Raw genomic sequence first — 288,358 nt, forward strand, 5'->3', positions numbered from 1 at the left:
ATAAATATTTTAAACGTTTTAAATACTTAAAAAAAAAATTTATTTGAAATTTAAAAGTTTTCTTTATACCCGTACGAACGTATGTTCGAAGGGTATACTAAATTTGCCTTACCGTTTGTAACGCTAAGAAATAACGGTGTTAGATATAGACTCAAGTGTGTTTTTGATCAGCGTCAAATTCTGAGTTGATTTAGCTTTGTCTGTCCGTCCGTTCGTCCGTCCGTCCGTCCGTCCGTCAGTCCGTCCGTCCTTCCGTCCGTCCGTCCCAACGATAACTCAAAAACTAATTGAGCTAAGTTCACCAAATTTTCACAAATGATTTATAGTAGTAAGTGCCAGAACCCTATTTAAATTGGACATGATCGGGGTACCGGTTCGGGTAGCTGCCATACAACTTCAAAATTTATTTGGCTATATCTCAGAAACTATAAAAGTTGTGGTATTGAAATTTCACACAAACGAATATATTAGTAGGGCCAATGTGTCACATAAAAGTCGTTGAAATTACTTGGCTCCTTCTAGTACCTGCCATACAACTTCAAAAGTTATTTGACTATATTTCAGAAACTATTAAAGCTATGGTATTGAAATTTCACACAAACGAATATATTAGTAGGGCCAATGTGTCTCATAAAAGTCGTTGAAATTACTTGGCTCCTTCTGGTACCTGCCATACAACTTCAAAAGTTATTTGACTATATCTCAGAAACTATAAAAGCTGTGATATTGAGATTTCACACAAGTGAATATATTAGTAGGGCCGATGTGCTTGATAAAATTCGCTGAAATTTCTTGGCTCTTTCTGGTAGCTGCCATACAACTTCAATAGTAGTTTGGCACAACCAGTATTTTGAAAAACACATAGTACTGAAATTTTACATAAATTAATATGGTAATACGGCAACTTAAAGTCATAGTCTGCCCCCTAGTTAGTTATGGCACATTAGTTATTCGCACATAGGATAACAAATTCGTACGGGTATCACAGAGTTGACAAGGTCAACTCTACTTTTTTTCTCGTTTTTCTTTATTTTTATTAAAAAGTTTCAGAAAAGTTCATTATTGCCTATAAAATAATTTTTCTTTATTGAATCTTAGTGATTTACAGGGGGAAAAAAAATGCAACGATCTGAAAAATTGATGGCTATCAGTTAATCTAAATTCTAAAGCAAAATATAAAAATCTTGCTAAAAAAAATATGCTATAAAATTTCAATTAGGCATAAAATTGCGTATAAAAGTTTTTTTTTTTTTTTTTACTTTTTATTCGTGCTTCAAGTACTTCAGAAAGAAATTACAAATTTTTTGTTTTTAGTTGAAAGTAAATATTTAAATTTTATGATCTAAAGCAGTATTTCAGTTTTTGAGAAGGAAGGAGGATCAAATTAATCATAAATCTAATTTTATTTAAAATTTTTGTCTTTAGTGAGGGAACATTTTTTTGCAGTGCAATTGCAGAAATAATTGAGATATTATTGTTATGAATTAAAATGTATTGATGATCCTAATCAATTTATCTAAATTTATTGGAAATAATTTAGGAGATTTTATGTGCTTAAATAAAATATTTTAATTTAATGTGTGATATATGTATGTATACCAATTTAATATTTTATTTTTATTGAATTAATAAAATCGAAGCTATAATATCGCAACAAGCAAAAAATATTGGTTTCTAATACCTTCTTACTTTTGTTGTAACAAGTACTTGGCTTTTAATTACAAATAATATACAAGATTAATTATTTTCCCAAATTAATTGTATTTTTCGTAACCAAAGTGTGACAAATATTGTAATGTTAATTTAAAAGACAATTTTATTGGTATATGTAAATAGAATCGAAATATGTATATCTTTTTTTGTACTTAAATTCTGTGCTCTTAAAATGGAATATAAAATATATTTGTAGTGATGATTATACCAATTTATTGGATACAGAATATACATAAAACACATATACGTTTCGGAATATTTTATCAAAATAAGTTTTCAAAATCTTATAATTATAAGATTTGATTATAATTGTTATAATTAATAAGTGCTTAAATTTTTCTGAAATATAAAATATACCAGAATTAGTATAATTTTTTTCTTAAAATATATTCAAATTAAGTATTTAAATTGACCATTTAAATAATAAAACGAAAAAAATGCCTTGTATAATAATTATACCCCTAAAAATATGCAATATTTTTTTTAAAGAAAATATTTTTCGTAATTAATTATATTCAATGGATCCTAGCAGCCAAAGGGTGTAACTAATATATATAGCCTCATTTATAAGCTAAAATATGTTAAATAGCCCTAACTAAGATAAATATAAGCTAACATATTTCATATGCCTTATACATACAGAATACATAAATAAATCAAATACGAAATCATCACAAATGAATTATTTTTAATCAAAGATTATAAAATAATTGCTTAATATAATATAATATTGTATTTCACTGTTATATTAATGCTAATTACACATATTTAATCGTTGTGCCCTTCTAAGATCCACAAACGTTAAAATTAAAATATCAAAAAGAAAAACAATATATAAATCAGTTTAATTTTATATCCGGTCATTCAAATTAAATACAAAAACAATTATCTATTTAATTTATCTATAACTAAAATGTAATACACACCAATACAATTGAATAACATGTTTAATAGTAGTTGTTTTCTTTTAACTTTTTTAATAAAATTATTTGAATCAAGACGACATCATAAAAATAACTTAAATTGTAATAATATGATTTCCATATTATAATATATATATATACAATATTATTCGTATTTTTATTTCAAAAAATTGAATTTCTTTTGGGGTTAAGATATTAACTGTCAACGACACGAAAATAATTTCGCTAATAAAAATTACTAGACCAAAGTTGTTCGTTTCTTAATTTTTATTTTTTCCCTCTCCTTATATTCATATACATATGCATACTCAAATATAATAATACTCAAGAATGAGAAATGTAAATGCCAAATAAGTATAAATATTAGTATATATTATGTATGTATTTTAGTATATTACATTTTACATTACATTCGGTGTATTATTGGTATATAATATAATATTGTGAACTTAGAATGTGTGATATTAAATGTGCCATGAAAAGTCAATATTATTAACTGTAATAATAATAAAATTTTATGTTAAAACTTTCTGCTTACAAAAAAAAAAAGAAAGAAAAACATACAAACATATTATAATACAAACAAATATTCCTTAAATATTTTTTTTTTTTTTGCTATTGCCATTGTGATTTTATTATTTTCTATATCAAAATATAACAGTAACAATTTTTAAAAATAATAAGAGAAATTTTTGGTAAGAGAAGAAAGAGAGGGTAATTTCAGAAATTCGAAAATTATTTTGCTTATAACAAGTAGAAGAAGAGAATTAATGCAAAAAAAAAAATAGAATGTAAGTGGATATCTTTGATAACAATAAAAGGAGAGTCTGTTTTGTTTCCTTTCTCGAACGCAAAAGTAATAGGGTCATAAATAATAATTTTAAGTGGAAAATATTAGTTTTTCCTATTATTAATTGATCTGAGTGTACATGGGACGGTTTAAATATTAAATTAATTATGCTAACTTGAACATTTTATTTAGAAATAGCATTTGTGCACGATAAAATAATGTTCTTATGAAAATTAGTATGAAATTCAATACTCCTCAACTAATAAATGTTCATTTTCATTATTATACGAGTAACTAAATAATTTAAATAATATTGGAGAATTTGTTACAATATTTGTTCAGAATTATTTAAAAAACGTAAATGTAGATAACACAAACGTAGAAAAATTACTGACTGATCGGGAAAGTGTTATAATTTGTTCCATTGCAGTTACTTATAAAAAAAAGACTTTGAATTTTTATCTTGATTATACAAAAAGCAATCAAAAGTTTCTAGAGTAATTCAATTCAATGGTTTTTTACTTTTAAAATGAAAATTGAATAGGATTTTTTAAAATTAGAGTGTGTGGTTAAAAAGTTGAAAACCAAGATAATTAATGAAAAAATGATGATCACGCAAACCGCTAGGCGATTTTCTTTTATTAATTTTGTGGAGAGAAGGTGAATGAATATTAAATTTAAATATAAAAATAAAAACATGGTAGCTTCATCCATTTTTGTGTATTTTTATCAGAAATTGATAAAATTTATTATTGTGAATATGAAAATTTGAAACGTGTGTGAATAATAAAGTGTATATGACATGTATAAAAAGGAATTGATATTCAAAATATATGATAACTATGTGTATAATTTAATTATGTAATAAAATATTGTGCAATACTGTATGATTGCTAATTAAGGCTAGCAAAGTTTAAACTATTTACCGAATGATTTTAAAAATTCAGCGGTTTCAGTAAATTTTTTAATTCTTATTCAAATAAATCATAAGCTAATTTTTCTTCAAGCTCAATTATAGACTATAACAGCTGAAAATTTTTACTTTAGAAATTTCAAATAAATCTTAAAAATCAAGGAAATCAATATTTTCCTTTTAGCACAAACATTACCCCATTTGCATTTTAATACAATAATGTTAAATGTATAAATATTTGAACCTATCAAGCGCACTTCTTACTGTTGTCATTGTACAACATTGTTTTACAATGTTTCACAGATTACACAAATATTTTTTGTATTATTTTACAATTATTATGTAAAGACCATTTTATTTTTCCTTATTTGTCTTAAATAATATTGGAAATCGATAAAGTTCAATGCAATAAAAATATTATAAAATAATGCAAAATAATACAAAAGGAGGGTCATCTAATTATTTTTAAAGGCATTATCTTGTAAAATAGAAAAAAATAAAAACAGCTAACAGCTAAACTAAAAAAAAAAAAACAAAATAAATTAAAGAGAAAAATAAAAATAAGGTTTGGTCTACTTAAATTTCTTTAATTGAGAAATTTTGTGACTACAGAAACAATAGCTATAAGTAATCAAGATCTTGAAATGCGATAATTTTCCTATTCAATTTTGATTTTCAATTGGAGTGAATTTATAAATTTTCAATGATATTTTATTTAAATGATTCAAATCCTACGGAATTTCGAAACCAGGAAATTTAAAAATAAAATCAATTCCGAAAATTGATGAAAATAATAACGTAGTAATAAATCGAAAAAAGGGCTGAAAAGGAAAAATATGGCGGTATCACAACGGTCCTAGCCTATGTGTACCGTTCGAAGGGCCGCGACAACCTAACACATATTCATATCAAACTCGATTTAGTCTCCCCATTTCTATTTTGCTATTCTCTCTCTTTATATATTAATTTTCATTCTCTTCCCTAGCATAATGCAAATTACAGTGCAATAATATGTAACTTTTATAAGATATAAATTATATTTCTCTCAGTTGTAAATGTATATATGTATACATAATATATATACACAACCAAATGTATTATAATAATTTAAAGTCGGCACGTACTAAAATTACCCGTATTAGTAAAAAAATAAATTAGTTTTCGTTTTTTTTTTTTCTAATTTAAAAATAAAATTGCCATATTGCAATTCTACACAAATTATAAATAATATTTATAGAATAACATGCTATATATAATATAAGGTGCATATATATATAATAACATACTACATATAACGTGTAACATAACGTACTCGTATAAGTATATTATAATAAATTATTCAGATATATATATAGGTGAACATATTTTTCAACCCCAGATATTAGGTATAGGTATATTATTATTAATACGTATATACACATACACGCATTAACAAAATATGCATAAAAATATTATAATGGATTATATAGCACCTTGTGCATATGCAATTAATTTTGAAATATTTCATCGCTAATTATTTTCTTCTATCCATTCATTAATTGCGACAGATAAATATATATTATAGGCGTATATATCATATGTATATATTTATGAATAAATATTTATAAATTTCTTCATTTATTTTTAAATTTTTTTTTTTTTATTATTCTATTTTGTTTGTTGTTTAGAATTATTATGCAAAAACAAACAAAATGCAACATTGAAAATATATTTTTTTTTTTTTAAATTCTTCTGCTCCTCGCTTATACATACATATGTTTATATATATAAAAAGATTAACACATCAAGTACTCGTAATCATATATATATATATATATATATATATATGTATATGATTACGAGTACTTGATGTGTTGGTTATATACATGAGGTGTAATGTGAGGGGCAATTAAAGAAATTTTTATTTTATATTTTTACATCGGATATGAACGGTCATATGCAATAGAATATGTGAATTGAGTGGAGGATAAACAAGTATACATTATATATGTTTATTTATTTTACATAAATACATAATTTAATACTATATAATATGTAGGTATGTATTTGGAAAATAAAATTTTCTATAATAAATTTTTTAAAGATTTCAACAACATGTTGTTTTAAAAACTAAAATGTATTAAATTTGTCATTAAATGTTATGATTTTATATGTGAGAAAAGACATAAGAATGTTGAAAAATACTAAAATAAATTTTTTGTTTTTTAATATTAAAAAAAATAATTATTTGATTTTTAATAATTTTTAGTGGAAAATTTTTATAATATATGAATGCGTTTAAAAGAACATTAAAATATTTTGAATAATATTTTTGAAATTTCGTACTCTGAAAGATTTCAAAATTTAATTGTTATTTTATGAGTAAAAATTAAGCGATTATTATTGATTTAAATTGCAGTTTAAATATTATGGGAAATAAATTTAATTTGAATTTGTGAACTGAAGTGATTAACTTGCAATATATGGCCTTTTTTTTGAATATTTAATATTGTGAATGGATAACAAATTCTATAATAATTACAATTAAGCACTCAAAAGCGAAAAACGTGTGACTTTTGTAGTAATTTTAGTATTAAATAAAAATTTTCAATTTTAAATATAATAGGCTTTTATTTTACATTTGCTTGTACTGCAACATTGTTATATTGTTTGCAATATGCAATTGAGAATTTTTAATCTTCTTATAAAATTGTTTGCTAAGCAAATAAGAAAATCGAATTAAAAAATAAAAAATAGAAACTGATCAACTGATAAGAGGAAATTTATTTTTCAAATTCTTTTAATTTAAAAATTAAAAATTTTTAAAATAAATTTGAATAAAAAAAAAAACAAAAAAGTTTATAAGAAGTTTTGCTTTATGCTCCAAAGTTTATTTAAACCTTATTTTTTTTTTTCCTTTATTTAATTAATTTTTTAATATTTAATTAAAAGTTTCCCATTTTATAAAAAAAACTTTGCTTATTTTGAATTTTTTCCTTTTTGGAATGTTTGCAAAAAAAAAACAAATTTTAAATAATATTTTAAGTTATTCAAGAGAATTCCAAAAGAATTAATAATTTAAAATTAAATGTCTTTGAAGATAAAATTTTGGGATGTTTTAAAACCTCTTTGAGAATTTAAATATAAAATTTTGTTGTTTTTGTAAATGTTTATATACATATAATTTATGCCCTTTACAACTAAAACTAATTATAACTCTTATATTACAGAAAAAGCAAAAATGTACAAAAATAATGAGTGTCAATTGTCATTTCTCATTTTAAGTCTCATATTTTGCTAATATATAAGGAGAATATTTAAGAGTAAACAGCTATTAAGAGTAAAATATTTCATTTTTAGAACGAATTGTAATAAATTTGTTATTATTAATTAGTTTATTTAAAAAAAATGAAGATAAAAATTTTAAATTACAAGAGTTTATGCATATATTATCTATAATAAAATTACTAAAATTTTTAATCCCCTCATATCGTAAAATATTGCGCTAATAATCATAACATATTAAAATTTTTACATGACATTAATATGCAATGTACAGGATGTCCGTAAATCCTTACGAAATTTCTTTATTTATTAATTTATTTTTATAATCTTGAACAGTTTGAATATAATCTAAAAAATTTTAGTATCGGAATATAGTTTAAAAAATTATTTGTTGAAATAATTCCCAAGTGAAATGTTTAAATTGTACCAAAAGAAAAAATTCTAGAAAATTTTGAAAAATTCATTACTAATATAGAAAATAGAAAATCTCTTGCATTCAAAGAATTTTAGCTGATTGTAAATTTTAATTTTTTATTGTAATAATGAAGTCGTTATCTCTTTAATTAAAATAGTTTGATATTTTAAAAACAAAAGTAATTAAAAAATTTAAAAAAAAATTTCTTTACAAAAATTTACCAACTAATTTTAAAAATGTACTCAAACAAACTTACTTAGTTACTTAGATAACTACTTATATGTACTGTGCTAACAAAAATTTATTAATGAAACAGTGAAACTTTTAAAAAATTTGCAAAGAAATTTTATTGTTTACTTTTCTTAAGAAAAATTTCCACATTTTCTTAAACAAAACAGTAAAAGTGTTGTTTTCCTTATTGTGCAGGTATCGTGAAAAATTCTTAATAACTATGCACACAACCTAATTTGTTAATTCATTTGGAAATTTTGTCTTTTGTTGTAGTTTTCCATGTTTACTTAAAAACTTTAAAATATGAAAATATGTAGAAATGTACGCGGTTAGTAAAATTTATGTACATACGAGTACTAAGATTTTTGATAAAAAAATTTGCCCCTAAATGTATGCATTATTTTTCTGTTATCATTAAATATTAATTTTTTGTTCCATGAATTCAAGATAAATGCATACATGTTGCAAACCAAAAAAAAAAAATAAATAAATTTTCTTTTGTAAACATTAATTATTTTAAAATTATGATGGATTCTGATGGTTGTTTAGTAAGAACATGATGACTCTCAAGGAATTTCATTTTTTATTGTAATAAAAAAAGAAATTAATTTATGGTTGTTTTTGGTTTTGAATAAAAAATTCGAGTTATTTTAAATCATTTATATTGTACTTTTTTTCATATTATTATGGAAAGTGAATGACCAAGTATAATATTGTGAACATGTAATACAGATAGAGTTGGCATGAAATACTTACTCGTATATTGTTAATGTTTTAGTAAATTCAATTTCAGTTAGTTTTTGCTTTTATTCTTTGGTTTTTCTTTTTATTAAAAAATTGGGTAAGTAAACCTTAAATTTTTCAGTTTTTGCTAGTTGAACATATAAAATTAAGTCGGGTATCAATAATATACTAAAACTATACGGAAATTATGGTGTCAAGTAGAAAATAATGATTTTCTGCTATTCTGTAGCCATATTAATGTAAAATTGTAGAAATAATATCAACAATTACTAAAATTAATTGCTTTAAATTTCAGACAATAATATTTTTATCAATTTTAAAGGAAAATTTGGTTTGAACTACATGTAAATTTTATCTACATGAGATATCTGCATATAAATCATTATTTAGTCTATATTTTTCTACAAATTTTTGAATTTGGAAAGAAAATATTCTTTTTTTAAAAATCCGAAGACAGGAAAGTAATGATCAAAGTTAATTAGAATTATGAACCATATTTCCATTTTTTGTTTTTTTTTTTTTTTTTTCAAAAATATTACCATCTGCATTTTCCTTTAAGTTTTGTACCCGTAATAATTCATAAAGTTTCCTTTCATCCAATTTAATTTTTCATTTAGTGAATACAATTTTTGGTGAAATGAATTTTTTTTTTTCTATATTTCTGTAATATTAATAAAATTTGATTTTTCATATAATTTATTTTTTAAGAAAAATTTATTAATTCAAAAATAAAAATTTTATGTCAACGAAACAGCTAGTCAAAATTAATTAATATTTAGGAAATGTAGCTGAACATTAAAAAAGATAAAAATTGTTGTTGATATTTTTAACGATAAATTTTCGTATTTTTTTTTTTTTTTGCTCAAAATTAATTGAAAAATAATTATGGTATATGACTAATAAAATTTATGAAAATTTTTTTATAATAAATTAAAAGCAAAATTGTTAGTTTATATTATGTGTAGGTTTTTATACCCTGCACTTCGTGAAGGGTATATTAACTTTGGTATGGAGTTTGTAACTACTTGAAGGAGTCATCTGCGGTATGGACATATATATATATTCTTGCTCAGCGTAAAATTCTGAGTCGATTTAGACATGTCCGTCCGTCCGTCCGTCCGTCCGTCCGTCAGTCCGTCCGTCCGTCCGATCGCACGATAACTCAAAAACGAATAATGCAATCGACACCAAACTTTCACAAGTTTTTTCTTTTGTGCCAAGGACGAGCCCTATTGTTATTGGACCAATTCGGACAACGGGTTCGGGTAGCTGCCATACAACTCAAAGAGTTTATTTTAAATATTTCAAAAACTAATAAACGTATAAATATAAAATTTTGTATACATGTGTCCAATTATATTCTACACATGCTCTAAAAATTTTAATGGGATAGCTGCACCGGTTCGGGTGGCTGCCATACAACTTCAACAGCAAATTTTTTATATTCGGCAAAATAATAAAGCCAGATTCATGAAACTTGGCAGTCATGTGTCCAATTATAGGTCAAATATATTTCTGAAGTTTTAGAGGAATCGCTTGACAGGTTCGGGTACCTGCCATACAACTCCAGAAGCTAATTTTAAATATTTGGAAAAATAATAAAGTCAGATTTATGAAACTTGGCAGTCATGTGTCCAATTATAGGTCCGACATATTTCTAAAGTGTTGGTGCGATTGCTTGACAGGTTCGAGTAGCTCCCATGCAAGTCTAAAAGCTTATTCTTAATATTTGGAAAAATAATAAAGTCAGATTCATGAAACTTGGCAGTCATGTGTCCAATTATAGGTCAAATGTATTTCTGAAGTTTTAGAGGAATCGCTTGACAGGTTCGGGTACCTGCCATACAACTCCAGAAGCTAATTTTAAATATTTGGAAAAATAATAAGGTCAGATTCATGAAACTTGGCAGTTGGATGTCCGATTATAGATCAGATATATTTGTGAAGTTTTGGTGGAATTGCTTAGCAGGTTCAGGTACTTACCATACAACTCCAAAAGCTAATTTTAAATATTTGGAAAAATTATAAGGTCAGATTCACGAAACTTGGCAGTCGGATGTCCAATTATAGGTCAGACATGTCCGTGAAGTTTCTATAGAATGATTTTAGAGGTTCAAGTAATTGCTACACAATAACGAAAGGTGCAGGGTATAATTCAATCGGTTTATACCGACTGAAACGTTTTTACTTGTTTGTTTCTAATAAAATTTATGCACATAATCTAGTTCATAGTTCAAACAGAATATTTTGTTAAAAATCGAATAATTTATTACAGACGATCGTATCATATGTTAAAAGGACAGACGAGACATTGGTTATAAATTTTCTTTCTTTTTTTTAGTTTGGGATCAATTTATTGGTCTAACTAGAAATTATCATATATTTTATATCAATTTTAATTTGATAGATTAATGAATGTTTTATGTCTATGTCTTACTTATTCAATTAATAATGTTTTTAATATTATATTTTGTATGTTATAGAATGGCATACATTATACATACATTTACCATGAATGGAGAGTCTTTTCATTTATTATAATAATTCAAAAATAATTATTAGAATGTGGAAAAAATATGGAAGTACATAATGTACTTGTTAGATTAATGAAAATTGCACTTATACAATAACTAACTCCTATATTCTAAATATTTAAGATTCAAAATTTTTTAATAAATTAAGCGTAATTAATGGCAATATTTTGTGAGAATAATTTGTTTTCCTTAAATTACCGTAAGATATTTGTAGTGAGTGGGTAAAAAATTAACGATATTATAACGATGTTGTGACAATAATTTTCTTATGGTTATAGGTATAATAACATTTACGATACCTTCTATCAATATTTAAGATATTTTTATTTGTATAATGTTCTTAAACACATGTATGGAATATGTATGTGATACAAGTCGTCATATTTAGGTACTGCTATATTTTAACATTCATTTAGAATTTTATAAAAATTGTCTTCAATTAATATTGATCTACTATATAAATACCTATAAAAATGTTCTCTTTATTATGACGTGCTTTAGTTACCCAATAAATTTCAAGGTAGTAAATTTTTGATATTATCTCGTTACCAGAAAATAATTATGCTACAATATAATTTACGATTTTATACAATAATTGTAGTACAACATTACATTCTGTTAACAAATTACATTAACAAATTAAAATATAAATTTTATTCTAGTTAATTTAAAAAATTTTATTTTATTCTTAATGCTAAATCACTCAAATTCAAAAAAGAGAAATATCGGCTCATTATGAAGTTATAAATTAAACAAATTAATGATAAATTACGACATTAATGTTTGTTGTACATTTACAATTAATTTATTTAAATTTGAGAGGCAAAAAAAAAAAAAAAAATTATAATAATTATGATTTATGAATGGTGTTTAGTATTAGATGGCATTAGCCTATATGATTAACAACAAAAATTTTTTTGAATTTTAAGATTTTTTTTTGTGCATATGCAAAATTGCTTAGTCAGCAGTGGGGTTGTTTGAAAAAGTAATACAAAAGTTCAAACAAATTTATTTTGTCTTGTTGAAAGTTTTTAATTCTTATAGAAATGAAAAATTTTTTTTTAAATAAATTGCTGTGCATTTAATTTATTTCAATGAAATATTTTGTGCATATTCGGTAAAATCTAATTGGATTATGAAATTATATTTTAATTAAAATCTGTAAAAATCTAAAGTTAATCTGCAATGTAAAATTGTTTTTATCACATAGTTTTGTTTGGATATTAGAAGTAAATGGAAAATAAGAATTAAATCGTAATTAGCTTTGGGTATAAATTACATTTATCAAGTACTGATGTTCTACATTGTGTAAGAAATAAGCATTCTTAAGTGCTAAGAAAAATTTTTAATTGTAAAAATGTATGTAATAGTTGATAATACCATTGTGAAGGAACCGAATCTCTATACCTATGTTAAAAAATTATCAATTAAATGTTTTGAAAATTTGCCTCAAAATGCCTTATATATTTTATATTTTAAATTTGATATTATTTGTGTTGTCATAATTATTATATAGGCAACTACTATCAAATATTAAATTTGTCAAAAAATTTTTTCAACAAAAATTTCATTTTTAATTTAAAATTTTCTTTACAATCTATACGAGTATAAATTACATATTCAAGTATTTCAAAGTAGATTATTAATTTGACTTGAAAAGATTTTATACGAGAGTTAATGAAAATATTTATGTTAAAGTATTTACATACTCATATTATGTACTATAAAATGTACTTGAATGTTTTATCCTTCGGTTAAATTAATTTGCTGAACAGATGTTTGTTTTTCATATATGTATATACGGACATATACATTCAAATCCATTTTATATAGTATTTGACACACACATATATACTATTCAAATTAATTTTATATATATACATACGTATGTATGAGAGCTAATGAAAATGTCATTAGTAAAGGATCATTAATAAATTTTCTAATTAGAAATAATATTGAAATTTTTGCATTCCAAGAATAATTGGAATAATTATTATGAATTTTGTATATCTGTCTTAAATTATAATAAGTTTTTTTTTTCTAATAAACGTAGTTATATTCATACAATCATTGTTATTGTTTCAGGAATGTTGTTCTTGAATGACAAATACTGAAATTTTAGAAAATCAATCTTATTTTAAAATTAAAAATTTCAAATTACTTCATTTTTTTTTTAATTTTAAATTAATAATAGCTTTAAGAGAAGAGGAAGAGAATTTTCAAAATATTATTAATATTTGTGCTATATAGACTTTATTAATAATAACGTGCATTTTTGCTGCAAAAAATTAAATATTAAGGATAGGATTTCAGATAAAAATAATTTGTAAAATGTAGATTTAATCGTACTCTGAAATAGTTTCATGAAAAACTTTTTGTTTCAAGGGTCTCAGACAATTAAAGGAGTTCAAATTTTCAATTAATGGAAAAATATTTTCGTTTTTAAGACTAACTAAATTTCTGCAGAATATTTTCATTAAGTTTTCACAAGTTGAAATCGAAATCGCCAGAAATTTTTGTTTATAAAAAATTTTTTTAATTCATAAAGTCGTGAAAAATAAAATTTCGTTTCACTAGGCGTTATTCAAAAAAAAATATTAAGAGCGAGACAAAATTATTAAAAGTTTTGTCGTTTATTAACAAAAATATTAATAAAGAAAATAAAATATTTTATAGCCTCACTATTAAAGAAACTACACACTTAACAAGATTTTCTCAATTATTCTTTGTTCTCTTTCTCTTTTCTTAACTATAATCAAATCAAAATAAGTGATCATTAGAGAATAAATTTCTTGAACAAAGTAATTGTAATGTTAAATTTTCTGGTCTATATGTAAAAGGATGACTTATTGAGCGTTGGACTCAAATGAGTATTAAGTATTGAATGTTGATAATGATAATGAATTTATTGATCTCACTTTTTATTAATTTGAAATTTTCGTTTTGATTTTTCAATTCTCTTAATGATAACTTCAAAAGCTTAAATGTTATAATAAAATTTATCGTTGTTGTTGTTGTTGTTGCAATTAACTTACAAACATATGACGATTTCTATATTGACAAACATATTTTATTTTATTTTTATTATTATTGTTTGTTATCCTTTTTCCTTATAAAGGGCTCTCTCGAAACAATTGCAAATATTTTTTTTTCTTGTTTTTGTTTTCTGCTATTTAAAGTAGAAAGACCAACAATCAAATAGGGTATATTTCATGATGTACAAAATAAAAACAACTACATATATTATATATACATACATAGTAAGAGAGTAAACAGACATTAAGTTAAGAGAAACTATACCACATAAAATGACACCCAGGGGGTAAACTTTATGATTTTAGGCTTGATGATCAAAGCCATAGTATGTTTTGTTTTTTCTTTTAACCGTAACAATATGATTCGACCATAGAATTGACAACAAAAGGAAGTCAAAAGTAAAAAATGGGAAAAATTGAAAGTTACCAAAAAAAAATTTTGTTATTTGTTTTCTTTTTTTTTTGTATTTTTGGAGTGTAAAGAAAATGTTGGTGTTAAAATTTTGTTTATTTTATTCGTTTTTCGTAATAATTTTGATTATTTTGTTTGTGTTGTAAAAGAACAAAGAATTTATAAAGAATTTTTTATCCTTTTCAAAAAAAAAAAAAGAAAAAAAAAAAAATAATTTTTGTTTTTCGATTTCATTTTCCATTACTTAAATTTTTTTCCCATTTTTTATTTAAGGTACATTACATAAGTATATATATATAAAGGAATTTATTTTGATTCCTTTTGTTATTACCAAAATAATAAATAAAGAAAATAAAAGAGAAAATTGTATGCTTACCTTGGGAGATCCCGAATTTTTCTCATATAAAGAAAATTTCATTTTTATATTATTGTAATGTACTTAAATAATTATAAGGTATACACACATTTTTGTTTTAATATTATTATGATGAGAAAGCTTTTCATTTTAACATAAAAAATTTCATTGAGTTGTGGTTCTTTTATTTAAATATAAAATGAGAGCAGATAAGTTGAATAAAATCATTGACGCTTTCAATCGAATTTCTCTTTTAACGAAAAAAAAAAAAAAAACAAAGAAATGTAAATGCAAATTAATGTAATTAAAATTTTCTTTCTTTTGAATTCTTTTGAAATTTCGAAGTATGAATATTTTTTTAGGGCTTATATTTTGTGAGAATTCTTCTGATGTTGAAAAAAGATCACTGTATTCCTGATTTAAATTAAAGGTATTTAAATGAATAGTTGAAATATTTTATTTCCAAGAATGATTTTTTGATTTTGATTGCAAGCATATATGAGTTAGGACCTAAATTATGAGAAAAGCCACCCACATGTTTATACAAATTTTGAAACTATTAAATTTATTATTTAAATGCTTGAAAACAGCAGTAATTTCAATTAAGTAGAAAATAAAAACTTGGTTGTAAAAATTTAATATGCACTTCTTGGCTGTGGGTCTAAATAGGAAAGTGTTAAAAGAAATAAAAAAAATCCCATTATTGTGACTAAGCACACAATACAGTTTTGTTTGAAATGTTGGTATCACTATTAATATTCCAACACAATTCTAACATACCAAACTATAAAGTCTAACATACAAAATTATATATATATATATATATATATATGTATACATACACATATAAAACACTCTTTAATTCAATCACCAAGTACCACCGAGTGGCTATTGTGATAAAAAATTAATAATAGTTAATAATTACAGGGTTTAATATCAATAAAAATAATAAATAGTCAAATTTTTAAGTGTAAACATTTTATAAGGGCCTTCAAAATTTTGAAGAAAAAATGTTTTTTTTTTTGCTATACCTCCTGTACTGCAGTTTTGCATTCGCTGTTGAGAGTTGAAAGTAAACTAATTAGATAATTTACAAACGATCTCATTTTTAAAATATTTCAAAAGTGGAACTAGTGTGTACTCAAAAGGTTAAAATCCCTGTAGCTTGGAAACAGTTCCAATTTAACACTATGTTCTGAACAAAAATTTTATTCATTTTCGATCCTCTACCCGATGGTATATGGCTCCTAACTTGTTGGTGTATTATTTAGATTATTTACTGTAAAATGCTCACTTTATTATTCGAAAGGGAATAACGTCATCATATTGAATATAATCTCAAAGTTAAAGTTACTTACATTTTGATTTTTAATTAGAGATCACTTAATTTGTTATAAGGTGACTTACCTGAAAAGAAAAGAAAAAAAAATGTTAAATAATTTTTATTTTAAATTTTTTCTAAATTAATTAAAAAATTAAATAAAAATTAAAATATTTAATTTCTCTTAATGGAAATTTCTTCATGCAACTGCAGAACAGATGGATGACGTAATCAAAGGAACGAGTTAAAGGCAGAAAAATTCATTAAAAAAATTTTTCTCCTCGAACTGGACTCGAACCAGTGACTAACCGCTTTCTAGGCGGACGCTCTACCAACTGAGCTACAGAGGCATGAAGAAATTTCCGACGAAATGTTCTCTACATTGCTTATACTCTACAATCAATTAAAATTTAAAATATTTAAAATATTAATTTAAAATATTTAAATTTTAATTGATTGTAGAGACAGTAGAACTAATTATCACAACACTAACTTATACCTCAGAAGAGAAAAATCATAATGGTAAGTACATAAAAATTCACCATACAATAATTACTTTTAATATACCAAAAATTAAATTTTTATTATTAAATTATAATTTTATATTACAACAATAATAATTAGCATTATTTTCACTTTAAAATAAATTATGATTACGCGTGTAAATTGTGTTTTTTTTTTAAATTAAATATTAAAGATTAATTTCTTTTGTGTATGCAAGTATTGTGTTAAAGGATTTATTAGAAAATAACATTCATATATGTAATGCTCGCATTTATAATAAAATTTACATTATGATGAAATTTATATATTTTTTACTATTACTAGTTATGCATATACATATAAGTAACATTAATAATAAAGGGGAAAAAGAATATTATTCTTTTTAATAAATTTTCCGCACTTAAACATCATATAAAATGAATAGAAGAAAAATTACAAGTAATAGATGGTATTAATATAATGAAAATATTAATATATTTTATATTATATGCAATGTACTTGTGCTTATGTTGTTGAAATATTTGTTCATCAGTGATTATTAGAGGGTGGTGCGAAAATCATCAAATAATTTACGAAAAAATTATTTCATTTCCTTTATTTCTCTCGTTCTTAGTGAATTTATCAACTTCTTATATTGCGAATGTTATTTACATAGAACACTTTGTAAATAATTTGAAAAACTTTGTTCGGGTTTTCTAATTGAAATGTTTTTAGTACAGTATTCATGTAAGGTATGTATATCTGTGAGTAGTGGTACAGATATTATAATATTTCTTTTATTACTGTTATCGGAATTGTAATAATTATAAAATTTGTAATTAACAATCTTATATGATGAATAATAAATCTGAAATTTTTTTGTATTTCTGCAATTTCAGAATTTCTAAACCATCCTGTCTAAATATACGTTCATATACTTATGTATAATTTAATTTCTTTTATTACAGAATTTCTCGTATAAAAAATGCATGAAATGTTACAATTTTTATACATACATACATACATATATGACATACATAATATCTTTGTTTTCATAAGACATCATCTGTAGCGGACCTACTATTATCCTTCCGGTATCTATATCTCTTATGGTTTTATATCCGGAGAAAAAAAAATTATGAAAAATATAAGTAAATAAATAAATGTATGAGGATAAGTTAAGTATATATATATATGAACAATATTCTTTACAAGAACTACATTTCATATATAAATAATATTTGAGCTAATATTTCCTCTTTTCTTTCAAATTCATTTTTCATTCATTTTATAAAGACGAAAAAATATAGAAAAAAAAAACAAAAAGAGAATAAAATTTTTTTTTTCAGCCACTTGTTTCTCTACTTTCTTATTTTTTAGTCTATTTTATTTTTCATATTCTGTCAAAGTAACTGTCATAATATTATATATGAAATTATATTTTTATAATTATATGCAATTGACATTTTCATTTTCATAATTCAATGTTATATAAGTAGTTGTGTACAATATTATATACATGAGAATATGAGATAGATAACAGTGTGTGTGATGAGTATAAGAAAAATGTAAGGTATTCTCTCTGTTTTTACATAGTGTGACAGCGCAAGAAAAAATTTCTAAACCAAAATTTAAAAATAATTTTATAATTTAACATTATATAAATTTGCAATAATAACAGTAAATGTCAGTTATTCAAAATTTTACCTAAAGTTTTAGAAAAAGCACGATTAAAATATTCCAATTCGAAACGGATTTTGAGAAACATATTTGTTTATTTATGGAATGAGAAGATATTTAAAGAAATTAATACTTTTGTATATGCAAGTTCAATAAATTTTAACAATAGGGTTCTGTGTCTACTAAATTGAATTTTTTACATTAAAATTCCAAAACTGAAAATCTCTTAAACTATATATCTTTTATGTTCGATAGCCATTTCCTTAAATTCAACTTTAGAACTTGTATTAATAATTTTCTTAAGTGAGATAATGTAAGTCGAAATTGAATGATCTTTGTTTTTATAACGTTATTCAACTGAACACTTTGTACACATACTGCACAATCGATTTTACATATATGTGTAGGTATATCATATTAAAAATTTTTTTTTTGAAAAAAAAAATATATGAATAGAATTTTTATTTTTTTTTTTTTTATTAATGCTTGAAATCTTAGAAAGGATATTTTCATTTAATAAGGACAATTGAGATACATTTGTCAATATTTTTCATTTGGGAATTTATATCATTTTCAAGATAAAAAATAGAAATAAGAAAAGCAAAGTAAAAAATTAAAAAAATAAATTAATAGATAAAAGAATAAAAAGGAAAAGGATGGGAAATATTTATTATTCTTAATTTTATTTTTTGTCGGCAATTCTTCAAAATAAGAGAGAGGAATGAAAAATATTTCATCGCACTTACTTTTATTAATTCATAATGATTATAGTAATACATATGTATGTATGTATATGTAAGTTGTAGATTTATGAATTGAATATTATTTTGGTATTAAGAAGATAATGAAATGTGGGTAACAATAAAAATTTTAAATTATTATTGAATGCATCCTTTGGCACTTGGTTAATTGAAATATTTTGTTCATTGTTTAATTTAAAAAAAAAATTTTTAATAAAATTTTAATAAAATTTCAAATATAATTATTTTGATAGCGGCATATATCTGTGTGAGTTGAAGTATAGTTCGGATGCTGGAACAATTTCAAAAAATTTCAATGTATGTTTTTTAAAGAATTTTAAATCTGGTTAAAAATGGTTAAGATTGGCATGAAAAGTTCATAGGTAGAATATAAAGCAAATCAGTTTATGGTCAAATTAAATGTTATATGATTTCGTACCATTTGTTACTCCATACATCATCTCCAATGTACACCTGCACACATAAAAATAATCAGGGTTTTTTCTTTTTTGTTGAAATTTATTTTACCTTTATAGAGCGCTCATTTGAAGCGGCTCGAATATTCAGTTAAAAAGTTCTTTAATTTTCAATTTAGTTTAAATAAGTTAGAGCACAATTTCTTTGAGCTCTTATAAATCATTATAAATTTTCAAAATATTTCAATTTTTCTTCTATGAAAGACCTTTAAAATATTAAGAAATAAAATTATTTGAAAATCTTCATAACATACAAAGTAAAGATTGGTGTTACAATTTATATACATGTAGATCTCTAAATTAATAGATCAAAATTAAATTTAATCCGAAGACAGACCAATACTGAAACTAATAGATAAAATCGAAAGAAAAAAAAAATAAATAAATTTTTTTTTTGATCCTCTCTATTGTCAATGAATTTCAATAAAATAAAAGAAAAAGAATAACAATTTATATAAGAAAAAAAAAATTATAAAAAAAAAAAATTGAAAAATATTTCTATCATGACGTAAATTTCAATTCATTATTGTTGTTGTTTGTGTACGATGAAATGAGGAAAAATTTTATATTAAAGTGAAAAAAAAATTGATGAAAATTGAAAAATTGAGAAATAGAAAAAAAAAAAGTAGAATAAGGTAAAGAAAATTAAAGATCAAGAATTTCATTTCAAATGTTGAATGAATTTTTATTTTTTGTATTTTTTATTCTCTTCATTTCAACAAAGTTTTCCATTTTCCTATATATAGAAAAGAAAAGAAGAAATAATGAAAATTATTTGATGAATTCTTGTGGCATTTTCAGTTCATTTTTTTTTTTTTTTTTGGAAGTTTTCGATATTTTGTTATCAATAAAATATTTTTGGAAATGAAAATCCTTTTGTTTAATTAAAATTATGATTATCAATAAATAAATTTTTGGTATATGCATTTCAATTCTGAACTCGAATACAAAAATTAAATTCTGTCACAGATTCACTGAATGCATAGGCAAAGAATTAAAATAGAAAAATATTTGACTTTGAATTTTTTGGTTTTTTAATAGAAAAATGATTTTAAATTTGTGAAAAATTTTTTTTTTTATGAATATTTTAGTGATGGTGAAATTATTTTAATGACGAATTCGTTAATATTTTGGATGATTACGAGTATACTGTAATATTTTCCAAAAAATTTTTAAAATCTCAAATAAATTTTATGTTCATATATAATGGAAAGCATTTAATAGAGTTTAAGGTATCAAGAGCATTTGTGGAAAATTTAAAATTGCCCTTTATCACAAAATTATCTCCCGTGATCTATTAATTTAAAAGTTTAACTCAATGGATAGCCTATAAATGCGCTTTGTATAATTCAAAGTGAAATATACTTAAATTACGATAAAATGTGAAACAAATTCTGAAAATACTAATTCAGTTTAAATATTTTATATGTTTTAAGAATTCATTGGTTTCCTATCTTACCATTTCCGATAATCAATTTTAAATTTAATAAAAGTATTTTTTGAAATATCTGTTTAATGCATTAATTTAACTTTAAAATGAAAATTAAAATTTAAATCATGAAATCTTTAATACAAAAAAAAAAATATTTTTCAATTTTTCAAATTTTTCTTTTTAATGAAATTATATGCAATGATTATCTTGTGTTTGCAAGAAAAAAAAAGGAAAAAATATAAAAATTGTGTGTACGTTTACATGAATATTTAAGTAGGTGCCATCTGTTTCCCTCTATATTGAAATTTATATACATACGTAATAATGCCGAACAAATTTATAAGTAAATTGTGCATCTATATGTACATTTACATGATATTAAAATATAACATTAGTAAAACATAATATGTATATATATGCAACATTGAAAAGCAGATGTTTTAAAAGAAATTTATGTAGACTCAATAATGTTGAATTGGAAATATATGAATTTCATATACCTATATGTACAAGTATGTATACATATACACATAAAATTTAATTTAATGCACGTATACATCATAATAAAAATTCTTTTTTTAAATATTTTTTAATAAATTCATTCATTAATAATTTACTGGCTAAGTTATATGATTTATATTGGTTTCCCGATTAGAAAACAGAAAGAGTGTAGTGGAAGACTTATAAAAATTTTAAAATTTTCGTTTTGGATTATAAATACGTTAGAATTTTTTAGAGTTTTTCTTGTTAATAAATTTTATTTTCCTAAAAAATTGGAATTTTGATAGTATAACAATAAATACACTAACCCACTAATACAATACTTAATATTGTAAGAATTAAAAAAATCTCAAAAAATTTTATTAATGTCGTATTTTTTATTTGTAATATTATCTTTCAAAAGATTCACGATGATAGTTTTATTTACGACAGTAAGTATTGGCAATATTAAATTTGTAAATCAAATAAGTATATTAATCACTAGAATTAAATTTCTTTTAATATTAATTATGAGGCCAGTAATTATTTGTTATTACATGTAAATTTGTTAACAGTTAACATTTTACAAAGTACATCCCACTACTTCTCTAAAAGAGAGCAGTATATTCTTATTATATTATCTCTTTTATTATTGCGTTACTGTCATAATTTTATTGAAAAATCATACAAGTTAGAGTTATCACTACGTTACTAATCAATATAGACGATAAAATATATGGACACTTGAAATTTAATTTTCTGGAAAGAAAAGCTCCTGTAATGGCTACTGATCAATAAGAAGAAACTACGAATAAAGATAGATTATTTAATTTAGTATTTTTATATAAAAATTGCAGTAAATTTTGTTATTCATATTAATTAATTAAGTAATGTTGAAAATAACAGAAATTAATTAAATTTTTATTTGTTTTATGGGGAAATTTTGTATAATTCGAAAAATTTATATACATTTACATGCATATATATGTAAAAGAAAATTTTTTTTCGAAAAGAGTATGGTGTTGTACATGAAATATATTTTATGTAATTTAAAATTATTTTTTCTTTGTGATATCATTCAATCTATCATGAAATCAAAATCTTAAATGAATAATAAAATCAATTTGATTAGAAAATCACGTATTCCCAAATATAAATATTTTTATTTTATTTGTTCAGAACATTTAACTGCTCAGAAATAATATTAAGTACTCGTAAATTATATGAGTTTTCCTATTATAAATTTAATTAATTTTTTTTTTTCAAATGTATTTCATTTGATAGTTGGTTTTCATATTTTAAAATAATTATGGCAATTTCATATGCATAGAATGTAAATTTAATGTGTACTATATTATATTAAGATTCAATTGGAAATGTGTTTGGACTGTTATTCATTTTATAAAAAGAGATTTTAAGCGAAGTTTATTCATATAAGAAGAAAAATGGTGGTTGCTAGTTTTGCTCAGTTTTGTAGACTCTCATCTCGTTTTAATCAAATTTTAATTTTGTTTTTGAGCATTTTGTAAACATTATAGAATTGTTTTCTCCTTTACGTCTTACACTCATTAAAATATTTATTCTCTTAATTCTCTTTTTTCTTAATTTTCCTCTTAATTCTCTTTTTTCTTAGAATATAATTTTCTATTTGAAGTTAAATTAAATTTTAAGGCAAATTCTGCAAATTTTAATAATTTTTATAATATAGATCATTAAAATTAATGTAATATCAAAGAAATTTAGCAAAAAAAATGAAATTTATTTTTAGTTGAATTTTTCTTTTAATGAACAATTCTAATGATGGTCTCTCTAAGCAAATATTAAAATTTTATTGTGAACACAAAAAGAGTTGCAAAATATACGTGTTCCTTTACAAAATAATTTCTGTTTACGGATTTGTTACGCTTACGCTATACTAAGGCGTTATATTCTCTGTAGAAAAGGTCGTTGAAAAAATATGCCTTCAGTATGAAAATTGTTCTTTGACAGAATTCTCTGTAGTGCAAAAACTTCTAACGAAAGTTTTCCATTCTCTGGCTCTTAATTTGATTCTATTAGTTCGGCAATGGTTTTATGTAACTGAAAAAGTTTTTAAATTATATTTTATTCTTCTTTGATTAAAACTAAATTTTTGTTACAACAATGAGCGAAGAAGAAAAAAAAAATTATTTATTCCTTTTAAAAAACAATCGGTCATGTTATGACGCGAGATATTTTTTATACAGAATAAAAATGGAAAAAAAAAAACGGTTTTTTTTAGAATTTAAAAAAATATAAAAAAACTTTTAAAAAAATCCTTGTGTAGGAATTGCTTTCGTAAAAAAAAACTCATGAAATTATTTCCGTATGAAAGGATCTCTGAAAATGACGTTATCATAAAAATCAATTTGTTAAAAAGAGAAGAAAAAAAAAAGAACGAGCTAGAAATAAAAAAAAAAATTGAAGGTTTTTTTTTTTTTATTTTCTTCCACTGAACAAATTTTTTGACATAATAAATGTCAAAATAAATATTAAAAAAATGCAAAGTAATAAAATGTAGAAAAGAATAAAAGCTGAGAAAATAATTTAATTGTCAAATATAATAAGTTTTTCTACATTACACTTCTATTCAAATAGTATACATAGAAATTTTTTTTTTGTGTATAACAAAAGAATAAAAGAGGTAAAAGTGTCCCTGCACATATAGGTATAGTTTTGATAACAGGGTGTCGGAATAAAATTTATTTTTAATAGAAATAAAATTAAGTGACAAAACGGTATTTTTTTTCGAAAATGATTTCCTCTTAAGATCTTTGTAAATTATTCCATTTGGTGAAATAAATTTTAGTGACTTTACAGCATTCTATTATAGTTCACTTAAATCTTCAATTCTTTCTATTTGTATTTTATGACATCTACTATACGGAATGCTTTCAATAGCTGTTAAACTTAATTGAGAAAAATATTTGTTACCTTCGTATTTTTGCAAATATTTGCAGAGTTTTGTTAAATAACAGAATATGGAGTAGATGGAACATTCAATGGCTAGAAAATCTATTTCATATTTTAATTTCTTTATCGACATTGTAAAATTGTTTGATTTGATAAAAATTCGATAAAAGACGTATAAATGTTCGTCGATTTTATTTGTATATTGTTGGAGAATTAGTTTTGACGGAAAACAAAAAACTTCATCCAAATATCACCAGCTTTCATTGAAATTGAATTGAGTTTTGTTAAACCTCATATTTGAACACCATATTGCTTAATTTTTTTTTTAAATTTAAAGTATTACAAAATTTAATGGTAAGCTTTGTGTTGTAGTGTTTGGTATATAAAGAAAATTAATTTTCTGTTCGTCAAACAAAACAAAACTGTTGTATGGGCATCAAACAAAACTATTGTATGGGCAACAAACATATTCATGTTTATGCTCAAACAACAGTTTTGTTTGATAATGCTCATACATCTGCCAATGTTATACGAGATAATATTAAGCACAGATATTATCAAACTCAATAGAAATGACAACTTACAGTTATACAAAGAGATATGAGAATAAAAAATATGAAAGAGTGACATTGTTATTTAAATTTAATTTTTTCTTTTATTGTAAATAGATTCGTACACATTTTTAAGAGAAAAAAAAAATAATAATATTCGAAAGTAAGAGTAAGCTGTGTTGGAAATGAAAAATTATCTTCTCGAATCATAATATCCTTTCATTATTATTAGTGTTATAATGAACTCAGTTAGTCAGTTAGTTTATTCTTAAATTTTTTTCATTTTGTTTTCTGTTTGTAAATATTTGGCACATAATAAAAATCTTATGATCCTGTGGTGCTTTTTCAGTACATATATAGTTTAATTTTTTATTTCCTTAATACTTCCCTGCCTCCTTTCAGAATTATTTCACATTTTTAGTTCTTTTCTTTCTTACAAAAAGTTTAAAATAAATAATTTTTTTTACAGTGCATTGTAAAAACAACCTATAATACAAGTGTAAGTTGTCAAATAAAATTAAAAATGAAAATAAAATTTATTATCCTGACAACCGGAAATCTCGGTAGTGTGTTAGCGTTTTTTTTTTTTTTTAATTTCTGTTTTTATTAAGTTATAAAGGAAGAAGTTATTTTATGCTATTTATTTCCGGTTTTATAGCATGTTATATTTTTGTCTTTTAAGTTCCGGAATAACTTTTTCATTTGGTTTTATTTCATATTCAGTTTTGGTAATTTTTTTGTTTTCGTTATTTTTGACTCTAGACTTTCTATTTTCGAAGTCATAAAGGATTTGAAAAATAACAATAATATTTATTTTTTTTTTTTTATTTTAATTTATCTTTTGTTAGTATAAAATTGTCAAGTGGATACCCTATGGAATTCTATATCAAAAATTTTGAATATGCAAAACTGAAAGCAAAAGAATGAAATGTGGAAAATGAAAAATTAAAAAAAAAAAAAATTTAACTATTGAGAAATGATCTAGTATTATTACAGGAAATTATAAGTAATACGTGGAAATCGTCAATTCAAAAAAGCCCACTAGTAAGAGCTGAATTTATCTTAATTTTTTTAGAGTAAGAATTATTTTATGTTCACTATAGGTATCTTTTATGTAGAAATTAACAATAATGATCGAATTTGAATTAAAGGATGACTTATGTTAAAAATAAAACTGTTCATACTGACATTATTACTATAGTTTTGTTATCAGCCCTTAACTTCAGAATTAAATCGTTTTCGGTCGCATAAAATATTTGCCTATTTTTATTCTATAAGGTTATACTTTTAATGTTAAAATTACCTCTTTTCCTGCATTGTGTTTAGTCAAGTAAAACGAATAATTTTTCGGAATTTTACAATTTCAAATTTACAAAAATATGATGTTTAAAAGCGTAAAATTATTTTATTGAAATTTTCACCTTTTCGTTTTTTGTTATTCAGTTCTTCCTGCTATACATAAATAAAATAAGAATGAAAGAAGCAAAAGTAATTCGTGCCTTTTGTTAAAATTTTTGATCAAGCAAAGTATAGCGTATTATTTGAATTAAATGCAATCATAAATTTCCTTTAAAGAAAAGTTTAATCTTTAATTTAATTCATCTATTGTAAATCGCAGTTAGAATGAAATTTAGAAATGAATTAAGTAAATTTTAATACACGATTTCATCAATTTTATGAGATGAATTAAAATGAAAATATGGTTTAGGCATAAAATATTGAAGTAAAATTTATGATTTCATAATATTAGTCAAAGTTGGGCAATAAATTTTAAAATAAATGTGGTAAAAATGATAAAACCGAAATCAAATATTTTCTTAAATTTATTATTTTTTTTTTTACATTTAAATATTACTATGACTATATCCCATATTTCTCTATAACCACATTTAATTGAAATCAAACGCAAAAGTTCAATTATTCTGTATTGACATGCGTTTGTATACATGGACATATCAATGTACATAGTAAAATGTAATAGTTTACAAACTTGTACTATGTATAACTATTTTCTATATGTTATATAGATACATAAATACTAAGGCATTAAGGTTTCTATATTTTTATATTATTATTTGTGGTTTACATGTCAATCTATAAATAAAATGATTAACAGCATCATAAAAATTCGCTTAAAACACGCAAAAATATTACTGCACTAAATCTTCTTGATATGCCAAATGATATCCGTATATAATAATATGTGTGTTTTTAATATCTGTGCCTATATCACATATATTGTATGTATATGTATACCATAAATTTAATACAAATACAATTTTCTAAAATAACTACATACATATGTACAATATGAAATATTAGTAGTAATAACACCATTAAAGAAATTTCCTTGCGCTTGTTTTCCATTCTATTTCTATATACAGGATAAATATCTGTTTGGTTTATTTCAATCTTTACTATACTAATTTATATTTATTGGCAATATAAATGGTCTATGTAACCTGCTTTCCAAAAATCTAATTCTTTTGGCGTTTTTATTTATTGTATTTTCTTTTTGTTTCGTATTGATTAAGATTGAAGGAACTTCTCTTTCTTTATATAGATGATATTCTAGATATTATGTGGAAAATTCCAGGATATATAGTGTTAGAAAAATAACAAAAAATGAAAAAATTCATGAACGTGATTTATGCTGGTGGTTGGTTACACAGAAAACAAAAAAAAATCTGTGAAATTACTGAATAGTATCAGTTTCATGAATTACAGTTAAAATATTATCATTATGGGCTGTAAAATATATCTTGTATAGCTATAAGCATTCTCGTATAGATATTTTTATATTTTCATACTATGTGTTATGATATGTGAGCTATAAAATTAAATCCTATAGAGAATTTAATGTTAACAAAATATGTAGTTTCTTAATTATGAATATTTTGATATTAGATAATATAAAATTAGAGATTGAGTAGATATTCATTGATTATACATAGAGAAAGCGTGAAAAATTTTGAAACAAAATAGTTTTTGAGATGTGTTTTGTGTTCTTTCATTTCTCTTTTTGCTTTCCTTATAGAGAAAGTGTTAAAAATATCCATGTTTAGTAAAATTGGTCTTCTTCTTTTGAAACTTAAATAATTTCTCATTTATATTTCAAAGTTTTAATTTAAAAATTTCTAATTCAAAACATAAATCATATTCCAGATGAACCTAAATCTTAAAGTACCGATAAACTAATATAAATTTTTTTCTCCTATTATTATATTTTTCCAATAAAGGGCCTACAAGTTTAAAAGATCAACATATTCTCCTCCTCTGTATGTGTAATATTGTATTCTTTTTGTGGTTTCATATCTAAACTTCATATGGTATAATTGAACAAACAAAGAGAAAGAAATAACAAAAAAAAAAATATAAGAAAGAAGTGAAAAGATTCACTAATATCCTGTGGTGGTTTTTATTTTATATTATATACATATACATATATTATTATTTTTTTTTGTTTAACAACAAGAGTTCATATTAAGTCCGCTTTTGTAATTGGTAAGCATTTTCTTTATTATGTGAATATTAACAGTTTTTATTACAAAAACAAAAATTTAAAAAGAAATAAAAGAAATTTTTTTATATTATGTATGTATTATTATGTAGTTCTCTATAAGTAAAGGATTAAAAGGAAAATGAAAAAGAATTACCAAGTATCCTTTATTACAAACGCCTGTTGTGAGATCGTTTCTCTTGACCGTTTATTTTAATTATCTGTTAATATAGAGAATAATGTGAAAATTTTTAGTTTACTTTCATATTTTATTTTTCTAGTTTCTACTCTGCACAGTAATTTTTAGTTACAATATTTAAGTTAAGTTTGATTACGTGTCCAGCTGATAGATGAAATTTTTTAAATAATCACTAAAATATGCAAAATTTTGCTGCTATCAATATTTTTCTACAATTATTTGATTACTTGTTGTGGCTGAAATTACTATGTTTTCAAAACTGAAATATTGAAATATTGGAATAAATCGGATGATTTAGCGATCACTGTCACAATACATAATATTACTACTTTAGTTTCATAGTACAACAATTCAACCAAATTTCGTAACAGCAACTATTGCATATTAAATTGAAAACAAAAATGTCGAGAAAATAGAGTTAAATAGTTTATTGTTGATTTTCTCTCTCTTTTCTCATTTTTATGGTTGCTTTATAATAATATTTATAATAAATTTCCCAGCATGGTGGTTAAACTTTTTAGTCAGAGTTTTCTTAATATTTATGTATATGTTTGTATATATAGAATTGTGTATATATGTTTATATATGTATAAGAAAATGCAAATTAATGATAGGTACTTCTAAAGTTTTTGTTTAATTATGTAATAAAAAAAAAAAGAGTACAATGAAAATTGAAAATAAAACAAAAAAAAATTTGCGCCGTATGAAATAAATTAAAGAGAAGTTAGAAATTAAAACAATGAAAAAATAAAAGAGAATATTAATAATGAGGCGAACAACTGAAAACAAACTTATTAAAAAAGTAAAACAGAAAAAATTTAATTGAAAATTTTTTTACTCTCATTTTTATTTCTCACATATTCTCATATAATATTATTATGTGAGTATTTTAACGCGTTTCTATACTTCTAATGAGATTATGAGCTTGTTGTGGTTTTTTATATCAATATTATTTTTCAGTAGTGTTCACATGCGCCCGTAAGTGCTGTTTGCAATCCTTTAATAAAAAGCACTGATTTAGAGAATTAAATTTCAAATTTTCATAATAATTATTAATTATATACAGATCAAAGGAGAGTTTCACTTAAACAGGATTCTTTTTAGAAAATTCAAGGATCTGCAGAAAGAAAGAAAGAAAATCACAAATTTTCAAATATTTATCAACTTATTAAAAATTTTTGTTTTAAAGTATTAAACCAAATAATGTTAACATTGAAATATTTAAAGAAAGAATTCACAAACTATAACAAGTTCAACATAATATTAGTAAAATAATTTTAAAAATAAAATTTTGAAGGATATGCCAACAAATTTTCTTTAATACATGATGTATACATTATACAAAATTTAGACATTTTTTTTGTAATTTAAACTCTATACTTTTTTCCTATGAAAAAGCAAACTAAATAAAAAAAAAATTGGTAGGTTCATTTGCCTTTAAACTGAACTTCTCCAATTTAAATTTTCCATTTTTAATTTTCAAGTTATATTTTTTTTTAATATTACCATATTATTATTAATTTGTTGGCAGGAAAAATTAATTCATAAAAATTGGCAATATTTTATTCTAAAAATGCCATATTTATAGAAATCGTTGCCAAGAAGGAAAATAAAAAAGAGAAGAACCAATTACAAATTGGTATTAAAAAGAAAAAAAAACACCGGGAAAAATGGAAAATAGAAAAACTACATAAGAAGAAAATTTCTGAATATTAGCGGTATAATTGAAAAATATTATTACAAATTTATTTTACAAAAAAACAAAAAAGAACTATTTTTATTAGCCTTATATCCTTTGCAATAAAAATGTAAATTTTTTTTTTGATATAAACAAAATTTATTTAAGGATATAAGCTCTAATAATGTCAATTACATTAGAAATTGTAACACTATAAAAATTTTTAGTCCTGATATTACAAATGTTAAAATATTAAACAGCATAGCTTTAAGTATTTAACGCGAAATTTTAAAGTCATACAGAAAATCAATAAACTTATTTGCATATAACCACCATTAAAATAGCATATACCATAGCTACCATAAAAATATAATCACCATTAAAGTAAATGCATATGTGTTATGTACTATTTGTAAATTTTATATATGCATAATATTTTGTATATAACCTAAGTTACTATTATTTTAATTAATTAAATTAGAAATTAAATTTTCCAATATTTTTTATTCTGATTGCTTATAATGAAAATTGAAAATTACAAACACCTATGATTTTAAATGAAGAGAATTACCCTCTCAATGGGAATTTGTTGAGGAAACAAATCAGTGTTTTGTTTATTATTGCTCACTTAAATTTAATTTTGTTTTTATTACTTCACTTTTCCATAATTCGCCTTGTACAATACAGTTGTACAGCAGTTATTTATAATAGTGTTATAATAATATATTACAGCAAACGGAAACAAATGGCATGATAATGGTATGCTAGTTGAATGTAAAAAAAAAAATTTTTTATTATTTTTACTGCCGAAATTGTAATCACAAATTGCTATATAACAAAAATATTTAAGACTGTGTAAATTTATTATACACTCAAATTAGAGATATTTAACTTAGAATTAACTTTAATATATGGACTCACAGTAAAACTTTTATACGAGTATAATAATAATGCAAATATTTAAAGTAAAAAATTGGAAATTTTCGAAATTAAGAATAATTAAATTTGTTAAATATTTCTAATATTAGCAATATCCCAAGAAATATACAAATAGTCGACAAAACTGTTATACCAATTAAGTAAAATTCTATAAAATGCTAGTAATCTTGTATCACAGTTTTGCACAAGAATTATTAATAATTTTTTTTTAGATTAAATTTAAATAAAAATAATTTCACTTTATAATTGTTTTTAATTTCAAAGTTGCCTATAAAATTCCTTTTTTCATATACATATATATATATATATATTTTAGTTTTAAGAGTGGTTATGTTATACGGCTTAAGAGAACGGTTATTTTCATCCGTATATATATAGTTATTTATATAATATAATTTTGCTCTTCATGAAATACAAACTATTTATTTCTGCTTTTTAGTTTTCATATTAGAAAGAAAAGTAATTAATTTTTGCTTTCCATATTTATAATTTTTATTTTGCATTTTCTCCAGACAATGCAGCAGATTCTATATATGTATGTATATACACGATTATATTTTTTAGCTTTGTGGTTATAATAGTATATAGTAACTTTTATATTTAAATGTTGTTTTAGGTTTTTTAATATATTAATCTACGTTATCTAGTAGAGTTCTTATGTACCCATTAAGCCATATTTCTATATTGCATATGTGCGTATGTTTTTATAAAGGAAAATTCCACGTTATTAAAAATTTTACTTCTTCTTTTTGTGGTAAGATAATCAAATGCGGGAAAAAAAGAGCAGTTATAGAAAGGAAAATTAAAAAAAAAATGAAAACTTATGAAAAAAATAAATTTTCCCAATGGGAAAACTTTTCGTTTATTATGTAGTTTTCTTCTTTTTTTTTCATATTGTAGATTTTTCTATTCAAATTCTTTATTTTCAGTGTATACTCGCATAATTATTTCAAACTTAAAGATTTTTTTTTTATTAACAATTTATAATATTTTTTTTTTATACACAGTTAAAAAGTTTTTCATATAATAAAAAGTTAGAGAAAAAGAGATCCTTATTGTCCTTCAAACAAAAAAAAGAGAAAAATATTTTTTTTTTAAGAAATGAGAAAAATATTAAAATTGATTTTGAACTTTTAATTATTATGAAATGATTATTATCGAATTTTAATAATAATAAAAACAAAATCATCTGACACATTGGAGAACGAAACAATTCAAGGGTTATGTCTGAAGATTTTTTTTTGCAGAATTTGTTTAAAACTCCTAGAGAATATTTTAATTAAGAAAAAAAAAAATAAACTTAGACAAATTCCTTTTCGTATAATACAAAAAATTTAATTTATTAATAATATTGAAATGTTGCATCCAATATTGAAATGAAAAACTTTTGGTTTTGTGTAAATAAGAAACTAATTCTGCGATCACATCAAGGTTTATACCACTTTTAATTATATCACGCCTACGACTACTAGAATAATACGTCAAAGACGTCAATACATGCTATATTTGCATGCGATACGAAAACCAAAATATGGGTGATTATTTTAAAAAGAAATTTTAAGATTATTTGTTTATTCATAAAAAATCAAGGAATATTAAAAGTCTAATTTTCTAGCTAATACCATTCTATCTTGATTTTAGTGAAATTTTTAATCACTCGAAAATTTTATGAAAAATTCGATAGTCAATCTTTGCGAAAATTCTCTAGATGGGCCATATATTAATGACGGATCTTCTATAATATTCAATATTGTTAAATTAAAATAACTTTATGGTTTAAAAGTAAAATTATTAAAACTGTTTGTAGTTTTTAAACTAAAATTGGCAAAATTAGTCTTCAATACATATTTTCATAAAAATTCAATGAATATGAAAAAAAAAACAAAGTTTTGCCGCAATATCTTAAAAATCAAGCTCTAATTGAGTACCTACTAATTTAATAATATGCAATTTTAAGATCTAATTGGTTACAATATTTATAATTATTACGAAGAGGGATACAATTTGACACAGTTTCTTAAGAATATGTGAAGTGTGCTTGTTACTTTCGTCGATTTTTTTTTTACAAATTCGAATTTCCCAAAGAAACTTTCTGTTAATCATTCCCTAGTAATATAATATATGCTTTCTGAATTACTTAAAATTTTTAGAATCGATTTATAAATAATTTTTAATTCGTGATAAATTTTTTGTCATAAATTTACGCTGTTGTCATTGGTATTCCACCGACGGCTCTGTACATATTAAAAACAACCATGTTTTTATTAATAATTTTAATAAATTTAACATTAATTTTGTTGGTATGCTTGTCTACATTTTAGTATTTAAGAATAATTTTAATTCTTATTTCCTTTAATATTGTACTTACAAAAACATTCATTACACGCCCATGAAAAAATCCAAAAGAAAATCAATAATATTGAAAAGCACGAAAAAAAATTGAAAATAATTTGAAATCATTGTGTTTAATTTTCTTTCATTTAATAAAAAAAATTTCCCTTGATTAATATATGAACAATACTTTTGTATAGCTGAAATTTAAAGAAATTAAAAAAATTTATTTTCATATATACTGAGGGAAAGTAGACTGAGAATAGAATAAGAAAGTGCGACAATAATAAATTAGAAAAAAAATTCTTTATTGATTTTTATCTTTTCCTTTAATTAAGTATTAAATTTTTACTGTGAGTATTTTAAAAATTACTTTTTTATTTCGTGATTTTTTAGTAGAAAATTATGAACTTTTATTTTAAATGACTTGCAAGAATTAATATCCGACGTGTCTTAGTCCATTATAAAATAAATAAATAGCAAAATATATAGCAGAAGTAGAATAAAAGTCGAATTTCATTCTTCAGATAATGAAAGTACATCCGTTATGATATAGGCTATTACTACCCATGAACTTGAATTCCAATATATATAGGCTCGGTATAATAATAGGATCTATAATACAATTGTACTGCCTTTTAGATATAGTTAATAAAAATGAGTTCTTTATGAATAAATTCGTCTATTTACTGCACCTATATATTTGAAGTAGAATTAATATAAATTTTTCTACAAAAACTGTCAAGATAAATAAAACAAAAGGAGTTCCTCATTATTTGCGTGACAAATAATGTGGCAACAATATTGGTTACGTAAGAAATAATTTTAAAAGTAAATAAATAATTTTTGGCTTCCATTAATAAATTATTAATAATCAAAAATTTTCTAATGATTTATAAATTTTTTTTTGTGTTATATTTATAAACAACCAAAATTATCCTTTATATCATGTTTATACCTTCCATTTTTGATTTCTTTTTCTATATTAAGGAAAACATAACCATTTTTTTTTTATTATTTAAAAATTCTTCTCTTTCCAATTCAAAATAAACTCATAACTTATCAAAATAATGAACATAAGTTTTGCATGTTATTATTTATTAATAATTGTTTGTTAAAATTCATAATTTTTCTCTATGTAAGGAGTTATGCACTTCAGCAAAACCTATAACTAACGAAATTATTTGTTATAAACATTAGAAAAAAATATAACAATATCGTTAAATCAATAAAATCCTAACAAGTATAATTAAAATATAAATATACAGGATGTTTCAGTAAACAATAGAATGGCATTCAAAATGGGTAAACTTTTTGTTCGGAACATTATAGTGTCAAATCGGTATCGTTTCCGAGCTATAGACTCGGTATCGTTTCCGAGCTTAAGAAAATTCGGCGAAATTTTAACATAGCGGAGATTTTCATTTTTTTCCTCTATCTCCTGTATCATAAAAGATTTTAAACGTTTAATTTTTTAACGTGCACATAATTCTGTAAAAAAAATTCAAAGCTTCGAAGAATTTGCATACGAAATTATCGGGTTAAAGAAAACTAAAACAAAATTGTTTTTTTTTTTTTATTAAAGTTTGAGTGCTTGATATTCCGAAAAAACATAAAATAAAAAATTAAGTAATATGTTGCTTTCAAACCCTTTCAGAAACTGTTCATTTTAGGCTTCTATCTTTTTCCGAAGGGATTTTATAAGGAAAAAAGCTTGGGCAAGTAGAAATTTCGTGAAAATTCGTTAAAATTCTTGTATATCGGAAACCGTTTAGATTTTACAACTAGTTCCGAACAAAAATTTTATCCATTTTGGATGTCCTAAACAATGATATATAATATTGTACTCTTTACTGAATCACCCTGTATAAATATTATCATAATATAATCGTTAGTATAATATCCTTGTCTACCATTTTTCTATACTATTTAAAAAAAAAATTAATAATGAAAAATCAAATACAGTATAAAATTTTTATGACAAGAGCTACAAATGAAAATTTATGATAAATAAACAGAAATTATTAAATAATCATAATTTCTGCCTTAATTCCTTTAAATTAGTTAGAAATATGTGTGTATGTATAATGCATACATACTTATATTTAATATGGAAACAATATAATTCTAATGCGGACAATGAACTTTTAAAAAGCAAAAAAAATATAATAATGACATCAAAATATGCAATTTGAAATTGATTTGAAATGTTTGTTTTTTTTTTGTTTTTAAGTGGCACGCAACATTAATTTTCAGATTTATATTGTATACCTTGTTACAATATTATTGGTATTGTTAGTATATTATCTTATCTATAAATATATCTAAATGGATTTTATTAAATTATGAAAAAAAAATATTAGAATTCCAATTTAACAAAAAAAAACTAACAAAAATTGATAAAAATTATAAAGAAAGTTAATAATAATTACGAAATGCTCATTTAGCATGCATTTTTAGAAAAATCAACATATTCTGAAAAGTTATGGTATTTTGGGTGAATTTATTTTAATTTTGCGTTTTGATTTTACGTATATTTTCAATGATAATATTAGAATTTTGGAAGTACCTATATGAAATTTGAAATTACGATTACCTACGCACTTTGTTGAAGATGACCGAACTTTTCAAATGTGTAATAAATTTTTGAGTAAAATCCCATATTTTGTAAGATGTACATTTTTTTTTAATTATTCGAAATCCTTTAAAATTTGATTATGAAAAATTTGAGCATTAAACATTTTATTGTTCGTTGTTTCTCAAAAAGATTTTCAACAATGTTATTTGCTAGCCCATACAAAGTAAAAATTTAAATTTTGCTATTATAAGTTCGATACTAAAACACCCGGGAGTATAATTAAAAAAATCCAAGGTATGCTTACGTGCTTATATTTAAGCATGATTTTAATTATATTATAAAAATTGTTATAAACTGTAAATGATAGCTAATTTTAGTTAGATTATTGCAAAAGTGGGAATAAATTTCAATATTGAAAAAATCTATTCAAAAATTACCAATGTAATTTTTAGAGAGCTTATGTAACTCTTAAATCATTCGAAAAAAATACTTAACGACAGCCTTATATGCAATTACAATATACACACTTAATTTCAAAATATATCAGTTTCAATTTAAAAAAAAAAAACGCTTCAAAACATTTTCAATTTCAGCAATTTATTCATGCCATTTATGAAAATAAGTTTTTACCTGATAAGGTAAAAAACATTTTATTCGTTTAAATATTACTAAATATCATATTGTTAAATTTTCCATAACACCCAATTGAATATCACTTACATACTGTTCAAAACCATATAATATGGACACAAATTTTCCAGATATAATTTAATATGCTTCTTTTTATAGCCGTATATAAATAGATGTGATTTTAAAATTTTATAATTTTCATTACTATAAAGAGTTTCAGTTTCTTTTAATGTATTTTATTTAACATTTAGTATTTGAGTATGTAAGTCGTATGAGCGAGTATTTGCCTTCAATCAAAATAGATTAGTAAATAGATTTTTACGCATAATTTTCATTTTTTTTTAATGTATACGGATTACAGAATTTTAATCGTGTCTGTTAAAATTATGGCAATATCTAATGCCATTTACCTCTGATGTTACATATATTATTATTAAAAGTTACTGTGACTATGATAGTAAATGTTTTATTTTTGCGCGATAATTACTTTTACGTATACTTGTGTACATGAAATGTTCAAATACTGAAATTGAAAGTTCATATACAATTATTTCATGTATGAATTTTGCAGTTTTGCTATTACTCACCTTTAATTTTGGTATGTGTATATGTGAGTATGTATTCTACAATGAATATGAATATAAGAGATAACATCTATCCGTTATATGATTTGGCATTATGGTTGAATTGCAGTTAATCGATGCAAGAAAATTTTACCGCAAAAAATATACGTACAAGTATAAAACTTTTCGTGTAAATATTCAAAATTGTAAAAAAAAAAATTTTTTTCTACTTTTCTTTTTGCTTCTTTTCCAAACCATTGATTATAAGGTTGGTTTGGTCTGGTCAGTTTTTCTCAATCAAAAGTGTATAATAATAAATATAAGAAAAGAGAAAAAGAGCAAGGAAACATTAAATTATCGAAGTTGAATTTTTAAAGCAATTAACTGTCGTAAATCGTTGTTGTTGATTTCTCTTTCTCTTCATCTCTTGATCTACATCAATATTTCTCTGTATTACCTCATAAAATTGTATGTTATAAATCTTATATATACTATATACAAGTTAACGTACTACATATTATGATGGTTTGATCTCGTAATTTTTTTTTCATCTTTCATGATGAAGAAAATTACGAGAAAAATTTATTAAACATTTCTATAATAATAAAAATACGCGAGCCGATTGCAGCAATAACAAAATATTAAGAGGAAGAGTGTTTTCAATTAAAAATAAAAAATCGCTTAAAAAATTATTATTACTTTAAATATATTTTATATCTGTGTGTATAACAGCAGTAAATATATGGTCTGCTTTTAATAATAATAAAAATCATTGTACTCGTATATAGATAGTATAACGATTACTATAATGTATATGTATGTAACTACTGCCATATAACCTACAAAATGCACTGATAAATTAAAGCGAAAACTTTCTTTTTTATTTTTTCTTATTGTTTTTTGCTTATTGTAATGAAAGTGAAAATTTTATTAAAAAAAATCAAGTTTTCGCGATTTCATGTTGCATTCTTTGCGCGCAAAAAAAAAAATTGTTAATATTATGAACATATTAAGAAAAAACAAAAATAACAAAAAAATTGAGATTTTGTTTTTCTTTTTATAATACAAACACATATAATGTAGTTGGGTGACCTGCAACCAATAATGGATCTGCTTTAAAAAGGAAAAAAAACTTCAAAAGAACAAACGTTATAGTTGAATGCCTTTATGAGCATAAAAGCAAAAATAAAAAAATAAAATGCAAGTTGATTGTCTTTATAAAATTTTCGAGCTGGACCAAAAATAATGATATTTTACTTTTATTTTTTCAGAGCAAAACCAGTATTCCATATAAATACCTTTATATAATGCCAAACAAAGAAAAATTGAACCAGTTTACAATTTTTTGTATCGTTTGCAATTTTTTATATTTTTACTTTGTATCTCCTATTTTCTCTTATTGTACACCAACAGATTTAATACCTTAGTTTTGCAAAAATGCATTGAATTTAAAGGTGATTTTTGTAAATAACCAAAAACAAAAAAATATTTGTAATACAGAAAAAGACGGTATTGCTAAGACTCATATACAGTGTTAATATTGGGATTATATTCACAAAATTTACTATTTTTGATGAAAACAGTAAGTGCAGAACAACAAGAATAACAATATTATAGAATATGAATGCAAATAATTTATAAAAAAATTTGAATTTCAATTCTATATTTAAAATATGAAATTTGTTTAAAAATTTTTAAATTCTTTGGTATACCAGTACGGAGATATACTTTAGCTAATATTTACTTAAGATTTACAAAAATGAAAAATTTTTATTTGTAACACTCTAGACATTTTTGATTCATAAAACTTATGCATATATGCGATATGCTCTTAATGAAAGTAAATATTAAAGAAGTTGAGATTATAAAATAAAATTCGATTACACTGAAAAAACTTGTCATTATTTTGAAAGTCATAAAACGTGACTACAATTTTGTGTCTGAATTTGCTAGATAAATTTACAAAATTATCAATATTTCTACCTCCATATTAAATAAATATTTATTCTGTATATAGTGGCATACTTAAGCAGATTTGTGATACATAAAATGTAACTAAATTGACTAAATTTTCATTTGATCTTGTGAGATCTTTTATCTGTTTATGACAAACAAAATATTTCTGAAATTACTGTATAAGATTGAAAATTTAGTTACAATTACGACTGTTTCGGCAGCAGAACATATTCAATTCTCACTATAATGGTTTTTTTTTGTGTGCAATAATTAAACATTGCTATATAATAGCTAAACTATATTATGGTCAGCATAATTTGATCAATTTATACAGCTATACCCATATTTCTATTTTTAAAATCTGGAAAGAGAATGCCCAAATCAAGTTACATAGTCTTTACTAAAATAAATAATTATTACAAATATAATAAAATTTTATGCTGCATCCGCAATAATATATGACTCTGAGTAAGATAAAAACCTAGCAACGAATATTAACATGTCAGAAAATTTTTTTTATTCACCCTATTTCGATTTCTACCAGTTTTTATAACTGGAAGCATGAAAAACTATGGCAGATGTAGTAATATTTTTTTTTTTTTTTTGAGTGTACATTATGTTGTTTAATAATAATAATGTTATTCAAAAGTTTATGCCTTGAGGAAGTTGTTTTCGATAATAAACTATGAAAACAAGTACGTGCAGTAATTAAGACCTTATTCAACTCACACATTAACACTATACTTAAAATGTTATACATTATATAGAATTGAATTTAATGTATCAATATTATATACAAAGTTTACTTAAAAATAAGAGTAATGGATATGAAAAATCATAAAATTTTTTTACTTTTTATTAAACAATTTTTTTAATCAATTAACAAGTTTTTATTTTCTCTATAAAATATGGTATAATTATAATAACTAACTAAAGTAATTTTTGAATTCAAATCGTAATAAGGAATAAAATAATAAAAATAAAAAAAATTAAATCACTTTTACTTGTTTTATGTAGCTATACAAAGAAGATTATGGATGAATGTTGGAACTGGTATAAATTAAGTATATGCATGTATAATTATGGGAGAGGCACACAAAGAGGGAATTCGATAAAATTGAAAGTTTCAATGACCTTTCATTAATCATGTGTGAAAGTATATAAAAGAATTTTACTATCTCATATATGGAAATTGGATTAAATAATATTTTCTGTTTATAAGTAATGATTGAAAATTGAAAAATTTTCTTAAATAGAAATGCACTAGCTAGCCGTCAGTATTCTATTTATTAATATACGGAAGAGAAAACAGACTAAATTGTTGTGCATAACAAGATCTTGAATTTTTTATATACATATTTGCCTATTCAGATATCAGTTATCAAAGTCTAGCTCACCAATATGTAATATTGTTTTAAATTTCTTAAATTTTTCGTAAAATAGCACTTAATTTTATTAATTAAAAACTCATTAATTGCTCAGTTGTTATATAATTAAAACTTATAATTTAAGCTCCTTACGCATTCTCATAAAATCGAGATTAAATTTTCAATACATTTTAAAATGCATGGTATGTAATGTCAGTGTAGATTGTAGATTTCAAGGGAACCGAGTGGGACAGGAGTAACCCCTCAAGGTCAGTGTACATAAATTTGTTATACATATAACAACTCATCCATATCAACATAAATAATAAATGCTAAAAATGTTTGTATATCAGAAAAAAAAATTGATAATAATCAAATTTTAAAATATTTTCAAAATTCTATTCAGGAAAATTCTACCAAAAAAAAAAAAAAGAAAAATAAAAATTTTTAATTTGATTTGATCTTTTATAATAAATTTTGTAAAAAAAATCTCACATAAGCGGAATACACACATTTCAAAATTTACACCAAAAAAACAAAAACAAATAAACAAAATCATTTCATTAATTTTTACCACTTGTTTGCACCTTGCACGTTCTTTTCAATATATGTAGGGAATTAATGAACTTTTTTCTTTAACTTTTCTCTTGTTTATAATGATGTGTGGGTATATATAGAAATTGTAGTATTGGGATTGAGATTAAATCTTTACGATATAAATATTTTGTATAATATAATATAGAATATAACGTAATTTTTAATAAAAAATTTTGTTCTTCAAGCAGTGATTAACACGAAAAAACGATGAATACATATACGAAAAGTGATGGCAGTGAGAACAAAAAAAAAATGCAATACTTCAAAATTCACTTCTCTTCTTTCAGTTGTTCGCTCACTGCGCTGTAAACAATATGGAGAATATTGTAGTATATGGAGAAAAACTTTTATTTTGTTAAAAGGAAAAAATATATAAAAAATTAATAACCTTGAGATGTGTGTGAGACACTCACGGAAATAGAAGGAAAAAATCATGAATTAAAATAATTTTATTTTATAATTTTTCTTATTTTTTTTTTTTTGTAAAATTTATGGAAAACTTAAAAAGAATTTCTTAAAGTTTTGAGATTTTGTTGATTATTCTGTGTATTTTTTTTTCCTACATTACTTTGGCGTTGTTATTTAGAAGAGTTCTAGAGGGAAATCAAATGAAATATTGTTGAAATGATCGCAAGAAAGAAAGCAGAATACAAGCAAAAGCGAATTCAAAAAAAAAAAATAAAAAAAAAGTTTTTATTAATGTCAAAGTAATTTGAGTGTTATAAAATATAATGGTTATGATTTTAGGTTTTAGATGTCAATTAAAGTTCAACATTTTCTTTTACAACAACACAATGGAGACTTGTGTATTCATATGTATATATACATATATATATATGAATGTGTATTATCACACGCCTTATAACATTATGATCAAAATGGAAAAAAGCAAAAGAATTGTTTTTTTTAATAAAAATTTCATTAAAGTTGGAAAATTAGGGTACCTACATAATAAGATTTCTTTTATAAGTTATAATTAAGATTAAAAATAAAATAATCATTTGATTTAATTTCGAATAGGAACAAAACTAATAAGAGTACGAGAGTTGTAATAAAAAAAATTTCGAAAATTTTATAAGAATTGAAGTTGCAAAATGGAATTTACAATTTTTTATATAGGAAAGGTCAGGAGAAATTTAATATTTAATTACATACATAATATGCACATGTATAAATAAGTAAATTAAAGTTATACTTATTTACCGTTATTATAAGCACGTATAATATATAAAATTCTGTTTCTTTCTGTTAAGTGATGAATTTAATGCGTTTAATTTTACTGACGTTAATTTTTTTTCTCATTCACACTAAACGTGAAATTTTGCGTTGCTGAATCTCAATACTAAATTTTAAGTTAATTAGATTTTTAAGTAAGTCTATTAAGATTTTTATGTACCGCCAATTGCTGACCGTATTGCATACACCAAGGAAAGTTATGTGATAGCACCAAAATTCGGATACCGAGTTTTCAGTGGGAATGCACTTTTTCCTAACAGAAAAGCGTAAATAAAGCATTTTTAGGCAGATGTCGGACTGCCTGTTGGTCTGTGAGTGCAAAACCCTTTTAATGAAATTTTATATGTGAGTTTATTTCGACTATGTCACGGATTGATCAACTTTTGGGATATATCATGCCTCGGGGATTGGATCCTTTTCCGGGCCGATTTTAGATTTTTTGCCATGATTAATGAATTTATAAATTTTTCGGAAAGATCAAAAACTGAATTTAGGGCCGATTTTACCTTTTTTATCATATCTACGGAATTAATTGATGGAATTTTTTTGAAATTTAATATTTGAAGTCTGGTTGTTAAAGAAATTAACTGGCGAACTTTTTAACTAAAAGCCATTAAATATACATTTTTGTTTACTTTCACTAAAATAAGCAATATACATTGCTGTGGATTATGTGTATCGGATGCGGTTAACCAACTATGAAAAAATTGGTTAAAAAATAGTTTTTTAACCAAATTGATTAAGAACTAGGATTTTCGTCATTGAAGAACTTGTTACACAAATAGTTTGTTGAAATATTTAGTCTTTGTTAGAATGGGGTTTATAACATAAGAGATCTGTACGAAACTCGTAAGCATATTAAGTAGAAACCTATTTCGAAGTTAAATTTTAGTGTTCCTGAAATAAAAGTCAACCGTAGAAATTAAATAATCTTAAATCTTTTCAGACTCAACTGTACGTCAATTAATTCTAAAATCAATATTTGTAGTTCGTGTTTGTTGTAATATTTGTAGTATTCTACACTCATTTGAAAGAAAAATTTTTACAAAAAAAAAAATATTCAGTGGCGCCTAAATAATTATTCTCATTTTTAAACATCCTATTGTTGTCTGTTGAAATCAATAAATAAAATTTTTATTTGAAAATATTAAAGGAAAATGTACAAAATGAATAAAAAAAAATTCAAGTTTTCCATTTTGCTAAATTATGATTTTTTTTTTTCATTTCAGAGAAAATTTGTTTCTTAAAAAGATTTTGATTAATTAAGAATTCGTAAGGCATGTGTGAAATCATGATGCTTTTTTTCGGTTGGATAATAAAACATTTTTATTGCCCCCCCCCCCCTCTATTGTAGTTTTTATGTTTTGTTTTCTTTTTTCGAATTCTAATCATATTCTTTCGAATTTTTATTTTTAGGAATATCGTGTAGAATTCTTTATGTTTTTTTTTTTTACTTCTGTTCTATTTTATATAGGAATGGCTAATAATTTTTCCACATATGCATGATAACTCTGTAAATAATCAAATATTGTGCGTTTAGAACGGTAGGGGGGGTTTAGAGGGTTTTTCTTTTGAGAAATAAAATTATTAAAATATTAAGTGGTAGTGATGATGTTACCAGTTGTGGTTTTTAGTGAGGGGGGTAAGTAATCATTTTGATAGATTTATTTGATTTGAAGTCTTCCAATAGAATTTAAAGAGAGAAAAAGTTTTTGAAAAAAGAAAAAAAAAAAATAGAATAAAATAAAATGGAAATAAAAAATTAACAAATTAATAAATTTTTTTTTTTCTTTTTTTTTGAAAAAATATTATTATTGTTGAATTTTTGATCATATTTTACCTGGTTATTTATTTAGATTTAGTGTCATTGACGTTCTTGAATTTTAGATTTTGTTGTTCTTTTTATTGCTGTTATTTTGTTTTCTGTCGCGGTTTTGCAATATTTCATATTTTTGTTTTTTCCTTATGAAAAATTAATTAATTTGGTTTCTTGATATTTTATTGTTATATAGAGATTATTTTGATATTATGATTCAGTTCAATAGTTTTTTGCTTAGGAATGTAGGTATAATATATGAACGTAAATAGAATGAATATAGGAATACAATATTTAGGTTATGAAAGATATAAGGAAACAAAGAAAATTGCTTAATTATAAATATAATTTTAAAAAGAAAATTCATAGTAAAAGTGTTTTTATAAATAAATGTGTAAGTATTTTATGGGTCTTTTCAATTTTAAATTAATTAAAACGATGATTAAGTTTTTGATTGTAACGCAATTTTTAATACCATTTAATAATTTCGGTTGAATGGTTTGGTATAAAAATTAATTTTAACTAAATTTCTTGATGTATTTGTATTCACTAAATTATTTCGATTTGGGGAATTCAAAGGCTAGATCAGAAAATTTTAATGTGTAAAGGAGATTCAATTTTAATGCGTAAAATTCACTCTAATTATAAAGTAATCGCGCGTTATTTTAAGAGCGATTCTTTTAATTAAAAAAAAGTGAAGAAAATCCTTGGTATCCTACGTCTTCGTGATTTACTTGAACATTATAAAAATTATTTTATACAGTACTTTACAATATAATAAATCATAGAATATACTCTTTACATGTAAGGTTAATTTTGAAAAAAAAAAATTGTTTTTTGAAAATATTCTCTATCTTTTTAGTTATGAATCATTAAATTATTTCATAAATTAATCAAAATATTTTTAAGTGATTTTTTACATAACTCAATTGAAATTTACGATGCCAATAATTTTAAATATTGAGTTCAAGTAGCTGTTATTTAAAAGTCTATATATTTATGTACATTATGAAAGATGAAATACATACAAATTCTATAATTAAAAAATTCTATTATTCGTAAATAATTTTTATAAGTAAATAATTTGGGTTCTTATATTTGGCTGAAATCATAACTCTATTGTATAAGGTATCAAATTTTTAATTGTTATAATATTGAATCATTACAGTGTTACTAGAAAAATAACTGACAAAACTTACGGTTCCAAATTTATTTTTAAATTGTTCAAACCAAATCAAATCGCGTATAAGGTGTTACTGAAAAAAGTGTACCAGTTTTAAAGTTGTATTAAAGTTTTCTCTCACTTATCTATGTTGTTGAACTTAAGTAAATTCATCTTGTACTGTTACAGTATAAATTTGGCAGAAACATATTTTGTAATACTTCGAATTCTGATGAAAATATTAACAATATTTTTGGAATATAAAAATTATGCTTGTTGCGACACTACAAAATTACTTTCGATTCAAATATATGTCAATAGGAATTTTAATTCTAGCTATACTAGAGAACCACACACCGTTATCAATAAAAATAAAAAATTTTTTATGTATGATGTGCGTTTTTATTTTGTTTACGAGAGGTTACTATGAGGTTATTAAAAATTTTTTCTTTATTTTTCATAACACAAAATATTTCATTATAAAGTGGAATTGTATGACTCAATAGAAAAATAAGAAAATAAAAAAAATTAAAATAAACAGAAAAAATAGCATGCCAGTAAAATTGAAAATAAAATATTGAAAGGTGTCATCATCATCATCACCATCATAGCATCATCATGCCATTTAAATCTGTTTGTCTCTCTCTTTTTATTTTGTTATCGATATTTTTATTTTTCTCTTTATTATTGAATTTTGGAGAATTTTTTTATTATGTTGGTGTTTCATTGGTTGCTGTTATTTTTGTTGTTGATTTCTTTATAATATTACGGCTCTTTCTCTCATTAATTTTCATATTTTATTTTGGCTCTTCAATTTTCATGCGAGTGGAAAAACGTGTATTCTTCTGTTTGATTGAATTAAAAAACGTCACTTTTTTTCCAGATGCTTTTCAAATTAAATTGAAAAACTGTTATGGTTTTATTTTTTCTACAATTTCAAAAAATATTGAGAATTTTGAGAAAATATGAATTTTCAAAAATTCCCTCCAAAAAAATCAACTCTTTTCTTTTATTTTACCGTTTTTCAAGATTTTCTTCAAAAGGAGGTTAAATTAAGCTTTAAAAAATAGAAAATTCATTAAATTGATTAAACGATCATCAATTGGCCATATTGGAATTCATATAGGAAAAAATTAGATGTGATTAAAAGCTGAAATATAAAAGTACTTCTAATTAATTTTACAAATTAATTCGAATTCATTGTTTGATTCGAATTTTCATGCAATTTTGCAAAATTAGCTTATTATTCTTGTTTGTAGCACTAGCATTAAATAATTCAACTAATAATACAACTGATTGAAATAGCGTAAGCTGTATAATGTTTTCCAAGTTGAATAAAATATAATATAGTTTTATTAACTAATTTAATAAATTAAATTTGAACTTCAATAATTTACGTATGCATTTCTAAAACTAATTTCAATGCTTTTAAATTTTGAATTTTTATATCAAATATGAATGCTACATGGTTCTAAATAATTACTTGTTATCAAGTGTCAGATCACCACACGCTTCACATAATACTGTCACAAAAGCTTCGAGAGTTCAATAATACAACATTTCAAATTTGTTAAGATATTTGACTTTTTAATGAGTTTTTTAGCTAGTATTTCAAAAGAACAAAAAAAAAAAAAACTTTTATTTCGTACTGCTAATTTATCAAAAAATTTATTTTTAATTCTGATTTATCATAGCTTGTTTTTGGTTCCGACAATATTCAAATTTCAAATGTTATGATGTGTTTATGCATTCGATAACTGTTGACAATTTTTTTTTACTTATTTTCATCTATTTTAATTTTTATTTTACGTTTCATATGAATTTGGAAATAAACACTTTTTTTTTTGTTTTTATAAATCTATGTAGAGGGTGTGCAAAAAAGATAAATTGGTACTCGTCCAAAATTTGTCACTTGATTCGTGTTTCTTCTCAAATTATTTTTTTTTACATATTTATTTGTTTCTTATTTATTTATTTATTTTTTTTTTGTTTTCTTGTTCTGATAAGTAGAAAAAATATAAATTATCGTTTTATATTCATCTTTTTTCAATCTTTTGTATTTTAATCTACCGAAATATTTCTATTATAATATACAAAAATTAAGAAAAACAGAAATCAGAATAAAATGTTTGATCAAGTCAATTATAGGATGTGAGTAGTGTTATAATATCTGAAATAACATAATCTAATTCTTTAAATGATGGGCACTGAAATTTATTTGAATCAGACTATTATATATGTATACAGCTACCTATTATATTATATATAATAGCTATACCCATTTTATATATATAACTATGCAATTAAAGGTACATCACAATTGAAATTTCAGGATTTATACAGGGTGGTCCGCGTAAGGTGGTAAATAATTTCAGGGATGATATATTTCCAGAAAAAAATTCCAACTGTGTGGGGGGCTGGCGTGGGGTTCAAATATACTCGGCTTCGAGCTATAGCCTGTTGAAAAAAAATGTACCGGACTTTTCCTTCATAAAAATAAATGCCTATAATTTGGGAACCATACAACATAGAGTTATCAAAAGGTGCTTGTTTTACAGGCAATTGAGTGTTCTTTATTTTTGGCCTCACAGTTAATTTAATTTGAGCCATAGGGATATATGTTAACTTCGAGATATAGCTCGTCAAAATCAGTTCCCCCATGAGGATAAGTTCTAATACCAACTCGCCTTATGGGCAGTTATGTTCGCCTTATGGGCATTATAAAATTGGTGGCGAATTTTATACACGTAAATTTTTAAAACTCTTTTTCTTTTAAAAGCCTATGTAATTCACAAAAAAAAAAAAAAAATTTAGAAATTTTTTTAGGGAAAAGAAATTTTTTTTTTTTTTAATTTTTATTTAGAATCGGCTAAGCGAAAAGAACAACTCACTTGTCAAGAAATGCCACATCAAATTAGAAAAGAGAAAAAACAAACCGAAAACAAAAAAAGAAAACGAAACAACAAAAACATAATATAAAAATGAAAATTGTGATTTAAGAAGAATCACACATTTTTGTTTTTTTTTTTTTTTCTTTTTGGCTATTCTTTAGTTTTTTCATTGTAAAAATAGCTGACATTCTTGGACCTCCACGGTCTAATAAAATTTGTTTACTATGTAGCAAAGAATAAAGAGGAAATTTTTTTTTTTTTTTTGTTTAAAGGAAAATTTATTTTTTTTTTTTTTGCCTCTCATTTTTTCATAAAATTTTTGAATTTTTAAAAATTTTTTGTATATTAAACACTACATACATAAGTATATAAAATAAAAGGAACAGACGAGAACTGAAAGTTTCAAATTTTTTTTTTGAAATCATAAAACATCTAAGAGACCACACTATAAGTGTAATTTAATATTTTGTCATTATTATTATTGCCATTATTAATGTTTTTATTTATTTATTTATTTTTTTTTTCTTATTTTAAAATTGTTACTGCCCAGTTTTATTTGTTGTATGTTTGCACATGTAGGAATTGTGTGTGTTTGCTTATTCCTATGTATATATATGTAAATGTATGCAGTTTTAATATAGAAAGCGGAAGTGTTTATTGAAAAAAATTCTAACAAACATGTTTATTCTGGATTTTAAACAAAATAATTGGAAATATTAAACTGCAAGTTAATTTTTTTTGTGCCTTGAATTTTTGTACCTCTGATACCAATATTTTAAATATTGACCCTCTATTGACGAAATTTTTCAAATTCAATTCAGTTTTTTCAATATTCTTTCAGTAGATAAATTTTTTTTAAATTATTTTATTTTAAATTAAAAATTAATTAATTCCGAAATTTTCAGAATTGGATGTAAAAAGTAGACATTTTATAAGAATGTGTTATAAATTAATAAAGATATAAGTGCTTGCATACAAATAAGTCTTAATAATTCGAAGAACAATTAACATTTCAAATATGTTCCAAAAAGCATCACTTTAAACTTTTAAATTCATAAGGCATAATTTAGTGTTCACAAATTCATTGCATACAATTTATAACATTAATATTATCTGAATTTAATTTTTAATAAAATTTTCAGTTTCTCTTTAAAATTCCAAATATGTCGAAATCATTAACGTACTTTATATCTGTTTCAAAATGCTCTTAAATGTGCACTTTCAGTTTATACTTGCATTATAGGTTTACATTATAGACAACAAATTATTGCTTAGTAGTTTTGTACAACACAAAAAAATTGTAATGATAATAATTGTATGCAAATAACATTTTCGGACATAAATTTCCATTTAATTTATTTATTATCTTGCCATTTCTCTATTGCTGATTATTGCAAATAAATATTACCATATATGTATACATATTTGAAATGACAGTACTAAAATATAAATTATTATTTTGTAATCAATTAAATACTTATGTACACTTTAATATTACAATTTGCAATAATAATGTGTTACCATTTTAAATAAAAACATGTGTAATACATGCATATACAAATTCTCTACATCTACATAATAATATATTTGTTATGTAAACTTATATATATATAATATACATTCATATATGTATATAAATTTCAGAAATATGTTAAGAATTTGAAAATGATTTTGTCTACATTTATTATAATAGAAAATGTTAAAATACCTGTACTTTGTGCACCTATGTATAATTGACTCCCCACTAGCACAATAAATATTGTATAATATTATATAAAATGAAATGAAAAGATACATAAAATAAAAGGAAATTATTTGTATATACATATGTACATAAATCGTTTTACTAATGAAAGAAAATAAAAGAGAATAAAACAAAAAGTAACGGAAAACAATTATTTTATATGAAATTGCACGAGTCAGTCACATCCATCGCACAACAAATTTACAATCATTAAAAAAACACACTCAGTATTGTTTTTTTTCTCTATTATTTTTTTTTTTTGTTGTTAAATTTATTATTCCTGTTAACTGTGTTTCTGTTTTAATGTATTTGAATTATTTTTACAGGATGTGCCCAAATTCACTGTCAGTAAAAGCAAGGAGGGTACTCAAACAAGTAAATTTTCTGTCAATCTCCTAATTCAACATATCGACCTTTTCTTGTCGCAAATTATCGACACGGACAATGAAAGTTAATCATTCAAGCTAATTACTGAATAAAAGTGAGAATGAGACGATAAATCAACCATTTATGTCAGTTACTGAATAAAAATGAGAATAAAAGTGAATAATATTTTGTGGTGAATTCTGACTTTTTCTGGCTAAGTTCTTGCAGAGAATAAACCTCAGAGTTTTCGTATGTAACTTTTATATTTGTCAGAGAACGGAAGTTTTGATTTTTATTACATGTTCAATATTGTTTAAATTTTTGGAGCTCAAATTGATACAAGGTATTTAATATAAACTGAGTCGATTTGTCGTTAACAAAATGTCAGAACCGAAAGCGTACATATTAAGGAAAAGAATCTAAATCATTCATATACGAATTGTGAATGAGTCACTCTGTTTAATATTTAAACATTAATATATATATATATACATTAATATTACATTTTATTACTACCAAGGATAATCATTATATTGTTGTAGCGCTGTAGTTGAAGAACATTATATGTACTATATATACATAGGTTATAGGTATATATGTACATGTACTCATATGTGTTCTGTTTCCCATTTATGGTGAATATATTTATTTTGTTTCTAAATTCTTGTCGTTCATATAAACTCGAAAATTGTAAAACAAAAAATTTGTTTAATAAAAAAAAAAAAAACAAATAAAACAAGAAACAAAAGCAAGGAGACAAATAATTTTCCTGAACTTTTCACAATTACATATTCACAATTTTCATTTTTTCCTTTTATTTGTTTATTTTGAAAAAATGCAAGGAAATAAAAAAAAGGTTACAATTATATCAAGTGATTTTGATTTTGATATGCATGTGCCTTTACTACAAAAATATAAGGCGGAAAATACTTATATATATGTATATGTATAGTGGTAGAACTATGGCAAGTCTACATATAGGCATATAAGTTGGTATATAATGTGTACAAGCTGATTTATTGATAAGATTAAAACGAATGGTTTTGTAAAAGAATGACATGCAATTGTTTTTTCATATTATTCCTTATTCTTCTATACCAATATATACCGAAATTTAAAATAGTTACATGTTGTGCGCTTAAGCAATGCAACAATGCTACTGAACTGAAATACTGAAATAATAATATGCCTAAAGTATAAGAACCACCACGCATTGGATAAATTTTAAAATTTTGTTAAAAACTTCAGACATATAGAAATTTAACAATACCAAAATGCTTTTCAAATTGCAGGAGTAGGCAAATATGTTGGACGGTCAAATATTTTAATGCAAATTTAGTTTCTTCATATTATTTTAGTGAAACATCATTCTGTATAATAAATCCTTAACTATATCCTTGTCATTTTATACAACAAAATCTAGTACAACATCTTATAGTCTTATAAACCTAGTATAAAGATAGAATTTGATTTCCAAATTAATGCATCATTTGAGCAAATTTTCCGATGTCATTGTCAGATTTAGTTTTATAATGGAATCTTGAATTCACAGAATAATAAATTGTTTTGCAAAGAAAAGTGTTCATGGAGCGCTTACACTTTACATTTAAAAATTATTGCAAAGTGAAAACACTTGTCTAATAGAATAATTTCAATTACTGAATATTAAGCAATTTACCGGAAATGTTTACCGGCCCAATTATGGATAAAAATTTATTTTGAATTTTAAATTTATTCCGAATATTATTAATGAATATGTTCCGAATATGTTCCGAATATTTGTAAATATTTCATTCGATTGATGAATTTTTTGCAATTAAACCAGCTTAAACTTTGCCCTTAATAGAGGCATTATATTTAATAGAGGTTTTATAGTACAATTTTGAGTGCACCCTTATGTTTTACCTAAGAAATATTAGGTGTAGGAATGAATTTATAACATTTTTGATTAATTGACTGATCAATAGATTAAATAAAATTTATGACATTTCTATTTTTGAAAGCACCCTGAAATTCTCAGATATGCAATTTTGTGATTTTTTTTTTTTTGATTTGTTTTTTTTTATTTTTTTGTTTATGCAATTCATATTATTCTTTGCCTATGTGTCACTGGAATTTGTTAGTTTGTTACATGCTTATGGGTTTATAAATCTAGGATTCTGTTTGTTTATGACTGTGACTGACTGATTTCAATGCACTATATACATTAGTGTTAATGTGAATAATATTGTTGTAATATCGGGTAGATATGCAAGATACAACTGTAGCGTTTAGTATAGACATTGATAATATGTGAGTACAAGTTTGTAACCATATCAAAATTACAATATTTTTCTATTTTTTTTATTTTTATTTTTGTAAATGACGTTCACTTTGAGTATAAACATTGTAATTGTTGTATATAGAATGACAAGGATATAGTAAAGGATTTATTACAAAATGATGGTGAGAACGGTGTAATAAAGATAAAGTAAACAGAAGACAAAAAAAATAAATTGGAAATTCTGTTTTTCTTTCCTATTTCGTTTTATTTTCTAACGAATTATTTTCAATTTCTTTTTAAAGCTATGTAGGGGGTTCAATGAGTTTTATTTGGAAGTCGACTTTGGTTTTTTTTAAATTTTTTTGTTATTTTGTATTTTCTTTGCCTTTTTTGTTTCATTTTTCCCTTCAAAGGTTTTGCTTAATTCTAAATGCTTCCTTTAGTTTAGGATAAACTACAACAAAGTTATTTTTTACTATTGGTCGGCTTTTTTCATATTTTTAACTTTAATAGTGTCATAATTATGAACAAAAAATTGAAAATAAATTTAAATGTTAAAAATAATTGCTCACTAATCTTGTGAACAATTTGTGTGACTGAGTCTTACATGAAAGTAAGACTCAGTAGGTGGGACTATAGATTCTAGTATAAAATGCAAATTTGCCTAAATATTTTAAATTTAATTGCTTTTTATAATTTGGGCTCGGAATAAATCGTTAAATTTTATTTCTCAAAAAAAAAATACTATATTAGTGTAGTATAATAAATATCGGGTGATGTAATGATTTTTACAAGAATGAGTGAGTATAAGAATTACCACTTGTTTTATGATATTCTCATATTTACTTTTGTTGGTTACTTCATTGGTTGTTGGTTGTTCCATTACTTTATAAGATATACTTGGAGGAGCTACAACGAAGCAATTAGGAGACAATGTTTTTCTAAAATTTATATTTCGAAAAAATTTATTATAAGTATTATTAAATCATATCTTTCATTTCAGCCCTCAAATATTAAATATAGAGTAATTGCCTCCTGTCTTGTGTTGTGGTTACATAGTAATTTTATTTTTTAAATTTCATATAAAAATTTTGTTCTTTCTAAAAATAAAAACAAGCTTTTGAAAGAAAAGTTGTATGCACTTTTAAAACGAGTATTGTTCTGCAAGATATTGAGGAAGCTCCCAGATTGTTAGCTACCAATTATTACATTTATTTGTAATGTCAGTTTGTAATAATAATTTGTAATAATAATTTGTACTCACAAAGCTTTGTCATTACCACGTAAACTTATTGAATACGTACTATATATGTGTATATATGTTAAAAGGAATCCAATTAATTGGACAAAATTTTATTTTTATTTTAAAAATTTAAATATTATTGAAGAAAATATTATTATATTTTTATAAAATTTTCATCTCAATTAAACAATGGTATGTTTATTTTGAACAATTTATTTAATGATTTATAATATTTTATTAATATATCTATATTTTTGAATTTTAAATTTTATGATTTATGTGTTACTACTTATTAGCACTTTCCTGAAAAAAAATTTGAAAAATGTACTTATTAAATTTACTCTGTCCATTCGTCCGCCCGTGAACCCATTTACGAAACTTCTACACACTTGTATATAGAAAGCCGAAATTTCACATGAACATAGATCTTTATTAGAAATTTATTTCCAAATTTCCACAGAAGAAACACTTTACCTACCCCTCACCTACTGCCCCCCCCCCCCCCCCCCAACGCCTTTGAAAGTTGCTTATTAACTTCCTCTTTCGTGACATACCATATTGGAACTCGAATAAAAACCAAAATTTGTTTTTCCCAAAATTTTTGATGTTGTTTTTCTTCTAAACCCTTAGTTTAGTTGTAAAACTCTTTAACTTTAACAGCTTTTAGACACTAATAAATAGTTCAATTCGTTAGAAAATTTTTTTCTATCTCCATTCCCTTATAAGTTATCACCACTCGAATTTATGAAATATGAATTTATGGCATCTTATATAAAGGCAAAATGCTAACGGTAATTTCAATGGCATTAAAAAATATAATTATTTTTCTTAACTCACGCAACTAACCGTTAAATTCGAGCATTATTATAACGTCTCTTCAAATTTCATTTTGTTTCAAAGAATGCATACAATGCTCTCCCTAAAAGTATGCAATTTTTAAAAAAAAAATTATTCCTGTATGAATGAAATTAGTTTTAATAGTAGGAGTTTTGATCAAGTAGTCGTTGAGTATAGACGTGAAAACTAGAAGAAAAATTTGAACACATCACATACTTTTTAATTTAACTCTAATCGTTAGTTTATAAAAACATAAAAAAAAGAAGAAGTATATGTCCTATATACTTTAAAAAAATATTTATAACTTAATTTATTAGTTGTAATAAAGAACCATTTAGGAATTGTGCAATATACATTCTGATTGCATTTATGCAATCAGATTCAGCGCAAAGCTCTATAAAAAATAATATTGATAAAAATGTGACTGTAAGTGACATAATAAATGAAAAAATATATAAAATTGCTAATAAACCAAATTTAAAAACCATGTCACATGTGAAAAAAAAAGTACCAAAGGTGGTATCTAAAAAACAATATGATAATTTGGTAAATCAATATGACAAATTAAAAGTTGAATTTGAGAAACTTAAAAATTTTATACGTGCATCAAATAATAATAAAGGCGATTTGTCCGAGGACCACGTTGTGCAAAATACTTCACAGAACAAATTTCAACCTTTAATGGACATTGAAGGTGAAGAAGATCACATTGAAAGTATTAATACTGCTACAGAAGGCAATAATGATAAAAACGGTTTCACTAACTATATTGAAGTATTGAAACAAAAAAATAGAGAAAAAAAACAAAATAAAAAATCAAGCACTTCTGGTGTTGGCAATAATTTGAATGTTCATGAAAATTCCATTAATTCACTAAATTTAAATTACCAAAATGGTAATAATGTACCTAAAAACAATGTTAATATCACAACAAACAATAATAAAAATGTATCACACTTAAATAAATCTAGAATGCCACCAATTAATTTATATAATACAGATGTGGTATACTTGAAAAAATCCATAAAAAATGATTTAAAAATTGATAATTTTCTGGTCAAAGAACTTAATGATAACCACGCGGTAATTTACACTAAAAGCTTAGTAGATTACAAAAACATTTGTGACATGCTTACAAAAACTGATGCTAATTACTATACATATACACCTAAAGAAGAAAAAAAAATAACACTCATTCTTAAAGGTATTAATAAAAATTATAATTGTGATGATATTTTGCATTGCTTAAAAACAAAAGAGAATGAGAGTTTACAGTTTGAAAAAGTTACCCAACTAGCAACTAAAAGATCAATCACACAAAATATTAGTTTACCATACTATATTGTACAGGCTTCGCCTAATAGTTCAATAAATGCTATTAAAAATATAAAAGAAATTGATAATAGTATTGTTACTTGGGAAAATATTAGAAGAAAACCTATACAACAATGTACAAGATGCCAGAGATTCTCTCACACAGCATCCAACTGCCATATGGACTATAGGTGTGTTAAATGTGGAGAGAGTCATAAAATTGGAGAGTGCAAAATTACAAGCGAAGACGGAAGAGACAAATTATATTGTACTCTGTGCAAACAGCATGGTCATCCATCATCATACAAAAACTGCACTGAGTATAAAAGGCGAATGCAAATTAAAGAAGAAATGAAAAATAAAATTAAACAAAACATTTCTCAGAGACACATTAGTTATAACAACTATGTACAAACAGGTATATCTTATTCTAATGCTGCTAGAAGCAATAATTTAAATAATAATAATTTTGTTAGTAAAAGTTACAATGAAAATAACATTAACAATATAGATAATAATAATTCTATTAATAAAATACTGGAAGAATTGCGAAATATGCAACAAAATTTTAATAAATTTGAAAAGCAATTGAGTGAACATTCCGTAATGATCGCTCAAATTATGAATTGGTATGGCATATTACCTAGTCATTAGTAATGGTTAATGGAAGTATGAATATTAATAGTATAAATTTAATTTCGATTAATGTTAATTCATTAGTATCATATAGTAAAAGATATTCTTTATTGCATTTTATAGAGAAAAATCACCCCGATATTTTGTGTTTAAATGAAACAAAATTACAATCAAAACATTATTTAGAAATAGATAATTACAATATAGTTAGAAGGGATCGTAAATACAATTCAAATGGTGGTGGTACAGCCATTTGTATTAAGAAAGGCTTAGCTTATGAAATTGTAGAAAATTTGAAATTTGATAGATTTGAATGCATAGAACCTTGTATAGCAAAACTTAATATAGGGAATAGAAAAAATCTGTACATTATAGCTATTTATGCCCCCAATGGTTCTAACAACAAATTTATTGAGGAGTTTGAAACTTTATTTTCTGCGCTTAATTTAAATTGCTTAAATAATCTTTATGTTATTGCTGGTGATCTAAATGCTAAACATTCGTCTTGGCGTAATGAAAATATAAATAATAGAGGAACAAAATTACATAGATGGCTAAATTCAAATAAAATAATTTATAAATGTGCGCTTTACCATTCAGATACACCAACGTTTCCAAGATCAGGTGCTTTTATAGATTTAGTTTTTGCAGATGCTAGATTAAACACAATTAATCCTGATATGAATAGTTTAATAACAATACCGTACGATAGTGATCACAATGCTATCAAATTTAAATTTTCTGTAGCTATTCAAGGTATAGAGGTTGATACTAATAAGAGATATTGCTTTCACAAAACAAATTGGGAAAAGTTTCGCCAGTATTTAGATGTTAATTTTAACTTAGAATATATTGATAACATAAATAAAATAAGAGATAATATTAATATCGATATTTCAAATATTAATAATCATTTATTAGAAATTGAAAACATAATTAAAAAAACTATGAAAGAAGTAATCCCTTCAACCGTAAAGAAAAATCATTTAAAAAACTTTGAGTCAGTAAAATTAAAAAAGTTATGTAAAATGAAAAATAAATTATTAGACGATATACATAGAATTTACAGCCAAAACCTTGATTTCACATCGTCAGAAATAACGTTGTTAAGAAGTTTGTTACGAAACATAAAATGTCTGATTAAGCAGCAAATAAACATAGAAGTAGATAGGTATTGGACAAATAGGATACAAAAAATTCAAACAAGTAACCGAAATATGTTTCCTGAAATTAAAAAAATTTTTTATTCTAAACAGGATCAGAAAATATCGAGTTTAAACATTGATACTGAGTCGTGCAATTTGCTTTACCAAAACAATATAGATATTAATTCACTTGAAAAAACTATTACAGATAAATATATAATTAGCACACCATTAAATATTTATAAGATTTTAGGATCTCATTTAGAAAATACCCATAAGAATATAGGCACTATTGATAATAATTTTCATAGAAGAGTTAAAGATCGCGTCAAAGAGTTTAAAGAAATCAAAGTTAGGAAACAAGATAACAACATTACTATTAGTAATTTTAATGATTCAAACAAATCTTCAGAACAAAATGATAGTGAGTATTTTATAACTTTTTCAGATTTAAATTCGAAATTAAGGAGTCTTAAAAATAAAACATCGTCAGGGATAGATGAAATACCTAATATAGTTTTAAAAAATTTAAGCCCGAAAATCATTTCACAATATGTTATTTTATTTAATAATGCATTGAACTACTGCTATTTTCCATCTATATGGAAAAAAGCGAAGGTTGTGATGCTAAAAAAACCAGGAAAAGACCCAAAGGATGTTAATAGTTATAGACCTATAAGTTTGCTTCCTAACATAAGTAAGATATATGAAATGATTATTAATGACAAGATCGTTCAAATTGTAGATGATAGGCGGCTTTTGCCCGAAAACCAATTTGGGTTTAGGCATAAGCATAGCACAGTTCATGCCATAACGAAACTAACATCTGATATATGTTGGTTCATAAACCAGAAGTATGGTGTAGGGGCTTGTCTGATAGACTTTGAAAAAGCATTTAACAATATCTGGATTGAAGGATTAATTTTTAAACTAATAGAATATGAATTTCCCGAGAGGCTTATTAGTATAATTGTCGATATGATATCTAATCATGAATTTGTAATAGCTAACGATTCGAATTTATGCAAACAAATTTTTAGGATAGAAAATGGACTGCAACAGGGCACCATAAACTCTCCTATTCTATCCTCAATCTATATAATTGAGTTGCTAGAAATGCTAGGACATGTAAAAGGAAATAGTTATTCACTAGCCTTTGCAGATGACATTATACTATATTCTGCAGATAATACGGTTGAGAAAATTCAAAATAGAGTTCAAAAAATGTTTAATCTAACAAAAGACTATAGCAAAGTATGGGCTCTAAAGATTAATTTTAATAAATGCGAAACTATACTTTTTCGTAACACAATTGATAAAGTTAATTTTAATATCAAGAAAAAATGGAAAAATTTTAGAATAAAAGTTGATAATAATAATTTATTAGAAAACAAAAAGACAGTTAAATATTTAGGCGTTCACCTACATCGAAATCTTAACTACATTGTTCATATAAAAAAAATAGTTGAAAAAGCAAATAAAGCATTTATGGCATCGAGGCGATTATTTTATTGCAAAAATGTTAGTAATAGAGTAAAAACTATTTCTTACCTTACATTAATCAGACCAATAATGACGTATGCTGCACCGATTTGGTATAATGTGAGCGCAAGTCTCATGGAAAAACTCAGAGTGTTCGAAAGAAAATGTATTAGGATTTGTATCGGGATAAATCGCAAACCTGAAACTGACTACCAGCACTATTTTTCTAATAAATATATTTATAAAGTAGCCAATATTAATAGGATAGATAATTTTTTAATAAAACTAATTCGAAGACATTTTGACAGGGCATTGAAAACTCCTGAAAATGGTCTAATATCAAATATATTTTACCACAATATGGAGTATATTAAAGAAAGTTTAATAACGGGTTTCATTGCGCCCGAACATTTTATATACTTAGACAGTAAGGGTTATATCCAAGATAGCGCGCATGTCCCTATATTATATCATTATAATAGACGGGCTACATGCAAAACCATAGATTATAACCCATCCTGTTTGAGTTATAGTAATCTAAAATTTGATATGAGTATACCTATTAGGGATACGTTCATTAACAGGGGTTACTGGTGGCTAGAAGAACAACTTTAAACAATGAAATACTTTGTGCGAGACGTACTTCCAGTATTTTCTCTTTAATTTAAGCTTAGTTTAAGTTAGGATAGGGTTTTTATTTTATTAAAAAATAATTAATTTTAGGTTTTTTTACAAAAACAATTTTCCTAAAATAAAAAAAAAAAGAAATTATTGTAATTAATAATCATTTTAATGAACTAGCAATCCTCTAATACATTACAGAATACAACTAGCTACAAGAAAACAATAAGTTTTTAAGTTAGTTATACCAATTTTTTTTTTTATGTAAATAAATTTTTTTTTTTAAACTTTTTTGTTATATAGTTAATAAGAAGAAAATGGATTAAATAAAGTTTACAAACAAAAAAAAAAAAAAAAATAGTTTTAATAGTATATTAGGTATATATAAACTGTATTTAAAAGCAGTATTTTGACTTGTTGAAGGGAAAAGTGCTACATTACAAATCATTGATTTTTATCCAACTTTATTTATTTTAAAAATTGTATAAATATTATGGTAATAATAATAGAGACGTTTTAAATTCCAATTAAATATGATGATATTAAAAAAATAAACAATGTCCATACAATATAAAATGATACTGTAAATTTAATTAATTGAAAAAGGGAAGAATGACAAAAAAAAAAACAACAAACCATAAATAAATAAAATTGATAACTTTTTAATTATTTTATTTGTCAGGATTTTTGTTTTTTTATATTGTTTTCATGTTTTGTCCTTTTATTCAGTAGATTTCATTATAAATCATCAGTTTTCCACAAAAATATTAAAAATATAATTACAATTAAATATTCAATTTAATTTTATAATCGGTACTTTTTCATATTTAATTTAAATTTTCGAAATTTTTGAATGCAATCTTTATTTTATAAGTGCTTTAATATTGCACATACTCAAATATTTTATTTATTGCACGTCTACAATGATATAATGGGTGTATATATATGTATATGCACGTGCATTGTATTTGTGTTCAAGTTAAAATAAATTGTTACATTTAAAACTTTGTTAATATTAATTTTAATAATAATTATTATTATATTAAGCGTTAATATTATTTTATTTTAAAATTTTATAACTTACAAGTTTTATTATCGATTTTATTTAAAACTTCAATTAAAAATTTATTGTTTCTGATGTTATGATGATGATACTTACCTAAAAGAAGAAAAACAAAAAACAAATAATAAACAATTAATTTTTTAATTTAATTAAAATATTTTGTAAAATTAAAATGCAATTAATAAAAATCATGATTTTAAATGTTTTTATATTGAGTGATTTTTCGTAAGTGATTAAATAATTATTTTTCATTTTATTTCAAAAAATTCATATTTTATTTTTTAAATTATTTTTTCGAGTTTGTGAAAGAGGAAAAGCAAGTCCATTTTTAATTTAATTTATAGATTATCTAAATTGCAAATATAGGACGATATATCTGTAATATTCGATATTATATAGCCAAAATTATTAACATTTCACAATTGAAAACTCTCTCGAATCATTGAACATTGAAACTAGCATTTAGAAAAAAGTTCATGGGCAGCCTTGATCTATTTAGGATTTTTTTTATATGTAAATATCAACGGCAATACATAGCCAATCATTCATATTTAAAAAATCAATGATCCGCTACCGCTAGAAGTGAAGAAATATGAAAATTAAAAATAAAGTATCAATTCTGTTCTCGTTTACATATGCAATCTGTCGTCTTTTTTGCATATTACGTACAGGATAAGTAATAAGGAAATGTCCTACAATTTTAAGGTTACAAAAATAAAAAAGTTAAAATTTTAAGATAAACATTTTTTCCCATACAAAATTAAAGCAGAATTCATAGATTTTGTATTTCTTGTTTTTCTATTTAAAACTGAAAAAAAAAAATCATTTCAATTTTTTAAAATAGTTCGAAATGTGTGTTTTTTTAACCGTGAAAATGCTCAAATAATTATTATTTAGCTACTTGAAAAACAAAAAAACTTTTAGACAAAGTGCCTCAGACTCACTTTTTAAATTATTTAATTTAAATGTTTTTCCATGTGTTGATAATTTTGAGTAAACAATAAAACCACAAGAATTAACCAAAAATCTCAAATAATTCTATAAAAAAAGGAGATTTTTTTTTTTTTTTATGATTTTTGTTGATTAAACATTAAAAAGTGAGGTAAAGTAAAACGAGATTTATAAAAAAAAATAAACAGAATGAAAAAAGATGAACGAAACGGAACTTCCATTCCGAATGAACAACGTACATGACGTATACGAATACAATAGTATACGCGTTTTTTATATTAAAACGGGAGAAATATGATAAAAGAGAACAAGTAGAGAAGGGAAGTGAAAACCATTTTAAATTAAAATTTTTATTGCGTTTTTTTTTGTTGTTTTTGCTTTTATGATTTTTAAATTCCCAGAGAAAACAAAAAATACAATCAAAATAACGTGAATTTTTTGGCAAATTCTCTTCAATTCCGAATAACAAAAACAAAAAAAAAAAATAAAATTTTTTTCCACACTTTACACATTCACCATTTTTTTGTTTTCTTATTTTTTTTATTTTTTTGCACTTCCATCAAGTGAGAACAGTTGAAATAACAGCAGATTTGAAAGAGAGGCAAACAGGAAAGTGTTATGAATGTAAAATGTATGAAATGTATAAAAAATTGGAATAAAAATAAAAGCAAAAAATGACATTATACTTTTATTTTATTTTGATTTAAAACTGACAGATCATATCGTAAATATTATACATACATGAATCTGTCATAAAAGTGAATCCGATTTTTCTTTTCAGGTTTATACTCGTATTATTTGTAATGGGCAATCTAGTTTTTAATTCAAAATTCTAACCGAGCATTTTATAATTTTTTAATACTCATGAACTTCAGTCGTAACACTTGTTGGTTTAGGTTGGACATTACAAAAATTTTTGGTTTGAATTGTTTTTGCATTTTAATGTTGATCAGAGGTGTAGAATATTCTGATAGGGCAAGATCAAAATATTCATATAAAAATAAAATTACAGATACAGGGTTTTTGAAAATTCACAACTCCATAAAAAATTTTTAAGTTTTGAAAATTCAGAACTCCACAGGTAGTTTTTAAATTTTGAAAAATTCAATAGGGGCAGCACCCTTTCGTCTGAAAAATATATAAGTACAATGTTTTAGTATGTTTTTATTTAAATTTAAAATTGCTTTCATTATGTTCGTCAATTATTCGTCAATAAATTTACGGTAACAGATTTAAATATGAACCATAAATATACCATTCAAAACACATTTAATATCGTAATTGATTCCTTAATATTGTTACTCAATAGTTTTATTTTATTTTAATATTTAAATTTTTTGCGACATTTTTGAATTAAAAATTTTAATTTAAATAAAATTTAAACAAATATTTTCATATGAGAGCATTAAAGGCGCTTTAATATTGAAAACTTAAACGAATATTCCTGCAGCATAAAGTTTTCATTATCTAAATTTCAAGTTTTTTTTTTAAAAATATAAGATTAATAATATGAAGACTGAGATTAATGACAGGTAATCAAGGATATTGATCGATTGCCATATTTATTTAAAGGTTGATTACCCCATATGGATGGTTCAAATAAAAAACATCAACGCGGTGGTTTCTTTTATATTTTTTTGTTTATTGTGTCTCTCAAAGTATACGAATATTTTTTATATGTTGATGGTGTTAAGTTATTATCCTTGCAAATAAGCATTCCAATACAAACATGTAGGAAAACTTATATTTGAAAATGATGAAAAAAAAAAATGGAAATAAAAAATTAAATTTGAATAAAATCAAAAAGAAGGAGAAAAAAATAAGTATAAAAAAGAACCTTAAATCTGGAATAAAATTGGGAGTGATGTTTTTCGTGTTTTATTTTTGAAATTCACGTTATGGAAAAATGACAAGAGCTTTAAGGGGATAATGAAATCATTTTTTGGGTGCACATTCATTCAAATCCATTAGAAAAGAAGAGGAAATATTTTTTTTTTGATAGCTGCCACACTTAATGGAAAATATAATAAAAATTTTATATGATTCGAGACAACTTTTATATTGTGTAAAATATTCTTACACGCACACATATATGCTTACAATTACTAATATAATATGCTTATTTGTTTGAATGTATGTGTGTTAATTGAATAGTATTGCATTTAGAGGACATTCAACTTTTGGTTTTGTTAGTGTTTACTATAATTTTCTGATTTCACTGCAATTTTTTATCTGTGAATTATTTTAACATAAAAAAAAATTTTATTATTCTTATGTAGTTCAACTAAAGTAGTTCAGGATTCTATAAGTGATTCTTTAAATTTCGATTCAATTTTGTATATCAGTCTTACTTATCTAACATTGAATTTATAATATAACATTGAAAGCAAAGATTCAGAAATTTCTGGAATACCAGCAACTATATGAGAATTTTGATTAATAGCTTGGTACAAAGTAATTATCAAGTTGTTAGTCAGATTAAATTATTTAATAACTCATAATTTAGGAACCTGTTTCAATACTTTTTCGTTAATGCTAATTTTATCTTATAACACCTAATTTTTTTTCAAATTAAGGCAATTTTTGTGTCATTTTGTTTGCAAACGCATACAACAACCAGTTATTAATAGCTAAAATCGAGAAATACATTAAAATAATGAACCAAATTAACCCTGTATTTCAACTAAAATATACAATGTTTGAAAAAATTGAAATACACTAGTCAAAAATATCCAATCTCATTAAAATTTGCGTCTGTTTCCATTTCCGAATACAATTTGTTTTAAACATTTATTCTACACATTAATTATCTTCATTGTATTTCCAAAATAATCACTGTAGATTTTGATTTCTTGAAGTTAAAAAAAGTTTAAGAATAAAAATAAAATAACAATGCTAAAATTTTATTGCTTTGGCTGTAGAAATTTTTTATTGAACATAAAAAAGGATATTTTCGAATTACTAAATTTAAGCCCAACCAAAATATTATTTTATACATGCATGTGTATGTAATATTATCACCATTGGAATAATTGAATATTATTGATTTATTGAAGGATATCGTAAAATATACGAGCAGTAAAAGTTTTTAACTTATAGAAAATTCAATCTTTAACTAAAAATTTAATTGGAATTTTCAATAATGATTTCTAAAGGTATTTTTAGTTTAAAATAAACTACCAGATATATTTGAGGACTAGCATTTCACAATTTTATATAATTTTCACATGATACGTCAATTACTTCTATGCAATACTCCATTTACTTCTAACTGTTATAAATGCATTATTGCTCTCTTAAAATACCATATATACTTAACAGTACCATTTTGAACATTCTATATTTTTATGCAATGTAATCCATTAACAGCACAAGTTATAACTATAATAAATAATAAAATACATTCGCGTTTTCATTTTTAATAGTTTTACTTAATATATACAATAGTAAAGTGTTATACTTAATATACAATAATGTATAATATTTATTATGTAAACATTTTACGATTTTCTTTAGCAGTCAACCAAAATAAATAGAATGTGTGTAACAGACTAATATAATTTCAATAATCTATGTGTGTAGCTATATGTGTAGCTCTATATTCAATATAACACACTCCCATTATAATATTTTTTTGTAACTTAATTAATAATTCTGCGAACATATGGCACGCACAATCTTAAATAAAATTAAATTTTATACACGCGTTTATGGTCCTTTTTTTTATATTTTTGGAAAATTTTTAAATAAATCCAATAAAACTAGGTTATTTTATTCTAAATGAAGTACAAAATACTAAAATTATAGAATAAAAGTTTCACTACATAATAAATTTATAAATCATGCTATACGTACAAAATGTTTTAAGCTTTAAATTTTTTTAATGAAAATTTTGACTTATAGAAAAATTAGGCTGATATTCAATTAAAAATTAAAAATGAATACATAATCAGTACAAAATTATTAAATTTTCTTATATTATTTAATTGTAATACATATAGAATTTTCTTATACTGCAAATTATGCAGAAATTTTAAGTAACATACTTTAATTTGAAAAAGAAAACAACGTAATTGAAATTATTAAAGTGATTAAGACGTGATTAAAGTTGTTGTAAAAGTAAAAATTGAAAAAATTTACACTATACAATATATATATATATAAATATAAAATATATATATATATATATAAATATCTATAAAACAAGCAAAATTTGTAATATTAGAGTAACCGAAATTTTCTTCATCTAAAATTGGTAATTTCTGTTCTAACACCATAAAATTTTATAAGTAAGTAGTGAGGTGAATATTTGAGATTTTAAACAAAAAACTGATCATGCTTCCAATTTTAGAAAATTGTTTGGTACACCTTGGATTGATACAGCAGTGAATTTCAAATCTTCTAAAATAATAGTTTATTAATATATTGTGCTTGTAAAGGGTTTCCCAAAAATTCACTCAAGATTTGAATTTTGCACCATTTGTGCGGTAAAGAATACAGCGTAACAGCTGACAGTTAGGGTTATTAAAAATGGAGCGGTACACAAAAAAACAACGCATATTATTGGGGTATATACGGTATATGGAGTATATGGATACAAGCAATAATTAATAAATAATTAAAATTTGGTTAAAAGTATGTTTTTAAACCTAATGGCATTTTTCCAACATTTTCGTTATTGTTCACCCAAAATTTTCTCATATAAAATAAAGAATTAAGCAAAAGGTAATTTCAGTTAATGAAGAACTTTTTATTAAAATACTCCTCTTATCAATCTGATAGCCTTCTTCTTCTTTCTCTGCATTGCTGTTCTCTATGGACCAAAACTTCATTCCAAAAATTCTCGATCTTTTGCAGTTATGATGTAGTGGTTGACATTCATGGTTTTCAGATCATCTTGGTAGTCGATGATCAATCCACCTTATTCTAGATTTGCCTCTATAGTTCGATTTCCATATTCTCTTCTATTTAATATTACTTGAGCTTTACTATTTTCAGGCATTCGGATTACATGGCTCAGCCATCTTATACTTTGCGCTTTTATATATTTCATAATCATTTGGTGTTCGATTAATTCCTTCAGTTCGTTATTGTATTTAATCCTCTACGTTCCGTTTCCATTTCTCATCGGACCATAATTTTTTCTCAAAATCTTTCTTTAAAATACAAATAATAGATTACAATCAGATGATTTTAATGCCCGGCATTCACAACCATAGGTGAGTACTGGTTTTACTAAAGTTCTTTATAAACTTAATTTGTTTCTTACTGAAAGTAATTTAGAAAGTACAAGCCTAACCTGATAGTCATATTAATTAAAATCTTGGTAAGAATTATTAAATTTAAAATTCAAAAAAATAAAAATTGTTCTTCCATTTTTTAAATTTTTATAAAACTTTCCCGCATAATTTCAATACATTTGGGAATGAGGTGTAAAAGAGGTTATCAAAAAATACCAATATTTAAAAAAAACCCAATTTTTTTTTTTTTTTTTTGTTGATTACCTTAAAATAATTCATATAGAAAAAATTAAACTGATTTTTATTATTTCCTACTTGAATACTTGAAATTGTGTCCAATTTTTTTTTTCGTATTGTGTTTTGATTTTTTTCTTTTCCTCTCTTTTAATTTTTCTACTTCCTGTATCCTTTCATAAAACTAATTTTACCTTACAAAAGGATTATTGAATAACTATATATGTGTGTAAGTAAATGGAAAAAAAAAACACAAAGATAAAACCAGACAAAGAGAGCAAAAATGAAAAATTAAAAGAAAAAAAAAAAATTAGTAAAATGAAAAGGATGCCTGACTTATTATGTATGTATAATATCTGTTTTCTCTTTCATTTCCTTTTTTAATATTAAATTGCAAATACATATACGGGTAAAAGTATAAAGGTAAAAATATTATAGAAGATTTTAACAAGGTTATATAGAAATATGTGCCATTCATTAAATAAACAGTCACGTTCTTTTTAAGATTTTCTCTCTCTTGTCCTTTAATTTTTTTTTTATTCTTTTCATTTCTTATTCCTATATGTATATAAATTCACTGATTTTGATTTATAAAAATACAATTTACAGGTGTGCTATAAAAAAAAATAAAATTTTTTTTCCTAACCAATAAGTGTAATATATTCTATGTAGGTGTATAATTGAATTAAGTAGAGAAAAGTAGACGAATACATAGAAAGTGTATATGAACGTAAAACGTATAACATGAAAGTTTTTCTTAAAATGCGTAAAGGTTTTTCTTTTTTTTTTTTTGGTTTGTTGGAAAATTAAACCAAATATTGAGAATATTGTGTGTGAGAAATAAAAATGGTATGTTCGCTGCCATTTAACGCAAATGAAAATTTCTTTAATATTTTAGTGGATAGAATATTGAAATTTTGTCAAAGAATTTTATAATATATGTATATAAACAATTATACAAAAATGTATGCAGAGCCGGATTTACTACATATGTAAAGTAGGTATTTACTACATACTTATTTGTAATAAGTGCCGAAAAACTGAGGCGCCATTGAAAGCTTAATTAAAAAAATAACAAAATTTTAAAAAACAAAAAAAATTTTTACAATTTTTTCCGTTACGTATTTTCCAAAAATTCTTTCCGTTTTTACATATATGCAAACAATGTCAAACAAAATGCTGAAAATTTAATTCAAGCCTTTAATTCTACAATTAATTTTACATTCAAAATCATAAATTTGTTTGTCAGAAAGTGTTTTATTACATGCAACGACCATTGGATATTATTCATTGCTATGAAATCTGAAAGCTAGGGGGCAACATTTTTAGGAAACTGCGTAGGGCACCGAACAAGTCACAAGAACCGAGCCTGAATGTATATGGATTATACGAGTATATTGTGTGTATATCATTATTTTTTTAACAATATGGTTTTATTATAATAAAGGATATTATTCAATAAAAGTATACAAAAAATAAGGGGGAAAAAAATAAGAAGTTAAAAAGAAAATTGTCCTTTTTTTGATTCAATTTACTAAAAAAACCAGATGTGATGAATGTGGATTAAATTTTTATAGTGAATAAGATAAAATAAAGTAAAGCATAAGAGTAAAGGATAATTATTGTACAATGTATCATTGCCATGTAAATAATTTGAGCTCCAAAATTTATAATATATTTATATTAAGCAAATATTATAGAATATGTTTGTGTATAATAGTTTTACCTCACCATATATACAGCATATTATTATATAAATTGTTTATGGTTTTTATGTTAGCATATTGCTAGATCTATTATTAGGCACAAATAACTTTTAATTTAATGCATATGATAATATCACCATAATTATTGCTATGCAGAATGAGTCATATTTCAATTGTATCATAATTGTCCATCGTTAGGATGAGACTAGAGTGAAGATGAATTGGAAATATATTTTTTATATTTAAATATTTAGAAAAAGAAAGCCAATGGAATTTAATAAGACATGAAATTAATTTTGGCCAACGGGCGAAACAATTTTCTACTCTTCATTTTAAATCAAGATTCATAAACACATCAAGCGTCACATCTATAGATGTTATAGAAATTTTAAAAATTAATATATTCCAAATTTTCTCACTTTTAAAGCTAAAATATTATGTGTACTGTAAATTTTTCTCAAGAGTGTTCAACAGTCCTTGCAATTATTTTTAAAATTCGGAACTGTTATACATTATTAAAGTGTTATACATCCTTAAACTGTTATACATCCTTAAACTGTTATACATTTTAAACTGTTATACATCTTGAACTGTTGTACATTTTAAACTGTTATACATCTTTAACTGTTATACATATCTGGGAATCGAAAACGATATGTTAAATTTGGTACATACTTCTACAAAAAAGTTCATAAAAAACTTTAGCGGTAGTGTTATTATATTTGTTTAATTAATGAAACCTTTTCTTTAATCAGTTTAAAAAAAAAAAAAATTATTGTTCTTATTTTTTTTCAATTGATAAAATAAAGTGTCCTTTTATTTTAATTTTAATTATTATCAAGTACTTACTATATAAATTGTAAATCATATATTATGTAAGTTCCTTTTAAGTGCGCAATGAAAAATATCAAAATATTAACGAGTATTGATTAATTTTTTTATAAATTTCGATATGGCCCTATTTGTTCTTTTCAATTTTTCATTTTTTTTGTTTTTGCAGAGATTCGGTTAAGTTAACTCTGTATCTGACGACGGTATCCATATATAATTAATGACTATACACGAGTACAATATTCGCAAATTTTATCTTAATAAGATTTTAATGAGCTCTTTAAAATAATTATGGGTTTTAATAAAGACAAAAAAAATATTTTGTATAATTTTTCAATATAATTATTTTGTATATTAATGCATCGGAAACATTAATTATGTATATAGGAATATTTTCTTTATTAACGCTTGTATGTTATCGCAATTTGTCTTTTTCAATAAATTATAATTATTGATCTTTAACCCTTAATCAATTATATTTGATAATATTTTAATTTAACATGATTTTTATTTAATTTATGTTATATTTTGAAGGACTCTTTTAACAAAGCATATTCAAAAATTTCAGAAAATATAAAATTAATTGAAAAAAAAATTTAATGTCTCTAACGATTTGAAGGTTTTGAGTCACTCGTTATGTATAGCTTTGATCTGAACGAATTTTAGAGTAAAACACAATTTAATATTATGAATAACAAACATGTTTCTGTAACCTAATGTGGCCGTATACCTGAGACTGATTACAAAGATCACGGTCGAATATAATTTTTTAGATCCTGAGGACAATATTGTTATACTATGGCATTTTTATAAAACAAATAAGTTTTCTGAATAAATCCATTTGCAAATTTAATTCTTTCCATCTTTTGTAAATTAAGAACTTCTGAATAGTTTCGTTTGATTACTTGTATGGCACAGTAATTTGATTCATTTAAAAAATATAAAAAATTATTTTAAATAGAAAAAAATTATATAGTTTTTCCGCGTCTGAATTAATTAATAGATATAAGGGCCGATAATTTTAAATTAATTCAAAGGTTATTTGCCACACATAAATTATTCGTGGAATTTTGATCGAAATTGTACTGAAATCAATTTTGAGTAAAATTCATTACCAAATTTTATTGTTCCTTAAATTATTTTTAAATTTCATTCTTTGAATTTGAGTTTTCATTCTTGACTTACAATAGAATCCGACGAATAAACCAATTGGAATGGAACAAAAAATTTTCTTAATAATTTTCTTTTGTTAATTTGCAATGTTTGAATTGCCTTCCATTCGCAGTGTATAAAATCGCAATTTTTAATAATTTTAGAATTTAAAAAAAAAAAACCTTTTTTTTTTTAATTACAATTAATATTTTTTGTTTTATAATAAATATCGTTTTAGTGGTTTACTTTATATAATGAAATTGTAAATAATGTGGAGGAGGTGGGTGGGAGTGAAAAATGAGAGAAACTTATAAAAAAAATAGAACTAATTAAAAAACTTTTACGTGATTTATTATTTTTCATTTAAAAAAAAAAAAAATTTAACTTTTTATTTACTAACTATGGTTAATGGAAAAAAAAAAGTTTTCCTTTGTGAAAATTTTATTAAAAAACAAAAAAATTTCTTAAGCTTCATCATTCAAATGCTGACAAAACTGAATTGGGTAAACTTATAAAAAAAAAAATTTATTATATTGACAGAATGGTTTTCATATAGAAACTATATAAACTTTATTTTATAAGGATTTAAAAATAAAGAAGAAATATTTTGTGAGACAAGAGACAAGTTTATTTTGCGTTTATTTGAAAAAAATTTATTGATAATGCGCGAAAGTTTTTAGTTTGATGAATTTTCTGGCATTTACTTAATAGAAAAATTAATTAAATTGAAAATTAAGTGAAAAGCGCTTAAATATGTTAAGTGAAAATTTAATAAATAACACAATGTTTTGGAAATATGCTTTCTGAATTTAAAGGTCATGAAATATGCTTCTTTTATAATTAAGAAATTGCAATACAATACTGTTTCGCCTTTAAGACTAACAACTGTAAGAAGTTGTTAATGTTAAGAGTGGCATATGAATTTCCTCAAGTAGTTCATAGTGACCTTACTCGTATACATACAAACATTAGATGATATTGTGACTCAATACTTACAAATCAACCATTTAAATTTTATTAAGTAAGTCATTATAAGTAAGAATAGATCAGAATTGCCGAATATGAGTTCTAAATCATATTGAATTAGTTTTGATAATAAATGGTTTATGTAATATAGTAATCAATACAATGATTTTTCAAGTTTATAAAATTAAGTTTTAAGAAAATTGTTTCAATTTTAAGAATATTCCAAGAATGTTAATCAATGAAGAATTGTGTGATTTTTTCCATTACTTTTAATTTCGCTACTTTATCATTGTTCATATTTAAATTCACTTTTCATATTTTACCATTACATATTTTGAATACTAATATATGTGAATATGAGTGTATAAAATTCTGTCTTATATGCTTGAAAAATATTTTACCAAAAATTTAAGAGTCCCTTTCTATAGCCATAGTTTCTTGGAATTTAATTTAAATTTTCTATGAAAATCAACTCAAGTTAATGTCTTTGAACTTCTTTACAGTAAATATTTATTAAGACATTCACCATATGTACATTTTACAATAGACAAAGAACTTAGTATCGCATAATGAGTAATCTTCAAAAAAAAAAAAAAACTTTAAATTAAGTTATTCTGGAAATTAAAAAAAAATCCAGTTTTCCTTGTTTAAATTGTTTTGACATTTTTTTTTTACTTTCCTTATTCAAGAATAGCAAGAAATCCATCCGTCTCTCAGTAATTTCATAAAAATTTTTTTAAAAAAATCTTATATTTAATTTAGTTTTGTTTCATTTTTATGTTTCATTAGTATAATAACGGGAAATAAGCTTAGATAGCGAAAGAACAAGGAAAAAATTTAAATTTCTTTATTTCTTTAGTTGAAAATTTTCAATAACTTACGAAATATTTTATATGTAAAGCAATATACATATAGATATTTTGGCAAGTAGAATTCATTTTGTTTAAATTGGGACGTGATCCTGTTTTTAAATACATATTTTGTTTAGAAATAAGAAAAATGCAAAAACATTGATAAAAATTCTTTCAAAATATTCAATGAATTCATAAAAAGATTTGATTTCTACGATATTGATACGAAAAATATACTCCGGTAAGTGCGTTGTACATGTTTGTAATCGTAAATTTATAAATAAAGCCACAATATGATATGAGTTGAAATTTTTTCTTTGGTACACAAAATAATTTTGATTTTGCTAAAATTTTCAATTTTTTCATTTGCCGAATTCAAAAAATTTTATAACTTAGATACGTAGGACATGTACATATAACATAATTTGAGATATTTGGCAATAGAATTGCAATAACTTGAACATTTTAATTTTTGCAAATTAAAACTAAATTAATGATTCAAAACACACAATAGTATTGAAAGAATCGTGAAAAATTTCTTCAAAACAAGCTTCTTACAAAGCTCATATTTATTACTTTTGTGCAATTAAAATTTTTAATAAAGAATGGAATAGAAGCATTTTAACACAATTTTACGATTTTAAAATTGCATATTTTCCGGCGACTCGTTCTAAGAAGGCATAGAATTTAAATTATTAATTTTGATTATTTCTTTATTTATACAATAGAATCGATTTTATTCCGATTCGATTGTATCAAAACTTAAAAAATAAATTCCCTTTTCTAATAATGTAGGCACGTTTTTTCCTCTATATATATAATATCCCTCATGTTCGATATATAGAAATTTATTTAATATTAAATAAAATTCAATTTCAATTTCTTATGTTATCTTATTTGGATATTTACAGGAGTTTATTTAGAAAATCTCTTTGCATAAATCAAATAAAAAGGATTTAATTCTAAAGACTTAAGAAGAAAAAAATTTATTTTCGTGTTTTGCGGAAACGAAATCAGATTGAAAAGAACGTATCAAGACACAAGACAAAAATGTCAAGATTTTTTTTTTTACTTTTACATTTTGCTATATTTAAAGAATATACATATACTCACATATATATATATATATATATATATATATATTTTGTAGGTAAAAAAAACAAAACGTGTATATTTTGTGGAATGGTCGTTATATTTGTCAATTTGATTGACAAACGGAAAACCCGAGAAAACCTACGTAATCAAAATTTGAAAAAAAATTAAATTTTAATATATTTCGAAAATTTTTGCTTCATTTACAAAATGGGAATAGTTTTTGTAGTAGTGTTTTAAATTAATTAGGAAAATTAAAAAAATTGCATACTTTTAGGTTGGATAATTTAAAAATTTCCACGCAACACTGTTTTAAAATACATTATAAGAATAGAAATAGAAAAATAGAGAAAAAAAAAAAAGCGGGGGGAGTAAAAGACCAGAAAAACAAGTGCCTTTTAAATGAGAATTCCAAGACTTGATATCGTGAGGCTTCCGGATATTACAAAACATTTCAGTAGGTCAATTTTATTAATATTTTATTTTTATTTACCCAAAATGTATAGTTTTTCAAAAAATCTAATAAATTGTTGAAATTAATTTTAAAAATAATTTTAATCTTTTCCAAGAAATATAATTTTCTTTAGTTAGGGGCAAACCCAAACAGTGAATTATTGAGTCTACCTTTTTTTTTTTAAGGTTTTATTGGTTGTTATAGTTTTTAATTTTGTTTATGGTTTGTTGAAATTAGTTTGATATTCGTATTTAGAGTGCAAAATAAAAAATATTTTAAAATTGATTCCTTCCTAAAAATAATGAATTTTGAAATAGAAAAAGCGGAAATAGCATATAGATGAATGTTTATTTACAGGGTTGAACGTGAAAATGATGTTGCTTACCTTAATGCGTCTAATTATTCAGATAAATTAAAAATTTCTTTAAATATAACTTTTAGTATTATTCAATTTAAATTTTCGTTACTGCAGTGAATTTTTCATTCAGCAATTCCAAAATTATCAAAAATTTTCATAATTATAGATCAGAATGATTCAACTAGTAAATAAAGACCATAATAAATGAATAAAATTCTGAAATTTTAATACTGCTGGAGAATACTTTGTGTATTTACAATTTTTGCTTTAGCCTCTTAGAAATGAAAGCTTGAGGAAGATAAAAATGATAAAGAAAGCAAAAATGCTGGAAAGAACAAATTCTAAATCTCAGTTACAATTCAGTCCTCTTAAATTAAAGGAAAAAAAATTACAGTATTTTTATAATCGAAATGACCTTGTAACAGTAGAGAAATTATTTACGCACCAATATAAGGGTGTTCATTTTTACCCTCATTCGAAAAATTTTATTTTCCCTCGGAAAATTTTTTTTAAAAATATTGTGGATACTTTTTGACTTTTTTTTTTTATATATTTTTAATTTAAACTTATATTTTGTTTTGTTTACTTTAAAGGAAATGAATCCTTTTGTTATTTTTTTCATTTTGGGTACTTCAATTTTCATTGTATTTTATGATAAAAAAAAAACTGTGTTCGAATTTTGTTATTTTTATTATTAGAAGTTTAAAAGTAGATTTGAAAATATTTTATTGTAGATCCCTTTTTTCTCTATTTACTTTATATTTTTATTCTTAGTTCCTTATAAAAACACAGGATGTATCTTTAAGAGGGATCTTTAAGAGGGCTCCGATATATTTCTGAGTAACAGGAAAGTGATTAAAGTTGACAGTTGAGAATTCGTGCCTTAACAATTCTATAACACTTAACGTAGAGTTCATTTTGCAAGAACAAGCATTCAATTTTATTCTCTTAAATTTTAATTATTTTTGTTATTGTATAATTTAAGAAAGATCTAAGTTTTAGAATAAATGTGAAAATAGTATTGTTATGGTTTAAAATACAATCATTACATATACTATGAGTATATCATTACATAGAAAATTTGACATACTACAGCCAAAAACCTTTCAATCTTAGAATCATTTAAAATCTTCATATCTTGAAATTTGAGACCAATTAAATTTTGTGTTATCATTTAAAATACGTTTTCCTACTTTGATATCTTTTCCAGTACATTTCAATGATCTTAAGTGCCTGAAATGTGACTCCATATATCTTACATTGTGAATATAGAAAAAACAATAATAAAAAAACATGGTAACAAAAAATGGCAATTTAAATTAAAATTTATTTTTTGTTTTTTTTTTTTTTTTTTTTTTTGGAATGTTATTTGTATTGGTAAATTTTCCCGTTATTTTATATTTTTGTTTTTCTTACATTTTGAATTAGGTTAAGAAATTTTTAATTTTTATTTCTTCTACTTCTTCTATGCTTTTGTATATTTTGTCAGTGAATTTAATTTTAGAATGCTATTTCATGCGGATTTGAACGAAATTTATGAGTTCTACAAAAAAAAAAAAAAAAAATTTGCTATTTTTCTGTAGTAAAAATGTAGAAAATGAAGAACAATAAGAGAAAAAGGGGTGAACTGAACGAATTGAAAAAAACGAACTCTTTTAACTGAAAATGATGTATTTGAGGCAATAAACATAAATTGTTAAGAGATATTGTTGAATAGATCATTGAAAATTTGCTGAAAACCAAAGAAACAGAAAAAAAAAAATATAAAAAAATCAAAAAACATATGAAATGAAAATTAAAAATTTGGAATATATAGAGGAAAATTTTAAATTGTAAATTTAACATTTTTGTTTTCCGGTGACATTTTTGCTTACAAATTAAATAAGCATTTTTTTTTTTAAATATTCAAGTATGAAATTTGAGATTGTGAGCGTTTAAAATGTAAATATTATTGTAATTGAAAATTTTCAATTTAAATGAGAATTTGTTCAAGACTACAAATTTAATGTTTCTTGATTTTTGGGAAAAATTTTTAATCATATGCAAATTATTATTTCTCAGTTTAAATTGCGTGAAATTTCAATTGCTTTCATAAAAACACTCATTATTCATTAACAGTTTGCCGTCATATGTTCTCAAATTGTGAATTGAAAAATATTTGGAATAATTATTAATTTTTTCAAGAAAAAAAAAAAAATTAATAAAATTTTGATTTTTATCTACATATTATGCCCAGCCAAAATTTTCTATACGAGTACTATTTAATTAACCTACTCTTTTACAATATTATTAATGTTGTTATCCTACTTTGTTTTTCTTTCCAAGAAAGGATATTATATAATATATATTTGGATTCAACTAAAAATAGATCTAAGAATCAGAAAATTAAAGAAAAAAAAACACCAAATTTTTTTATAACACGCACAATTTTTTATTTCTTTGTCTGTATATTTGTTTGTATATTTTCTATTTTCATAAAAAACTCGTGTATATACTAAAAATCAAAAATAACAACCAAATTTAGAATCATGGAAAATCTTGTTAAACTTTTCTAGATGGCACGAGTTATAGACAAAATTCATACTTAAACACATACGCACAATTTTCAATTTTATTTCGTTTTGAGTTTATTTTCTATTTTCATTGAAGTACAAATGTGGTGGAGGGAGGGGGAGGAAGGCGGGGAGAAAAATGGGAAGGGAAGTTGAAATGGGAAAAAAATATACATTTTTTTTTTGTTGTCTAATTTTTTGTCGTCATGACTTTTACTTTCTGTCAATACACTCTGAAAAATAACATGAAGAAAAAAATGTTTCACATACTCTCAAGCACATAATATAATTTCTTCTTGTTTCAATCCCTATATATTTATTCTCTCTTTCAAAATATTTTTTATAAATTTTTGAAGCTTGAATCATCTAATAAATTCCCTAGCTACCATTATTTCGATTTCCTTTATTATATATATATAGAAAATCATTAAGAACAATAATAATAATAACAATAATATCCTGACAGGCCCATTCTTTATACATGCAATATACTATAATGGCAATATATATTAAATAGTATATGCTTTAGGATAAGAATAGGCGGTGAGTTAGAAAAAGCCGAGAATTTTCTAAAAAATTTGATTCTAAAATATTTTTAATTTTAAATAATATTTAAATGATTTAGAATGACTTAGAATAGAATTGTTCCATAGTTGAAGTTTCTGAGATGTGTAGGTTTGAATTACAAATGATACTTTGTGTTCATTTTTACAATTAATAAAAAATCTTTGTATTACAATTAATAATAGAGGCTTGTATACACTCAGACAATATTTTTCAATTCGTGATTTGGAGTGCTTATAGTAATCTAGGTGACATGACCTAAATAGAAGGCAATTACTCTATTTGATTTGCTTTTACTAAAATGCTTGAACAAAACTAAACCAAACTGTCCGAATTTGATCTAATATGTAACTTTTTATGTATCCCAGGCTATCATAGTTAAAATATCCTTAAAATTTTGAAATTGATTGGCAACTCTGATTTCATTTATAACAAAATTGGTTTTTCTATTTTAATTTCATTTTTATATAGAATTTTATTAATATGATTCGTTTCCTTCCTTTTTCTCCGTTCATTCTTTTTTGTCGTTCTTTTTTCGTTTCTTCTTTTTCTTTTCGTTTTTGTGTAACTACTTGTTATCACGAATAATTTAAATTGTATTTCCCTTTAATTTATGATATTTTATTTTCTCCTTTAATAAGACGAAGAAGGCGTTTTTCAATATTTTTTTTTTTCTATAATTATTTAAATACGAAAAATATTCTCCTTCATAAAGTTAAAGAAAAAACAGAATAAAAGTTTCGGAAAATTTGTTTTCAAGCTTTAGGCATTTTAATTTTTATATAATAGTAAAATAATTAGTAAATGGATTAATTTTGTATTTAATGTGATGAATTTTTTGATAGAATTTTTAAAATAAAATTGTGAATGAATTAAATTATTGGATTTAAGTTGTAAAATTGAATTTAAAATTAAGGGAAAATTTTTATATAGAATTGTTATTGAAATATAAAATATGAATACTATTTATTCGGAAAATAAATAGTACGAATATTATTTCGGAAATTTCTGTTATGATTTTGCATTTATTTAACAAGTTTGCAATAAGGTGCTTTATAATGATTCTTTATATAAGAAAGAAAAGGGAATGTTGCAGAAATTTGTCAAGTTTTTCAAATTATTATGATAAACTCCGGCGGGCTGATTTTTAAAACTTTTCATTCAATACTCAATATTTACATACTTTGGCTCTTTGACTTTTTATTATAATTCTTTCTAAGAAGAGACGTCATACTTTTTAATAAAATTTTCAAACATAATTTATATAACTTGGAAAACCTAGCCAAAAATTTGAAACAAAAATTAAGTGATATCCCTTGATTTATCCGTAAGAGATTTTAAAGGTCTAGTGTTAGCCATAAAGGTAACAAATCGCTTATTTCAATAAATTTGGTGTTAATGAACCAACTCAATTTTTTGGTCTCAATGAACCAACTTTAATTTTATTAAAATAATTCTAAAAACATATGCAATTTTTTTTTAGAACTATCAAGTCGGGTTTAACATTTATCACGTCGGCTTCACAATTTATGAACGTATTTTTGATAGCAAATTAAAAGATAGTCATTTTATAAAAAGTCTTCATTGTTTGGTAGTTTTTTTAAATTAAATTTAGTGCAATGAGAGAAATGGTGTTATATGGTGAATATGTTATCGCACAGATAGATAGCAAGATAGCTCTTATATTCATTCTTTCTATCAATTATGTTGAGTTCTCATGCTAACATACCGGGTGTATCATTTTATTAGCTATTTCCACACTGTTCATCAAAACACCCTTATATTGGTGCACTTTATTTCCACATTGTTCATCAAAAATTGGATTATTTTCTGTATATGTGTGTATTTATAAAAATTTTTAATTTAAAAAAGATGACAGAAATTTTATAACTACAAAACTACAAATTTAGGAAAATATGGAAAAGATGAACGAAACGTAGTATGAAAATTTAAGTAATGAAACAAGATGACAGCTCGTGTCTCCTTACGAATTGTGTATAACACAATTCAATATTCTTACTTTTAATATGAAATTGTGAGTATCAAACTTCTTAATGGTTCTGAAACATTTTGTATAAAAAAATTCCATTTTTTAAATAAATTTTTAAATAATCATGTAAAAATTTTTTTCTTAATTATACGAGTAATATTGAATTTGTTTTATCAAATTTTTTATTCATAAAAATATACGCATGAAATATAAAAACAAAAGTGATCACCTCCAATTAATGAAGGATAAAAAGATAAAAATGAATAAAAAAATTGGAATTTTTTTTTTTTCATTATACAAATTAATAACCAAATCAAACTGCGAAATGATTTAATATAATTTTCTTAATAATTCGGAAAAATATATATATATATATAAAAAATTTTAATTATAATTTATGTAAATTAAAAAATTCTGACCGGAAATTAATCGGAAAATTGAAAAAGAAAATAAAAAAATTTTGTTGTTGTAAAAAAGGGAAAATTTTGTAGGCATCTGGTGGTGCTTATCAATATTATGAATTTTATAACTATAAAAGCATTACTAAAAATTAACAAATCAAAATTATATAAAAATTTTTTTTCATTTCCCAGTTTTACCCTCTCCATATTTCTGGCAAGATAGCTATTTCTCTATAAACTTGTTTTGAATCTCTATAATTGTTATTTAAACTGATATTTCTGCACATGTTATTGGAGAGAAAAAAAAAAAATAATTAACATTTTTATATTAATTAAATATTATAAAATTGAAAATTGTACAAATACATCTGGCATATTGTAAATTATTATTTTGTAACATCTGCTCTTATTTTAATAATTTCAATTAAAAATCATTTAGTTTGAATTTTAATGAGTTGATTACATGAAAAATGTTTGTTTTTTTTTTTTAAAAAGCAATCGATGAAATGAATAATAATTTTAAGAATTTCGTTTTAATTACACTCTCCGTTTTTTAGGCGCGCTTACATAACATTCTTGATACATTTTGTAATTATATAACATGTTTACATTATGATATAATTAAGATGTTTTTGTTGTTTTTTTTAAGAATTATTACACTTAATGCATATACATTTAACAGGATTAGTTTAGCATAATTTTAAATATGACCTCAAGCGATTATATAAAAAAATTTTTTGGATTACTTAATAATGATGAAGAATTTATTAAAAATTCTAATGTGGAAAATTATCTAGTTGGGAAAATTATGCGGAAAATTATGTATATTTGTTGTTATAAAAAAAAGAGTCAGAGGAGCTTAAAATCAAAAAGCTAAAATATTTTATTCAAAATCCTGTATTTAACTTGATTCTGATATCACAGGAATTGTGGTCGGAAGTATGGCTTGATTTTTTTTTGTGAACATATCCAACATATTTTCTAAACAGAATTAATCTATTAGGTATTTTCGAGAAGTACTAAATTTTCAAAGTTGAAAATTAGGCCAATGAATACTATCATTGGCCTAATTATTGGTTATAATCTTGAGTTTATAATACAATTCAATACATCCATTAAGGATCTGTCATAAAAATTCATTTACTTTTTTTTAAAATTTTAATTCAAACTTTTTGTTTTTTGAGAGAACTACATAATAATATGTAAGGATATTATTGCCCCTATAATTATGCAATTTTATTCTATCAATAAAGACTGAATTAATAAAAATCTTAAACGCATTTTTGGATATCCTTTTAATTATTGAATTCTTTCTTTTAAGATAAATGTTATTTTAATAGCATTCAATTTAATTTTTATTTTGATTTTATTATCAAAATTTCAAAATCTTTTAATGTAAAAATTTAATCGACTCCTTAATTTAAAAATATTCATTTGTCTTATATGATAATAAATTATTCAAATAATCGAATGGACATCTTAATTGTCTGAATAAGTTGACATTAAATTATTTATTAAATAAAATGTATAAATAACAAAATTTTCAACTTTTCAACTATTATTAATTACATTGTATATTATTTGTTGGAACAATAGGAATTGTTATCATAAACAGAGACGGTTAAAATTAAATTAAATTTAAATTTAATTGATTTCATTGTTTTCCACTTTTTGTTTATGGTTTGAAATTTTTTAATATACATTGCTGAAAGCTGATTTGTAATATTTATGAGACCTTTAAGTCTAAGGTTGCTTTAATGGTTGATAGTTCTTAAAATATAGAGACTCAGCAGTTTTATTACAATTGTTATGACAGTTTTGCAATTTCATTAAATGAGAAATTAAATACGAGCACTTCCGAATTATACAATCCAATTTTATAATGCAAAATATAATTTTTGAGGCATTTATTTTCAATATTCCCACCATTTCTTTAATCACCCTAATTTCATTTTGAATTTCTATTAAGATACTATTCTACTTCACTAAGGTGGAAAATAATTTTTTCGTGACCATTATAAAATGTTCGCCAGATCTAGTACTTTCATTTTGAATTTTATCAAAAAGTTGCGTGTTATTTGAGTTATTTTTAATAATTTAGTTTTTTGCCGTAACCTTTTTCATTTCTTTCATTTTCATAAAATCAAAATTTTTTATATTCCTTGCAGCTCCAGGAATTTCTTGATTTTCCAGACCTATCCCCATCGTATTGTATTCTAACATTAGCCCATAAATCAATTTTATATTTGCACAATTTTGTTGCAATTGAAGCGAGAATTGAAGAAAGGGGTTAACTTACATTTGCATCTTAAAACTGTTTTCATTAACAAATTGTAAAATTTTTTAAATTTTTTTTTTACTTAACTCCCATTGGCACGGTCACAATTTTGTCTTCTATTGAATTTGTAGCTATAAGAGTAATCACAGTTGAAAATATATGAAATTTAATGATGTTCTATCCGAGTAGCTCGATTTTCGCCAAAATGTTAGTTAACCCCTTTGTCCATTTACTTCTTCAATTTACATTTTTATCCCTCCAGTCATTTGGCATATTTTGATATTGTAGTTAGATTTTTGACTATGAAATCTTTATCAAACGTTTTATACACAAACAAATATTATGTATTTTATTTGAATTCATTCTAAATTGGAAATCAAATAATTTTTGAATTGAATGTAGATTATAAAAAAAAAATAAGAATAAAAATTTGGAAAAATTTAGTTGCCATTTACGTAAAATTAATTTTATTTGTTTGTTTGCTTTTTTTCTTCAACTCTTAAAGAATTTTTGAGCATTGAAAATGTTTTTTTTTTTTTTTGAAACAGAAATTTGAAAATAAAATCAATTTATTTCAAATTTCAATTAAGATAAAATGATTTTTTTTTTCTCCCTCTCTTCCTGATGATTTCATTTAATTTTTTTTTTCTCTTTTTTCTCTTCTCTTATATTTGTGTTTCCTTATTGTTTGAGTTTTTAATTTTATTTTTCGTTTTCTAAATTCATCTTCTTTTTTTTTCTTTTTCGTACTTATCTTTAAAAAATTTTCTACAAAATGTAATTTCCTATATACTTTTTCTATTAAAAAATATCATCTATATAAATAAATAGAAAAGAATTAAAGTGTTTGTGCATGTGTGAGTTTGTATTTATTCAATGGCACTGTTATCAATATTCGATTTTTTTTTTCAGAAAAACAATTTTGTTTGTTTTGTTAAAAACAACTTTTCTTATTGTCTATCTATTCTTCTTTAATTTGAATTAAGTATGCTACACATTTAAATGAAAGATATTTTGAAATAGAATAAAGTGGAATGTTGTGTGTACAATATTGATAATCCTTCAACTATTACACGCTCAAAATTTAAGTAAAAATGATATTCAAGGTCTGGCAGTTCTTGAATTATTTTTATTTTTAAAACAATAAATGTTTTTAAGACATTATAAAGTTTAATTAATGAAATTTGAGTATAATCTGGAGTATAGAGAGAGAGACTATAAGGGTAACTATACCTTGAGAACTAAAAGTTCTTGAGGTCTTACAAGGTATTTGATAATGTGTGAACCCAATGAAAATAAGTTCGATTTGGAGGCGAAATTATAGAGAATTGAAGAAGGGAATTTTGAAAGGAAGCATTGATAATGAAATTTGTATTTACCCAAAGGATATTCTATTAAAATTGTTGACTAAATCCAATAACATTGTGGCATTTGTAATTCATTTAGTTTTAGCAATAAGTCTTGTTGATTTAACAGTATAATTAAATAATCTGTTATTTTTTTTTTCAATAATTAAACACATATATTTTCATATATAGGCCTAATTATTTATTTTTTCAAGCAGAAATTATCAAAAATTTGCTTTTAATGATGTCCCCTTTTTTACTCGTTACTTGTTTTCTTTAACATTGGTTTAGACTGTTTTCAATAGAAATGTTAAATTCAATTTTAATTTTTTTATTTTTGATATTTTTTAGTTTTCTTTTTTTTTTTTCAAAACTTTTCAATAAGTTTTCATCACAAAAACTTTTCAAATATGATTTTGAGACGGAAGAGAATTATAATAAATATTTTGACCTAATTTTAAACAAATAATACAGATCTATGACATTATTGTTTCAAAATGATTCAAAATTATACTTACAATATAATGTTCAAGTTTATATTATGGAATATATGAAATAAAATGAAAAATTTTTTTTTTTAAATATTTTATAATATTATTCAGAAATCTGATTTGAATGTATGTTTAAGAAATTTTTCAGATACACATAAGTATGATTTTCAATTATTACTGGTATATAAGTAAGAATATATGTAGTAAGTTGAAAGTGTTTATACCTTAAATTTTTGAATGAATTTTTTTTTAACATTTAAAAATCATTTAAATTTTTTATTATTTTAAATGTTATTTTTCAATTATGTTGATTTCTGATAAAATTCTAAAAAAGTCAAGGAAGTATCTAAGAGATTTACTTATATGACTGCTTCTGTTTTATTTCAATTCAACAAAAATTAAGTGGTTCTAATTATATATTAATTATTTGATTAAATTTTGTGGTAACCTTCTGCATATAATATCTATGTATTAAAAATAAAATTTTGAAAAAATAATATCTATGAATTATTTATCGAAAAAACAAAAATCAAATTTAAATTTCATATAATAAAACTTGGATGAAATTAGCACATACAACAGCACAAAATTTAACATAATCGTGAAAGAGAAATGCGGTATATTTCAGAAATTTTGGTTGATAGTTTTAATTACAAATAGAGATAAAGCATATCCTTTGAATAAAAGTGTCTGTAAAATTTTAGAATAGTATAATAATAACTTTAAAAATTTATAAAATTCCTCATAAAAACATTTATATTATTTGCAGCGGAAAAAAAGAACTTTTATGCTCTAATCAAATTTTTATTCCTTCCTCCCTAATCTAATATTTTTCTCCAACTCTCAACCAAATCAATTTCATATTAAATTAACTAACATTTATAAGACATTTTTCAAAAATCTAATGTGATCCAGCACATAACCAACCGAAAAGTGTATTGTCTATAGTTAAATGAAAATGTTGCATTATGAAAACGCCTTTTAAACAATTTTTTCCAATTCTAATCATGTTAATAAGCTTTTAGTTAAGATAGCTATAGAAAAATTGTGAATTTGATTTTTTGTAAAGCTTTACTTTATGAAATTCGAATTCTCTGAAGATTCTCTGATTGCTTTCAGCAAGCAAACTGTACTCAAATATTAAATTTCAACAATTTCTACAACAAATAAAATTAATCTGTTGAACATTTTCATAAATATTACTAAATATTTAAAGTCGGTTCATAGTAAAGAATCAGTTTGCAAATATATTCCAAAAGTTGATCAGATCGTGACATTACCAAAATAAACTCAATTATAAAGTGTCATGGAAATCGGTTCATCTGAAATTGAAACAGACCAACAGACTAGAACTCTAAAAATAGTATAGTTCTGTTTTACTACCACTGAGAAGTGTATATCCGCTAAAAACTCGACTCGAAATTCGAAAAACTCGTGATTCGATGACACTTCTCTTACTGAATGTAATGCGGTCGGTAAAAATAAAACATTGGATTTATGTCAACTTACTCTTCATAACTTCATATATGGTACTCAATTTTTATTTATTCATACATATTATTGTCGTGATAGTTGAATACATTTTATATAACTCCCCCCCCCCCCACTCCAATTTTTATATAAGTTTTTAAAAATAAAATGCGTTTTATGCGAACATTAGATATTTTACGTATTTATAAATCAAAATCAGAACGAATAATAAATGAGAAGAAAATATGAAAAATTTATTGTATATGAGAAGAGAAATGGGTGTGTATGTACGAGAAGAGAAACAAAGAGATATGGTGGTTGTGGCACATATGGGCACTCACAAATCAATAAATTTTCTTTTATTATTTTGTTTTTTTTTTTTTTTGCTTTTTGTTTCTCAAAAAATAATCTTGATTCAAATTTTTTTTTTTTTTTGTTTATTTTTTATGTGTTTGCATGTAGAAATCTAATAAATTTTATTTTTGTTTTTAACATATGGAAATTCATTTTTTGGTGAATTTTATATTTGAATTGCCTGAGTTGAATAGGCAAAAAATATTCTTATAGACATACATACATATAAATACATACATACAATTTATGTGGGTAATGTCAAGTTGAAAATAGCATAGATATTGAAATTTGAAATAAAAAATATAATGCTAAAAAATAAACCTTTTTAAGTCAATGAATTCATTAATGAAACGGAACGATGACATTTTCTTGATATACATATACGCATACACATTATATAACTCTGCATATTACTCTGCGAGTTTTAATACTTCAAAAGTATTTACGTTATAAATTGTAATTATACATGTATACTCTATATAAAATTCATATCTTTGGAGAAATTGTATGCATCTATACATGTATACACATAGAGTTATATAAATTATATATTATATTTAATATTTCAAGGCTATATTTTACCATTATTCATTGAATGATTATATTAGAAATTCAAAATTTTGAAGTGTACACAAACTTATTTATGCATCAATATGTAGATGTCATATATGTATACTTATTATATATAATTATACTGTAATTGAAAGTTCATATTATTATGTTAGATTTTCGAAAATATTTTATTTTGTAATGAATAAAAATTATTTAATAAAAGTAAAGTATATTTTGAATGGAATACAATTAAGAGATTTTAATAAAATTATTTAATTCTATATGGTTCTATAAAATGTACGAAAATATGAAATAAATTGACTTATTCAAGAGTTATTTGTTCATGAGAATTAAAATATTAATTTAATTTTGTAAAGATTTCAATATTATAAATGATCTTTGTATTTTGCAGTGATTTTATACTGACAAAAGGCAATTTGTAATCTAAATTTGAAATGTGATTAAATTTCTATGCAACTATAATAGAAAACTTTCTTTCTTGAAAAATCTCATTAAAAGAGAGAATATTTATTATAAAAATTAATTTCGAATATCAAAAACAAAAATTTTTTAGATATGGCCATTTAAGTTCATTATAGCTTTAACAAACCATAAAAAAAGCAAAAGAGCCGTGTGAATTTTCCCAAGCAAATACGTACGTATTTAACTGGGGGAAAAAAATCGTGTACAAATTAGCAGTCAAATAAGTTAGAAATAAATTAATTAATAATAAGGTCAACTAACCGGGTTTTTTTTGCCTTAAATTAATAACCGTAGTATATCTGGAAGTGTAAGGAACTAGAAAAACAAAAATTGTAAAAATATTATTAGAGTAAAGATAATTCGGTCTTGTGTCTCAAAAACTCTATTTATTAAAATAATAATTTTCGTGTAAATTATGATTAAACTATACTCAAATATCCTTGATACAACGTTCTATATAATTGAATACAATATTTTTAGTACTTTACACAGTATATTATGCCCTTGAAAGTGTTAATTTAACAAAAAATATAGAAATTATTTCAAGTAATATTTATATGTGGTCTTAATTTATTATACGGGTATATAAAATATTTCATGCGTGATTCTTTTTATAAAATAATATTTTTGTGTTTATATAGTTCCAATGATACACAAATCAAAGTTAATAAAAATAAAAGACTTTTATACTTAAATTTCGAGTTATAGCATAATAAACCAAAAAAAAAAATTTCTATTTTTTTGGAAATAGATTCTTTTTAGAGTTGAAAATAGAAATTTTATTAAATAAAATAAATATTTTAGTATGTATGGAATTAAATAAAATAATATCGTTTATATAGATCTGAAAATAGCTAAGAAATTATTTTTAAAAAATATATAGGTACTTGACAATATTTTGAACTGTAATCAAATGTGTGTTGATGTACCAAGGATTTCCTATTATGAATATTAAATTTTGATTGGAAAGAGGAATTTTATTATACAATTTTATGACAGTGCTACATTTTAAATTTATTTCTATTTAATATATTTTATTTTATTATAATTTATATAGGGTGTGACTTAAAGCCAAATGTAGAATTTTTCGATTATGAGAATTGAAAACTGTTAAATGAATTGTCGTCGTGATTCCTCTTGGCTGAGTGCATTTTTGGACCGCCTCATTCTATAATATTTTTTGATCCTTATTTGCAATGATTAAATTAAAAATAGCACAACCAGTACCAGATCTACGATATATGTAAAGTAAGCATATGCAATGAGCGCCGAAATACAGGGTCATAATTATTATGCGTAATATGCAATATTTATTGTATATTTTGTCATTTCCATGAGCGGGCACTTTTTGAAAACCGCGTAGCAAAACCGCCAAACAAATCAGAACCGTGCCTGAGCACAACATACAGTCCATTTCTTGAAATCAGCTTATTGATTTCAATAAATCGATGCTGCGATAGTGAAGTGCATTTTATGCTATATTCCTGTTGAAACAAAATTCATTCAAAAATGAATCTCATCGCTAAATATAATTCGACAAATTTACGGGTAACAAAATTTTTTGAACTACCGATCTTTTAAATGATAGTGAGTTAAAAATTTTTTAAATTATTTTTCAGGTATAGTAAAACATCTGGTATGTTTCACTGTAAAAAACATCTAGTATTAAGTAGTAAAACAATTGGTATGCTGTTGTCATAAATTCAAATTCACGAATTTTACGCAGTATTTACGAAAATAGTAAAAATATTTATTTTGAATTCTTTAGCATTTACATAATTTATTGACTTATATTATAAATCAATTTAATAATTATATAATTTAATTTAATTTATTACAATTCAAATATAACAAACATTAACTTACTGTATGCTTGTGGCCGTGCTCCAAATAAAGGTTCTTGTAATAAAGGTGATCTGCCATTTCCAATAACTTTGGCTTCTGCAAGAAAATATTTTAAAAAGAAAGAAAGTAGAATATTAAAAATTTATATTTTTGTTTCTGGTTTTTGGTTTTTTTTTTTGAATATAATTAAAACAAGGAAACCAAATTATGTATACATAATTATATTTTATATTTATATATGTGTATTACATTAATTATACGAAAAAAAAAAATTTAAATTTAATTTATATTTTGTAAATTTTTATTTAAAAAAAAAAAAAGCCAATGATTGATTTTGTGTTCTTATTATTTTTTTTTTTTTTTTTTATGATCAATTTTACTCTTCTTTGTGCCTAGTTATATTTGAAATTAAAAAAAAAAAAATTCGCTTAATATAAAATTAAAAATTTAAACTATGCATTATTAATATTGTAATAGGGAAACAAAGAAAATTAAAAGAATAAATTAAAAATTAAAAATTCCAAAGCCTTATTAAAAAACTAATTGCGGGAAAAGAGGAAGGAAGCAATCAAAAACAAAATTCTGAATTGAATATGATTTTAAATCTCTTTGATTAACTTTTGGCATCTGGATTTACGTCATTTCTATGTAAACGTCAAAATATACAGTTATTGTTTAAAAATATATGATTTTTTCATTTGAAAAGAGCTAGACAATAACAAAATATTATAAAATTAAATTGCCTTATTCGTATTTTTTATTCATTTAATTTTATTAAAAAAAAAAAAACCTCCAATTCTTGAATAATAGAAGTGCAAAAAAAAAATGTTTTTTTTTTTTTTTTTAAAATTACGATATAAATTTTCATTTTCAAATTTGATTAAATTAAAACAAATGAAATGATTATATAATATAGTGATTCTCTTTAAAACAACTATATATATATATATATATATATATATATATAAATGTATATTATATATATGTATATTTTTTTTTGAACATCCTTATAATCAAAAATTATAATTTACGATATCATGCGCAAAAATATGTTTTTTTTTTTTAAATTAACCAGAAAAAAAACGTGATAAGGTTTTAATATTAAACAACCATTAAATTAAAAACTAAAAAAAAAAATTTTATTATAAAAATTGAATAACGATGAAAAACAAAAAAAATAAATAAAATATTGAGAAAAAAAAAAACGCAGTGTAAGTGTGCAGTGAAGGGGGCAGATAAATTAAATAAGAAAGAAAAAAAAAAAAAAATAATTGAAATAATTCAAAAAAAAAACTATTATCAATTTTTTGTTTTTTTGTTGCTTATTTTATTTTCACATTAAATTTTATAATTACAAAAAAATTTTTATCTTACCTCTTAATCCATAAATTTTACTTAATATTAACTTTGTAGAAGGATGTGTTTGTTTGTATTTTTTTTTTTGTTTTATTATTTTATTTAGCATTGTAAAATCCTTTTTATTGATGGACAATATATGGGGAAAAACTCACCATTGCAATGGAATTTTTTTTTAGAATTAAAATTGGCACAATAAAATTCATCATATTATATAAGAAATAATTATCATCAGTAAAATATTTTGTTATCGTAAATTTTTCTATATATAACAATAATTGTGAATATTTTTTTTTTTTGTATTCATTTATTTAATATTTCTATATTATATACTCATAGTTTCACAATGATATTCCATTTTCTAATTGCGTAAAAATTGAGTAATTCTCACAATAATAATCACATATCATATCATATTGAGTAATTCTCAATTATATTTTATTCTCATTATGGCATTATTCTTTTGTTTGTTTTCTCATCTTACTGTTGCATTTCTTTATTTATTTTTTTTTTTCCTTTCTCATATCAATGCTCTCATATCTTTTTATTTTCATGTATTCTCTCAATATAATTATTCCATTAGAAATAAATTGTTATTCTCCTTTTTTTTGTTTCGGTTTTTTTTTTTGAGTAAAATGATTTTCATTAATTGAGAGTTTTTTTTCTTGTTTTATTATAAAATTTATCCCACTCAGAATATTTTTAATACTATAGTTAAAGCTCAGACGTTAAGAGAAGTTTAATTCCTTATAGAAAGTTAATATTTTTTTATTTTTTAGTTGTTGATTATTGAATAATATCTCCGATCCATCATCATTATCATCACCATCATCAAATAACACCATCTTCACCAACATCAAGATCGTTAGCCCTGCACACAGACAAACAAGCGAGATGTTTTTGTTTAAAAATTAAATCAAAAATAATTTTTTTTTTTTTTTTTTTTTGTATTTTAATTTAAATTTTTAACTTTGTTTTGTTCTGTATTATGTTACTTTACTTTTCGTTTTCAATAATTTGTTTTTTTTAATTTTTAATTGTTAATTATATGCTGATAATGTAGGACTATTTGCGGTTTTAAAACAAATATTTACTTGAAAAAATTTATTTTTTTTTTTTTTTGTTTTTGTTATTCTTTATGTAAAATAATTGTTGTAATCAATGTAAAAATATAATTATTAATTATATTTATTAAAATAATTGAACTAAAATAAAATGAAACAGAAAAAAAAATTTTTTTTTGGAAATGTGTATGTGTAATATATATATATATATATATATATATATATATATATGTAGGTATTTTATGTACTTATATATATACATATATATCAATATATTAGAAAAATATTTAAATTAAAGAAATATAATATATATATAAAAATACAAGAATGTTAGATATAAATGTATAAGAAATTTGTGTAAACATTATTAAAATTAGAATTATTTTGTAGAAAAAATTTTGAAGAAAAAAAAAAAATTGTATAATAAATGTAAATATAATTAATTAATAAGATATACAATTAGAAATTCAAATAAATAATTTTTTTCTTTTTAATAATAATAATAATAAAATTTAAAAAAAAAATAATAATAATAATTAGTTTTTAAAAAATATTTTTGTTTACAACAATTAATTAAAAAACATTTAATTAAAAATAATAGTATATATAATTATATATAGAAGAAGTAGAAATTTATTTTGAACTGATTGTTAATTTTGATTGATTGGTGATTGGTGTTTTATTAATATTATTATTATATATGTAGGTATTTTTCCATGTGTGATGATTAAATATATATATATAAAATGTATTAAAATCTTCTCGTAATTCATTGCTGTTGATAAATTCATTTGTGTTAGTTTTGTTTTTTAATTATTTATTTGTTTGATTGTTAATTTTTCAGAGAAGATAACAAAAAAAAAGTAAATAAATTGCATTCTGTAATGATTTTTCTTTAATTTCCATACTCTCATCATTCTGTATTCTTTGTACTTATATACTGTCTTAATTTTCATATATATATATATGTATATATATATATATTAATTTTTTTTTAATTATATTTTCGTTTTAGTTTCTGTTTTTCATTGATTCGTTAATCATTTTGTTAATAATATATTAATATTATCATTCAAAAAAAATTTTTTTTATTTTTTTGTTAATTTTGTTGTTTCTGTTGTTTTCAAAAAATATATTGTAATAATTGTTGATGTTGTTGTTGTTATATTGTTGTTAACTGTTTTTATATTTGAAATAAATATACATATATATATATATATATATATTCGTATTAAATTTTAATAAAATAACATTTTCTTATTGAATTCACAATTATTTTTTTGTATATCTCTGTATTTTTTTTTTTTTTTATTGAATATTATTGATTAATTTGTTCCATTATGTTGTTGTTGTTGATGTTGTTGTTGTAGTTGTTGTTGATGTTTTTGTTAAAGTTGTAGTTGTTCTTTTTGTTAATATATATTATTTTGTTTTAAAACATAAGTATATATATATATTAATTATTAGAAAAGTTTGTTTTTTTTTTTATTTAAAAATATTTTTGTATTGAGATTTGTTTCAGTTTTTTTTTTTTTTTCAAATTAATTTTTATAATCTATTTGAAATTGTTAATTTTCAGCTGTAAAATTATTATTTGATATTTTATAATATATTTTGTATTTCAATTTAATATTTCATGATATATACATATAGATATATACATACATATATTTTTTGATGTGTTTCATTCTGTATTTTTTTTTCTTGTTCATTTTTCAGTTTTTATTCTTCATATTGATATTTAAATATTTAAATTTGAGTGTTCAAATAAGAAATATAATTTTCAATAGAGAAAATAAAAGCATCTGTGCTATATATATATATATATATATATATATATAATTTTTTCTTTAATATCTTGCTTGTGTTTATTATTATTGTTTTTAAGTTCTTGAATTTTTTCGGAAGCCATTTTGTTTTAATAGTTTTGTTTTTTTTTTTTCATATGCTTTAATATAATTCAATTTCGTTAAAATGATTGTATGCTGTAATTTATATTAATAATAATATTTGCAATAAAATTATTTAGAAAAATAAAAATAATTTTACAAAGTAAAAATAAAAAAAAATTATAATTATATTGGTTAATTTGTAAAAAAAAAAAAATACCTGTTAAATTTTAATGGGATATTTTTAATTAAAAAAATTACTACAAATAAAAAATAAGAAAATATTGAATAAAAATAAAAAAAAAATGCAATATTAATATGGAAAAAGAAAAATCTATTTATTTGTTATATTTAGAAAATATATTATAAAGCATTTATAAAATCTAGCAGAATATTTAGCTAACAATACATTCTAAAAATCTAAAATTTTAAAAGCAGTGTAAAATTAGAAAAAAAAAAATTTTTTTGTGTTTTATTAGTTCATTAATTTAAATTTTAGCATTGTGTTTATAGTGTTATACAGAACGTCATTTTTGTAATTACAAAATAGAACTATTTTTTTTTAGTGGCACTGTTTCAAATTAAAATATTTAATACTCACTAGTGCCCCTAAAAAAAAATAGTTTCATGTGTTATTACAAAAACTATCTTCTAAAAAATAAAATTAAATTAAAATTGGTTTTATTGGTGTCAAATAATATTTTGTAAATGGTATTTTGTATGAATGTTTGAAATGATATTCATTTCAAGAATATACTTTTTTTATGCTCTTGCTAATTAATTAATTTGGATCAAATATAATATTATTATACGTAATATTCTTGGTTACTAATAAATAAACAGAAAAGGATTTTAACTTTTATATTAAATATAATTTTTTACGATATAATTGCAAGTTCACAATTATTGAACAATTAAAACAAGCAGAAGTGGTCAAAAATTTCTAAGTCGTTTTAATGATTTATTAATTAAATTTCAATTAAATAATGTACTTATTAATTTGATAATGTCTAAAATAACGAGAACTAAAAAAAATAATTTTACAAAAATTAAAAAATTTAAATAAAATCCCAAAAAAAAAAATTGTTTGGAAAAAGAATTATTAAAAATTAAGAGTTAAAATCTTAATCAAGTTGATTTTGTTGTGTTACACCCATTTTTATGTTTTTATTTAGTTTAATTAAACAACAATAGAGTAATAAGTTTTAATAAGACGCAAAGAATTATGCAAATTAAGATGTAGAGGTTTTTTTTTTGGGACAAGAGTTTAGTTTTTTATTGAGATGAACATTAAAACGATAAATATCTAAAAATTGCATATATTCAGGCGTTTTATTATAAATACCAGTACAATACCACAATACTTTATTGAGAAAATTAATTAATTATGAAACACGATTTTATTAAAAATATTAAAACCTTTAATGAATTTTTCAATTCATATTTCCTTATATATGGAAGTAAGAGAGCATAAGGAAATGAGCTAATAGAGTTTTCTGAAATATTTTGTTCAGTTTCATATTCAAATGTGGATAAAAATCAGCCAGAAAGTATAAAAGTCGAAAATTTTATCACGTACTTTTTAGTATACGAAAGCTGTAAAACATTGTATCACGCATTTCGAAAAATTAAAAAAAAACTGAAAGAATTTCCATTTCCACATTTTGCCATTTCCACATTTTTCCATTTCCTATTTTTAGGATTTAATCCTTCTATTATAAAATTTAATTTTTACTTCAATTTGCCTAATTATTTTTCTTTCTTCACTCTAGTTAAAGAAAAATAATTACTTGCTTTAATCTATTTTTTTTTTTGTTTCTTTTCTTATTTTACGTATTCTCGTAAACATTTGACACAAAGGACTAATTATAAAAAAAAAAAAAAAAGAAATGTAAAAAAAAAAAATCTGATAAAAAAATTTTCTTGTCGTTCTTTTGTTTTTTTTTTTTTTTTTTTTTTTGGGTTCTTTCATTTGATTTTAAAAAATTTTGATAGAAAAATATGAAAAAATATCCCATTTTTTTCTAGTCTGTTCAAATGCAACTTTTTGGAAGTAATGAAATTGATTGAAATGAAAAATTAAACTTTCATTCATTTTTAAAATTTCAATTTTTTCAACACATTCTGAATTTTAAGTAATTTTTAACTTTAACAAAATTTCACTTTAAATAGTTTATACATTTACTTACACAAGTTGCACACAACTTTTTCTTGATAAATTTTAAGCCAAATTGAATTTATGTAGCGGGCAATAGCAATGACGAAATAGTCTAACAAAATCTTTGATTTTTAATTATTTTCAATTATTTTTACTACATTAAATTAATTACAATAAAATGGTATTAAATTGCATTGCTTAACAAAATTATATTATGACCGAATATAAAATACACGAGAACAAAATTATATCTACCAGAATTCTTATTATGCGCTATTCTTGTTTTGATCGCCTAGATCGCCTAGAAATTTCAGAATATTTTAAAATATAGGAAATATATTCGATATTTAAAAATAATTGATTATTATAGGATAATGCCATATTAAATCCCTTTTGTATACCATAAAATAAAATATTATCAATCTGGATGTAATCCCTAATTAAATTTAAGAAAATCAAAAAATAATTTTATTATTTCCAAAAATTTGTGCTTTTTTACAAGCCATTAGTTTTATTAAAACTTGTTTTTCTCTCTCTTTATAAATTATTTTATTACTTAGATATCTATGTCATTTTAAAAATTTAAAAAAAAACATAAAGTAATTTATGATGCTATTTTATGTGAATTGTGAAAGAAATTATAATAAGAATGCCTTTTAGAGTATACGAGAACCATTAAAATAAATAAAAATAAAAAAAAATATTAAATGAATTCTTTGTTTTCTTGTTGTTGTTTTCTATACATTATGAGCTTTTATAATATAGAAAACAAAAAAAAAATTACGATTTAATAGCATAAAAAACAATTATACAAAAAAAAAAGGTTCATTTCAACTAAAGAGAAATAAAAATGAACATTTTTTGTTTTGCTTCTCTTAAAATGTATTAACATCATTTAACTAAGGAAAGAAAAGATAACAAAAACCAAAAAAGAAAAAAAAAATAAAAGACGGAAGATGATATCCTTTTTACAGTTTTATAATTGCATCACAATAGATGTTTCATATTTCTCTTATCTTAAATTGTACTCCTTGTAATGTGGGCCAATTAAAAGGTAAGTTTAGTAATTTGATGAATGATAAAAGCTAAAATATTATGATTTTTTTTTTTTTAATTAGAGGTTGGTGTACAAAATTTATTTTACTTAGATTTTCGATTAGATTTCTTGTAAATATTATAGAGGACGAAACAAAAAAATAAATAACAATTTATAAAAAGAAAGAAAGGATGAATTTTGCGAGATATTGGCTTTTAAGATGTTAGGCTTTGAAATGTCAGCCTTTTTTTTTTAATACTGAAGAAATTTATTGTGCACAAATTGGCATAAAATTCAATTGTTTTGAACTGAATATTGTGCAACTATAAAGATTAATAAAAATTTTTATAAGTTGTGGTCAAGGAATTATACAAATTTTTGTTTCTTATTAGTGAAATTTTGAATATGTGCAATAGAAAGATCATTTAAAATAGATACGAATTTTAAGATAGACAATTTTAAAATAGAAACGAAATTCCTTATTGTACCTTTTTGTGTTCAAAATAATAAGGTACGCGATCACGTTATGTTTAAAATCAAAAGTGAAGCACAAATATACTTCTAAATTATTGTAATTGATTTGATATATTAATTTTTACATTTGAGAAGTTTTCAAAAGGGATTCCAAATAATGAACAGGTCAACGAATATTTTAAATTAAATTTATATATTTTTTTTATTGCAGAAATGTTATTTCATCTAAATTTTAATATTAGCATTTAATATTTTCGATGAATCATGAAAATTTATATTTACAAAAAAATTGCATACTTTTAGGTTCAAACATCAAAATAAATTTCCTCGCTTATTTTTTCACTTCTCCTAATTATTCTGATGTAATAGCTTTAATTTTGTAAAAAATAAGACTAAAAATCTGTTTTAAAATAAAAAAAAGTAAAGTACTTGCATTAAAAATTCGTCAATTATGTTTAGGCAATTTAGTTGTTTTTTAAAAATTGTGAAAGATTTTTAAATTACTTTTTCATTTTCAAATACCTACATATAAAATGTAATATGAATTTCTCATTTCCGTTGAAATCATCAAAAATAAATGTAATTTGAAGATTTTAAAATAATAATAACGAAAAAAAAAGAAAAAAAAAACAAAAATATTAATTTTAAACGAAAAAATTAATTTTGCAAATAGTGTTCACGTTTTATCCTTCTAACATCTCCTTAATACCATCTTCCTTTATTTAAATCCTTTAACAGTCACATATATTTGAAAATCTTTTCCATTATTATTGTATTTTATCTTAAACTTAAGTCAAAGAGCTAGAAAAATATGAGAAAAGAGGAATAAAAATTGAAAAGAAACGAGCACATATATGTTTGTATATATGAATATGTGCTTAGCTTTTGAAGGCAGCAAAGTAAGTAAATTATTAAAATAAAAAAAAAAAAACAATAAAATAAAATAAAGGATTTTCTTTTACTCCAGTCCTTGAAGTTTCTTCCTCCGTTTTTTTATCTTTGTTTTATTTTCTACGTTCTTCAACATCTCATTAAAAAATCGAGCTTATATGTGTATATGTATACGTACTTAAGCAAATTATATACATATTTCTTTTATATAAAGGATATGTATAATATTAAATGTTTTCCATTATGTATTTTACATGTAATTTACATATTTTACAGATATCATTTTTTTTTTTTGAGATTAAAATACATAAGCACACATCATGTCCTTAAATTATATCACTTCTTATATAATATTATACTCGTATATATATGTACAAGTATTTTAATGTATACTTAATATATACATCATATTGTGTTGAAGATAATAAAATAACGAGATGATATTTTAATCGTTATAGGCTTATATTTTATTTTAAAAATAAGATTATTTCCTCTTTCCTCTCGTATACTTTTATTTTATATGATGTAAATACAAGAGAATGTAAAGGGAAATAAAATTTTCTTAAATAGTTTAATAAATATATAATTTTATAAATGAAAAATTGATTTGATTTTAAAGGATTTACATAATATATACGTATATACTATTATATATGTTTATATGTAATATTTATTATTGTGAACGTGTCGCATATTTTTTATGTTTGTTTGGAAAATTTTACAAAAAAATTTCTATTAAATATTATAAATACCTTATTAAAGTTTGTATAATAAATTAAATAATGCGATAATTTATATTATTAAAGGATTTTGTATATTACAATATATGCGTATATCTGACGGCATATACTAATTAATTAATTTTACTACAAATTTATAAGATTATAAAATAAAATGAGTTAATCTAGTTTGTATTCTTGGAAGCTGATATAATTTTGTATCTCATAATGATTTATAATTTTGTTTTTGTTTTTTTTTTCGAAAATATTTTAAATGTATAATAATTAACAAAATAATTCAATAAAAACTTGATGTTTTAAGAGACAGAAGGTAATTAATATATTATTATTATTTATTTTGTATATTAATTTATAATAAGTAATTTATTTATAATGAATTTATTTATTGCCGTGATTCAAGTAATTTAGAAAGTAATAATGATGAGCTATATTAATTAGTATACAAAAAAAAAATAATTTAGTTTGTTAATTATGACCATAAGAACTTTATGGTTGCTTAAAGAAAATACGATTTTTTTTTCACAAGATTTGTAATTGTTGCTCATAATTTTCTGTTATGAATTTTCCTTATTCTGTTCCAAGCATTTTCAATTTTATTTTGAGATAATTAATTATTTTTTCATTATATATCAATATTGTGAATATTTAATTGTAATATTTATTTAAATTAATAATTTTTGCGTAATATTTTTAAAATATAAATAAAATTTCCACACTATAATAATAATAATGTTTAGCATAAAATAATATGTATGCAATACCTTTATTATGTTATTTGGATTTCGAAATCCGATAACAAAAGCAAATCGAATATATACTTTCGAAGTATTTTTAATATTCCCCTTTAATTTTTTTGGACAAATATTAAGTAATAAAATTTCATTATTCTTTACGATATGTTTAAGAATCATTTTCAATTACAACTTAAATTTGCTAATTTTAAGGTTAATTGCCTCGATAATATTCTGTGGATGTAAATAAAGTGAATAATTTACTCATTTAATGGAATTTGAATAATAATTTACTTAAAAAAAATTATTTTAGAAAATTTTGAAGTAGAAATTTTTTTTGGACATAATTTAGTTTTATAATCACTATAAGGTGAATTCTAATAATATTTTAATTACTAATTAGTTACAAAGTGGTATATGTTAGTTCAAGAAAATAAGTAATTAATAAAATATCATTATCAATGTTATTACCTAAGATAATACTATTCAATTCACTATAGACTCATAATAAATTTTAAAAAAATACATTCAAAATAAAAAAAAATACAAGATATCTTGAAAAATATTATAAATTTTCATACAATTAAATTCGGTTTTATATTTAAGGATCATAATATCCTTTTCTTTATTTTTGCTTCATTTAATTTTTTTCAGTGTTGTTATTATAGTAAAAAGTACTCTAATTGTTTTTTTTATAAAATATTTAAAATGCAAGTAGTATGAATACTTCGTTATTAAAATATTATGAATTCTTTGTTATTGTATCGCACCCATGAATGTATATCCATTGATTTGGAATAAAATATAAGGGTGATGGAAGTGTATTAGAATTAATAGTTTTAAAATTAGAGTAATTTTAGTTTTTTAATTTCTAATATTATATTCAATAAGAGAAATTTGATATATTGCATATAATTTACCATTGGTTACCTAGATTGAGAATGTAGATGTAATTTTTGGTTTATTTTGAAGCCAATTTAATTGTTCATTTAATATGAAAACCGAACAAATAAATCATACGCGGAATCAACTTTTTTATCTGGAAAACCCTTTTACATATTTGTAGGTTGTCTCAGATCTAGTCATTTCATATACAAACATTTACATCTACTTCTCTATAATGAATATCCTTCGGTCGCCTACAGTGTCGCAAATTCTGTCAAGCCTTTGTAAATGGAAAACACAAATTCCTTAGATATTACACTTATTTTTGCAAGCTATGTTTTCTATTACGAATGAAAAATGCATTCTTATGAATATCGATTCAGGCTGATTCGGATGAAGGCAAGAAATTGGCAAGGCAAGAAATTATTTAAAAATATCCTAATCTAAGATTGGGGATTCGATATTTTCTTATTTTTGCATGTTTAGTTATATATGTATATTAAATCAATTTTTTAAGTGCATTCATATTCATGAATATTGCCAAAAAATCTTGATTAAAATTCCATTATCCTTTTTATAGTTTTGCAAATATATTTATATATATATACGGTTATATAGATATATTTATGCATGTATGTATCTATTTCCATGTTGTATAAAATAAATAAATTATTTATCAATTCCTTTTATAATATGTATATCAGAGCTCTTATAATAGTTTTTCAGTTTAGATTGAATTGGAATACAAATTTTATGGCATGTATGTATTTATGTAAATTTATAATGTACGTATACTTCCTGTATACTTCAGAAATACATGTATATATGCGACGTATAACGCTAAATGTATACTTGTAATAAAAAATTATTAAGTATTTTCGTCGACATTTAAACTAGTGTAAAAAAAAATATTAAGCATGTAGTCTAACGAACTTGTTATGAAATGTAAATTTTGTATGTATATATACTTGCATACTTATATACAATAGTTATATACATATTATTATGTTTAAAATATTCTGAATTTAACAAGAATCGTGTAAAATTTTATTACTTTTTATTTAAATTACAAAGTATTTTATGAGAAATAACAAAAAATTCAATGTTTTTACACTTCATGTGAGAGAGAATACAGAAAATTTTCCTTGAAATTTCGACACGAAAATAGTTTTTAAAATTTTATTAATAATTATTGTTATACTTTATGTTTTAAAAGTAATAAGTAACTATATGTTACAATAATAACAATATCATAAAAGAGCAAGGAGAAAAGTTTCAATTTGGAAATTACTATAATCAAACTTTTAGTTTACCGCCAAAATTTTCTATTTCACCTATCCTGATAAAATAATTACAGGTACATTTTAAGCATTGTCGTTCAATGTACTAGATAATTTCTGTTTTGTGGATGTCTTAAGATTTCAAAAATCAAATTTAACAAAATATATTTTTAAATTTTACGTATTTTAGTTTGATAACCAGTTTCTAATTAGTATAATTCAACTTGTTATTGGCTTTTCAGCAGAAGAAGCAAATTTTGTCCAAAATAATTTTCCAATATTTTCCATATTGTAATAAATATTTAAACACAATGGAAAATGTATACGTGGATTGAAAATTATTTCAAAAAAATCAGAATTACTTTTAGATGCTGGGCTTTCGACAAAAAAAAAGTTTAATAGTAAAATTTGATTTTCTACTTTACAAAAATTTTACAATTTCTGTCGAAAAGAAGATTGCTAAAAATAATTGACAATACCGCAACATATCTTTTAAAAAAATTTATAATTTTTCTGACCGCCAAAGTAACACTTAGTTCATTATAAATATACCCAAATTTCGACGAAACCCTATATGAGTCAATTAATATATGGCGATATAAAGGAAATTTTTATTTTTAAAATTTAAAAATTTTCTTTAAAATTTTAAAACATTTTCTTTTCTCTTTAGCTGTTATAAATAGTGTTATAAATATTTTATAACACCATAAACATATAGGCCTATAAAATTACAAATTTCATAAATTTGTATAATCTTCTGTGTACAATTGTATGTGTATAAAAAATAATAATAAAAAATGAAATACGACTATAAAAATTTGTAATTCTTAGATAATATGTATAAAACGGGAAGTAATCTCAGTATACAATGTTCAGTTATATATTAGAATCTATATACATATAATATGTAAGTTTGTGTATGTATAAATTTATTTTATATAAAAATTTCTATATAATAATATAAAATATTCTCAAAAAATGATTTTTTGCCGAAAAAAAAAAAGAAAACAAAAATTTTATAATCTTCCTTAGGCATAAATACACTGTCTGTTTATATGTATGTATGTATGTGTAAGTAAGAACTTTTGAGCGAAACAATTCACTTCATATTAATTTATTCATTCGTTTGTGTAAGGTACACTTCATTTTAATTAAAAACAGTTATTTTCAAAAACACTTTTATATTATTTTAAAAATACTTTTGCATGACGCGCTTTGTTATACATACATATATAAATATATTCTTTGTACTCAAGTTTATATTGAATTACATGTCGGTATGTTTTGTATTAAAATCCTTATGATACTACCATTCCCATTTTTGTATTTTCTTCTCACATTCTCTCTTTCTCTTTTATTGTTATGGTGCTCTTTGTACAGTAATTCTCTAACTCACCTTTTTAAATGGTTTTAAAATTTAAATAATTTTTTTTTTGTTGTTTCTTTTTACCCCGTTATCAGTAAAAAAAAAAATTGCTGAGAGAATTATTGTCATTGTCACCCATCTCGTCTTCCTCTAACTATACTTACGTATTAAATCGTACAGGTTTGTGTACCATTTATACCCACAATATTTATGTGGGTTTTAATATTCATTTAAAATTTATTCTTAGGTAGGATCGTGAACAAAATAAAGTAATCTAATGGAATGTGTTTGTCAAAATACGGCACAAGACAAAAAAAATAAAAGAGAATAACAATAGAAAGAGAATTAACCGTTTATCAGATGTCACACTCAGACAATTTGTTATGCCTATACTCACATACATATTACCATTGCGTAGTTAGTAATTACGAGTTTAAGTTTGTAAAGAGTGTGTGCGATTTATTAACTCGCGTTTTATGTTATAAAATTAAAAAAAAAACCTAAAAAAATTATTAAAAATTTTAAGTCTTTTTTTTTTTTGTGCCTTTTTTGTTAACCGTAGAATGAACAAAAAATAGAGTCATCTTTTTTATTGCTGGTATATTAATTAGTGAGCAATGAGCGTATCCAAGTAAAATTTTATAACTATTTTTTTTCTTTTTTTATATGAACATTATAGTCATTGAATTCGGTTCTCGTTATTATTGTTCTTCTGGTTGTGAGGGAGTTTTGCACAGTATTTAATTTTAATATCTTGTATGCATTATAAAAAATAAAACGTCGTAAATAAGATATATATAATATCCCTTAATAAGACCTAAAAGTAATTATCTTAATAAACGAAGGTATTAAAAAATAATATACATGTAGCACTTGCATATGTGCGTGCATACAGTTGAAACTCTTTATATTGAACTTAATCTTAAGTTTTTCAAATTCGAGATTAAATCAAATTTACTCTGGTTTACTCAATTAAAATTAAGGACTAAATTTAATAAATATGTAGCAGATAATGAAAATAGCAAATTCTCTACTAATTTGGCTTGATGACAGGCTTTCAGAACAATTCAGAAGTAACTGTTTTTTGGAAGAAAATTTCAGAAAATGAAATATTTCAATTCAACATTCACAATTTTTTTTTTTTGTTTCAGTTATTCTTCCAGCATTTTGAACTGGTATTAACAATCGCTTAATATGACTTTCATTTTAAACGAGGTTTGACTGTATTGAATTAACAAAATATTTTACATTCTTTATAAAATCATGTACATATCTTTTAAATACATAGTTGTGATGTCCAAAGAAAAAATGAGATGAAAATAATGTAAAGATGTAAAATTAACACAATTTATGTAATTATATGTATCATGAGTATTCCATAATTAATTAAGTTTTTATGTATTTATTGTGGGCTTATCACTGACACTTTATTCTACATGCTTTCGAATTTATATTATCATTTTTAATTAATATACAGTTCGGTTTTAAGAATTTTTTTCAAGTACATTATTCAGTGATAATTTCGAAATTATAAAAAGACCTTACTGCAATTTTATAATTTGTTAAATTAAACCGGAGCTTGATACGGAACTTAAGTAAAAACAATATTCAATGAATAAGAGTCCATTCTATAACCATTAATTTTTAAAGCAAACTTAATAATAAAAATTTTCTTTCACAGTGTAAAATTACAAAAAAAAACGAGAAAAAAAACAAGAAAAAAATTTCCAATAATTTACTATAAAATTTACGAAATTTTCATAATGTGCTGTTAAAAAACAGGCCATGTACAAAATTCATAAATATCTTGCCAAAAAAAAATTTTTATAACATTATAGCTACGCGCTCTAAGCACCTAGTAAATCATTGAAAAATTTTTAACACGGTTATTTTTTGGGGATTAAAGAAATACACAATTTTTTCCTCTACTAAAGAAAAAAAAGACACAAAATATAACCAAAGTAATAACAAACAAAATAACGCTTCAGCTTAAGTTGGCTTGATTCAAATTATGGTCATAAATAACTAGAAGAGAAGAAGTACTTAGAAAAAAAAATAAAAACGAGACAAAAATAAAATAATAAGACATTTTTGTTTTTGTTATTGTTGTAGATTGAATGCTGCAAGCGCATTTTCACGGATGGAAAAATTATTAATTTCATAAAAATTAATAAGAAAAAAAAAAAGAGAAATAAATAAAAACACACAAATATAAGAAAAACATGAAAAGAACAACAAGAAAATTTATTATGTTGGCCATTTGCAAGCACTAGTGATTCTCATTATTGTCGTCATCATTGTCAGAATAATATTATAAGTAGCTGTTATAATAGTATGTATACAACAATGTATGCTAATGGTAATATGGCGAGGTTAAACAAAAATTATTCACTCTACCGTTTAAATGTTAACGTTTAAATACACTCATATGTAATTACATTGTATTTTATATATGTATATGTGTTTATTTAAATAATTACCGTATTGCCGTAAAATTACCGTAACGAAAAAAGTTACCACATTAGTATTGTGATAGTATAAAATATTTAAAAAGTTTTTCTTTCAAAATTATACGAAATTATTTAACTATCTAAAAATGTGAGGTAACGCGGCAAGTTAAGGGTTAAACAAAATTGAGAAAATAAAACAATTTCATTTATTTCTTGCAATTAAGCCTCTAAAACTTAAGTAGATTTGTAAATTTGGGATTTTACAATAATAACTATTAATATTAAATTATTGAATGCATAGCCTTTTTCTGAATTTTTTTTTAGTTTGGTAACACTTTAGATAGCTAGTGAGTTGTGATCATTATAAGTATTTTTATATATGAAAATATTTATGTGTGCACCCAATAATTTTCTGTTTTTTTTTTTTTTAAATTATTCATTACCGTAAAAATAAATTACTATAGAGTTATGGCACAATAATCGCAATTTTAAAAAAAAAAAATTTTTTTTTTTTTTGATATGAAAATTTTATTTAATTTTTTTGTTTTGAATTTTTGGCGTTAAACCATTATAAGCTAGTAAAAATAATGTTCTCTTGAAAAGATTAAAAAATAAAACTGGCAAAAATAGAAAAATAATTTTGAAAATTTACAAATTACTTTTACTATAGCCGATTATTTGGTTGGTTTCTGCTTTTATTTTTCAAGAAAAAATTATTAGAGCAAATCCCGTTTTGTTCGAAGATAACTGGCATATAATTTAAGGTTCAGCTTTAGACCTGATATATAGATTTGTTTAGTTTTGTTTAATCACGTTAAATGTATTTAATTTTATCAATTAGTTTTGGAAAATATTTTTATAACTATTGTCAGTAAAGGAGATTTTAATTTGTATAATGTATTACAAAACTTATAAACTTCTTTTAATAATAATTGTTTTTAATGACTCTCCAGCTAAATTAGACATTATTAGTTAGATTTAATAAGAATATAGAATTATCAGAGCATAAACAATCGGATACAAACGTATATGCTTTACGTTTATGATTTTTAGAAATTTGAATTGAAGGAAAAAGTAAATTGTAAGTTTTGATTAATCTGTGTATTGTATAAAAAAAAAATCTTAAATTTTAAAATATAAATGATGGATTATTGTGATAAATAAGTTATTTTTGGCTATGTACATTTGAGTTCTTTTAAGAAGATTCGTTTTCCGATATTAAATTAAGTAAGCATAATTTTCTAATTTAATATTAAAATTCAAAATTACGTAAATGTCGTAACTAAATAAATGTTAATTTATATAAGTAAATAGTATATTTTTGCATTACATACTACCATGACCTGTTTTATAATCTCCTATGATCATACAGTAAGATAAGATCCACAATAATGAGAGCAGTAGGCACAATTTTACAACTGAATTTTAAGGTCTTGTGACATTTTTGTAATTAAATTTTATATGAAAACCTGTTGAAAAAGAGAAACGTTAAAGTTTTCTTTCAGATTAAGAAAATGGGCGAAAATACGACTAATTATTTATTCCCAAGTAACAATTTTCCTTATTAAAAATATGAAAATTGATACTTGGATTACGTAATTAAGATTATTAAATCCAAAAATGAGTTAATTAAAATAATTAAATTATTTTTCAATTTAATGTTATTATAATCTATTTTTGTAGTAAGAGTGCACCGCGACCACGTATTAGGATCTATTGTGTTCCCTCCCCTCAGACTTCGTGACATGTTCTACAGAACTCGCTCAAAATTTACTCTCCTGATGAACACAAGCATCCTGTGAAGCCCGGAAGATCGCAACATAACTGCCGCGAGAGAAACACCCCACAGTATTTCGCCTCTCTTACGATCGAGAGCGTCATACTTTCTCAGAACAGAGAATCTGCAAGTGTGTCCACTTTGTAGGCCCAGGCCCTACTAAGGTACACTCTAAGTGAGGCTGTGTCCCAATAATACCCCAGTATAATCTATTTTAAATCTATCTATACTAAATAATCTATTTCATTTGTTTACTGGCAAGACATTCAATGCCACAAACATAATGTATAATAAGTTCTGCAGCCAATTTTATAACATTTCTTGTTTAACATAGTTGAGTAATATATTTGTAATGGTTTAGTGTATAATTATATAAAATATACATTTTACTAAGGTATGTTATGAACTGTTAATTGTAACATTACATGAACTGTTATTATAAAATTACATTACAAAAAATGGTTACGTACCATGGTTTTTTTGTTTTCAATTTTAAAACAATACGTTTAACATTTATTAATTAAAAAAGATTTAATTAAAAGAAAACTGTGTTTTTTTCTCCCTTTGTTGTTAAATACGATAACAAAGACGAAAAAACATGGATGTGACAGCAAAGAAAAGAACAGAAAAAAAAAACGGATACAACATAATTCAATTTGACAAAAATAATTTATTCAAAATTCACTTCTTTTTTTGTATGGGTTGATATTTTTCATTCAATGTAATTGAAAGCTTGTAATATTTTCTTTTCTAAATTTTTTTTTCTCATTTTAAATTGAAATTGAATGAATGATATTTTAAAATTTTTAATTCAAAAACTCAATTTGGTCATAACAATGTTGTAATTTTTAAAAACAATAAAGCTACAATAGTATGTACTTGTATATACAATTAATAAAATAGATTTCTACAAGTCGGCATAAATTTCAACCCATACATACATTCATATATAAAATATAATTTGTAGAATAAAAGGATCACTACCGTAACTGGAAACGTCTTTTGATAAAATAGAAATTAATTCCCACATGAATAAATTGATTTTTATTTTTTTTTTATAAAATTTAACAATATAATATGTAGTATAAGAGAGTTAAGTATGTGTGTATATTGAAAGCAAGAATAATCCATTATCCTTTCTTTCTCAACATAATAATAAATTTAATATTTTATAGTTGTAAATGTCAACCTCTACCATTTCTTAACTAAATTTTTTATTACTCTGTTGAATAGTGAACAAAAATAAAAAAAAAAAAATGTAAAAATTTTTTATAAGAGCATTTTAAAAAAAAAATTAAAATTTACTAATGACATTTTGAAATTTCGTTAGTCATATAGGTTGTTCAGAATAGAAATTTTATTAAAATATTCATAAAATTCAAGATTAAATTGCCAATTTTTTTATATTTATTTAAATTTGAATATTCCCAACGATTTGAAAATAATTACTAATATTCGGCTGCTAGTCGTATCACTTGATGTAATGGGGTAAAAGCATTGATTTCGGATTTTCAGTATGAAATTTCAACTATTGGAAAAACAAAAAATTTTTGAATAGCAACTCATCGCGTCAAATAGTAGAACTAAAAGAAATTTTTCTAATTTATTTATGTACCGACATCGCCAGTCGACTAACTATGGACATCGCCAGGCAACTATGGGTGATAATTTTTATGGTAATATGGGTGAAAATTGTGGTAACACTATTTGAAATTAATAATTTAATACTGTTCTCTATTGAAATGGAAAATCACTAAGATTTTAGATTTTAAAACGCAAATTTTAAGTTCTGATTAAAAATCTCAGTTCTTGAATGAAGGAACATTTACTGTCCAATTTCTTTGTCATGCAATTTATTATACTTTCAAATAAAACTGAAGGATAAATGACAGGTAATTTTCTCTTTTCCAATTTAATTTAATTTTTCTTGATTCACCAACTCCCTAATTGAAATTAATTTTAAAGTTTTTTTTCAGTAAATTCAAATGTTTTCTGATTGATTCCAGAACTTCTAAGTATTTGATAGTTATTAATTTTTTTTTCATAATTATTATTTCACAATTTTTATTAAATTTATTAAAATTTATAGCAAATATTTTCATAGTATCGTAAAATAAATAAAAGAATCCCTAAAAGTATGCAAATTTTCATGAAATATAAAATTAAAATAAAAATATTAAAATTTCAATATTTTCACTTTATAACAATTCTAATATCTCAAAATTTTTGATATTATATGAAAATATTTAAAATGAAAGAAATGTGCTAAATACTTTCCAAAATTTTTCATATAAACTTGAACTAATATTCTTACTGTTACTAATATACCCTTTATGTTTTCTAAAAATTTATTATCACGTTATGGTATATAACCTAAAAATACATAGATACCATATTATATTAATGTAGTTTTAATAAAGTCCTTCGAATAGTTAAAAACAAAAAAAAACAGGCCTTACATATTTTCTTTTGTGAACATATTTTTTGTGTGGCATCATAACTATTTTTCCTTTTTTAATGAATCTATCTAGGAATATATAATATATAGTTTGTGTGTAATATCTATACCTATAATATAAAAAAAGAATTAAAATGAATATAATGATGAAAATTTTCGATTTGTGATTTCATTTTCGCTGTATGCTGATTCATGGAAAAAAAAATATATAACTAACATTGAATTACAGCCTTTTCTATATTAAAAAATCTAAAAGTGAATGCTGTAAAATAATGAAGGAAACAAAAAACACTTGTTACGCTCTACATATTTAACAAACACATACATAGATTTATGCACAAATATTATACTCATATGTGTATGTAGGTTATTTTATAGAATTTAGTAGGACTAAAACAAGTTGTTCTAATTTATTTATATACGGACAGAATGTATTTATGTATATGGATAATAAAAAATGCGTTACTATATATATAACAAAATTGTAATAAAAATTTTATTATATGGACACACATACACATAAATGCCCTTAAGCAATCTATAGATTGAAATTTTAGTACTTGAATTTATTTTTATTTTCTTTCATTTTTATTTTTTTGTTTTATTTCATTTGATAATAATATGATTTGATAAGGGTTAACTGATAAACATTAATTACAAAAGTATACATTTTTAAATTTACATGGACATTGAAAAGGATTTAAAAAAAAAAAATTTTTTTTTTTTTATTTTTCCATTATTTCTGTGTCGTTCTTAATATGTGTATAATGTGCATGAGAAAAACTTTTAAAATATGACGACATCAGAAGAGTTTCCTGTAAATATTATCACATATGGTCATTTATTGTGGAATATATGCGACTAGATTAGGAATTTTAATGGAATCAGTAGAACTGCTCTATATTTCAGGATAACATAACCAAACTTTTAATCATATATGTAAGACATTGGGTTTATAGATGAAAATATGAATGTACTAGAGTGACAGTGGCTTTCAATTCATAAACGAATTTCACTTTTAGTAGAAATAATAAGGAAACCCGGCATGAAAGCAAAATTCTTGAAAAAACTTGGGGCTTTTATGAGACCACATTATTATTGAAAATAAATTGATAATCGAGTATTTGTAAAAATTTTGGTGGCGAATTCCTCGAATCCATACTACTCAATAAAAATACTATAATTTACGAATCAAGTAAATTCTAAATATGAGCTGAAATTTTGGTTTCCTTCTTGTCGATAATACTTTTAAGACAGAATAAAATAATAAGGCAGCTCATAATCATTTGGTTTACATTAAAACTTATTTTTAGTATCTAAAATTAATTACTAAATTACAAATCATATTTTTTATGATACTGAAATCATAACATTTTTATAATTCATATTTTTAATGGTTAAACCAATCATGTAGAAGACAATTATGCTTCATCATTAATGTTGCTCATAAAATCAACCGAAAATATTAAATTCACATAAGGAACATTTTGGTATATTTCCGATATTTCATCTATTAAAAACATTAATTTAAGGCAAAAAAAATTTATTTTCTAATTATTTTTAATGAAATTTGAAATTTTACTACTCGTATTTTGGTTTAAAAATTTATTTCAGTTGTGTAACAAAATGCAATGCATGTGTTATACAGTCAGTGATCAAGACTTTTACTATGAAATATTCGTTCCCTGTATACATTTTAAAATAAAAATTTAAAGGATTGAAGTACTAAAGCATTTGGTTTAATAATAACTTTCACAATTGACAAACTTTTACAGCAATAATTCCGAGAGATTAATAAAACCAAACGTTACATTTTACGCATTTAATAATTTTTCTTGGCGTTAAATGTGATTAGCTCCATATACGTTAGAGTAATTTAAAATATTGCAATATTGTTACTTAAGCTATTTCACAATGACTCAATACAAGCTATTTCATTGCAACTACAAGCTATTTCATTGCAATGACTCAATTGTAGCTCACAATATGCAGAATGAAAAGCATTTGAAAAGCGTACATCTACGCATAGGCAAAATTAAAAGGCGTACTTCATAGGCTAAGCAAAAACTTTGTAATATCGTAGAAAATTTTATGATGCCACAACGTATTTATATTAAACGAAATTCGAAATCTTTTCATTTTTTATGTACACAATCTATTAAGAATATGTTCCCCAAAAAAAAAAAAAAAAGAATTTTTTTTGTTAATATTAAAAATTTTTCTTTATGTTGGGTAAAACAAAAAAGAAAATATGAGGTTATAAATTTTTTTAAATTAAAATTCTTAAAAAAGTGCTAAAAATAACTTTATAGTCATATCGTCAAAATTATGTCTTTAAATTAAAGTATACATAATGTTCCAAAGTTGGGTCATGGTTTTAATTTCCTACATAAACTTAATTTCATTCTAAAGAAAACCGTATACACGTAATCATTTTGGGTTCTTGTTAAAATTTCATTCATTAAAAATTGGATTTTGTGTTTTTTTTTGGGACGAGATAAAAACAAAAACAAAAAGGAATAGTGACAAATTTCGTCATAAATTCATTTTGTTTTTTTTTTTATTTTTATTTTTATGTAAAAAATACAAATTTTTGTAGTCCTGTGACTTTTATTTATAGTTCTCGAAGGAAAATTTTCGTTCAGATGCCTACATAAAAAATGTTGTTAGAGCAATATGCAAAAGATATAAATGTGAACTTTTAGGTTCTCATAAATTTTGTTATTGTTGTACTACATTTTTCAGTTGACTGATTTGAATGATTGATAGCCCGAGAGCATATAAATGTAAAATGTTTTTATATATTGTGATTAAAACTGAATTGAAGTTGTTAACATGAAACAAATTCAAGGAGAATTTTCTGAATTTGAATTCTAATAAAAATTGTGAATTCTACAGTATAAAAATATTTAAACAAAATATTTTTATTTTTAAATGAAATATTTTTATGTCTCAAAACAATTAGCATTAACATAAGTGTAGCTTTTTTAATTGAACTAATCAGATTTAACGACATTTCTTAACACTAAAAACATCGAATGTGGGATTCTTGGCAATAAATAATAATGAAAATGAATTAATTATTCATAGCATTACAAATTTATGCAAAAGAAATAAAAAAAAAAAAATAAAAAATTAGATGGAGTCACACATAATATGAATGACCGTTTTGTCGCCATCCTGACAGAATCTAAACAAAAGTGAATCCAATTTGTCCAGTTTGTGCAAGTTATAGTTTACTGGACAATGCCCAGTAAAGAAACCGTAATAGTAGAACCAATTTGATTTTGATCCAAGTCAAGCAGCTCTGAAGAGAACTTTAGAGCTGATTCAAGCTCACACTTATAAATGGCTCCGACTTCACCTCGTAAACATCCATACCCGTGAAAGAGTCATATGACAAAATCCTAGTTAGAAATTTTTCTTCAAAGCATTTTATGTTCATTCATATTCGAAGTTTGTCAAATGCCTTGGTCTGAAAGTTAAAATCGGAGACATTTTTGAAAATCGATCCTGTGAAACTTCATACCTTAAAAATGGCTCCGACAAATGCTTTTTTAAATTTTTAAGCCCTTTCAAGTTTAAAAAATTATGAAATATTTTCAGACCCCATGCTTTCATCAATTACTCACAAAAATTGGTTATTCGAACATTTTGGAATAGCTAGCTCTAGCATTTATTTTGCAAAATAACTATTCCGAGAAATGTGGAGATTATTTTCGTGTAGTGCTTTCTTTACATTAGAAATTTTGCAATAAATTCTATTATAGCTTTTACTTTTATATTCATTTAATGGAGGTTTATTGCATTTGATTTTGTTTTTATTAATTACATTTCAATTACTTTATTTACTATTACAGCTTTGGCATACTAGCCAATAATTTTATTACCATTGTTACTTTGAAATAAAATTTACTCCTATTTAATTTGTTCGTAATTTTATAAATTAATTAATGACAGCAGTCAAAATCGGTTTCATGTACTTATTACTTATCATAAAAAAAAATTTAACTCTCATTTTCTATTGTATTCTCCACATTGCAATACATGGTGGAACAGTCCATCTTAACTCACCATCTTCATATTTTTTTTTTGCAATAAACTAGGCACTTTAAAAGGAAAAATTAACTCTTATTTTTTCTATAAATATTACTTTTTTATTTTTTTTGTTATTTTATTGCTGTGTCTTTTCAGTTTCTTTTATTTTACAGTCGTAAATTTCTTCGAGTTTGCACCGAACCTATATAACATAAGGTACAGTTTTATATTCCCTATCATATCTATCTATAGCTAGCGTATTTTTAACTTATAAAAAGTAATTATCAGAACGAAAGAGAAACATAAAAAGGAAATCAAACAAACAGTAAAAAAAAACGGAGAGAGAGTAAAAAAGAGAGAAAAAACAAACACTAATAAAAACAGTTAATTTCGTAATTAGCGTTTTCCTTTCAGTTTAACAATTAAAAAAAAAAAAATAAAGTGTAAGAAAGAATGAGAAAGGGAGAGTAATTTTAAAATCATCTTTGTTGACTTAAGATAATTTTAGAGAGTGATGTCGTCATGTCGTACTAAAGTAATCAAATAGTAAAGAGAGCGTACAATGAGTTCATATTTTAATAATAAATGTTAAAATTTCGAGCTTTCTATGACACGCCATTCGTATTTGTCTCATTAATTTTATTAGAAGTGTTATTTTCAATTAATTGTATCATATTTTTATACTTGATTTTCGACTTATGACTAACAGCAATATGACGTGATTCAAAATAGAAAAAAACTTTTCAGGGCACTTGTATTTAATTCAATCAAATCTTAAGTTTATCATTGAACTATGACAATTATAGGTAACACATTGTAAAAATTTTTACAAACGATCAAATCTTGATTATGTCTTATTGTCTTATGAGATTATCCAAAAACTTCATGCTGGCGAAACAGATGAATTTAAATAATTTTAACTCTTTTCAAAGCGGCATACTAAAACATTCCATTCTTGCAAAACTAGTAAATTTGCTATCATTAAACTTTTACTATGGGTTAAAAACGATAACACCAGGAATAGTTTTTCATATCTATAGTAAGAGGAAGCTTTCAAAACAGTGCTAATGACTGAAAAGGATAAAATGACTCATTTTTTTTTAATAAAAATTAAGTTCAACTCTAAATTAGGTAAATTAAAGTCGCTTCGTGATCTTAATAAACACGATGTAAAAGAATGAAGAAAAAATTATTTTCGTGTTTTTTCATTGCTCGTACTGGAACTTCTGTTATATACCTACATTTTAACTAACGAAATATGAACTTTCACTAAAATAATATAAATGTACCTATATTCAGTGCTTTCAACTTCAAAATAACTCGGGAGAAAAAAAAATTGTAATAAGTTTACAAGAAAATTTCCTTCTTTAGAGTTTCGAAAATTATTATTATTACGAGCGTAGGTGGCACTACAATGCATTTTAATAAAAACTGTGAAGAATTTCATGAAAGGAAGAAACATGTTACTACAGTAATTCTTTAAATTAAAAAATAAAACAACAATAAATTAAAGAAAATAAAATTTGTTTTTTCTATTTAACATACTACTTTTGAAAGTAGTATGTTAAATAGAATAGTAGATAGAAGTTTATAAGAATAACGTTAAGCAGCGCATGATAGAAACCTACACTAAATTGTTTTTGTCATGTAAAACTTACAAAAAAAAAAACTAAAGAAAAACCAGTTGCCTTTTTAATTTTTTATTTATGTAATTTTCATTATTCTTACGTTTTAAAAATATTTATTGTATAGAAAATGGTCCAAGATCTGCAAATGTAAGGGTAGTGAAGTGAAATATGTCAAATCTACTCATGTAACATTTCAAATCTATTTTCCTAATTCTGAATTTTGTGACTTATTTATAGAATGATAATTAAGGAATTGAGTACAGTCATATTTGCAAATATGTACTTACAAATTATGACAAATAATTAGAAAGTCATAACAAAATGAGAGTATGCAACAAGGGTAGGCTGTATTTTATGTACGTGCGTCCGGCTGCATATCGTGCACGCCCATGCCCATCAAAAAGTCGTATGGCAAAATCCTAAAATCGTATGACAAAATTGTAGATAGCCAATATTCTGCCTAACCTGTTAGTGAGTTAAGCAGCATTCTTGTTAAGCATATAAGAAACAATACTAAGTCACGTAAGGAGAGATCTGTTATTTTAATTTTCTCATTTTATTGCAATTTTTTTTCGAAATTCCAAACTTGAGCAAAATTTTTTTTTTATGAGAAATAAATCTGTTTTTTTATATCCGTTTTGTTTTTTATTTAATGTTTTAGCAATTAAGTTCCGATGCGAAAAAATTCGTAATAATGTATACTTGATGTAGATCTAGTACTAGTGAAAATATTTTACAAAATTTTTTTTTGGAATTAAGAATTTTTAAAATAAAAATTTTGTTTTATTTTTTTCATTTATTTTTTTTCCACAGCCCTATTTAATTTTGAATAATTTTAATTTTTTTTTCACCAAAAACAATAAGTTTCTTTTATTTTGCAATATGCAGCCCAAATTGTTCGTGTCTTTTACATAAAATAAACATTAAATAATTGTACAATTCGAAATTTAGTTTAACAAATCAATTATTTTGAAGTCTCAAATTAGACTATTTAGGAAACAACAATTAACACATTGTCTATTCAAAACAAATAATTTATAAAACAATTTTTATCTATACTCTACAATCTTCTATAAAAAAAAGCGTATTTCTTAATTCCATCTAAAACTAAAATATCCAATTTTCATGTATTGAAACAACACGCAATAAAGAACTAGAGTAATCTACCGTTTTTCATAAAATTTCTTTTTGTTTACTTGTTTTTTTTTTTTTTTTTTGGAGTATAGCCAAAAGTTGTAAAATTTCCATCCACGTTTTTTGTTCAATATACACCAAAATGTTATAAAATCTTGTATTTGTATAGATTTATATTATATTAAGGACTCTTAATTTTTCAAATAAAGCATATTGAATTTTGGAGTTGGAAGTACACCATTTAAACAGTGAAATATTTTCCTAATAAAATTGGATTTTATTATAAAGATAGTGTGTTTTTATAGTGACCATTTATGCTTAAATTATTGAATAAGTGTTTTTTAAAAATGAACAATGTTTTGTACCGGAAAGCTCATTTTGTATCATTGGAAATTTTAAATAAGTATGCATACTGAATTTGTATAATCCGAGTTTGAAATATGCGACATACTTGCTACTGTAGCGTGTTTAAAGAAACTAATCTAAATATACCTATAGACCGCTTCATTCAAGCTCATCTATACGACACATTTACAACGCATATTTTCTTGTATTCAGTACTGTATGACGCATTCGTTCTTGTATTCAGGTGTTTAAGCAAGTTATAAATTTTTTTGCAATACAAGATGTCTTAAATAAAGAGCTTTTATTTTAATGCTAAATTAACTTCGATTTTTCTAACAAAAAACACTTTCTACTACAAAATATTCTCATCTACGTTCTTCAGATCATAGAATAAATTTCATATTTTGTATCGATAATATTACTACATCATTATAATATAGTGGCTTCCCACAAAACTTTTCATTTTCTTCCATTTGTTAATAGCACATGGTAACCAATTACATATGTATGTATGAATATACTATATATACAAAACAAAACAACATCTAAAACGAATATTTTATGTGTATACGAATTATATTGCTACCTGTTATTGCTTCAATCCAATATAAATTGAAGCTAATTAATTAAAATTTATCATTTTATTCGACAACACTGACATATCATTCGGAATTAAAGGTAAATATCAATATATAGAGAACGAGAAACCAATATATATACATACATACATGCAAGCTTACAAAATAGAAAACAAAATATTAAATAAATTTTTATTTTTATTTACCAACACACATTGAACTTTTATTCTCTTTATTTTTATGTTCTAAAATATTTATATACAAATTGTAAAGACCCCAGAAAATCATTCTCTGATATAGAGTATCTTATACACAGTGACGGATTTACCATATATGCAAGGTAATCATTGGGAACGAGCGCCCGAAAAAAGGGTACAATTATTATGCGAAATGTGTAATTGCACACTGTTCATTGCTTTAAAATAGGAGAGCGCAATTTTTGGAAAACGTGTAGGGCGTCGAACAAGTCAGAACCGCACCTGCTTATACATATTATATAGCGTCTCTAAGTCTTACAAATTAAAAAGAAAAAAAGTGTAAAAAGAACAAAATTTGAGACCAAAACAAAAAACAAAAAGAAAACAATACTGAAAGAAAAGTAACTGTAAATCTATAAAAAAAAAAAAAACAAATTGAATTGAAATGTAATTGAATAAACGTGAGACGATTATTTACCAAAAGACAACAATAAATTCTATGTAATACATAAACAAGAAAGAGAGAGAAAAAAAACGAAAAACAAAATTTTAACCTCATCGATAAGAATCCGACTAACACCATTTTCATTTGAAACATTTTTAATGAGTTTTGAAAAATGTCCTTGTCTTTAATATCAAATATAGAATGATAAAAAGAGATAGTAACATTTTTATAGGAAAGAGATAGCAATAACAAAACAAATAAAATGGGGCATTCTAATTTTTTGTTTTTCTCTTTTTTTTTTTCTTTTTGTTATTGTCTTTTCAATTTTTCAACTATTTTTGCTTGATTTAAGAAAAAGAACAAAAAAATCGATAGAAATTTTATTTTCAAAATGGAATAAAAAAAAACAAAACAAAAAAAAACATAAAATAGTCTCGTAGGTACTCGTAAATATTTGTAAGTAGTTTGCCGATTGGTTAGCTGATTATATGGATTATTAAACCAATATTCAAGCTTGTCTATTGACTGATTGTCCTATTTTTTTTTGTATAAAATATAGCCATAAAGTGTACAGTTATAAACTTTACTATGTAACAATAACAAATTCTATGTGAGCATTGCATTTGAAGGTGTTAGTAGTCGATTTTAAATAGAATATTTGTTATACGATAAGAAACTAGAAAATTAATATTGTACATTAGAGTTGAATATGAGGCAACTTTAAGAATTTAGAAAGACAGAATAATTGTTTTTATATTTACCATTAATTTTATGTGACTTAAGATTCAGTTTTGTTAACTAACAAAATACAGAATACATATACATATATATATATATTCTGTATGAATTAATGATTTTTAAATATTTAAATTGAAAATTAAGCAAAATTTAAATAAATATGAAAAGTTTCATTGGGTAGGATCTATATAGTTTTTAAAGAAAAGAAGAATTTTTAATAGACCTGAGCTGGTTATATAACTATGTGTGCAATAATGATGATGTGTGCAAAAATACTTAAGGATTCGTGCAAAAATACTTAAGGATTCCATGTAACTGGCTTCTCGTAGATCAAGAATACCAGTTGCTCAATACTCAAACATAATCTTTCATATTGTCACATCATGTACCTAGTATTAATTATTATTATTTTTGTTATATAATTAATGGGAATTGATTCATGTGTTGTTGCTGTTGTATAGATGCGGTTATTACATTGTGATGTTAATTACATAAAAATATTGTACTTATTATTATAAGTGGAGAGAATTTATGATTTTTTACGTTTAAATACTGTCAATTATTAAGGTACGTAAATGCAAGTGTAAAATTTGAATTTAGTTGAAATATCGTTAACGCCACATTAACATTACATAACATTACGACAACCATAGCTTTTATAGGCTTAATTCAAAAAATACACTACCCGATCTTGTGAGCCTTTGAAAACGCACATTCCTCTATTTTTTGGATAAAGTCGAATGGCTTTAATTTTAATTTTTTGTTTTTGCAAATTGATGTTCTTTATCAGCATCCAGGAATACGCTTTTTAAAATCATGTCTGTCCGATTTCTGGTTCCCAAGACACAAAACTTCATTACAGAGCCTTAAAAAATTTTTTAGGAGCATCAAGTAACGAGTATTCAATAATACGACAAAATAACTGGATTGCACATCCTAACTGTACAAATTGAGATTGCACATGGATCATTTCTCTATAAATTAGAATATGTTAGGCTAGAAATTGTTTGCCTGCTATGAATTTGTTCTTGCTTCGTTTATTGGAAATGCGGTTTCGTTTATAGTTGTTTTATTCGAATTTGTCATTATTTTCACCACTAATTTATAATTAATCTATGTCCACAAATATAAACTCTTTCATAATTTATTAATAATTGAAAAAAAAAAATCTTTTAATTTTTATTCTTTGCTTGAAAATAGATTTTTTATTTTATACACTTCTTGCTGTTCATGGGCGCTTATCACGTCAATGTATAAATTTTTTTTGTTTCTAAAAGAAAGAAATTCAATTTTTCTTAATATTCGAACGTTTTCAATAAAATACAGGGTTTAAGTCAACAATACTACAAAATTATTTTTATTATACGATCATGAAGGTCTCTCTTAGAATTGCAATTAAAATGTGACAATAATATTTTACAATTCCAATAGCTTTTATTTCAATGAAAAGATAACAATATAAGAATAAATTTTAAAAGAACAAAAACTTAACCTGAGTTCTTAGAATATGTGCTTTTATTTTGAAATTTTATTATTTTTTACTTTAGCTATAAAATTTTTTCTAAAGCAATAATAAATTATTTTTTAAAAGAACAATAGAATTTTCATGAAAAATATTATTGTATATATAAAAAAAATTATTATTAAAGATGCTTCTTTATGAAATTCCATTATGAATGTTAAATAGTTTGTGTTCTTTTTTTTCTATTTTAAAAAGTGTTGACTTTAAAAGTTTTATTTTGAATCGAAAGGAGACTTTCTGTAATATGAACAAAATCAGGATTTCATTTTGTTATTGGTAATATGAGAAAAAATGTTTGAAAAACAGATTTAATAATAATTAGTAATTATATAATTTGGATGTGCAATCAAAGTGTTGAAACGAAGCAATTGAAACTGAAATTTCAATTTTTACTACGGTTTATTAAAGGCTAATCTTATATTAATTATCGTTATTTCTTTCACAAATATGAACTTAAAAATATTCGAATTTGAACTATGAGCTACCAAGCATTTTTCTTCATAAAATTAAAATTTTGATATGGGACCATAATGAGAGATCAACTAATATTCCAATCTTGAAAAAACTTGGTATTATGAAAGTACAAAAGTTTTAATAAAATTCCCAAGTTTACTAGAATTTATTCTTAAATTTAAAACAATTATCATTAACTTAAATCTTATCCAAAGAAATCTTGATTTAAATATTTTAAATTTATTTTAAACCATCAAAATTTTCATTAGTTTACCCCTAACAAACAAAAAAATGGTTAGGGTTTTCTTTAAAATGCAATTTTTTCTTAATTTTTATTATTTTTGAAATAAACTTTGATTTTCTCTTTTTTAATATGGAAGTAAAATTTTTGACCTTTTTAGTGTATCCCTTACCAAAATAATAATGAGTTTTATTTAAATTAAATGGAATGGAAGAATTTAACTAGAACAAAAAAACAAAAACAAGGAAAAATAATAATAAAAACAAGAAACAACAAAAAATATGAAAAAAGAAATGAAAAACTAGGAATTTGTATCGTCATTTTATATAAAAGAAAAAGAAGAAGAAAAACCACCTTCGACTACATAGCACTATTAAAATCACTGTTTTAGTAGTTGTGTATAGTTATTCACAGTAATAAGACCAGATAGTGGTGAGTATAATAATGATTTCACACATAAGAGAGTAAAGTATAAAAGCAGTAATGCAATACATGTGGGGTTCAGATTTTAATGAATGGAAAAAAAAAATCTCGGTAGAATAAAATTCTATTTTTTTTTTTTCATCTCGTTTTCTTCTTCTTAAATTTTCTTATTTCCATAATTTATTTTTGGTTTTTTTTTTATTTTTTTGTTGTTTATTTTTTTGACTTTAATCATTTTAGTTGTATTTTGAAGGATGTATGTATGTCGTTTGATAAAGAGTCGTTTAATCATTTATATTTGTACGTAGATAGATGAAAGGCATATGAGATATGAAGATGCTTATTTCAATTATGAAGGAAGATATCAAGAAACTCAAATATTTATTTACGTACACATAAAGTTTAGAATGAATATAACAATAGAGCATTACTGAATAAAATAAGATAAAATTTTATTTTCAAATCGGATTTCATGCATCCAGTTTCGAAACAGAAACACAATATTTCGTGTCTCGTACCAAATTCGTTGGTTTATGTGATCCAGTATTATCCAGAAAAAAGTAGATTTCTGTGCCACATAAGATATTTGTTCTGGAAACTGAACTCTATGGTAAAACTGTGTGAAAAAGAAAGTAAGTTTTTTTGTCTAAGAATGCAATTTATGTTTTTTGAGTGATGCTATATGAATTGAGAATAAATTTTTTATAATTTGGAAAAGAAACGGAGACAATTTAATAATATTATGCAAGGCCTTTGCTAAAATATTATTGGTCTGGTAGAGATTTCTTATAATTCATAAATTTTGATAATATTGGTATCGGTTAGGTGTTGACCACATCGGATTATTCTTTTTTTTTTTTATCTTAATCATTAAAGTTCTTCTTTTTTACCAGATTTATTTTGAATGAAATTATTTTGAACAAAAAGAAAAACAAAAAGAAAAAAAGCTCTTGAATCGCAAAAATTATTATTATTTTTCTTGTTTTTTTTTTTATATTCAAGTGAAAATCCTTGTGGAATTTTTATATTTATATTTTTTTTTTCTTATCCTTTTACTTAATATACTTTTGTTTTATGGTTGTTTGTGTTTTTTGGATTTTCTTTTTTAAGTCGTTTTGTTTTCTTTTTATTTTTTAAGGAAATTTTTTTTTCAAATATAATTTTTCTTTTCTTTATTCTCATTTCCCTACTATTTTTATTTACTTAACAGTACATAACAAAATTAAAAATCCTGCGAAGTGAAAAACGTAAAAAATTTTTTATAGTGTAAAAGAGGAAAAATATTTTTTAATAAATTGGGGTTTGTCTTATTGATTTTTTTTTTTTAATGTGGAATATTAATTAATTTTTTTTTTAATTAGAGTAGCTATTGGATTTCTTCAAAATTTAATTGATATTGTGTAGAGTGTTATTTATCAATACTGAATTAAATTCAACATTTCATTGGTACCCAAAGAAAATTTTTGGGAATTTCTATTAAATTTTCTTTGTTTCATTTATTTATAGTGCAATTAACTTTTTATTCAGATTATAATTTCTTAATATTATTTGTATAACACTTTGTTAAAGGCAATTTTTAAAATCAAAATTTCTTTGATTTATCGTAATGTTCAGGCAACACAGAAGAATACTGAATAACAATCAATCACTGAATTTTAAAACCAAAAAATTGTGTTCGGAGTCTTGCAAAACATTTTCTAAATAATTGAAATACTTCCAGTTGAAATAATAATAAAGGAAAAATGCTGATTTCATATTTAATGCATAAAATAGAGCTGAGGTGTGTACAAAATTCTGTACTTATATTATATTTAATAATATAAAGAGCGAGCTAAATTATTTTCTATTTTATTTCTATTGTTGTAGAAAAAAAAAAAACAGAAATAAAAATGAAATTTATAAAATGTAATTTCAGCTATGATGCATGAACAAATCCTTTTTTATTCCCTATTTTTTTGAATTTTTGTCTTTGTGTGTCTTGTTTTTTTATAATATTTATTTTAATATATCCTTAATATTTTATATATGTATATGCAAATTTTTATAAAATTTGAATTTAAAAGTTTTTATACACTTTTTTTTTTTTTTAAAGATTTCTTGTGATTTTTGTTCCGTTCTCTCGAGAAATTCTTAATCCTTTAGAGAGACAATCATACATAGAAATCAGAAATTTTATGAATAAATTTATTTTGTCATATGTATATATATATGTATATAAAAATTATATACGAAAAACAAAACGACATTTAAATAAACAAAATAATATAAAAAAAAAAAACTAAATAACGATAGATGGGAAACCCTGAACTGAACTTAAAATCCTTTCTGTTGTAGCTTTTCCTTTTTCTATATATGAAATTATTCTTATTCTTATCCTTATATCACATCCTTTTCGCTATTACTAGAAAAAAACTATTTCTTATGATTTTTGAATTTTTTTTTTTTGTTGCTTTATTATTGTTTTATTTTCAAGAGATGCTTTTTTTTTAAGTTTTGAATAATTTATGAAAAAAACAAAAACAAAATAAACAAGTAGAAATTTTAAGTTAAGATTATTGCAGTGGCATCTTTCGGTAGGTGTTTCTAGTATTTTAAAAAACAACTATTTTACTTTATAATTCAGTTGTAGCTTGTTTTTATTCTAAATTTTTGTTTTTCTTTTTGTTTTTTTTAATATTTTACATGCTCTCTATGCAAAGTTTATTTTAAAAATATTTTTATAAATCTTGTAGACAGGTGAATTTAGTAAATATTTAAAATATTTTAGTATATAGCCCTATGTATTATAAAATATGCTAAAAAAGATTATTAAAATCTCATACTTAATTTAAATTTTTTAAAAGCATTACACGTATCTATTCTAGTTCTAATAAAAATTCGGTATATATGACCATATAAAAATGTAAAATTCCATGTAAAATATAAAAACATCATATAGATTTAAATAATTTTAAGATTTAAGCTTACTATATTATTCTGAAAATTTTGTAAAAATCTTTTAAAGTTTTGATACTTAACTCAAATAAAAAACTCAAATTTTTTATAATTTGTGTTAGAAAATTCATTTCAATAGCTTGTAAAATTTTCATGCACTGTAATAATTTCAACACATCACGGAAAAATAAAATTTTGTAATTTTTCAAAAAATTGCTTAAAAAAACTATTTCTCTTCTAATTTAACTGTGAAAAGTATCCATCTGTATCTCTAAATTCCAGCGATGATAGTGCGAAAAATATTCTAATAAATATTTTTGTTTTACAATTCCGAAATCAAAAACACTATATGAATTGTTTGTGAATGATATACTGTTATCGAGCAGCTGCTATATAAACTGGGAAGCACTATTTATATATTAGAACAATTTAGGAAAGTTAGATTAAAATAAGTATCAATGTCCGAATCGTAATTGTGATAAAATTATATTTATTGATATTGTACGAGTGAGCTTCCTGTAGATTAAAATTCAATTTAAAAAATAAATCTCATACTGGGATAAGATCACAATACAAGACACAAATTTATTACAACCAAGGTAAGTAATTAGAGCAATGCCCTGGACAAATTTAATTAAAGTTTTTGTGAGTGTTTTAATAGCTACCAACAGCTTAAATAATGCAAGATGCAGTGATCAAATTTTACAAAATAAATTAATAGCAATGTTAGATCACTTGTTCTAATATAAAAACTAATTTATACATTTACATTAAAATTTTGTGAAAAAAAAAAAATCATAGAAACATAAAATTACCCCTATAGTTATGCAATTTTTTTTTTATAGTTTTAAATTGATTTTTAGACTTTATCCAAGCAAATTCAATGCTTTCTCTAAATATTTTTATGAATAACATTTTTTTAATTACAATATTTTGCTTTTATTAAACTGCCTTTATAATAAAAACGGAAAAGATACAAACGTATACAATTATTTCAAGAATATTACATTTATTGTTCTATATCATCAAAGTATGTTCAGCCTTCAAAATCTACTGCTTTTTTTCAAAACAGTAAAAAAAAAAACAAAACAAATAGCATTTTTTTTTACAATATATGCAATATGAATTACAGAATTTTTTCGTGCATTTTTATTTTGTAAAACCTTATGAGTTTTTTTTTTAATCTAAGATTTTTCCTTTTATTGTGCTTACAAAGCATAAAAAACAAAATCGTATAGGTATTGAAAATTCATTTACTTTAATCAATTTTTGTTCAGGGTTTTTTGTAGGTCCTTAAGATTTATTAATCGTTAACTCAATAAGTTAAGCAAAAATCGTGGTCCTTTAAATATCAGGGTAATTAAAATCTGTAAATAAATTTTGGCTTTAACTTTTATACCGAATTTTTATCTTTAAATCATCCACAAGATTTTATGTTCTTTTGTAATTTTAGATTAGAAATAAAAATATCAATAAATAAATTAAATGAAAAACTCTATTTGTATATATTTTATATATTTAAAACCTTCACATAAATACTTCATAAATCACACTTCAGCTGAATTCATTCAGCTCTTCATTATAAATTCATTTTAGCAATGCATTATTATATTGAGTGCAATAAATATCTGACTAAATCAAAATTCTTAAGCGATTGTAAATTCATGATAACACTGAATAAAAATATCAGTGAATACAAATAATATTATAAGAGAACCTACATATTATTATGGTATAACATTATGTAAATAATAATAATAAAAGTGCATAGAATAATGTAAAATTCAGATATATATACCATCATATTAAAAATGCAACAGGATATAAGAATTGAAAAATAAATAAATTTTTTAAAAAAGAGAAAAAGGATATCAGGATTTTTGAAAAAAAAAAATGGAAAGATTTCGTAAAATATATTTTCTATAAAATGGTACCGAAATAGTCACAGGGGAGATAAAATGCAAGCAAAGCAAAATAAAAAAAAATACACATTGCAAATATGGAGAAAAAGACTTTTAAAATGGCACACAGATGTATTAAGACTGATATTTTGAATATTCCTTTCTCTCTCTTTCCCTCTCTCTCTCTCTCACACTTTCCACTTTTATATTTTGAATTTTGGGATTTTTTGGATATCAATATTTGATTTTAGCTGTTGTTTTATATCAATATCATTGTTATATTACTTCAAGGATATACGGATCAATAATCACCATTCACAAAACAAAAAACAAAAATTAAAAAAAAAAATTTTTTTTTTCCTTGTGACATTTGTATATTTTTCAATTTTCATATTTCATATGAATACTTTAGGTATCGAAAGGATATATACAAAAAAAAATTCGATAGAACAGGAAATAAATACAATATAAAGTCAAAAAAATTTTTTAGAGTAAATTTCAAATTCGGTAATACTTTTAATATGCATAGCAATATACTCGTACTCGTATTATTTAAAAAGAGAATAAAAATTGCTATGGGAAAAACGAAATATACAAATTAATTTTTAAAATATTGGTAAAAATATCTGATTTTACGTACAGAAGGTACTTACATAATCAGCATATTACGTACAGCAATTGAATATGCCTATAGTTTTTGAAGTTTTTTATTATACAAAGTCCCTGAACGTATTAATAAAAGGAAAGGAGAAATATTATGAATCAATGTGTTGTGCAAGAACGTAATATTTAAATATGAATGAACAGACCTTTTTAGTAAACATATAGTTCTCTATATATAACATATAGACCGATATAATATAAAATTTCCTGCAAAAACTATTATGAAACAATTATACTTCTGAATTAAAATTCTACAAAGTATTCAAATAAAATCTTTCATCTGCCACAGGAAATAAGTATTATTTTTAGAAAATTATTAATATCGGGAACAGAATTTATAAAATCAAAACGTATTAATTGAGTTCTGAAATTTTGGAAAAAAAAAAAAAATTATTTGAAAATATAAACTCCCTTTTATGTTTATGGGTCAGTCTATCAAATCTCAGTCTATGAAAATTTACGGCTTAGTCTTCAATGGTTATCACATTCAATTTTTGAGTTTGAGTTTTGGACACCATAGCTTCCGAATTTTGGTTATTTATATTTAAGTGCATTTAAAATAAAATCATCAATTTAAATGTTTTTTTTGGATTCTTGTCGAATTAAAAACAAAATATTTTTAAACGGCTCCTTATAACCCCTTATTAACCCCTTATAACCCCTAAAATAGTCAATTTTTTAAAATGTTTTCTTAACTCAATTACACATATTCAATTGGGTATAATAATCATTAATATTCATATGAGTGTAATGCTAATAAGTTTTATATATATATATATATTTCAGGCAATAACATGTAAGTATATAAAGCATGCCTTAAACTTCACTTCACTATATACTAAAATAAATAAGTTTTCTTTGTTAATATATAATTGTGTATATTGAATGTATAATTGTAATATTGTATGTTCAATTATTTTGTTATATTAACTGAAAAATTATATTATATTTAAAAATTGTATTATATATAGGTACGATAATTATTTAAAAATTAAATTTTTAAGAGTAAAACTCTGTTACACATATGAATGTATATAAAAGTATAGTTTTTTTTAAATTATTAGAGTATATACATAAATATAGATATAATATAATATTATTTTTGTTGTTTGTCTGTGTGCATCAGATATAATATAGAAGATGAAGGTATATATATATATATATTTAAATTATATTTAATGTATATTTATATTTGTATGTATACATTTATTAATATGAAATCATGTTTAATATTTTAATTTTAACGCTATTTTATTTCAAACGAAAAATAAATAAGTATATTTATATATATATATATATTTAATTTTATAATAATATAATATTTTTTTTCAAAAACTATTTGCATTTTTTCTTGAGCAAATCTATAATGTATATTTGTAGTATATTAAAAATTATAAAGCAGAAAGAATAATAATTTTCTACAAAAGCTACTCCTATATGTTTGTGATTCAAGTGGTTTGAATGTTGTATGAATGTATAATTAAATTAATAAATAGTTAATAAAGTATAAAACATTTATTAATTATGTACATAAATATATGTGAACTAATATATAAATTCATTGACTTCTGTTTTCAATATTAGTATGAGTGATGTTTAATTGTTGTCTAAGAAATTTTGATTAATTGAGCTACAATTTGTATTCCTTTTTAAATTAAATATGTAAGTTATTTGATACTTAAATACTTGTATATAAGTGAAAGCTAAAAAGCATATTAGTGTTACATAATTATTTAAATTAAAAGTATTATTATTCAGTAATATTCTCACATTTAGAAATACTATGAATGTACAGTATCAAATCTTAAAGATAGTTTAAAATAATAGTGCATAATATTAAAGTGAATGCATTACGGTTACAAATTACTGTCCTTTATATAATAAAAAATATTAACAGAAAAAATATTTCGGTTTCTAATACTATATTAAATAGCGTCAACACGCTTATTAAATTCGAATGTACTCGTATAAGATGACTGTTTAAAAGACCATTAAAGAACATTAGTTATAATGTTCTAGTCTCTTTAGATTTTAGTTGTACTCAATTATTAAAAGTAAATCTGGAAAATCTCTTTTAAATTGTAAAAAGAGCAAAATGTTAAGAGAAAATTTCATAATTGAAAAATTTGCTCAATAATATTTGAATAGCAGTGCTACTATTTTATCGTTTGAGTGAATTATGAATATCTCTAAAAGAAAAATAAACAAGAGAATTTTAATTTATTTAAAATTTTATTATTGGAGCAACCAATTGAATTTGTATAAAGCTCTCACTTGATAAAAAGAAATTATCTACTGCTTATAGGTTTTTTTAATAATACAAAAAATTAAACAAAAATTACGTGGCATTCCTTTATTATTTTCTTTGAAATATTTTCTTAAATAATAAATAAAAGTGAATTCTATAATGTGTTGCCTATAGTGTAACTGTTCTATGTAAAATATTTCACGGTGTCACAAAAATATAACAGTATTTTTGTTTTTCTGTGAACTTACTCATATTTTTCATTTTATGTTTTTTTATCGATTAAGTAGTTAAAAGTAGTTGGTAATGACGTGACAGTAGTATAAAATATTATATATATATATATATAGTTACAATGTAATCGTGTTTCTTATTTTTGACATTTATATATTTTGACGTTTATTCTGATATTTTTTTTTTTTTTAATTTTTATTTTGATATTGAGTAAAGGTGGTGGTTCGGTTTTATTTGATGATGTTTCTTTTCTGATTTTATATATAGTAGGGTTAAAAATCAATGATGGATTTACAAAAAAAAAAAAATATATATATATATATATATTTATTGTTTTAAAATTTGAGTTGTTTATATATATACATATATAAATATTTATATATATAAAAAAATATTTTTTAATATTAGAGTTCAAATTTCTTAGTATTTTGTATATTTAAATTAACAAAAAAAAAAAAAAAAAAAAATAAATTAATATTAAGTTTTAAATTTGAATATAGAAGCGATAAATAAAAATAATAAAATGTTTTCACCTTTTTTTTTTCAATTTTTAATATTTCTTTTTGTTTAATATTTTGAATAATTAAAAACAAAAAATGAGAAAATAACTAAAAAGTATTCGTGCGATGTTAAAAGTAAAGTAAAATAAAAAAAAAATTTTTTTTTTTATATGAATTAATAAAAAAAAATGATTTTGATTAAAGAGTATATAACAATAATATTGTTCAATAGTTTTAAAAATTTCAAATGACCTTTAAAATATAGAATGGCAACTTAGTAAATCTATATTCCGTTTCGATGCCATTCAATATATAATGAAAATATAGGAATATTTTAAATAAAATTTGAGATTTAGTTAAAATTAAATTCTTGTGTTTTGAACAATTTCCAGAAAATAAAATTGAATATTGGAAAATTATTGAGAATTTTTATATTCTTAATTGTTTTGAAATGAACTAGTTTCAAGAATATATCTTATAGTCCTATATGACTAGTGGCGAGATAGCAATCGATGTAATGAAAAACATTGATCTAAATTATCGATCAAATCTCGATCCAAATTTTAAACAAACGAATTAATTGATTTTTAAGATATTTATTATATATATATAAATATATATAACTATTATATATATATATAAATATATTTTTATGATTCTTAGAAATTTTCATATGATAAGTTCAATGATATTACAATTTAGCAAATTATATAAATAAAATGTAAATAATTAATTAAAAAAAAATAAAATTAGATTTTGAAAACTTTATAAGTATACCGCCATTTTTATATTAATATTTCAATTCAATTTGTATTCAATATTAACAAGTCTAGTTAATGGAATTATAGGAAATCGGAAAATTTGTATTCCACATTAATAATCGAAGTTAATGGAATTAATTCTCAAAATTGCGTATAATTTTTAAATAAAAATTTTTCATAATTTTATCGGATCTACTCTTTAATCAATTGGTTTTATGTATATTGAATTTAAAAAATAAATAAATAATATATATTTTTATTTTTGTTTATAAAATTATGATGAAAATATTATGCAAAAGAGTAAAAATGTCATAAAATTTTTTCTGTTTTTTTATTTATCCCTCTTTTTTTTTTTCAAAAAGAAATAAATAAATTTTGATTTAATTTTTATATAAAATTAAAAATATTATTTCTGTTAAAATAATGAAGTAATTTTAAAAATAAATACAATTTTTCTATATTGTTTTAACAAAATTAATTACGCTGTTTACAGACGTTTTATTATTGTAAATGTTACGTTAATTATCAAAAATAAATTTGGCGCGAAAATGATGGTAAAATATTTAACTTGTATAATAAAAATTTTTATTTAAAAAAATTACTTCAATATTTTTTTTTTTTTTTGAAAATAAAATGTTTTTAATGTCGATTAATATAGTTTTCTTTTATAATTTGAAAAATTGAAATTTTGAAAAATTGATTTTTTTTTTGTTGTATAATATAATTTTTAGAAAAGAAAAATAATACAAGTGTATAAAAAAATAAACTCTTACCTGTCGCTAATGTATAGTCCCAACTAGTATCTGTATCATTTTTGTATACATTCAATTTTTCGGGCTGAAATTTGAAAAAAAAAAACAAGATTAAAATACTAAATAATACACAATATAACATTGTAAATGGAAAATTATTTTGAATAAAATTTTCGATGCCTAGTTAGGATTCCGTGCTCTGATATTTTCAAAAATTACAATACAATTTCATATGTTTAAATTCCCAGAATTCAAATTTTAAATTTCATGGAAATCAGCCAGTTATTCCTCTCCATAAGCGCAAAAATGTAAATTTGGCCCGTAATAATCGTTCAGTTGTTGGCACCAGATTTCTTCCACTAGATAGAAAAGCTAGATAGTTTCTCGCACAATCAGACTGAGCTTATATATAAATTTTTAAATAAAATACACTTTTTTTTTTTTTAGATATAGTCAAAAAGGTGATGTCGACCCGTATTAAACATCTAGTTCCAGAGACCCAAAAGGTGATCAAACTGTTTCATCGTCGGTAAAAACTCAGATATATATTTTCGTGAAAATCGATTCAGCTGAACTTGAGATATTGATGTATGAACTGACTGACAAACAGACAAACAGAAAAACTAACCGACAGACATCTCTCTAAAAATAATCTACATAAGCTTCCCTATCATGAAGAAAAATATTTCCACCGAAAACTCGAAATGCTAAATTTGGTGCCATCTCATAACCTCCGTTATTGTATGCAATGCGAACTGTAAAAAATGTTCTACTATTGAGCTGTTTTATTCGACTTTATCGAATTTTCACAAAAAAGTAAATATAGATTACGGACATTACGAACAAGTGTAAATAGTTGATTAAAATCTGAATGATTTTTTCATATTAGTTTATAAAAAAACAAAATATTCTGAATGGGAAATAATATTTGTATAAAAAAAAATTGATTACAAAATATATTTTTTTAGTTTTTCAATTATATTTAATTCACTCACATACAATATGTATGTAAAAAGGAACATAAATACTCAGATCTAAAAATATAATATATATATACTCGTATACTCGTATATGTTAGAATTTATATATAGAAATATTTGTATTTGCAATATGTCTTCTTAAAACTAAAAAATTGGGGAGAGTGAACCAAAGAAATTAAAAGAGGTCCTTTAAACAACTACTGCTACTTCTCTCAATTAAATAATTTTATATTTTTTCAAGTGCTTTAAAAAGAAGATTGCAATTAACTATCAGTATATTATATGATTTTTTCCCCTGAATATTTTAATTAAAATTTATTCATATTCATTTTTATTTATTTTTGAAGGATGAGTACATATTTGAGTACATATTATATTCTTTACATGAAAAAAAAAGAAACAGAACAAAATCCATAACCAGGTAAAAATTTAAAAATATTATTTGTTTTTAGTTTGAAATGTTCATACATGTACTCGTATGTATAACAAAACGGGAGCTTCAACTTTGTATTAGTCATTTTTGTACTTAAAATATTTGATATATGCACTTGTAATATTAAGTAATAAATTTTTAGATAAATCAATTAATTTACCATAAATATAAAGATATGAAAATAGTTTTAGAAAATGTGTAAAGCAATATTTGAAATTTAGTGCCGCTCTGAGCAAACAATAAAAAAACCCTAAAATTTTTAGATTATTTCGAAAAAATTTCATATAGTTTTCATATTAGTTCTTGTTAATAAAGTCGACATCATACAATAATTCTCCATATCGAACTATTATATTTTGAATTAAATTAATTTGAGTATTCAAAAAATTGAAATATTGTGTTGGGATGTATTTTACTTCTTCATAAACCTTTAATAAGTTAACAGATTTGTTTTATTTTAATTGTTATATAAACCCTATAAGTTTAGTACTTAAATATACTTGTTTAACTCAATATAAATGTTTATTTGGAACAAAACTTCTATTAAGAAAAACATGTTCGAAATTATGTAACCACATATTCCACATTAAAATTCACATTTCAATTTCTATTGTTGTCACAAATGTATGTTGTCGCAATTATAAAATTATAATTAGTTAATTATAAAAAAAAAATAACTTGCTTTATTACCTAGTTTCACATAATTCTACAAAAATTCCATAAGGAAATATTTTACATACGTATTAAATAATTTCAGTGTAATTTGAAAAAGTTCACATTCATTTTATATATTGTTTTAAATTTGGTTTGTTTTTATTATTGCTTTGCAACAATTAATTTTAATATGTTTTGTTGTTCTAAAGCTATTTAAAATTTTTTATTAAAAATTGTTAAATCAGGCCATAATAAAATTATATACCTTTAACATGGTTTAAAATTCTATTTAATTTCTTCTGAATAAGATTATTTGCTAATTCGTATACTCAAGCGAATAAACAGGTTCCTCTTCGAAAAAAGTAAATTAAATAATTTTTAAAAAATTTTCAATTTTTTGACAAGGTCGTGCCCCCTGGTCGTGCAAAATTTTAAAAAATTTTAGAAATTTTTAATTTTTTGCATAGGTAGGGGTTCGTGCAAAATTTTAAATAATATAATTTTTTGCCCAGGTAGGGGGTCGCGCAAAATTTTAAAAAATTTTAGAAATTTTTGATTTTTTGCCTAGGTAAGGGGGTCGTGCAAAATTTTTAAAAATTTTCAATTTTTTGCCAAGGGGGCCGTGCAAAATTTTAAAAAATTTTAAATTTTTTGACAAGATAGGGGGTCGTGCAAAATTTTCAAAAATTTTCAATTTTTTGCCAAGGTAGGTGGTCGTGCAAAATTTTCAAAAATTTTCAATTTTTTGCCAAGGGGGCCGTGCAAAATTTTAAAAAATTTTAAATTTTTTGACAAGGTAGGGAGTTGTGCAAAATTCTAAAAAATTTTCAAAAAATTGCAATTTACAATCAAAACACGTTTTTTTTTTTACTTTAAAAACACGTTTGGTTCTAGGTAACAGCTTTATAATATAAAAAATATTTGTTACTTACTTTTGCATAATCAATTTTCAGTGTACAACATCCAGAATATATATCGGCACCATTTAAATTATCTCTAGCACGTGTTGCTGATTCCAAACTATCAAATTCGACCATTGCTTGTACACCATTTTTCTTAAATATAACAATACGCTGTACTTGACCATGTGGATGACATATTTTGTGTAGTACATCCTGTAAAAAAAATAAAAAAAAAATAATAAATATTAATTTCATGTATAGGAACAAAGGTTGTTGATAAAATTGTTTGTAACAGAATAAGGACCAATATTTTGTAATTAATTTCTTAACAAATTTTTTCTTATTATTCTTTTTGAAATTTCATACTCAATTTTTAAGCATTAATTTATTCTTAAAACCAAAATGAAGGTGTAAAATAAACAAATTATTCAAAAATTGATTCTCAGTTGAAAAAAATTTTGATACTGAAAAAAAATTGTTATACAAATTTTCTCTATTTAATGATTTTTATTTATTAATTACTCTACTTAATTTAATTATGAATAATTTTGTTCAATATAAAAATTATATAAAAAATTTTTAAGTCCTTGTATTTTTAATATTTACAAAAATATAAGCACCATATAGAGTATAAACTTATAAACAATTTTGCATTTGTATATGTGACACAAGTTTAATCTCTGTAAGTAAATAAAAAGAATTACTTGACATGATCCAATCAAACATTTCAAAAAAAAATTCAATCAAAAATATGAAATAAATAAATTGATAATAGTAATAATGTTTGCAAAGGAAAATATTTAAAATAATTTTAAGAGAAAAACGTGAATAATATTGAAAAAAATTAAATGAAAGGAAGAGATAAAATTAAAAATTAAAAATATTTTTATTTAATTTTAATTAAATGAATTTGTATTAATTTCATAGATTTTTATGAAAATAAAATATTTATTAAATTAAAAAAAAATGATTTTTTCCTTTACACTTAATTTACTATTTATTTTTTATGAATTTTTATTAAATCAGTTTTCTTTATCAGTCCTTTATGTTTTTTTTGTTTTTGAAGGATAATATTTTATTTTTTAATAATTGATTTAAAATGCTTTATTAAAAGTGGAAAATCATAACATAAAATCACATTTAATCACATATTATTTGTGAATTATCAAAATTTTTGAAGTTTTCATAAAAACAAGAAAGAAAAAGCAAAAATTAAATTTGATAGAATTTATTGAATATCCTTTTGACCTTTTATTACGCTTGTATTTTAATTACAAATAATTTTAAATTTTATATTCACGTTTTGGTATTTAGAAAACAAGAGCATGTGATTTTTAAATATTATTTAAATTGTTAAAAATTTACTTTGTAAGTAATGTTGGTTATTTGGCAAGATTTTTTAATTAAATTGAGTGAAGTATTTATAGATTTTAAACACAATTTTTAAATTTTTTTGATTAAAGTAATATGTGTGACATGTACTTTTAATTAAATAGGCATAATGACAATTTGAAAACTGAATTTTTCTGAATAACAAATCTTGTACATTATTCAGCTCATTAGAAAAATGAGCTCAGAAATTGAGCTAACTAATTATACCAATAAATCTCAATTACATTGGCTTAGATGGTCAATTTGTGATCTTATATTTGTTGACAACCTTGTTGTAATTGGATGTTGTTAATATGTTAAAACGGCACATTTGTGGTAATTGGAGTAGGGCTAGTGTGTTGCACTGACTATTGCTTCAATCAACCACCCAACTAATCTAGGCAAAATGGCATACTTATTCGTTATGATATCCCAATATTGACATTATTATATACATAATATTTAAATCAATATAATATTGAATAAAATCACTAAATTATGAGTTTACAAAATTTGTTTAAACAATGATAAAAAAATTTGAAGATGATTTTGTTTTCCCATCAACTATAAATTTCTAGGGGACACATTGAATAAAATCCCAAGTAATGAAATTATGTTGAAGAATTTTTAATCGTGTTATTGCAATATTTTTACTTTTTAATTTAATTTTGCAATTATTGAATTTTTTTTTTATAAAATTTAGCTTAAATGTCAAAATAAATTTATATTCTACACAAAAAATATTAAATTTTAATAATAAATTTAATAACTAAAATCCCCTAAAAGTATGCAAATTTATTTACATATAATAATTAAAAATGCGTGCGTTATACTAAAATCAGGTCAATATTTATAACGTTATAAGATTTAATTTTTAATTATATAAAATTCCAATTAAAATTATCTATACCACCGTATTAAAATATTAACCATATATAATTTTCAACGCAATCGATAAATTTTTTTTTGATTTTGTGAATAATTCACACTACTCTTACAAAATTTTTCCCACAAAAAATTAATATATGAGTATGGTAATATTAAAAACCATTCCTTTGATCTAAAAAAATTATTTTAATTTTATTATAAGAGATTTATTTAGTTGTTCATATAGCAAAAAAATACAAAATTATATTTAGGATTAATTCTTGTTGTTGAATGTCACAATTTAGTTAAAATCGATTTGCGATAATATTCATCATAATATGCGCAATTTAATATTTGGATACGCCTTTACATATACACATATATATATAATATATAACTCCACTTTTAATGAACTTTTATTTTTGGTATATATCAAAAATTTTAAAACTATATGTTGTTTTAATTATAATTTTAAATTTAGTTGTAAATTCTATTAAAAACCAACATATAGGTTATAATTAGTTAAAACAATTATGTTGTGAGTTTGGTAAGGTTTTATGCCTTCAAAAAGGATACAATTAATGGTTTTTAATCTATAAAACTGTTATACAGAATATTGTTTTTAATAATTTATTACTCATTTAAAATATTATTTTGTGGTAATTAGAAAATTATGCATGTAAAGCGAACATATTTTAAGATTTTTTCTTTCCATTTACAAGCAGGATAAAATTATAGTCTAAAATAATATACATTATTATTTAAATTATTCTCTGAGATTGTGAAATCTATCCCTATGAATTGAAAGTAAAATACAGTTTGAACAGAAATATAGTGAAATACAGTGAACTGAGTTCTATAACTGATTCCTGTGATACAAGGTCAATTTAAAAAATTTTGGTTTAGGGTTAATTTTTAAGATTTATTCAATAGATTTTTCGGTTTAAAATAATTTAAATTTTTTTCGAAATTTTCATTTTTCAACAAATTTTTTAATAAACTTTCAAAAATAAAATTGTATGACAGTCACATTACACAGTTTATGTACAGTCTACTTAAAGACTTAATTTAAATAATATTCTTCAGTTTTATGCTCGATCTTTAGTTAGTCTTTTCCATTAAATTTATAAAACTTTTTAATTATATATGAAAAATCTTAAGCCCAAGTTATGACAAAATGATAAATCTTTGAATATCCTTATGTAAGGATATAAAAGCTATTTAATTTTTCGATTCTCGAAAGCCTTTTTGCATAAATAATATCAGAACAATACAAATAAAGTTGGGTCAAACCAATGGTTTGTATTATAGCACTTTTCCCTTCAACAAGTGAAAATTCTGCTTTTAAATACAGTCTATGTATACCTATCACACTATTAAAATTATTTTCATTCATATACAAAACTATTTCTATAGGATTGCATATATGCAGTTCTTGAAATAAAGCAATAATTAATATAAAGTGGGGTTAACATAATGCTCGATTTTAAGGGTTAATTGTGTGAGTTAAGAAAAATAATTATATTTTTTATTGTCATGGAATTTACCGTTAACTTTTTGCGTTTATAGAAATTTGCTTGAAAAAAAGCTTGCGGTTTCGGAAATATAGGGTGTCAAAAATTCAAATTTTACAATTTTCAAGAGGCGATATCTTGAGAGGGGGTAGAGATGGAAAAAAATTTTCTTCTAACGAAATGAACTCCTTGTTAATGTCTAAAAGCCTTTAAAATTTGAAGCTTCTACATGCTGGGGTCTAGAAGAAAAACGACATCAAAAATTTGGAAAAAAAAGACTTTAGATAACTGAATATGTTTTTTTCAAAATAATCCAACTGATGAACGTTACTCCCAATTACACCGCGTAAAGGAAATGAAGTAGATAAATGCAAAAATAACTGAATCCAAACTCATAAAATGTGAATTTTCAATCAGATCAAAAAAAAAATTTTAAGTAAATTTTTCTGAAAATGAGAATATTGTAGATCTATACTGCTCTTGCACACATATGACAATATCTTTACAAATATAAAAAGTATAGAGAAACTGAGACCAAATATAAAACAGTTTCATTATAATTTTTATTAAGTTCATAAAGGATATTTGTATGAAAAAATAATTTCAAATTAAATTATTATGATCTATTTAAAAACTGAGAAAATTTAATAGCAATTAAAATTGTAAATATTCATTTTAAAAATATGATTTTCGGAAGGGCAAAGATTTATTTCAGACAATTTTCATTTTTCTTTTTCAATAAAATTTAATTTCAAATTTAGAAAACTTTTATAGTTTTCAGCTCCTCTTTTTTTTCTGTAGTCAACAGAATATTTTAAATATATGTTTTTTTTTTTGGAAACTTTATAAATACAAAATAATATGCACAAATATTCAAAGGAAAAATTATTTCTCGACAAATATTTATTTTGGAAATTTTTACTGGAACCATAGAGGAAGTTTCTGTTTTCTTTTTTTTTTTTTTTGTGTTCATAATAAGTTATAGAGAATTATTTATATTTTAACAAACAGAATTAAAAATTATCCAACTTTTAGTTTATCTTTTTATAGTTTTTTTTAATTTATACAAAAATATTTATTTTAAAATAAATAGAATTGCTTTCAATTTAAAAAAAAAAAAGTATTTTGATCCGATTTAGTTAGAATTTTAGTTTTTCTTTATTTGTAAGAGGATTATAGTTAAATTTTTTATACATATATGATTTTTATTTTAATCAATTAATAAAATGTGTTGAATTATCATAACTATGTATATGAAAATAATTTTAGATTTTATTTCTAGGAACTATTGGATCAAATTCTACAATAATTCTTTCATACGTATATGAAAAAAAAATATTAAAATTTAAAACTTATATTGTTTAAAATTGAAAATGTTGGGAATGTCGCTTTAATTGAAGGGTAAAACATAACCTATAACTTAGGAATTTCAAAGATATTAAAAGCATTTTTGGGGAATTGTATTCATTCAAGTTTAGAAATTTCTGCTTAATATACGGGGTGGCAATTCATAAAGGTATACAAACAAGATATACCATTGGTTACAGGATCCAAAATAAGTAAATCTTTTCTTCAGGACTAGGTGCTAAATCTCAAGGGTATCCGAGTTACAGAGATTTTAACGAATTTTCATGAAATTTCTGTTTGTACAAGTTTTTTTTGCTTGTAACTTCCGTTCCGAAATAGATAGGGGCTTTAGTCAAGAAAAACATGTTTTATCCATTTTGGAAGCTCTAATCAATAGTATATATTATTGTATACCTTTCCGAATCACCCTGTATATGACTCTCATTGTAAAATTGAAACATATCTAAAAGAAAATTAACGTGAGATTCAAAATATTTTTAAATTTTTTTTTTGCTAAAATTTGATGTATGTGTCCAAACTTTCCTAATAATTTTAGTAAAAAATGAAAAACAAAAGTTTGAAATTTGCAAAAATTAAATAATAAAATTAGTGTTACTCAACCGGTGTAATAAGCCCATCTATATTCTTCAATAGGTCATATTATAATAATTTTTTTCTTCTATATTAATTGAAAACAAAGAAAATATTTTAAAATTTCTCTTTGCATTCTTCTTCAATAATGCGCAGCTCCTTCCCTGCTCTTAATCGGTCATAAATTTCTGCTTGAATATTATTTGTCTTTTATTATTGTAACAGCTTTATTCTTGGCTAGATCGTTAAAATTTTTCTTTAATTTTTTTTATTTTTTTTTTGTGTTTTGGTCCTTGTTTTATTTATTTTTTACGCAATTATTGACAATAAGAGTAAAACAAACGCAAACATCTACCGAAAATATTTTATTACAAAAACTTTTAATAATTTGTTTTTTTTTTTTGTTATTTTTGATGGGAATATTTTTTATATACAGGCTTTCCCAAAAGTATAAAATTAAGAAAAAGGAGAAAAAAAAAAGTTTTCATAAAATTTTTGATGGTAATCCCAAAACAACAAAAAAAAAAAACAGAATGTTTTTTTGTTTTATTCCTTAATTTTTATGAAGTTTCTCTTATTGTACGGCATACAGATTGTATTTGAAAGGCATTATGAACCAGAAAGTATATTTATAATATTTTGACGAAAATGTGAAAACGGTCTACACCTATGGGGTTATATAATTATTGTTATGCCATTTTTTGAATTGAAATCGTGCAGAAATTGTGTTTTGCTTATAATCAGAGAGTTTAAAACGAATATTTAGCGGGAACGATACCTTAGAGTAGCTAGCAGTATAATATTCTTAAGTAGCTTATAGTCTAATATTCTAATCTATTTATAATTTGTAAAATAACTAATTATTCACTTTATTTAAGGAATCGTATTTCAATTTTAGTGAAAATAAACTGAGTACTATGTATTCAATATTTAAGTATAATTTTTGAGTTGATGGAATCTATTTTATTTATTAGTGAATTTTATTAACGTTATGTAAAATTGTTGGTGCGGAAAATTTTCAAATAAAAAAAGAAAAATAAAGAAAAGTTTTCCTAAACGCTCCTTTTTTATTATGGGCTAATTTTACTGATTTTTTTTTGTACAAATAAAATTTTCTTTCTTTCAATAAGTTTTTAAATAAAAAAAAAATAAAATTATTTTACAAGGATATTTAAAGTTATTGACATAATAAATTTTCTTATTAAGTACTACGGATATTTTCAATTGAAATCTAAACTTAAAAATCAAGTATTATTGGTATTATTACACATAAAAATTATTTATTTATCATTTTAATGAGTTATTCGAATTCTTGAAAAAGCAAGAGTTTTTCGTAGTTGAAAACAACTGATAATATTTTTTCGGAAGTTCGGTTTATTAGCGAATTGGAAATATTACCTGCGAATCAATTTATAATATTAATGTTTGTATGCAATAATTGAATGACTTTATTAATCACAGTACAATATCTTCTAGCATACGTATGAAGACTGGATACGTATGTGTTCTCAAATTAAAAGTGATATATTTTGGCAGGAATTATCACGTAATCAAATATTTACCAAGCTCTTATACATAATAATATTTTGAATCACTCTGTGTATCAGTTTATATAACTTTATAATAATCCTTTGTTTTATAAAAAAATATTTTTTGTTAATTAAAATATGAATGAGAAATTATTATTTATTTTCCTCTTTCTAGTAATATCGATTAAAAATTTTATATTTCATGCATTATTTTGACCTTGTTTTGTGGTCTTCTTTTTTGTAATTTTCTATAATTTTTTATTTCGACATTGACTTTAGCGTAATTAAGTAATTTTTGAACGAGGGATTTTTTTTCTTTTCTCTGAAATATAAAAAAATGTGAAAAAAATTCATACAAAATTCCCTAATTGTTGTAATAAAAAAAATTTTAACAGCTTAATGTTTTAGAGGGGTAGGAAAGAAGAGATGATTATTATTTAAAGAAGAATTTCTCTATTTAAGTTGTAAGCTGTTAATAGTTCAAGTTTATGAAATATGCCACTTTTGTGATTCGTATAAATTGTAAATTTGGAACATATAGAGAAACTGTTAATCATCATCCAAAAGGAGACTATCCCTGAGATCGAAATTGCAATAATACTATATTAATTTAGAATTCAGCTTATAAATGATAATTGCTGAATTGTATATCGAAATGGTATTATTGAAATTCTGATGTCAGTTACAATTGCTTCGTGTTTTCCAACACGATTTCCCTATAATAATATAATAATGTAAAATAAAATTAAGAAAATTATGTTTTTTTTGTTTTGCGGCATTGAAATTATATTAAATATTTTATTTAATTAAAGGTTCTATATAATAAATGAAAGAATTTTGGAGTTGGCTGAACGTATTTTGAATTTAATTAAGTAAATGTAGGTATACCTACATATAAATAGAATTTTAAGTACAAAAATAAATTAAATAATAATTTTTTTTTTAAATAATAAGATTTATGTACAAATTTTTATTAAGATTGATGAATTGACTCAACCACCTAATAAAAGAAAATGTATATTGAAAACAAAATTGCTTACATAATAAAATTAATATTTAAAAGTTTTATTTTCAATTGACCATAAGGAAAGCACATCCTTACAATACACTTAAATTAATTTGAACAGTTCGACTAAAGTAAAAAGTTATTACTTTTTCAGTAGTAATAATTATCTATTCAATTTCATCTTGATAACAAGAACAACTAAGAAAAATAAGAAAATTGTTTTGTAACTTTCTTGTTTTTCAAGAATAATTTTTTGAATAATAAAAAACAAAAAAAAAAAATGTATTTTTCTTTTCTATTTTACGAAGAAATTTTATTTAGTTTATAATCAAATTAAATACTTTCAACATGTAGGAATAAAACAACGAACAATAAAATAACACCAAACAAAAACAAAAAAAAAAAAACGAAAATCTTAAAAACTTAATATAGAAACCTTGAATATCATAATATATAGCGATTTCAAATATAAACGAAAAACATCACATTATCCTTTAATGTATTATCCTTTAAAAATAGAATTTAATAAACCGTGTCGAATTCTTAAGTTTGTTATACGTGTAAATGGTCTATACATAGAGTACCAAAGATATTTTATAAAAGAAAAAAAAAATTATGTAATATCTGTTATTCCTATATATATATGTGTGTGTGTGTGCCTGCATATATGAAATCATCAAGAAAGATACACAATATAACACACTGTATATTTCTTATATTTGGCATCCAATTCACAATAAACATTTTTATTAGGAAAGAGAGAAAAAAATAAAAAAACACAAAAACAAAAGAAAAAACAAATTTTCCTTTTTCTTTTTTCAAGTAAATTGGGAAGCTTTTTTATTTTTATTATTGTTTCTCTTTTACTTTTTCTTTCATTCACATTCACATACAGTTATTAAGCAGGAGTAAAACGGGAGATGGAAAATTAATATTAAGAATTATTCTAACCACGTTCAAAAACTTTTTCCTATGCTTGTATTTTATTTTAATTTTTTTTATTTTGTTGACCTTTTTCAATATTCATATGCCTAAATAGAATATTATACACGAAATGAAATAGTAAGGGAAGAGAAGACTAAAACAAGGCATATAGAGGCTCTCTAATGTAATGACAGCAACAACAAATATTACTTTTTTTTGAATTTAGAAGAGAACCACATTTGAATAAAACTCTGTAAATGTTCTTTCTCGCAAATTTATACTTTATACTCGGGGCATTTGAGCAATTCTACTTTTATTTTGCAAAAAAAAAAAAAAAAAAAAAATCTAAACCTTACGGCAATTTACCACAAAAATAAAATAGTTTTGATTTTTGTTGTTTTAAAAAAATTTAACTTAGATGTTAAACTAAATTTAAATTTTCGAATTTGGTATTGGTTACGGTCATTTATTTATTGTGCCCCCTAAATTGCTTCTCTTCAAATACTCTTTATATTTCATTTTATTATGAATTTTAATAGGTTTAAGTTTTAAATTTAATTTCCAAGAATATTAAATTTGTTCATATTTAGAAAAGTGGAAAAATTTTAGCAAGAATTTCCTGTGCCAAAAATTTTAGTCGTATGGGCTCAATACCAAATAGCAAGAATATGCACGCGTAATAGTTGTTGCTTTGTTAATGTAGAGTTAATCATAGTTGAGATAAAATTAAGAAAGTGAAGTCAGGGTTTGTTCGAAACTCTTTATCATATTTTTAATATCTCGTTTGTACGTCTAACTAAGGTTTAGATAGTGAAGGTATCAGCATTGTAGCATTGTGATGAAATGAAAATAATTTTCTGTAGCAATTTCCAGATTTTTTAAAGCATATTAAAATCATAAAATATAACAATTACAAAAAAGATGTTTAAACTTGTCAAATCTAGTAAAATTGTACTAGCCATGTTGTCTACTTTTTTACCAGAAATTCTTTTCATAAATAACTTTGAATCCAGTTGGATAAAGATGAAGGTAACATAAAGGTAAACTACTTAATCAAAATGGCAACACAAGTTTTGAAATTTAAAATGTCAGCTATTTATTTTAAAAAGTAATTTCACCGGAACCATTAGGTTTAGAAGTTCGAATCATGTGCAAGCGAAAAATTAGTTTATATTAAGAAATAATTGCGGTATTTTATTTTTAAATTTTCTAGCGTTGTCTATCAATTTCCATCTAAAGTTTGTGTTAAAGACCCTTGTCAATCATTTTTTTTCTATTTTGTGTAATTTTCAAAAATAGCTATTCCGAACATCAATGTCGTCTATAAAAAGCAATAATAATAAGAAAAAAGAGAAAGAAGAAAAAAAAAATTTTTTTTTTTTTATTTTTTCAAAATAAAATTAGTGATGCGAGAGAGTATTTGGATTTCTTCGTACTATAGGATAATAATATTAGAATTAACGAATTGAAATCATTGGTCAATTCGAAGTTATCCAGAAAAATGCATAACTCATAAGAGTGCTCTCTTTCCAGAGAGATTAAAATCAAGGAACTGGATAGAACAAACTGGAATTTAAAGAAATTCTTTTTCAATTCTAGAGAAATTTAAAAAGAATTTCTTTAAATTCCAGTTTTTTGTAGGATTTTTGTCCTATATTCTTCCACCATTTCGTGTTAATATTTATCACGTTAAAATAGAATGATATTGTCACAAAAGTAACAAGTACAATGGTAATTATTCTTCTAAATTAAAAAATTTCCATTTCAAATAATCAATAGGTTAATATTCTAAGCTACAGCAAAAATTTTTAATATTTTATGGCTCAAATTTGTCTAGAGTACCTCGGTCAAACATCAAATACATAATTGATTTATTACTTAGCATTAAATAAAAAATTTTACTATTATAAACTTTAAATGAACGTAATTCTAAATTTCAAATTACTGAGTAAAAAAAAATCAAAAATAAGAAAAAAACTAAAAAACAAGTACACACGTACTACTTACTAATAAAATTTTTTATAATTATTCCGAATTGATGATTAATGGATTGAACAAAATGTCAGTTTTATTTTCTTCTTTGACAACAAACGCCACAATAATACTTTGAAACTTGAATATTAAATTTTAAAGTCGGTCGAGAAAATCAAAATACAAAAAAAAAATTATGGTTGGTCGCATCAGCTGCATTTCAAAATTTATTTTTCTTCATTACTCTTTTGTATTTGTACTTTTGTAGTAATTACGCATAAGCATTTTTATTAAAAAATTTTAAAAGAATTTTTTTTTATTAGAAATTTTGTTAAAAACATCTAATTTGCTTAACTTTTCTGTTTTCTAAAATGTACTTACCGCCTTCGTACAAAAAAATGTGACCCAGCACAGCATAACAATTAAAAAAGCGTGAATAATACGACGAAGTAGAATCAAATTTGATTGGAACATTCATTTCCCGATTATTTTACATTATCCAAGCAGAGCAAGCTTAATAATGTTGTTGCCGTTAATAGCAATATTGTCGCTGTCATAGCACATTGTTTATCAATTGTACTTTTGTGCTGGCATCACTGTGTATTGGAAAAATATGTACTGAAAGAGAGAAAGAATTGTACAACAATTTTTTTTTTGCTTGATCAGAAGGAAGAGAATTTCTCTATTACGAGTATACACATATTTAAATATATACATACATATTTACATATGTATTTTGTCTTATTTTGTTTCTTTGTTTTGATGACATTGATGCTCCCAGTCACAAAAAATTAGGCTAATATCAAGAAAATTAAAGTAATACAAATTTTAATTGGTTTTGAAATAGTTTTTTCAAATTATATTCTCTGTGAATGTCTTCAATGGAATTTCGGTGAAAAAAAATTAAAATAGCAGATTATCGAAATTATGACATATTTTGACATCTTTAATTGAAAACAAGAGATTATTTTAAATTTTTGATGTACGCCCTACTAAAAACATGTGTGAACTGAACATAAAATGGAATTTTAAATACAATATTATATTTTTTTTTTTTTTTTTTTGAAAAATTTGTCAATTTCCTGTTGCTGTGGAAATAAAATAAAAGAAAAATTATTTATTCATTTTTTTTTATTTTTTTTTTTAAAACAGCAGAATTCAATTTCAATGAAATATAGTTTTGACTTCCGTTTGTAAATGGCAAATAAAAAATAATTGGCAAATTTCCGTTTTGAAATTTAATATATAGTCAGGTTAAATAAAAAAAAAATCATTCAAAGAAAGAAAAAAAGTATGACGTCGGCTTTATATTAAGAACAATATTACAATACTCTTTTCAAAAAAGGCAAAGAGGACATGGTAATTTTTAAAAAATTTGATAGCAATTTTTCGTCACTAGCCCAATCTATATGAACTATAGCGGAAAAGATTTTTATAAAGTGTCATTAAACGTAAGATATGCCTAAAAGTAGGCAATTTTTTTTTATATATTATTGTTATAGACCGGTTTGTTTTAAAAATCATTTACTTGATAAAATGATTGCATTAGGCAAGACAAGGCTTATCAAATACTTGCAATAAAACTCGAAGTATTATATCAGTCCAATAGAAATTATTATAATCGTAATTGCTTAACTGAAAGATTATAACTTAAGAGTAATTTTGAAACTCGATTTCGTAAATCAAGTTTCATATAGAAACGTATTTTATCAACAAATCAATTTGTTTAAAAATTGTTATACTAATGATGGGATTACTTTTACAATTTAAAATTGAATTTTTTAATGATTTACTCTTTAACAGGACTCTCTTTTTCTTTTATCGCGCTTATTGAACGAGATTAGACTCTTAACTAATATAGACGTATATTATACACTAATATCAATTGATATTTAATATTTTTATTTAATATTTTTATAGTTTTTAGCACTTTTCCAAAAAATTTTTGAAAAAAAAGTGCTTATTAGTTTCACTCTGTCCGTCCGTCCGTCCGGCCGTCCGTCCGTCCGTGTGTCTGTTTACAAAACTTCTACACCCTTGAAGATAGAAAGCTGAAATTTTGTACGTACATAGATTTTTACTAGAAACTTATTTTCGTGGAACAAAATTTTTACCTATCTCCCCCCCTTTAGAAGTTATACCCCCCCAAAACCCTAAAAATGCCATTCTTTAACTATTTGAAAAGGCAGTTCAGTTTAATATGAAAGGCAGTGGCTTACTTCCCCTAGCGGGGTATACTAAAGGTTAACTTTAGAAAAACAAAATGGCCGCTCAAATTTACCGTTATCTAAAGTCCGTTTTTTCCAAATTTTTGATGTCGTTTATTTTCTAGACCCCAGCCTGTAGAAGCTTGAAATTTTATGGGCTTTTAGACATTAACAAATAGTTCATTTCGTTAGAAGAAAATTTTTTTCCATCTCCTTCCCCTCTCAAGTTATGGCCTCTTGAAATTTGTAAAATTTGAATTTTTGACACCTTATATTTCCGAAACCGCAAGCTTTTTCAAATTTCTATAAACATAAAAAGCTAATGGTAAATTCCATGAAATTAAAAAATATAATTATTTTTCTTAACTCACATAATTAAACCTTAAAATCGAGCATTATGTTAACCCCTTTTTATATTAATTTTTGCTTTATTTCAAAGACTGCATATATGCGTCATCCTAAATATATGCAATTCTAGAAATAGTTTTGTATATGAATGAAAATAATTTTAATAGTTTGATAGGTATACATAGACTGTATTTAAAAGCAGAATTTTCACTTGCTGAAGGGAAAAGTGCTACAATACAAACCATTGGTTTGACCCAACTTTATTTTTAAATTGCACTAGATATTGTAGGCATTTAATACAATAATTCCATATAACAATATCGTTTATTTATAACAGAATTCATAAAGCATTTTTATCCCAAAAACTTTCATTTTCAAAACTTTTTGCTTTTAAATATTTTAATTGAATTAGAATATTCTAATTTAAAATTTTTTTTATTATTTTAATTGAAATCAAAACCAAAAAGAAAAATTAATTTTTTTTTTTTTTACAATTAAATCCAAGGATAATATAGGCACAATTATAATATAATAAAAAGGTCATTTTGAATTGAAAACCTTGATTTTATTTTTTTTTTTCATTTCATAAGCTACTTACACAATTTGTATAGATATATTACGTATGTAGATATATTCATAACAAACATACAGGTAATAAACACGTGCAAAATCAAAAATTTCTGATTACATGTTTATATTACAAATATACGTACAAATGTACATACACACGCAATGTTGTAATATTAAAAAAATTCTTTCATTCCATTTTCATTTTTACTTTTTTTTTTAAGTTATTCAAATTCATATTTTAATTTTATTCAAAAATTAATTAAATGGGGTTAAAATTATACACTTAAAATAACTACAAATAAAAAAATAATCCTTAAACGTGTACGTATACATATACATTATATCTAACCTAAATAATTACATAAAGAAATAAAGAAAAAAAAAATTAATTGAAAATCCTTTTCAAATGAAGCAGCTCAATACATACATATAACAAATATGTGAATTTTTTTCTTTTGACTCTCTTTGCTTCTCAATATTACAAAAATATTACAGTATCACATGCATTACAATAATATGTAAGTAATTATATATAATATAACTATGAAGGTGTAATATAAGTTTATAAATTTATAAAAAGTTTTAAGCTTTCTCTAAGAATATATTGGATATATGTGTGTGTATATCAAAAATTAGGCAAAATAATGAAAATAATATTAAAGGTGTAATAATCTTTAACCTAGTACCGTCTTGCTAACTACCTCCTCTCTTACTACATATTATATTCTCTTATGTTTGTAAATAGCGTTCAAAATTTTTGTATTAATTATATTTAATATAATATTATGTAAAGAGTTTATAATATGTAACAGTACTTAGTTTAAAAATAGTTCCAAAAGAAACAACAAAAATTGTAATAACAAGCAACTTTAAAAGGATTATCAGAGGATTTACAAAATAAAAAATCACAAAATTAGAGCTATTTTAATAAATATATGTATGTATATACAAATTCTTCTATAAGTACATAGGTATAAATATGTGTTTGAAAGTGAAAGTATATTCTTATAAATTTAAGTAACTATTTAGGTAAGTACATAAAAAGGATACAAGTAGAACTAGAATAAAAAAAAAATTTTTGGTTTTAGTACAATTTTATTATACGGGCATTTGAGTGTATATGTATTTGTGTAGATTTCACTATTGTTCTATATATATATGTACACATATAATTGAGTTAATGAATTAGATAAAATAGGAAAAGTGGTCGAATATCACATTTGTCATATAGAATCCTTTAAAGGATAAAAAATTGTATATATATATTATATAGACTATAGAGTGATTATAATTTTTTAAGTATATTTTTGAAATTTTAACCATGTTCTTCTAAATATTAGTATACAATAAGTTGATAAATATGTGCTCTAAAAATTTAATATGTACTTTACTAATTTAATGCTCTTACATTCTCCATTCTCTATTGTATTAAATTTCTCATTTATGTTAAATTTGCCTTGATTTAAAATATTTATTATTTAAATATTTTAAATTATAAAATAATATTATGCAATAATTAAATTTTAATATTTTAACAATATAATAATTATGGTCCGATGTGCTATTTTGGTCGAAAAAATCTACCTTCTTTTTCACAGAGTGTTATAGAAGTATAATTACACATCCTAATAAAGTTGGGTCATACCAATGGTTTGTATTGTAGCACTTTTCCCTTTAACAAATGAAAATATTGCTTTTAATTAATGTAGTCCATGTATACCTAACACTATTTCTAGCATTGCATACATTCAGGATGAATGATTTATGCAGTTAAAAAAAATATGTGTGAGTTAAGAAAAATAATTATATTTTTTAATGAAACGGAATATACCGTTAGCTTTTTGCGTTTATAAAAATTCTGAAGAAGCTTTTGGTTTCGCAAATATAAGGTGCCAAATATTCAAATTTTACAAATTTCGAGAAGTGATAACTTGAGAGGGGGTGGAGATGGGAAAAAATTTTCTTCTAACGAAATAAACTATTTATGAATATCTAAGAACTGCTAAAATTTCAGATTCCTGTAACGTACGGACGGAAAAAACGGATTTTAAAGAACGGTAAATTTTAACCGCCATTTTGTTTTTTTTAAAGTTCAGAAATGGTATGCCGTGATAGAAGAAGATAGCTACTATTTTTCTGCTTTTGAAAAATTTGAAAAATGTTTATGGCTTCATTATTTATGGCTTTATGGCTTTAGGCCGTATAACTTTTAAAGGAGGGGAGATAGGTGAAAATTTCATAATAATAATAATAATAATAATAATAATAAGCACTTTTTTTCAAAATTTTTTTGGAAAATTGCTAAAAATTAATTATTAATAAAATCATGATTTCTATATAAGGGATACGAATTTTTGCAATGAGATAACTGTCAAACGAGGTGTCATACAGTTCACATTTTTCGGCATTTATCATAAGTACACAATAACAATGCCTTCCTTTGAAAATCAATGTACAATTTTATTCAGGTCTTGTTTTATTGCAAAAATTTCTTCGGTCATCAACCATGTTTTTGTCTAAACGTGCAACAATAACTTCATTATTAAGATTTTTAATGATTAGAATTTAATAATAAACTAATATAAAGGCCGAATAATTGAATCTCTTTATGGCTGACTTGAAATTATGGTTTATATTAACTTACGAATCTGCTTTAGACATTGCTAAATGCAAACATGGATTTCAATACACGTTATTTTTAAATTATACGGTAATAATAATATTCTTTCCAAAACTTCTCAACACAAATATAGGTCAATTGCATCACAAGCGAGGAACTCTTTTATACATGAATACAAAAACGTTACTTATATACATTTAAAGTGTTATACAACTCTTATATAAAATATAAGAGTTGTATAACACTTTAAATTATTCACAACTTTCATTACAATATTCAGTAGTTTCATCTGAAAAGTGCATATGTATGTATATGTAAAACAGATTTGAAATTCAAAACTCATTTTTCCATTTTTATTTAATATATTTGAATTCAAAGAGTTAGAAATTATTCGTTTTGTGAATATTTATTTAATATTTTATTAGAAATATGCGTATTTCTTTAAATTTAATATAATATGTATGAAAAGTCTTATGACAAATTGTGAATAACTTTATAATTCCATGTACATATTGTATTCAAGTACCTACCACAAATTGCTTTTAATTCAAATATCTAAACTATGCTTGTCTTGATTTTACTTGCAACTTTGTAACGAATTATGAAGCAATTTATTTAATGACATAATGTACATAGAGCTTTGATATGCCAAGTTAATTTGATCACATATTTCATAAACTTTATTAAATAAATTTTCTAAAGGTTATGATTCTATTCACAAGCATTCAAACTCCTAAAGACTTGGCGGAAAATATTGTTAATGTAAACACTCTTTTCCCAAATACCCGAAATATAACATATCTAATGGAAAATAATAGTGGGCCATAGCTTCTTTTTATATGTTTTCCTGATAAGTAAAATTACAGAATCGGCCTTATCTACTCATACTCCACACTTTTGGAAACGGCCCTTGCACTTTGTCCAAATTGACTTGCTAAAGTTACAAAGGGTGGAGAAATATTATATGTACGAAAAAATTAAGATATCAGCAGTGGAGAAGCAGAAGTGTAGTTGAGAATACCGATAATATATAAAGGACATGAATGGAAAAAATTGAAGCAATTCATGCAGTAGGATTTATTTTAAACGTTAATATCTAGTTTTAGCGGCAAAATGATGAATTCCGCTGCAGAATCGATCGTTTTTTACTGGCTATAAATATTTTTCTGAAGCCCAACTGTTAAACACAAGATGGGGAATGGTTTGGAAAGTGAGAAGGTTTTATTATTTAATGAAATTTGCAATACTTAATTTTAAGTACATATCTGATATTAAAATATAATGGGTAATTAGTTTCGATAATTTTAAGTATTTCAAAAGGATATACATAAAAATGTTATAATAATTAATTTTAGTAGAATTTTTTTGTCTAAAATATTGTGTTATTAAAGAGTGATAAAATTAAAATAAACTTTTGTTTAAAAAAACATTAATGAAAATTGATTATTTAAATTAATTATATATATATATCGTATATTTTAAATAGAACGTATATTTTAATATGAATATCGTAAAAATAATAGAATCTAAGCACTTCTTTCATAGAATATTGGTGTCAATGCACACATAGAAGGAAGCTATTCTAAATAATGAATAACAAAATTAATAAGCAAATTTTATAGTTTAGCGTTGTATTTTGAATTTGCTTTAACATTTTGAATTGAAAAATACAAATTAAGACAAAATGTAACTATTGAGTAATAGATATTTTCGTTAAGTCCAAAACATTTGCATCAATTTCACTAAACATATTGTGTATTTATGGAAGTTACATCAGTCCTGAAATTTAATTTTTTGTTTACTTTTCGAAATTTTTAGCAGATTTAGAGTAATTTACGATAATAATATAATGAAATTTTTAGAGTGCGTATGGAATACTCATACATACATGAATTTTTATGCTTACATACTCTGGTATGATAATGGCGTATACATAAATATATATGTACAAAATAATATATTAATAAATCAATATAATGTGGAGGTGTTAATAGGAAGAAATTTATTAATGGGTAGATTTAAAATTTTATTTTTCTCAAGGATAAATTTTTGGAGAATTTTAATAGAAAGGAAATGAAGGAATTAATGATGATATAGAATAAGAGAATTTAAATTAATATTACATGTAAAATACAATAAATATATATTATACGTATAATACTTAAAAAAAATATATATAAAAAAAAAAATTTGGTAAAAAATTAATGTTAATAATGATAAATTCAATTTTAAAATGTTTGAAATAAATTTAAATTAAAAGTAAATTTACAGGAATAGAAAAAAAAAACCTTGAAGTAAAATTAAAAAGAATTTTTCATTCAAAATATTCGAATTTATTTATAAGACGTTAAATATGGGGTATCATTAAAAAAAATTTGAATTTGAGATGAAAATATCTTTGTTGATCTTAAGATATTCTGATTTCAGTATTCTGTATTTCGATAAGATAAAAATAATCTAATCATGTATTGCCTTCAATGAAATCGTAATGCCGATGTAATTTTTTGCAAAGATTTTCAAACATGGTAATTAGCATAATTTGAGATAGGATTTCTAGATGTTAATCTGTTAAAACAAAAAATTCAGGTTGTTTTTAATTCGGGTTCGTTTACAGATCTGGTTATGATAGAAATTTATTTCTCTATAGAAATTTTTTAGTTGCCTGCTTCCTCAAAAAGGTTGCGTCCGTCAAAGTATTAAAAATGTCTTCTTGAATTCATTGCTCAGCTGCATATCATGTCTTAGTATAAATATTGCAATGACCAAACTATAATAGGTATTTGAAATCAGTATTTTTTCTTAAATTTTTTATATCACTTTTCTCTTAGAATGTAATTTCAATTGTTGCCTTTTTTCTTCCGAAACTCTACACTTTTCGAAATTTTTGTAACATGGTCACACAATTGCATTGCTCTTTTTTTGTTCTATCTATCATGTGAATTTGCTTATATATGTATGTACTTGCCGTTTACATACAAAAAAAACTCCAAAATATTTTTTAATAAAATAGTTAAAAAAATTTTCAATTAATTTGGATCAACATTGTAATTCAATATTATTCATTATTTTTCATACAGAAGATTTATGTGAAATTTAACAGTCTTTGTTTCCTGTTTCCTTTTTGAATTAATTTTATAAATAAGCCTATGTTTAATGCAAATCTAATTGTATTGAAAGAAAAAAGCGATAAACTTTTATTATTTTACTTACACAAAAAATAATTCAATATTAGTAAAAGCCGAAACTTTCTAATTTTTGCAATAAAACTTAAAGGTTTACTTAAAGAAAATCATGTACCTAATGGATTTCACTTCAAATGTTACGTATAACAAAATTTTTACATTTAAATCTTATGTTACGTAAATAAAATCTCCTGATCAAATCGATGCATTTCCTATAAGTTAAAAACACTTAAGTTTATTGAATTTTTCACTTTAATTCACTTATATTTAAATTTAATATTTAAAATTTAACACAAAAATATTAAATATTTTAGATTTTCATTCATTTTTATTCAATGAAATAAGAGGATAAGAGAGTGAACGGTATACGACAACTCCATAAATTTTAACAATAAAGTTAATCAAGATAAATGTTATACAACACCCAGGTATCTATTTGCCTAAAATTTCTGTGTAAGAAAAAAAAATTACACAAATAAACAAATGAACATGGAAAAAGAAAAAAAGAAAAAAAAAAAAAATTCTCAATTACTTAGTAAACAATTTTCATTTATTGATTTTTATGCCAAACAGGCGCTTTTACAATATCCATGTATATATATATAGAATTATTGGCACATTGTATGACACCTTAATTTTTTCGTTCTCCATTTTTATTATATCAAAAACAAAGCCTATTTCAAAATGCTACCATTTTTTTCTTTTTTTTTTTCTAACTTTATCGTATATACGATATACGTATATAAATTTATATACGTAAACAAAATTTAAAATAAAAAAGAAAAATCATTTTATATACATAAATATTTGCCGAGTTGCAGGAATTGGGTAAAATGTAAGAGCAGTCACGATATAAAAACAAAAAAAACCGAAAAAGAAAATATTTATAAAAGAATTAGATAGAAATAAAAAATGTGGAATAAACCATCTGATAATCCTCAAACAAAAAAAAAAAAAGCGTTGCAGAAGTAGATAGAATTTGAATAAATTTTTCTAATAAAAATAATATTATACAAGATGTACCGGCAGTTGAGTAACAATATAAAACACAAATTAATTAGAAAATGCTTCTATCTCCCAAATGACACCTATAAAAGATACGTGCTGGAATATGTTCCATTGTTTTCATTTTTAGATTACTTTTGCTAATTTTCATCTGATCTTAGCATATTACAAAGAAAATCGAAAATTCAATTTCTAATTTAAATGTTGTCGAGCCTTAAGAAAAGAAGTTTAAATGCGAGATTTAAAAAGTTGCGGAGTCGAAAATTTTCAATATTATAATTTTATTTAACGCAATCTCAGCACCCTATTGTGTTGAATTAAATACTTTGGCATATATAAAAGTTAAATGATGAGCTTTTGTTTTCCCCCCGAATTCATTCGGAAATTGATTTTTTATTTTTTTGTTTTTTTTTTTTTTTTTCTCATTTTTTGTTATCGTCATCATTTTATTTTGAATAAAGAAGGTATTGTTTTTACATTGAACTATTATAGATTTATTTAAAAACTGAATATTTGACCATAGTCTATATTTTTTGTTTTGTGTAGGGGACCGAGGCCCTTTGGCCCTTCTCGCATCGACCCGTAGGATTTTTTTTCGTATTCCCATTCCCTTCTACATTAACACTATATTTAGGCTCCTGACAAATTGCGGTGCAGTAGCCGTTTCAAGTCGTGCGACCTCCATGGGGGTAATAAACTTGTACGCCTTCCGAAGCATCTTAATTGCATATGAACAAGAATCTCGAATCCACACAATAAGTGCTCCACCGTTTCGTCATCTTCTAGGCAAAGACGGCAGACCTCGTTTTCTTTCTTGCCTACCCTTTTGAGATGGACGAACAACAGGCAGTGTGAGTCAGTATGCACTTACCAATAATAGTAAACTCAAAAACAATCCATACTAGAATAAATATAAATATTGAATTTAAATGTTAAGATGTATAAGAATATGTTATTTACGTAAGGGTTTGTACTCTTGTAGGAAAATAATTTTTCAAGTCTACCACCATTTTCATTTAGGTACTTATACGTTTTTACGATAAAATTATTAAATTTAACAAATTTAATTTAGAAAATAGTTATGTGCTGCCGTCGATCGTGTTCTATTAACCTCAGTCTCTTTCTTTTCAATATTACTCATTTTTTTTTTCGTTTAAGTTTTCAATTTGTTTATTCAATCGATATTGATTTCGAACAGGAAAAATAACACGGCAACAAAAGAAAAAAAATTTGAATGTCCATCGAACTCTAATCCGCCATTTTTTCTATACATTTATTTACTAACATAAAAAAAAAAAACTATTTGAGCTAAAACAATGGAAAACATATACAATGTAAATGTTTTTTGTTTTTGTTGTCATTCCTAGCACTGTTCTTTGATTTTTTTTTTTGTTATTCTTTTCATTTTATACCTACATTTTTAGTATTCAATTTGTTAACATAAAAATTGTCGGCGGCATCATTTCAATTAAACAAAAACAAAATGCGATAACAAAAATATACAAAAAAAAAAAAATGAACGACAAAAATATACCTTTAGGTCCCGTTTTTGTATATACGATTTCGAATTGAGAATAAAGATAATAAAATGAAATGATAAAATGAAAATGAAAAAAAAAAAATACACGAAATGGTGGCAAAAAGGAAAAAGAGAGCACACAGAGAAAAACAAAAAAAAAAAAACATGAAAAATTGAATACAAATTGAATATTTTATAGTGGTATTTGTTACAATTACAACAGTTACATATTATAAGTACAAGGATTTTTTCCATATTTCGCGTATAATAAAATTTAAGCTTTTCTTTATACTAAAAAAAAACCCAAAAATAAAATTTAAAGGTTAAAATTTATTTGAACAAATTGAATTCACGTTGTTTGATTACCTATACAATTTAATTTTGTTTTTCATATTACACACCCTTCTAATTTGTAAATGTTTAAAAACGGAATTTCATTTTAACGTTGATAATCGATAACGTGACACGATAAATAAATAAATGTGAAATAAAATATTGATATTTGGCCAGGTAATTTCAATATTAAAGAAATTGGATAATTAAATAACACGTAAATTGCAATATAAGGGGATGATTTTTATTTTTTTTTTTTTTTAATTTTCAATGGCAATTTTAATTTTATGATTAAAATTGACATTGGTTATGGTCGTATAATATGAAACTGTTATATTCTTTATTTTAAGTTGTTGTTTTGTAGCATATTGGTTGTTGCATAATGTATTTTTGAATTAATAATATTTGTGTATTAATTTAGCATATTTTAGGGCTCAAAATTGAGGAGAAATTTATTAACATTTTAGATAGTATGCGGTATTAAATGTAACAAATTTCAATTTTTTTAAATTAATTTTAAATTTTAAATGAAAATGAAGTGAAATTTTTTAAGAATTCTTTTAAATCTAATATGAATTAATTTAATTTAATATTTATATTTGATTTAGAATAAAATTGGTAAAAAAAAAATTTTTTTCCTTAAAAAAAAATTGAAAATGTGTTCTGTTCTACAATAACCTTAAAGAACTATTTAATTTGTTGAACCAATAAGTATGCCAATATGTAATTTGATTTGTTACTAAAATAATTATTTAAAAGTACTCTAAACCAGTGGCCCTCAACGTTTTTTTTTGCTCCTAGCCACCCGAAAATAATCAATTTTCTTACATGGCCCCCCATTTTAAACAAAATGCTTTAAAATAAAATTTTTTATGAATTTCATTGAGAAATTTTATATAGTAAGCTATTTTCTGATGCCAATGAGCCAATATTCTTATATTTGCCTCTATAATAAAGAGTAAAATTTTTCCAAGTTTTGAAACAAGTTGGTAGGGCTCAGCTGTTTTATTAGAAGGCAGATATATTTACTTGCTGGATTCTCTATATAGCAATTATACGATAAGTTTTAATTATTTTGTTATAATGATTTAGCTACTTCTCCACTATTAAGCTTTAAAGATCATCAATATCAATAACACTTGAATCCTGCTCAAAATTAAATACTTTTTAAAATTTTTTTTTCTTTTAATAAATAAAATAAAGAATCTAAAATATCAAATTAGAAGAAATCTTTCCATTTTTAAACAAGATCACACAAATTATTTTAATTTTACTATTTACGAAATTATTTTTGATCCGCTCTTTTAAGAATGTCTGATACGATTTCTATAAAAATATATACAAAACTTACGTAAGAAGATCAACGCAAACGTGGGCACTCTTGTTCTCTAGCGTTGTAGCCATAATTATATTTTGCGTGTGGGTATTAACAAAACATAATCTATACCCATTTACAAATATTAATTTTTTTTTTTAAATATATTTAAGGTACTATGGTAGTAAAATTCACCGAGGCCCACTAAAAATTTCCGTGTCCCCTCAATTTTACTTTTTCTTTCTGTGGCAGTCTTAAAGTGCGCTGTGGCCCACTGAGGGTTCATATTACTCCCGTTGAGAAACACGGTTCTATACAACATTAACATTACGGTTTCTGAATTAGCAAAAAAATTTAAGTAGCTACAAGTTTAAAGTTTTAAAAAAAAGATCAACAAAAATTTTACTTCTTTCAAACTATATAATTTTTGCTTTAAATATCCTGTTACATATGAAAGGATAATGATTTTTTTTTTTCACAAGATTTGTTTATAACATCGATATAATTTTATTTAATATAAAAATACCATATAAAATTAAATATAAAAGTTCTCGGAGCAAAAAGAGTTTTAATCATTGTCAATCATCTTATTGACATTGACAAATTTATCAGTTAAAAAAAAAATTGATGATTCTCTATAAAATAAAATTAAAAATTATGGTTATTAAAAAAAAACGAGAAAAAAAATAGAGTTGACCTTGTCAACTCTGTGATACCCGTACGAATTTGTTATCCTATGTGCAAATAAAGATGCCATAACTGACTAAGGGACACATTAATTTATGCAAAATTTCAATACTGTTTGTTTTTCAAAATACTGTGTGTGCCAAACTACTATTTAAGTTGTATGGCAGCTACCAGAAAAAGCTAAGAAATTTTAACAAATTTTTTCAAAAACATTGGCCCTAGTAATATATTCGCTTGTGTGAAATTTCAATACCATAGCTTTTATAGTTTCTGAGATATAGCCAAATAACTTTTGAAGTTGTATGGCAGGTACCAGAAGGAGCCAAGTAATTTCAACGACTTTCATGAAACACATTGGCCCTACTAATATATTCATTTGTGTGAAATTTCAATACCACAGCTTTTACAGTTTCTGAGATATAGCCAAATAACTTTTGAAGTTGTATGGCAGGTACCAGAAGGAGCCAAGTAATTTCAACGACTTTTATCATACATATTGGCCCTACTAATATATTCGTTTGTGTGAAATTTCAATACCAAAACTTTTATAGTTTCTGAGATATAGCCAAATAAATTTTGAAGTTGTATGGCAGTTACCCGAACCGGTACCCCGATCATGTCCAATTTAAATAGGGTTCTGGCACTTACTACAATAAATCATTTGTGAAAATTTGGTGAACTTAGCTCAATTAGTTTTTGAGTTATCGTGGGGACGGACGGACGGACGGACGGACAGACAAAGCTAAATCAACTCAGAATTTGACGCTGATCAAAAACATACACTTGAGTCTATATCTAAGACCGTTATTTCTTAGCGTTACAAACGGTAAGGCAAATTTAGTATACCCTTCGAACATACGTTCGTACGGGTATAAAAAGGCACAATATTATTGGCATTAACACAACCAAAAACATTTTTGTTTTTTGAATATTTCTATAGAATTTCAGAGAAGTTTAAGAATAAAAAACTAAAATCTGACTTTATTATAAGGAATTAATTATGATTGATGATTGTATGAAAAGGATAAGAGAAAACTATTTTAAAAAATATAATTTATATATTAGGGCTATGTAATTTGAGTTTAATGTATCAACATATATTGACACTAATTTTGCTTAATTAAGGGACAATAGAATATTCAATATAATAGTTATTGAAAATAATTTTGAGCTCTTATAGTAATCAGTTTATTAAACTCAATTAAGTTCGAGATTATTGTGATAAGGCTCCAGGCTGAATAACTAAAAGGTATGGTTATAAATAAAATTGTCATTGTAAAAAATGGTTTGAAAGTTTTCTAATTTTTCATAGTTTAGTAGGTATTTTGCTGCTTTTATTCATATGTAATAATTTCGCGCCTTAATTTATGCATTTTTATATTTTTATTAGATTTATTATAAGTAGCACTTGACTTGGAATGCACATTTCACTTTCCTAATTAAAAAAATTCTTTTTAAATTTAATATTGTTGAATAGAACTTTCTAAATTTAATTATAAGACCGTTTTTCCATTTTAAAAAACACATTTGAAAATATCGTAAATTTAATGAAAACCCGACTGATTAAAATAAATAAGCAATAAAATTTAAAAAATATCAGACGATTTAATTAAATACACATTATGTAATACACAAAAAAAAAAAATTACAAAAAAAATCATTTTCCTTTCAAAAAAAATCAGTTAAATTTCAAAAATAGAAATTACAAAACTAAGTACGTAATGATAAAATTTTTATAGAAACAAAAAGATGAAATTATTCATGGAAAACCTTTGAATTTATTATCCGTGCTATAAATGAATTAATTTCAGAAAATTCATTCATTTCCATAAAAAATTCAAATTTATAAAAAGGAATAAAATAATTTTGATTTTATAACAAATTTTTTTTAAGGATAATAATTTTTCTCTTTTATAATCTTAAATGGAAATTGTTCCAAAAAAGTTTAAGTACTTTCCTTTTCCGTGAAAATTTCAGTGAAAAAAATTTTTTTTATAAAGTAAAATTTAAAAAAATTATAATTTATAAAAAGTTTCTTTGAATTATAACAAAATTTTCAAGGATTCTTTAACTCATTTTAAAATTATAAACTATATTGAATTTATTTTAAATTATAAATAAAAATTAATAAATATTATTAATGATAATTGTAAATGCACTCATCTTTTTTGATTTAATATGGCATTGAAGTTTGACAAAGACAAACAATTGTGTTGTAATTTCAATGACAACAAGGTAATTTATGTTGAATAATACATTTGAAAAAATTAAATCATGTTGAAAATATAAAGGCATTGTGCCATGAATGATTCCAATAAGAGCCGCAACTCACAAATCCTGAAATTTTTTCAATATAGAAGTGTGTGCATTTTGTTATTCACCTGATAATTACTTGACAAGAAAAGTAAATTTCCAATTATCGAAATTGAACTAGGTCAACTATTTAATAATTGTTATTTTAAATAGTATTAGCAAATATTTAAGGATAAAATATTTTAGTAGTTAATTCTTGTGGTGATTTATTTAATGATTCGATGTCTTCATCCAAAAAAATCAAAGAATTGTATGAATTTCAGTTCTTCATTGTTTTTCTAATGGCAAACATCCCATATTTTACTAACATATATTATTTTAATTAAGGGCTTATTATACATTCGAAACAAAAATATCAACTAATTTTATTTAAAATTAATTCTCTGTTAATTAAATTTGTTGTTGAAATTAAAAAAGAAGCAGTAATTGAAAAATTTTGTTTCGTAATTGGAAGAATTCTCTTTACTATAGCTAACGTTTCTACGTAATTTATAGCCTCTTTAAGGCTTCAATATTTTCATATAATTATTTAAAATCTTTAATAATATCAAAAAAATTATTTTGTTTAACATTGAGGCCCCGTAGAAAAATCTTCATTTCTATAATATTTTCATTTATATAAGAAAATGCTGTAATACAATATAACCTTTTTGACCAGAATATTTCACCTTCATAAAAATCTTTTCAAATAATTTTAAATACATATTCTACCACAACAAGTATATCACATTTATTTTACTCTATATATATTCATTTACTAACCATTTAGAATTAAACGTGTACATATTTCATCTTTAACCAACCCAATATACATATACATATAGCAGTATACTTAACTAAAATAATTTTCAAAAAATATTTAAGAACTTGTATAAAATTCATTAACATTATAAAAATTCATTACATGCTTTGCTGAGCTCATCAATAATTTGTGTTTCAATTAAAAAATATTTGGGTATGGAATGAATCCTCTTAATAGTTTTTTTTCTTTTATATTTTTATTATATCTGAAAAGTAAATTAGCTTTGTTAAGAAGACAAAGAAGATATTCATCATTGCATAGCTCCATAGTATGTAATATAATATCAAGTTAACCTTAAATAGTTGTACACCTTAGTATTATTAAATTTTCTTCATTTAATAAGAATGTAAATAATTGAGCAAGTAAAATTGTCATAATCTTCTTCATTTCAAAAATTCCTGTCATCATCACTCTTTATGCACATAATATAACACAAAATAACCAAGCGAGCACCTTATCTTTAACATTAAATCTAATACTTCTTTTATTTTCTTTGAAAGTGCATACCATATAATATAGATGAAAATTTTTTTTTTTTGAAGTAAATTTAAATTTTCTGTTAATTACATGAAATTTCTCACTTTATTTAAAGTGCTAAAATTGCAAAGTTAAAAGCAAAGGTGATTCAAAAATATAAAAAAAACAAAAAAATCAAGAAAAAAAGATAACTAACAACAATAAATTTAAAACAAAAGAGCTAAGCACACTACAAGTTAATTACTCTATTTTACCAGTTCACAGTTATAATAATAAAAATGAAAAGAAGAGGAAGACAATGATACATTGTCCCCAAGAGTTAGGAAAGAAAGAGAAATTGTGCAAACAAAAAGAAATAATAGGTAATTCTCATACTAGGGTAGAGACAATAAAAGAGAAGAGACAATAGCAAAATATCATTTTAATTACGGTAATCATGACCTCATGTGTTCCCGCAATTTCTTATAGTTGCATGAAATAGAAACAGTAAAAACAAATATACTTAGTGTGGAAAAACTTAAAATTAACCAAAGACCAAAATTTTAAAGAATTCTTTATTTTATTTTTTGATTTTGCAAAAAATATTGTATTGTAAATATTTTATTCGAGTGTTATTCACGTACATCTCACCGAAGACATTCGAAATGAATTTTATAATTAGAATAGCTTTCTTCTCTCCAAACTTAAAACCTGTCCAGAAGTCAATAATACTACAAACATTCAAACCTTTAATTTAACATGTCGGGTAATAATTTAGTTCTCGGCAATGAATAATAGATTTTTCTTTTAAGACTGAAGCATGACCAATGGATTGGAATCCACCCATTGTATTTCTGTTTGAAGTGTAAAGCCTGCAATATCTCCAGAATCGGACAGAAATTCCCAATGCTGATTAAACGCCATCCAAAATGATATCGAATAGTCATACAAAATATGATGAACCGCCGTTAATAAATTAAATCATATCATATATATCAGTAAGAAATAAAATATCATATAATTTCATTATCGAACCATATAATAACGGATAAACATAGCTTATCAATATCTTATACAAATTTATAAAATTGGAATTGAAACAAAATTTACAATATTCAATATTTATTTTTTTTCGGGTGCATAGGTACTGTGTCCTAGTTGTAATACAACGAAATATTGTGTTGTTAGTTTGCATTATTTGTACTATTGCGTTACTTGTTAAATCTTGTTTCTGAGTAAATACCAATGAGTTGAAACTCAATGAAAAACTTTATAACAAAAGAACTTTAAATGTCTAATATATTGTTGGGATCTGGAAAAAGAATGATATGTTTCATCGGGTACACATTTTAGGTGCACCTACAAAAGTGATAATTTCAGAGTGTTTACCAGAGAACCATAATCTTCAACTTCTTGGATTAATACTAATGTTCTGAATTTTAAAACAAAATTTGATTCTGTCGCAAACATTCAGATTCACACATGAGTTATCATCGTGCCAAATAATAAAAGTTAAAATATTTCGCACGATAAATCAAAATAAAGAAATGTAAACGAATAACTAACTACGTATTTAATAACTTCTTGGAACTCTTTAAGTTAGATAGTTTTAATTCTATTGTTCTAAATCATATATATTAACATATATGCATATAGTATAACACTTAATGGGTATAAGAATTTTTCGTATAATTCATAAAAATAAAAATAGTTTTTTCATTAACACATTTTTCTAAAATTTATTTTTAAGCTATATACTGTTATAATCTGTATGAGAAGGTATTTTACACGGTATATTATAGTAAATTTGTGTTTGAATATTCTGTATGAATGTGTGTTGTACTACACATAGTACGACAGTACATTATATCGAAAGTTTAAAAGGTGACGCAAGAAAAAAATAAAAAAATAAAAATACAATTCATTTGCAAAAGACACATTTTTACCTCTATCTTTATTAAGCGGTACAAAAAAAAAATAGAAAAGAAAAATTAAATAATATAAAAGCTTTCTATTCCGCTTTTGGTACAATAATACTTATATGTATGTATATAGTTGGTATACGGTATTTTGCGACATTGTTCTATTGCAAGAAAAAGAAAAAGAAAGTGAAGGATGAGAACAAAATGAATGCATACCCATAATGATTTTCTCCACCCAAATGGGAAATATTCATGAATATTAAAATAGAATAGAAAAAAAAAAATTTTCTATAAAATAAAAGAAAACTAAACGTACTCGAACGGCGGCATGATATGAATATTAAAATTGGAAGAAAGCATAACTATATATAGCCCTACACACACACATACATTATTTTTGCATGAGCTTCAATGTATTATTAATGTGCAACTATAAATATGTATGTAGTATTATAAACATATGAAGAAACTATTGTTATTAAAAATACATAGTAAAAATAAAATATACACTTAGAATATTGTTAGTGTTTATAAAAATGTGTATAAAAAGTGTATTTGTTAACATCAGTATTGAGCAATATTATAATATGAAAGAGGAATTCATACAAAAAAAAAAGTGCTATTGTATAAATTTATAGTGTACTCTTTTCTAATTTTTTCTTTTTGTGTAAGGTACAACATTCTGTCTAACAATTTAAAGAAGAAAATGAAAGGGAATTTCAACAATATACTTTTAATGATTTAATGGATGTAGGTAAGTACAATACCTGTATTATAACAATATAGTGTTATAGTTTTAATGCACTTAATCACATAAGTGCATATTAATTTTGGTACAATATTAGAAGTGCTTATATTTTAATATTTTTATGAAATTCCAATTAAAATACAATTAATTTAATTTCAAAATTGCAAAATGTAAAAAAAATAGGTTCAGACATCCGAATCGATTTTAATATGACACTAAAACAAAATCACTTCTTTTTACAGTGATTTATTTCTCATTTTAAATGATATTCTCAAGATTAAGATTAAGATTAATTTATATAATTATAAAATAATAATAATTGTTGGGTTTGTTGAATGGTTAGAGTGACCAAGAAACCCAGACTAGCCCACACGTAATAAGGTACTGGCTCGGTACCATAGGCTGCAATTTCTCGACGTTGCTATATGAAAATCGCGTTATCATATTATATTTATTTCTTTAACTTAGACACTGTGCGGTGTTAAGATCTTTAAATAAAACATATACAAGCAATCACAGATCTTTTAATAAATCTCTTAAAATTTATTGAGTTCGTAATAATTAACGAGTGGGGGGATTTTAAAAAGTTCTTTTTGAAAAAACTAATTTTGTTGGTGTTAAGAAATGGGCAAATTGTTGTCAATTTTCGAACATAAAAAATTCGAAATTTATTATATGAAAATTCATTATTGTATAGTCGGTAAAATTAATTATAACATCTTATTCGTATTTTCTTTAATTACAATATGATAGAATTTTATATGCGAATAAAAGCAATAAGTGTGCATATTCACGTTTAATTTTAATTAAATTTATATTTTTTTTTATATATTTGATTCATTGTTGTTTTTTGTATAATTACCTTAAAATTTAATTTAGTGAAAATTTCTTACACCTAAATATTAAGTTATAACTATATGAATATATGAAAAGACGAAATGAAGGAGAAATTTTTTTTTCACAGGTGTAATGAAATTAGAAGAGTACTAAATATGTATTAAGGTAGGAACACGACTTGAAAATTTTTTTATCGATTTTTTTAATTAATTTATTTATTCGAATGTATTAAGCAATATTCTAAATTTTTAAGCCTTGAGATATATAATTTAATTTTTTTTATCCTTTCTCTCATTGGGAGCGTATGGCTTCCACTTGACAATTACATCTATTGACCTGCGCTTTCTACCTCCGATTTTACAAATCTGCGCCAAGTATCTCTGAGGCGATCGGGCTTTCTCGATCCTTGTGGATTCCACTCTAAGTTCACTTTGGCAATGTTCTCGAAAGGTTTCCTTAGAGTGTGTCCTAGGTTTCTCGCCTATTATTGCCCGGAGTTCCTCATTGATGATAGTTTTCGGGCAGACTATTCGGCATATAATTCTGAGGAATTTTGTTGACAAGGACTTTTATCGTCTAGCCTAAAAATTTTGATGTTAGCCAGGTCTCGCTACCATTCTATCAGAACTGTTGTACACATGGCTGGAATATTCTTAGCTTGTTTGCTCTGGATATTTGGCTGTTTCTCTATATCGCTGTAGGTGTATAGCTTCGTATGACAGTGACAGTGCTGCCGAAACGGGCTTGAAAGATCCGTTCACAGACTGGATTTCAAGTTTTTGATCTAATCCCAAAAATTAATTTTATATATTTCGAAAACAAGTCGTACTCTGCACCTTTGTGAACAACTCAAAGAAATTATTTTGAAATCAAAAAACTAACAGTGATATTATAATGAAATTTTGTCAACGTATGTCCAATTACATTTTACATATATTCTGAAAATTTAAAGTGATTGGCTGCACGAATTAGGGTAACTACCATTATAACACTAAAACATGATTTTAATATTCGCAAAAATAATAAAGTTAGATTCATGAAACCTGGCAGTCGTGTATCCAATTATTGGCCAAACTTATTCGTGAAGTTTTTGTGGAATGGCAAATTGAATGCATTGTTGAAAATAGCTTTTATTTTCAAATTTATTGAATAGATTTAAATGTATGTTAATATTCCATAGTTCAAAGCATTATATGAAATGTTGTTTTAGTACATTTTATGTACTTACGACGTCATGGAAGTGATAATGCAAATAATATCACGTAAATGAAAAATAATTGAATTTAATTGCTTAAATAAAAAATGTCTCGGTTAGAATTTTAAAATAAAAAATAAATTTTTATTTTATTATTTCGAAATCTTTTGTTATCATATTTTTCAAAGGCTCGAACTTGAATTTACTCACATTTACTCACATATTTCGTAAAGTTAGACGTTGACGCAAACAAAAAAAAAAAAAAGATTTTTCTTCCCCAGTTTAGACGTTAGTTTATTGTAATCAAATTTTTATTGTTATAGCGGTTGGTGTCTCCGTTTTTTTTTTGTTTTTTGTTTTTTGAAATTTCACCTGGAGCAATTTTTAATGTTTTCTGCTCTGAATTAATCTCAAAAAAAATGCCATTTTTTTTTTCATATAATATTTTCAATTTCATTTATCTTTTCGATTTTGTTCTTTTTTCTTTTTGTTTTGTTTCACTTTCTTTTGTAAGCTTGTATACATTCAATGTATAGTCATATACACATACATTCATGCATCTATATTATAAATATATTTTTCTGTTATCCGCTTTCAAATGTCAACATCCGCCTTCCTTTTGCCTACCATAATACCATCCTAACCTAATATAACATTTATATGTACATATATATACATATATTCATACACGTACTTGTATGCTTATTAACAAAATCTTTTTTTAAAAACTAACTGCTTTGCTTTACTTTACATTTAAACTCAAATTCATGATTTTTTATACATAGGCGTATATGTACATATATATATGTGTTATATGTGAGAGAATGTATAAGCGAGCTCATGGCTCAGCATTAAGCATATTGTTGTATAATACAATTTAGGTTTTCTGTCACATATCATTTTTATTTGTTAAAAAGTTGTGACTTTTGGCGGTTTCCTTAATAATATTTTTGTTTTTTTTTTTATTATTTTTTCTCTTTTTTGTCTTGTGTTTTCATATTATCATCTTTAGATTGAAAGTTTTGTGGCATTTTGACGCGAATTCATACAGTTAGTTATCCACTCACGTTCTATTATTATCATTTTCGTGTTTTTCTTTTTCCAATGAATAGTTTAATGTATATATGTATGTATGTAGGTATGCCTTCTTTTTCGATGCTTACGGGTATTTAAATATACTTATTGTATTAGTATAACATTGAATTTTATTTTGGTAAATAAGAGATGATATGACTATAAAAAAAATATATGTAATTAAGGTAAAGTTATAGATATTTATTTCATTGTTATAATATATTTGTACCTAAACTCAAAAAGAGAAAGAATGAAGAAGTGAAGAGAAAAGAAAAAGAGATATTAACCCTTTTGTAGAGTATAACCCAGCCGATATGTTGTCGCTCGGTGCATCTGTTAAATGTACAAATTAATCTTCTCTTTAAAAAAAAATTTTTTAATTTGTTGTTTTCGTCGCCGAACGTGTCTAAAAGGTTAGGTAAAATTTGAACAAGGTGTAAACGGCAAGGGAGATGATTTGTTGTCTTTGAGCACTCATAATAATTTAAATGTTTAAAACAATTATAGTCTAAGTGATTTTTAATGGCCTTACAAAACAAAAAAAAAAAAAACTTTAATTTCATTCTAATAAAATTTTTTTTATAATATAAAAATTCCAAGCTCGTTTTTCAGCACATGTGTGAAACTTTTATTTACGTATTTCGTTGTACTTGTGTTTATGATTCTACCACAAATTTATTTCTTAAAATGTGCCGAAAAAATTTATCTGTTATTTACATTGCTCATGTTCTCTATTTAATTTTGAATAGTTCGGATGATTTCCTTAATATCCAAATCCATTTCTTGTTGCGAGAACAATTGAATTTAACATTTAACATTTTATGACCCCAATTGTCATATAAAAAGGCTAACACTTTAACGCTTATATAATAAAATATTGGAGGACAACATTTACATTTTAAATACATACCAATATATACTCTTTTTATAATGAATTGTTGAAAAATTTGTTTTGAAAAGGCACTTACCTGAAAAAGAAGAGGAAGAAATGTTATTTAAAATTAATTTAAGCATTTTATTTTAATAATACTATTTGAATATAAGGCATTCTCATTATAAACTAGATCATAAATTTGGGATTAATAGAGAATGTGATGAATATTTGACTTAGCACACAAATAATCTGTTAATTTGTTCGAAAAATCGTAGATAATTGGGCTTGCAAAATATTAAGTTTAATAGACTCAGTAATCGTCATATTGGACAAAAATTCAATTTGTCTAATAAAAAATTGTAATCTTTTCACATAATTATTTTACAAAAACCCCAACAATTTCATTTTTGTTCTCACAGAATAATCTATACCACTCAAATAAAAAAACAAAATACACAATAGATGTGTTAAAAAATCCAAACACTTAATATAATATTGGGGCTTCCAAATCTAGCACAACAAATTGTGAGTATCCATTATTTACAAATAATAACAAGTTATTTATTATCCTTACGTCCGATTTTTTTTTTCGCCTTTTATTAGGAAAAACAGCAAAATGGTTTATTCTTAACTATAAACCCTTAAAATTTTGAAAATAATAATAATAGGGTCAAGTTTTTAAAGGAATTTTTTGTGTTAGAAAAATGAGTGCAAAAAATGAAAATGAAAACATTGAATTAAAATTTTCTCTTTCATTAAATATTTCGAAAACAAAAGGGAAAAACAATAAACAAAAGAGGTCAGTGTCTTTTAGTAATAAATAAAAACAAATTTTTTTTTGGCATAAAATCTGTAAAAAAAAAAAATACAGAACGACCTAAGTCAACTTAATACCGAGACATAACAGTGTTTGAATTCAATTTAATTTAAGAAATTCGAAAACGGTCAAAATACAACAAGCAAAAACGTTCCTGAAGAATGAAAGATCTTAACCATCTGAATTTATTCTTTACGCCTTGACAATCTGATTATAAGTATATTAAGTTTTAAGATATTTAAAATTAAGTTTCAGGAATGTGTGACCGCTGAACATGAAATTATCAAGATATTTTAATGTAATACATAACTGAGCTTTAATTGGACACGCGACAGTGAAATTTTATCCAACTATAGCTCTATTATTATTTGAAATACTTGACATTAGCTCCTATATTCTTAGTTAATTTTAAAAAAACACTTCAAATCTTAACAGTTCATTTACAACAAATCATTAATTTCGACTTAGGCATTCATAGCGTCCATGCTATATACAAAAATATTCTCATATACGTGCATACTTACATACTTAATATTCAAATTAATATCTACAGCCATTTCTATTATATTTTATACTTGCATATCACTGTCTGTCACATTCTATAATCATTGTTTTAGGTCATTATTAAAAGTAGTGACGAATAGATTTTTCTATGCATTGAAATGTTTCCTTATTGTTCGTTTTTGTACAAAAATATTCTCGCCATTCCTATATACATTGGTCTACCAATAATATAATAAAAATATATTTATGTTGGCCATGGTGTATAGGTATAATGAAATTTATATTTTCATTCTTTCGTTACTATTGATCTAGGGATATTTTCAGAATAATTGATGCTAGATCAATTTCATCTGAGTGACTATATGAGTGAATAGTTAAAAAAGACTGCAATAATTCAAAAAAATCCATTATAATTTATGAATTTCGTTAATCAACTCTATATTATAAAAATCCGAAAACTAAATTGAAATGGAATAGTTACTCGTAATAAAATTTTTACAATGCATTTATTAGAATGCTGAAACATTACAATAATGCTGAACGACAACAATATTGTTGAATTCACTTAATAAGATAGCATTTTTTGAAGGGTATCTCATTATTGGATCTAATAACCGTGAACTAAATCATCGTTTTGCTTAAATTCTCTAATGAAAATATTAAAGATTTAAAGTATATCAGTACATAGAGAGAAAATAGAGAAGAGATAGAGCGAATTTTTCAAAATAATTTTTTTTTCTTTCTCTCAGTTTTTTGTGTTATTCAAATGGTCTTCCGTCATAGTGATTTTGAATCGTAGTCAATCCATCAACAAAAAGGATGTGAAATATTTTTCGCTTATTTCTTTTGTTTTTTTTACATTAAATGGAAAGGAAAGAATAATTTGAAAAGTCATTAAGAAAAGGATTCCTTTCTATGGTGGAAAAAAAATTTTTTTTATCATTATTTTTATGTTTTCATGTACACTGAACTGACACAATGAATCCTTTTTGATAACAAGTGAATGTTACATGCTGATTATTATAAAAGGAAAATAATTTAAAAATTCACTTTTGAAAATTTTTTTTCAAAATTAATCGTAGCGAAAACAATATTTTTACCCATACACTCTAAACTCTTTCGGTGCCTTTTGTAATTTTATAACATTTATCGCGTTTTTCGAATTTATGAAAAACATCGAACTGTATAGAATTTTTTTTCGCCTGAAATATAAATCTCTATCATGTTTTAAATTTGTGAAATTTTTTGCAACTATTTATTTTCGTTTCTGCGGAATTAAGAGGCAATTGGAGTCTTAACAGGATTTTAAAGTATTCAGTGTGTTAGCAGTAAAATAAATATTCGTGGGAGGTTGGGTGAAATTATTGTTTTAGTTTTATTTAATACGATATTTTACTGCCGGAGTTGAATATAAAACGCAGTCTTTAATAAGATGCTGCAATTTAAGCTTTTAGTTGAAAATTAAATTGTATCTGCTCTTTACATATTATTTATAGTAACTTCAAACAGTTTAATGGCAAGATTATTTGAATTACTGAGCCATTTAAACAGAAATTTTAGGATCATGTTGATTATTTCATTATCGATATAGAGAATTTATTGAATAAGCTGTTTCCTTTAGAAATAGAAATAAGATCGACGAAAGGTCTTCTAAATGATATTGGTTCGGCACATAGATACTAAAAAGCTTTACAATTACTACTCCTTACATGTTTATTTATTATAGTTTTAGTCGTTCCCATAGGCAACATAAGTAGCAGAACCAAAGTCTTCGTATAATGAATATCGTAAAATTTTGCGACAATAATAGTAATAGTTTAAAAGTTAATTCTAAATTAAATTACCCAAATTTAAACAAAAAAATTATTGAAGTCAAAAAAACGAAACGTTATCAAATTAGCAAAAACCCTAATCGGATAATTTTTGCTAAGATTTAAAATATTTAAATTAATTTCATACACCCGAAATTCACATATTTAGTACCGCCTTTTAAAGTATACTTAATCCAAGTTATGTACAATTTCCATATTCTTTCATTTTGTAAATAATTTTTATAAATTTTATTTTAGAATAATATTTTTGAATTCCAATTGTCGTCTTTTAAACTAATATTATTTTTTGTAATCTAAAACACAAAAATTGTATTTTTTCTTACAACAAAAACAAAAATTCATAAAATTCAAAAGACTGAAGACTATGGGAAAAGAGAGTCAATAAATTTACTAAGGAAAAAGGTGGTGGCATTTAAATTGAAAATTACGAAAAATTTTTTTATATGCACGGGCCATTGCATTAATACAAAAAAAAAAACGCGTCTTGTCTTAAAGATTTAATTTTCTTAAAACAATAATTACAGGTAATTTAAAAAAACTCACGGAAATGGGAGGGTGTCTATAATCATTTCAAGTATACTAGTTAATGCCACTTTTATCTTTAAATTTGTTTCGTTTTTCTTTCCTTCTTTCTTCTTGTTCTTTTCTTATACGTCTGTCTGATGAAGATTAATGAATTCAGTTAAAATATACATAACTATGTTTTTGTTATCATAACAATAGCACAATAATAGCGAATCTAATAAGATCCAACAATAATATTCATGTTATGTATTTAATGAACATAGTGAGTATATATAATTTTATATTTTATCATATCCTTTAATATTTATGTGTGTAAATGAAATATTTTAATGTTCATTTACCGGTATTTACTTTAAATATTTTTAATAGATTTGTAAATAGCTACTTCTTTCCAAAATTAGAATTACTGAACAATAATTTAATGTATGTATGGATACAATAAACTCGAAATGAATTATGAAATTCGTATAATGGTATAAAAGTTGATTGTTGGTTTAAAATAGTGTTCAAGTTATACTCAATATTTTTTGATTGGGTTAATATTAAAATATTCTTAAATAATTTATAGGATAAAAAATTTAGTGAATTCCAAAATTCTAAGAATAATCATGTATTTTTATAATTATTAAGAATAATAATTATAACAAATTACATTAAAATCAGGGTTAGTTACCTCAATTAACAGCATTGCATGACTTCACCATTTTTAAGTTTTGAGCAGAGTTAATATAATAAAGTATGGCATACCGACTTTATAATCACATATCTGTGGTAAATACACGATTTATCAAGTGCATATTAGCTAAAAATTTTAATAGAGAATTTCCTATTGTGCTGCCCTCAGCAGTTATTGCAATATTAGAAAATTAAATTTTTTAATATTTTTCAATATTCTTTCTTGACTTTAATTTGAGTATGATTCGAGTTCACATTAATCTATATATATAGACAAAGAGTTACATCCAATGTTGAAATTTGTAAACTAAATACTTATTAAGAAAATCTTTTGATTAGCAAAAAAAATCTTTGCTATTTTTTGAATAAAAATTTTTTTCTGGCTTAAAATAATCATTATTATAATATTATAATAATTGTATGTGAATATTTTATATATTTATTGTTATAATTTTAATTGAAAAACTGATATAATAAGAGCAGAAATAAAGCAATTTCAAATTTTTTTTTTTAAAAAATAGAAAGTGAAGAATTTTTAAATAAAATATTTTCCAAATTCCATGAGAATTGCGAGAAATACTATGAGAATTTTTTCATATATCTACACGCACATCTGCTCCTACATACATATATATACAATAATATATTAATCTCAATCTGAATATAATTAGATTTTCATATAAGAAAGAATAATTTTTTAAGCTATATTATGTGTATAACAGTTATTATGCAAATTAAATATAAACTTAAAATATGAAAAAAATTTTCTTTTTAATATCATTTACATTATTTAATGTGTAAATCTAGATCATTTTATCGTATTTTATGATTTAAATAAAAGCTAGTCAATTTTATTTATACATTATATAAGTTCGAGTGTGTGTATGAGTGAGTTTAATGTAAATCGCGTCTAGTAGTCTGTCATCATATTGTTTTCATGTAATTTTTCGTGCAACCATATTATAATAGTTTTATTACTCTATTGTGTAAACACTTTCTCGAATTTAAATAAAAAGAAAAATAAGAAAAATTAAAACAAATAAAATAAGAAAAGAATAATATGAAAAATTTTCCCAATTGTTTAAAAACAACAAAAAGGAAAACAAGAAGAAAGAGAAAAAAACCGCGTTTTATGAATTTTTTTACTGTTTTTTTTTTATGAATTTTATTATGTGTATGTATGTATCTATGTATATGTAAATTTATCGTAAAACATGACGTACATGAATGGAAAACAATAAGAGATTTATCCGTATAAAATGGAAAAATTTGTATGTCATGCAAAAGAAAATTATCGCAAGAATGAGTCTAAAAAACAAAATAGATAAAAAAAAAATAAAAAACGAGAAATATATAAAATTTTTATAATCATATGCTCGCTTGCTCGCGCACAAATCCCTTATTATATACAATATATATATGTATATATATAAAATTTAATAACTAAACTAAAAAAAAAAAAGTTGTTGCGTTTCAAGGCGAAATGAAATCGAAAATTAAAAAAAAATTATTATTTATTGTATAGAAGCTAAGTAAATAATCACAGTTATAATAAAAATAAAAAAAATTATAGTTAATTTTTGTGGTTTTTTTTTCTTTGTTTTTTCAAATCACAGTTAGTTAATCTGAATGAAAAATAACATTTCCCTTTTAAGATTTTATAATCTTTTGCATTTTATTACGGAATTTTTTTTAATTTTTAATTTTTTCTTTTTTCTGTGTTGGAAAATTACTTCCTCTTTTATAATGTTCAAGTAGCAGAAAAGAGGGTGCCATATAGAATAGAAGGAATAAGGAAAGTAATGAAGACAGAGAACGGGTGTAGTTTTTTCTAATTATAATAATGGTTAGCCTAGTTTATATTTTTCGTTAAATCTATTCTATAATTAGTACGTAAGTATATTACGAATTCCGTATATTTCTATAAGGGTTAATAGGGAAAGTGGATTGAACGACAATTAAGAATGAAATTAAAAAGCTGAATAAGGTACGTAAAGTAAGGTAAAATGATCTGATAAAATTCTAATTGTAAAATAATGATGTCAAGTGTTTAAATCACATTTTATAAATGAAAAATTTTTAATTAAAAGAGTTGAAATAATTTTTTTTTGTTTTTTTTTTGTTTAAAATTCAAAATTGCCTATGATGATGATGATTTTTGTATATTTAAAATTCGAGTTTTGTTCGAATATAATTTAATACTCAAAAATTTTTAAAAATTCAAAATGATTTTCAGCTTTTTTCATTTGAAAATCAACAACATAAGACAACAAATCTATGTTAAGAGAATTTCAAAAATAATTAATTTTTAATTCGAAAATCAAAATTTTTCATGAGCTCAAAAATTGACACGTTGAACTCTATATAATGCAGTAATATCATTTTCTAAATTTAGCTCTGAATTCAATTTCAGAGCTATATTACTTCAATATATTACCAATAAATGTAATCGCGTCTTAATTGTTAACAAGATATGATCTAAATTGTTAATATGACAGATTTTCAAGTGCTCATTCACTGTTTATCATTATACAAAATTTTTGGATCTACAAAACGGATAGTTGCTATTTTTAAAAATAAGTACCCACGAAATATGCTTTAACAATATTGTCTACTTGCACACAAACATATTTGAGGGAAATTGTTTTTATTTTTACAATTATTTATAAATTTTCTTGAATAATCATTTAATTTTATTCAGTTTAAAATTTTAATAATATTAAAATAAAAATTAATATAATTTATTTCCCTTTGATTTCTAGCTACACATATTTTTGTTAATGATTGTGAAAAAAATTCATGCGATAAAATGTCATATTTTCAATTAGACATAAGAATTATTTGAAAATAAAAATTATAATTTAAATTGACTGTAAGCAATGATATTTAAACATTATTTTATAAATTTAGAAAATTTGTGTGATATTTTCATATACATACGTGGAAATTAGCCGTGACAAAAAAAAAAGAGAAAGACAAAAACAAAATTTGCACTGAATTTTTTTTAATAAAAATTCATATTTTTTGTTTCGATTAATTTTAGTGTGAACAGATTGGTATGATGAAAGTATTTGATGAAATTTTTTTTTCAATGATTTTCGGAACTACAACATTATCGGTCAGTATAAATGAATTTTAAAAATTAAAATTTGATCTGCTCGAGAAATGTGTTTTTATTCTATACCTTAATTACCCGGATTATTCCATAATTTGCGGTAATATCTGAACATCAACTCATTGTTATGTACTAGCCATATGACAAGATTTAGTTTTGATATAAAAAAATATTGCGGCTCCTATATGCTTAACTGTGAATTTCATTTTTATTCAAATACTTAAAAATTCTTAATGGGTGGCTAAAAATATTTACATAATTTTCATATATCACATTAATAAACAGTTTCACATTAAATACGCTATTCTACATAAATATATTTTGTATAATAAATTCGAAATTTATATATTAAAATCCAATACTATAAAATACATATTAATAAAAAAAAAAAAAAATAAAATAAAGTTAAATCATAAATTTCTCCTTATATGTAATAATACGGGATCTTTTTAATTTTTTTTTTTTTTTTTGGTATCAAACATAATTTTTGAATTGGACATTTTTATTATCGCAAAAAGTATATTTTTATATTCGATTCTCCATTATTTTTTATGATGACAAAAATATAAATATTTTTGTCCACCTCAACATGACCCCAACAAATTATTACAATAATAGTGAATACACAATGAGTAAGTGTTATAAAATATTCGTAAATTATTTTCAATGGTTGCCATTTTGTGTAAGACCCTAAAAAACATAACCTAAATAATAAAATTATGATATATAAATTTATATTATACATACATAATATGTACGTATTATTGTTATATAAAAGCAAAAATTTATTGACAAAATGGCAAAGATGACAAATTTTCCATCAACATTTTTAAAAAACCGCACGTGTGTATGTACCAAAAAATATTAAATAAAAGAATTTTGCGAGAAAATAAAATAAATTTTTGGTTAACAAATGTCAACTTTAAGGTATTAAAAAAAATGATTCCGTTGACACGTAATAGACACTAGTTAAAGGAATACAAGGCTAACTCACTCGATATCTCAAAATCATACAATAAACTCAAAATTATTAACAAAGTTCAATCGTTAAATACTTAATTACTATAACGGCTGTAAATCTAATAATTTACAATGGTGAAATATCCAACATTCCCACAACATATAATATTCCGATTCATTACCTAATTGTCTTTCCGAATTTTGACGAAAATTTTCTTTAAAATCTTGAATTTTTCCATTAAATTACAAATGCAATTTGTTATTTTTCAGGTACTTCAGGATAACATTTTTTTCATCTTAGCCAAAAAAAATTTTAAATTACTTTTATATTACAAAATGTTTAAGTGCATACCTTAAGGCGTTATTAACCTAATTTGAAAAATTTTCCCGAATAAAAGTAATTTCATGTTATTTCGAAACCAAAAAATAACAAAAAAAAAATAAAAAAATTTAATTGAAAATAAACAATTTTACATTATTCCACTTATGCACAACTGAAGTAAAATAAAAACAAAAAACAAGGAAATCACAAATAAAAATCATAAACAAATTTTCGCACAACATCGCAAATATTTTTTTATTTTAATTTTTTTTTTTATATATATAATTGTATGGTTGTAATCGTGGTTTGTTGTATTCTGTAATAAAAATAAGAATTATTATGTAAAGTTCGCAAATATAATGCACAGAACATACAAGTATTGTGTGTGGGTAGGATACGCATAATTCGTGCACAATATTTTTTTATGCGTGAGAAAATCGTATAATATTATGCATATATATATTTGCATATGCCTATTATATGTATAACATATTTTATATGAAATAATAAATTTTATTTGATGTGCATATGATGTATGATTTTCGGCAAAAAAAAATTAAATTATTACAAAAATTATAGTAATAATTTTGTGGTCGATTATTATTAATATATCACAACTTACATTTTGTAGTTATTAATTGTGACCAAAAAATAATTATTTGTGACCAAAAACTTGTACGAAGATCACATTAAAATAATTAAATATATTTTATTTATATACAAATTGTGATTATATTAAATATATAGACAATTTGAACTATTTTAGTAATATACAAAGAGAAACTGCGGAATTAAATAAAATGTAGTTTGAAAATGTAATAATGATATTTTAATCTTATATTCTATATATATACTCTATAGTAAACTAGAAATAATTATTCAATAATTATTGATATTTTAATAAAATATTTAAAATTTTTTTTGTTTATTTTGATAGCATAATTGTGAATTCAATGATAATTTCTAATTAAAACAAAATTACAATATTGAATTGCATTTAATAATAAGATTATATTTAGGTGAGTGTTAGTTGGGCTAAAAATAATAAAATTTGTGGTAATATAAAATTGAATGTTATCAGTAGTTTGTTTCACTTTCACTGCTTTCATATAAATATTAAAATTTATACGAAATTTTAAGTAAATAAGATTTGGTTTCGACTCTTGCTTATATATTATTCGATTCAACGGGTCCTTATAATAGAGCAAAAGCTCTTTAATGTAACATAATATTAATCAAATCCTGACACCAGAATTTGTAAATTAATGTTGAAATTAGTTTGCCCGAAATTTCTCTTTTTCTGAATTTCAAAACGAACCAAAGAATATACCGTTTATTTTATGATTTTTCAAACAATGTAAAAAATAGGGATCAGTGGAATCTAATGCGATTTTTCAGGATTATAAAAAATTTTAATATTTTTAAGACATTTACTAATTTATTTTCAATTAAAATTATCTCAATTCGCAAATATAACAATAAAAATACGGCAAAAAGCAAATAAATCCCTCCATTTTTTCCATTTTATTTAAAACTTTTTTGTATATATAGAGTTCTATAATAAATATTTTAATAAAATATTTATCTGGAACACAAAAAGGCAAAAATTTATTAAACAAAAACCATAAATAAAATAAAATTTAAAAGAAAAAAAAAATTTAAGAAAATTGAAAAAAGAAAATTTTTTCTCTTTTGCAAAATTACCTATAAATATGCAACAAATTTTCATATATTATTATCAACATTTAACCACCAAAACCAAAAAATAGTCAAAGAAAAGCACCTTTTTTTCTTGTACGATATCTTTTGTTTTCGCAAGAACGTAACAATTCTTCAAAATTGTCAGAATTATTTTCATAATATTATGATGTATAAATGTATGTAAATATCGTCATATTTGTGATATAACAGAATCTATACTCATATATATATATATATATATTCACATAATATACAAGTTGCATTAAAGAAAATTGAATTTATGATATGGTATATATGTACCCGAATTTTATTTGAGATTTTAACAACATCCAGGGAAAAATACGTAATAAGGAGCAAAAAAAAAAAAAAACCACCAATCCAGAATATTGTATAACAAAATGGAATGCCAAATAAAAGTAATTTATCATATTCAAGAAATGAAAGACAAACTTTATGGTGACAAAATCCTTGTATAAGGATAATAAAATAATTTTATTTTAAGAAATATAAAAAGAAATAAAAAAGCAAAAAAGAAATGAAAACTAAATCGAAAGTTTTTATTTCTCTTTTTATCGAATATATAAAATTCAGTCATATTTTTTTTTTTATTTAACATTTTTTATATTATGTAATAAAAATACATAAGACAGAAAGTTATGGGGTACGGTGTACAATAATGAAATATGTTTGAAGATAATTTGTATTAAGACAGAGTTTTCTAATAGCTTCTTTTCAGAAATTAGAGCGTCGGAATTAAAGCAAACCTTTTCTAAATTCTAGAAAAGCAGAGTGGTAACCAGCAGAGTTTTGTTTCGAAACAGCATAGCAAATAATACAATGACAAAATAAACATTGAAATTTGTCGTTTCAATATCGCAAACTTCAACTAAAATATATTATCATTATTTATCTTATAAGGGTCAAATTCGACCATTATATTTCGTTTTGGGTATTATCCAAAATTTTTATTATAAAAAATCCAAGGTATGATCTCAACTTATTTCTCACTTTTTATCATTCTAGTACCCAATTTTACTTAATATTTTAAAAAATTTCACTCAAATTTTTATAAAAATATGTAACTAACTATTACCGAATTCGTTTATTATTAATAAATTTTGTAAATATTTTCTTTTTCTATTTTAACGTTCTGAAATTTGCATTTTTTTTATTTTGAAGGTAATAAACCAAATCAATTTAAATTGCAGGGAAATAAAAAACCGAAAATAAATCAAAAATAAATTAATTCCACAAAAATTTTCAACATTTATTTCGGGCAAATTAAAAATCTATTACAAAATGTTTTAAATATTAGACACATACACACATACACAAAAGGCATATCAGAAACTCTTCATCAAATTTGAGATGGTTAATTTCCTTGAATTCTTTTAACACACATTATAATTTTTGCATAATTAAAATTAAATTTTCTATTAAATTTTTGAAATTTTGTTCAAAATAATATTCGGCATGAGTATTATTGATATATTATTAAAAATTTATTAATATTATGTATGGTTGTATGTGAATATTCTATTAAAAATATAAAAAAGGCAATTATTCTAAATTAATTCATTTTATATAATTTAAATTTTGATTTATTGTTAAGATTTTTATTTAAAACAAATATAATTTCAATTTATTTTATATATTAATTAAAAAAAATTATGTATATTTTTATTCATACACATATATTTTATTCAAAATGGAATGTTTATTCTATATGAAGCATTAAAATTCTTATTCATCTTATTTCGTGTATCCTTAAATTTATACATACTGTATACATTTTTCAAATATTAAAGTTATTTAATTATATTATTATTATTTGTATAAATATTCTTCATTTGGTATTATAAATTTATGGTTCTGTTTGTAATCCGGAGAAGTAACATTCTGAGATGTAGACGTTCGTACATCTTTATGAATTTTGAGTTGATTTAGTTATGTGTATTAATATTATATTTGCGTCTTTGAGTGATACCTCAAAAATAATTATACTGAATTGTAAAATTGAATATCAGAATATTAATTAATTATTGTAGTACGACCGAGACACTGATCCAAGCAGGTGTCATATAACATTAAAATTATTTTTACCATATATCTCGGAAAATATTGAAATAAAAACAAAAAAACGAAACCAGCCTTTGATACTATAAATTTAAATGTATAGCATCAAAATCGTTGTGTGGCATTCGTACCAAATTCAAATATCAAATTCCAAGTGTGTGATATTGGAACTAAAAATTATTTCCGTGGTTTTTGATTATTTTTATAGTAATAAATTTATAATGCCGCTCGATACAATTATAGTTCATCGGTGAGGGGATCATTTTAAATACTGTATACCACGTTCATTTAGAGTTAGCAATTGAACCTCATCATTTTTTATTTTTTCAGAAATTTTTAAATTTACTATACTGAAATATTAGTATAAACACTAAATTACTGCAAAATTCAAGTAAATTATCAGACCAATTTATAATGACAAAGGCAATCGGTGACCTTATAGCGAAAAATAAAAATGTTTAAATGTCTTCTGTCAATCAATATGCCATTATCTTCTTATATTAATTTTTTATTTTAGGCTTGTATAAATACAAATCATATACATATAAGTGCTTATACGTTTTATGTTGTAGAATGTTATACATGTAAGGTATACTAAATATATTCAATATTAAAACTTTATTCCGTATGTAAGTAATTAATCAGAATAGTAATCAATATCCTATACTACGTCATGTAGCTTTCTATGTATTTTTAGAGTCATCAATGCTTTCATTTACTGTTTAATCGTGATAATATTTAATACAGTAATCGTGGTATAATTTAATGCAGTTTTATGTGGTATTGGCAATATAAATGCCTAATTTGGTTATTTCTTATACGCAAATAAAAAACCTTAAAAATGTAATTTTAAGTTTAATACTATTTTAGAATATCAAAAAAGGATGCATGAGGATTATTTATGATAATTAATTTTAATTTACTCGTGACGTTTAATTAAAATAATTTTGGTTTAAAAAAATTTCCATTTCAGTCACAATTCCTACTTATTCCCAAATGAATTTGACCAATTAAACTAAATAATATTAAATTTTTGAAATTTAAAATTTTAATAAAAAAAACAAATTTTTTTTTTAAATCAAAAAAAAATTTACAATGCCGCCATTTAATGGTTTTCTTTTGTTATCGACGTCGTTTTAAAAAAATTATTCTACTTTTTTTATATTTTGTACCTTGAATTCCGAATAGATGCCGAAATATTTCAATGATTTTTTTCAAATTATTCAAACAAAATTTTATTGTTCCATTTTTTTTTTGTCACTCGCTAAGAATACCATTGAAATGAAAAATTTATAATGATTTTTTTTTTGCTATTTGCACTGTTCAGTGTAACATTAAATGCAAGGCAACATTCAACACATGCCTGAATATTTTAATGTCGATTTTATTCATGTTTAATAATGGAAAAAAAATTATATTTTTTTTTCATATTTTTGTAAAAAAATTTTTTTTTTAATTTTTTTTATAACTTTTTTTGCGAAATGTATTAATTATGTATCTTATTTAGACTATCTGACTTTAATCTAACTATAAATTTTTTTACCAAAGGTTTTAACACTTGCTACAAGATGTTGAATGTTATTAATGCAAAATATTTTTGATTTTGCATGAAACCACTAGCACGTTAACACTTGTCACATAGTTCAGTACTCTTGAGGAGAAAAAATTGAACTCATTTTAACAATATCAAAAAAATTGGATTCAAACTTTTTGATTTTGTATAATTTTTAAATTCAGATCTAACATCTATCAGATATGTAAATGAAATTAAAGTATGGAACATTTAAAATTGTTAAGTCTAGGAATACATATACATATGTGTAAAAATATATTAAAATTCATATGAATATCGTAATTATCCTAATTCCAAAACGATCTTGCTGATATTTTTAGAAAATTCTTGCTGACATTTCTTTAAGAAAATTCAAAGACTTTTGAATATTTTGTTTTACATTATTAAAGTTCTTATAATTATAAAAATAGTTTGTATAACAGTTAAGTAAATAATACAAAATGCACTTTTTTAAATCTGACTTACTTTAAAGCTTAAATTTTTTCTAAGTATTACGAGTAATTATTTGAAAAACCTTGTAAATTAATTTCATTTTTTATTCATACATTTTTTGTACGTATACAAACACCTTAAACGAATGCAATCACTCAAATGCTACATGCACACATACAATTTGAACAATATTTTGAAGAAATATATTTAATTTTTAAATAATTTATAATATAAAGTTGCAATACAAATCTTTATTTTGATTAAAATTAATCGTTTGCTTCTATTTCAAAAAAATACAGTAATGCATTGCATACAGTTGAGTGCACTCTTAAATGCATGTATTCTCTTACATTTCAAGTCTTGCTTTTCTTATTTCTCTTATTTTTGTTTTTCTTATTTTTAAATTCATATGAAAAGATTGTAAATTCAAATTGTTTTGCTTTAAAAATTGTACAAAAACGAAAAGAGAAAAAAATTGAGAAGAAAAACTTTTCCCCAATGTTTCTTTTGTGCTTTTTTTTTTTTATTTTTTGTTGTTTTTTTTTTATTTCAAATATTGAGCTGAGCAGAAATTGTAATAACAATGGCAACCAAAATGGATTTCCTTGAGATTGAGAATTTTGTTTTTATTGAGATTTTGGTTTTGTATTGCTGCTATTATTATTATTTTTTTTGTTTTTTCTTTTACTTTCAATATGCAACCGAGTACTTTAGAGGATAAAAATAACAATAAACTATAAAAACAAAATTAACATAAAAAAAAATAAAAAAAAAAAAGAGTAACGAGTTCAATCAACTGATGAGAGAGTTGACAATTTGTTAACAAAATAAGAAGAAAAAATAAAATAAAATAAAAAAAATTTCTCACTACAGAATCAAGTCAATAGTTATGCAGGGAAACGAACTATGTATGCATTTACTGGTTTGTTGCGCGCACACATATTGTGTATACGTGCAGGTATATAATTTTAATATACAACATTACAATGGAAATTTAGAGTATACAAAATATAGAAAATGCGAACTATTTATTACTATCATGCTTCCAATCTATATACATACTTTAAATCTCTTTAGAGGATTTATTTTTTCAATAATGCAGCTTTAATAACGTGGAAAAAAAAATATTAGTCAAGAGGATATTTTAACGGTTATTATTTAGAAATTTTAATATTCAACGTACGTATACCATAATATACGTACATATATTTTAATTTTGTTGGGATTTTTTTTTTTTTTTTGGAATTTAATTTTAATTTCCAATTGAATTATTTTCTTACTTCCCTTTATTTATGGGAAGAGAATTTGAATGCAATGTTTAATTTTATGAATATTTAAATATGCATGTTTTATTTTAATGTCAATGACTATAGAATTTGAAATGACTTGTCAAAATTTTACTGACAATAATAATTTTTTAATAAAGATAACTATTAGAATGTGATTTAATGTTTCTTGAGAATGCCATTTTTACGACAACTATCCTATTACTTGTGAAATTTGAATTCTAGTTTTGACTTCGTTTTTTTTTACCTATACTAAAGTATAAATAAGAAAACAGTTCGATAATACAGGAACTGTTTGCTACTGCACCGACATTTTTCTAATTTTACAATATTTAAACAAGTTCAAGAAAACAAGAAAATTTTTCTCGAAAATTTTTGAACCATTCTAGTTTTTTGTTAATTTTTTTTTTTTAAATTAATGCTTCGACATTTTGTTATATTTTATAACAGTAATTAACCCAACTAGAAAATTTATATTTCTTATATATATTTTCTAATTTAAACCAGGCTTCAAATTTAGCTTTAACAGTTTCGTTTCCAATTTTTAAGAAATAATGGTAATTTTATCTTCTAAAATCAGTGGTTTTGAGTTACTAAAAATGAATTGATATTAAAAAATTATTTTAAAAATGCCATGCAAAAATTGCTTTAACGGAACTTGTTAATAATTAAAGATTTTGCTCACTAAATTAATTTTTTTCCAAGCAAGATAATTAATTATTCTTAAAATTAGCTATAAAATTCTGAAATGTAAAAATATTTTTACAATGCAGCGGAAAAAATAATTTAATATTAAATTAAATGTAACAAAGAAAAAATTTATAATATCGTAAAATTAATTTCCAGAATTTTAATATTTTTGGTAAATAAGAATAAATTTTAGTTTTTCCACAAAATGTAACGTGAAGCATAAATTTTTATTTGAAATTTAAAAAAACAATTTTTCCAGAAAAATTAATTTAAGAAAATTACTAAGAAAAATAAAAGAAAAATTTGAGCTTTGCATGAATAAAAAAAATTTTTTTTTTGGGAATTTTTTTGAATTTTTTTCCTTTTTAACTTTGAATCGTTCCGGTTGCCCTTCCCATTTAATGATAAATTTGCTATGTACGGGTTGGAAACATTTAAAATAAAAATTTAAATTTTTATATTTTTGTAGTTTATCTACAATATTCTCTCATTTTTCTGAATCAAACACAACAATTCACCATTCTTTACATAAATTTCACCATAGGTTTGGATTCACTTTTATTGAAATTAAAATTTTTGAATAAACAATCGGACTTCTACTGTTTCGAGATATTTTTATAACCAAAGAAAATCTTAGAAAATGTAAAACTAATTTATTGTAGATCTTATGTAATAGCCGTAAAATTTAATCTTCAAATTCGAATCTGGGATATTTAATGAAATCCCGGTAAATCTATAAATTAAGATTAAAATTTAAAAATTTTGCAAAACCTAATTTTAACAAATGAGTAATTACTCTTAAACTTCGGAATACAATAACTTTTCTTTATAATTTGAAAATCTTGTTTAAATTTATTAAAACAAAATATTTATTTTTCAAACAAACAAATAAAAATTTTTTTTTTAATATTGTTTATTTTAATTCCACAATAATTAAGTAATAAATTTTCAAAAGTGAAGTAATAATTTCATATACAGCATTTTTCACATACATTTTCAATTATTCATTAAAGTAAAGTATCATAAAATAAAAAAAGAAAATTATGAAGAATATGAACCATAATGTTTTTTAATAATTACAGAAAATTTGTAAAATATTATTTGCAAAATGTTTTATATTAACATAAAAAACTTTATAAAGTAATTTTAATAAAAAGCAAAAAATATTTATACACACTTATGATAATGTAAGAATATGTTATAAATGTATTACATATGCACAAATTCCCCTTTTGGGAATATAAAAACAAAACAAGTAAAAACGTTTCAGTCGGTATAAACCGATTGAATTATACCCTGCACCTTTCGTTATTGTGTAGCAATTACTCGAACCTCTGAAACCATTCTATAGAAACTTCACGAACATGTCTGACCTATAATTGGACATCCGACTGCCAATTTTATGAATCTGACTTTATTATTTTTCCAAATATTAAGAATAAGCTTTTAGACTTGTATGGGATCTACTTGAACCTGTTAAGCAATTCCACCAAAACTTCAGAAATATATTTGAGCCATAATTGGACAGATGACTGCCAAGTTTCATGAATCTGACTTTATTATTTTTCCAAATATTTAAGATTAGCTTCTGGAGTTGTATGGCAGGTACCCGAACCTGTCAAGCGATTCCTCTAAAACTTCAGAAATATATTTGACCTATAATTGGACACATGACTGCCAAGTTTCATGAATCTGACTTTATTATTTTGCCGAATATAAAAAATTTACTGTTGGAGTTGTATGGCAGCCACCCGAACCGGTGCAGCTATCCCATTATAATTTTTAGAGCATGTTTAGAATATAATTGGACACATGTATACAAAATTTTATATTTATAGCTTTATTAGTTTTTGAAATATTTAAAATAAACTCTTGGAATTGTATGGCAGCTACCCGAACCGGTTGTCCGAATTAGTCCAATAACAATAGGGCTCGTCCTTGGCACAAAAGAAAAAACTTGTGAAAGTTTGGTGTCGATTGCATTATTCGTTTTTGAGTTATTGTGCGAACGGACGGACGGACGGACGGACGGACGGACGGACGGACGGACAGACGGACATGTCTAAATCGACGCAGAATTTTACGCTGAGCAAGAATATATATATATGTCCATACCGCAGATGACTCCTTCAAGTAGTTACAAACTCCATACCAAAGTTAATATACCCTTCACGAAGTGCAGGGTATAAAAATATGGGATAAAAATACATGAGGAATTGCATTTTGTTTAAATGAAAATTTTCTCAAAATTACAATTTCTCTTGCTTCGTTTCAATTGTTTTTCCCATTTATAGTGAAATTCATTTATATTTCTGTGGTCACAGGTAATATTCACTTTCATTCATAGTCAAATTTTAAAATAATTAATTGAAAATTAGAATTTTAAAAATTATTTCTCAAATTGTATTAAAAATTCTTATTTTCTCAGTTTAATTTTTATTTTATATAAAAATTTAGTTAGTGTACAATTCGATATCTTCTGAAATTGTGCTCGAAATTGCAAAATTTCAATAATTTTTCTATTTATAATTTGAATTTTTGACTATATTCTTATATATATAGGGTGTCTGAAAAGTTCCGTACTTTTTTTTTAAATATTTTTACAGCTTAGAACTGCTACATAGATTAAGAAATCAATATTGTTAATTGCTCAGCGAAATTTATTGGAGTAGTAATAAAAATATTCAATAAAAAATTTACAACAAATGCTCAAAATTAGCTCCATTTGCATTAATAGAAGCACGGAGGCGTTGTGGAAAATTGTTAATACTGGTCGCGCACTGTTCTAAGGTAATTTCCTCTAAAGAGTGCCTTTCCGACGTGCTCCTCAACTCCTGGTAACGTTTTATGGCGTCATAGACAGTTATTTTTTTGTAATCAGTCGTTTTTACAATCTCAACTGTCTTCATACCTGATCTATATAATTCTATAATAGTAATACGATTCATTACTTGGCTAACAAAAAATAAATACACAGTTAATAGGTACTACTTGTGGTAAAATTGCACGGCAAATGCAAGTAATGAAACCAAATTGAAAAAAAAAAACCAGAATTATAACGAGAAAAATTAGCATTTTCAAAAGTAGGGGAATTTTTCAGACACCCTGTACATATCATTAAAAATTTTCTATCTCAAATTAATATTAAAAACGTAAAAAAATTCAAAAACGGTATGAAAAGTTTTTCTTTCACATTAGGCCTAAGCTTTGAATTCAATATAATCGCAATACACATTTCCTGCAATTTATTCAATTATTCTTTATAGCCACAGATTTATTCCAGAGTGTGTGCATAAAATGTAAAATTTGTTTTTTAAAAAAAAAAGGATGAGATTTCTTCTTCTTTTGAAACATTAAAGAGATTCAATTTCTTTTTCTTTTTTTCATATCATTCACATAACAATTTATAAAATATAATTGTCAGTGTTATATTGAAAAAAAGTAAAAAAATAATAACAATAAAAAATGGTAATAAAATTTCAATTTACAAAAAAAAAAAAGAAAGAAAAACAAAAACATTTCCTTTTTTATTTATTTCAGTGAAAATTTTCATCTTATTTCGAAATCTTCATCTTATTATTTTTGATTTATGAATAATATAATGCTCATATTATTTATAAATTTACTCACATTCATGCAAACATATACTCATAGTTAAAAAAAAAAATTTACATTATGTGTGTGCCTTATAAACCATATTGCGTTTTTTTGTTCTGTTTTTTTTTTTTTTTGCAATCCGATGATTCCGCGAATTTTACGCAATTTGCTTTTTCATATTTAAATTTAAAAGGATGTGTAAGAAATTTCAATAAATATAATGTTAAAATTTTGAATATTTTTTTTTTTTTTTTTGAATTTTTTTCGTCATTTCTGAAATTTTTAAAAAGGACGAATACTTATCGCACACTTACTACTTACGAGTACGTATTATACGAACAACGAGTATACAAGAGGATCAAAAAATTGCAAAATTTACAACACAACTATAAAGAAATTTGATCCTGGTACTTTTTATTATTATTTTATTTTTATTTTTTTCCAAATTTATGTTTATTATGAGACATTATTTTTACGCAGAATGGAAAAAAAGAAGAAAGAAAAGTGTATGTTAAGGATTTACTTAAATAACCAAATAAATAAAATGTTCTGTATTAAAAAAAGGGTTTGCAAATGTAATTTACAAAAAAGAAGTTTTAAAGATTATTAAATAATACATTTTTAAATTTATGATAATATTTTTAAATAATATAAAAGTATTTATGTATTATTAGAAATTATCACATAAATTTAGTATATGCGCCCACTAGATCTTGTTGATTTATTTTAGTAAATCCAATTGTAAAGATTCATATTTACAAATTACTAAAATATCACGTTCTGATATTATTAAACCCGTTAAAACGTTAAAACACCGCCCATTCAGCAACCATTTTAGAGACAAACCAGTATGTCAGATATTTAGTAATCCTAACTTTACGTTTATAATTCAAAACATTCTTATTCTTCCTTATTTTTTTGATACACAATTCATTTTTCTACAAACTATTGTTTAAGAGGCATGTAACCAAAGTGGTGTACAGAAAATTTTAATTATCATGAAAAAAAATTCAATTATTCTAAAATGAATAGAAAAATCGAATATCTCAGCGTTTCTCATTTAATTAATCTAAATAACAAACAAATGAAAAATTTTTAATATTTCAATGGGCAGGCAACTCTAACTGATAACGCATATACATACCAAAAAATATAGAAAACGTGAGAGTGTAAATATTTATGTATATATATATATATATATATACGTATTTTTAATTTATCATGTACTTATTCATTTAACATCTCATTTTAGATCGAGGGGTAATTGACTTTAAATTCAAATTTTATAGGTTCATACGAGAGAAATAATTGGAAACAAAACAACTAAAACAAAGCATCGAAATCATAATTTTCTCTCTATAGCTTTAGTTAAAACAAAAGAAAATTTTTTCTAAATAGATATTTCATATTTTAATGTACAAAAAACAGTTAAAGTAAAATTTAGTACTTATTTTTTTCCACTAATAATGTAAAAATGAGTTCAGTTCAGTTCTCACTTTCATTTCTCAATTACTAATGACATGATGTCAGAACCCTCCAAATTTTCAACTATTTTTCAATCAGATTTTATAAAAATTTATCGGCTAGCATAATAAACAGACCCACATTATTGATAAATTTTATACTTGAAGAAAAAAAAATACCAAGTTATTATAATTTCATTTTATGTACCATTTATAGTAAATGAACTTTTATTTAGATAGAAAAATTTTTATAAAGAATTCCAAGAATATAGAGACTGTAATTAACTAAAAGCAAAAAATAATAATTTTTTATTATAGAAATTTTATTTATACTTATTACGTTTTCTATAATGTTAGGTAGGTAGATAAACTTATCATCAGATTCATCAAATTTTTCTAAGTTTTCAGGACCTTGAGAGGGTACTAATCATAATAAAATTGAATCAAACCAATTGTTTATGAAGCAGCGCTTTTCCCTTGAACGAATAACAATAATATATTGATTTTAAAAATAAATCTACTTGAAATTATTAACTGCATAGTTTATTAAACTACTTTCATTTATATAAGAACTACTTTCATTTATATAAGAAAATATATGAAATAATTGCATACATTTAGGATGAACAAAAAAAAAAACTAAAGAAACGTTAACATAATGGTAAAATGTAAATAATTATATTTTACAGTTAATTTTTACAGTTAATTTTTTGTTTTTTTATTTAAAGTTGAAAAATGTATTTCGGATATATAGGGTGCTAAAATATAAATTTTTCAAGTTGCGATAACTTGGGATTCGAGGCGTTAGGTAAATTTACAAAAATATTTATGATTCCGGCACAATAAATAGCCAATAATATAAAAAATTTTTAGACAGAGCAACAGACGTGCAGAGTAAAACTAACAAGCACATTTTCTCAATTCGAGAAAATTTCTTTCGAGAAAATGCTAAGAAGAATATTAAACAAACATAAATAATTTAAATTTGTAAAAGTATAAATAATAAAATTATGTGTTTCCAATATATTTTTTATTATTACACTTGTGTGTATGTAAATCTCTTCTTCCCAAGGACAATATAATTTTATAACCAATCAACATATGCAAAAATAAACTTACAAAATGTTAGAATTAAAATACAATGTGGTTTATTAAGTAGCACATTTCACTTTTAAAAAATTGAACCAGAAACTATCATTTTCGGATTTTGTTGGGGGTCAAATTATTGATCATTTATTAAAATGTGTTGTATACGGTCTTGTAGAAGGTATTTTTAATAACACAGTTACTGTACTAACACCACTGTTCAATTACGTTTATAATTAAATTACAAAAAGAAAATTTTAATTTCCAATGACGATATAGTGGATGACCGGATGGACAGATTAAAATTAAAAGGCACAGAAAAACTAAAGAAAATATTATATAAATCGATAAGTGAAAAAATTGCGATAAGCTGTAAGGTTATAACATCTTACCACACATTCAGCACATAGTGTCAAGGACAACACCAGAAAAAAGAAAAAAAAAAAACAAAACAAAAGATAATCAAAATTTATTTTCTTAATTTAATCAAATAAAGAATTTTTTTTTTGGTAAGAAAAAAAAAGCGGGCAGTAATATACAACTGAAGGACAAATGTTCCCCAAGAGGAGAACTAAAAACAAAAACACAAAAAATTGTAAGCGATAAAACATAACTTTCCTTTTCATATACCCTAAAAATTGTAAGCATAATACTATAATTTTATTATCCCCAATGTAAAAGTTAATGATAAAGTATATAAGAAATTCAAAAGAGATACAAACATATGTGCTGTAAAGTAATCATATTAGGGAGCGAGGAAAGGTAAGAGGACAATGAATGACGACCATCAAAGAGAGTAAAATGAAAATAATGAAGACAGAAATTATGTAATCTTCATTTGTCAAAAATAATCACGAAAATTGGGTTTTACTTCTTATTTTTCATATTTTTTTTTCTTTTTGCTTGTTGTTATTTTATTATTTATGACATAAACCTTGATCTCTTGCTATATAGTATGCAATAATTTTATTTTAATACTGATGTCTGGTTTGAATCAAAAAAAAAAATTCATATTTTGGCAAAAAAACAAATTATTTATAAGTACTGCTTTTTTCTTGGTTTTCTTGTTTTATATAAAACTTAAATTATCTTGAATTAAAATGCCATTAAAAGCCATGATTTTCATCATACACAGTAACTTTTTTCTTGAAATTTTATTATTATTATTATTACTTAAAAGAAATTTTCAATGTGACAATTATTGTCATCGAAATACTTAAGTATATATACGAAAGCAAATAAATTAGGTGGGTATATTGCGTAAGTTTTTAAATTGTATAAATAATTTTTGTGATTTTTTTTTCTTTGTAGTAAGTAATCAAAGAGGTAATGTTTTAGGGAACGTGCTTTAATAGTTTATTAAATTTGAAATTACTTTATCGCCACTACACTATTACATGTTGCTTGTAATACCTGTGCAGTTTGTGAACTTAAGCATAAATTTAAGAATTAGTTTTAAATTTTTATATAATAAAATAATGTGTTTAATAGTTTTAATTCATATATTCATTTCAAAAATTTTCTGTTATCTGTAAACATTTGGTAATGCAATTATTTTCAAAAAATAATTTGCATACAATATGAATTGAAGATAAATTTGTCATCTAAACTTGTACAGTGAAACCCTCCTGTATGTTATTGTAAGTGTTGTAGTTGATATTTCCAAGTAGTTTGAAATATAAGAAAAAAAAAACTGGCAGATATTCTGGTGTTCTATGTAAAAAGACTGTAACATACCGCATATTAACAATTAACCTTCACGTATATTACTGATATATGTATATGTAAATTTATCATTTAAAATTATATTTGATTGCAGCAATCATTCATTCATAAATAACAACAAAATAAATTCTATTGAAAAAAAAAAAAAACATAATCGTATCAGAAAAAAAGAAATCTAAGTATACCAAATTATTTCAAATTTCCATTAATTTTGATTACTTATGTCAAATAATTTCAAATAAAATTTAATAGCACATAATATAAATTTCAAATAGGCAATTTAAAACAGAAATCGAAATAAATAATTTGTAATCGTAGGTTTTCGTTTTATTTAAGAATAAGTGCATAAATATAATTTTATTTTTATTTTTATTTTTTTTTGTAAAGGTAAGTACATAATAATACGAACAATTGAAAGCTCATTAAACTGGTTTTTAAATTTCATTTACCTTATTTTTCTCAATACAAATTTACGAACACACACACATTCATATTATAATATTTTTTTTCCATTTATATAAAGATAACTAATCTGTGAATATTATGTGAGTGTATTGAGAGTACGCGAGATATTCTCTACTATTATATTTAGTGCCTAATCAGAAAAAAAAAAATATGAAGAATAATGCAAAAACAAAAACGAATATACTGAATAAAGGTAAAAATAAAAATTTAAAACAATTGAGCTAAAATATATAGGTATATAAATATATATCTATATATATATGTATATATATATACATGTATATTATCTACATTACATTCATACAATGTAAAATATAAAAAAAAAATTAAACGAATGAAAATTGCATGATAGCATCTCACACCACACGACACTATCGCAATTCCAGTTACCAGCATGAAAGCAATATGGTACATTTAATTTTTATTTTGTTTTTTTATTTTTATTATTATTATTTTATTGTTTACTGTTTTGTTGTGTATTTTCTATACTTTATACACGGTACTTGTACGGTAAGATTATTTCAGCTTTGAAAAGATTTGAAAATTTTTTTTTTTTTTTTTTTGAATTTTACATTTTGATTCAGATGGTCTTATTAAATGTAGGGTACTTTACTGTGTAATATGGTATACAAGTATAATCTATACATAATACATACATATATATGTATAACAAATATTGTTCATTATTTAAGCATTAATAAGAAATAGTCTACTATAATAAAATATTATACATACAAATATACATAATATCTACATGTATGTATATGAAAAACAAGAACGCTTCAATATATTATTATTATTGATGATGATTAGTGTTATATAGAAAAAGGTGAATTTATTTACAGGTGAGATGATATAAATAATATGAAATATTTGGAGCATTAATCAATGGAGTATTTATTTTTGATTTAAGTTTTCAATTAAAAGTAAATGTTAGTAAATTAAAAAAAAAAAAATTTATGAATGTAAGTGTTAATACCGTTTTTTAATCTATTATTATATGGAAAGTTATGTAAGTATGTTGAGAATAATAATATTTTAGAGATGTTTTCGATTTGATGTTGTTATATACAGGAATAACATAGTGTCTTTGTTACAAAGTAAAGCAAAATATTAATTTAGGCTGTTCATTTAGTAATTCAGTGGCAAAAATGACATAGCAATCTCCTTATAAGATTTGGATAATTTAATTCAATTCCTTCTATAGTTTTTTTCAACGCTAGGCTACAAAATTAAACTAAAACTAATAATTATTAGCAATATCATACGAACCATTAGCAAATAATATTTTGATTTTCATTAACAATGGTCATGTTTCGAACAGAATTATCAGATACAAAATCAAAATTAAGATTTAAAATTGATTTTCGTAAGAGACTAAAATAAGAATCGCTGATGTAAACACCATGAATTACAGAAATATTCATGCTTGATATACCATATTAATAAAGACAAATTAATCCTGAATTATACAATATGAAAAATATAAGTCATAAAATCATTAACTCTGCTGAAAGTCCATTGTATGTTCGTATAGTAAGTGATCTTTTTAAGGAATTTACAGAAATATGAAAAAACTTCGAGATGTAGTAGAAATTGAGAAAATTATCGAAATGATCCGGCAAATATTCCGTGTACTGTATATGAATATGGGTAAGCCATATGCTTTTTGCCCAAATTATTAACTATTTGAAACTATTATTTCAAATGTTATATATGTATATTCTTGAATAGAATTAAAAATTTAATAGAAACTTCATTATCAAAATTTTAAGTTTATAAAATCATAAAACGAACAGAGCTTACCTGTTTTTTTTACTAACTAACAAAAGTCTTAATCATAGCTTAAAATATTCTATGTAATTATAAATATCAAGTATATCAAAACTTGAAAAAGATATTTTGAAATACCGTGTTATCGCCCACAACATTGTAAATTACTAAGATGAATTCAAGCGTACATCTGTTATTTTTACTACATAATATATGTATATATACATTTTTTTTTTGTTTGCCTTTGAAACATTGTTAAACTCATGCAATATTTTCTCACATTAAATGATGGAATATATACATATATAGGATTTTTTAAAACAAAGAGAAGAGATCACAAAAAAAAAATCTGAGAAATAAAAGTATATGAATACAGTTACATTGTAATCTAACGTAACATGGCATCAAGCTATTATCGCTGACTCCACTAGATTGTAAAAAAAAAAATTTTTTTTTTCGTTTTTTTTTAAATTTATTTTTATTCTTCGCTTATTCAGTCATGTTACTCTATTTTTTTCTATTTAGCTGTTATTTTGACAACGTCTCCCGCTGATGAATCTGGAGCAATTTTCGTTTTTTTTTTTTTTTTTGCCTTGTATTTTTGTTTTCTTACTGTTAGCTTATTATTTCGAAATTTTTCGTTGGGCTCCTCTTAGACAAGAAGTAAAAAAAATTCAAAAAAAAAAATTTAAATTGCGTTGAAAGCGTGAGATTTTTTTTTTTTCAATTCCATAGTGACCAATTTATAAAACCCAAAAAAAGAAACAAAAAAAAAATAAAGGAAAAATAATCACAATGTTAAAATCTTATTGTTGCGCTACTGCTTTTCGGTTGATTGAAAAATATATTGCCGTATAAAATGTATGTGTATATGTATGTATGTAGTTGGATTGTTTGTACTATAGTGAACTATTTACATCGTCTTTATTATTTCGCGTTTTGCTTACCTTTACATTTTCTTTTTTTCGTCGCAATTTTTCATTCTTAAATTTATGTGAAAATTTTACATAATACACAATTTTTAATTTAAAAAACAGACTAATATTAAATTTTCACTGAAAATTTCGTTTTCAAACTATATGAACATAATTGAAAGCGATTCTCGTATTTGAATTAAATCTGTATACATAGATTAATATGAAATTTTCATTTTCATTTCAGTTAATTTTTGTTATCGTATTAATGAAAATTTTTTGCCGACAATATACTTAGATAAGAAAGGTATAAAAATTGAAGGTAACTGACCCTATAAATTTTATAACTTAATGAGAAAAAAATATTCTCTCTTTACATTCTCTAAAATTTCCTAAACAAAACAACTATATTTTTGAATACATAATCTAGATTATTATTTTAATATTTTATACAAAATTTTATCTTTAAAAAAAGATCTAATATAATTTTATATTGCTTTAGTTAAAAAAAATTCTTCATGTCATCATAAATTATTTTTGTAATAATTATTGTGGTGAAATCCAAAAGAAAAAACAAAGGAACAAATAAATAAAAAGTATATAATGAAATTTATAAACAAATTTTGATTAAAGATTTAATAAAGTCACCCTATAGGATCACAATTAAGTTTAACAAGTTTTACGATATGAAAATATTACAAGAAAATCTTAAACACTATGTATACACAATTTATTATGGAGAATACAAAAACATCTTCGTCTAAATACGAAAATTTCCAGATTTAATTTAAAATATTGCATCTGGAGAGACGGAATACGATTACGATAATACGATATGCGCTGTTTCATTTGTTTTATTTTAGCTAATCCAATTGTAATTTCGAAATATTTGCAAAAAATAAAAATTTTCGGGAAATTTATTACATAAGTATAAAGAAAAATTTAAATTAATGTTAAAAGAGTTAAGTTATAGAACCTAAATCTTCGTCAACCACTTAAATAAATTCTAATCTGCAAAAACAAATATTTACTTTTAATATTTTCTTTATTACTTATAATGCAATATGAATTACATTTTTTTTACGATTTGACCTCTACCGTCTACGCAATTCATTAATGTAACAATAATATCTGTTGAAATAAAGACGGTTATTTATATATATATATTTATAAGTATATATATACTAGCAGGTGCCATCCATTGCATGCTATTTCATGTAAAATTATACTTGTATCTATATATTGTCTCTATTTATTTATGGTACAAGGTAAAATTTTAAACAGAAACCAAACCAAACCACAAAATTCAACTTAGTTTTCTATTTTGAACTTTAAAATTTTATAAAATTTACAACATTAATAAGTATAACTCTACCATATATTCCAAGAAAAAAATTAACTTTTTGAACAAAATTGTAAATGAACCCATAATGCAACCATAAGTTGGAATTTCATTTGAACCAAGAAGAATCTAATACCTACACATAAGCAAATGCAAGTTCAACTAAAATTAGTCTTAAATAAATAAAAAATAGTACAAGAATATAATATGGAATCAGTGGAATGCTTGGATGTCGCCTGTTGAATTATTATTGTATAAAGGACAAGACTTAAAATAAATTGCAAAAGAATCATAGTGAATTTTTTATAAAAATTTTACAAGAATGCTTAACAGTAAACAACAATAGAGAAGACAATATTCTAAGAAACTATTATTGTCTTATTTAACTTTCAGATTTTGAAAATGAAAAGAATTATAGGATTTGAATTCAATGAAGAAATTTTCTGAGAAAACGAACAAGAAAAATTTACACTTCTGTTAAATACTAAATATTTTCTTGACCGTGACTAAACCTCATATTTTCAAGTTCATTTAACACAAAAAAAAAAAAGAATTTTTTTTTTATTTACATTTTTACTCAATAAAATTTTCTTGTCAATAACAAATTCAACTTCAATATAATATTTAGAGAATAAATACAATTTTAAGGATTTTGAAAGTCACTGATTTAGAACATTAACCAACTTATAAGTAAATATCAAATATTCAACTGTAAAGGACAATGAAATGACAAAAAAAAAAAAAGATAGCAAAAATCGAATAAAAATACAAAAACAAAAAAAAAAAGGAAAAAATTTCACCACAATAACTTTGTCACATACTTTTACATACAGATATAAATTATTAAAGTTTACACAAAAAATATAAAGTATATTATGGTTACTCTTGGGATGCTCAAATACTCCTACCAAAATTGCATCAAATATATTGTCTCAGCAAAACTAACCGAAAAAAAAATCAAAAAAAAAATGTTAAAGTTACAAGTTCTCGAATGTGTGTGGTAAAGCATAAAAAACAAAAAAAAATCAAATTTAGAAGTAAGGATAAAAATAAGAAATTACAGAAAAGTACATTTCAGTTAAACTCGAGAGTGCTGCGAGTCTTTTTCCACAAACCATCGAAATTTGTGGGGTTGGATTAGAAGGGCTAAGAATGACTGGCGCATTTCAAGAAATTCGTCGAACCGAAAGGGACACGAAGCGGAGAGGAGAGCTGATCTCGATTAGTCGTTCAGATTTGAGACTGATCGTTGGAGTGCTCACTGGAAATTGTCTCACCATGGTTCATTTGAAAAGGATAAGCAAGTTGAAGACTGAATTGTGTCGTCTTTGCTTCGAACAAGATGAGACAGCAGAGCATCTTCCATGCGACTGTGGCCCAATTAAGATTCAAGCCCTTCGGGCGGAAGTTTGTGACTCCTTCGGAGGTTTCATGGTTTCAAGTAGACGTAATACTGAGATTTATACATAAGGGAATAGAAATAGTGTTCTTAGAAATAGTGTAACTGGGTCGCGGATTACAAAACATCTTATGGGGTGGGATCAGAAGGGTCACGGGGACCCCAGATCCCACTTTAAAAAGAAAAACAAGGCAATTTTAATGCACTCCTAATGATGAGTGAGATCGTTATGGGCAACAAGAAGAGAACTGTTTTTAAAACTAAAATATACACAAAAACCTCAAATAATATTTTAAAAAATAGCACCAATAATTTTTAACTATAGATGACGGACATAGTTAAAATTGGTACTCAAATTTATTTTTAAAATTCTATTGGAAATTTACCAAAAAGGGTAAGCAAAACAAATTCGTATATATATAATAAAATAAAACCACGAAAAATAAAATTAAAGCCAGAAAATATTTTTTAAGGACCACAGAAAATCCTTTTTTGAATACAGATTATAATTTTACGTTTTTATGGTTTCGTTTCTCTCGAAACTTTCCATTATGAAGTCTTTATAACTTAATAAAAATGTAAAGAAGACCAAAAAAAAAAATGCAATTTTACAGTATACGGTATTGTGTGGGAGAAAAAAATGTAAGTTTATTATTAAAGGCTTCAAACATGTTTTCATAATAAAATTTCCATCATTCCATTAAAACTGATTGAAAATTATTATTGAAATTATAGGGTATATAGAGAGAGGACAAGAATAATGAATACTTTCCAGAAATTTCAATTCAATATATAACAGTTTACATTTATATAACAGTTTTGTAGCAATCTAAAAAAAATAAATCACTTAACAACAGAAGAATGAAGGATGGTAGTAAACTGCTCTTCTAAGGGTTATTAGATATTTCATATTTTCTTTTGATATTTTTATTGGCGCCACGTTTTGTTCATATTGAATGCTAAAATTACAATCTGTATTTTTGTAATAAAAATTTATTAATAGTTAGTTTTCTTTATGAAAATTTTGGGACAATTATAAAATACTATCATTAAGTTATTCAATTTTATTATATTTAGAAATTATTTATTGTTCGTCGATGTGCTTGAAATTACTAACTAATTTTCCCGATTTGCCTTCACTATCCTACGATTAAAATAAAAATTCAAGAATGGTGAACTTTTGTAAGTAGCTTAATTTCTATAACTATTTGTGTAACAGCAGATATATGTAAAATCAGTTCGCGAAGAACTTTAGCCTGAAATTTAAGGATATTATATCTAATCGGTTTATGTTAAGCGTATGTAGGTACTCTTACTACCATGCATAGAATATAAGTATACGTAATATTAAATTTTGCGGGAACAGTGATGACACTGAGGTGCATATCCTTTGCATATCCTTTACGGCGAAATAGTTTCGGACAAGGTTTTCTAAACGTTCAAGAAGTCCTGTCCAACTCTCTTGGGGATGTCTCCAGTTTCATAGTTGGAAATGGAATATTGTAGGTGAGGACGCGGAGAGGCTGCAATAATCCCTGCTCCACTCCCTTCCCTTGGAAATCTATAATCTACAATCTACAAATATTAAACTTATATTGCAATGTAACATAAAAGGAAGGAAAGAACAATTTTGTTTTAATTTAAATGTAAATTTACGATTTGTCAATTTTTGCAATATTTTATTTTCTTTTGCACTCTCCTCTCACCAGTACACAAATACAAAAAGGAAAAATAAAAATAACCAAAAATAATTATGTATGTATGTATGTATATGTTGAAAGCAAATAAAGATTTAAAAAGGTGATGTGATTGTTGCTCTTAGCAATTAAAATTATTTTCAAACTTTATGCAAAAATACAACACGCATACCATAACAATAATCATATTGTACATGCAGGCGCGGTCCTGGTGTATTCGTCGCCCTAAGCGGTTCCTAAAAAGTGCGCCCCCCCCCTCCCCCTTCAACCGTTTCACCTATTTTATTACTGTGAACAAAATTTAATGGGCATTGCACATTGTGCATCATAAAGCACACTCTTGTAACCTTATTATGCTGAATTATAGAATTAAAGTCTGGAACTAAACTCTCAATTTTTTGTTTTATAAATTCAAAAACAAGGTAATTTGTTTAACCGTACGTTTTTTTATGAAGTTATGATCAGATTTATATCAATCATTTAAACTTGATTTTTTGATTTTAACAACCATAAAATTTACTTTTTGACGTAAGTGAAACTTATTATAAAAGGTTCTATGAAAATTATATCAAATGAACTTTTTCAAAGCTTATTTGAATATGAAAAAAAGTAAAAATTTATTTTTATTTTTATTCGTAATTTTAAATTTACGAATAAAATTTAGCTTTCTATTTCACAAATCGCCTGAGAAATGAAGCAGCGTATAAAAAAAGTTTCGACTTGCATTCAAAAATTTAAGGAAAATCAAAGTTTCGTTCTAAAATTTATGACTTGAAAACTAAGCTTTTTATGAACATTGGTACAAGCTTTTATACTGTTCATTAAATTTTTTAGACTTTATTAAAATAAATGCATTTACTGGTATTTATAGGCTTGTTTTTTTGAAATTTCAGAATGTCGTTTTGCTTAACTGTTTTAATTTTAGAGATAAATGTGTGAAGCAAATTATGCGCCATTTCATTTTACTCTTATTTTTTGGATGATTTACACTACATCAATTCAGCATAAAAATTCTTAACATTCGCTTGATTATTAAACAACATTTTTTCAATTCAATATAAGTAGTAGATTTTATAAATTAAAATTTAATTCTGTGATTGATAACAGTTTTTTCAAAAACGAAAGCAGAACATAGTAGTAGAAATTCATAACGATCATGTAATTTTAAAATTCATTCAAAATTTTTTGTTGTTAAACAAAAACAAAATATTGGTATACACAATCTCAAATCAAGCTATGCATTCCATTATTTAAGAATATTGCTCTCATTCTCTTTTTCTAATTTCTTTCTATTCTCATTCTTAATTTTTGTTTGTTTTTCTTTTTTGTTCTTGTTGTTTACTAATGCAATAGTATACAGAAAACGTAATACATTATAATAATGTGTTTGTTTGTTTGGTGAGTGGGCGCCAACTAAGCAAAAATAAAATTTTGCATGTATGAAACAATTTAAATATAATGTGTACGAACGAGTGTAGCCACTAAGCATAATAAAAACATTGCTTTGTGATATAATTATATGTGTACGAGCGAGTGTTGATAGGGAGCAATCTCAGCAAAATAAAAATTTTGCTTTATGAGATAATTATATGTGTACGCATGAGTGTTGATCTTATTCATATTAGACAATATAAATTATGTGTACATGTGTATTTTTGAATATTTTTATTTGTTGCGTACATTGCTTCTATATATGTATGTATATTATATGAGACGATTTCACTTATATATATGAACGATTGAATGTATACAGCTGTGTGAAATAATATTCTGTGTTTATAGGCATATACAGTACATAAAAAATAAGAATGAAAGAGTAGTGTAGAGTAAAGAAATGTATGAGTAATTTTAATTCTATGAACATTTTTTGTTATATGGTGCGTGTGTAGGAACTATGTGTAGAACAAAATATTATGTTTGCATGTAGGTAGATTTTATTAAGTTAATTTCGCTATAAATTGATGTATAAAAAAAAACTTGGAATCCTTTTTTTGGGTGAAAATTTTTTTTTTTTAAATTTAGGGATTTTTTAAGTTTTCAATGGCGCCCCTATTTTTTATCGCCCATTGCAAATGCATACTTTGCATGTATGATGAATCCGGGGCTGTGTACATGTATGTATATAAATCCATACATACAACATAGATTGATATTATTTTGTATCTGGTTATTCCACAGTTATTAAGTGTTGTAAGGGTCAGAAACAAAAAAAGATGAAAAATTATGAAAACAAGGAATAAAAAAAATTAAATAATTAATGTTCTTATGACAATTACGATAAAAAAGAAACAACAGGAAGTTATACCGTATGAAAATGGAAACGGAAACAAAAATTTGTTCATTTATTAAAAAAAACAAGAAGAACAACAACATATTGTGGACAATAAAAAATCTCCAGTATATTGAAAATTTTATTATTGGTCAATATTAAAAGTAAAAATTTCCACAATGCACGTGAAATGAAAAAGCGAAGAAAAAAGAATTTTTTTTTTTTTGTAATTATAAAAAGTATGTGACCATATTTTTTTTTTTACATTTGGGAAATTTATAAATGATATTAATGTTATGAAAAATGTAGTTGACAGGAATTTTATATATGTACATATAATTTTTCAAGGAATAAAAATATGTACTAAATGATAAGGATATTAACAGAATATTTAATTTAAAATATGGAAAATTACTGTACGAAAGTATGTAACTAGTGGCATGTATATCGGTATATTAAAATTTCGTATAGTTGCGGGTTAAAATTGAGATTATAAAATAAAATTATAATCATACAAGTTTAAGGCAACGTTTCATAAAAGTTAAATGAAGGTTTATTTGCCATCAATTCCATATATTATACTCGAATATTTAAGTGGATATGCATACAATCCAGCTTGTTATGAATTTTATAAGAAAATTGCTCTAAAATTGCAGGATCTGATAATTTGCCTACATCATCGTATATATGACTTGTTGAAAAAATAATTTAATTTGTTTTTTCTGCAGAATATGGTTTTGATATGCAATATTATGTATGTCATTTTGGAATTTATTTTAGTGTATGTATAAATACGAGTATAATTGCCATATTTATAAAACGCAGATTATTTTAACTATATGTTTTTAATTATTATAGGATGTTATGAAAATTATGCAATTAAGAAAAATAATAAATAGCGTAATGATTATTTTAAGTAAAATAAATAACACTTATGTAACTTTTATCCTTAATTTTAAATTAACAATAAAAATAAGGCTATTGTCATTAACAAAGAATGCAAATGGAGTTGTGCCTTAAGACAATGAAATTGTAATTAATATTTTTCCACAAATTGATTTGTATTTTTATGGTTAAGTTGAGTAAGTGAAAGCTCATTCGATCACAGCTATATTTTCACTAAATTGAGTCTGCATTTCTGTCATATCTAACAAAATAAAGCATTAATTATTATAGATTTTAGATTAGTATTAACTAACTGTGTGAATAAAATTCTAATAATTCCAGATATAAATTTTTGAACCGAGTAATATTTTCAAAAATAATGAAACTCTTATAATTATATCTAGAGAGTTTCCAGACATAACATAAATATTTTTGAGTCATAACATAACCTTAGCTTCTCTTATTTATTTTCTCAATTTTATTAAAAATCTTCCATTTATTTCAATGATTAACAATTCTATTTTAAAATTAATTTAATATTAAAGTGTTTCGCGAACTTAAATACTATTAATATTAATCTCTTACTTAAATTCTATTCATTTTTGGTAATCAGTTCTAGTTTGTATTCAAACAACAATATAATAGGAAAATATCAAATCAAATTTATAATTATGAAAATAAATGCTAAAGATAGTTTTGAATTTTATTATAATCTAGTAATCTATTCACGTGTATAATAAATAGCAATTTTTACTGTGTACGGCGACTATATTCCCGTTTTGTTAAAGTAATTGAGTGTTGTTAGATCTGGGAGAATTTTTCAATTAACAATAAATTTCAATAATAAAAATTCAAAATTACTTTAGTTTTTGTTTACCAATTTACATGCTACATAAGTATATATGTATGTACTTATATCACATATATTAATATTTTGTATCTGTTATCTTTGTTAAAGGAAGAGTTTAACATCGGGATCACTAGGTATACATAAAAAACATCTTATTTTAAAAATCGAAATTTCATTAGCAAAAAATTACAAGCATTTTTAAATTTATTCAAAAAATTATTTTTATGTTTTTATAAAGAAAGACAAGTAAAAACAAAAATTAAAACTTTCGGGTTTTATACTGCATAGAAGCATTCCATATATATTTTATGTAATCTCGAGGATAATTGAAAGGATTTTCAATATTTCCTTTTTTCCTCACTTATTTTCTTTGTTATTTGTTTTTGTTTATTTTTCACACCATATTGTTATCATTGAATCTTGGAAAACCTTTAAGGATTAATATTCTAAATTAACTAAATATTTTTGTTTAAAATATTTATTTTAAAATAGAATTTTTAAAATTTTTGTGAATAAATATTGCAGTTCGAGAATAAAAAATTGTTGATTCTTGGTGTAAAATATTCCGATTATTTTTATGACATCATATTTTCGGCTTAATCCCTAGTAAATACACTGTTATCCCAGTTGTACAAATCTTCAAATACATATTATTTAAATTATATTTTATTGTCTTATATTTTAAAAATTATTGAAAAAAAATTTATAAAATTTTGTAATTCTATAAACAATCAAACCAGATTATATTAAAACACAATCACGAAATTAATTTATTTCGTTTGTTATTCAATTTACAAAATGTTTACAGAACTAGGCTGCATTAAGTTTGAGCAAACAATGTGACAGTAACAATCTACTCAAACTAAAATGTTTTTAGTCTATCTATACGATAAAAAATCATAATACTGCATCGTTCCTACATTCCAAATATCCGAAGGGTTGAGAATCCATCAATTCATGTACGTGGATTACTTTGGTAATCAGTTTTAGTTCGTATTCATGATAATTGAGGCCACAGTCAGTTTTCCTTGACATTCTGGTCTCCCATCTCTCAGTATAGCTTTACGGTAAATTCTAAATGAATTTAGCTTTAATGATTTACTTTAAAGTTTTTTATTTGTAAAATATATACGTAAAACTTGTGTTTAGTTTTTCACTATTTGCTCTTTTCTTTTTTTTCGAACCTTAAGTAATATTGCACAAAAGGTGGGAAAAATTTAGAAATTTTCATATTTCCAGCCATTACATAAATGTATTACATAGATTTCGTTCCCAAATATTTTATATAACTGTCTTATTTCATATACAACCCTTAAGTTGTAACCCTTAAGTTTTATTTTATATAGTATAAATATTGATTAATATCACTTAAATTTTCTTAACCACCATTTTTTTAGACTCAACATTTTTTGTCATTTTCGTAAATCTTATTAAATTTAATCCCTTCTCTAAATTGTAATTCAAGAATACTTCTTATAGGCATATTTTTTTTTTCTTAAAATATCCCACTACGCTTCGCATATATATACATATTATGTGAAGAAAAAAAAAATACAATAGCAAAATAAGCGATGAAAGTAACAGGAAAAACGGTGCAAAAAATAACAGGAGACAAAAAGTAGAAAATAATGAAAAAAAAAAATAATAATTTTTAGGCCTAAAGCAAATTACCCACAAGAACAGAAGAAAATAGAAAAAAAAGTGGAAAAATAAAACGGAGAAAAGAAAATAAAATTTGGTTTTTTTTTTTCTTTTTTTATCATCACGATTTTTATCCTGCAGGATAATGATATTTTATAACACAAAATACGCATCCGAAGAAAAAAAAAAACAAATGAAATAACAAAAATAAAAATGAGAATTTAAAGAGAGCAAAAAAAAATAAACTACGTATAGAATTATTTTTACAGAAAATAATAATAATAACATAAATATACATTCGGAATTTCCCTACAGGATATGGATATAAGCGCATATACACACAATACAATCGTAAAATAAAATTGCAAAAGAAAAAAAGAAATTACTATGATTTCGATTTTCTCTTTTGCTCTATGTTTCTTTTTCTTAAATTCAAATCGTAAACAATTTTATATAGAAGAATGTAAAAATAAAATAAAATTATAGCAGTACAATTTTTAGCTTCAAGATCTCTTGGAAAATAATGTGGAGTCGAACAGAAATAGAATGTAATCATAGACTAACTGTATTGCTACTGTTTTTTTTGTTCATGGAAATAAAGAAAATATCAAATAAATGAAAAAGAGAGAAAATAATCAGGAAAATTTTATATATATAAGAATTACAAAGTTTATTCACCTGATATTTACATATATGGTTGTACATATACATACGTAATAATATTTGGGTATGATTATAATAAACTGAAAGAGGGGGATATAAAACAATATTCAATTGTTTCAAAATATAAGAACAGAATATATATCATGGATACAAATGATTATTTATATAGAAAATTTCGAATTTTACATATTATAGAAAATTATACAATGAAAAATAATAAAGAAAAATGTGAAAATATAAAGGATTAATAAAAAATAATACTGTTTCGTTCGAACAATACGTGAAATTGATATTGCCGCAAATATTTCTTAATAATACTAAAAGAATAACTGGTCTTTATTTACAAAACTAGAGAAGTGTAAGTCGATTCATATTTTTTGACCTTAAAGTCTATATAATAGGGAAAGAAAGGATTTTATCATCTTTGGTGACGGTCACTCTTACATACATATATCATAAAATTTTATATAATTTTTAAGTCTGTATCTCTTAAAGAATTAAAGATCAACAGAAACCAAGATCAAAAGCGAAAATTTTGAATATATATGCAATACAAAAAAATTGCATATCAGTAGGGGCATGAAAAAACCAATCAAAGTGTGATCAAAAAATTAAAAAGAAAAAATTAATTTTATTTGAAATTTTTTAGGATTAACTAAGAATTTTTTAAGGACTTTGATAATTTTATTCAAAAGTGAGGTAGTCAAAATAAACAATGAAATATTTGAATTAGTTTACTCTCGAAATTTGGTTTATTGAACTAAAAAAATAATAAAAATACTTAGAGAAATTGTATATTAAATCATGAAATTTAAAGAATAATTTCATTGCCGAAATTCCGATTACTTTTCCAAAAAAGAAATTTAATATGCTGCACTTCACAATGGCCCACATCTCCTAATCTAAACAGTTTCCGTCTGTTACATTATCGTCTCCTTAATTAAATTTTAAAAATATTTTTTTTTCAATTATTTGGATTTTCTTTTTTATCTCAAATTGTTCTATAACAATGGAACGTAAGACCGTTCATAATACTATGAGATACATGTGTATGCGTATATGATGTACGTTATGTATGTGCATACATTGTGCAATTCAACAACTTAAAATTTTAAACAAATGAATTGCTTTTTCCAACAACTGTAAAGATTCATTTGATAAATGCTTTCGGTAATACGAAATATTGTATAAAGGATTAAAAAGGACATATGAAATTTTAACATATGCCATATTCTTAAATAGATTAAGAAAGATAATAATTGCATTCATATATCATATAGGTACTTACTGATTATACATACACGCGGCTATATTTAGTATTTTGTTGAAAGAAAATTCTAAGAAAACATATACCACGAAGAAGATATCATAGAAAACCGATATAAATTTCTTAAAATTTTACAAGGAAATCTTATTTCGAAAATAATGCATTAATGTACTCGTGTAAGGAAATAAGAAACGTGAGGTAATTTAGCGGAAATAAATTTTATGGTGGGTTGTATTATGTACGAAATTACATTTGTTCTTTTTTGCAATCATATAGTTGAAGAGCAAGAATAATAGTGAACAATAATGCAAAGTATTGTATGCGTATATAAGTATACGTATGTGTATTCATGTTCGAAAACGTATGAAAGTATATTGTAATATCATTCTGAAGTACGATGTTTTCTGGCATTCAACATTCACATTTTGTGGGTAGAACTTTGTTCACACCTAATTTATATTTGGCAGCTATATATACCTAGGTGTTGACTGTTGGTATATAGTATAAGTTATATAAGTTTATACTGTTGGCAGAAAAGGGGTTTTTATATTTTGTAATTCTTACATAGTTTGTTTATGGTTTTTCGGGGTTATTCACAATTTTTTACTTCTTTAACATTTCTAGGATACAAAATTGATGATAACAACATGTATAAATAAAATTTTATACCTTAAATTCCAATTGGCTAATGCACAATTTCTTATATTTTAAGTTCTTAGACTAAGAAGGGTTTTAAAACAATATTATTAATATTAATATTTAAAACAGTAAATATCAATAACAGTAGATTCGCTCTTATAAAGCTATATTGTTTATTCAGTTCAATCACAATTCATTCAAATACTTGTACGTGTGCATGTATTTGATAATATATTTAATTAATTATATTTTTGAATAGGAATTGGTCCTATCAAATTATGACAAAAAGTAGAACAAAATAACCTACTATTTGTAACGTACGTATGTATTATATTTAATACAATTTCTTCTATCCTTCCTTACAGTATTTTCTAAATTATCACATTATTATAGTTTTCCACATGAAACGAAAACAAATTACTATATGCAATTTCAAAAATATTGCTGTAATAAATTTTATACGCGCATATGGGAACATGACATAAATGCCTTATTAACATCTTCATGTATGTAAGTTTTTGAGTACATAAATTAAACTGTGAATTGTTCCTATACTCTACTATTAATAATATAATTATGCAAATAATTTTTATTATAAGAAAATATCTTCAGTGGAAGCATAAAAGCAAATAAAATTTTATGATGAAAAATTTTGAAATTTATTAATAAAATAAAATATTAATTAAATTTAAGTAACTTTGGTAAAAGTAATGGTAAATTATAAGCATAATATTTTAAGGTTTAGCAAAAATTTAAAGTAGGATGTTGATAAATTGAATTATTAAAAATTTATACTCAAAATATTTTAGAGTAAAAACTTTAGTAAAATCGTCAAACTTATGAAAAATAGATAATAAATTTTAAATTAAATAAATTCAAGTTAATGAAGACCCATAAGAATTAGTAAATAATTCAATTGTTTATATATTTTGTTTGAAAAAATCGTTCCATTTAATCTGTCGGTTCCCAAACGACATAAACAGTTGGTATTGCCTATTACCATGATAATAAATAATGACCAACTTGATAATACATGGCGTATCCAACTTGCCTATTACTGATTTGAATAAACAACATGCGTAACTAATATACATACCTATAACTATGCAAACATAATCAATTCGAATAAACAACATGCATAACTAAAATATATCACCAACTTGTTGGACCAACATATGTATGACCAATATGCATGACCGACTTGTATGATCTACTCGCGCGGCCAACTTGTATGAACAATTTGCATGACCAACTTGAAGAACCAACATGCATGATCAATATGCATGACCAACTTGTATGATCTACTTGCGTGACCAACTTGTATGACCAAGATGCATGACCAACTTGAAGAACCAACATGCATGATCAACATGCATGACCAACTTGTATAACATCGTTGTATGAGAAACGCCTTAAGGTCTCCGGCAGTTTTAAGAATTAATACAATTTTAGTATAGTAATGTTGGATTTCAAGAAAACGATCATAATGCGTTCGAGAAGTTTGCCAAATAAAAAAGTCATTTTCATTTTTCTGAGATCTTAACAACACCCGAATGATTAGTTAGTAAAAATTAACTAATTATTAACAGTACTTAAAATGGCGAATATACAAACATTTTTCAAAAAATAATATCAGTGAGTTTATTAACCTGTTCTTTTTGTGCATTAATTTATACATAAATATTCAAAATTTCGGCGTTGCATACGATATTAAAAAAAAGGCGACAATATTTAATGTTATTGCAATTCACTTTATAAAAATAATTTAGTATTATTTTTTTCAGTATACAGTAGGTATACGGGATTAATTTTCATACTACGTTGTATGTTCACATGTATTAAAATTTTTTGTCCTTTTTGCATACAAACACAAGCATTTACACAATAATTTCTACACATGTATCAACTATACAATAATTTATATCAAAAATAAAAAAAAAAAAAATAACAAGAATAACGACAAAATAAATATTTTGTTGTTTTCGTAAATTAAGATAATTTTGTGATAATCTTTCTTTTATGAAGTTTAAGCAAAGGAATTATAATATTTGTTTTGTTTATTTTTAGAGAGAGAGAGAGAGAGACTCAGAGGATAATAATGTCATGCATCGTAAATGAATTTACGTTATATTATATTGTATAGCTTTACATAAATAATATCGTATATAAGAGTATCCAATATACAAACTTACACATTAAAAGAAGAAAAAATATTTTATGTTGTTAAAGAAAATATTACTCACATGTGTGTAATTATTTTAGTTGCAATTTATTTTAATTGAATAATTAAATATAACGGTATAAAACAACAGAATAACAGCAAAATTATTTTATATAAGAATAATTTATATAGATATACTCGAATTAATATAATATACGGTATACATGTAGTTTATACGGGAAAGATGTATTGTATATGCCTTATTTTTTTTTTTTTTGAGTGTGTAATTTAATGAAATATTTCTAAAATAACCCTATATGCAATTTTAAAGTTTTTACCCTTTTAAAGTTTTCTTTGTTTTTCTTTTTTATAGATGAACAATATAATAAGGTATACACTGTATTAAATTTTGTATAACATAATGAGAATAATGTATGTATAGTATGTATGTGTCCTATACCTATATTGTGAATTAATATGGAAAAATGTGTATAATTTTATTTAAGTCATAAATAAAAAGATAGTTGTTTATTTTATAAAAGAAAAATTAATTACATTTAAGTTTCTTTCTTTGTTATACATTTTTAGTGACTTTATTAAAAACAAAAAAGAAAAATAAAGGTATGTAACTATTATTTATTTTAATATTCAAGTATACTGCAAAGTGAACAATATTATTTATACAAATTACATGTACGTGCTATAAATTTTTAATAAATTCTATTAAATTGAAGAAAATAACTTACAAAAATATACTATGCATATAAAATAATTTTAATATAAGATATAAATAAATTATACTTTATATAACTGTCTTTTGTAAATGGAAAATTTTTCAAGAATACTTTTAAATAAAAATTAAATTAAATTAGAAAAAAATATTGAGGTGTGAAAGTAGTAGAAATAAAATTATTAAGAATGTTTTTGTTTTAATCATTAACATTCAGCGTCTACAAGGTTATTTTTTTAAGCCAGTTTGTATGGGTCACTTCTGAGAATTTGACATCTTTTTGACAGCTGATATGACAGCAACATATTGAGAAAATTGTAAAATTGTGGTAGATGATTTAACAACTTTGAACATCTGTCTCCAACTACTTTAGATTTTAAAGACAGATAACTAGAATTATCTAAGTTTTAAGTTTCTCGAAAAACGACTATTTTCGACCTTAGCAATATTGTTTTATGACGACTAAAATTAATTTCTAAATAGTCTAAATTTAATTTTTTAAATTATTTCTAAATAGTGTAAATATAATATTCTAATTAAGTTCTCCAATTTATAAGCCATTCGCAAGGCTCATAATATTTAGGCTAATAATATTATTACTTGGGTTATTTTTCGTTAACAAATTAATTATTATCATTAATGCATGTTAAACACCCAAAAAATTAATTACAATATTATGGAAATTATGATAATCATTATATAATAATATTTTGCCTTTAGGCCCTTTAACATTAATATACATAGATTAAAAAAATAATTATTATAATCTTGTTTAAACATTAGAAAAATTTCATAACCTCATAATTTTAATAAAAGAAATATTAAAATAATAATAATAATATATTAAAAATCCTATTATTATTAAATTTATTAAATTAAATTAATAAAATGTTAGGATAAAAAACCCGAGAAAATTAGGTATTTCAGATATAATAAATTTCTAATATTGCCAATATAATAAAGGATGAAATATGCAGTAAAAAAAAGTAAAAACAAAATGGAAACAAAAAAGAGCCGATTCAATACAATCAATTTGTCATTAGATTAAAAACTTTCTTTTTATTATCAATCCTAATAAAAAAAAACAAGAAAAATAACAAAAATCCAGAACCTATAAAACAAAACCAAAAAAAATAAGAAAACACTTTAAACATCATCTGTGATCCAATAAACCCAAAAATGAACAAGAAAAATTGTATATTCAACACAAAAACGCCTTTAACAACTGTTCATTGCAAAAAATATACGAAAATAACGGTCGAACAACACAAAAAAGAAAAAAAAAAACATTACGAAATGATTAATTTTTCAAATTTCTTTCTTATTGACTTTTTTTTTTTTGCTCTCTTTCAATCTTTCTAACCCGAACTTGAACTGTTACAACCTCCCCCCTCTCTATGTGCAATATTATTATATTTTTTTCGATTTTTTGATGTTATCTCCCTCTCTCCCTCTCTCCCACTCTTGTAACATATTCTATAGTAGTAATACATAGTAGCAAAAATTACGGATTAAAATTTGAGTACAAAGGCAACAGAAGAAGCAAAAAAAGCCAAAAACCCGTTAATTCTGTCTAACAAACAACAAAAAACCAAAACAATAAATTTTATAGAAAGGAAATGTGTTTTTTTTTCTCTCTCTTTCTGTCACATCTCAAAATTCATAAATAATAATAATAACAAGAAAAATATGTACATATTTTATATTTTTATAAACAATAAACACGCTTTCAAAAATCCTAATTGTTTTCTGTCAAAAGCACTTTTTTTATTAAGTTCATATCATCGTCATGATTGGGATCAAGAGAAAAAAAAAAACAAAAAAAAAGAAAAATGAGAGAAACAATAACATAAACCGTACTGTACTCTCTCTACTTTTTTTTTCCGTTTTTGTTTTTATAGTAACAAATAACAATATAATAATGACTAATAATAACAGTAATTTTCATAAAATAAAAGAAAAAAATTAAATTAGAGTAAAAAATTTATTTTTTGTATGCATAAAAACCTTGTATTCATATACGAATATGTGCATGTTTGTGTGCATAATATTCACAATATTTCAAAAATCTGTTAAAAGTCAATTTTTCTTCGTTATTTTAAGAAAAAATAACATTAAAATATCAAGACTTAGGTATACACACATTCGCATACAAATTTATTTGTATCCATAAATATTAAATAATAATATAAGTACTTACCACTGTAATGGGATAGAAAGGGTTAATAATAGTGAATAGCAAAATATGATTTGGTCGCGTTGCTTCAGGCCGTTTTCTTCGCAAGTCATCATTTGACTTATTCAATAAATTTTGTTGGGCTTGTTGCTGTTGTTGTGCCTAAAAAAAAAAGAAAAAAAATATTTTAAAAAAAAAAGTAATCAAAAAATTTTTTAAAAATTTTATTTTTATGCGTGTATTGTTTCGTTAGAATTAACTTTAAAAATTGTAACAGCAGATTTTAAAAAAAAGAAAAAGGTCCCAGAATAGGCCTATGAAGAAAAACACAATATGAAAAAATGAGAAATAAATTTCGTAAATATTATGTACATTTTTTTTTTGTCTCATATCTCGAATTAATGGTTATAAGAAAATCTGATAAACTGTACGAAAAAATTATAACAGATTGGTTTGGTGTAGCATTTCAATTAGTTGTTAAAACAGTTAGTTATAGATGGAGTGAAAAAAACTGTTATATTGTTCAGCATGATTAAATATTTACTCATTAATTAATTACTGTGCAAAAATAATGTAAAATATTTTTGCCGATAACATAAATTTTTTTTAGAATAGTAGGTATTAACCGTATAGCTAAAATAACCCCACTACGTGAGGTTTATGAAAATCATAACTACATGGATTTCCCTGTTGGATAAATATAAAAGTTACAAAAGAAAATAAAATGTCAAATGAACTGTAGTATACCGTACTCATTTTTTCATATTCATGATCACATTTAGAATGATTCAAAAGGTTATGAGGCTTGACAAACTGAAAACGGTTGACTGTCTTAAAAAACACCACTATCAATCTTACCAACTCCGTTTTACTTTTGGAAATCAATCATTATGCTTTAATATTAGTTCCAATTGTTTTTATTAACAAATTTTGTTCATTGATTAGGTTCATTTTTGACTTACTACTTGTTACTGTGCAATATCCTCACACCAATCAAAAATGGACTATTAAAATTACATTGCATTCATAAAAATTGCATAATTTGATGTGTCGATGAATATAATCTTGTGATACACCTTCAAATATAATACGGATTTATTTGATCAATGATTTATGGTTTTTATGGTATACAACATGAGACATTGAAATAGATTTTAAGAACGGATCTGACAATTGCTCTCCAAGATAATTGCCCTCCAAAATTTTTCTAATTAAGATCTAATTTTTACGTAATTTTTACAATTGTAATCTGTGTTGATTCGAAAAAAAAAACCGTACAGAATTGAAGATTAGTGAAATTATCACGCAAATTGTGACATTTATCCTAAATTAAATTAGAAATTTGAGGAAGACAATTTAATGCATAAATTTTGGTGCACTATGAAATCATTATACAAACACTAAACCAGTATGCACAATCAATAAATTTAAACCTAATTTTTTCCCTAAAACCTTCAGTATTTTATAAATTGATTTGTATATTAACATTAAGCACCTACATGAATTAAACAAAACTACGAAGGTATAAAAGGTACAAATTTTATTTTGATTCTAGATCATTATGCAACAATCATATTATACATGATGTTTAAACTTCTATAAATAACTGTGCTAATGACTGATTAAATCCAAAAAGAAAATGAAAGATTTTCTATTTTTATTGCTATTTTTTTTTTTTATTTGAATTTCGAATACTACCCGACCGACAGTTCTATTTATTCTATAGCTTTATTTTATAACATTTTTTATTTTCATTTCTCACATTTAACTATGATAAATTACCTTAGAACAAAATAATAAGAAAAAATGTAAAAAGAAATCTGATTTCAAGTCAATTTCAGTAACAAAAAAAAAAAACCAGAACAAGAAGAGAAACACCATACATTCTACGAATAGAATTTGAAAACTAATTTTCCAATATCATTTCAGTTCAACCTTCCTCCATATGATCTATATTTTTTTATAAAAATGTAATTTAGTTTTCATATACAAACAACAATACAAATAATTGTAGTTTTGTGTATAAAAGTAAGAAAAAATTAAATACATACATACAAGAAAAGAAAAACATTTCCCTTAAGTGAGAATTGAATTTTTTTTTTTTTTTGATATTTGCAAAATTTGTAAATTGTTATACTGAAATAAAATTGTTATAGTTTTTGGATGCTCAATATTACAAAAATTATTTTTGTATATTAATCATATACTAGAGTCTCTGTATCAAGAGCAATTTCATATAATGCCAATCTGTATTTAGCGAGTAATTTATTAATATACATACATTTATTATGAGAAAATGTTATACATATATAAATAAGGAACAAAACTTGAAGGATTTTCGGGCATGTAAGAGATTCACAGTTCACTTTATAAATTTTTATAAAATTCAAATAAAATACAGTACAACAGTTCTATAGAACTTAATAATTATGGAGTATGGAATTCGAATGATCAAGTTTAATTTATATTACAAGATGGCATCATTTTACAGTAACTGAATCAATTAAATTCAATTAAATAGATTTGCTTTCAAATTTCAATTATACTAATTAATCATTCACATTTATATCAGAAAGTTTCCAAAATAGAAGATTTGTTTAACTTCAGCTCGATAATTTGGGCTCCATTACAGTTCAAGAATTTGTGATATAATATAAAATTTTTAATTTCGAGAAAATACCATTTTTCCAGCAGTTTCTGAAAAGTAAAAGGTTATGTAACCTTACTTTAAAATTTTTAGAAACATTCATTTAAAATCGTTTGCAATTTACAGAATATTTTGTAAAAAAAAAAACTGTGATAAAAATCCTCACATATTCTAAAGAATATACTGGTATTAAAGTACTCAAAGACGGAAAACTTTTAAAAGTAATTTTCAATTTCAATTTTTTAACATTATTGTAAGTTCAAACTTCAATGTTTTTATGTATGGATAAAACAAAAAACTATTAAGAAAAAGTGTTATAATTGTTGAGGAAAAGTTTGCCATTTCTTCTATTTTTTTCTGTTTTTTATCCAACAGTTTTGCTCGTTTCATCCAACAAAATTTTTATTTTAACATTCAACTCATTTATCATTAGTAACTTGAATGATAATAACAATTGTATGGAAAAATAAAAGAAAATCTTTTTTTGTACTATCAAGTGAAAAGAACAATGGAAATTCAACAAATCAAACAGAAAAAAAACGAAACGCAGAAGAAATTAAGAAACAAAAACTTTTTAATCAAACTTGGACAGAAATGAGACTTTTTGTTTTTGTGATGTGAAAATTAAAAATTGTAATCAACAGTGATGCTAATCAAATATACTTACAAAGTTATTTGTAACATCTAACCAATTACCTTATAGTTATAGCGGCAGTGTTAAAATTTATTTTGAAATGATAAACTGCATTCCTTGAAATGATTATTTGTTTGCAATCAAATCCAGCTGTTGTTCTAATCATTTCTAATTTGCACATAATTCAAAACAATTTTCGTATTTACTTTAGGCGATAATTAGAAGGTAATCCTTTTTATTAACCTTTTAGTTACCCTTTCTTGATTATAAGTAAAGTAACTAGCATTGAATTCCAAAATTTAGTTTATAAAGAGTAGTTAGTTAGTTAAGTCGGGGAATACTATACTCATGTTCCATTCACCTATATGTCTAAAGCACCCTTGCAAACCTTGATGAATTCAACATGTGAGGATAAAGCACCGTTATTTTGCTATTAACTCCAATTCTTTAGGGTTCTACTCCGCCGGTAATGCCTTATCAGGGAACTCATGAGGATTTTAAACTAGATCTTTCCCATCGCATAATATTTTTTGTCACAGACCCGGAATATTTCTCCAATACTCGAACTTTACTTTTTTACCTTCTCTCAAGATCCACCCGAAAAATTCTGACCTCATAGAGGATACTTTAGCCCTCTTCCTTGACTAGCACGTCAGCTATTTCATTCCCTAGTACGCCAATCTACCGCGATCCCCATATAATGTAACGTAAAATTGTCGAAAATCAATATAGAAGATTGTTACTTTACAAACAAGCTAGCCAGCATAAAATTGTTCCTAATACCGCGGTGAAAAAGTGTCATTACTAAATTTTTTCATATAGTTTTTCATCTGAGTCTATTGAAAGGTTTAGTATAAGTATCTCATTAATCTTGAGTAGGTTTTTTAAATAATTTTTTACAGATATCTTAAAGTACTCGAAAAATCTTATGTTAAAACTATAACAATAACTGTTTTTAACACCAAACACATAAAACACATACAATATCATCAAAATTAAAGATATTTAAGTACACGTTAATAATTGGAAAGAAAACTAGACTAGGAAATGCTATAATATTGCTAGAAATTTTCTTTCCATTATTTTCCTATTATAAGTTTTCCTTGTCAAAAGCCTATTTTTACAAGAGGAAATCAATAATTTCCTCAGACATTTGTTTTTTTCAGCTCTTTTTACCATTGTTATTGTCTTTAATTATTTCAAATTACACAATAATGATTACATTAAAGCAAATAACTTTATTACAGAAAGTTTGTTTTTAGTACTTTGCTCATAGCAGTTTTTAAAACACACAATAAGTTTACACGTTTCATAAGAAAATTATTATGTTAAGGTTAAAGAAAGAAGTTTATTAAATTTTTTATGTCTACTTTTTTCAATGAAAAATGTGCAGCATGTGAACACTGAATGGAACATTGAAAAGATATAGGATATTGCTGACATGTTAGACAATTTGTATAATTGTAATTTAATAAGTTCTTTGATCTAATTTTTTAATCTAAATTAAAATAAAAATTAATTTATTATACTTCGGGTATTATAACATTTGTCGATAATTTTGACTCGACTTCACCATTTCTGTTCTTCCATCTTAATAGCAGTAGTAATAGTAAAAGGAGAAGGGGTCCCGCCTGCATACTCACACGAAGACCATGCACTAGCTCAACAAGAAAGCTCATCGGCAACACTAAAATTTACACTCCGTAGCTCCACGCAATACAATCCCTAAGACCATCTACCGGTACCAATCTACCCTCTTGACAAATCTCAAAACGAGCGTCGATGCCTACTCCGGCAGGTCATCTAAATGAAAGCCTCTAGGATGCGCTTCCTCCTCCACACCAGAGACGGGATAGATAGCCCTAAACCTAATTGAAATTAACTCAGGGAATTGTCACAAATGGTTTTTAATTGTAAATGCCGAAACCCTATTCAAATTGGATGTGATCGTGACTAGTTGCCCAACAATTTCAAAAATATATTGAGCTAATTAGTTTCATGAATTTTAAAATCTAATTTAAAAATTTACTTGTGAATTATGAAACAAAAATCTCTGTAATTGACAAACAAAAATCTCTTTAACCTCCTCCTCTTTTTTGGGTTAAACGGTATATGACAGTTATAATTATATTGTTTTACTAAATATTCATATTTTATCAACATTTTGATTTAGTTATGCGAAAAAAATTAATAAATTATGAGTGAATAAATACACACAAAGTTGAAGAATCCGAACTTTTAATTAATTAAACTTACAAAATAAAGATTTGATCAAATTCAATTTGTTATATTATTTGTATAAGGACAAAGACATTCTATGTGAAAGCTGTACAAGTATTTGAAATTCAATTTTATAAGAGCATGAATAAAAATAATAAAAATAGAACTAAACTCATTTAATAAAGTTAATAAAAAATTATCGGTTCAAAATATTTACACGTGTTTCTTATATTTATTGATATTGATTATATTGATAATGGTTCAATTGAGATATTACAGACCGTCTACATACTTTCTACTTCAAAAGAACAATAGAAAAGCAATAAATTTATACCAGGTATTTTTTTTTACCCTCAGACATTAAATTTATTAATTACATATCTTAAAATTTTATTTTTCTTTCATTTCTCCATTAAAATAATGAAAAACTTAAATATAACGATCCAATTTCGTTGATTATTATCAAAATTTAATTAATCATCATAAGATCTATTAAAAATTATATTACCCATTATGTATAGATATTTACCCAATATGAGAATTGTACCCAAGTTTGTTATAAATGAGAAAAAAAAATCTTATAAAATTATTTTAAATTATTGAAAGTTTAAACTTTTCCATTTCTTTTCTTGATTTTGGAAAAACATTATTATTTCTTTGTTTTCTTCTAATAATTATTCGCAAGACTTAAACTTATAAAAAGGGAAACCTAAATATCTGCATTATTAATATAAGTATACGCTTGTTAGATATTTCAATTTGGAGATTAAAGTTCAGCGATATATTGATAACTAGCTATATATAATTAATTAATTATATTAATGAATTAATTTCATTTATTATTAGAATCGAATTGAATTATAATTTATCATGTCAGAGAGATAATTTTTAATGAATTTTAATAATTCGAAGATGGAGAAATTTTTAAAGAGGACGAGATACATACATATTAGTATAACATTAATGAAAATATTAAATTTTAAAATTTTATTTGGGTTATTTGGATAATAAGTTCTTCATTAGAAGTTGTATAGGTTTGTGTTTTTGTTTATTTCTTCCAAATTCATTTTTTTAATAAAACATGATAAAAATAAAATTTTCTAAATTAAATAATAATGCTAGATATATACGAAACGGAAATGTTATATTATTAAAATTGTTGAAATTAATTTAATAATAATCAATATTATCATTTTGTAGCTTCCACTTAAGTAACTGTACCACTTTTAATGGATATTTTAAATTAAATCTCTCCAAACAATTTAGAGAAATTAAGAAATATTTTATAAAATAATTTGATATTATTCCCGTTTTTCAATTTCTTAAAAATTTTAGGAGAAAGAAAAATTTTCTTAAATTTGAGAAAGGTATTTTTTTTTGTTAACGAGTTGAACAACGAAAATCTTTACAAAGTATCACATTCCAAAAAGTTTAGTAAAATCTCTATGACATTATACACTTTTTCTAAATGTGTTCTATACATAGAGGACACGTAAAATAAAAGTAAATCGGGTAGCGAAAAAATCGAACACACTTTTCTTATATGTACATGTTATCAGGCTCGGATTTGAGCTGTTCGGAGCCCTACGCGGTTCTCAAAAAGTGTGCCATACCGCTTTCCAAACAAGAAAACAATATGCAATAAATATTGAATATTGCATGTAATAACTGCGCCCCTATTTTATGGCACTCATTGCATATGCTTACTTTGCATATATGACAGATCCGCCGCTGCATTTCATATAAATGTTGTCAGAAATAGCCAATTAATTAATATAGGATATATTTTTAGCAGTAAAGTGCTAGTTATTAAGTTTTTTTCCTAAAATGCAGCACGAAAATGATATTTTTTTAATGATGTGGCAACGTTTGTTCATTAGATATCATTTGTCTATGTATTAATATTATAAAAATTGTACTCCAAAATGTATCAAGAGCAAATTTTTTTAACAATGTATTAAAAGCTCTGAAACAGTAGTACAATCGTATTTATACAGTACTTAAACTTGAAATTACCGACTTTATGTGTGCGCGATCTTTTTGCTAGCGACTCGATTTATGAACAAAGTAGGTACTTTGAATATAATACTTCTATAACTGTCTCTTTGTTGTACAAACTGCTGCATTTTTTACAAAAAATGTTTCTATATAAAATTTTTTAGTTGGACATAAAAGTTAGCAAGTCATCGTTCTAAAATTGTGATCTATTTAAGTACATGTATACAGAATTATATTTTTAATCTCTATACAGTTGATTTTCAGTGTATACGTTTCCCACTTTTTTATACAACCATTTCTATAATACTAACGTTATATTTTAATTCAAAGTCGATTGGCGAAATAATTATTTATTTTTTTATTTAAAAAAAAAAATTTAATGTTCCACTTAAATGAATTTTTCTTGTTCTTTTAATGAAATTAATTAAAGCGGAACATGACAAATCCGCTTGAGATACTGAAAACAATTTTTTTTTGCGCAAAAAAAAATATTTATGTATATATATGTATGTACATATACCAGAATATAATTATGTGTATATTTTAATTGTTTTCGAAAAGTTTTTCTTTTACCCAAATTCTTTTTTTTTGTAATACCTTAATATCAAAAGAAAAATTTTTAAGTATGTATGCACGTATGATTGAAATTGTCAGCACTTCATTTTTTCATTTTTTTCATAAATATTTCGGAATTTTTTAATTAAATTCCGAAATATTTATGAAAAAAAAAATAGTCTGTTTGTTTCTAAAACATTTTCTTCAAATATATTTATTTTATTATAACGTAGGATTGTTACTCTCATTTTATGTGAAAAACTACAGCAATCGGTAAGATATCGGAAAGAGATTCGTTGGCCGTATATAATAATTACTGAACTATTCTCTGATAATTAGTAACATAGCCAATAACATATGCATAAGATGCTATATATAAGATATACTAATTCTGTCCTGAATTACGGTAAGTAAATGAATCGTTTATGTTTTATCTTAAAATGCAAGGCTTTCAATCGAAAAATTTTCCAATCGAATCCAGGTCAGATAAGCAGTAAATTTCAGTACTTTAAATTTTGAATATGAACATGTAAAAATAACATATTGTGTAATGTTGACAATGTTGCTCAGCAAACCATTTTTCGCCTACTTCAAAATAATGTCGTATTATATCATTTTACATTAAGATTAGGCAAACTGGACTGAGTCACTTAGTTGATATATCTGGGAAAATATTTACTAGCTAATGGGAATTTCTCTAATTCTCTTACCGGAATCTTCTAACTCATCGAAATCGTTAAGATTTCTGTATTTTTTTTTATTGTTATAACAGTGCATATTGTAGATTGCATCTTATTAGGAAATACGTAAGAAAGAAATTTTAATTTTTCATTTATGAAAATTCTTAGATCTTACTCTTTACAAGAATTTAGAATATTGCTAATAACGTGTAAAATGAAAAAATGTTGCCTATGTTTAGAGTTGTTTTTCTTTTCAACTCATTATTTTTAACAAGTCTCATTATATTTGACAACAATGTCACATATCACAGAACTGCCGAAATTCCGTATCAGGTTTCATATAAACACCCTATAGGCCTATAATATTATATTTTGTAAGAAACACTACATACCTACATATTTTTGTTATGGCTATCATTTCACAATAGACACTTAAAATTTCTTCATTTTCGCTTGATTTTAAAGTGAATGCATTATGTTATTCTTTTCCATGTTCATTTTGCCAATATTCTATAGAATATATTATTTCTAATCTAATTAAAATTTATATACTTAAGTTTGTACAGCAATCATTATGTTACGCATGTAAAAAAATATATCTGTCATGCCAATATACGAATTTTTTCATGTTACATTTAATACCTTACAAATAATTTATATTATTATTATCTAAATTTATTTTTAACTAGAAGATTAGTTTAATGATCACCAATAATAATTTGTAGGAATTCGATAATATCTAACAAAATCAAATTAAATTTCGAATTATTTTTGTCTTTTCAGTTTAAATTTCAAAGATTTTTTAAAAAAAAGTTCATTGTAACCAAATGAAATTTATTTAGATAGATCATCAATATTGAGAGCGTTGATAGTATATATATGAATGGGGTCAATATAATTTTATTTTGATCAATTCATTGTAGACATACGGTGTTCGTATAGTAAAAGAAAACAAAAATTTGTTCAAATAATTCGAAATATAATAAGAGAAATTTGTTTTCATGTGAAGAATATACATAAGTGTTATTATAATATTTAAATTTGTGAAATTGCTGTTAATGGAGCTATACTTATACCAGATTAGTCTAAAATTATTCTCAGTTACAGTATTAAAATTGAATTTTAATTGAATTCTTATGAACCACATGTTTCCTCACAATTTTGCGCTATTTTATTTGAGAGAGGAGTTTCTTAATTAAATTATAAATTTTAGTAAGTTTTAAAATTATAATTATGATATACGATTTGAAATTACTTACAGAGCTTGTAAAAATTAAAACTGTTGGCACAGTACTTAACTAGTACCTACATTATTTTGAAAAATAACGCAACGCTCAGGAGTATTTTAATTAATTCTGTTTGACAAATTTTTTTTAAAATCATGAATCTTTTTAAAATTATGAAATGCACCACAAAAAATTTTAATTTTTTGTTCTCTAATATGGCGCTACTCCACTATATCAATTTTGTTTTTCCTTAATTCCTGCGACATGTTTCAAAAAAATTATTTTACAATTTCAAGAAAAAAAAACAAAGAAAACTAATTTCAATTTTAACAAACATTTGTCTTATTCCCAGATGCAATTTTTCTTGATTGTAAATTACATTTACGACAAATATAATATCAAATAATTTTAAAATAGTAAAATAAAATATATATGTAACTACAAAACGACAAGACGACAACATTCAGTTTCACATTATTTGAATTTAATTAGTTTTAACAAGAATTTATTTTCACATGAAAAACATTTATTTGCTTTTCTTTTTTCATTTATATATTTTGCCCCCCTTCCCCTTTTGCCCTTATGATTGTGCTCCTTTCTTATAATTATTCATTTTTTTTTCTAAATATACAAACATACTATAAAAAAAACGTATAGACATGACAACATTTATACCGAAAATTTTTAAAACATGGAAGTTCTAAATATGCAATTTTCTTTAAATAAAAATTCTGATTCAAAAAAAAAAAAAAAATTAACAAATGCCCAAAAATTAAACAAAAAATTTTTCAGATCTATTAAAATAAAATAAGAAAATAACACTTGAAATAAAAATTTTAATTAGATTTAAAATATTTATAGAAAATAATGTAAATTTGCAAGAAATGTAAAGACCAATCAGACCAAAAAACAGAGACGCAATTTTAAATATTTGGCAGCCACTATAAATGATAACTTTTAAATTTGAAAATCTGTAAGATTTCAATTTATTGGATGTTCTGTGTTTTCATGAAATTATAGAATACAAATGCTAACAGAACGGCCGTCTAGAATGCGACTAGTTCGCTGGTTTGAGTCCAGTTCGAAGAGAAAATTTTTTTAATTTTTCTGCCTTAACTCGTTTATTTGATTGCGTTTGAAAGGAATATGAACACTAGTTTTGAAACTATGCCACCAAATTGATAGGCCTGACTGTTATTCAACAAAATATCCGTATACATACTCCTTTAATTTCAAGTTTTATAATTCCGAAAAACTATTCATATAATAAATTCAATTTCACAGGCATTTTAATTCACTTTTAACGACCCTGTTTTTATAAACAAAACACAAGTACTACGTCCCCATAATGATTTTCCTTTCATACCAAACTTGATTTATTTGAAAATAAAATAAAAAAGAAATTGTGAAAAATAGGCAAAAAAAAACAAAAAAATTGATGCAGACATAAAATATCGCAGAAATTCACTTTTCATGCAAAATTTCCTGTAAAACAAACAATGAAAAAAAATTAAGAGAAAAACCAAAAAAAATAAAAAACAAATTTAAGCATTAAACATAAAACAACATTAATAAGACATAAGTATAATAATGAAAAAGAAAAACATTTCTATAGTTTGGACCTGCCAAAGAATTTACCAGCTTCATGGTTACTCAACTTTTTGGTATTTAGATCTAAAATTTCAATTTCATTTTTCATTTTTTAATTAAATCTTTTGTAATAAAAACTGTTATACTGCATTGTCTATTTCGTTTTTTTGTTTTTTTTTTTCTATAATCCATGGACTAATATAGAACTGCTCTCTTAGTTTTTACTACTTGCATAAGCTAAATTAAAAATATTGATTGACAAATGATGTTTTGGAACGAGATGTCCATATAATTAGGGATAAAAAAAATGTCAATTTTATTTGCTCTTTCAAAATATATCAAATACAACGCGTTGCTTTTCTCTTTCTAAGCACGTTTTCCTTCTTACAAATAATATTAATTTCCAATTTCATTATGCAGAGGTTATATCCGAACATTAATTCTTCTCAATTATTAATAAACTAATACATATTAAGAAGCGGTTCGAGGAGCAATTATTAATTTCACGTTATGAGCTCATTAATAATTGTTCATGTGATTTGAAATCTTTAGAATTTGTTTGGGAGTATTCGAAATCTCTTGTTTACGTGTACATGTAAAATAAACTGTAGCTTCAGAAATCATATTTGCCATTTATATATAACTGAATGACGCTGCACATATCAACTTGTGCCTCGTTTAACTATCCAGCTGCATAATAATATGTAAAATCTTTTGAAAATTCTCAATATTAATTTCATATTTATGAAGATTTTTTCGTAACTCGCATGGATGAAAATTTCCCCCTAAGAAAATCCCATTTCCCGTGAGTAAAATATCCAATTAGACACTATTATATTTTAAAAAATATTCTAATCTCACATTTTTATTTCTATTAATTTTTAAAAATCAACATTATACAATGTTGCAAATATTACATATTATATTTTCAGTTCAGCACACCTATATGCTTCATGCTAGAGGAAATATATAAATTTTTTTTTTTTTGTAATTTCTTTATACACACGAAAGAACACAGATTTTTCTTAAAAATAAAAATAAATAAAATCAAGAGGAAAAAAGAAAACTTTTCTTAAATAATAATTTGTAGAAAATAATTTTCAAAATTAAATTTTTAATGTTCCAAAAAGATTTTGCATAAAAGATATTCTTTCTTAGTCATTCTAGTTTTAGTTATAGTCAATTTTCACTGCACTAATTTTATATATGTATGTATGTATTTGAGATACCAAATACTTTGTAAATATTTTATAATAACGCCACTAATTTTATTTTAGTTCAAGTGAAATATAAAAAGTGTGACATTAATGATGTGTTGAGTGCATTGATAGTGCCTTATATATAACTATTAAAATGTATGTGTAAAAGTTACATGTTCCTCTAGAACATAGATGAATGCATTTATGCCTTATGCGTGATGAGTTTGCCTGCGACATCCATTATTGCGCTACAGAAAACTCAATTTGAGGTTTGTTTTTCTTTAATTTAGAAAAGAAAATGATTTATGTTATGTTAGAAGAAGCTGATGTTAGACAACATTTTTATGATCAATTAAAAACAAATATTTTCAAAAGTTTGTAATAATTTTATGAATTCTTTAATTGCTATTCATATGGGAAATAATTAAATAATTAGGGAAACATTATAGTCTAATTTAACAGAAGAATATTTTAATTTATAACAGAACATTTTTTTTTCAATATCTCAAGGTACACCAGATCAAATATTTTAATTTCTTTATTATTTAATTAATAATACATAAAAAAAATTCATTGAGTATAAATTTATGAACAAAGGTAAATTTTATAAAATATTAAAAAAAAAAATTAATTTGTTTCATTTTTTGCAAATCATACGAAGCAAAATATTAATGCCTTAATAATTATGATAAATTTTGGACGTTTATAAATAATATGGGATACAGGAAGTGATATAAACAAAAAATATTGAATTAAGAGAGCAAAATGAACAAAAATTTTCATATGAAAGACAGACGTGGAAATATTAGTGGAAAATATAAATAATTGTTTAGAAATCAATTCAAAAATGTCTGACTTAAAATGTAATCTAGAAGTTTTAATCTATTTTAACAAGAAATCTTTAAAAATCACTTCTTCATATCTTCTATATACGTATAATTGTATAATCGTGTATATTTAAAATCTATTATGCCTCTACGATTTTACTTCAAATTTTGACTTTCTGATTAGTTTACCCCTGAGACCAAAAAAATTTTGTAAAATTCAATATTTCGGAAAATTAAAGCATATACATTAAAAGACAAATGCTCTACAATGCTTTGTTTTTCAATTTCAAGGCTTTTATAACTAATATAGCTGGTAATTTTGTTTCGACCCTTCATTTATATTTGGATTCATAATTAATTTACAAAATTGGAATTACTAAAATATTTAGGGTAGAAAATTTCGAATTGGTTTTAAAAAAAATTTTATTATTTCAGCCGAACTTATAATAACTTATATAACTTAACAATATATTAAATTAGGCCGAATAAATATTTCGAACTTACTAACAGTTCACTGCGCTATACTTATTTTATTTATAACACATCAACAAAAAAAACTCATATATATGTACATAATAAAATTTCCATGTCTGTATAAAAAAAAATCTTACAAAAGGGATCCAAATAAAAATTGATTGTCTTTGCATTTATGAACAATGTTCTGTTTATTTGTTAGAGCCTCTATATGAAATAATTGTGAATAGAAAATGAATAATTTATAAAACCATTTTTTTTCCTCATTTTCTTCTCTTTTCTATATTTTAACTTATAAATATATATTTTGACTTTCATTATTTTGTACATATAGATATGTCTAATTTACTAATATACAAAAAAGAAGGAAAAAACATATGTACTTTTGGGCACTCAAAAATACTTTTGTTTTATTAAATGAGTGCATTTTGCATTCGAGATACTGAATAATTTAAAAATATTTTAAGTACAATGAATTTAAGAAAGAATGACAGGAAAAAAAAACAAACATTTTTAAAGAGAGGACAAATAAAAATTTATATATTTTTTTTTTCTCTTTTGACATAATCTTGACATATTCCGACATATTTTACAATCTGAATTTTTATTTATATACAATTGAGTTGACATTTAATCATGATTTTTAATTGGGAAATATTTTCAACGATTTTGAACTGTGTAATTTTTCATGTTTTTTCTAAGATATTTTTTTTAAATTTTTAGGTATAGATTTGACTACTTAAATTTTCATTAATCAAATAAATTTATTAAAGAAGAACATGAATGCTATCGGAAATAATAAATTATATAGAAAAAATTTAAGAATTATAAATTTTATATATAGGTAAAAATAAATAGAGCAATATTATTTTGGGAAATGCTTTGTAATATTGTTTTATAGTACCGCGTAATTATAATCAATACTTTTATAAGGGAAGAGCATGTTACGTCTATTACTATACTAATTTACATTTTAATTTTAAATGTCGTACGTGTACTGTTAAGAATTTATAAATTCGTTTAAGTTTTCAAATCAAATTTTTCCCATACCTTCACGATATTTCCATTTAGTTTGAAATGCTACCGGGAAATAGAAATAGCTACCGGGAAATGGACAAGAAGGAGAACATTTTTCACTATCTCTGCGAGTGTCCGTGGGGCCCCTAACTGATCACGTGCGGCAGAATACGCGTGGCAGTGTTGGACGAGATATAGAAGATTAGTATCAGGGATTTAGGTAAATTCCTCAAAAGAATCAGGCGACTTAGATAGATAACCTGCAATAGTACGCTCAATGACGGCCTGCTGATCACGGGGTAGTGCTGGAAAATTGGCATATTTGTGTTTGTTGGGGTGCGGTAAACCTGCCAGTCAAATTAACCAACCAACAAGTAATGCGTTAAGAACAGAGAGCTAACTGTAGAGTCACTGATCGACAAAGTACGATAAAGCTGACAAAATAAAGAAGAATATTTTCTATACTTTGTTATAAATAATTGAAATTTAAAATAAATGAGAATTATTTGTTGTACATAGTAACATTATAATTGTGTTACAATAATTTCCTGCATGAATCCGTTTTTAACATTCCGTTGTTAGACATATGTACTTTAAATACGGCATAAATTTAATTAGTATAACAATGAAAAGATTCCTATTTAATATTAATAGTATTGTCTTTTACAAATATATTGTTTTTTAAATGTAATTAAAAATATTGTAAAATTTAATAAAAAATTAAAACCATGTTAAAATCCTGTAAATTTTATTTAGTATCAACCGGATATCCGTAATTAAATTGAACTGCACATACCTGTAAAGAAAAAAAAAATAAATAAAAATTAGAATAAAATAAATTAGAAAATATTCTTTTTTTTTAAATTGAAAATTTTACAAATAAAATTTCGAACAAATCAATTTATTTTGTTTAAAAATCTATACATATTTAATTTAAATTAAAATTTATATTGTAGGTGGAAAATATTAAATAGTGTTAAATATTGTTTTACAAAATAATTTTTCTCAATTAATGGTTATTTATTTTTAAAATTGCAGCCTATACAATCACAGACTAAAAACAAAAAATTTTGCTAACTCATCAAAAATAAATTATATAGGAATTTGCAAAGACCCACACACACATAAGTACTTTCTCATATAATTAGCTCAAGGTAACCTATGCGTGCATGTTTGTGTGTAAGTACTTTCATTTAATATTTTTTTATATCATACAACATTATATAAGCTTAACTTACACTTTTATTTTTTTGTATAATATTTTTATGACATAACAGATTGTTATGGCGCTAATGATACCATACTCTTATATATTAATAAATTGTATAAACACATAGATAGTTAGAGCTTAATATCATGGCTTATAATAATTTGTGTCTTCTGTAATGTTATTCTCATACATGCTGTACAAATGTTTTTTTTATCTAATAATAATTGTTAAAGAAAATATGTTAGTAGATCATTAAGAGAGAAAAAAATAAATTGGTATGTTTATTATATGACAACAAAATATAAAAAAAAAAAATTATTATACAATTGAACTTGCAAACCAAAAGGTACATTAATTTATCTAATATGAAATTCATGGAATTATTTACAAAATTTTGAAAAATTAATAATGACTAATTATATTGAATATTTAATTTTGACTAATCAACAATTTCAAAATATTTTTAGTACAAATGTATGCAAAACTCCTTCAACTACTTAAAATTGTGGTTAAATATAAATACAATTTGAGAAATTTCTCAAATACATATATTATAAAATTAATATTCATAACAATATAACAGTTATAATATTATTCACCACAATAGAATTTAATTATGTGTGAAATTATAAACGAATTATTTATTTTCGAATAAATTGCAAAAAAAAAACTATGTAAGTATGGCTATGTAGATCAAATTAAATATTGATAGTTATTTATAACACTTAAAACGTGTAATGAATAACCGCAAATAAAATTGTTATACTAGATATTTGAATTACACACACACACAAATGTATATATATACACCTGTATAAATGATTACTTGCACACATATTAACGCACATTATTTATTTAAGATTAGGGAATTTAGAAAGAAAAAAAAAAGTGCTGCAAATTAAAAAACCACATTTAAAAAAAAAAAATTTAATGAAATACAAAATATTTTTTACTCTTTTTTTTTATATTACATAAATTTCAAATGCAAGTTTTTTTTTTATATTGTGAAAAACCGGAAATTTAATGGATTATGTAAGGTTTTGATAAAAGAAAAAAAATAGTGAATTTTTAGTCATGTGACCACAATTTAGTGAGAATGATTTGATTTTTTTTTTTAACAGAGCAATTGCTTTTATCAGTTCGTATCATTTTTTTAATAATTTTTTTTTTTATTAACATAACAGAAAAATTGTTAACATGATTAAAATAATGAAAATTCTTGACATAATTAACAAATCTGAAAAATATTGAAAAAAAAAATGCAAGTGTCGACATTTCTTGTGTGTTCAATTTACAAAAGTAATGAAGATTTTTTGAGTTAAGTGATGTTAAATTATTGTCTACAATAAATTTTGTTAACAGGAAAGCGGACATTATTTTACCAGTGATTGCTATTGTAAATATTATTATACTTTTTACTGTTAAGTTTTTTGAAATCCCAAATATAGATTAGTGTCCTTATGTAATTTTTAAATTAGTTTTGTTAAAGTTTATCAAATTTTGTTTTTTAAAAACAGCATTTATTTTAAATTATTTTGGAACAAAACTAAAAAAAAAAGACTCATTACATGCAATAAGAGAGGTTATGTAACGACAACTAATTTTGAGTTGTCTGTCAAAGAGAAAATATTGCTCCGCGATAGGGTAACTTAGATAATATTTAGATCTGTTTATTTCTGACCGACAGAGTTTGTTTGAGTGTGCACCCGTGTATTACGTACGAATAACGAAACGAAATTTCACGAATAAATTGTTCAACTTCTAGAGCGACCATAGTTTATTTTGATGTCTTTTATGTGCTGACCATATCAAATTTTTAATTCTAATTAATCTTTTAATAAAATAACAATACTGTCCAATTTCTTAAACCTTTTAGATTAGATGTTTAAATTTGCTCAAAGAAAATTAAATAAAATGTATAACTAGTTATTCAGTATTCTGAAAAAATGTTGAAAAACATAAGCCTGCATATAATAGGTAATACAGAGCTATTAGATTTTTGCAATAATAATGTCAGCACAGAAATTCTAAAATAAACCATTATATTTAAATCAGATTACTTATGCAAAAAGAAAATAATGTTCTTATGTACATACCTATATGTATTGTATTTTTCTCATAATGGTATGTTGACATATTATATAAGTATTAGACTTCTGTGTAGTACAATAATGTGGATAGATTTATAAAAGGATTTAGAGCGGTTTTTCAAGTCTTACATATTTTATTTTAAATTTTTTTTTTTTTTTTATTTCATATAAAATTATTTTAAAATTTTATTTTATTTGTTTTATTTCATTTGTATTTTCACTCTTTTGTATTCTTCCTATATTATAAATATATACTTGAACGTTAGACCTTCTTAAATCTTATATGCACAGGCATAAAAGTGTTTTTCTATATAAAAAATTCCGTTTTAGTTTTCCTTTGACAAAATACCATATTCAATTATTTTATATTTTATAAAGAGAAGAAGAAAAAATGTGTGTAAATAATGGACTCAAAGGCAGCAAGCAATTTATTCGTTTTGTGTTTTTTTTTTTTTTTTTGTTCAACAATAAAATATTGTGAATGTTATATCGTTAAAAATGCAATGTAAAATAATTTTAAATGGTTTTACATGCATATTATATGTCACACCTGCTATCTAGCACACAGAATGTCAAAACTGAAGTATTCGTAGACGGAGGAAAGTAATGTAAGTTTCTATTAAGCGGCTCTCTTTTTCAAATTCTTTTAACTAGAATTTTTATTTCTTGAGAGTTTAAGATTCTTAAGCTGATTTTGAATGCATTTATTGCTGGTCGCCAGAGTTGAGTTGATTAATGTTGAGTTGTTTTGTCACATTGTTAAACTACAAAGAATCAGCTAAATGGCAATGGTGAAGAATACAAAATTTTTTTAAAAACAAGTGAATAAATAGACCTTTTTTGACTCATTCTTTGTTTTTAGTTTAGACAAAAAGTTGTAATTAAACTTAAATGAAACGAAATTTAATAAAATTTTTTAAATAGAAAAGAAGATAGGTTGCGCAGCTCGCCGAAGAGTACACTTAGGACACCAAGACCCGTTTTGGTAATGGAAAACTATAAGAGAATAAAATTTCTAGGAAGTTATCTAAATATCAAGAAGATTTAACAATGTCACAAAAACCTCTCCAAATCAACAATTCATTATGATGGAATATATTGTAAGTCGGGTTACAAAATACTAGAATAGGAGCTGCGATATACTTATACGTACATATAACCAATAGCAATATTATAAATATTTAAAATAAGAATGCACGGATTATGTATACAACTGATTGAATAAAGCTTAGTGCATATAAAATAAAAATATACTTAAGCACATTATTTTTCAAATATATTATAATTTAATTTATATAGAAAAAATTTTCTTTATATACGAACATGTCATAGATATTGAATTTTCAAAAGAAATCGGTGTTGGTTTAGTTTGGGTTTTTTCTTTGCCCATTTGTTTCTGCAATTTCTTTGTACTTATGTCATGATGTTCAATGAGCTTGAGCAACTTTTAGGTTTATATTGAATTATTCTTGTTTTGTTTGTTTTATTTTTTTTTGCTTTTCTCTGGTATTTATAAAAGTATATAGGCAGGCACCTCTATAAATACAAATAATTATGCATGATATGCATTGTACTTTTTTGATCGTTTTGGTTATTTTAGTATAGGTACGTCAAAAGAACAAAAAAAAAAACAAAAGTATTATTTTTAGAATTTGAAAAATAATAAAAAAAACAAAAGAAACTAAGAATAAAAGAGACAACTAATGGGCGCTGAAATGAAATTATTGTGCAAAAATTTTCAAAAAAAACAAAAAAAAAAAAATTTTTTTTTTTTTTTTATTTTAATTTCGTCATCTAATTTTAGGCTGTTCTTTTTATTTATTTTCGGAATAGAATGAATTCGAGAAAAAAAAAGAGGAAAATTCTTTGAAATTTTCCAAATTTTGCTTTTTCGTTTTCATCATTATTGTAGAAAGAAACTATAATAAGATGTAGATGGAAAATAATAAATAACATTAAAGAATAATTCTTAATTGATCATATCAAATGTTTTCTATTTAAATTTGAATTTAAATTAAATTATTCCAACAATTTCATGATGTGCTTAAAGATTAACACTCTGAATAACAGCAACAATAATTGTTTAAAGTATTGCACAGTCAAACAATGATCACCATTAAAAATTTCGATTTCTAAATATCTATGCGCGATTAAAGTAAAACACAAATTATTTAGCGTCTATGTCATTTAAGAACTACATTTATGGTTAATAATGAACAAAGAAATTCATTTATCAATTACAAATTATATTAATAGTTACTTATAGATACATACTAGAATTTGATCTGAAAAACAAAGCAGTGAATAATTTGGAAAAAAGATTGAAGTAGGATAGGGTTGAAGTACTGGAGAAATTATTGCAGTCTCGGACAAGTTAAAGTGGCTTCTGGGGAGACTATGATCAAAAGCGGTACAAAAAATTTACTATTATAATAAAAAATCAGGTGAGAAATCTCATGGATCTCTTAACGTGGCACTATCGACTAAAATTTTTGAGTATTCTTTGTTACTCTCACTTCATTTAGTATGATTTTAAAAGCTTTGCTTTTTATTTTCAATTCTATTTCTATAATACAAAAATTTTACACTCTAATTCAATACCCTTCCATTTGGAAGACAAGAAAATGTTAGCAGTTAAATGGAGTTTTCAAATGGAATTCGAAATTTAAATTTCGATTTAGGAAAAAATATGTCGAATCAGTAGAGCCAAAAATATTAACCAATTTCTTTTACATAAATAATTTTCGACATCTCTTCCTTTTAAACACCATTAAAATTCGGTATTTGTTTTTTAGTTACTCTCTGAGCTTGGTGGCCTGATATATATATACATATTATATGGCATTATATTATGCAATTAACAAGAGTAAGGCTCTTGAATGGGAATTCATTGCCCCGCATTTTTATAATTTTCACAATAAAAAAATAATGATAAAGTGCACTAAATCACTTTCTTAAAATATTGTTTACAATTTCATTTTTTTTTTTTATATTCCAACAGAAATGACAAACGAAAATATTTTTTATTTCGTTTTTAATTTAAGAACACATAGAATTTTACTAATTGAGCTGAAACAATCCAATTTTACATGCTTAAAAATTTTTATTATATAAAAAATATTTTTTTTTTGATTACCTAATTTTAAATTTTATATTTTTCATGAAAATATCCAATTTTTTCGGACAATAAAATGTCATTATATTGCACTGACATAATTTTTTGTTTTTATTACAAAAATTCTTTATTACATTTATTTTGTCTGTACATATAATATTTATTTTAATCATTTACATATTCTATTCAAATTTATAAAAAAAATTTAAATTTTATAAATTTTAAATTTCATACCTTGTAACAATAAATTATAAAAATTTCCTGGTTTATCTATATATACATATATATATATATATATATATATATGTTTTATAATAAATTTATTTTTTCACTTTTAGATGCGTACATACTTAATTAACAAGTTCACTTTATTTGTTCTACCAAATAAATTTAAAAATAAATAGAGTGATTTTAAAACGAAACGAAACGAAAAAAATTCACAAAAAAAAATTTATTTTCTCATCATTTTTATTCATCACCGTCATTTCATCACAAATCATAATCACCCATAAATAATAATATTTTAAAAATTCACATTTTATAAATCTTAAATCAATTTCGTTAAAATATAATTGGTTTTGTAATTGCAAAATTAGTAAATTTCCTTTCCTTTTTTCTTTTATAAATCAAAATATTATTAAAAGCAGTTTAAAACTACATTACAATAATAAAGTGTTGAAACTTTCAATTAAATTTAAAAATTTCACTTTAGATACAATATTTTCAGGCTAAGCTTTAGCTGAATGAATAAAATATCGGAATGGATCAATTAAATGACTACTGTCTTCAGTTACATTTCAAGATACAATAATTGCTCATCTTCCATTAAAAAATAGACATTTGGTTTGGAAACCGGAAATAAATTTCAAATTTTGTCATTAAGTAGGTAAGTATGCAATTTATGTTTTTATTATAGAAGTGTTAAAATAACAGTCTTAATATTTTATCAAATTTAAATGGGAAACAAAATTTTTTTCATACAAAATTAATCCACTTTAAATTCCACGATTCGAATTAAAAATCACTGTTCAAAGAATAATATAGAAACAAAAATTATTTTTTAGGTCTTATTTTTTTGACCATTACTGTTTTAAAATTTTATACATTAATATTCTTCTATATAATATTATATTCATACAAAGTTATATTACTCTGTTTACGTTTTTTATATTATGACTAAAAGTCAAAAAATCTATATTGAAATACGTGATTGTGTAGTCAAATAAGTTTCAGTAGAAAGACATACACAGAGTGTTTCGCATAAGATGCTGAATAATTTCAGGAACGATTTTTAAAACACGTTTAAACACGTTTTATTGGCAAAATTTTGAGAGACGAGAGAGAGGGAAATGTAATATGGGTTAACTTTTATGTCTTATTGATGCGTATTGAAAAAGAGCATATTTACTTTACGTTGCATTATAACGAAGTTATAAGAATTTATCTATATGCAGGAAAAATTTGGTGCCTTTTCTTTACAATAGGCTATAACTCGAATACCTGCACTTATATGTATGTGCAAAATTTTTTGTTCGAAATTTATTAAAGAGTCATCCCTGAAATTATTTGCCACCTTACGTGAAACACCCTAAATAAGTACATATATTTAATGTTAATATAAAACGAATTAGAGAATCTAGTACTTATTTAAGCATATATAAACAGAAATAACAAAATGTGCATGTATGTATTATAGATATAAAATGTATATGTATACATGTTATGTATGCATTAGATTTAATGGGGAAGTAAATAAATCGCAAATTCGAAAATTTTCCTTTTAAAGTAATAAAAAATAAGATTGTTATTGTCGATCTAGTATTTCTATACTAGAACCTCTTGGAAACTTGTTGAATTTGTATTTTTTTATAAATATGACGAATAATAATGAAAATATAAAAAGTCGGTTTACGGAACTCAAAATAATATGTTTTGACATAAAGTATATAAGTGATTGGAATATTTTGAAAATTTTTGATTGCAAAAAATACAAATTACGTAATTATAATTAAGATTTTTCAAGAATTAATTGAAAACAGGAAACGAAATTACAATTTGGTAGAACAATTTTATTAAATTAAGAATTTTTTGTGCGATACTTTCTGTTTGAAAAGTACCTGTATAAATTAACAAAAATCATCTGTTCTTTCTGTTCTTTAAATCATTGCTTCAAAATTTGAACTACATTATGAAAAAAAATCTCATATCTCTAAGATTTAGGACTTTAAATTATAAATGTAAAGAAAATATGCAAATCTACCGTAAAAATTTATTAAATTCCAAAAAACTTTTTTTATTTTGTGTACAATTTATAAAAATGTCGCTTAGCACATTTTATAAGAATACTGCTAAAAGTTCATCATAATAATAGTGTAATAAATGTCTGCACTCCAAGTAAGTTCAAAATATAATTTATCTATTAACACTGCATAAATATGAAATTTGTTAAAATTATAAAAATAATTAAAAAAAAAACAAAGATTTTACTGATGAAAAGTTCCAATATCTTTAGGCCATGTACGTACACATATAAGTCCTTTTTACGCTTTTAATAATTTTATAATTTTTTTAATTTTATATTTTTCATATAGAAAACATAAATAGAAAAATTAATTTATTAATGTGTATACATATATAACATATATATACATAAATTTTTTAAAACATTTCCCTGCCCTGCATTTTTTCTCCATATTTATTTTGCAAAAGTAAAAAAAGAGAAATATAATGTTATACATAGCCTTTGATATTTTAATGTCTCGTTTCATACACATTTACTTTAATATTTTTGATTTTATTTTTCTTAAATACTTTTTCAATTCCTCATAGTCTAGCTAAGAAGAGTATAATATGTAGAGATTTCTATATTATATACAGTCGAACACATTTAATTTCAACTCGCATTTGAGTAGAACACTTTTATATATACGTATACAAACAAAGCATATTTAGCGCTACATGTAAATTTCCTCATACTTTTTGCAACGATTAACTGAACCTTGATAAATAATTTGTATTTATAAAAAACAAATTGGTGAACCACTGAACCATGTAGAGTAAAATATACAAATTATAAATTAATATTCATTTATAATATTAAAAAAAATCCTGCACTATACTTTGTACACATTCTCATTCCTGCAGGTGCAAAACTGATAAGTAATTTGAAAAAATGATTGATTTGTTTGTAATAATTATGAAATGGATAATTACAGAACACGGATAATTACAGAACGGTTTGTACAGATATTGTTCGATTGTTTATGCACCAGCATAATATAACTAGTGTGCATAAATGAGTTTACTTTTAGCATTTTTACAAATAAATGTTCATATATGCTTACACATACATTATAATTATATATGTAATAATATATGAATATATAGGTAACGGCGATAGTAATAAATCAGAATATAAAATAGAACTTCAAATAAAATTACAATTTTTATTTTGCAAAATTAAAATGGAAAGAGAAATGGAAAGAAATTAAAAGAAAAAATCGACAAAAAAAAATATAGGAAAACTCTACAGTACATAAAACATCAGTCAAATAAATCAGTCAGTCATTGGCAATCCCTTGAACTGGCAATGATATAAAAATAAAAAGAAAATAACAACAACAACTTTTATTCTACTTAGTACAAAATTTCAATTCATTCGAAAATTATAAAGATTTTGTTTCAAATGAAAAAATAAATATGTTAAATGTATAACAATATTGTAAATATGTTATACATTTGCGTACAATTTTTCTGCAAAAAAATTTAAACCTATGAGATAGAAAAGATATAACCCCGATGTAATCCCGATGAATATTTCGTGTACTTTTTGTATACTTTGGTTATTTTACCAATAATATATTGCTAAATGAGTATAGGCGTAATATTAAGATATGTGCATAGAATTTTATTTAATATTTTACATTATTAAAAAATCGCAAGACGGTAAGGCAGCAACACTAATAAAATAGCTTATGTTCTTTATATTTTAGATAAAATGTTATGATATAACTATTTTGAAGCTGATATACAAATTTGCGTATGTACATATATTCAAGCACCAATTTCTTACAATAAATTATTATGTACCAATTTATAAACTCAATTAATTTTTAGTTTCAAATAAAAAATTCAATGAATATTGCACTTAAGATATTTTCATAATTTGATATTGAAATACAAATAAACAATATTATGTTCAAGTTCATAATAATATGATTGTAATTCTGTGGTTACAAGTAACACCTTTCATTATTTCATTTTATCATTATTTTTTATTCTATATTAAATTCCAAATTTTCATATAACAGTTTAATTAATAAAATTTTAAAAGATATGATATTTTGTTAGCGTACCTTTCACCTAATTTCAAAAATACATCAAAAAATAATTTACTATAAACACGTTTTCCCTGTTTTGAACTGTCTTTTTTGTAGACAAAATCGTATTTCGAATAAAATTATTATAGAACTTTGAAGAATGTAAATTAAAATCAATTTTTTGTTCATAAAATACCTATTTTTTAAATTGCAACATTGCAGACTAAATTTTACAAATTATGAAAATGTTTTAGAAATATGAAAGTTATTGCATGTAACTGCACCACATTCATTTATTACAAATAGTTAAACTTGATTTTTTCTTCAAAAATATTCTGAATTTTCACAATATCGTAAAAAAAAAGAATTCTAAATTAGTTCCGAACAAACTGAACAAGTTTAAATGCTTTACAATAAAATTATTAATATATATATATATAAAAATATCTATTGTGAATGGTATTTAAATTTGAAATTGTCAGGATGAAAATCCATCCATTCTATCATCTATTTTCTATCAGAGCTTAAAAAAAAATACAGGAAATTAAAGACGAGTATGCACTTTATACTATGGAAGCATCATAATTTTTTCTCTTTTATATTTAAAATGACGCCAACAAGTATGCAATTTATTTTATATTTTTTTTCCATATATAATAATAATTATTATTTCCATCAAAGTAAGTTTGTTTTATTTTTATAAAAATTATACAAGTATGAAAAAGAAAAAAAAAAAAAACAAAAAGAGAGAGACGAAAAAAAAGAAAAGGAAAATTCTTTTTTTAACCATTAAACATTAAAAATCAATCCTCAATGATTAAAAATAAAAATTATTAATTAAAACGGGTAAAACTGAGATGGAAGGAAAGCAAGCTCATACAGTATAGTAATAAAAATAAAAAGAAATGAGGGTTTTCATTGAAAAGTGGAAAATTTTTTCTATTATTTTTTATTTATTTATCTTTTTCTCTGCTTTGCTTTGAGCGAATAAATTTTTAATATTTTGTAAAATATTTTCGTCTCTCCTTTTTTATTTCTTTTTATACCAAGTATACAACCAGAGTCGGCCTTTTAATCTACTTTCTGCTTCCTTTTTTTTCCATTCCCTCTTTTTTTTTGTGTTTGTCGTTTTTTAAATAACTTCCATTATTCATATACAGCTTTGATCCTGTTGCTGTTTATATTTGTCTAAGTATAGTGATTGTAATTTTATCCCTATATTTTCTATCTTCATCAATTTGCTTTATCTATACTTTATTTTTTTTTATCACGAAAGAGAATATGTTTTATTTTTTTTTTCCTCTCTCTTTTTTATACAAAATGATTTTCAATTTTCATTCAATGATTTTCGAAAATAAACAAAAAACCATTCGATTGAATGAAAAATTCTTTGGCACCTTTTATATTATACAAGGATTCGTTTTCAATTTGTAGGTTTTTGACTCAGTAAACATAGATTTAAATATATGCATTATTGTATGTATATATAAATGTTTACAAGTTGTATATATACATAATATCATTTGTAGACATTTTGAGGAATTTGGATAATTTGTCGAATAATGTAAATTTTAATATTTGAATAAAAATAGAAAACTTTCCAAATAAACATAATTTGTATTAGATTATCAATTGATTGTATAAAAAAATAGTATGTAATGTGTAATTGCTGTTCAAAATTATTTTGGGAATTTTGGATAGCGATCTATGTAAAATTTTTGTGGGCGAAATTTTAAACTTTGATCTTAAGACCCTAATAAATACTATTTGATTTTAAGACTCCAAAAGAAATAATACAAATTTTTATTTTTTAAATTTTTACATTTTATATTTTTGTTCATATAAATTGAAGATTAATTTTTAGCACTTTTCCAAAAAATTTTTGAAAAAAAGTGCTTATTAGTTTCACTCTGTCCGTCCGTCCGTCCGTCCGTCCGTCCGTCCGTCCGTCCGTCCGTCCGTCCGTCCGTCCGTCCGTCTGTCCGTGTGTCTGTTTACAAAACTTCTACACCCTTGAAGATAGAAAGCTGAAATTTTGTACGTACATAGATTTTTATTAGAAACTTATTTTCGTAGAACAAAATTTTTATCTATCTCCCCCCCTTTAGAAGTTATACCCCCCCAAAACCCTAAAAATGCAATTCTTTAACTATTTAGTGCAATGAAACCATAAGCATTTTTCAAATTTTGCAAACGAAGAAAGGCAGTGGCTTGCTTCCCCTAGCGGGGTATACTAAAGGTTAACTTTATAAAAACAAAATGGCCGCTCAAATTTACCGTTATCTAAAGTCCTTTTTTTCCAAATTTTTGATGTCGTTTTTCTTCTAGACCCCAGACTGTAGAAGCTTGAAATTTTAGGAGCTTTTAGATATTAATAAATAGTTCATTTTGTTAGAAGAAAATTTTTTTCCATCTCCACCCCCTCTCAAGTTATCACCTCTTGAAATTCGTAAAATTTGAATTTTTGACACCTTATATTTCCGAAACCGCAAACTTTTCCAAATTTTTATAAACGCAAAAAGCTAACGGTAAATTCCGTGAAATTAAAAAATATAATTATTTTTCTTAACTCACACAATTAACCCTTAAAATCGAGCATTATCTTAACCCCTTTTTATATTAATTTTTGCTTTATTTCAAAGACTGCATATATGCGTCATCCTAAATATATGCAATTCTAGAAATAGTTTTGTATATGAATGAAAATAATTTTAATAGTGTGATAGCTATACATAGACTGTATTTAAAAGCAGAATTTTCACTTGTTGAAGGGAAAAGTGCTACAATACAAACCATTGGTTTGACCCAACTTTATTAATACCTATACAACAACAAATATTGTATCAAGTAATTTTGAATAAAGCTATAAAAAAATTTGTCATTGATATAAAATTCAAAATAATGACTCCTTCTTTACATATTTAGACATTTTTTCGCAGTGACCACAGATTTGTATTTCAAATTTGATAACATATTGTGTAAAACGTAAAGTAAAATTCATGTTACTTGTTCCACAATAAGTGCGAGTAAAAAGAATAATATTTTGAAATCCAATATTAAAAAACCAAATTATAAGGGAAAATTTAATTATTGAATTCAACATTAATAAAAATTTTGACATTTCTGTGGTCTACCCTAAAATCCCTTGAAAAACATGATCATGTCATTTCGAAAATAAACAAATAACCTTTAAAAATTATCATATTTGATGAATTATTAGCGATTATAATTATACCATTGTCAATAACGAGGTCAAATACTTAAAGTACTACTTAATTATAAAATGAAAACAATAATTATGTCACATTTATACGAGCAGTGAATAATACGCATTGAAAAAAATTGTGGACTTTTTAATATTTACATAAAATAATTATTGCACAAATTATAAATATCGTAAAAAAAAACCAAAATAATATGATGATAGGCTGACGGTTTTGTAAATATAGGCTCACGTGCAAAAATTTTTAAACGAAAAACAAAATATGAAAATACGAAAAAAAAAAAAAAATTTAATAAAAAAAAATTTTTAATAAAATTATTACAATATGAAATCAGGGGAATGACAGAAAAGTAAAATTGAAATAGCAAAAAAAAAACAAAATGGGAACGACATTAAAAATGAAAACAGAAACAAGACACGTTAAAAAATTCTATAATTTACCGCACCTTGAAAACAATAATTCTGATATTTTTTTGTTTTCATAATGAACGCTTTTTACGCTTAGTTATTAACGAATTAGCGATGACCACGCCGATGACGTTTTTATTTATTTACATTTTGATCATGATTGTTATTGTTTTTATTCTTATATAAATTTTTTTTCGCTTGTCATTTTCTATTATTAAATTTTAAGTTGTCATAGAAATTGGGGGAAAATTTAAAAATTGCTGAAAAATTTTGAAGTATATTTCAATTTATTTTAACAAATATGAACGTGTGCTATTATAATTTAACAACTACTTAATATTTTTCTCTATTACGCTACTAAATATTGCACATTACACACTATACTAATAATATATGTGTACATAAGTATATAATAAATTTAACAGTGTTGTCACTACCATCGTATTTTAGCCATTTTGTAAATTTAAACGTGTCAAATGTGTCACCTATCCTATGCGTTTTTCAGAAACTTTATTTACGCATTAATCGTCTACGAAAAAAAGCAAAAATGAGAAAATAATTCTCTTTAAATTTTCACAAGAATTGAAAATTTCATAAATTCTTTTATATATTTTTTTTTCTATTTATTGATTCTATTTTGGTTGGTGCATTGATCGGAACGAACTTTTACACTTTATTGCTTAGTTTTCTGTGTAAATTAAATATTTAAAATTAAAAATAAATTATTGTGCATATTATAGTTGATCAGTAAATTTAAAAGGTTTGCAAATAATAAAAACAAAAAAAAAAAAAAATGGCGTCACATAAAAATTTTCGTGGTTTTTAAGAGCGTATATTTTCTCTTGACGGAATTGAAAAGATTAAATGCATAATGTAGTCGATTTTCAAATAAAATTTCATTTTTGTAACACAATTTCTTCTTTTTTCCCTTAAATTTCAAAATGTCAAATCAAACATACAATAAACAATATGTTTTCTTAATGACATTGTTTTCATGACGTCTGTAACAAAGTACAAACTTATTATTTACATAAATTTTCTCTTATATGCTATTTAAAGTCTATAAATGATTTTCAAGTTATTTTATCGTATTGCTAAAGAAAGCACAAATATAAATTTGTAAATTAATGCATCAAATGGTGCCTATAATATTTCTGGGAATATTTTTAATATTATAGGGCGTAACGATAAGTAATAAAAGCAAAATTTATTACTATACTTACTATATAATTATAAAGCTCATGATTCCTTAAATTCGTAAAATAAATTACAATATACAATAATAATTTCATTAGAATTAAAATTATTAACAAATAAAATTCAGGAGTTTACATTGTGCGGAACAGCCATAAAAAAAAACAACACATTTGTATTTTGTAATTCATGTGTAATCCTTAAAACATCCGGCCGTCCTCTGTATAGTCTATATATACTATAATTATCTTACTAATAGAGAGGACATAAGTAATATCATTATATTTTAAAAGCCTACATTCTATACATTACAAATAATATAATAAATCAATAACGCCCTCAAGAATGCGTTTTTCTCTACATTGATTCAAAAAAAAAAAAAAAGACAAAACAAAAAATAAATAAAATTATTTTAAAATATTTTAGAAAACAAAGTATGAGGAAAGAATTTTAATATTATTTTTAGATTGAAACTTAGACAACCTGCAGATTGTTGAGATATTTACAAAATAAAAAACAAACACACATAAAATTAAACAAGGAAAATCTGAAAAAGAAAGAAAGAAAAATTTTTTTTTTTGGCAGTAAAAAAAATTTTGCATTTTCATTGAAGGTGGAAAATTTCAAGAAAATTTGAGTCATAAACAAAAAATTTTTTTTTTTTATTATTTTTTTCAAATTTTCTACTACAACCGAAAAAATATTTTAATTTTTATGTTTTCGGTTTCTTTTTCTCATTTAATTTTATGTGTTTAACATTTAATAATTTATCAACATGTTTTCATTCATTAATTAAAAATATTACTTTGTCCTATCAGCATTAAATTTATTGAAAATATGTCAAAATTTTAATAAAATGTCACCGTTGTCATATAAAGTGACCGACTCTTAGACTATTGTATGAAAAATATATTAAAAATGCATTAAGTATAAAAACGTTTCATACTTGTTTGAAATAAATTTTTAATAGGACGAAAACACTTAAAACAATAATAAGAGAGGATTTTTTTACAGTAAAGAGAAAGAAGAGAAATGTAAATGACTCTACGACTGCAACAATTTGTTCAATTACTAAACGAATATATTCTTAACCTCACGGATGAATGCATATAAAAGTACTTTAAACATTTTTAAATTGAGATGTTCACTTTTGTATTTCAGTTTGCAAAAAACATTTTACTAGGTCATTCTTACAAAAAACATAATGTTGATTCATGTGTGTTATACTTTATAATAGAGTTGGAAAATATATATTTATATATGTGTGCATGTGATATGAAATGCCAAAATAATTGTCAACAAAATTGTATTAATATCTTTTTTGATTAATGGTCTATAGATCAATTAATGAAACAAATATAAATTATCCGTATAGCAATAAAGGATTCTCTTTCTGATAAGATTACTCAGATTTTCACATTATTTATATGTTATAATGTTAAAATATATATATATATATATATATATATATTGTAGAGATTTGTAGCTCATAAATTTACGGTTCTTTTGCAATTTATTTTTAACAGCATCATCATTTTTGTTTGATTTTAAATTGCTGTTGCGAACTGGAAAAACAATTTAAAAATCATTTTTTCTTATTAAGTACTTAAATTTTTTTGAAATTTCAAAATAATTCCAAATGTTTACATCTATTTGTCAAAGCTATTTATGGTTGGATAGCTGAATAGCAGAGCATACCTATAGTTATCATCATTGCTTGGTGTAAAACGAAATATGTTGCTTTAGATACGAGTACTCTCATTCCGTAGAATGTTTGAGTGATTATTCTGTTCGGACTGTATGATTAAACTGTTCTGTTTTTGTGACTTTTATACTATTTCCATGGCTTTAAAAATTTACAAGGTCAGCCAACTAATTGATGATAAGCCCCATTTTAAAGGAAATTAATCTATAATTAAGGAGAGATATGTATGTACATCAAATGACTGTAATATAAACAAAGACTGTATTTTTCATTAATGACGTAACATTTTCAAATGTTAATGCTACCCAGTAGACATATTATTATTGCATATGAAAGTATACAATATTAGTATGTACGTGCGATTAATATTACACCATACAATCAACCCAAAGTTATGATTATTCTAAGAAAATTAATGCTAACGAAAGCAACATAATAGTTCCGAAATTATTTTTTGTACATATAAGTACTGCATAAAAAAATCGATCATACGACATCTATTGCATATTTTTAGTTCAATATTCTGTACAAGCACTTGGTTTATTTTCTTGTAAGAAGCTTTACATGCTTTCTTACTCAATAATTTTGCAAATTGTGCTTCTCTTCTTATTTTCATAAAATCAGTGAGTAAATGTAAAAGAAAACCGTTTTACTTTTAATTTTGAGAAATGAGAAAGAAAAAGAAATACAAAAAGTATAAAAAAGAATGTAATTTTTGACATTATTTCTCTCTCTTTATTTTTGAAGTCTATAAAGGTTCTGGTTTTTAGGTTGCTTTTATTATTACTGTTGCTGCTTTGTTTTTCTTGTTATTGTTACTCTTGTTGTTTTGTTGATGCCAGTATTATAACAAATTTGGCATGTCCTAAATATTTTTTTTTTTCCGTTTACTTAAAATCATTTTTATTGGTCATTGTTGTTGAACGTGAGTGGATTTTTTAAAATATGAAATATAAGAAAGTATAAATATAGAAAAAAACAAGAAAACAAGAAAACATGCATAACAATCTTAAAAGTTAACAATACTATTTAGTAAAATAACTGTATAACAAATAATAGTAACAGTAAAAATATAAAACAACAAAAAATTCTTTTTATACTTAAAATTTATTAAAGTTATTCTGGATGAATTTTCATTCCATACCCCGCATATCTCCAACAAATTATGTTATATACGTGTATAACTTTTGCTATTATACACTTAAGAAGCACCTACATACAAACACATGTATTTGTGTATGTACATAGTATGTACTCATGAATATTACAATATCGTAGTAATTTTGCAAGGTCATGAAATTTGATATTTATGTAAAGAAGTAGGGAAGGAGTAAAGAAAAAAAAATTTAAAGCTTTTTAGTTTTACAAATCAGTTTAGAAGTAGTTATGTTTTTCTTGTTTTTGTTTTTTCTGTTTAATCTGTGAGTATTGGTGTTATTCTTCAGATATTTCGATTCATTCTGACAAATTCATATTAATATAGTAAGTATATAGAACTAATTTGGATATTTGAATGACAAGGAGCATGAATGACATATTATGTATTTATTTTAATACATGAAAATTAGTAATAATTTTAAATATAACAGAGTTATTCCAAACAAAATTGAAAAGAATAAAATTTGCAACAGCTTGTTTTGCATAGAACAGATGAATTTATCTATCATAGCATAAGAAATTGACAAAGATAAAAAATTTGGCGTACACGTTTCGATCATAATTAACTAGAGTATTGTTTCTAATAGAGTTGCGACCTATAATTGAACTGAGCCAAATTTGGAAAGCTACAACAACGAGAAACATCTCTCGTGAAATTACATCGCTCTGCGTCGTCTTCCCCATATAAGTTTTTTGTAGTTAGGAAAACGTACAATAAAAAATTTTCAGAGAATTTCATTCTTTTGTACTAAAAATGTACTAAAATTAACATTTATTTTGAAATGCCCTAGTTATCATGCCTCATTTTATCTTATTAACAAGAGTGTATCAAAAACTCCAGCATTTAAAATGTTGCAAAAGAGGTGCTTCATATAATTCGAAATATTTTATTTACTGTATTTGTCAATAGTCAGCAAGTAATTGAAAGAAGCAATCAACTTAAATTTATTATAAAAAAAATACATATATCTACTTATTTCCACCACATTTCTCGTGAAATTACATCGCTCTGCGTCGTCTTCCCCATATAAGTTTTTTGTAGTTAGGAAAACGTACAATAAAAAATTTTCAGAGAATTTCATTCTTTTGTACTAAAAATGTACTAAAATTAGTATTTATTTTGAAATGCCCTAGTTATTATGTCTCATTTTATCCTATTAACAAGAGTGTATTAAAAACTCCAGCATTTAAAATGTTGCAAAAGAGGTGCTTCATATAATTCGAAATATTTTATTTAATGTATTTGTCAATAGTCAGCAAGTAATTGAAAGAAGCAATCAACTTAAATTTATTACAAAAAATTTATATCTACTTATTTCCACCACATTGAATCCAACCATTTCATAATAAAGAGATTTAAATTTTATAAATATTTTCTACTGTTTGACATACAGGCTATTAATTTTTTTTTTTAGTACCACCATTTAGTTAAACTTAATTTTTGGTGGGCATGTTTAAATAAAAATTTTTTATACAATTTGTAAAATTTTGTTTTGTGGGCATGATAACAACGATATAAAAATTATTTTTACTGTAATTTGACATTTTAATCTGACATTTATAATTCTTTTAAGATTAATTTTCTTTTTTATTAATGTTGTTTGTTCTCTTTTGCTTTATTTAGCACTTTTCCAAAAATTTTTTGAAAAAAAGTGCTTATTAGTTTCACTCTGTCCGTCCGTCCGTCCGTCCGTCCGTCCGTCCGTCCGTCCGACCGTCCGTCCGTCCGTCCGTCCGTCCGTCCGTCCGTCCGACCGTCCGTCCGTCCGTCCGTCCGTCCGTCCGTCCGTGTGTCTGTTTACAAAACTTCTACATTTTTAAAGATAGAAAGCTGAAATTTAATACGTACATAGATCTTTACTAGAAACTTATTTTTGTAGAACAAAATTTTTACCTATCTCCCCCCCTCTAGAAGTTATACCCCGCCAAAGCACTAAAAATGGCCTATTTTAACTATTATTTGCAATGAAACCATAAGCATTTTTGAAATTTTGCAAACGCAGAAAGGCTGTGGCTTGCTTCCCCTACCGCGGTATACTATAGTTAATTTTTAGAAAAACAAAATGGCCATTCAAATTTACCGTTATCTACAGTCCTTTTTTACCAAATTTTTGATGTCGTTTTTCTTCTAGACCCCAGCCTGTAGAAGCTTGAAATTTTAGGGGCTTTTAGACATTAACATGTAGTTCATTTCGTTAGAAGAAAATTTTTTTCCATCTCCACCCCCTCTCAAGTTATGGCCTCTTGAAATTTGTAAAATTTGCATTTTCGACACCTTATATTTCTGAAACCGCAAGCTTTTTCAAATTTCTATAAACGCAAAAAGTTAACGGTAAATTCCATGATATTAAAAAATATAATTATTTTTCTTAACTCACACAAGTAACCCTTAAAATCGAGCATTATGTTAACCCCTGCTTATATTAATTTTTGCTTTATTTCAAAGACTGCATAAATCGTTCATCCTAAATATATGCAATCCTAGAAATAGTTTTGTATATGAATGAAAAAAATTTTAATAGTGTGATAGGTATACATACTCGTAGACTGTATTTAAAAGCAGAATTTTCACTTGTTGAAGGGAAAAGTGCTACAATACAAACCATTGGTTTGACCCAACTTTATTTTATACATAATAGCTAGATTAGACTATTATTGAAAAAATGAGTGCATGACAATACTATTATAATTTTTCATTATACATATACTCGTATTTGGAGTAATGGAGAAGTATTGAATTCCATTTTGGAATAAAATTCATTGAAATTTGTTTAAACATCCTAGAACTAGTTATTATTTGATTTAATCCGATCTAATTTTGGAAAAATTAAAGAAGTTCATTTTAGTGTTTTGGCATCTTATGCATATTTTAGATTTTCACACATGAAATTTAGATTTTGTGGTAAACAAATATATTTTATTCGGCACTTATTGCTAGACAAATCATTAAACCAATATGTCTATATTACAATATGACATTCAATTGTGGGGTTGTGCCAAGAAGACTCACATTAACAAAATTCAAACCTTCCAGAATAAAGTTCTACGGAGCATGGTAAATGCGCCATGGAATATACATACGTTACAGTGACATCTACAGGGACTTAAGAATTCCTTTGGTTGTAGATGAATTTAGGAGTTACAAAGCATAGGGCTCGTCAGGTACAGCGTGTAAATATAGAAACAGCTCGGCTACTAGACAATGGCGTTATAACAGAAAGACTTAAACAAACAAGATCTTTCGATTTAACACAAAATACAAATTTTCTTATTAGGGGTATTTAATTCCTGTACGGAAAGACCAAGTTAGCGCAGAGGTAATAGTTGGACCAGTTTTATCCGTTCAAAGTTTAGGTGATTTTTTAGGGTAGGAGTCACGCCCTTCTATTGTCGGAGGAAAAAGGTAGGTGGCGCCGTCCCTCTTCGTCTTTCGGGATTGTTTCACCTAGGTAAAAAAGAAATATCAAATATAGCGATAGTTTATCCGAACAGAATAACTTCAAATCCAATATACATTTAGTTTTCTTTCAATTTATTTGTTGAAAATGAAATTATTTTTTTGTTGGTCTTTTGATTTTCATTATTTTCATTTTAAATTTCTTGTTTTTTTTTCATCTCATCTTACACTAGAAACATTAAGTAAAAATCTCAGAAATCTAAAAACTACTGTATGTACCGCAATATAAAAGAAATGAATGGCAAAAAGATAATAAAAAGATCGTAAAATTCATCCACACAAAAAGAAAAAAAAAACTTCAGAAATAAATTCAAAAAGCACGAGCCAAAAATTTTTAATTTTTACGATTTTTTTTATGCTGTATTAATTTGGACACTAATCGCTAAGAATTTTCTAATTTCAATTTAATTGTTAACAATTCCGGTTACGAACAATTTTTTTCATTTTGATTTTTGTTTATTACGTATACACCCTAGAGGAAAATTTTATTTATACTTTAATTCGAAAGATTCTAAGTGTTCATAATAATGAAAGTGTGGTACTTTTAATTTCACTTAGTTGTCTGAAAATTATACTCCAAAATAAGGTATAAAATTTTCGCTAAGTTTTAATCGATACTTTTTGCTCATTCTATATTAAGATTTTAATATATTGTTAGATAACTACTAAGACCTTATTGTTTAAATTACGTTCTACGCCATCAGTTCTGCACAAATCTTTCATAAACACTGTTTGCCAAATGTCATGAAAAACTTTAATTAAGTGAATTTCTAAGATATTAAATATTGCTGATTTAGCAACATAAATGACTAACTTTAAAAGTCTTTAGGAAAATAATTGACGGGTAAAATCTCACTAACTTGAAGATCAGTTAGCTAATAAAATTTTTCGAAATCAATTTTTTGCCATTCAATCATGCCATTATAATACAAAGAAATTACTGGGAAATTTTTGGATGTAAAAATCATTGCATTCACCTCCATATAAAATGCAAATTAACCACAAATTAATTCAACCATCAATTCAAGATAAATGAATTAATCTTAAGCTTAATAAATATATTTAAATAAATTCAAGAATCTTAAAATTTTTTAAAATTTGTATTAAGTAGTTTAAAACAGAAGTATCTAATACATACTATATCTATAGAACGTACGACCCCGCAATACTCAAGAATAAATAAAAAAAAAACTTTAAGATAAAATATTGTGTAAGCCCATAGTGTTTATAATTTGAAGTATTAAAAATCCTCCAGTCATCTTTTAGATTATTTATCAATGGAAAATATCAAGGGTAAAGGAGAAATAAAATAAAAAAACTAAAAAGAAAACAAACAAACAATAATTGTACTTTACTATGTACTCAACTTTTAATTTCTAAGGCGTTGTAAACTTAATTTGCACTTTGCGTCAATATAAATTCCTCTTGAAGATCCTCTTTTGCTAGAAAAATTTCTTCTCATTTTCTTTCATTTCAAATAAAGGATTACATTATAAAAGAGACTTTATTTCAATTTTATGCTTATGTTTATTTTATTTTCTTTTCATTTTCTTCTTTTTTATTTTTTTTTCTAACCCCACTAGAGAATTCTGTCAGAATATATGTACTTGTAATTTCATTGTGAAGAGATTACATTTTCGTATTCTTAATATTTTAGTTTTATGTACACTGTACCAAAAGTGTATAGGTGTACAGGAAAATACGATGAAGAAGAAAAAGGTGATGCCCGAGTTTAAGAGCATGCATGAATGCTACTTAAATGATTGTTGCATTTTATTGTATTCACACGGTTGCACATCCTTAAACATGTATATGTCCATATATTATATCACGGTGTATCACGGTTATATATTAAAGAAGTGCAAGTAAGTTTTAGAGTGTAATAGTGGAGATATCGTTATATATAATGCTTTTTTTTTATTTTTATAATTTGAAAAAAGAAAATATTGAGTTTTTTGAAGTAAAATAAGTGTTAAAAGTTTAAATAATAAACTTAACAAATATAGAAAAGAAAATTTTAAATTTTTAATTGTAGATTCCCAATATTGGAGGAAGCGTTAATTTGGACATGTCTATCCGTTTGTCCGTCCGTTTGGAAGATAACTCAAAAACGAATAAAGCTAATATCACCAAACTTTTACAAACTGTTTTTTTTTTGCCAAATTCGGACCCTATTGTAATTTGGTCATTTGGACCAACGGGTTCGGGTAGTTGCCATAAAACCCTCTTTAGGTGAACCTTCTTTCCTTGTTTCTTTAGGTGAAACTTAGTACCAGATCACACTACCATTGTAATTAAATTTAAAATTTTCTGTTTAGTGTTTGACATTGTTCTAGATAGCAGTTCCATAGATTTATACCTTAACTTTAAACTTTATCAATTTAAGCTTATTACAAAATGATCATAGAATATTTATCTTTTAAAAATCTATCATTTTTTCCAAATCTTTTCAATTCTAAAATGTTTTAAGAAATTGTTAAAATATTTTATGACACAAACTATCTGCAACTCATAATAAATAACACACAATTACACTATACATAAAATAAATAAGAAACGGAAGCAGATTGAGATTTTTTTGTTTTCTTTTTTATTTTTTGCTGATTTAAAAAGTGCACATTGTATAAAATGCACATACACTTGACGTTTGGACATTTTAATTGCATTCACTGTCGAATTCTATTGATATTTTTTTTTTTTGGAATAATACTTTACTTGTATCCTCAGATTATTCACACTTACATAATATAAAAACTCTAAAAATATAAAAATTTTCTTATTCAATGACTAATCACATTTCATATAGAAAACTGAAAGTGAATAGACAAGGTGAATTTGGTGCTGAAGTGGTACAGCTAAAATTATTGATGATTAATAAGCTATTCAAAAAAAAAAAACAGAAATTTGAATGGAATTTCTTTAAAAATGTGAAATTGAATTTTAATCATAAACGCTTAAAATTCTAAAGAAAATTAAATAAATTATTTTATGAATAATTGGAAATATTGGTCTTAACTCTAGACCAGGCATTGCATACAAATAGGAGGGAGGGAGAGGAAACTGATTTTGATGATATTTTATATGTGAGTTCATTCCGGATATGTCACGGATTAGTAAACTTTTCACGCTTCGGATTTAACATTTTACCGCATATAAAGAAAAATAATCAACCTATTTTCTTGAAATTCAATATTAAAATTCCCGGGAGGGGAGGTTCTTGAATTAGGCAACCCTTTTACATTTTGTATCATATCTAAGGAACTTATTTATCGATTTTCCTAAAATTTAATATTTGAGTTCTGATTGCTAGCGAAACCTACTATTCGGATGCCACAAAGCGAAATCCTAGTAAAAGCCAAATTTACCAAATTTTAACCTGCTCAAAATTGAAATTGTAGGTGTTTTATAGGAATGTCAATTTTCAAATTTCTTCCTTCGATATTATGCAATTTATTTACATATGCATCCATTACTTATACACCTTTACATCATTTTATTTTATTACGAAAATTCTCCGAATGTATATAACACTTTGAATGAGGGAAACGAAAACTTCACAAATTTATTAAATGAAATTCAAATCCAAAATGGCATTACTGTCATAGTGTTATCAGCTGGTGGCAAAAACATTATACACTATCGAAATGTGTTTTCAAATCTCAGGTATATAGAGTCAAATTTCCAAATCTACAAGTCTCTAACTTTACAAACTCTACATTTTATTCAAAATATCTAACTGGTCTTTTTAGTTAATACCAGAATTATTGTGTATAACAGAAGACTAATGAAACAAATGAATAAATTTTTCACTTAACACCCTTATTCGCATACAGTAAAGGGTTAGTTTATCTAAACATAATTTTTATTTGGTTTAAAATACAAGATATTTAATGTTTGACTATCTTAGCAGTTTGTTAATTCGAAACTTTTTAATTGAGAAATTGTAAGTATGCGTTTGTGTTTAAAAATCATTAATAAATTTGTAATTCTAGCTTGCAGTCGCAATTTCAAAGTATACTACCACTGTCATAATTAGATGAACTTATTTTAAATTTTAATACACAAGCACATACACATAATGTCAAAAATGTTATAAATATTCGAAAAATCTTCTGATAAATAATAAATTTTAAATTTGTGGTAACAGCTGAACTAATATACTGCTTTAAATTTAATTCATCCCCCCCGCACTAAACATTCTCTTTCATAATTCTAAAGTATCCTAGTTTAACGATAAAAATTTTATCGTTGTTTTTTTTTTCTTTTATTGTTTTATAGTTTTTCTAGCGTTCTGCTTCGTATATCTTTAGCTACAACATCGTCTTTAATATTTTATATTAGTTTATTCTGGTTCATTTGGTTTATCACATACATACACAATATTTTTATTCGATTCGGATACCGATTTTTGGGTGGGTGTGAAAAATTATTATTACTAGAAATATTTTTAATAGTATTATTTAAGGAATGAAATGGAATGAGACAACAAAAAAAAAATTTTTTTTTTATTTTAGTTTTTCTTTTGTGTAAACGTGGTTAATGTGGCAAATATTTCCAATGTCAAAACGTGTGTGACATCATAATATGGTTGTTGAGATTGACAGTTTGGTTTTTTAGTATAATGACATTTTTGTTTTTTATTGGATATTATTACGACGATGATAAATTGTTTTGTGTGTTTGTTACTTGATTTTTTTTTTCGATTTTGTTTTTTATTAGTTATAATTATGATTGTTGTTTCTGTTGCTGTTGTCTTTATTCAAACTGTAAATGAGATTATATTTTTTTATTGTTTATGTATTGTGGCTTGCATATGCCGTGCACAAGTAAACTTATCAAAATTACTATCGAATTTCGAGATTCTTAATATATAAAAATTTTTTTTTTGTTTAATTTTATTGAAGAGATTTCTGTTTTTCTAGAAGAAAAAAAAATATGTCATTATAATCAATCATCATCATTTTAATGGCACTTGTTGTATGAGAAATTTAAATTGCATATATTTAGGGGCTAAAGATTAATATGATATTGTAGATTAAGAGTGAAAGATTAGAAAAAGTGTCATAATCATTAAAATATTTAGAAAATTTGCTTTGAGAAAATATACTAGATTTTTTTTTAAATAAATTTATTTCAAGTAGTTAATTTTTGTGAAAAATTTTGGATATACATATGTGGAAAGCTTATTTTGAATTAATAGAAGAAATCAGTCAAGATTTCAAGAAAAAATCAGTCAAGAGGTGTCGAGGACACATTAATCAAATGTACCTATATATATTCGGAAAAGCTTAAAATTTTTGTATTTGGTTGAAATTAAGCTACAGTATGTAGTAGGGTCCTCCATTTTGATTGAAGACAAAATTAAATTCTTCTTTGTCAATTAATAATCCGTTAATAACATGTGAACTATTTTAATAATTATTCATCCAAACGACTAAATTAATTTCACTTCTAATTTATTAAATTATATTATAAATTCTTCAATTATCACAAACAATTGTGTCGCGAATGGGCTTAAGTTTTCTTAAAAATTCTTGTTTTTAATAAAGAAAATTTATTAATTTCTTTTTTAATCCTCTTACAAATTATTTAAGATATGTAAATTTGTACAAATACATATATTACAGAACGCACAATAATTTGTATGTAATTATAAATTCATTCCTTTAATTACAATTTAAATGTCGCCCTAAATATTTTTTATTGTCATTGCATTTTAATTTTTAATATAAGACAATGATTGAAACTCATAAAATATGCATATAGAAATTAATAATGGAGAAATATTTTTGATATGAAAATATAATATTAAAGGATTTATGCAATTTTAATACGCGTTCAATGATCTATGAAAATTTTAATTATACAAAACGTTTAAATTCATTTTATGCAATTTCTTTTTATTATAATATAGCTATAGCTTCATAAATCTAATACAAAGAATAATTATACATTTTGCAGTACTTTAATTTATATTAAATGATAAATTAAATGTTTTATTATCAATTGATAATATTCTTGATTATTTTCAGGAATAAAGGAATTCTTATAGTTGCTATTTATTTGTAATTATTGTGAATTCAATTGTAAATTTTAATTTAAGTACATAAATTTAATGAGAATATTCTTCTTATGATAATAATAAAGTCTTTGTTAAAAATAATAGTATACTTAAATTTTCTTAAAAATTTAATTATTAATATTGTATTATTGTTATAGTAGTAATTAATTGTAATGTAAAATAATGAAAAGGATAAAATTTAAAATTATTTAGAATTTAATTAATTATTTTTTGGTTATAGAGCAGAGAAGTTTAAATTAGAGAAATAATAATATGAATTTATGTTGCATAAATATTTATAATAAAATTTACATTAAGTATGCATTTACATTGTGTATGTAGGTGCGTTAAAATGTAAAAAACTCCACATTCTTGTCATTTAAAACATCAAATTTATAATATTTTCCATTCAAAATATAAAAACCTCAACATTTTTCGTTAAAATTGTAAAAATCTCCAAATTTTTATGTAAAACGTAAACAACTCAATATTGTTTACATAAAACGTAAAAAACTGCACATTCTCATATAAAACGTGAAAATCTCAATATCCTGCCATTTAAAGCATCAAAATTCATAATATTTTTCATTCAAAATATAAAAAACTCAACATTTTTCGTTAAAATTGTAAAAAGCTCCAAATTTTTATGTAAAACGTAAGCAACTCAATATTGTTTACATAAAACGTAAAAAACTGCACATTCTTATATAAAACGTGAAAATCTCAATATCCTGCCATTTAAAGCATCAAAATTCATAATATTTTTCATTCAAAACATAAAAAACTCAACATTTTGCGTTAAAATTGTAAAAAACTCCAAATTTTTATAAAATATAAACAAATCTATATTGTTTACATAAAACGTAAAAAACTCCACATTCTTATATAAAACGTGAAAATCTCAACATTTTGTCATTTAAAACATCAAAATTTGTAATATTTTTCATTCAAAATATAAAAAACTCAACATTTTTCGTTAAAAATGTAAAAAAACTCCAAATTTTTATTTAAAACGTAAACAAATCTATATTGTTTACATAAAACGTAAAAAACTCCACATTCTTATGTAAAACGTGAAAATCTCAACATCCTTTCATTTAAAACATCAAATTTATAATATTTTCCACTCAAAACATAAAAACCTCAACATTTTTCGTTAAAATTGTAAAAACCTCCAAATTTTTATGTAAAACGTAAACAACTCAATATTGTTTACATAAAACGTAAAAAACTCCATAAAACGCAAAACATTTAAAAAAAAATATCTCAAAAAATTGTCATTTAAAAAAAAATCTCGACATAAAAAATCAAAAGTACTATTTGAGCGAAAAATAGCCAAACAATCGCCTTAAACAATTTTTACAAATAAATAAGATTTTTAAAGTTTTTTAATGTCAAAAACCGGTAGAAAATGGTTAAACGTATTTTTTTAAGTCTTTGTAGATATACACAACAACTCAGCGAATTTGAGCTAAAATAACAATAAAAACTAATAACCAATCATTTACGGAACTATTACTTAAAAAATTTAATTGAAGTTAAGTTTGAATATGCACAACAGTAAATTTAAATACTATATTTTTGGATTAATAGAAAAATAACAATAATTTTATTAAACGCTGTGTTGGTTTTCTTCACAAAAAAAAAACAAATTATATATAATTTTGTAAATAAGATTATCTACTTATTAGAAACGAAAAAAAAAATATAATAATCGTAAAAATGTTAATGTGCGTGTTAACAAACAAGTCTAAAATGATTATGGAATTATAATAAAGTATAACTGCTCTGGCATAAGCACAAAAATCATAAAAAAAATCTTATTCTTCCTTTTTCATATAATATTCTACTAGTTAAAGTACTCTTGTAAGAACAAATTTTTCTACTGCATAAATATCAAATAGAAAAAGAAGAAAGAACGAAAGAAAAAATAAAGAAAATTCTATTTTAATGTTTTTCTGCTGTCAACAATATAACGAATGATTTATGGTTTTTTAATCACATTTTGCTGGTTAATTGTGATTTAATTATAAAATTTCATCTCTAATTTGACTACTTGACTTTGGATTTTTTTTTTGGCTTTTTATGTCAAATTAGACATAAGTATAAGAAATAAATATTTACATAAAATTTGAATATAAGAAAATGTCAAGAAAATAAGTATAAACATTTTCTCTTTAAATGTCACATAATATCTAAAATAAACATTAAAATTGGAATCACAAAATCAGAATGTTTTAATGTCATTGACTTAGGAATATCTTAATGAAGTGCTTTTTTTTTGCAGATTTCAAAGTAAGCTTAAATTTGCTTAACCTTTTAAAAAAAAAAGTTCAAATTTGATTTCATTAAACAAGATTGTTTTAGTTTCTATAAGATCTGTGTCAAATTCCAAACTAACCACTATATTAGCAACAACTAGATTCAGAACTTAGCGAATTTTACGAAAATTGTAAAAATTTGCATAAAATTAATTAATTTTTTGTAAAAATTTAAAATAACCAGATAAATGACAACAAAAACAGTAGCAACAACAGAATTCTCGCAAGATGATTGCTTTCACATATACTGGAGAGAACTGGTTACAATTTGACTGTTCATAAATATTGAAAAATTTCCACCAATTTGAAAAATTTTCACCAATAATTAATATAAATTTGTTTAAATGTAATCAAACCCTGTTGAAAATTTATTTAATTATTTAAATTATTTTAAAATCAATTAGAAAAATTAAAAGAATTTCAAATCAAGTTCTACATTATGCATTTAGATATTTTTTTGTGTACAGTATATAATATTAATGTGTACAGATGCAACGTTTAAAAACGTTGCATCTGTACACATTAATGTGGAAATCCTTGAACCCAAGTGGCTTTTATTTATAACAAGAATGAATAGATTCACCAATTCAACGCAACTTCATTGTTTTTACATTCTTTTATTTTTGTACTTTTCAAAATCAATATATGGAATTGAAATATTTTAATTTCTAGTTTATTTTATTATTATATTATATTATCTAATCTAAAGTTAAAAATTGTTACATAAACCAGATTCTATACATTTTAATTTTACGCTCCAAAATTTTCTCTATCTCATACATACATAATATATATGCATAAAATAACTTCAACCCCATGTTTGTGTATAAAGAAGAAAAAAAAAATATTGAAAATTTCATCCTTATTTTCCAATTCGCTAGGAAACAGTTCAGCGAACCGATTAAAAAATTACCACCAAAACAAGTAGAAATTGTATCGTGCTCTGTATACAACGAAAAAAAACCAAAGTATTGAATTTATATACAAGAGCACTAGTACGAATGTTGCACTATCTGAATGAAAAAAAAAAAAATAAATAAGTAGAAATGAGAAAAAAAAAAATGTTGAATTTTTAATTATTTTATTTATTTTCCAATTGAGTAAATTTCCATTTTTCATAGTTTTCTACTTTAAAATTCATAATTATGCACTATAGAGATACAATAATATGAGTGCATATTGATTTGAAATAAATGTTAGTGCACTCAATAACACACTATTATATTAGAAGTCGAAGTTTTTTTTTCTGTAATACAATATTTTACTTTATAGTTCTTAAATTCTAAAACAGAATACGAAAATTTAAAATTTTCCATCACCCAATTACCATATGCCTTAAAATTTCCTAATACTAAAGCGCATAGCCACAAGCAATTCACTTTTGATCTTTTTCGATATTCGGTACTTCTTCTAATTAATTCTAGAATAAAACGATTTAATACAAGAATAAGCTTTCATTGGTATACCCTCATTTTATTTTTTTAGAGCTTCTACAATTCTGTTATTATGTTTAAAATTCATAGGGCCTGATCGCATATCTCGCTTTTTTAGTCGCTAAGTGAGAAGAAATTGAGTAACTATCATAAGAAATTTGAAAAATATAATTTTCGAGTGAAAAGAATTATGCAGTATTGCGTGTCCCGTTTCATCTCACTATTTATTAACTTTCCAATTAGAATTTTCGGTTTTTTAATTGGATATTTAATTTTTATAATAAGATTACTCATTTTTTCAATTGAACATTTGCATTTTTCCTAAAATCATTGATTGAACGTCTCACTTTCAAAAATTAGAATACATTATGAAATAAAAAACTAAATTGGCGATACGAAATAATCTTAATTCTTTTCAGTCGAAAATTACATTAAACAAATATCTTATGATAGTTACTCACTTTCTTCTCGCTTAGCGACTAAAATAGCGAAATACACGAACTAGAGAATGTCAATCAAACTGATCAATAAAACTGATCATGTGACTATACAGTTTAATGTTTCATACTAAATTTTACTTTTCTTATTTTCATTTGGATTTTCATTTTACATAAATTTCCAATCATTTTAATTAATTTGATGTATGATGGCTACATATACACTTACAATTGAAAATAGAAATGATCACATTTGAATAAAATTACATACAAAATAGAAAGTGAAAATGCACTCATTTTAATTTAAAATTTTTCATTAAATCTAAAAAAAAAAATATGAAAAAAATTAAAAATAACGTTTTTCGATATTATTAAAGTGGTATTTTAATATGGAATAATGACCCCATATATACCACAAGTCTGGACAACCATTTTTCCATTAAAATGAAATAAAAAAAAGAAAAAAGAAAACCAATCACGTGATTTAATTATTTAATCGTTCATTCTCCTTTTCGTAACAAAAACACACCAAAAATAAATACAAAAAAAAGAAAAATTCAAATAAAACAAAAACCAGCAGTATAGCATTTCTCATAAAAATTCCGCAACCAAATAATTTATATGAGGCTAAATAAAAATAAACACAAACGGCATAAAAGTAATAAAATTTCCATCATGAGGCGATTAATGAAATTTTATGGAACGAAATTTAATTTTGTTTTTTATTTTTTTTTTTTCTTTTTTTTTTTAATTTTGTTGCTGTATAACTTTTTTAAGTAGTTGTCTTTCCAAAATTCAATGCAATAGAACTAAACGTATCTATGTATATAGTGGCGTTTAACTGAAATAACTTGTAACAGCGGCCTCAGCATGTTTTTAACACTATAGAGGTAACAAGATCCAAGAATATAACACATAAAGTAGGCACTACAAATTCTACCAAGTTAAACAGAATTAAAATATTCAAAATTAGTGCATCTTTCTATTATTGTATTTCGTTAGAAGTGAGCTTTGTTTACTCTTTATGAGTAATTTTAATAATAAAAATTAAATTAAATATTATTATTAATAAATTAATATTAAAAGCATTTATTGTAATTTCCTACCATTAAATATTTTAATTATATTATCCAATCCATTAAATATTTTAATCATATAGCGTAAAAAATTTATGTGGTTAGGACATAACCGATCGCAATGTATGTATATTACGAATATCTAGACAATTTACAATTTTAAGAACACAAATTTCAACAAATTCCATCAACTCGTTCCGTAGATATGGTAAAAAATGTAAAATCGACTCCCAGATCAGTTTCCGAGCCCTGATCTTTCCAAAAATTTTAAAGATTCATTGTTTTAACACCCCGAATTTAAATATTAAATTTGAATGAAATCAGTTGATTATTTCTTTTAATACACGCAAAAATGTATATTTGGCCTGTAGTAAACGTCCAATTACTGACACAGACCAACGGGTTGTTAAAAATTGTTTATTTACACTTCCTCACTATAGAGAAATGCGTTCCTATTCTCTACTTATCTACCTATTCTCTCATTGAAAATAAAAACTACTTATTTCCCAATATTTTTTGTGAGGAAAAATGATAATTTAGTTGAGAGTGGCACATAAAAATTTAATTCTTAATGAGATATGCATTTTACGTCATCGTTTAATATTGCTAATGATATGTTTTCTCTTACGTCATGTACATATTGTTTATTATTATTAAAGTGTGGTGAGAAAACCGAGAGCGCTTTCAATAGTTTTAATATTGAAACACAACTGCATTTGCAACTAATTTTTAATACCCTATTGTTTGTTAATATAAAATTTTTTACTCAATTTTTTAATGTTTGAGAGTCAAATTATGTAAAAATCTCAACATTCTTTCTTGTGGTACAAAATGTGTAAACTGCTCCTCTAAGCGGTTAAAGTGCTTTACTCAATTCATAGTTGCTAGGAAGAAACAATTTTAAGGTCTTGATCGAAAAGGAAAAATTTTATTTTAAATCAAAATTTTTATTTTTCTTTCTATTTTCGATCTGTTTACATTTTCATTAACATCACGCTCAACAATAGAAATAAAAAGGTTGAATGATCTTCAAAACATGAAAAGTAATTAAGTGACAAAATCTCTTACTGTTTCTGTATATTAATTAAGTTCTGAAAATAGATTCTACGTCTTCACAAAAATTTCTTTAATTTGTCATTAAAATTGTGAAGAATTTTTTTTGTAAAGTTCCCTTTAAACAGCTTAACTCTGTATGTCTAATAAAATTAATAAAGAAATTCTTTTGGATGACGTTTTACATACTACTTAAGAAAATGTGCTTTAAATGTTACTCAAATTATTTAAAAATTGCTTATTTCATCAAAAATTTTCTAAATTTATTTTACATTTTAATGAGATCAGCTGATTTTAGTTTCATATTGATCGAAAAGAAAGGTCTATAAATAGTTTTGTTTATAAAATACGTACGTTTTTGAAATAACAATTAATTGTAATTAGCAATTGATAAAATAACAAATAATTATTCTATACGTGTATTACGTAAAAATAACAATAAATTTTTTGATCTTTATTTCCACGTCTCAAATTTGTTATTAGAATCAACAGATTGCAGATTCTTATATGTTGTTTTTCTTTTTTTCGTATTTAATATTTGCACAAGTTTATAATAAAATTTTGTGTTTATTTTTCAAGTTTTATTTTTGTTTAGATAAGAATGATATCTAAATTTTAATAAATTTAACAATAAAATTCTGAAACGTATTATAAATTTCTAGTTTTGTTAGTAATTTTAAAATGTCTATACGAAATATTACAAGACACACGCCTCACGTACAAAAGTGAAATCAAACATTCTACTTAATTCTTAATTGTCAGTAAGTGAAAATAATTTTGAAGGATAAAGTAAAATTTAAAATACTTTTTGTGATCAAGTAATAACTTAAATGTGCACAATTGCACTACTCTAGGCCTAAAGACAGCCATTTATTACAAACTATACTTTAAATCCCAAAATTGGATTGGATTCAGGACGTAGGTATTTACTTCAAGTACAAATTATCATTTATAGACAAACAATGTTGGGTTTCGTTAAATGCTTAATGATTCTTACGTCTTAAAATTTTCTCTAATCGTGCCTTGTCCATCCTCAACTTGAATATGCTTCGAAGGTATGGTCACTCCATTACAATATACACATTAGTAGAATTGATTCTTTTTAAAAAAATATTTTGATGTTCGTACTACGTATTTTTCCTTGGGAAGACCCTATTATTGTTCCAGTTTATGAATACACTCAAAATAATTGATTTGCCCATACTTGGTAAAAGACGTGATGTCGCGGATGTGTTATTCACTTTCCAGCTTATAAAAACTCATTTAATACAAAAATAATAACCTAAATTAATTGAATATTATCCTATAGTAGTACAAATTAATCGTATCAATCCACGTTTTTTTATAACAAAGTTAAAATAAATAAGATTAAATAAATATAGAAAAAATGTAATCAGATGTGATAAAATAATATTAAATGAAACTTTTCTGATAAGATAACCTAAATTTAAGATTATAAAGAATTCTATGGTATACATAATGTCTGTGGTAATCAGGTAAATTTGCCTAAGTTTGTTTTAGTAATTTCATTGCTTTAATATTAACAAAGTGTAGCCAAACATCAACCAAAATTTAATTTATGTATTTTCTTTTTTGACACGAATTAAAATACCTAAAAACTCTTAAGCAGAACCGAGTTTGTAGGATTTGAGTGAATAGCAAAGCGGACAATCATTTAATTTTTTACTTGAATAGTAATTGAAGAACTTTTATATTAGAATATTTTTTGTCAAATAAGCCCAAATTTTCGAAATTATAGCATATTTTTCCAAATTAGAAAAATTATAGCATATTTGCGTAATTGACAAAAAAGACCAGACCTTTTTAACCCCAATTCGTATAAAATATTCTGTCTTCAATCAAATTTTGCTATATTATTACAGATTTGAGCAACTAAAACTCAATTATTGCAGTATAGTATTTCGATTTTATGCTACACTGATTTTAGGTAGTTTTGCTTCGTTGGCACCGATATATACATCACACATGTTCACATATACTAAGTATGACGAAATTATAAGCCTTATAGCTATCGTTTTGTTTTTATTTTCATTAACTTAATCTTAACATATTTACCCAGATAACATACATTGTATCCATTGTGATGGATGATATTTCAAAAGACATTCAAAACACAATGAAATAGATAAATAAAATTTTATTTATGATAAAAAAATTTTTTTGAACGGAAGCATAAAATTTACTTTAAATAATTTAAAATTATGATAAATGTATTAAAAATATCATTTTTGCTCTATAAAATTAAATTCATAATTTAAAAAAAAATATTCTAGAATACTAGATTTAGTATTCTAGGAGCTTACAACAAAGTTTTAAAAATTACTAAAGAAATGTTAGAGTTTGGATTTAATTTCATTGATTTATAAAAATTATTGGGCATGGTTTACACTTTAAACATTGCTCATAGATTTTTCTTGTAGAAATTTAAATACCTTTTTATTTTCTCCCCTAAAAAAATCTACCTTACACACTCGACAGTCTCCTGAACTTAATTTAGAGAGCAAAGATAGTTATATTCAACTTTTAGTATAAAGCACTGTCGATCTAATAAAAGAGTTCCGGCTCTTCTTATTATTGGAATTAATTTATTTAGAAATAATTGATTGTAATTTTAAAATTTAATTCAAATTTATATCATAATTACATACTTATAGATTTTGACACAGTATTGTAATGAAAATATTTTGTAGAGCAAAAGAGTGTCAATTCCTTACCAAATTATAGTTACAATATCTCATATTCTTAAACCAAAAATGCATTATTAAAATTAATTTTTATTTAATAAAAATTAAAGAAAGTTATTAAGAACTTCAAACAATAGATGCTTATATATCTTTCTTCTAAGGAAAACTCAAATTTATTCTTTCTTAAACATTCAAGAACTTAAATAAAACTTTAAAACTAAAATAAAAAATCAATATTCACTTTACACCATTTGAAAAAATGACAAAAAATAAAATATTTTTCCTCCTTTTTTGTTTTTTTAAATATGTAAAAGTGCACTCAAAAGTTTTAGGATATTACTTTGTATTAAATGCAAGGATAATAGTAAAAATCAATTTGAATTGTAGAAAATTTCATTTTCTTGCTCAATATTAGAAAATGTTCTTAGTTTTTATGGTTTTATATTTCTCTTATACTTGTATTCATTACAATATTTTAGTTATATAATAATGGATATATTGTGTAGATACAGGGTGAACTTGTTACATGGTATAATCATTCGCGACAGAAATGTGGAACAATTATTGTAGTATTTCGATTTTATGCTAAACTGAATTTGAAAGATTTTGAATTGGTCTTCAAATTACCTCTTAATAATTTCGAGGAAATTGGGTTGTAAACTGAACGGTTCCAGGAAAAATCGCAAAATCAGGTTAGACTTTCTCTTTAATTTATAGTTTACTTAGTTTATGTAATTTTTACCTTGAGTAAAACAATGATTTTTTCGGGAAACCGTCCAGTATACAATCGAGTTGTATGGAAACGGTTCATCGCACAAAAAAATTAATAGGAGCTAATTTGAAGACCTCTCAACAAAATCTTTAAAGTTATGACAAAAAAAAAATTTAATAGGGTAAATGTTTTAGTAATTGATCGCTTTGCGAAAAATTTGACAGTTTTTATTTTCTTTTTTAGCTTATTTCCTCAATAACTTTTCAATAGCTTCAAATGAGACATTGCTTTTTTTTCTCAAAATTAAGAGCTACTTTTCAACTTTTTATTGCATATTATTTTTTTCTTTAAATAGGTTAATTATTATGGAAGTTATAGCCATTTAAGTCGATATAGTTTTTTGGAGAAACCAAATATTTTCAACTGGAATTTTGGGGGGTTAAATATTCATTTGCAGCCAACTATACCAAATCCCCAGCCCCCCGCCCCATATTTTCTTAATATAATTGTCCCACCTTCCAGTTCCCGACAGATTATACCACCTTAGAGGTTCACCCTGTATAGTGTGTATGTATGCTCTAATGAAAAATGTATAGACAACACAAAATATTCATGTGAAATAGAGAAAAAAAATCAATTTTTGCAATAAAAACAAAATTTATTTTTTTATCACCCATTTTTAGACCATTCAATATTGTTCTTGTTGTTTTAAGACCAAGATCATTATGTAAGTATTTTAGAGTAAAAGTGCAATAATTTTCTCTTTCAACTTTCTTTGCATTACGAGTATAAAATTTTTTTTTTTTTAATTCTATTACATTATGAGGAAGGCAAACAAATTGATAGAAGTGAATGAATGATGAAAAGATAAATATTATTATATTACAAAAAATTTTTTTTCTTCATCTATTTGTTTTGCAAGTGCTTCACAATTATTTTATAAATTGTTTTTGCAAATGCTCTAACCGAACACTTCAGAATTAAAATTTTTAAAATAATTTTAATACCATAAAATTATTTACATACATCTATGTATGTGTAAATATAAAAATTTTCATTTTTTACACTTGACTTATTGTTTATAGTCAAGCTATTTTGAAAAAGGATAACATTTTCAACAGGGTAACCTTAAAGTATTATTCATGTATTAAAAAAAAAGCAAAAATATTTAACCTTGCAATTATAGGTACGAGTACATGATTATTTTGTAAGCTTTTAATTGAATTTAAATACGCATAAGTAGATGATTTTAACTCGATGTAATAAAATTTTTTCTTTATAAATGCATTCATGGAATATCGAAAAAATTTTAAAGGAAACTAATAAAAATTTTCCATATTCAATTATGAATTAAAAAATATTATGTATTTTAGGTACTAGATTTACTTAAATATATTAATAAAGTCATATAAGAGAAAAGAGGCACAACATGGAGTCTTAAGTGGAGATATAAATAAGGCAACCGTGTGCTGGCAGAGAATTTATTACAATTCGTATTCTAAAATTTTTTTGTTCACCTACGCGGGTGTACTAATAGATCTACACGAAATTCGTAAGTGCCTCAGAAAAGAAATAGAAATCTAGAGAAACCATTTATAGAAACTTCGGAAAATATTAAATTATATATATCTGTGAGGTTCACATTAAAAGATTACCGATTGTTAGTTAAAATCTAATTTTAAAAAAATATTTTTTTAATTTAATTCATTTTGCACAATTATCCAAAATATTAGTAATACAGGTTGTCTCGTACAGGTTCAAAATGCACTGTTGTATATTATCGTATAGGCCCTCATGAGTAGTCAAAAATTTTGTATAGAAACGATGTTCGCAGCTCAACAGATTCAGAGTTACAAGTTAAGCCTAAAGTTAAGCTCGACTGATTTTTTTACTTTTAAGACAGACACGTTATTAAATATAATTTGCAAACCACGTATAATAAGGACTTTCTCATGAAGATATACATTAGTTATAATCTGCTCATATTTCGGAATCTCATTACTTTTAAATTCGAAAAACTTGAAATTTTAATTTATCATTCTTAGAAAATGTTAATTTTTTAGGTTACGTAACATTGGAGCTTTCTCCAATTTTGTACAGCTGGCAATCCTATCAACTGAGCTTCAATTATTTTAGAATACAGGTCATCATGCTACCTAATTTGGTTTAGTAGTTATTTAGAAAATAGAGTAAGTATTTCAAATTTTATTTTATACCAAATTTTTTTCTTCTATGACTTACAAAAATTTAGAACAACCGTTCAAAATTGTGTCTCTTATTGATTATACAAATTTTCAATTTAAAAGTTTCTCTTTTATTGGTAAATATTATTGGTTCGCAGAATATTATATGATGATTTCATTGATACAGCCCTGTCAGTCAGTTTTGATTTCAAAATTTATATTTTCTTAAAAAATTTAATTTTTCTACAAATTGATTTTCAAAAAATATTTTAATTGAAATTTAAAATTTTCATTTTAAAGTTTATTATAATAAATATTTTTTTCGTTTTTGTTTTATACCCTGCACTTTGTGAAGGGTATATTCACTTTCGTATGGAGTTTGTAAATACTTGAAAGAGTCGTCTTCGGTATGGACGTATATATAAACGCGCCAAACCTTCACAAGTCGCTTATTTTGCGCAAACGACGGTTGCGCAATGGTCAATTCGGACAACGGGTTCGGGTAGCTGTCATACAGCTCCAAAAGCAAATTTTAATGATTTGTGATAATAAAAGAGTTAGGTTCATGAAACTTGGCAATTGTAATTCCAATATCAGGCCATACATATCAGCCCTGAAGTTTTGATGGAATGGCCTAACAGGTTTGAGTAGCTGCCATGAAACTCCAAAAGCTAATTTAAAATATTCAAAAAAACAATAGAATTAGATTCATAAAACTTGGCAGTTGTGTGTCTAATTGTATGTCAGATATTTCCATGCACTTTCTTAAAAGTGATTTGTCAGGTTCGAATACTTGGTGTATAACAATGACAGCTTATTCTAGATATTTCAAAAACAAATTTTAAACTCAGATTACTAACGTGCAGGGTATAATTCGGTCCGTCGGTTTATACCGGCTGAAATGTTTTTACTTGTTTTCATTTGATTCAGTACAATTACATTGCTATATTTAAAATTTTCATTAAAATTTTAAATGAAAATTTAAACCGCAAAGAAGTTTATATTTGAAGGGATTAAAAAGTTATAAAATTTTATTATTTTTTTTTTAAATTATTTAAATAATTGGTTTTCCTATTTGTTTTAAAACATATTAAATTTAATTTCATGTATAAAATTAAAAGGTTTTTCACATAATTTAATTAAAAAAATTTAAAAGAAAAATTATTTTTTAACATTAACAAACTTTGAACTTTATACTTTTATTATAAAATTATTTTAGGTAAATTCAAATGTTAAATTCAAATAATTTCAATTACAATTTTTTTTTTAAATTAATTACTTAGGTATTTTTAATAAATAACTTAAATTAATAAGTAACACATATATTTTTTATCGTATTTTATTAATGAGAATAAAAATTGTTCTCAATTTTCTCATAAATTAATTAATATCATGTAATTAAAAGTAAGTCTTTTACAATAATATTAAATAAGAATAACTTATATCAGATTCATTGTATATATATTCAATAGATATATTCTATACAATATCTGAGTCCAATTATTAATTAATGTTTTTGATTAATAACAGTTTTAAATGGTTTTGTAACATAAAAAATAATTATTGAAGAGGGAGAATGCCACTGTAAATTAGAAATACGGGTATGTTGAAATTAACTGTGCCCGTTTGTTTATTAATTACCTTAAAATAAAAAATAATATACAAAATATTTATAATAAACCAGAAAATTACATTTTAAATCTGGTTATAGTAACCAGTAGGTACTCAAATTATTTGCTTTAGTTGGTTTTGTAATTAATTTCCTTAAACACCGTAGTTTAATGGTATAAAATAAAAAATACTTGTTTCCTCTAAACTACTATAAAAAAATTTGATTATTTTATGCGCTTTCCAGATAATTTCAGATTTATACAACATTTTGATTAAAAAATAACCAAATGCATATTAATGTGTGTACGAGTATATGTAATTATTCTATTCGAATCTGAGATTCATATACTTCTACTTAGATTTTGATACCACTGCTATTTGAACAAACAAATTAAGCAAAAAAATCAATATACATTCCAGTACATAAATCGAACTTTAAATGAAAATTCAATACATTTACCACACACTCACGATTCATACCACAATATAAGATTACAAGAAACGTATATATGGGTACATCAAATATTCACTAATATATAGGCAAATAGAAACGTACATAATTAATACAATTTTAAAACCATTATTCTCAATTTTAAATTGTATAATTTTATTTAAATCCTCAATAGCCTTATACTCAATATAAGGCCTACACTTAGACATTATACAAAACGCCTATATGTATATTTGACTAAAACACAATATAATATTATATGGTAACTAGCTATAATAATAGGCTTAAATGTATACAATAGGATTTTGTGAAAATTAGTGAATATATTCCAACTACAGGATTTTAACCATTACTTTTTCTCTATATACTGAACGCATATGTATATATACTTATTACTGGTTACTGTCGTTAAAAATAAATTGTATAAAATCCCTTTGTTTATTTATTTTTTTTTTTGAATCTCACATAAGGACTCATTCGCCATATAAAATATTTAATAGAAAATTCCTCAGTTTTGTATTCTCGGTTAATTTTTTTGCTAATTTTCTTTCTCTTTTTTTTTTTTTTTGGTGATTCAGTTGTTTCATGAAATTTATTAGACAAAAATTTTATTAATTTTCTCATTTTTCTCTATTTCTCTGTTAAGTATTTAAAATTCTGTAATGTATAAATGTAAGCGTATAATAAGGGACTTAAATAAGTGTAAGTGCCAAGTTATATAAAATTTTAAGAGCGATCCCACAAAAGGAATATGAAAAAAAAAATTTAAGATTTAAAATTCCAGAAATTCAATTTAATTTCAGTCATCCTAATTTTACTCTTACATGTATATGAAAATTAATGGTTTAGTAGGGACCATAGTATACAATTTACATACATACATATGTATATAAAATAGATGTAAGATATGGAAAATAGTTATTGAAAATATGGAGTAGATATTATTTCTGAAGAATAACGCGAAAAACAAAATTTAAGAAAATTTATTTATTTAGTAAGATTTAGGTTTTTGAATATTAATTAAATTAATAAGAATTCCAATTTGAAATTTACTTATTTCGAAGAATTTTTTAAAATGAAGTATTTGTTGTCAAATCTGATTTTAATTGACATATGTATATGTACACCTAAACCCACATAAAGAAAGTCTATATAACTAGAATAGACTAGAATACTAAACGAGAATAGGTGTAGAGTTGATCCTGTCACCTTAGTGATAGCTGCACGAATGAATATATAATGAAGAACCGCAATAATATACTTGTTATCGTGAAGTTTCTATGTTATTGTTTCAATCGTTTCTGAGATAATGCTAAATAACATTTAAATTTGTAGGGCAGCTACCCGAAACACTAGCGCGATCATATCCAATTAAAATAGGGTTCAAGTATTTACTATTATAAATCATTTATGAAAATGTGATGAAGTTAGCTCAATTAATTTTTAAGTTAGCACTGGAACAGACGGACAGGCATGGTCAAATTGATTCAGAATTCGACGCTAATCAAAAACATACACTCATGTCTATATCTCAAACTATTATTTCTTAGAGTTACAAACAGTAGGGCAGATTTATAATACCCTTCGAACACATGTTCATCGTACGCATATAAGGAGGACCAATTACTCGCTTTGAGTCGGTAAACGTTAAAATATTGTTGTAAATCAGGTTTTTTAAAATTTTCAAAATTGTTTTCACTATCATTTCATATAATAATTCCATAGAACAATAAACAAAATATAGAAATAAAAAAAATTAAACAAAATTATGAACCTTGTACAATATTAAAATTTTTATGAATCAAAACACAATAAAATATTTTAAATTTTTTTAATAGTTGCCTTCACATTTAACTTAAACTTAATTAAAAAAGAAAAAATTATTTTAAGATCAATGAAAGTTGAACGTATACCTAACACACCTATTGACTTCTATATTAAAATTTATAATACCAAATTTGTACTGTGGCTAAAATAAAAATATTCATTTTATATTTGCGGTTTTGTAATAAATTCTTACATTTCAAATGAATAATAAAAATTTGTAAAGACAGATACTAAATAAAAGCCTTGAAATTCAGAAAATTATTATTGTTCGCAAAAAAAACACCTATTTATTCTCTATATAGACCTAAAATAGTGAAAATTTTCCTAAATTATAGTTTAAAATTATTGTTACTTATCTATGTAGTACAAAAATAAACAATAATAATAAAATATTTTATTATTATTTTAATTTTTTTCCACACTACATTATTATTTAATTTCAACTAAAATTTAAATTAATTTTTTAATGAAAACAAATAAAAATAAAGTTGGGTCAAACCAATGGTTTGTATTCCCTTCAACAAGTGAAAATTCACAGTTTAAATACAGTCTATGTATACCTATCACACTATTAAAATTATTTTCATTCATATACAAAACTATTCCAAGGATTGCATATATTTAGGATGATGCATATATGCAGTCTTTGAAATAAAGCAAAAATTAATATAAAAAGGGGTTAACATATTGCTCGATTTTAAGGGTTAATTGTGTGACTTAACAAAAATAATTATATTTTTTAATGTTATGGAATTTACCGTTAGCTTTTTGCGTTTATAGAAATTTGAAAAAACGTGCGATTTCGGAAATATAGAGAATAAGGTGTCAAAAATTCTAATTTTACAAATTTCAAGGGGCGATAACTTGAGAGGGGGTGGAGATGGAAAAAAATTTTCTTTTAACGAAATGAACTATTTGTTAATGTCTAAAAGTCTCCAAAATTTCAAGCTTCTACAAGCTGGGGTCTAGAAGAAAAACGACATCAAAAATTTGGAAAAAAAGGACTTTAGATAACGGTAAATTTGAACGGCCATTTTGTTTTTCTAAAGTTCAACTGTAGTATACCGCGCTAGGGAAAGCAAGCCGCTGCCTTTCTGCGTTTGCAAAATTTCCAAAATGCTTATGGTTTCATTGCAACAAATAGTTAAAAAAGGCCATTTTTAAGGTTTTGGGGGGGTATAACTTCTAGAGGGGGGGAGATAGGTAAGAATTTTGTTCTACGGAAGTGAGTTTCTAGTAAAGATCTATGTACATATAAAATTTCAGCTTTCTATCTTCAAGGGTGTAGAAGTTTTGTAAACAAAAAAAGTGTCCACGGACGGACGGACGGACGGACGGACGGCCGGACGGACAGAGTGAAACTAATAAGCACTTTTTTCAAAAAATTTTTTGGAAAAGTGCTAATAAAAACAAAAAGGTGACGCCATTCTACCGTGTATAATAACGATAATGTGTGTAAAACGTTTTAATAAAAATCATTTTAATAACATTATTGCGAAAAAAAAAAAACAAAAAAAAAACAGAAAAATTAAGGTACGAATCGTTAATTTCAATAAAGATATGAGGGAGATTTTTATGATTTCAATAATAAATATGAAATATTATTGAAAAAATTTACACAAGTCATTATGAAAGCTATCAAAGTGTGACAAATTAAGAGTTTGTATATGTATAAGAACATATCGTCGATATAATGGAAGAGTCACGAAACTGATTTTTTTTGTGTTACGAGAAAAACGTATTTGAAAATATGCACAATATTAAGTGTAAAATTTACAAGGTAACTATTTCCGAAAATACTAACGTTATGTTATGTTACGTATAGGGCGAATTTAATCAGCACCTCGACCATTCAGGTCTTTTGTGCATCTCCGCGCCAGATCATTAGAACTCAAGATTAAAGTTTCCAGTAAATTTTAACAGGTCTGCCATGCATAACGATTCTTGAGAATCCAAGTCCAAAGCTTCGAGAAATCTGTATCTAGAGCGGGCCAAACCATTACACTCAAATAGGATATGAGTGGATAGGATATGAGTTTAGAAAATTGTGAAGTTTTATCTATTTACTACTCAGAACTCTCAAAAAACCAGGTTCGTGACTCTTTCATAATACGGACGATATGTGTGTAAATAGCTATAATGAAAATTTTGTTATTGTTCTGTGGAAGAACGCTTTAGCGCAGAAAATATTTGTTTTTTTTTTTTTCAAAGAGATGCAAAAAAATAATTAATTTTTAATAACAAATTTTTATTATAGAAATAATTTTTATGTCTCTTAATAAAATGCACAAGAAATTATTTTAAAAATGCATTTAACGCAGTACATAATTTTAATTAGAAAAATAAATTTTGTGTTAACAATATTCAGATTTTTTGTCAGAGAACAAAAATATTCATAGCTTTTATAATTAAGTAGAGAAAAAACATAATATTATAATTGATTTGAAACAAACATGGCGCTTGACATTTTTAATAAATTCTTAAAATTCATTCTATATAATATGTTACATATTCAACCTTGGGACATACTCAATTAATAATATTCTCAAATGCAACATAATTCAGGAAAAAATTTAAATGGCGCTTGACACATTTTTTTTTTGTTCCTTATAAAAAATTTTATTAATTTCTTATAATTAACATTTTCTGCCATTTTATATAGCTATCATTTTAATTATACAAGAAAAAGGAAATATTTAACATAAAATGGCGTCTAAAATTTTTAAGATCACAGAAGATCTGTCATTCTCATATACCGACATTTGATGTAATTTAATTAATGCCTAATTTATATTTTACTCAATATACATACGTAATATTTGTAAAATTATTCAACACACAAAAAAAAAAAACGTATGTAAGAATATAATTAAATAATTTTTAATGATCAATGTACCATTATTATACTTGTATTCTAAATTATTATACTCTTGTCATTCAAAAAATAATGCTAAACACAAAAGAAAATCTAAAGCATTTCAAATTAAATATAAGTATCTAGGTACGTCTACATAAGTAAAAAAAAATTTTTTTTTTTATTTTACATAAAATTAAATAAAATTTTTATATATTATAATGTATGTACATATATTAATTTTAACATCTTAAGTTGTCAACACTGACTAATTTTGTCACAAGTAAAAATTTCAAAAATAAATCAAAAAAATAAAAGAGAGCAAACAATATTGGGTGAGCAAAAGAGAAAGAATTACAAGGGGGAAAAAAAATAATAAAATATAAATTTAATGACACTTAAGTATAGATGTATGTAAGACTATATACATATATATGCACATATGTGTATATACATACATACATTTCATGTTATCTCATATTATGTACCATAATGTATCGCTACTAAAATAACAGTACATGCATGTTTATTTTAGAAAACAAAAATAAAACAAACAAACAAACAAAAAAATAAGAAAGGGAAAACAATAACAAGAAAAATGTTTTTTTTTTGTGTTTTGTTTTTATTTTATGATGAATAATATTGAAAACAATAGAAAAATAAAAATTTCAAAAAGAAAACATGAAAAATAAAGAAAAGTCTAAGAAAAAAAAAAAACAAAAAGATTTTCCCGGAGAGAAAAACAAAACTTTCGTTTTGTCTCGTATGGTGGCCTTTTTTTTCCTACATTTTTTTTTTTTGTTTTCTTTAATTTTTTCTTTAATATTTTGTCATTTTAAAAATTTTGATGGAATTCTTCAGTTATGACTAGTTAACCGGCAAAATATTAGAAAATTGCCAAAATTTTTTAAAAGCCAAAATGAAAATAATAAGAAAGAAAAATGAAAGAAAAATAAACTTTGTTAAAATTTTAAGAAGAAAAAATTTTTTTTTTTTTCTTAAAAATCATAAAGTCGTTAAAATAAAATCTGTATAACAATAAATTATAAACGAATTGGTACAATAAAAATTTAAAAATTTTGTCGACTTTAAATCAAAATTTTATGTGAGAAAAAAAAAAAACAAGTGAGGCCTTTAGCACAGTGTGAATCACAAAATTAAAATCATTTTTTAACAACAAGTTCACAAACTTAAAACGCCACCTTCCTTGCAACTCAACAACTCAACATCTTCCTAGAAAAATGGTATATTCTAATTGATATTTTAAAGATCTAATTTTGTGTCTACAAATTAAATATTATCTTAAATTTTGACACGGAATAGATTAATCAAAAGAGTATTAAAAATTTATCAATGGCATTTCATATTAGTTGGCTGCTACAAAACTGTAGATTTTCTACTTGAATATACCAAATAGTTGAAAATTTCATGCCTATAAGTATGCAAACACAAAAATTTAATTTATTTATCAAAAAACTTTTGATTTTTTGCTACTGGTTTGAATGACTGTTTTTATACCCGTATACCCGTATGAGCTATACAACTTTAAAAGTTACTTGATCATATAATTTAGAAATTATTGAAGCTATATGGGACTGAAATTTTGAGAAAATAAAAATGATAAAGTGAACATTATTTTCGATAAAAGATGTCAGGAGCGCTTATACAACTTCAAAAAATACTTAACTAGATCTTTAAGATTATAGAGCCTACAGTATTGAAATTTTCGAAAGAGCCAGTATTTTATTTTAGGGTTTAAGAACCCTAATTAAGAATTTAATAAAACTATAGCTAAAATTTTTCGGTCGTATATAAGCTTCCAAAACTATTTAGTCGCATATTATGAAAACAATTGAAACTACAGTGCTGAAATTTTGCATAAACGAATAGCAAATCAGGACCAGCCTTGGACAGTTTGGCAGTAGTAGTTATGGAAGGCGGCAGTTAAAACCACTCATTCATGCAAGTATCACAGAGGTGACACGGTGAACTTAATCTATTTTCGTTTTTTTCATTGGTTTCGATTAAATATTTGAGCCGTAGTAGTTAAATATAATCGGAGGCGGTTTTTGCAAAAAATTTTCATATTTTATTGCTTATTTAATATCAGCTATTATTATTGTTTAAATTTTTAAAAGGTGCCAAAATTGTTGTACAAGAAAACAAAGTGTTAACAAACTAATAAAAAAAAAAAGGAGTATAAAATTCAAAGAAATTTAATATCAGAAACTTTTTGAATCAATTTCAAAATAATATCGAAAAAAAAAATTATCTAATAATTTTCCTTATTAATCTGTACAGGCACGTGGACATTAAAATAGGATTTACATAGCAAGAATATTGGAAATTTTAATAGGAGACGTTTTAAATAACAAATTCCAATTTATTGTCATTGCAAAATGAAATTTTTTGTTGTTTAATGTTTTCAGTGACTTTCATTTAGATTCGGCCTTACTTTCGCTTTTAAATAATACCATTTTTAATGCTAGTACTTTTACTACTCAAAGGTAAATATTAATATTATGGCTACACTAAAGGCTGAATCAATGGCTACATACGTTATTTTTCGGTTTTCTAATAATAAAAGAATCTAAGAATAATTTTTTTTTCCTTTTATAAATTCAAGCAGTTTTGCTTTTGTACAATGCATTTTACATAATAGTTTTTATTGTAACTGTTGTTGTGATGATGATTGTTGATAATGATAGTATTCATGATGATGATGATGATGAGTAATTGAAAACTTAAATATTTAAAAAAATTTTTTTTTTTCAGAAAATAATTTGTTTTTTTTTTCGGCAGGAAAGATTGATGTAACAAAACACAGAAATGAAATTATTTATAGCTCAAAATATAAAAGAAAACAACAGCATAAATTGTAATTAGAATTTTTTTTTTTTTGCAAAATAAAATAAATAATTTATTTTTACACATCCACTCAAAAAAAAAAAAATTTTTTTTTTGTCAGATATTTTTTTAACCCTTTGCGCTCCGTGCATTTTTTTACGCCTGTTGGTAGTCAACTTCAAGGACTTTTAGAAAATATTTTGTAATCACAATACTTTGAAAAAAATGCTGCAATTTTTTGGAAAAATGATTTTTTATTAATGAGAATTAACTCAAAAACTTAGATAACTTGAATGTATGTATCTAAAAATAAATTCAAATTTGTTTTTGTAGAAGTGTATTAAACATGTCTAAATTACATTTAAATATTGATTAAAAATATAAAAATTTATTCTTATATTAGGGTAAATTAATTTAGCAAAATAATAATTTATTTCTTACAAACTTTTCTAGTGTGATAATTCATGAAACAGTCACCTACATGTAGACCGGGTTTTCTTGTATACACGTATCACAATAGAAAGTTGTCCTTTTTCTTCCAGAACCAGCTCAAATTGTTAAATAACTAACCGTTATGATCGCAAATGCATACAAAATAACAAAGAACAGAGAGAGCACATATCTAATGTTAAAAAAGTAACGATATCAGCTACAAATTCATGTTTCAACTAGAAATAATTAAAAAATAAAATGTTGCCAGTAGAACTGGTAGTTGGAGTAGATCATCTGTACTTTCCATGCCAGCCAGACTGGTAGTTGGAGTGCAAAGGGTTAAACAATACAATAGCAACGAACAAAACAAAAATATTATAAAAGGAAATTTTGTATCTTTCAATATTAAGTAAGAAAAATCAAAAATTTTTATATTTAGTTTTCCTAAATACTTATTCATACATAACGTGAAAATAAAAGGCAGAAACATTTCATATATTGAATAAGATGCAAATAAGTCGAATTAAAATTATTAATGATTTTTGGTTTGGACCATTTCGAAAGAATACGTTATGAATTTTATATACAAGAACTCGAACTGCTTACAGTATTAAAGAGGACAGTTCATATTGAATAACATGTACCTCATACCCCATATATTTTTTCATAAAGTTTAAAGTATAAGAGTGTCGTAGCATATAGTACGTTACAAAATGTGAAAATCCGAAAAAATACAGTAATATACGAGATCTTCTTGTAAGGAATCGTATAATATTTTGTCAATTTTTTAACTCCCATGTTTACATATATACCATACATAAAAAGAAATATGCAATTTTACTTACATATTCAAATTTTATACAAACTAGAACTATTAGAAGCAGCTTACATTCCTTGGTTACAGTAAACAGAATGAATACACACTTCCTAATGGGTTTAAATCACGTATACGTGCTTGATAATTATGGAAATGTTGAACTTACCTGGAAATAAAAAAAATTAAATTAATAATTAAAAATTTATTTATAATAGATTTTAAATTAAATTTTATTTTTTTAAATTATGGTTGTAGATTTCAGACATTTGGATGAATTTATTGTTGAATAACATAGAACAAGGAGTTGCCATTTCGATTTGCCAATTATTGTAGTCAGTATTTTATTAAATACAAATATTAAAGGAAAATTCTGTGTTCTTTTTTTTGGCAAACATTTGTAAAATTATTTGCCTCATGTATTTACCAAAAGCAGACAATATAAAATAATATAAACTTTTTCTACGCCAAACTTTTGGAATCAATATTTTTTATTACACTTTTCTACAATTTTCATTTTTTAATTAAAAAAAAATATTGTTTTATTTTTTTACAATTTTGATTTAGAATCGGCATATTTTATTAGTCAGACTTCAAAACAAAATTGAAAATTTATGTATTTGCTTGTTGCTACGCGAAAAATTTATATATTAAATTTCCAAAAGTTAGGAGGTTTCGTGGCCGATCGAGCGAAGATTACGTATATATTAATTTTAAAGTACATTGGTTGAAAATTTTCTTCATAATGATCAAAAATGTAAAACTTACTTACTTAATAGTAACTTACTAAAACTTATTTACTCAATTAATAAGTTAACAGTTATATATACACGTAATAAGTAGCCGTCCGGTATGAGCCGAAAAACAAAGCTGAGACTGTTCGAGACTTGTGTAAAGCCAATACTCCTGTATGAAAATGAAACGCGGCACGCAAATCAGGCCAGTATTAACATTGTCCAGGTATTGGTAAATAAATGCCTGAGAAAAATATACAGGAACTTCTGGAAAAGAAGAATTTCTTATGTGGAACTATCGGAGCTTGCGGGTGAAGAGCCCGTAGCAGTACAGATAACCAAAAGAAGGTGGCGATGGTTGGGATACACGCTAAGGAGGTCAAAAAGTATAATTACGCGTCAAGCATTAGAATGGAATACCCAAGGAAAACGTAAAGTGGGAAGGCCAAAAATGGCTTGGCGCAGAACAGTATGTAAAGAAGTATGTGAAGAAGAAGGAGGAGAGGCTATGTGAAAGCCCTGTACTCGCCAAGGAAGTGGACAAAGCAGGAAAAAAAACAATTTAACTAAATTACGTTTTTTTTGTTTTTAAATAAAATTTTTTAAACACTTTAAAAATAATTTTTTTTCCAATGGTGTTAAATACTACTTAAAGGATTTTCGAACAAGAACTTAATTAATATGTTCAACTTTAAAGCGATTTTTATCTGATTAACATTTTTGACAATAATCAACTGCAAAAAAGCAATAATTTGCGGTTTCAGATCAATAGAAAAATTTTTATTTTAAAATTTTTAAATATGAATTTATTGCAATTAATTTTAAAATATTTTTTTTTTCCATTATTTTTTTTCTTTTGGATATTTTGCATTCCATGTTTCATAACAATAAAAATTCTTTTGATTCCTAAAATTGCAATAAATTTTGTTTTTTTTTTTTTTTATCAGCGTCACATTATTAAAGCTTAAGAGGAAATTTTCGAACGAATATTCAAAATTGCAATTTGAAAAAATAAAATTAAAATTCTTTAATTTTAAATTTCTGATTTTTAATAATGTTAGAAACCTTAAAGATGTAGATGCATATGTAAAACGTTACCATAAATTTCACTTCAAGTGCTTTAAGACGAAAAAAAAATTTGAAATTTCATTAAATTTTAAATGCATTTTTGCGATATTTGCATGCGCTCTACAAAGCTTATGAGCTCCATTTTTAATAGACTCAAGTATGTATAGATGTGAAAAACTATTCTGTTAAGAGGACCATTATTTTTAAAGAAAAAGGTACATATTTTGTAAATATTCGAACTAGTTTCACAAAGAAAATCGAACAATCATACAGGAATGCTCTCAAAACCTTGGACGATTTGAACTAATTAGGTCTGAGACTTGAATATTTCGACCTCTGAACATCCTAAAATTATAAATTTCAAATTTCAATTACCTGTTTTGGTTCGGATTAAAATGAAATATTTATACAAAACATATGTAGTTGCTTTTCTTAAAAGGCTGAATAGGTTTTTTGTTAAACTTTTTTATAATATTATTCTGGACAACTTTTCTAAAAATGTCTACTCACTAGGTATAAATGAATTCAACCAAAAACCCATTTTTTACTTCAAAACAGTATTTAACAAAATTTTAAAGTGATATTTAAATAAAAAGTCATGTAACAAAACCTCGGCAATTGGTTGCTTTTTCCCGGACATTGATGATTTACTGTACGGTTGGTCACTCCTTCAAATATTTCCGAATTCATAACTCCTAATATCACGAATTTATACAATAATAAAACAAAATATAAAAGTATTTTATTGAACTATTTACAAATTTTTTTAAAATTGCCAGAAGTCATTTTTACGATAAAAAAAAAAAGAGTAATCAGAAAACGAAAAATAAAAAATTTAAAACTAAAGCAAAAGTGAAATGATTTTTGAATTATTAAGCCCCGCATATTACATTAAAAATTTAATTAAATTTGATTTATATATGAAAAAAATTCATAGCAAACGCAACCGATCAAAACACTTTTAATTTTTGATCTGATTTTAATTTATTACGGTAAAGCAAAACAAAAAAAAAAAAAAGATGTACGCGTTCAAATCTCATTGAAAATAAAAAATAAAATGAAAATGCGAAAGGTGAAATTTTAAGTTTCACATTTCAATTTAAAAATTGACCAGTTGATTTCATCCCCCTCAGGAAATTGTTTGATTACCAAATCAAAACAAGAGCAGTACAAAAAAAAAAAAGCAAAAGTTCGTCGCTTGCGTGCCTTTCTAACCCTATATAATTTTTATAATTATGATTTTTATAAAAAACCATCAATTTAATATTTTAACTGTGCTATTATTAGCCAATCTTTAACCACATTTTTAATATTACTTATAATAATTTTATATTATGAACAAGTTAGTTAAGGGTTTCCAATTAATTTTATTGTTTCAGCTTTGTTTTCACTATACAAATAAAATAAAATTTAATGCACACCGTGCTTCATTTAGGTAAAATACAAAAGCAAAATAATACGAAATACATGCAATTATTTCAACTCTAGTTGAGGTTTTTCTAGTTGAGGTTTAAATACTGGGTCGGGTGAACATTGCGGTACGCATAAAATGATGCTATACCCTATAAAAAAATGAATGCAGTTTGAACATTACGTAAAAATTTTATTGACATTTGTCATTTATTTAGAATTTTTTTTTTTAAATTTCATGGTGGTCCACATAACTCGATCATTTTCAATATTCTTAAAACTGAAAATTTTGATTTCGTGAATACACATATTATGTAATTAATTTTTATCAATCAAATATAAATTTTGACATTTCACTTTTCAAAATATTTCAATTACTTATTTAACAATTCTCATTTTTTATACCTTTCTATATACTTAATGAGTTTTTGACTATCACGTGTTAAATTGATTTTTTTTTATATTATAACAGTTCGCGTGACTAATTATTTGTTTTTCTTTCCCAAGATATTAATTGAATTTAAACAAAAAACACACAATAAATTTGAAAAAAAAAGTGATATCATAATCAAATATAAAAATTAGAGAGATTTTTTAAAGAGATTATGTAAAGATTTCCGGCGTGATTTAGTCTTCTAATAACTTACTAAAAATAATCTAAAATCAAGCCAAATTTAATTGAATTGTTTATAGTACCAAAAATTACACAAAAATCAATTATGAAAATTTAAACTGTTTACTCTAAAAGAATCGAATATGATGAATAACAACCCTACTTAGCTACCAAACTGCTAGGATCCCAAAAAAAAAAGTCGTTTTGATTTTTGGGTCTCATTAATAAAATTCATATACCATTAACAAATACACTTTAGACAACCTATTCACGAAAAACGTTTCGAAAAGAACTGTTAGTATTGATCGGGTCACATTACCTTGCTTAAATATATTCACATTCTAAGAGATTATTTTAATTCTCAATTATATTTTGGTTTCATAGGGATTATAGGGCTTGTACAGAGAAATTTGTTTAAAATAAATTTTACAAATAATTACATAAAAAAATCACTTTTTTGTCTTGGAATTGCAAATTCTTTGCTTAAGTTTTAAAATTTCAAATTTAATTTATATTAAGTATGCAAATTTTCTAATTATCACAGCTAATCATATTTTTAATTGAACATTTTTTCTTAGTAATTTAATTTATATTCAGCTAAGAGCAATTTTTACTTTCATATGTAATGAAAAATTGGGAAGTTGATTTCTTGTAGATAACTCATTTAATTAGAAAGAAAAAAAAATTCAAATGAATTTTCCTATACAAAATCTTAAATTTAGGAATTTTCTATACAGGAAAAATGAGCACGCCGTACGTGTGCATTTTGCACAAAATGACTATTTACAATTAATTTGAATTGTTTGATTATTTACAAGTCCTTTGATGTGTACAACACTCTTGACATGCAGAAGACTCTTAACCCTCATGGAATGCAATATGGGAATTCCCGCCGAAATTCCTGAAACGCAATTATTTTTTATTTTTCGTAAAAATAAAATTTTCTACTTTACTCTCTAATATGGGTAATTTAATTTCTCCTTCAAATTTTCATTTATAGAAAATTATTTTTTATTTAAATTTAGGCAAAATAGTAATACAAATATTTTTAAAGTTATTTTTACAAAATTTTCTGCTAAAAATAAAATTTATTTTTGGCTTCGAAATACCTACTTATATACTTATTAATATTTTTCGCAATTCAAATTATAGCTGGAAAATTATAATACCAATGAGATTTTCTTATAAAAATGAATAATTTTACGATCAATAATAATTTTTCATTGGTCTTATGAACCATTTAAAGTAAAAATTCTTATGCAAACGCATAAATTAAGAAATTAATGAAAATGAAAAAAATTAAAATAAAAAGAACAAAAAATAGATAATTTCATTCGCGTGAATGAATAAAAGAGCCACAATAATAACTTTTATAACGATTTTAATAGTTTTATTTTTGAAATAAAAGAAAACAAAAAGAAAATTATAAAACAAATAAAAATAAAATGAATTTTTATGTAGCATATCATATTTTTAATTAAAATAGAATTTAAGAAAATATTCAAATCAAAAAAAAAATCCAAATAAATGTTTCTAATATCGCGTACGTGCTTCTAAAAGAGCGGAGATTTTCTTTTGAAAATATTTTTAACCTCTATCTGGGCATCTCAAAAAATAAAGTTTGGGAAAACAATGCACTCTCACTTTGACATAATATTCAGTTTTGAGTACTCCATGTTGTCACTTTCGCAACTTTGTATTTCTCGTAAAAAGAAAATTTTTACAATAATTGTGACTTTTTTTGCAAAAAAATAGCAATTTCAAACTATTTCTGCCGCTATTTTGGCCTAATTTTTAAACGAACAGATTTTTAAAAACTAATTATTTGTGGGATGGTATTTATTATTTCGGGCTATTCTTCCAAAAAAAAAAAAAAAATTTCCGAAAAGAATGGTCGAACAGACCATATAAATGGTTTGCTGTGGTATTTGCTAGATTTTGAACACAAAATAACTATATTTTGTAACGATTTCTGTTATTTCTGCTTTTAAAACCGTTTGAGAGGTAACACATTCCGAAAATTTCTTGATGATCGGATTAATGGTAGTCTACAGTGAAATTACATAGGCGATACTTTTTAACGGGCTATTTGTTTCAACCGTCATTCTCATGTATTTAATCGAAAAACTTCATGAAAGTAAATGCCACAAGAGGCAGAAAAATACTATAGAACAATAACCTGTTTCCTCCGTTATCAGATGCTTATACTCCTTATTCTTACCAATTAAATTTTCCAAAAAAATTGTTTTGGTAAAAATCTGAAGAGCATTTTTCTCTAAATTCTCTAAATTAAAAAACTAAAACAGAAATTGAAACAAAATCAATTAAAAAAAGAAATAATTAAAATTTTTTTAATTCTCTTATCAGATAAACTGGTAAAACGATATTAGATGTATTTATTATTCATACTCGTATATTTAGAAATTTTTTCCGCGTTATATAAAAATTTTACAATATTTTTAATTGGTGAGAATATGAAAAAAAAAAATTTTTGTTTTTCAAAATATTGTAAATTGCAAATATTCATTTTCGAACATTTTTGTCGATATTTTCAAATTCAAATTCAAATTAAATTATAAAAATCCATTAGATTGAATTTTGAGATTTTCATAAATCAAAAACAACACGAGAATGTATACGAGTATGAGAGGCAACCTATAAGCAAAGTCGATAATATAGCATATAGCCGCTGTGAAATTCCAATGGAAACAAAACAAACAAAAAAAAAACTTCAAAGAATTCATAGAATTTTGAATATTCATAAATAAAAAAAAATTTCAAATTCTAAATTTTTACATTTGATTGCAAGTCAAAAAAAAATTGCGAATTTAATTTCTACAATTTAACAATTATTTTAATTTTAATTTCTATATCTTGAGTCTGTCTAAACGTAAGGGGTTTTTTTTTTTATAAAGTTTGATTTGATTCTGTGGTGAAACTTTGATTCAGGTATTAAATTTGAAAATGATAACAAAGTTTGCAAATTACAACACATTTATTACGAAAAACGTATTTGTTTCATTAGTTTTGGAATTGACAATGACTTTATTCAGCAGTGATAGAAATTTCTGATTGAAAATAAAAGCTATATTAGCAAAATTGTCGAATTGTAAGTGAAAAGCAAAATAAAACCCTCGATTAACGAAAAATTATTTATTCTGGAAAAACACACTGTTCCACTGAAAAAGTCTCTGGCATTTTAAGAATTTAAATGATCATTTAGCCTAACAAATCGTATGAATAATACCCCCCACATAAACTTAATTAAGCGAAATTGTGATTAAGTGACTTTTAAATAATTTAATACTTTCTTCTTACAAAAGTCACCCGTTATTATTGTTATGTTGTTATTCATAAGGACTTTGTTTTAAGTATACTCGGAATGCTGTGCCACATG

The 288,358-nt window shown here is 23.8% G+C and overlaps 1 protein-coding gene across 1 annotated transcript; it reads right to left on the bottom strand.

Moving 5' to 3' along the window:
* Positions 1 to 16,656: 16,656 nt before the first annotated feature.
* Positions 16,657 to 215,529, bottom strand: LOC129614137 (heterogeneous nuclear ribonucleoprotein L-like). Its single transcript, XM_055528538.1, has 5 exons — positions 215,398 to 215,529; positions 135,027 to 135,209; positions 132,049 to 132,112; positions 89,762 to 89,836; positions 16,657 to 16,736 (listed from the first exon to the last, which is right to left on the bottom strand). The coding sequence occupies exons 2-5, from the start codon at positions 135,129 to 135,131 to the stop codon at positions 16,702 to 16,704; spliced, it is 279 nt and encodes a 92-aa protein (XP_055384513.1). The 5' UTR covers positions 135,132 to 135,209; positions 215,398 to 215,529; the 3' UTR covers positions 16,657 to 16,701.
* Positions 215,530 to 288,358: the final 72,829 nt, after the last annotated feature.

Source organism: Condylostylus longicornis, unplaced genomic scaffold (assembly GCF_029603195.1).
Source record: "Condylostylus longicornis isolate FDR11 unplaced genomic scaffold, ASM2960319v2 ptg000101l, whole genome shotgun sequence".
Lineage (NCBI taxonomy): Eukaryota > Metazoa > Arthropoda > Insecta > Diptera > Dolichopodidae > Condylostylus > Condylostylus longicornis.

Excerpts from the sequence above, each read along its gene's own strand:
- LOC129614137 (XM_055528538.1), bottom strand. The coding sequence starts at position 135,131 with ATGGTCGAATTTGATAGTTTGGAATCAGCAACACGTGCTAGAGATAAT. Across the intron at positions 89,837-132,048 it reads GGACTATACATTAGCGACAG|AAGCCAAAGTTATTGGAAAT; the intron begins GTAAGAGTTTAT and ends ATTTTCTTGCAG. Across the intron at positions 16,737-89,761 it reads AGCACGGCCACAAGCATACA|GTAAGTCACCTTATAACAAA; the intron begins GTAAGTTAATGT and ends TTTTCTTTTCAG.